We start from the raw sequence: 237,326 nt of genomic DNA on the forward strand, positions 1-237,326 counted from the left end.
AAAAAAAAAAACATCTGAACAACATCAAAATAACACACTGCTGGAACTGTGAAGTGCACAGTTCCATACAAAGATTTTTAAACCTTTTTCTAATAACCTAGGAGATTACTAGGGTCATTCGGCTTAAGGATTGTATATTTTACAAGTATAAAGAAAGAATTAAAGAAAAAAAAAGATTTGTTATAGTAAATGTTATCGATAATATCTGGTAAAAGTACGGAGTGTTTCAGTTAAACAGTGTCTTCACGTACACCGCCTCCGATTACTGAATAACTTAAAAATACCTATAGTGTAACAGTTCTAAATTTAAACTTCTAGGTAAGTTTTTACTAATTATTACGTTGTCTTTCACCCTTCCAACACGTTTTCGGATAGATTTCAGGTTCATACAGCCCTTGCTTTCCACCATCTTCTTTTCACAACTGAAAAAAAACATTCAAAACCGCTTTAATATTCCTTACACCAACTAAACTAAAAAAAAGGGAACGTTCCATACATGCAGAATAAAAAAAAAATATATTTAACCAGGGTCGGCACTGCAGATGTAACAGTGCTCTCTCTACCTTACAGCCTCACGTATATCTTCCGAACCCCTTCTTTCAATAAACAGACCAAACAAAAACAAAACATCTGAACAACATCTAAATATCACACTGCTGGAACTGTGGAGTGCACAGTTCCATACTAGGGTCGGCACTGCCGAAGTAACAGTGCTCTCTCTTCTTACAGCCTCACGTGTGGCTTCCGAACCCCTTCTTTCAATAAACAGACCAAAAAAAAACAAAACATCTGAACAACATCAAAATATCACCCTGCTGGAACTGTGAAGTGCACAGTTCCATACAAAGATTTTTAAACCTTTTTCTAATAACCTAGGAGATTACTAGGGTCATTCGGCTTAAGGATTGTATATTTTACAAGTATAAAGAAAGAATTAAAGAAAAAAAAAGATTTGTTATAGTAAATGTTATCGATAATATCTGGTAAAAGTACGGAGTGTTTCAGTTAAACAGTGTCTTCACGTACACCGCCTCCGATTACTGAATAACTTAAAAATACCTATAGTGTAACAGTTCTAAATTTAAACTTCTAGGTAAGTTTTTACTAATTATTACGTTGTCTTTCACCCTTCCAACACGTTTTCGGATAGATTTCAGGTTCATACAGCCCTTGCTTTCCACCATCTTCTTTTCACAACTGAAAAAAAACATTCAAAACCGCTTTAATATTCCTTACACCAACTAAACTAAAAAAAAGGGAACGTTCCATACATGCAGAATAAAAAAAAAATATATTTAACCAGGGTCGGCACTGCAGATGTAACAGTGCTCTCTCTACCTTACAGCCTCACGTGTAGCTTTTGAACCCCTTCTTTCAATAAACAGACCAAAAAAAAACAAAACATCTGAACAACATCAAAATATCACACTGCTGGAACTGTGGAGTGCACAGTTCCATACTAGGGTCGGCACCGCCGAAGTAACAGTGCTCTCTCTTCTTACAGCCTCACGTGTGGCTTCCGAAACCCTTCTTTCAATAAACAGACCAAAAAAAACAAAACATCTGAACAACATCAAAATAACACACTGCTGGAACTGTGGAGGGCACAGTTCTATACCAGGATCGGCACTGCAGAAGTAACAGTGCTCTCTCTACCTTACAGCCTCACGTATATCTTCCGAACCCCTTCTTTCAATAAACAGACCAAAAAAACAAAACATCTGAACAACATCAAAATATCACACTGTTGGAACTGTGGAGGGCACAGTTCCATACCAGGGTCGGCACTGCCGAAGTAACAGTGCTCTCTCTTCTTACAGCCTCACGTGTGGCTTCCGAACCCCTTCTTTCAATAAACAGACCAAACAAAAACAAAACATCTGAACAACATCTAAATATCACACTGCTGGAACTGTGGAGGGCACAGTTCCATACTAGGGTCGGCACTGCCGAAGTAACAGTGCTCTCTCTTCTTACAGCCTCACGTGTGGCTTCCGAACCCCTTCTTTCAATAAACAGACCAAAAAAAAACAAAACATCTGAACAACATCAAAATATCACCCTGCTGGAACTGTGAAGTGCACAGTTCCATACAAAGATTTTTAAACCTTTTTCTAATAACCTAGGAGATTACTAGGGTCATTCGGCTTAAGGATTGTATATTTTACAAGTATAAAGAAAGAATTAAAGAAAAAAAAAGATTTGTTATAGTAAATGTTATCGATAATATCTGGTAAAAGTACGGAGTGTTTCAGTTAAACAGTGTCTTCACGTACACCGCCTCCGATTACTGAATAACTTAAAAATACCTATAGTGTAACAGTTCTAAATTTAAACTTCTAGGTAAGTTTTTACTAATTATTACGTTGTCTTTCACCCTTCCAACACGTTTTCGGATAGATTTCAGGTTCATACAGCCCTTGCTTTCCACCATCTTCTTTTCACAACTGAAAAAAAACATTCAAAACCGCTTTAATATTCCTTACACCAACTAAACTAAAAAAAAGGGAACGTTCCATACATGCAGAATAAAAAAAAATATAGTTAACCAGGGTCGGCACTGCAGATGTAACAGTGCTCTCTCTACCTTACAGCCTCACGTGTAGCTTCCGAAACCCTTCTTTCAATAAACAGACCAAAAAAAACAAAACATCTGAACAACATCAAAATAACACACTGCTGGAACTGTGGAGGGCACAGTTCTATACCAGGATCGGCACTGCAGAAGTAACAGTGCTCTCTCTACCTTACAGCCTCACGTATATCTTCCGAACCCCTTCTTTCAATAAACAGACCAAAAAAAAACAAAACATCTGAACAACATCAAAATAACACACTGCTGGAACTGTGGAGGGCACAGTTCTATACAAGGATCGGCACTGCAGAAGTAACAGTGCTCTCTCTACCTTACAGCCTCACGTATATCTTCCGAACCCCTTCTTTCAATAAACAGACCAAAAAAAACAAAACATCTGAACAACATCAAAATAACACACTGCTGGAACTGTGGAGGGCACAGTTCTATACCAGGATCGGCACTGCAGAAGTAACAGTGCTCTCTCTATCTTACAACCTCACGTGTAGCTTCCGAACCCCTTCTTTCAATAAACAGACCAAAAAAACAAAACATCTGAACAACATCAAAATATCACACTGTTGGAACTGTGGAGGGAACAGTTCCATACCAGGGTCGGCACTGCCGAAGTAACAGTGCTCTCTCTTCTTACAGCCTCACGTGTGGCTTCCGAACCCCTTCTTTCAATAAACAGACCAAACAAAAACAAAACATCTGAACAACATCTAAATATCACACTGCTGGAACTGTGGAGGGCACAGTTCCATACTAGGGTCGGCACTGCCGAAGTAACAGTGCTCTCTCTTCTTACAGCCTCACGTGTGGCTTCCGAACCCCTTCTTTCAATAAACAGACCAAAAAAAAACAAAACATCTGAACAACATCAAAATATCACCCTGCTGGAACTGTGAAGTGCACAGTTCCATACAAAGATTTTTAAACCTTTTTCTAATAACCTAGGAGATTACTAGGGTCATTCGGCTTAAGGATTGTATATTTTACAAGTATAAAGAAAGAATTAAAGAAAAAAAAAGATTTGTTATAGTAAATGTTATCGATAATATCTGGTAAAAGTACGGAGTGTTTCAGTTAAACAGTGTCTTCACGTACACCGCCTCCGATTACTGAATAACTTAAAAATACCTATAGTGTAACAGTTCTAAATTTAAACTTCTAGGTAAGTTTTTACTAATTATTACGTTGTCTTTCACCCTTCCAACACGTTTTCGGATAGATTTCAAGTTCATACAGCCCTTGCTTTCCACCATCTTCTTTTCACAACTGAAAAAAAACATTCAAAACCGCTTTAATATTCCTTACACCAACTAAACTAAAAAAAAGGGAACGTTCCATACATGCAGAATAAAAAAAAAATATATTTAACCAGGGTCGGCACTGCAGAAGTAACAGTGCTCTCTCTACCTTACAGCCTCACGTATATCTTCCGAACCCCTTCTTTCAATAAACAGACCAAAAAAACAAAACATCTGAACAACATCAAAATATCACACTGTTGGAACTGTGGAGGGCACAGTTCCATACCAGGGTCGGCACTGCCGAAGTAACAGTGCTCTCTCTTCTTACAGCCTCACGTGTGGCTTCCGAACCCCTTCTTTCAATAAACAGACCAAAAAAAAACAAAACATCTGAACAACATCAAAATAACACACTGCTGGAACTGTGGAGGGCACAGTTCTATACAAGGATCGGCACTGCAGAAGTAACAGTGCTCTCTCTACCTTACAGCCTCACGTATATCTTCCGAACCCCTTCTTTCAATAAACAGACCAAAAAAAACAAAACATCTGAACAACATCAAAATAACACACTGCTGGAACTGTGGAGGGCACAGTTCTATACCAGGATCGGCACTGCAGAAGTAACAGTGTTCTCTCTATCTTACAACCTCACGTGTAGCTTCCGAACCCCTTCTTTCAATAAACAGACCAAACAAAAACAAAACATCTGAACAACATCTAAATATCACACTGCTGGAACTGTGGAGGGCACAGTTCCATACTAGGGTCGGCACTGCCGAAGTAACAGTGCTCTCTCTTCTTACAGCCTCACGTGTGGCTTCCGAACCCCTTCTTTCAATAAACAGACCAAAAAAAAAACAAAACATCTGAACAACATCAAAATATCACCCTGCTGGAACTGTGAAGTGCACAGTTCCATACAAAGATTTTTAAACCTTTTTCTAATAACCTAGGAGATTACTAGGGTCATTCGGCTTAAGGATTGTATATTTTACAAGTATAAAGAAAGAATTAAAGAAAAAAAAAGATTTGTTATAGTAAATGTTATCGATAATATCTGGTAAAAGTACGGAGTGTTTCAGTTAAACAGTGTCTTCACGTACACCGCCTCCGATTACTGAATAACTTAAAAATACCTATAGTGTAACAGTTCTAAATTTAAACTTCTAGGTAAGTTTTTACTAATTATTACGTTGTCTTTCACCCTTCCAACACGTTTTCGGATAGATTTCAGGTTCATACAGCCCTTGCTTTCCACCATCTTCTTTTCACAACTGAAAAAAAACATTCAAAACCGCTTTAATATTCCTTACACCAACTAAACTAAAAAAAAGGGAACGTTCCATACATGCAGAATAAAAAAAAATATAGTTAACCAGGGTCGGCACTGCAGATGTAACAGTGCTCTCTCTACCTTACAGCCTCACGTGTAGCTTCCGAACCCCTTCTTTCAATAAACAGACCAAAAAAACAAAACATCTGAACAACATCAAAATATCACACTGTTGGAACTGTGGAGGGCACAGTTCCATACCAGGGTCGGCACTGCCGAAGTAACAGTGCTCTCTCTTCTTACAGCCTCACGTGTGGCTTCCGAACCCCTTCTTTCAATAAACAGACCAAAAAAAAACAAAACATCTGAACAACATCAAAATAACACACTGCTGGAACTGTGGAGGGCACAGTTCTATACAAGGATCGGCACTGCAGAAGTAACAGTGCTCTCTCTACCTTACAGCCTCACGTATATCTTCCGAACCCCTTCTTTCAATAAACAGACCAAAAAAAACAAAACATCTGAACAACATCAAAATAACACACTGCTGGAACTGTGGAGGGCACAGTTCTATACCAGGATCGGCACTGCAGAAGTAACAGTGCTCTCTCTATCTTACAACCTCACGTGTAGCTTCCGAACCCCTTCTTTCAATAAACAGACCAAAAAAACAAAACATCTGAACAACATCAAAATATCACACTGTTGGAACTGTGGAGGGCACAGTTCCATACCAGGGTCGGCACTGCCGAAGTAACAGTGCTCTCTCTTCTTACAGCTTAACGTGTGGCTTCCGAACCCCTTCTTTCAATAAACAGACCAAAAAAAACAAAACATCTGAACAACATCAAAATATCACCCTGCTGGAACTGTGAAGTGCACAGTTCCATACAAATATTTTTAAACCTTTTTCTAATAACCTAGGAGATTACTAGGGTCATTCGGCTTAAGGATTGTATATTTTACAAGTATAAAGAAAGAATTAAAGAAAAAAAAAGATTTGTTATAGTAAATGTTATCGATAATATCTGGTAAAAGTACGGAGTGTTTCAGTTAAACAGTGTCTTCACGTACACCGCCTCCGATTACTGAATAACTTAAAAATACCTATAGTGTAACAGTTCTAAATTTAAACTTCTAGGTAAGTTTTTACTAATTATTACGTTGTCTTTCACCCTTCCAACACGTTTTCGGATAGATTTCAGGTTCATACAGCCCTTGCTTTCCACCATCTTCTTTTCACAACTGAAAAAAAACATTCAAAACCGCTTTAATATCCCTACACCAACTAAACTAAAAAAAAGGGAACGTTCCATACATGCAGAATAAAAAAAAAATATATTTAACCAGGGTCGGCACTGCAGATGTAACAGTGCTCTCTCTACCTTACAGCCTCACGTGTAGCTTTTGAACCCCTTCTTTCAATAAACAGACCAAAAAAAAACAAAACATCTGAACAACATCAAAATATCACACTGCTGGAACTGTGGAGTGCACAGTTCCATACTAGGGTCGGCACCGCCGAAGTAACAGTGCTCTCTCTTCTTACAGCCTCACGTGTGGCTTCCGAAACCCTTCTTTCAGTAAACAGACCAAAAAAAACAAAACATCTGAACAACATCAAAATAACACACTGCTGGAACTGTGGAGGGCACAGTTCTATACCAGGATCGGCACTGCAGAAGTAACAGTGCTCTCTCTACCTTACAGCCTCACGTATATCTTCCGAACCCCTTCTTTCAATAAACAGACCAAAAAAACAAAACATCTGAACAACATCAAAATATCACACTGTTGGAACTGTGGAGGGCACAGTTCCATACCAGGGTCGGCACTGCCGAAGTAACAGTGCTCTCTCTTCTTACAGCCTCACGTGTGGCTTCCGAACCCCTTCTTTCAATAAACAGACCAAACAAAAACAAAACATCTGAACAACATCTAAATATCACACTGCTGGAACTGTGGAGGGCACAGTTCCATACTAGGGTCGGCACTGCCGAAGTAACAGTGCTCTCTCTTCTTACAGCCTCACGGGTGGCTTCCGAACCCCTTCTTTCAATAAACAGACCAAAAAAAAACAAAACATCTGAACAACATCAAAATATCACCCTGCTGGAACTGTGAAGTGCACAGTTCCATACAAAGATTTTTAAACCTTTTTCTAATAACCTAGGAGATTACTAGGGTCATTCGGCTTAAGGATTGTATATTTTACAAGTATAAAGAAAGAATTAAAGAAAAAAAAAGATTTGTTATAGTAAATGTTATCGATAATATCTGGTAAAAGTACGGAGTGTTTCAGTTAAACAGTGTCTTCACGTACACCGCCTCCGATTACTGAATAACTTAAAAATACCTATAGTGTAACAGTTCTAAATTTAAACTTCTAGGAAAGTTTTTACTAATTATTACGTTGTCTTTCACCCTTCCAACACGTTTTCGGATAGATTTCAGGTTCATACAGCCCTTGCTTTCCACCATCTTCTTTTCACAACTGAAAAAAAACATTCAAAACCGCTTTAATATTCCTTACACCAACTAAACTAAAAAAAAGGGAACGTTCCATACATGCAGAATAAAAAAAAATATAGTTAACCAGGGTCGGCACTGCAGATGTAACAGTGCTCTCTCTACCTTACAGCCTCACGTGTAGCTTCCGAAACCCTTCTTTCAATAAACAGACCAAAAAAAACAAAACATCTGAACAACATCAAAATAACACACTGCTGGAACTGTGGAGGGCACAGTTCTATACCAGGATCGGCACTGCAGAAGTAACAGTGCTCTCTCTACCTTACAGCCTCACGTATATCTTCCGAACCCCTTCTTTCAATAAACAGACCAAAAAAAACAAAACATCTGAACAACATCAAAATAACACACTGCTGGAACTGTGGAGGGCACAGTTCTATACCAGGATCGGCACTGCAGAAGTAACAGTGCTCTCTCTATCTTACAACCTCACGTGTAGCTTCCGAACCCCTTCTTTCAATAAACAGACCAAAAAAACAAAACATCTGAACAACATCAAAATATCACACTGTTGGAACTGTGGAGGGAACAGTTCCATACCAGGGTCGGCACTGCCGAAGTAACAGTGCTCTCTCTTCTTACAGCCTCACGTGTGGCTTCCGAACCCCTTCTTTCAATAAACAGACCAAACAAAACCAAAACATCTGAACAACATCTAAATATCACACTGCTGGAACTGTGGAGGGCACAGTTCCATACTAGGGTCGGCACTGCCGAAGTAACAGTGCTCTCTCTTCTTACAGCCTCACGTGTGGCTTCCGAACCCCTTCTTTCAATAAACAGACCAAAAAAAAACAAAACATCTGAACAACATCAAAATATCACCCTGCTGGAACTGTGAAGTGCACAGTTCCATACAAAGATTTTTAAACCTTTTTCTAATAACCTAGGAGATTACTAGGGTCATTCGGCTTAAGGATTGTATATTTTACAAGTATAAAGAAAGAATTAAAGAAAAAAAAAGATTTGTTATAGTAAATGTTATCGATAATATCTGGTAAAAGTACGGAGTGTTTCAGTTAAACAGTGTCTTCACGTACACCGCCTCCGATTACTGAATAACTTAAAAATACCTATAGTGTAACAGTTCTAAATTTAAACTTCTAGGTAAGTTTTTACTAATTATTACGTTGTCTTTCACCCTTCCAACACGTTTTCGGATAGATTTCAGGTTCATACAGCCCTTGCTTTCCACCATCTTCTTTTCACAACTGAAAAAAAACATTCAAAACCGCTTTAATATCCCTACACCAACTAAACTAAAAAAAAGGGAACGTTCCATACATGCAGAATAAAAAAAAAATATATTTAACCAGGGTCGGCACTGCAGATGTAACAGTGCTCTCTCTACCTTACAGCCTCACGTGTAGCTTTTGAACCCCTTCTTTCAATAAACAGACCAAAAAAAAACAAAACATCTGAACAACATCAAAATATCACACTGCTGGAACTGTGGAGTGCACAGTTCCATACTAGGGTCGGCACCGCCGAAGTAACAGTGCTCTCTCTTCTTACAGCCTCACGTGTGGCTTCCGAAACCCTTCTTTCAATAAACAGACCAAAAAAAACAAAACATCTGAACAACATCAAAATAACACACTGCTGGAACTGTGGAGGGCACAGTTCTATACCAGGATCGGCACTGCAGAAGTAACAGTGCTCTCTCTACCTTACAGCCTCACGTATATCTTCCGAACCCCTTCTTTCAATAAACAGACCAAAAAAACAAAACATCTGAACAACATCAAAATATCACACTGTTGGAACTGTGGAGGGCACAGTTCCATACCAGGGTCGGCACTGCCGAAGTAACAGTGCTCTCTCTTCTTACAGCCTCACGTGTGGCTTCCGAACCCCTTCTTTCAATAAACAGACCAAACAAAAACAAAACATCTGAACAACATCTAAATATCACACTGCTGGAACTGTGGAGGGCACAGTTCCATACTAGGGTCGGCACTGCCGAAGTAACAGTGCTCTCTCTTCTTACAGCCTCACGTGTGGCTTCCGAACCCCTTCTTTCAATAAACAGACCAAAAAAAAAACAAAACATCTGAACAACATCAAAATATCACCCTGCTGGAACTGTGAAGTGCACAGTTCCATACAAAGATTTTTAAACCTTTTTCTAATAACCTAGGAGATTACTAGGGTCATTCGGCTTAAGGATTGTATATTTTACAAGTATAAAGAAAGAATTAAAGAAAAAAAAAGATTTGTTATAGTAAATGTTATCGATAATATCTGGTAAAAGTACGGAGTGTTTCAGTTAAACAGTGTCTTCACGTACACCGCCTCCGATTACTGAATAACTTAAAAATACCTATAGTGTAACAGTTCTAAATTTAAACTTCTAGGTAAGTTTTTACTAATTATTACGTTGTCTTTCACCCTTCCAACACGTTTTCGGATAGATTTCAGGTTCATACAGCCCTTGCTTTCCACCATCTTCTTTTCACAACTGAAAAAAAACATTCAAAACCGCTTTAATATTCCTTACACCAACTAAACTAAAAAAAAGGGAACGTTCCATACATGCAGAATAAAAAAAAATATAGTTAACCAGGGTCGGCACTGCAGATGTAACAGTGCTCTCTCTACCTTACAGCCTCACGTGTAGCTTCCGAACCCCTTCTTTCAATAAACAGACCAAAAAAACAAAACATCTGAACAACATCAAAATATCACACTGTTGGAACTGTGGAGGGCACAGTTCCATACCAGGGTCGGCACTGCCGAAGTAACAGTGCTCTCTCTTCTTACAGCCTCACGTGTGGCTTCCGAACCCCTTCTTTCAATAAACAGACCAAAAAAAAACAAAACATCTGAACAACATCAAAATAACACACTGCTGGAACTGTGGAGGGCACAGTTCTATACAAGGATCGGCACTGCAGAAGTAACAGTGCTCTCTCTACCTTACAGCCTCACGTATATCTTCCGAACCCCTTCTTTCAATAAACAGACCAAAAAAAACAAAACATCTGAACAACATCAAAATAACACACTGCTGGAACTGTGGAGGGCACAGTTCTATACCAGGATCGGCACTGCAGAAGTAACAGTGCTCTCTCTATCTTACAACCTCACGTGTAGCTTCCGAACCCCTTCTTTCAATAAACAGACCAAAAAAACAAAACATCTGAACAACATCAAAATATCACACTGTTGGAACTGTGGAGGGCACAGTTCCATACCAGGGTCGGCACTGCCGAAGTAACAGTGCTCTCTCTTCTTACAGCTTAACGTGTGGCTTCCGAACCCCTTCTTTCAATAAACAGACCAAAAAAAACAAAACATCTGAACAACATCAAAATATCACCCTGCTGGAACTGTGAAGTGCACAGTTCCATACAAATATTTTTAAACCTTTTTCTAATAACCTAGGAGATTACTAGGGTCATTCGGCTTAAGGATTGTATATTTTACAAGTATAAAGAAAGAATTAAAGAAAAAAAAAGATTTGTTATAGTAAATGTTATCGATAATATCTGGTAAAAGTACGGAGTGTTTCAGTTAAACAGTGTCTTCACGTACACCGCCTCCGATTACTGAATAACTTAAAAATACCTATAGTGTAACAGTTCTAAATTTAAACTTCTAGGTAAGTTTTTACTAATTATTACGTTGTCTTTCACCCTTCCAACACGTTTTCGGATAGATTTCAGGTTCATACAGCCCTTGCTTTCCACCATCTTCTTTTCACAACTGAAAAAAAACATTCAAAACCGCTTTAATATCCCTACACCAACTAAACTAAAAAAAAGGGAACGTTCCATACATGCAGAATAAAAAAAAAATATATTTAACCAGGGTCGGCACTGCAGATGTAACAGTGCTCTCTCTACCTTACAGCCTCACGTGTAGCTTTTGAACCCCTTCTTTCAATAAACAGACCAAAAAAAAACAAAACATCTGAACAACATCAAAATATCACACTGCTGGAACTGTGGAGTGCACAGTTCCATACTAGGGTCGGCACCGCCGAAGTAACAGTGCTCTCTCTTCTTACAGCCTCACGTGTGGCTTCCGAAACCCTTCTTTCAGTAAACAGACCAAAAAAAACAAAACATCTGAACAACATCAAAATAACACACTGCTGGAACTGTGGAGGGCACAGTTCTATACCAGGATCGGCACTGCAGAAGTAACAGTGCTCTCTCTACCTTACAGCCTCACGTATATCTTCCGAACCCCTTCTTTCAATAAACAGACCAAAAAAACAAAACATCTGAACAACATCAAAATATCACACTGTTGGAACTGTGGAGGGCACAGTTCCATACCAGGGTCGGCACTGCCGAAGTAACAGTGCTCTCTCTTCTTACAGCCTCACGTGTGGCTTCCGAACCCCTTCTTTCAATAAACAGACCAAACAAAAACAAAACATCTGAACAACATCTAAATATCACACTGCTGGAACTGTGGAGGGCACAGTTCCATACTAGGGTCGGCACTGCCGAAGTAACAGTGCTCTCTCTTCTTACAGCCTCACGGGTGGCTTCCGAACCCCTTCTTTCAATAAACAGACCAAAAAAAAACAAAACATCTGAACAACATCAAAATATCACCCTGCTGGAACTGTGAAGTGCACAGTTCCATACAAAGATTTTTAAACCTTTTTCTAATAACCTAGGAGATTACTAGGGTCATTCGGCTTAAGGATTGTATATTTTACAAGTATAAAGAAAGAATTAAAGAAAAAAAAAGATTTGTTATAGTAAATGTTATCGATAATATCTGGTAAAAGTACGGAGTGTTTCAGTTAAACAGTGTCTTCACGTACACCGCCTCCGATTACTGAATAACTTAAAAATACCTATAGTGTAACAGTTCTAAATTTAAACTTCTAGGAAAGTTTTTACTAATTATTACGTTGTCTTTCACCCTTCCAACACGTTTTCGGATAGATTTCAGGTTCATACAGCCCTTGCTTTCCACCATCTTCTTTTCACAACTGAAAAAAAACATTCAAAACCGCTTTAATATTCCTTACACCAACTAAACTAAAAAAAAGGGAACGTTCCATACATGCAGAATAAAAAAAAATATAGTTAACCAGGGTCGGCACTGCAGATGTAACAGTGCTCTCTCTACCTTACAGCCTCACGTGTAGCTTCCGAAACCCTTCTTTCAATAAACAGACCAAAAAAAACAAAACATCTGAACAACATCAAAATAACACACTGCTGGAACTGTGGAGGGCACAGTTCTATACCAGGATCGGCACTGCAGAAGTAACAGTGCTCTCTCTACCTTACAGCCTCACGTATATCTTCCGAACCCCTTCTTTCAATAAACAGACCAAAAAAAACAAAACATCTGAACAACATCAAAATAACACACTGCTGGAACTGTGGAGGGCACAGTTCTATACCAGGATCGGCACTGCAGAAGTAACAGTGCTCTCTCTATCTTACAACCTCACGTGTAGCTTCCGAACCCCTTCTTTCAATAAACAGACCAAAAAAACAAAACATCTGAACAACATCAAAATATCACACTGTTGGAACTGTGGAGGGAACAGTTCCATACCAGGGTCGGCACTGCCGAAGTAACAGTGCTCTCTCTTCTTACAGCCTCACGTGTGGCTTCCGAACCCCTTCTTTCAATAAACAGACCAAACAAAACCAAAACATCTGAACAACATCTAAATATCACACTGCTGGAACTGTGGAGGGCACAGTTCCATACTAGGGTCGGCACTGCCGAAGTAACAGTGCTCTCTCTTCTTACAGCCTCACGTGTGGCTTCCGAACCCCTTCTTTCAATAAACAGACCAAAAAAAAACAAAACATCTGAACAACATCAAAATATCACCCTGCTGGAACTGTGAAGTGCACAGTTCCATACAAAGATTTTTAAACCTTTTTCTAATAACCTAGGAGATTACTAGGGTCATTCGGCTTAAGGATTGTATATTTTACAAGTATAAAGAAAGAATTAAAGAAAAAAAAAGATTTGTTATAGTAAATGTTATCGATAATATCTGGTAAAAGTACGGAGTGTTTCAGTTAAACAGTGTCTTCACGTACACCGCCTCCGATTACTGAATAACTTAAAAATACCTATAGTGTAACAGTTCTAAATTTAAACTTCTAGGTAAGTTTTTACTAATTATTACGTTGTCTTTCACCCTTCCAACACGTTTTCGGATAGATTTCAGGTTCATACAGCCCTTGCTTTCCACCATCTTCTTTTCACAACTGAAAAAAAACATTCAAAACCGCTTTAATATCCCTACACCAACTAAACTAAAAAAAAGGGAACGTTCCATACATGCAGAATAAAAAAAAAATATATTTAACCAGGGTCGGCACTGCAGATGTAACAGTGCTCTCTCTACCTTACAGCCTCACGTGTAGCTTTTGAACCCCTTCTTTCAATAAACAGACCAAAAAAAAACAAAACATCTGAACAACATCAAAATATCACACTGCTGGAACTGTGGAGTGCACAGTTCCATACTAGGGTCGGCACCGCCGAAGTAACAGTGCTCTCTCTTCTTACAGCCTCACGTGTGGCTTCCGAAACCCTTCTTTCAATAAACAGACCAAAAAAAACAAAACTTCTGAACAACATCAAAATAACACACTGCTGGAACTGTGGAGGGCACAGTTCTATACCAGGATCGGCACTGCAGAAGTAACAGTGCTCTCTCTACCTTACAGCCTCACGTATATCTTCCGAACCCCTTCTTTCAATAAACAGACCAAAAAAACAAAACATCTGAACAACATCAAAATATCACACTGTTGGAACTGTGGAGGGCACAGTTCCATACCAGGGTCGGCACTGCCGAAGTAACAGTGCTCTCTCTTCTTACAGCCTCACGTGTGGCTTCCGAACCCCTTCTTTCAATAAACAGACCAAACAAAAACAAAACATCTGAACAACATCTAAATATCACACTGCTGGAACTGTGGAGGGCACAGTTCCATACTAGGGTCGGCACTGCCGAAGTAACAGTGCTCTCTCTTCTTACAGCCTCACGGGTGGCTTCCGAACCCCTTCTTTCAATAAACAGACCAAAAAAAAACAAAACATCTGAACAACATCAAAATATCACCCTGCTGGAACTGTGAAGTGCACAGTTCCATACAAAGATTTTTAAACCTTTTTCTAATAACCTAGGAGATTACTAGGGTCATTCGGCTTAAGGATTGTATATTTTACAAGTATAAAGAAAGAATTAAAGAAAAAAAAAGATTTGTTATAGTAAATGTTATCGATAATATCTGGTAAAAGTACGGAGTGTTTCAGTTAAACAGTGTCTTCACGTACACCGCCTCCGATTACTGAATAACTTAAAAATACCTATAGTGTAACAGTTCTAAATTTAAACTTCTAGGTAAGTTTTTACTAATTATTACGTTGTCTTTCACCCTTCCAACACGTTTTCGGATAGATTTCAGGTTCATACAGCCCTTGCTTTCCACCATCTTCTTTTCACAACTGAAAAAAAACATTCAAAACCGCTTTAATATTCCTTACACCAACTAAACTAAAAAAAAGGGAACGTTCCATACATGCAGAATAAAAAAAAATATAGTTAACCAGGGTCGGCACTGCAGATGTAACAGTGCTCTCTCTACCTTACAGCCTCACGTGTAGCTTCCGAACCCCTTCTTTCATTAAACAGACCAAAAAAACAAAACATCTGAACAACATCAAAATATCACACTGTTGGAACTGTGGAGGGCACAGTTCCATACCAGGGTCGGCACTGCCGAAGTAACAGTGCTCTCTCTTCTTACAGCCTCACGTGTGGCTTCCGAACCCCTTCTTTCAATAAACAGACCAAAAAAAAACAAAACATCTGAACAACATCAAAATAACACACTGCTGGAACTGTGGAGGGCACAGTTCTATACAAGGATCGGCACTGCAGAAGTAACAGTGCTCTCTCTACCTTACAGCCTCACGTATATCTTCCGAACCCCTTCTTTCAATAAACAGACCAAAAAAAACAAAACATCTGAACAACATCAAAATAACACACTGCTGGAACTGTGGAGGGCACAGTTCTATACCAGGATCGGCACTGCAGAAGTAACAGTGCTCTCTCTATCTTACAACCTCACGTGTAGCTTCCGAACCCCTTCTTTCAATAAACAGACCAAAAAAACAAAACATCTGAACAACATCAAAATATCACACTGTTGGAACTGTGGAGGGCACAGTTCCATACCAGGGTCGGCACTGCCGAAGTAACAGTGCTCTCTCTTCTTACAGCTTAACGTGTGGCTTCCGAACCCCTTCTTTCAATAAACAGACCAAAAAAAACAAAACATCTGAACAACATCAAAATATCACCCTGCTGGAACTGTGAAGTGCACAGTTCCATACAAATATTTTTAAACCTTTTTCTAATAACCTAGGAGATTACTAGGGTCATTCGGCTTAAGGATTGTATATTTTACAAGTATAAAGAAAGAATTAAAGAAAAAAAAAGATTTGTTATAGTAAATGTTATCGATAATATCTGGTAAAAGTACGGAGTGTTTCAGTTAAACAGTGTCTTCACGTACACCGCCTCCGATTACTGAATAACTTAAAAATACCTATAGTGTAACAGTTCTAAATTTAAACTTCTAGGTAAGTTTTTACTAATAATTACGTTGTCTTTCACCCTTCCAACACGTTTTCGGATAGATTTCAGGTTCATACAGCCCTTGCTTTCCACCATCTTCTTTTCACAACTGAAAAAAAACATTCAAAACCGCTTTAATATCCCTACACCAACTAAACTAAAAAAAAGGGAACGTTCCATACATGCAGAATAAAAAAAAAATATATTTAACCAGGGTCGGCACTGCAGATGTAACAGTGCTCTCTCTACCTTACAGCCTCACGTGTAGCTTTTGAACCCCTTCTTTCAATAAACAGACCAAAAAAAAACAAAACATCTGAACAACATCAAAATATCACACTGCTGGAACTGTGGAGTGCACAGTTCCATACTAGGGTCGGCACCGCCGAAGTAACAGTGCTCTCTCTTCTTACAGCCTCACGTGTGGCTTCCGAAACCCTTCTTTCAATAAACAGACCAAAAAAAACAAAACATCTGAACAACATCAAAATAACACACTGCTGGAACTGTGGAGGGCACAGTTCTATACCAGGATCGGCACTGCAGAAGTAACAGTGCTCTCTCTACCTTACAGCCTCACGTATATCTTCCGAACCCCTTCTTTCAATAAACAGACCAAAAAAACAAAACATCTGAACAACATCAAAATATCACACTGTTGGAACTGTGGAGGGCACAGTTCCATACCAGGGTCGGCACTGCCGAAGTAACAGTGCTCTCTCTTCTTACAGCCTCACGTGTGGCTTCCGAACCCCTTCTTTCAATAAACAGACCAAACAAAAACAAAACATCTGAACAACATCTAAATATCACACTGCTGGAACTGTGGAGGGCACAGTTCCATACTAGGGTCGGCACTGCCGAAGTAACAGTGCTCTCTCTTCTTACAGCCTCACGGGTGGCTTCCGAACCCCTTCTTTCAATAAACAGACCAAAAAAAAACAAAACATCTGAACAACATCAAAATATCACCCTGCTGGAACTGTGAAGTGCACAGTTCCATACAAAGATTTTTAAACCTTTTTCTAATAACCTAGGAGATTACTAGGGTCATTCGGCTTAAGGATTGTATATTTTACAAGTATAAAGAAAGAATTAAAGAAAAAAAAAGATTTGTTATAGTAAATGTTATCGATAATATCTGGTAAAAGTACGGAGTGTTTCAGTTAAACAGTGTCTTCACGTACACCGCCTCCGATTACTGAATAACTTAAAAATACCTATAGTGTAACAGTTCTAAATTTAAACTTCTAGGTAAGTTTTTACTAATTATTACGTTGTCTTTCACCCTTCCAACACGTTTTCGGATAGATTTCAGGTTCATACAGCCCTTGCTTTCCACCATCTTCTTTTCACAACTGAAAAAAAACATTCAAAACCGCTTTAATATTCCTTACACCAACTAAACTAAAAAAAAGGGAACGTTCCATACATGCAGAATAAAAAAAAATATAGTTAACCAGGGTCGGCACTGCAGATGTAACAGTGCTCTCTCTACCTTACAGCCTCACGTGTAGCTTCCGAAACCCTTCTTTCAATAAACAGACCAAAAAAAACAAAACATCTGAACAACATCAAAATAACACACTGCTGGAACTGTGGAGGGCACAGTTCTATACCAGGATCGGCACTGCAGAAGTAACAGTGCTCTCTCTACCTTACAGCCTCACGTATATCTTCCGAACCCCTTCTTTCAATAAACAGACCAAAAAAAAACAAAACATCTGAACAACATCAAAATAACACACTGCTGGAACTGTGGAGGGCACAGTTCTATACAAGGATCGGCACTGCAGAAGTAACAGTGCTCTCTCTACCTTACAGCCTCACGTATATCTTCCGAACCCCTTCTTTCAATAAACAGACCAAAAAAAACAAAACATCTGAACAACATCAAAATAACACACTGCTGGAACTGTGGAGGGCACAGTTCTATACCAGGATCGGCACTGCAGAAGTAACAGTGCTCTCTCTATCTTACAACCTCACGTGTAGCTTCCGAACCCCTTCTTTCAATAAACAGACCAAAAAAACAAAACATCTGAACAACATCAAAATATCACACTGTTGGAACTGTGGAGGGAACAGTTCCATACCAGGGTCGGCACTGCCGAAGTAACAGTGCTCTCTCTTCTTACAGCCTCACGTGTGGCTTCCGAACCCCTTCTTTCAATAAACAGACCAAACAAAAACAAAACATCTGAACAACATCTAAATATCACACTGCTGGAACTGTGGAGGGCACAGTTCCATACTAGGGTCGGCACTGCCGAAGTAACAGTGCTCTCTCTTCTTACAGCCTCACGTGTGGCTTCCGAACCCCTTCTTTCAATAAACAGACCAAAAAAAAACAAAACATCTGAACAACATCAAAATATCACCCTGCTGGAACTGTGAAGTGCACAGTTCCATACAAAGATTTTTAAACCTTTTTCTAATAACCTAGGAGATTACTAGGGTCATTCGGCTTAAGGATTGTATATTTTACAAGTATAAAGAAAGAATTAAAGAAAAAAAAAGATTTGTTATAGTAAATGTTATCGATAATATCTGGTAAAAGTACGGAGTGTTTCAGTTAAACAGTGTCTTCACGTACACCGCCTCCGATTACTGAATAACTTAAAAATACCTATAGTGTAACAGTTCTAAATTTAAACTTCTAGGTAAGTTTTTACTAATTATTACGTTGTCTTTCACCCTTCCAACACGTTTTCGGATAGATTTCAGGTTCATACAGCCCTTGCTTTCCACCATCTTCTTTTCACAACTGAAAAAAAACATTCAAAACCGCTTTAATATCCCTACACCAACTAAACTAAAAAAAAGGGAACGTTCCATACATGCAGAATAAAAAAAAAATATATTTAACCAGGGTCGGCACTGCAGATGTAACAGTGCTCTCTCTACCTTACAGCCTCACGTGTAGCTTTTGAACCCCTTCTTTCAATAAACAGACCAAAAAAAAACAAAACATCTGAACAACATCAAAATATCACACTGCTGGAACTGTGGAGTGCACAGTTCCATACTAGGGTCGGCACCGCCGAAGTAACAGTGCTCTCTCTTCTTACAGCCTCACGTGTGGCTTCCGAAACCCTTCTTTCAATAAACAGACCAAAAAAAACAAAACATCTGAACAACATCAAAATAACACACTGCTGGAACTGTGGAGGGCACAGTTCTATACCAGGATCGGCACTGCAGAAGTAACAGTGCTCTCTCTACCTTACAGCCTCACGTATATCTTCCGAACCCCTTCTTTCAATAAACAGACCAAAAAAACAAAACATCTGAACAACATCAAAATATCACACTGTTGGAACTGTGGAGGGCACAGTTCCATACCAGGGTCGGCACTGCCGAAGTAACAGTGCTCTCTCTTCTTACAGCCTCACGTGTGGCTTCCGAACCCCTTCTTTCAATAAACAGACCAAACAAAAACAAAACATCTGAACAACATCTAAATATCACACTGCTGGAACTGTGGAGGGCACAGTTCCATACTAGGGTCGGCACTGCCGAAGTAACAGTGCTCTCTCTTCTTACAGCCTCACGGGTGGCTTCCGAACCCCTTCTTTCAATAAACAGACCAAAAAAAAACAAAACATCTGAACAACATCAAAATATCACCCTGCTGGAACTGTGAAGTGCACAGTTCCATACAAAGATTTTTAAACCTTTTTCTAATAACCTAGGAGATTACTAGGGTCATTCGGCTTAAGGATTGTATATTTTACAAGTATAAAGAAAGAATTAAAGAAAAAAAAAGATTTGTTATAGTAAATGTTATCGATAATATCTGGTAAAAGTACGGAGTGTTTCAGTTAAACAGTGTCTTCACGTACACCGCCTCCGATTACTGAATAACTTAAAAATACCTATAGTGTAACAGTTCTAAATTTAAACTTCTAGGTAAGTTTTTACTAATTATTACGTTGTCTTTCACCCTTCCAACACGTTTTCGGATAGATTTCAGGTTCATACAGCCCTTGCTTTCCACCATCTTCTTTTCACAACTGAAAAAAAACATTCAAAACCGCTTTAATATTCCTTACACCAACTAAACTAAAAAAAAGGGAACGTTCCATACATGCAGAATAAAAAAAAATATAGTTAACCAGGGTCGGCACTGCAGATGTAACAGTGCTCTCTCTACCTTACAGCCTCACGTGTAGCTTCCGAAACCCTTCTTTCAATAAACAGACCAAAAAAAAACAAAACATCTGAACAACATCAAAATAACACACTGCTGGAACTGTGGAGGGCACAGTTCTATACCAGGATCGGCACTGCAGAAGTAACAGTGCTCTCTCTACCTTACAGCCTCACGTATATCTTCCGAACCCCTTCTTTCAATAAACAGACCAAAAAAAAACAAAACATCTGAACAACATCAAAATAACACACTGCTGGAACTGTGGAGGGCACAGTTCTATACAAGGATCGGCACTGCAGAAGTAACAGTGCTCTCTCTACCTTACAGCCTCACGTATATCTTCCGAACCCCTTCTTTCAATAAACAGACCAAAAAAAACAAAACATCTGAACAACATCAAAATAACACACTGCTGGAACTGTGGAGGGCACAGTTCTATACCAGGATCGGCACTGCAGAAGTAACAGTGCTCTCTCTATCTTACAACCTCACGTGTAGCTTCCGAACCCCTTCTTTCAATAAACAGACCAAAAAAACAAAACATCTGAACAACATCAAAATATCACACTGTTGGAACTGTGGAGGGAACAGTTCCATACCAGGGTCGGCACTGCCGAAGTAACAGTGCTCTCTCTTCTTACAGCCTCACGTGTGGCTTCCGAACCCCTTCTTTCAATAAACAGACCAAACAAAAACAAAACATCTGAACAACATCTAAATATCACACTGCTGGAACTGTGGAGGGCACAGTTCCATACTAGGGTCGGCACTGCCGAAGTAACAGTGCTCTCTCTTCTTACAGCCTCACGTGTGGCTTCCGAACCCCTTCTTTCAATAAACAGACCAAAAAAAAACAAAACATCTGAACAACATCAAAATATCACCCTGCTGGAACTGTGAAGTGCACAGTTCCATACAAAGATTTTTAAACCTTTTTCTAATAACCTAGGAGATTACTAGGGTCATTCGGCTTAAGGATTGTATATTTTACAAGTATAAAGAAAGAATTAAAGAAAAAAAAAGATTTGTTATAGTAAATGTTATCGATAATATCTGGTAAAAGTACGGAGTGTTTCAGTTAAACAGTGTCTTCACGTACACCGCCTCCGATTACTGAATAACTTAAAAATACCTATAGTGTAACAGTTCTAAATTTAAACTTCTAGGTAAGTTTTTACTAATTATTACGTTGTCTTTCACCCTTCCAACACGTTTTCGGATAGATTTCAGGTTCATACAGCCCTTGCTTTCCACCATCTTCTTTTCACAACTGAAAAAAAACATTCAAAACCGCTTTAATATCCCTACACCAACTAAACTAAAAAAAAGGGAACGTTCCATACATGCAGAATAAAAAAAAAATATATTTAACCAGGGTCGGCACTGCAGATGTAACAGTGCTCTCTCTACCTTACAGCCTCACGTGTAGCTTTTGAACCCCTTCTTTCAATAAACAGACCAAAAAAAAACAAAACATCTGAACAACATCAAAATATCACACTGCTGGAACTGTGGAGTGCACAGTTCCATACTAGGGTCGGCACCGCCGAAGTAACAGTGCTCTCTCTTCTTACAGCCTCACGTGTGGCTTCCGAAACCCTTCTTTCAATAAACAGACCAAAAAAAACAAAACATCTGAACAACATCAAAATAACACACTGCTGGAACTGTGGAGGGCACAGTTCTATACCAGGATCGGCACTGCAGAAGTAACAGTGCTCTCTCTACCTTACAGCCTCACGTATATCTTCCGAACCCCTTCTTTCAATAAACAGACCAAAAAAACAAAACATCTGAACAACATCAAAATATCACACTGTTGGAACTGTGGAGGGCACAGTTCCATACCAGGGTCGGCACTGCCGAAGTAACAGTGCTCTCTCTTCTTACAGCCTCACGTGTGGCTTCCGAACCCCTTCTTTCAATAAACAGACCAAACAAAAACAAAACATCTGAACAACATCTAAATATCACACTGCTGGAACTGTGGAGGGCACAGTTCCATACTAGGGTCGGCACTGCCGAAGTAACAGTGCTCTCTCTTCTTACAGCCTCACGGGTGGCTTCCGAACCCCTTCTTTCAATAAACAGACCAAAAAAAAACAAAACATCTGAACAACATCAAAATATCACCCTGCTGGAACTGTGAAGTGCACAGTTCCATACAAAGATTTTTAAACCTTTTTCTAATAACCTAGGAGATTACTAGGGTCATTCGGCTTAAGGATTGTATATTTTACAAGTATAAAGAAAGAATTAAAGAAAAAAAAAGATTTGTTATAGTAAATGTTATCGATAATATCTGGTAAAAGTACGGAGTGTTTCAGTTAAACAGTGTCTTCACGTACACCGCCTCCGATTACTGAATAACTTAAAAATACCTATAGTGTAACAGTTCTAAATTTAAACTTCTAGGTAAGTTTTTACTAATTATTACGTTGTCTTTCACCCTTCCAACACGTTTTCGGATAGATTTCAGGTTCATACAGCCCTTGCTTTCCACCATCTTCTTTTCACAACTGAAAAAAAACATTCAAAACCGCTTTAATATTCCTTACACCAACTAAACTAAAAAAAAGGGAACGTTCCATACATGCAGAATAAAAAAAAATATAGTTAACCAGGGTCGGCACTGCAGATGTAACAGTGCTCTCTCTACCTTACAGCCTCACGTGTAGCTTCCGAAACCCTTCTTTCAATAAACAGACCAAAAAAAACAAAACATCTGAACAACATCAAAATAACACACTGCTGGAACTGTGGAGGGCACAGTTCTATACCAGGATCGGCACTGCAGAAGTAACAGTGCTCTCTCTACCTTACAGCCTCACGTATATCTTCCGAACCCCTTCTTTCAATAAACAGACCAAAAAAAAACAAAACATCTGAACAACATCAAAATAACACACTGCTGGAACTGTGGAGGGCACAGTTCTATACAAGGATCGGCACTGCAGAAGTAACAGTGCTCTCTCTATCTTACAACCTCACGTGTAGCTTCCGAACCCCTTCTTTCAATAAACAGACCAAAAAAACAAAACATCTGAACAACATCAAAATATCACACTGTTGGAACTGTGGAGGGAACAGTTCCATACCAGGGTCGGCACTGCCGAAGTAACAGTGCTCTCTCTTCTTACAGCCTCACGTGTGGCTTCCGAACCCCTTCTTTCAATAAACAGACCAAACAAAAACAAAACATCTGAACAACATCTAAATATCACACTGCTGGAACTGTGGAGGGCACAGTTCCATACTAGGGTCGGCACTGCCGAAGTAACAGTGCTCTCTCTTCTTACAGCCTCACGTGTGGCTTCCGAACCCCTTCTTTCAATAAACAGACCAAAAAAAAACAAAACATCTGAACAACATCAAAATATCACCCTGCTGGAACTGTGAAGTGCACAGTTCCATACAAAGATTTTTAAACCTTTTTCTAATAACCTAGGAGATTACTAGGGTCATTCGGCTTAAGGATTGTATATTTTACAAGTATAAAGAAAGAATTAAAGAAAAAAAAAGATTTGTTATAGTAAATGTTATCGATAATATCTGGTAAAAGTACGGAGTGTTTCAGTTAAACAGTGTCTTCACGTACACCGCCTCCGATTACTGAATAACTTAAAAATACCTATAGTGTAACAGTTCTAAATTTAAACTTCTAGGTAAGTTTTTACTAATTATTACGTTGTCTTTCACCCTTCCAACACGTTTTCGGATAGATTTCAGGTTCATACAGCCCTTGCTTTCCACCATCTTCTTTTCACAACTGAAAAAAAACATTCAAAACCGCTTTAATATCCCTACACCAACTAAACTAAAAAAAAGGGAACGTTCCATACATGCAGAATAAAAAAAAAATATATTTAACCAGGGTCGGCACTGCAGATGTAACAGTGCTCTCTCTACCTTACAGCCTCACGTGTAGCTTTTGAACCCCTTCTTTCAATAAACAGACCAAAAAAAAACAAAACATCTGAACAACATCAAAATATCACACTGCTGGAACTGTGGAGTGCACAGTTCCATACTAGGGTCGGCACCGCCGAAGTAACAGTGCTCTCTCTTCTTACAGCCTCACGTGTGGCTTCCGAAACCCTTCTTTCAATAAACAGACCAAAAAAAACAAAACATCTGAACAACATCAAAATAACACACTGCTGGAACTGTGGAGGGCACAGTTCTATACCAGGATCGGCACTGCAGAAGTAACAGTGCTCTCTCTACCTTACAGCCTCACGTATATCTTCCGAACCCCTTCTTTCAATAAACAGACCAAAAAAACAAAACATCTGAACAACATCAAAATATCACACTGTTGGAACTGTGGAGGGCACAGTTCCATACCAGGGTCGGCACTGCCGAAGTAACAGTGCTCTCTCTTCTTACAGCCTCACGTGTGGCTTCCGAACCCCTTCTTTCAATAAACAGACCAAACAAAAACAAAACATCTGAACAACATCTAAATATCACACTGCTGGAACTGTGGAGGGCACAGTTCCATACTAGGGTCGGCACTGCCGAAGTAACAGTGCTCTCTCTTCTTACAGCCTCACGGGTGGCTTCCGAACCCCTTCTTTCAATAAACAGACCAAAAAAAAACAAAACATCTGAACAACATCAAAATATCACCCTGCTGGAACTGTGAAGTGCACAGTTCCATACAAAGATTTTTAAACCTTTTTCTAATAACCTAGGAGATTACTAGGGTCATTCGGCTTAAGGATTGTATATTTTACAAGTATAAAGAAAGAATTAAAGAAAAAAAAAGATTTGTTATAGTAAATGTTATCGATAATATCTGGTAAAAGTACGGAGTGTTTCAGTTAAACAGTGTCTTCACGTACACCGCCTCCGATTACTGAATAACTTAAAAATACCTATAGTGTAACAGTTCTAAATTTAAACTTCTAGGTAAGTTTTTACTAATTATTACGTTGTCTTTCACCCTTCCAACACGTTTTCGGATAGATTTCAGGTTCATACAGCCCTTGCTTTCCACCATCTTCTTTTCACAACTGAAAAAAAACATTCAAAACCGCTTTAATATTCCTTACACCAACTAAACTAAAAAAAAGGGAACGTTCCATACATGCAGAATAAAAAAAAATATAGTTAACCAGGGTCGGCACTGCAGATGTAACAGTGCTCTCTCTACCTTACAGCCTCACGTGTAGCTTCCGAAACCCTTCTTTCAATAAACAGACCAAAAAAAACAAAACATCTGAACAACATCAAAATAACACACTGCTGGAACTGTGGAGGGCACAGTTCTATACCAGGATCGGCACTGCAGAAGTAACAGTGCTCTCTCTACCTTACAGCCTCACGTATATCTTCCGAACCCCTTCTTTCAATAAACAGACCAAAAAAAAACAAAACATCTGAACAACATCAAAATAACACACTGCTGGAACTGTGGAGGGCACAGTTCTATACAAGGATCGGCACTGCAGAAGTAACAGTGCTCTCTCTATCTTACAACCTCACGTGTAGCTTCCGAACCCCTTCTTTCAATAAACAGACCAAAAAAACAAAACATCTGAACAACATCAAAATATCACACTGTTGGAACTGTGGAGGGAACAGTTCCATACCAGGGTCGGCACTGCCGAAGTAACAGTGCTCTCTCTTCTTACAGCCTCACGTGTGGCTTCCGAACCCCTTCTTTCAATAAACAGACCAAACAAAAACAAAACATCTGAACAACATCTAAATATCACACTGCTGGAACTGTGGAGGGCACAGTTCCATACTAGGGTCGGCACTGCCGAAGTAACAGTGCTCTCTCTTCTTACAGCCTCACGTGTGGCTTCCGAACCCCTTCTTTCAATAAACAGACCAAAAAAAAACAAAACATCTGAACAACATCAAAATATCACCCTGCTGGAACTGTGAAGTGCACAGTTCCATACAAAGATTTTTAAACCTTTTTCTAATAACCTAGGAGATTACTAGGGTCATTCGGCTTAAGGATTGTATATTTTACAAGTATAAAGAAAGAATTAAAGAAAAAAAAAGATTTGTTATAGTAAATGTTATCGATAATATCTGGTAAAAGTACGGAGTGTTTCAGTTAAACAGTGTCTTCACGTACACCGCCTCCGATTACTGAATAACTTAAAAATACCTATAGTGTAACAGTTCTAAATTTAAACTTCTAGGTAAGTTTTTACTAATTATTACGTTGTCTTTCACCCTTCCAACACGTTTTCGGATAGATTTCAGGTTCATACAGCCCTTGCTTTCCACCATCTTCTTTTCACAACTGAAAAAAAACATTCAAAACCGCTTTAATATCCCTACACCAACTAAACTAAAAAAAAGGGAACGTTCCATACATGCAGAATAAAAAAAAAATATATTTAACCAGGGTCGGCACTGCAGATGTAACAGTGCTCTCTCTACCTTACAGCCTCACGTGTAGCTTTTGAACCCCTTCTTTCAATAAACAGACCAAAAAAAAACAAAACATCTGAACAACATCAAAATATCACACTGCTGGAACTGTGGAGTGCACAGTTCCATACTAGGGTCGGCACCGCCGAAGTAACAGTGCTCTCTCTTCTTACAGCCTCACGTGTGGCTTCCGAAACCCTTCTTTCAATAAACAGACCAAAAAAAACAAAACATCTGAACAACATCAAAATAACACACTGCTGGAACTGTGGAGGGCACAGTTCTATACCAGGATCGGCACTGCAGAAGTAACAGTGCTCTCTCTACCTTACAGCCTCACGTATATCTTCCGAACCCCTTCTTTCAATAAACAGACCAAAAAAACAAAACATCTGAACAACATCAAAATATCACACTGTTGGAACTGTGGAGGGCACAGTTCCATACCAGGGTCGGCACTGCCGAAGTAACAGTGCTCTCTCTTCTTACAGCCTCACGTGTGGCTTCCGAACCCCTTCTTTCAATAAACAGACCAAACAAAAACAAAACATCTGAACAACATCTAAATATCACACTGCTGGAACTGTGGAGGGCACAGTTCCATACTAGGGTCGGCACTGCCGAAGTAACAGTGCTCTCTCTTCTTACAGCCTCACGGGTGGCTTCCGAACCCCTTCTTTCAATAAACAGACCAAAAAAAAACAAAACATCTGAACAACATCAAAATATCACCCTGCTGGAACTGTGAAGTGCACAGTTCCATACAAAGATTTTTAAACCTTTTTCTAATAACCTAGGAGATTACTAGGGTCATTCGGCTTAAGGATTGTATATTTTACAAGTATAAAGAAAGAATTAAAGAAAAAAAAAGATTTGTTATAGTAAATGTTATCGATAATATCTGGTAAAAGTACGGAGTGTTTCAGTTAAACAGTGTCTTCACGTACACCGCCTCCGATTACTGAATAACTTAAAAATACCTATAGTGTAACAGTTCTAAATTTAAACTTCTAGGTAAGTTTTTACTAATTATTACGTTGTCTTTCACCCTTCCAACACGTTTTCGGATAGATTTCAGGTTCATACAGCCCTTGCTTTCCACCATCTTCTTTTCACAACTGAAAAAAAACATTCAAAACCGCTTTAATATTCCTTACACCAACTAAACTAAAAAAAAGGGAACGTTCCATACATGCAGAATAAAAAAAAATATAGTTAACCAGGGTCGGCACTGCAGATGTAACAGTGCTCTCTCTACCTTACAGCCTCACGTGTAGCTTCCGAAACCCTTCTTTCAATAAACAGACCAAAAAAAAACAAAACATCTGAACAACATCAAAATAACACACTGCTGGAACTGTGGAGGGCACAGTTCTATACCAGGATCGGCACTGCAGAAGTAACAGTGCTCTCTCTACCTTACAGCCTCACGTATATCTTCCGAACCCCTTCTTTCAATAAACAGACCAAAAAAAAACAAAACATCTGAACAACATCAAAATAACACACTGCTGGAACTGTGGAGGGCACAGTTCTATACAAGGATCGGCACTGCAGAAGTAACAGTGCTCTCTCTACCTTACAGCCTCACGTATATCTTCCGAACCCCTTCTTTCAATAAACAGACCAAAAAAAACAAAACATCTGAACAACATCAAAATAACACACTGCTGGAACTGTGGAGGGCACAGTTCTATACCAGGATCGGCACTGCAGAAGTAACAGTGCTCTCTCTATCTTACAACCTCACGTGTAGCTTCCGAACCCCTTCTTTCAATAAACAGACCAAAAAAACAAAACATCTGAACAACATCAAAATATCACACTGTTGGAACTGTGGAGGGAACAGTTCCATACCAGGGTCGGCACTGCCGAAGTAACAGTGCTCTCTCTTCTTACAGCCTCACGTGTGGCTTCCGAACCCCTTCTTTCAATAAACAGACCAAACAAAAACAAAACATCTGAACAACATCTAAATATCACACTGCTGGAACTGTGGAGGGCACAGTTCCATACTAGGGTCGGCACTGCCGAAGTAACAGTGCTCTCTCTTCTTACAGCCTCACGTGTGGCTTCCGAACCCCTTCTTTCAATAAACAGACCAAAAAAAAACAAAACATCTGAACAACATCAAAATATCACCCTGCTGGAACTGTGAAGTGCACAGTTCCATACAAAGATTTTTAAACCTTTTTCTAATAACCTAGGAGATTACTAGGGTCATTCGGCTTAAGGATTGTATATTTTACAAGTATAAAGAAAGAATTAAAGAAAAAAAAAGATTTGTTATAGTAAATGTTATCGATAATATCTGGTAAAAGTACGGAGTGTTTCAGTTAAACAGTGTCTTCACGTACACCGCCTCCGATTACTGAATAACTTAAAAATACCTATAGTGTAACAGTTCTAAATTTAAACTTCTAGGTAAGTTTTTACTAATTATTACGTTGTCTTTCACCCTTCCAACACGTTTTCGGATAGATTTCAAGTTCATACAGCCCTTGCTTTCCACCATCTTCTTTTCACAACTGAAAAAAAACATTCAAAACCGCTTTAATATTCCTTACACCAACTAAACTAAAAAAAAGGGAACGTTCCATACATGCAGAATAAAAAAAAAATATATTTAACCAGGGTCGGCACTGCAGAAGTAACAGTGCTCTCTCTACCTTACAGCCTCACGTATATCTTCCGAACCCCTTCTTTCAATAAACAGACCAAAAAAAACAAAACATCTGAACAACATCAAAATAACACACTGCTGGAACTGTGGAGGGCACAGTTCCATACCAGGGTCGGCACTGCCGAAGTAACAGTGCTCTCTCTTCTTACAGCCTCACGTGTGGCTTCCGAACCCCTTCTTTCAATAAACAGACCAAAAAAAAACAAAACATCTGAACAACATCAAAATAACACACTGCTGGAACTGTGGAGGGCACAGTTCTATACAAGGATCGGCACTGCAGAAGTAACAGTGCTCTCTCTACCTTACAGCCTCACGTATATCTTCCGAACCCCTTCTTTCAATAAACAGACCAAAAAAAACAAAACATCTGAACAACATCAAAATAACACACTGCTGGAACTGTGGAGGGCACAGTTCTATACCAGGATCGGCACTGCAGAAGTAACAGTGTTCTCTCTATCTTACAACCTCACGTGTAGCTTCCGAACCCCTTCTTTCAATAAACAGACCAAAAAAACAAAACATCTGAACAACGTCAAAATATCACACTGTTGGAACTGTGGAGGGCACAGTTCCATACCAGGGTCGGCACTGCCGAAGTAACAGTGCTCTCTCTTCTTACAGCTTAACGTGTGGCTTCCGAACCCCTTCTTTCAATAAACAGACCAAAAAAAAACAAAACATCTGAACAACATCAAAATATCACCCTGCTGGAACTGTGAAGTGCACAGTTCCATACAAATATTTTTAAACCTTTTTCTAATAACCTAGGAGATTACTAGGGTCATTCGGCTTAAGGATTGTATATTTTACAAGTATAAAGAAAGAATTAAAGAAAAAAAAAGATTTGTTATAGTAAATGTTATCGATAATATCTGGTAAAAGTACGGAGTGTTTCAGTTAAACAGTGTCTTCACGTACACCGCCTCCGATTACTGAATAACTTAAAAATACCTATAGTGTAACAGTTCTAAATTTAAACTTCTAGGTAAGTTTTTACTAATTATTACGTTGTCTTTCACCCTTCCAACACGTTTTCGGATAGATTTCAGGTTCATACAGCCCTTGCTTTCCACCATCTTCTTTTCACAACTGAAAAAAAACATTCAAAACCGCTTTAATATTCCTTACACCAACTAAACTAAAAAAAAGGGAACGTTCCATACATGCAGAATAAAAAAAAAATATATTTAACCAGGGTCGGCACTGCAGATGTAACAGTGCTCTCTCTACCTTACAGCCTCACGTGTAGCTTTTGAACCCCTTCTTTCAATAAACAGACCAAAAAAAAACAAAACATCTGAACAACATCAAAATATCACACTGCTGGAACTGTGGAGTGCACAGTTCCATACTAGGGTCGGCACCGCCGAAGTAACAGTGCTCTCTCTTCTTACAGCCTCACGTGTGGCTTCCGAAACCCTTCTTTCAATAAACAGACCAAAAAAAACAAAACATCTGAACAACATCAAAATAACACACTGCTGGAACTGTGGAGGGCACAGTTCTATACCAGGATCGGCACTGCAGAAGTAACAGTGCTCTCTCTACCTTACAGCCTCACGTATATCTTCCGAACCCCTTCTTTCAATAAACAGACCAAAAAAACAAAACATCTGAACAACATCAAAATATCACACTGTTGGAACTGTGGAGGGCACAGTTCCATACCAGGGTCGGCACTGCCGAAGTAACAGTGCTCTCTCTTCTTACAGCCTCACGTGTGGCTTCCGAACCCCTTCTTTCAATAAACAGACCAAACAAAAACAAAACATCTGAACAACGTCAAAATATCACACTGTTGGAACTGTGGAGGGCACAGTTCCATACCAGGGTCGGCACTGCCGAAGTAACAGTGCTCTCTCTTCTTACAGCTTAACGTGTGGCTTCCGAACCCCTTCTTTCAATAAACAGACCAAAAAAAAACAAAACATCTGAACAACATCAAAATATCACCCTGCTGGAACTGTGAAGTGCACAGTTCCATACAAATATTTTTAAACCTTTTTCTAATAACCTAGGAGATTACTAGGGTCATTCGGCTTAAGGATTGTATATTTTACAAGTATAAAGAAAGAATTAAAGAAAAAAAAAGATTTGTTATAGTAAATGTTATCGATAATATCTGGTAAAAGTACGGAGTGTTTCAGTTAAACAGTGTCTTCACGTACACCGCCTCCGATTACTGAATAACTTAAAAATACCTATAGTGTAACAGTTCTAAATTTAAACTTCTAGGTAAGTTTTTACTAATTATTACGTTGTCTTTCACCCTTCCAACACGTTTTCGGATAGATTTCAGGTTCATACAGCCCTTGCTTTCCACCATCTTCTTTTCACAACTGAAAAAAAACATTCAAAACCGCTTTAATATTCCTTACACCAACTAAACTAAAAAAAAGGGAACGTTCCATACATGCAGAATAAAAAAAAAATATATTTAACCAGGGTCGGCACTGCAGATGTAACAGTGCTCTCTCTACCTTACAGCCTCACGTGTAGCTTTTGAACCCCTTCTTTCAATAAACAGACCAAAAAAAAACAAAACATCTGAACAACATCAAAATATCACACTGCTGGAACTGTGGAGTGCACAGTTCCATACTAGGGTCGGCACCGCCGAAGTAACAGTGCTCTCTCTTCTTACAGCCTCACGTGTGGCTTCCGAAACCCTTCTTTCAATAAACAGACCAAAAAAACAAAACATCTGAACAACATCAAAATATCACACTGTTGGAACTGTGGAGGGCACAGTTCCATACCAGGGTCGGCACTGCCGAAGTAACAGTGCTCTCTCTTCTTACAGCCTCACGTGTGGCTTCCGAACCCCTTCTTTCAATAAACAGACCAAACAAAAACAAAACATCTGAACAACATCTAAATATCACACTGCTGGAACTGTGGAGGGCACAGTTCCATACTAGGGTCGGCACTGCCGAAGTAACAGTGCTCTCTCTTCTTACAGCCTCACGTGTGGCTTCCGAACCCCTTCTTTCAATAAACAGACCAAAAAAAAACAAAACATCTGAACAACATCAAAATATCACCCTGCTGGAACTGTGAAGTGCACAGTTCCATACAAAGATTTTTAAACCTTTTTCTAATAACCTAGGAGATTACTAGGGTCATTCGGCTTAAGGATTGTATATTTTACAAGTATAAAGAAAGAATTAAAGAAAAAAAAAGATTTGTTATAGTAAATGTTATCGATAATATCTGGTAAAAGTACGGAGTGTTTCAGTTAAACAGTGTCTTCACGTACACCGCCTCCGATTACTGAATAACTTAAAAATACCTATAGTGTAACAGTTCTAAATTTAAACTTCTAGGTAAGTTTTTACTAATTATTACGTTGTCTTTCACCCTTCCAACACGTTTTCGGATAGATTTCAGGTTCATACAGCCCTTGCTTTCCACCATCTTCTTTTCACAACTGAAAAAAAACATTCAAAACCGCTTTAATATTCCTTACACCAACTAAACTAAAAAAAAGGGAACGTTCCATACATGCAGAATAAAAAAAAATATAGTTAACCAGGGTCGGCACTGCAGATGTAACAGTGCTCTCTCTACCTTACAGCCTCACGTGTAGCTTCCGAAACCCTTCTTTCAATAAACAGACCAAAAAAAACAAAACATCTGAACAACATCAAAATAACACACTGCTGGAACTGTGGAGGGCACAGTTCTATACCAGGATCGGCACTGCAGAAGTAACAGTGCTCTCTCTACCTTACAGCCTCACGTATATCTTCCGAACCCCTTCTTTCAATAAACAGACCAAAAAAAAACAAAACATCTGAACAACATCAAAATAACACACTGCTGGAACTGTGGAGGGCACAGTTCTATACAAGGATCGGCACTGCAGAAGTAACAGTGCTCTCTCTACCTTACAGCCTCACGTATATCTTCCGAACCCCTTCTTTCAATAAACAGACCAAAAAAAACAAAACATCTGAACAACATCAAAATAACACACTGCTGGAATTGTGGAGGGCACAGTTCTATACCAGGATCGGCACTGCAGAAGTAACAGTGCTCTCTCTATCTTACAACCTCACGTGTAGCTTCCGAACCCCTTCTTTCAATAAACAGACCAAAAAAACAAAACATCTGAACAACATCAAAATATCACACTGCTGGAACTGTGGAGGGCACAGTTCCATACTAGGGTCGGCACTGCCGAAGTAACAGTGCTCTCTCTTCTTACAGCCTCACGTGTGGCTTCCGAACCCCTTCTTTCAATAAACAGACCAAAAAAAAACAAAACATCTGAACAACATCAAAATATCACCCTGCTGGAACTGTGAAGTGCACAGTTCCATACAAAGATTTTTAAACCTTTTTCTAATAACCTAGGAGATTACTAGGGTCATTCGGCTTAAGGATTGTATATTTTACAAGTATAAAGAAAGAATTAAAGAAAAAAAAAGATTTGTTATAGTAAATGTTATCGATAATATCTGGTAAAAGTACGGAGTGTTTCAGTTAAACAGTGTCTTCACGTACACTGCCTCCGATTACTGAATAACTTAAAAATACCTATAGTGTAACAGTTCTAAATTTAAACTTCTAGGTAAGTTTTTACTAATTATTACGTTGTCTTTCACCCTTCCAACACGTTTTCGGATAGATTTCAAGTTCATACAGCCCTTGCTTTCCACCATCTTCTTTTCACAACTGAAAAAAAACATTCAAAACCGCTTTAATATTCCTTACACCAACTAAACTAAAAAAAAGGGAACGTTCCATACATGCAGAATAAAAAAAAAATATATTTAACCAGGGTCGGCACTGCAGATGTAACAGTGCTCTCTCTACCTTACAGCCTCACGTGTAGCTTTTGAACCCCTTCTTTCAATAAACAGACCAAAAAAAAACAAAACATCTGAACAACATCAAAATATCACACTGCTGGAACTGTGGAGTGCACAGTTCCATACTAGGGTCGGCACCGCCGAAGTAACAGTGCTCTCTCTTCTTACAGCCTCACGTGTGGCTTCCGAAACCCTTCTTTCAATAAACAGACCAAAAAAAACAAAACATCTGAACAACATCAAAATAACACACTGCTGGAACTGTGGAGGGCACAGTTCTATACCAGGATCGGCACTGCAGAAGTAACAGTGCTCTCTCTACCTTACAGCCTCACGTATATCTTCCGAACCCCTTCTTTCAATAAACAGACCAAAAAAAAACAAAACATCTGAACAACATCAAAATAACACACTCCTGGAACTGTGGAGGGCACAGTTCTATACAAGGATCGGCACTGCAGAAGTAACTGTGCTCTCTCTACCTTACAGCCTCACGTATATCTTCCGAACCCCTTCTTTCAATAAACAGACCAAAAAAAACAAAACATCTGAACAACATCAAAATAACACACTGCTGGAACTGTGGAGGGCACAGTTCTATACCAGGATCGGCACTGCAGAAGTAACAGTGCTCTCTCTACCTTACAGCCTCACGTATATCTTCCGAACCCCTTCTTTCAATAAACAGACCAAAAAAAAACAAAACATCTGAACAACATCAAAATAACACACTGCTGGAACTGTGGAGGGCACAGTTCTATACAAGGATCGGCACTGCAGAAGTAACAGTGCTCTCTCTACCTTACAGCCTCACGTATATCTTCCGAACCCCTTCTTTCAATAAACAGACCAAAAAAAACAAAACATCTGAACAACATCAAAATAACACACTGCTGGAACTGTGGAGGGCACAGTTCTATACCAGGATCGGCACTGCAGAAGTAACAGTGCTCTCTCTATCTTACAACCTCACGTGTAGCTTCCGAACCCCTTCTTTCAATAAACAGACCAAAAAAACAAAACATCTGAACAACATCAAAATATCACACTGTTGGAACTGTGGAGGGCACAGTTCCATACCAGGGTCGGCACTGCCGAAGTAACAGTGCTCTCTCTTGTTACAGCCTCACGTGTGGCTTCCGAACCCCTTCTTTCAATAAACAGACCAAAAAAAAACAAAACATCTGAACAACATCAAAATATCACACTGCTGGAACTGTGGAGTGCACAGTTCCATACTAGGGTCGGCACCGCCGAAGTAACAGTGCTCTCTCTTCTTACAGCCTCACGTGTGGCTTCCGAAACCCTTCTTTCAATAAACAGACCAAAAAAAACAAAACATCTGAACAACATCAAAATAACACACTGCTGGAACTGTGGAGGGCACAGTTCTATACCAGGATCGGCACTGCAGAAGTAACAGTGCTCTCTCTATCTTACAACCTCACGTGTAGCTTCCGAACCCCTTCTTTCAATAAACAGACCAAAAAAACAAAACATCTGAACAACATCAAAATATCACACTGTTGGAACTGTGGAGGGCACAGTTCCATACCAGGGTCGGCACTGCCGAAGTAACAGTGCTCTCTCTTCTTACAGCTTAACGTGTGGCTTCCGAACCCCTTCTTTCAATAAACAGACCAAAAAAAAACAAAACATCTGAACAACATCAAAATATCACCCTGCTGGAACTGTGAAGTGCACAGTTCCATACAAATATTTTTAAACCTTTTTCTAATAACCTAGGAGATTACTAGGGTCATTCGGCTTAAGGATTGTATATTTTACAAGTATAAAGAAAGAATTAAAGAAAAAAAAAGATTTGTTATAGTAAATGTTATCGATAATATCTGGTAAAAGTACGGAGTGTTTCAGTTAAACAGTGTCTTCACGTACACCGCCTCCGATTACTGAATAACTTAAAAATACCTATAGTGTAACAGTTCTAAATTTAAACTTCTAGGTAAGTTTTTACTAATTATTACGTTGTCTTTCACCCTTCCAACACGTTTTCGGATAGATTTCAGGTTCATACAGCCCTTGCTTTCCACCATCTTCTTTTCACAACTGAAAAAAAACATTCAAAACCGCTTTAATATTCCTTACACCAACTAAACTAAAAAAAAGGGAACGTTCCATACATGCAGAATAAAAAAAAAATATAGTTAACCAGGGTCGGCACTGCAGATGTAACAGTGCTCTCTCTACCTTACAGCCTCACGTGTAGCTTTTGAACCCCTTCTTTCAATAAACAGACCAAAAAAAAACAAAACATCTGAACAACATCAAAATATCACACTGCTGGACCTGTGGAGTGCACAGTTCCATACTAGGGTCGGCACCGCCGAAGTAACAATGCTCTCTCTTCTTACAGCCTCACGTGTGGCTTCCGAAACCCTTCTTTCAATAAACAGACCAAAAAAAACAAAACATCTGAACAACATCAAAATAACACACTGCTGGAACTGTGGAGGTCACAGTTCTATACCAGGATCGGCACTGCAGAAGTAACAGTGCTCTCTCTACCTTACAGCCTCACGTATATCTTCCGAACCCCTTCTTTCAATAAACAGACCAAAAAAAAACAAAACATCTGAACAACATCAAAATAACACACTGCTGGAACTGTGGAGGGCACAGTTCTATACAAGGATCGGCACTGCAGAAGTAACAGTGCTCTCTCTACCTTACAGCCTCACGTATATCTTCCGAACCCCTTCTTTCAATAAACAGACCAAAAAAAACAAAACATCTGAACAACATCAAAATAACACACTGCTGGAACTGTGGAGGGCACAGTTCTATACCAGGATCGGCACTGCAGAAGTAACAGTGCTCTCTCTATCTTACAACCTCACGTGTAGCTTCCGAACCCCTTCTTTCAATAAACAGACCAAAAAAACAAAACATCTGAACAACATCAAAATATCACACTGTTGGAACTGTGGAGGGCACAGTTCCATACCAGGGTCGGCACTGCCGAAGTAACAGTGCTCTCTCTTCTTACAGCCTCACGTGTGGCTTCCGAACCCCTTCTTTCAATAAACAGACCAAACAAAAACAAAACATCTGAACAACATCTAAATATCACACTGCTGGAACTGTGGAGGGCACAGTTCCATACTAGGGTCGGCACTGCCGAAGTAACAGTGCTCTCTCTTCTTACAGCCTCACGTGTGGCTTCCGAACCCCTTCTTTCAATAAACAGACCAAAAAAAAACAAAACATCTGAACAACATCAAAATATCACCCTGCTGGAACTGTGAAGTGCACAGTTCCATACAATGATTTTTAAACCTTTTTCTAATAACCTAGGAGATTACTAGGGTCATTCGGCTTAAGGATTGTATATTTTACAAGTATAAAGAAAGAATTAAAGAAAAAAAAAGATTTGTTATAGTAAATGTTATCGATAATATCTGGTAAAAGTACGGAGTGTTTCAGTTAAACAGTGTCTTCACGTACACCGCCTCCGATTACTGAATAACTTAAAAATACCTATAGTGTAACAGTTCTAAATTTAAACTTCTAGGTCAGTTTTTACTAATTATTACGTTGTCTTTCACCCTTCCAACACGTTTTCGGATAGATTTCAAGTTCATACAGCCCTTGCTTTCCACCATCTTCTTTTCACAACTGAAAAAAAACATTCAAAACCGCTTTAATATTCCTTACACCAACTAAACTAAAAAAAAGGGAACGTTCCATACATGCAGAATAAAAAAAAAATATATTTAACCAGGGTCGGCACTGCAGAAGTAACAGTGCTCTCTCTACCTTACAGCCTCACGTATATCTTCCGAACCCCTTCTTTCAATAAACAGACCAAAAAAACAAAACATCTGAACAACATCAAAATATCACACTGTTGGAACTGTGGAGGGCACAGTTCCATACCAGGGTCGGCACTGCCGAAGTAACAGTGCTCTCTCTTCTTACAGCCTCACGTGTGGCTTCCGAACCCCTTCTTTCAATAAACAGACCAAAAAAAAACAAAACATCTGAACAACATCAAAATAACACACTGCTGGAACTGTGGAGGGCACAGTTCTATACAAGGATCGGCACTGCAGAAGTAACAGTGCTCTCTCTACCTTACAGCCTCACGTATATCTTCCGAACCCCTTCTTTCAATAAACAGACCAAAAAAACAAAACATCTGAACAACATCAAAATAACACACTGCTGGAACTGTGGAGGGCACAGTTCTATACCAGGATCGGCACTGCAGAAGTAACAGTGCTCTCTCTATCTTACAACCTCACGTGTAGCTTCCGAACCCCTTCTTTCAATAAACAGACCAAAAAAACAAAACATCTGAACAACATCAAAATATCACACTGTTGGAACTGTGGAGGGCACAGTTCCATACCAGGGTCGGCACTGCCGAAGTAACAGTGCTCTCTCTTCTTACAGCTTAACGTGTGGCTTCCGAACCCCTTCTTTCAATAAACAGACCAAAAAAAAACAAAACATCTGAACAACATCAAAATATCACCCTGCTGGAACTGTGAAGTGCACAGTTCCATACAAATATTTTTAAACCTTTTTCTAATAACCTAGGAGATTACTAGGGTCATTCGGCTTAAGGATTGTATATTTTACAAGTATAAAGAAAGAATTAAAGAAAAAAAAAGATTTGTTATAGTAAATGTTATCGATAATATCTGGTAAAAGTACGGAGTGTTTCAGTTAAACAGTGTCTTCACGTACACCGCCTCCGATTACTGAATAACTTAAAAATACCTATAGTGTAACAGTTCTAAATTTAAACTTCTAGGTAAGTTTTTACTAATTATTACGTTGTCTTTCACCCTTCCAACACGTTTTCGGATAGATTTCAGGTTCATACAGCCCTTGCTTTCCACCATCTTCTTTTCACAACTGAAAAAAAACATTCAAAACCGCTTTAATATTCCTTACACCAACTAAACTAAAAAAAAGGGAACGTTCCATACATGCAGAATAAAAAAAAAATATAGTTAACCAGGGTCGGCACTGCAGATGTAACAGTGCTCTCTCTACCTTACAGCCTCACGTGTAGCTTTTGAACCCCTTCTTTCAATAAACAGACCAAAAAAAAACAAAACATCTGAACAACATCAAAATATCACACTGCTGGAACTGTGGAGTGCACAGTTCCATACTAGGGTCGGCACCGCCGAAGTAACAATGCTCTCTCTTCTTACAGCCTCACGTGTGGCTTCCGAAACCCTTCTTTCAATAAACAGACCAAAAAAAACAAAACATCTGAACAACATCAAAATAACACACTGCTGGAACTGTGGAGGGCACAGTTCTATACCAGGATCGGCACTGCAGAAGTAACAGTGCTCTCTCTACCTTACAGCCTCACGTATATCTTCCGAACCCCTTCTTTCAATAAACAGACCAAAAAAAAACAAAACATCTGAACAACATCAAAATAACACACTGCTGGAACTGTGGAGGGCACAGTTCTATACAAGGATCGGCACTGCAGAAGTAACAGTGCTCTCTCTACCTTACAGCCTCACGTATATCTTCCGAACCCCTTCTTTCAATAAACAGACCAAAAAAAACAAAACATCTGAACAACATCAAAATAACACACTGCTGGAACTGTGGAGGGCACAGTTCTATACCAGGATCGGCACTGCAGAAGTAACAGTGCTCTCTCTATCTTACAACCTCACGTGTAGCTTCCGAACCCCTTCTTTCAATAAACAGACCAAAAAAACAAAACATCTGAACAACATCAAAATATCACACTGTTGGAACTGTGGAGGGCACAGTTCCATACCAGGGTCGGCACTGCCGAAGTAACAGTGCTCTCTCTTCTTACAGCCTCACGTGTGGCTTCCGAACCCCTTCTTTCAATAAACAGACCAAACAAAAACAAAACATCTGAACAACATCTAAATATCACACTGCTGGAACTGTGGAGGGCACAGTTCCATACTAGGGTCGGCACTGCCGAAGTAACAGTGCTCTCTCTTCTTACAGCCTCACGTGTGGCTTCCGAACCCCTTCTTTCAATAAACAGACCAAAAAAAAACAAAACATCTGAACAACATCAAAATATCACCCTGCTGGAACTGTGAAGTGCACAGTTCCATACAAAGATTTTTAAACCTTTTTCTAATAACCTAGGAGATTACTAGGGTCATTCGGCTTAAGGATTGTATATTTTACAAGTATAAAGAAAGAATTAAAGAAAAAAAAAGATTTGTTATAGTAAATGTTATCGATAATATCTGGTAAAAGTACGGAGTGTTTCAGTTAAACAGTGTCTTCACGTACACCGCCTCCGATTACTGAATAACTTAAAAATACCTATAGTGTAACAGTTCTAAATTTAAACTTCTAGGTAAGTTTTTACTAATTATTACGTTGTCTTTCACCCTTCCAACACGTTTTCGGATAGATTTCAAGTTCATACAGCCCTTGCTTTCCACCATCTTCTTTTCACAACTGAAAAAAAACATTCAAAACCGCTTTAATATTCCTTACACCAACTAAACTAAAAAAAAGGGAACGTTCCATACATGCAGAATAAAAAAAAAATATATTTAACCAGGGTCGGCACTGCAGAAGTAACAGTGCTCTCTCTTCTTACAGCCTCACGTGTGGCTTCCGAACCCCTTCTTTCAATAAACAGACCAAACAAAAACAAAACATCTGAACAACATCTAAATATCACACTGCTGGAACTGTGGAGGGCACAGTTCCATACTAGGGTCGGCACTGCCGAAGTAACAGTGCTCTCTCTTCTTACAGCCTCACGTGTGGCTTCCGAACCCCTTCTTTCAATAAACAGACCAAAAAAAAACAAAACATCTGAACAACATCAAAATATCACCCTGCTGGAACTGTGAAGTGCACAGTTCCATACAATGATTTTTAAACCTTTTTCTAATAACCTAGGAGATTACTAGGGTCATTCGGCTTAAGGATTGTATATTTTACAAGTATAAAGAAAGAATTAAAGAAAAAAAAAGATTTGTTATAGTAAATGTTATCGATAATATCTGGTAAAAGTACGGAGTGTTTCAGTTAAACAGTGTCTTCACGTACACCGCCTCCGATTACTGAATAACTTAAAAATACCTATAGTGTAACAGTTCTAAATTTAAACTTCTAGGTCAGTTTTTACTAATTATTACGTTGTCTTTCACCCTTCCAACACGTTTTCGGATAGATTTCAAGTTCATACAGCCCTTGCTTTCCACCATCTTCTTTTCACAACTGAAAAAAAACATTCAAAACCGCTTTAATATTCCTTACACCAACTAAACTAAAAAAAAGGGAACGTTCCATACATGCAGAATAAAAAAAAAATATATTTAACCAGGGTCGGCACTGCAGAAGTAACAGTGCTCTCTCTACCTTACAGCCTCACGTATATCTTCCGAACCCCTTCTTTCAATAAACAGACCAAAAAAACAAAACATCTGAACAACATCAAAATATCACACTGTTGGAACTGTGGAGGGCACAGTTCCATACCAGGGTCGGCACTGCCGAAGTAACAGTGCTCTCTCTTCTTACAGCCTCACGTGTGGCTTCCGAACCCCTTCTTTCAATAAACAGACCAAAAAAAAACAAAACATCTGAACAACATCAAAATAACACACTGCTGGAACTGTGGAGGGCACAGTTCTATACAAGGATCGGCACTGCAGAAGTAACAGTGCTCTCTCTACCTTACAGCCTCACGTATATCTTCCGAACCCCTTCTTTCAATAAACAGACCAAAAAAACAAAACATCTGAACAACATCAAAATAACACACTGCTGGAACTGTGGAGGGCACAGTTCTATACCAGGATCGGCACTGCCGAAGTAACAGTGCTCTCTCTTCTTACAGCTTAACGTGTGGCTTCCGAACCCCTTCTTTCAATAAACAGACCAAAAAAAAACAAAACATCTGAACAACATCAAAATATCACCCTGCTGGAACTGTGAAGTGCACAGTTCCATACAAATATTTTTAAACCTTTTTCTAATAACCTAGGAGATTACTAGGGTCATTCGGCTTAAGGATTGTATATTTTACAAGTATAAAGAAAGAATTAAAGAAAAAAAAAGATTTGTTATAGTAAATGTTATCGATAATATCTGGTAAAAGTACGGAGTGTTTCAGTTAAACAGTGTCTTCACGTACACCGCCTCCGATTACTGAATAACTTAAAAATACCTATAGTGTAACAGTTCTAAATTTAAACTTCTAGGTAAGTTTTTACTAATTATTACGTTGTCTTTCACCCTTCCAACACGTTTTCGGATAGATTTCAGGTTCATACAGCCCTTGCTTTCCACCATCTTCTTTTCACAACTGAAAAAAAACATTCAAAACCGCTTTAATATTCCTTACACCAACTAAACTAAAAAAAAGGGAACGTTCCATACATGCAGAATAAAAAAAAAATATAGTTAACCAGGGTCGGCACTGCAGATGTAACAATGCTCTCTCTACCTTACAGCCTCACGTGTAGCTTTTGAACCCCTTCTTTCAATAAACAGACCAAAAAAAAACAAAACATCTGAACAACATCAAAATATCACACTGCTGGAACTGTGGAGTGCACAGTTCCATACTAGGGTCGGCACCGCCGAAGTAACAATGCTCTCTCTTCTTACAGCCTCACGTGTGGCTTCCGAAACCCTTCTTTCAATAAACAGACCAAAAAAAACAAAACATCTGAACAACATCAAAATAACACACTGCTGGAACTGTGGAGGGCACAGTTCTATACCAGGATCGGCACTGCAGAAGTAACAGTGCTCTCTCTACCTTACAGCCTCACGTATATCTTCCGAACCCCTTCTTTCAATAAACAGACCAAAAAAAAACAAAACATCTGAACAACATCAAAATAACACACTGCTGGAACTGTGGAGGGCACAGTTCTATACAAGGATCGGCACTGCAGAAGTAACAGTGCTCTCTCTACCTTACAGCCTCACGTATATCTTCCGAACCCCTTCTTTCAATAAACAGACCAAAAAAAACAAAACATCTGAACAACATCAAAATAACACACTGCTGGAACTGTGGAGGGCACAGTTCTATACCAGGATCGGCACTGCAGAAGTAACAGTGCTCTCTCTATCTTACAACCTCACGTGTAGCTTCCGAACCCCTTCTTTCAATAAACAGACCAAAAAAACAAAACATCTGAACAACATCAAAATATCACACTGTTGGAACTGTGGAGGGCACAGTTCCATACCAGGGTCGGCACTGCCGAAGTAACAGTGCTCTCTCTTCTTACAGCCTCACGTGTGGCTTCCGAACCCCTTCTTTCAATAAACAGACCAAACAAAAACAAAACATCTGAACAACATCTAAATATCACACTGCTGGAACTGTGGAGGGCACAGTTCCATACTAGGGTCGGCACTGCCGAAGTAACAGTGCTCTCTCTTCTTACAGCCTCACGTGTGGCTTCCGAACCCCTTCTTTCAATAAACAGACCAAAAAAAAACAAAACATCTGAACAACATCAAAATATCACCCTGCTGGAACTGTGAAGTGCACAGTTCCATACAAAGATTTTTAAACCTTTTTCTAATAACCTAGGAGATTACTAGGATCATTCGGCTTAAGGATTGTATATTTTACAAGTATAAAGAAAGAATTAAAGAAAAAAAAAGATTTGCTATAGTAAATGTTATCGATAATATCTGGTAAAAGTACGGAGTGTTTCAGTTAAACAGTGTCTTCACGTACACCGCCTCCGATTACTGAATAACTTAAAAATACCTATAGTGTAACAGTTCTAAATTTAAACTTCTAGGTAAGTTTTTACTAATTATTACGTTGTCTTTCACCCTTCCAACACGTTTTCGGATAGATTTCAAGTTCATACAGCCCTTGCTTTCCACCATCTTCTTTTCACAACTGAAAAAAAACATTCAAAACCGCTTTAATATTCCTTACACCAACTAAACTAAAAAAAAGGGAACGTTCCATACATGCAGAATAAAAAAAAAATATATTTAACCAGGGTCGGCACTGCAGAAGTAACAGTGCTCTCTCTACCTTACAGCCTCACGTATATCTTCCGAACCCCTTCTTTCAATAAACAGACCAAAAAAAACAAAACATCTGAACAACATCAAAATAACACACTGCTGGAACTGTGGAGGGCACAGTTCTATACCAGGATCGGCACTGCAGAAGTAACAGTGCTCTCTCTATCTTACAACCTCACGTGTAGCTTCCGAACCCCTTCTTTCAATAAACAGACCAAAAAAACAAAACATCTGAACAACATCAAAATATCACACTGTTGGAACTGTGGAGGGCACAGTTCCATACCAGGGTCGGCACTGCCGAAGTAACAGTGCTCTCTCTTCTTACAGCTTAACGTGTGGCTTCCGAACCCCTTCTTTCAATAAACAGACCAAAAAAAAACAAAACATCTGAACAACATCAAAATATCACCCTGCTGGAACTGTGAAGTGCACAGTTCCATACAAATATTTTTAAACCTTTTTCTAATAACCTAGGAGATTACTAGGGTCATTCGGCTTAAGGATTGTATATTTTACAAGTATAAAGAAAGAATTAAAGAAAAAAAAAGATTTGTTATAGTAAATGTTATCGATAATATCTGGTAAAAGTACGGAGTGTTTCAGTTAAACAGTGTCTTCACGTACACCGCCTCCGATTACTGAATAACTTAAAAATACCTATAGTGTAACAGTTCTAAATTTAAACTTCTAGGTAAGTTTTTACTAATTATTACGTTGTCTTTCACCCTTCCAACACGTTTTCGGATAGATTTCAGGTTCATACAGCCCTTGCTTTCCACCATCTTCTTTTCACAACTGAAAAAAAACATTCAAAACCGCTTTAATATTCCTTACACCAACTAAACTAAAAAAAAGGGAACGTTCCATACATGCAGAATAAAAAAAAAATATATTTAACCAGGGTCGGCACTGCAGATGTAACAGTGCTCTCTCTACCTTACAGCCTCACGTGTAGCTTTTGAACCCCTTCTTTCAATAAACAGACCAAAAAAAAACAAAACATCTGAACAACATCAAAATATCACACTGCTGGAACTGTGGAGTGCACAGTTCCATACTAGGGTCGGCACCGCCGAAGTAACAATGCTCTCTCTTCTTACAGCCTCACGTGTGGCTTCCGAAACCCTTCTTTCAATAAACAGACCAAAAAAAACAAAACATCTGAACAACATCAAAATAACACACTGCTGGAACTGTGGAGGGCACAGTTCTATACCAGGATCGGCACTGCAGAAGTAACAGTGCTCTCTCTACCTTACAGCCTCACGTATATCTTCCGAACCCCTTCTTTCAATAAACAGACCAAAAAAAAACAAAACATCTGAACAACATCAAAATAACACACTGCTGGAACTGTGGAGGGCACAGTTCTATACAAGGATCGGCACTGCAGAAGTAACAGTGCTCTCTCTACCTTACAGCCTCACGTATATCTTCCGAACCCCTTCTTTCAATAAACAGACCAAAAAAAACAAAACATCTGAACAACATCAAAATAACACACTGCTGGAACTGTGGAGGGCACAGTTCTATACCAGGATCGGCACTGCAGAAGTAACAGTGCTCTCTCTATCTTACAACCTCACGTGTAGCTTCCGAACCCCTTCTTTCAATAAACAGACCAAAAAAACAAAACATCTGAACAACATCAAAATATCACACTGTTGGAACTGTGGAGGGAACAGTTCCATACCAGGGTCGGCACTGCCGAAGTAACAGTGCTCTCTCTTCTTACAGCCTCACGTGTGGCTTCCGAACCCCTTCTTTCAATAAACAGACCAAACAAAAACAAAACATCTGAACAACATCTAAATATCACACTGCTGGAACTGTGGAGGGCACAGTTCCATACTAGGGTCGGCACTGCCGAAGTAACAGTGCTCTCTCTTCTTACAGCCTCACGTGTGGCTTCCGAACCCCTTCTTTCAATAAACAGACCAAAAAAAAACAAAACATCTGAACAACATCAAAATATCACCCTGCTGGAACTGTGAAGTGCACAGTTCCATACAAAGATTTTTAAACCTTTTTCTAATAACCTAGGAGATTACTAGGGTCATTCGGCTTAAGGATTGTATATTTTACAAGTATAAAGAAAGAATTAAAGAAAAAAAAAGATTTGTTATAGTAAATGTTATCGATAATATCTGGTAAAAGTACGGAGTGTTTCAGTTAAACAGTGTCTTCACGTACACCGCCTCCGATTACTGAATAACTTAAAAATACCTATAGTGTAACAGTTCTAAATTTAAACTTCTAGGTAAGTTTTTACTAATTATTACGTTGTCTTTCACCCTTCCAACACGTTTTCGGATAGATTTCAAGTTCATACAGCCCTTGCTTTCCACCATCTTCTTTTCACAACTGAAAAAAAACATTCAAAACCGCTTTAATATTCCTTACACCAACTAAACTAAAAAAAAAGGAACGTTCCATACATGCAGAATAAAAAAAAATTATATTTAACCAGGGTCGGCACTGCAGATGTAACAGTGCTCTCTCTACCTTACAGCCTCACGTGTAGCTTTTGAACCCCTTCTTTCAATAAACAGACCAAAAAAAAACAAAACATCTGAACAACATCAAAATATCACACTGCTGGAACTGTGGAGTGCACAGTTCCATACTAGGGTCGGCACCGCCGAAGTAACAGTGCTCTCTCTTCTTACAGCCTCACGTGTGGCTTCCGAAACCCTTCTTTCAATAAACAGACCAAAAAAACAAAACATCTGAACAACATCAAAATATCACACTGTTGGAACTGTGGAGGGCACAGTTCCATACTAGGGTCGGCACCGCCGAAGTAACAGTGCTCTCTCTTCTTACAGCCTCACGTGTGGCTTCCGAAACCCTTCTTTCAATAAACAGACCAAAAAAAAAAAAACATCTGAACAACATCAAAATAACACACTGCTGGAACTGTGGAGGGCACAGTTCTATACCAGGATCGGCACTGCAGAAGTAACAGTGCTCTCTCTATCTTACAACCTCACGTGAAGCTTCCGAACCCCTTCTTTCAATAAACAGACCAAAAAAACAAAACATCTGAACAACATCAAAATATCACACTGTTGGAACTGTGGAGGGCACAGTTCCATACCAGGGTCGGCACTGCCGAAGTAACAGTGCTCTCTCTTCTTACAGCTTAACGTGTGGCTTCCGAACCCCTTCTTTCAATAAACAGACCAAACAAAAACAAAACATCTGAACAACATCTAAATATCACACTGCTGGAACTGTGGAGGGCACAGTTCCATACTAGGGTCGGCACTGCCGAAGTAACAGTGCTCTCTCTTCTTACAGCCTCACGTGTGGCTTCCGAACCCCTTCTTTCAATAAACAGACCAAAAAAAAACAAAATATCTGAACAACATCAAAATATCACCCTGCTGGAACTGTGAAGTGCACAGTTCCATACAAATATTTTTAAACCTTTTTCTAATAACCTAGGAGATTACTAGGGTCATTCGGCTTAAGGATTGTATATTTTACAAGTATAAAGAAAGAATTAAAGAAAAAAAATGATTTGTTATAGTAAATGTTATCGATAATATCTGGTAAAAGTACGGAGTGTTTCAGTTAAACAGTGTCTTCACGTACACCGCCTCCGATTACTGAATAACTTAAAAATACCTATAGTGTAACAGTTCTAAATTTAAACTTCTAGGTAAGTTTTTACTAATTATTACGTTGTCTTTCACCCTTCCAACACGTTTTCGGATAGATTTCAAGTTCATACAGCCCTTGCTTTCCACCATCTTCTTTTCACAACTGAAAAAAACATTCAAAACCGCTTTAATATTCCTTACACCAACTAAACTAAAAAAAAGGGAACGTTCCATACATGCAGAATAAAAAAAAAATATATTTAACCAGGGTCGGCACTGCAGATGTAACAGTGCTCTCTCTACCATACAGCCTCACGTGTAGCTTTTGAACCCCTTCTTTCAATAAACAGACCAAAAAAAACAAAACATCTGAACAACATCAAAATAACACACTGCTGGAACTGTGGAGGGCACAGTTCTATACCAGGATCGGCACTGCAGAAGTAACAGTGCTCTCTCTACCTTACAGCCTCACGTATATCTTCCGAACCCCTTCTTTCAATAAACAGACCAAAAAAACAAAACATCTGAACAACATCAAAATATCACACTGTTGGAACTGTGGAGGGCACAGTTCCATACCAGGGTCGGCACTGCCGAAGTAACAGTGCTCTCTCTATCTTACAACCTCACGTGTAGCTTCCGAACCCCTTCTTTCAATAAACAGACCAAAAAAACAAAACATCTGAACAACATCAAAATATCACACTGTTGGAACTGTGGAGGGCACAGTTCCATACCAGGGTCGGCACTGCCGAAGTAACAGTGCTCTCTCTTCTTACAGCCTCACGTGTGGCTTCCGAACCCCTTCTTTCAATAAACAGACCAAAAAAAACAAAACATCTGAACAACATCAAAATAACACACTGCTGGAACTGTGGAGGGCACAGTTCTATACCAGGATCGGCACTGCAGAAGTAACAGTGCTCTCTCTACCTTACAGCCTCACGTATATCTTCCGAACCCCTTCTTTCAATAAACAGACCAAAAAAACAAAACATCTGAACAACATCAAAATATCACACTGCTGGAACTGTGGAGGGCACAGTTCCATACTAGGGTCGGCACTGCCGAAGTATTAGTGCTCTCTCTTCTTACAGCCTCACGTGTGGCTTCCGAACCCCTTCTTTCAATAAACAGACCAAAAAAAAACAAAACATCTGAACAACATCAAAATAACACACTGCTGGAACTGTGGAGGGCACAGTTCTATACAAGGATCGGCACTGCAGAAGTAACAGTGCTCTCTCTACCTTACAGCCTCACGTATATCTTCCGAACCCCTTCTTTCAATAAACAGACCAAAAAAAACAAAACATCTGAACAACATCAAAATAACACACTGCTGGAACTGTGGAGGGCACAGTTCTATACCAGGATCGGCACTGCAGAAGTAACAGTGCTCTCTCTATCTTACAACCTCACGTGAAGCTTCCGAACCCCTTCTTTCAATAAACAGACCAAAAAAACAAAACATCTGAACAACATCAAAATATCACACTGTTGGAACTGTGGAGGGCACAGTTCCATACCAGGGTCGGCACTGCCGAAGTAACAGTGCTCTCTCTTCTTACAGCTTAACGTGTGGCTTCCGAACCCCTTCTTTCAATAAACAGACCAAAAAAACAAAACATCTGAACAACACACACTGTTACTTCTGCAGTGCCAATCCTGTTATAGAACTGTGCCCTCCGCAGTTCCAGCAGTACGAGATTTTGATATTGTTCAGATGTTTTGTTTTTTTTGGTCTGTTTTTTGAAAGAAGGGGTTCGGAAGATACACGTGAGGCTGTAAGGTAGAGAGAGCACTGTTACATCTGCAGTGCCGACCCTGGTTAAATATATATTTTTTTTTATTCTGCATGTATGGAACGTTCCCTTTTTTTTAGTTTAGTTTTTATAAGGAATATTAAAGCGGTTTTGAATGTTTTTTTTCAGTTGTGAAAAGAAGATGGTGGAAAGCAACGGCTGTATGAAACTGAAATCTATCCGAAAACGTGTTGGAAGGGTGAAAGACAAGGTAATAATTAGTAAAAACTTACCTAGAAATTTAAATTTAGAACTGTTACACTATAGGTATTTTTAAGTTATTCAGTAATCGGAGGCGGTGTACGTGAAGACACTGTTTAACTGAAACACTCCGTACTTTTACCAGATATTATCGATAACATTTACTATAACAAATCTTTTTTTTTCTTTAATTCTAACTTTATACTTGTACAATATACAATCCTTAAGCCTAATGACAGTAGTCATCTCTTAAATTATTAGAAAAAGATATATAAATCTTTGTATGGAACTGTGCCCTCCACAGTTCCAGCAGTGTGTTATTTTGATGTTGTTCAGATGTTTTGTTTTTTTTTGGTCTGTTTATTGAAAGAAGGGGTTCGGAAGCCACACGTTAAGCTGTAAGAAGAGAGAGCACTGTTACTTCGGCAGTGCCGACCCTGGTATGGAACTGTGCCCTCCACAGTTCCAACAGTGTGATATTTTGATGTTGTTCAGATGTTTTGTTTTTTTGGTCTGTTTATTGAAAGAAGGGGTTCGGAAGCCACACGTGCGGCTGTAAGAAGAGAGAGCACTGTTACTTCGGCGGTGCCGACCCTAGTATGGAACTGTGCACTCCACAGTTCTAGCAGTGTGATATTTTGATGTTGTTCAGATGTTTTGTTTTTTTTTGGTCTGTTTATTGAAAGAAGGGGTTCAAAAGCTACACGTGAGGCTGTAAGGTAGAGAGAGCACTGTTACATCTGCAGTGCCGACCCTGGTTAAATATATTTTTTTTTTATTCTGCATGTATGGAACGTTCCCTTTTTTTTAGTTTAGTTGGTGTAAGGAATATTAAAGCGGTTTTGAATGTTTTTTTTCAGTTGTGAAAAGAAGATGGTGGAAAGCAAGGGCTGTATGAACCTGAAATCTATCCGAAAACGTGTTGGAAGGGTGAAAGACAAGGTAATAATTAGTAAAAACTTACCTAGAAGTTTAAATTTAGAACTGTTACACTATAGGTATTTTTAAGTTATTCAGTAATCGGAGGCGGTGTACGTGAAGACACTGTTTAACTGAAACACTCCGTACTTTTACCAGATATTATCGATAACATTTACTATAACAAATCTTTTTTTTTCTTTAATTCTTTCTTTATACTTGTAAAATATACAATCCTTAAGCCGAATGACCCTAGTAATCTCCTAGGTTATTAGAAAAAGGTTTAAAAATCTTTGTATGGAACTGTGCACTTCACAGTTCCAGCAGGGTGATATTTTGATGTTGTTCAGATGTTTTGTTATTTTTTGGGTCTGTTTATTGAAAGAAGGGGTTCGGAAGCTACACGTGAGGCTGTAAGGTAGAGAGAGCACTGGTACTTCTGCAGTGCCGATCCTGTTATAGAACTGTGCCCTCCGCAGTTCCAGCAGTGTGAGATTTTGATATTGTTCAGATGTTTTGTTTTTTTTTGGTCTGTTTATTGAAAGAAGGGGTTCGGAAGATACACGTGAGGCTGTAAGGTAGAGAGAGCACTGTTATATCTGCAGTGCCGACCCTGGTTAAATATATATTTTTTTTTATTCTGCATGTATGGAACGTTCCCTTTTTTTTAGTTTAGTTTTTATAAGGAATATTAAAGCGGTTTTGAATGTTTTTTTTCAGTTGTGAAAAGAAGATGGTGGATAGCAAGGGCTGTATGAACCTGAAATCTATCCGAAAACGTGTTGGAAGGGTGAAAGACAAGGTAATAATTAGTAAAAATTTACCTAGAAATTTAAATTTAGAACTGTTACACTATAGGTATTTTTAAGTTATTCAGTAATCGGAGGCGGTGTACGTGAAGGCACTGTTTAACTGAAACACCCCGTACTTCTACCAGATATTATCGATAACATTTACTATAACAAATCTTTTTTTTTCTTTAATTCTAACTTTATACTTGTACAATATACAATCCTTAAGCCTAATGACAGTAGTCATCTCCTAAATTATTAGAAAAAGATATAAAAATCTTTGTATGGAACTGTGCCCTCCACAGTTACAGCAGTGTGATATTTTGATGTTGTTCAGATGTTTTGTTTTTTTGGTCTGTTTATTGAAAGAAGGGGTTCGGAAGCTACACGTGAGTCTGTAAGATAGAGAGAGCACTGTTACTTCTGCAGTGCCGATCCTGGTATAGAACTGTGCCCTCCACAGTTCCAGCAGTGTGTTATTTTGATGTTGTTCAGATGTTTTGTTTTTTTTGGTCTGTTTATTGAAAGAAGGGGTTCGGAAGCCACACGTGAGGCTGTAAGAAGAGAGAGCACTGTTACTTCGGCAGTGCCGACCCTAGTATGGTACTGTGCACTCCACAGTTCCAGCAGTGTGAGATTTTGATATTGTTCAGATGTTTTGTTTTTTTGGTCTGTTTATTGAAAGAAGGGGTTCGGAAGATATACGTGAGGCTGTAAGGTAGAGAGAGCACTTTTACTTCTGCAGTGCCGATCCTGGTATAGAACTGTGCCCTCCACAGTTCCAGCAGTGTGTTATTTTGATGTTGTTCAGATGTTTAGTTTTTTTGGTCTGTTTATTGAAAGAAGGGGTTCGGAAGCCACACGTTAAGCTGTAAGAAGAGAGAGCACTATTACTTCGGCAGTGCCGACCCTGGTATGGAACTGTGCCCTCCACAGTTCCAACAGTGTGATATTTTGATGTTGTTCAGATGTTTTGTTTTTTTGGTCTGTTTATTGAAAGAAGGGGTTACGAAGCTACACGTGAGGCTGTAAGATAGAGAGAGCACTGTTACTTCTGCAGTGCCGATCCTGGTATAGAACTGTGCCCTCCACAGTTCCAGCAGTGTGTTATTTTGATGTTGTTCAGATGTTTAGTTTTTTTGGTCTGTTTATTGAAAGAAGGGGTTCGGAAGCTACACGTGAGGCTGTAAGATAGAGAGAGCACTGTACCATATGCAGTGCCGACCCTTGTTAAATGTATATATTTTTTTATTCTGCATGTATGTAACGTTCCCTTTTTTTTAGTTTAGTTGGTATAAGGAATATTAAAACGGTTTTGCATGGTTTTTTTTCAGTTGTGAAAAGAAGATGGTGGAAAGCAAGGGCGGTATGAACCTGAAATCTATCCGAAAACGTGTAGGAAGGGTGAAAGACAAGGTAATAATTAGTAAAAACTTACCTAGAAATTTAAATTTAGAACTGTTACACTATAGGTATTTTTAAGTTATTCAGTAATCGGAGGCGGTGTACGTGAAGACACTGTTTAACTGAAACACTCCGTACTTTTACCAGATATTATCGATAACATTGACTATAACAAATCTTTTTTTTTCATTAATTCTTTCTTTATACTTGTAAAATATACAATCCTTAAGCCGAATGACAGTAGTAATCTCCTAGGTTATTAGAAAAAGGTTTAAAAATCTTTGTATGGAACTGTGCACTCCACAGTTCCAACAGTGTGATATTTTGATGTTGTTCAGATGTTTTGTTTTTTTTTGGTCTGTTTATTGAAAGAAGGGGTTCGGAAGCTACACGTGAGGCTGTACGGTAGAGAGAGCACTGTTACTTCTGCAGTGCCAATCCGGTTATAGAACTGTGCCCTCCGCAGTTCCAGCAGTACGAGATTTTGATATTGTTCAGATGTTTTGTTTTTTTTGGTCTGTTTATTGAAAGAAGGGGTTCGGAAGATACACGTGAGGCTGTAAGGTAGAGAGAGCACTGTTACTTCTGCAGTGCCGATCCTGGTATAGAACTGTGCCCTCCACAGTTCCAGCAGTGTGTTATTTTGATGTTGTTCAGATGTTTTGTTTTTTTGGTCTGTTTATTGAAAGAAGGGGTTCGGAAGATATACGTGAGGCTGTAAGGTAGAGAGAGCACTGTTACTTCTGCAGTGCCGATCCTGGTATAGAACTGTGCCCTCCACAGTTCCAAAAAAAACAAAACATCTGAACAACATCAAAATAACACACTGCTGGAACTGTGGATTGCACAGTTGCATACAAAGATTTTTAAACTTTTTTCTAATAAACTAGGAGATGACTACTGTCATTCGGCTTAAGGATTGTATATTTTACAAGTATAAAGAAAGAATTAAGAGAAAAAAAAAATTTGTTATATTAAATGTTATCGATAATATCTGGTAAAAGTGCGGAGTGTTTCAGTTAAACAGTGTCTTCACGTACACCGCCTCCGATTACTGAATAACTTAAAAATACCTATAGTGTAACAGTTCTAAATTTAAACTTCTAGGTAAGTTTTTACTAATTATTACCTTGTCTTTCACCCTTCCAACACGTTTTCGGATAGATTTCAGGTTCATACAGCCCTTGCTTTCCACCATCTTCTTTTCACAACTGAAAAAAAACATTCAAAACCGCTTTAATATTCCTTACACCAACTAAACTAAAAAAAAGGGAACGTTCCATACATGCAGAATAAAAAAAAAATATATTTAACCAGGGTCGGCACTGCAGCTGTAACAGTGCTCTCTCTACCTTACAGCCTCACGTGTAGCTTTTGAACCCCTTCTTTCAATAAACAGACCAAAAAAAAACAAAACATCTGAACAACATCAAAATATCACACTGCTGGAACTGTGGAGTGCACAGTTCCATACCAGGGTCGGCACTGCCGAAGTAACAGTGCTCTCTCTTCTTACAGCCTCACGTGTGTCTTCCGAACCCCTTCTTTCAATAAACAGACCAAAAAACAAAACAGCTGAACAATATCAAAATCTCACACTGCTGGAACTGTGGAGTGCACAGTTCCATACTAGGGTCGGCACTGCCGAAGTAACAGTGCTCTCTCTTCTTACAGCCTCACGTGTGGCTTCCGAACCCCTTCTTTCAATAAACAGACCAAAAAAAAACAAAACATCTGAACAACATCAAAATAACACACTGCTGGAACTGTGGAGGGCACAGTTCTATACCAGGATCGGCACTGCAGAAGTAACAGTGCTCTCTCTATCTTACAACCTCACGTGTAGCTTCCGAACCCCTTCTTTCAATAAACAGACCAAAAAAACAAAACATCTGAACAACATCAAAATATCACACTGTTGGAACTGTGGAGGGCACAGTTCCATACCAGGGTCGGCACTGCCGAAGTAACAGTGCTCTCTCTTCTTACAGCTTAACGTGTGGCTTCCGAACCCCTTCTTTCAATAAACAGACCAAACAAAAACAAAACATCTGAACAACATCTATATATCACACTGCTGGAACTGTGGAGGGCACAGTTCCATACTAGGGTCGGCACTGCCGAAGTAACAGTGCTCTCTCTTCTTACAGCCTCACGTGTGGCTTCCGAACCCCTTCTTTCAATAAACAGACCAAAAAAACAAAACATCTGAACAACATCAAAATATCACACTGTTGGAACTTTGGAGGGCACAGTTCCATACCAGGGTCGGCACTGCCGAAGTAACAGTGCTCTCTCTTCTTACAGCCTCACGTGTGGCTTCCGAACCCCTTCTTTCAATAAACAGACCAAAAAAAAACAAAACATCTGAACAACATCAAAATATCACCCTGCTGGAACTGTGAAGTGCACAGTTCCATACAAAGATTTTTAAACCTTTTTCTAATAACCTAGGAGATTACTAGGGTCATTCGGCTTAAGGATTGTATATTTTACAAGTATAAAGAAAGAATTAAAGAAAAAAAAAGATTTGTTATAGTAAATGTTATCGATAATATCTGGTAAAAGTACGGAGTGTTTCAGTTAAACAGTGTCTTCACGTACACCGCCTCCGATTACTGAATAACTTAAAAATACCTATAGTGTAACAGTTCTAAATTTAAACTTCTAGGTAAGTTTTTACTAATTATTACCTTGTCTTTCACCCTTCCAACACGTTTTCGGATAGATTTCAGGTGCATACAGCCCTTGCTTTCCACCATCTTCTTTTCACAACTGAAAAAAAACATTCAAAACCGCTTTAATATTCCTTACACCAACTAAACTAAAAAAAAGGGAACGTTCCATACATGCAGAATAAAAAAAAAATATATTTAACCAGGGTCGGCACTGCAGATGTAACAGTGCTCTCTCTACCTTACAGCCTCACGTGTAGCTTTTGAACCCCTTCTTTCAATAAACAGACCAAAAAAAAAACAAAACATCTGAACAACATCAAAATATCACACTGCTGGAACTGTGGAGTGCACAGTTCCATACCAGGGTCGGCACTGCCGAAGTAACAGTGCTCTCTCTTCTGACAGCCTCACGTGTGTCTTCCGAACCCCTTCTTTCAATAAACAGACCAAAAAAAAACAAAACATCTGAACAACATCAAAATAACACACTGCTGGAACTGTGGAGGGCACAGTTCTATACCAGGATCGGCACTGCAGAAGTAACAGTGCTCTCTCTACCTTACAGCCTCACGTATTTCTTCCGAACCCCTTCTTTCAATAAACAGACCAAAAAAACAAAACAGCTGAACAATATCAAAATCTCACACTGCTGGAACTGTGGAGTGCACAGTTCCATACTAGGGTCGGCACTGCCGAAGTAACAGTGCTCTCTCTTCTTACAGCCTCACGTGTGGCTTCCGAACCCCTTCTTTCAATAAACAGACCAAAAAAAAACAAAACATCTGAACAACATCAAAATAACACACTGCTGGAACTGTGGAGGGCACAGTTCTATACCAGCGTCGGCACTGCCGAAGTAACAGTGCTCTCTCTTCTTACAGCTTAACGTGTGGCTTCCGAACCCCTTCTTTCAATAAACAGACCAAACAAAAACAAAACATCTGAACAACATCTAAATATCACACTGCTGGAACTGTGGAGGGCACAGTTCCATACTAGGGTCGGCACTGCCGAAGTAACAGTGCTCTCTCTTCTTACAGCCTCACGTGTGGCTTCCGAACCCCTTCTTTCAATAAACAGACCAAAAAAACAAAACATCTGAACAACATCAAAATATCACACTGTTGGAACTTTGGAGGGCACAGTTCCATACCAGGGTCGGCACTGCCGAAGTAACAGTGCTCTCTCTTCTTACAGCCTCACGTGTGGCTTCCGAACCCCTTCTTTCAATAAACAGACCAAAAAAAAACAAAACATCTGAACAACATCAAAATATCACCCTGCTGGAACTGTGAAGTGCACAGTTCCATACAAAGATTTTTAAACCTTTTTCTAATAACCTAGGAGATTACTAGGGTCATTCGGCTTAAGGATTGTATATTTTACAAGTATAAAGAAAGAATTAAAGAAAAAAAAAGATTTGTTATAGTAAATGTTATCGATAATATCTGGTAAAAGTACGGAGTGTTTCAGTTAAACAGTGTCTTCACGTACACCGCCTCCGATTACTGAATAACTTAAAAATACCTATAGTGTAACAGTTCTAAATTTAAACTTCTAGGTAAGTTTTTACTAATTATTACCTTGTCTTTCACCCTTCCAACACGTTTTCGGATAGATTTCAGGTTCATACAGCCCTTGCTTTCCACCATCTTCTTTTCACAACTGAAAAAAAACATTCAAAACCGCTTTAATATTCCTTACACCAACTAAACTAAAAAAAAGGGAACGTTCCATACATGCAGAATAAAAAAAAAATATATTTAACCAGGGTCGGCACTGCAGATGTAACAGTGCTCTCTCTACCTTACAGCCTCACGTGTAGCTTTTGAACCCCTTCTTTCAATAAACAGACCAAAAAAAAACAAAACATCTCAACAACATCAAAATATCACACTGCTGGAACTGTGGAGTGCACAGTTCCATACTAGGGTCGGCACCGCCGAAGTAACAGTGCTCTCTCTTCTTACAGCCTCACGTGTGGCTTCCGAACCCCTTCTTTCAATAAACAGACCAAAAAAAACAAAACATCTGAACAACATCAAAATAACACACTGCTGGAACTGTAGAGGGCACAGTTCTATACCAGGATCGGCACTGCAGAAGTAACAGTGCTCTCTCTACCTTACAGCCTCACGTATATCTTCCGAACCCCTTCTTTCAATAAACAGACCAAAAAAACAAAACATCTGAACAACATCAAAATATCACACTGTTGGAACTGTGGAGTGCACAGTTCCATACCAGGGTCGGCACTGCCGAAGTAACAGTGCTCTCTCTTCTTACAGCCTCACGTGTGGCTTCCGAACCCCTTCTTTCAATAAACAGACCAAAAAAAAACAAAACATCTGAACAACATCAAAATAACACACTGCTGGAACTGTGGAGGGCACAGTTCTATACCAGGATCGGCACTGCAGAAGTAACAGTGCTCTCTCTACCTTACAGCCTCACGTATATCTTCCGAACCCCTTCTTTCAATAAACAGACCAAAAAAACAAAACAGCTGAACAATATCAAAATCTCACACTGCTGGAACTGTGGAGTGCACAGTTCCATACTAGGGTCGGCACTGCCGAAGTAACAGTGCTCTCTCTTCTTACAGCCTCACGTGTGGCTTCCGAACCCCTTCTTTCAATAAACAGACCAAAAAAAACAAAACATCTGAACAACATCAAAATAACACACTGCTGGAACTGTGGAGGGCACAGTTCTATACCAGGATCGGCACTGCAGAAGTAACAGTGCTCTCTCTATCTTACAACCTCACGTGTAGCTTCCGAACACCTTCTTTCAATAAACAGACCAAAAAAACAAAACATCTGAACAACATCAAAATATCACACTGTTGGAACTGTGGAGGGCACAGTTCCATACCAGGGTCGGCACTGCCGAAGTAACAGTGCTCTCTCTTCTTACAGCTTAACGTGTGGCTTCCGAACCCCTTCTTTCAATAAACAGACCAAAAAAAACAAAACATCTGAACAACATCAAAATAACACACTGTTGGAACTGTGGAGGGCACAGTTCTATACCAGGATCGGCACTGCAGAAGTAACAGTGCTCTCTCTACCTTACAGCCTCACGTATATCTTCCGAACCCCTTCTTTCAATAAACAGACCAAAAAAAAACAAAACATCTGAACAACATCTAAATATCACACTGCTGGAACTGTGGAGTGCACAGTTCCATACTAGGGTCGGCACTGCCGAAGTAACAGTGCTCTCTCTTCTTACAGCCTCACGTGTGGCTTCCGAACCCCTTCTTTCAATAAACAGACCAAAAAAACAAAACATCTGAACAACATCAAAATATCACACTGTTGGAACTGTGGAGGGCACAGTTCCATACCAGGGTCGGCACTGCCGAAGTAACAGTGCTCTCTCTTCTTACAGCCTCACGTGTGGCTTCCGAACCCCTTCTTTCAATAAACAGACCAAAAAAAAACAAAACATCTGAACAACATGAAAATAACACACTGCTGGAACTGTGACGTGCACAGTTCCATACAAAGATTTTTAAACCTTTTTCTAATAACCTAGGAGATTACTAGGGTCATTCGGCTTAAGGATTGTATATTTTACAACAATAAAGAAAGAATTAAAGAAAAAAAAAGATTTGTTATAGTAAATGTTATCGATAATATCTGGTAAAAGTACGGAGTGTTTCAATTAAACAGTGTCTTCACGTACACCGCCTCCGATTACTGAATAACTTAAAAATACCTATAGTGTAACAGTTCTAAATTTAAACTTCTAGGTAAGTTTTTACTAATTATTACCTTGTCTTTCACCCTTCCAACACGTTTTCGGATAGATTTCAGGTTCATACAGCCCTTGCTTTCCACCATCTTCTTTTCACAACTGAAAAAAAACATTCAAAACCGCTTTAATATTCCTTACACCAACTAAACTAAAAAAAAGGGAACGTTCCATACATGCAGAATAAAAAAAAAATATATTTAACCAGGGTCGGCACTGCAGATGTAACAGTGCTCTCTCTACCTTACAGCCTCACGTGTAGCTTTTGAACCCCTTCTTTCAATAAACAGACCAAAAAAAAAACAAAACATCTGAACAACATCAAAATATCACACTGCTGGAACTGTGGAGTGCACAGTTCCATACCAGGGTCGGCACTGCCGAAGTAACAGTGCTCTCTCTTCTGACAGCCTCACGTGTGTCTTCCGAACCCCTTCTTTCAATAAACAGACCAAAAAAAAACAAAACATCTGAACAACATCAAAATAACACACTGCTGGAACTGTGGAGGGCACAGTTCTATACCAGGATCGGCACTGCAGAAGTAACAGTGCTCTCTCTACCTTACAGCCTCACGTATATCTTCCGAACCCCTTCTTTCAATAAACAGACCAAAAAAACAAAACAGCTGAACAATATCAAAATCTCACACTGCTGGAACTGTGGAGTGCACAGTTCCATACTAGGGTCGGCACTGCCGAAGTAACAGTGCTCTCTCTTCTTACAGCCTCACGTGTGGCTTCCGAACCCCTTCTTTCAATAAACAGACCAAAAAAAAACAAAACATCTGAACAACATCAAAATAACACACTGCTGGAACTGTGGAGGGCACAGTTCTATACCAGCGTCGGCACTGCCGAAGTAACAGTGCTCTCTCTTCTTACAGCTTAACGTGTGGCTTCCGAACCCCTTCTTTCAATAAACAGACCAAACAAAAACAAAACATCTGAACAACATCTAAATATCACACTGCTGGAACTGTGGAGGGCACAGTTCCATACTAGGGTCGGCACTGCCGAAGTAACAGTGCTCTCTCTTCTTACAGCCTCACGTGTGGCTTCCGAACCCCTTCTTTCAATAAACAGACCAAAAAAACAAAACATCTGAACAACATCAAAATATCACACTGTTGGAACTTTGGAGGGCACAGTTCCATACCAGGGTCGGCACTGCCGAAGTAACAGTGCTCTCTCTTCTTACAGCCTCACGTGTGGCTTCCGAACCCCTTCTTTCAATAAACAGACCAAAAAAAAACAAAACATCTGAACAACATCAAAATATCACCCTGCTGGAACTGTGAAGTGCACAGTTCCATACAAAGATTTTTAAACCTTTTTCTAATAACCTAGGAGATTACTAGGGTCATTCGGCTTAAGGATTGTATATTTTACAAGTATAAAGAAAGAATTAAAGAAAAAAAAAGATTTGTTATAGTAAATGTTATCGATAATATCTGGTAAAAGTACGGAGTGTTTCAGTTAAACAGTGTCTTCACGTACACCGCCTCCGATTACTGAATAACTTAAAAATACCTATAGTGTAACAGTTCTAAATTTAAACTTCTAGGTAAGTTTTTACTAATTATTACCTTGTCTTTCACCCTTCCAACACGTTTTCGGATAGATTTCAGGTTCATACAGCCCTTGCTTTCCACCATCTTCTTTTCACAACTGAAAAAAAACATTCAAAACCGCTTTAATATTCCTTACACCAACTAAACTAAAAAAAAGGGAACGTTCCATACATGCAGAATAAAAAAAAAATATATTTAACCAGGGTCGGCACTGCAGATGTAACAGTGCTCTCTCTACCTTACAGCCTCACGTGTAGCTTTTGAACCCCTTCTTTCAATAAACAGACCAAAAAAAAACAAAACATCTGAACAACATCAAAATATCACACTGCTGGAACTGTGGAGTGCACAGTTCCATACTAGGGTCGGCACCGCCGAAGTAACAGTGCTCTCTCTTCTTACAGCCTCACGTGTGGCTTCCGAACCCCTTCTTTCAATAAACAGACCAAAAAAAACAAAACATCTGAACAACATCAAAATAACACACTGCTGGAACTGTAGAGGGCACAGTTCTATACCAGGATCGGCACTGCAGAAGTAACAGTGCTCTCTCTACCTTACAGCCTCACGTATATCTTCCGAACCCCTTCTTTCAATAAACAGACCAAAAAAACAAAACATCTGAACAACATCAAAATATCACACTGTTGGAACTGTGGAGTGCACAGTTCCATACCAGGGTCGGCACTGCCAAAGTAACAGTGCTCTCTCTTCTTACAGCCTCACGTGTGGCTTCCGAACCCCTTCTTTCAATAAACAGACCAAAAAAAAACAAAACATCTGAACAACATCAAAATAACACACTGCTGGAACTGTGGAGGGCACAGTTCTATACCAGGATCGGCACTGCAGAAGTAACAGTGCTCTCTCTACCTTACAGCCTCACGTATATCTTCCGAACCCCTTCTTTCAATAAACAGACCAAAAAAACAAAACATCTGAACAATATCAAAATCTCACACTGCTGGAACTGTGGAGTGCACAGTTCCATACTAGGGTCGGCACTGCCGAAGTAACAGTGCTCTCTCTTCTTACAGCCTCACGTGTGGCTTCCGAACCCCTTCTTTCAATAAACAGACCAAAAAAAAACAAAACATCTGAACAACATCAAAATAACACACTGCTGGAACTGTGGAGGGCACAGTTCTATACCAGGATCGGCACTGCAGAAGTAACAGTGCTCTCTCTATCTTACAACCTCACGTGTAGCTTCCGAACACCTTCTTTCAATAAACAGACCAAAAAAACAAAACATCTGAACAACATCAAAATATCACACTGTTGGAACTGTGGAGGGCACAGTTCCATACCAGGGTCGGCACTGCCGAAGTAACAGTGCTCTCTCTTCTTACAGCTTAACGTATATCTTCCGAACCCCTTCTTTCAATAAACAGACCAAAAAAAACAAAACATCTGAACAACATCTAAATATCACACTGCTGGAACTGTGGAGTGCACAGTTCCATACTAGGGTCGGCACTGCCGAAGTAACAGTGCTCTCTCTTCTTACAGCCTCACGTGTGGCTTCCGAACCCCTTCTTTCAATAAACAGACCAAAAAAACAAAACATCTGAACAACATCAAAATATCACACTGTTGGAACTGTGGAGGGCACAGTTCCATACCAGGGTCGGCACTGCCGAAGTAACAGTGCTCTCTCTTCTTACAGCCTCACGTGTGGCTTCCGAACCCCTTCTTTCAATAAACAGACCAAAAAAAAACAAAACATCTGAACAACATGAAAATAACACACTGCTGGAACTGTGACGTGCACAGTTCCATACAAAGATTTTTAAACCTTTTTCTAATAACCTAGGAGATTACTAGGGTCATTCGGCTTAAGGATTGTATATTTTACAACAATAAAGAAAGAATTAAAGAAAAAAAAAGATTTGTTATAGTAAATGTTATCGATAATATCTGGTAAAAGTACGGAGTGTTTCAATTAAACAGTGTCTTCACGTACACCGCCTCCGATTACTGAATAACTTAAAAATACCTATAGTGTAACAGTTCTAAATTTAAACTTCTAGGTAAGTTTTTACTAATTATTACCTTGTCTTTCACCCTTCCAACACGTTTTCGGATAGATTTCAGGTTCATACAGCCCTTGCTTTCCACCATCTTCTTTTCACAACTGAAAAAAAACATTCAAAACCGCTTTAATATTCCTTACACCAACTAAACTAAAAAAAAGGGAACGTTCCATACATGCAGAATAAAAAAAAATATATATTTAACCAGGGTCGGCACTGCAGATGTAACAGTGCTCTCTCTACCTTACAGCCTCACGTGTAGCTTTTGAACCCCTTCTTTCAATAAACAGACCAAAAAAAAAACAAAACATCTGAACAACATCAAAATATCACACTGCTGGAACTGTGGAGTGCACAGTTCCATACCAGGGTCGGCACTGCCGAAGTAACAGTGCTCTCTCTTCTGACAGCCTCACGTGTGTCTTCCGAACCCCTTCTTTCAATAAACAGACCAAAAAAAAACAAAACATCTGAACAACATCAAAATAACACACTGCTGGAACTGTGGAGGGCACAGTTCTATACCAGGATCGGCACTGCAGAAGTAACAGTGCTCTCTCTACCTTACAGCCTCACGTATATCTTCCGAACCCCTTCTTTCAATAAACAGACCAAAAAAACAAAACAGCTGAACAATATCAAAATCTCACACTGCTGGAACTGTGGAGTGCACAGTTCCATACTAGGGTCGGCACTGCCGAAGTAACAGTGCTCTCTCTTCTTACAGCCTCACGTGTGGCTTCCGAACCCCTTCTTTCAATAAACAGACCAAAAAAAAACAAAACATCTGAACAACATCAAAATAACACACTGCTGGAACTGTGGAGGGCACAGTTCTATACCAGCGTCGGCACTGCCGAAGTAACAGTGCTCTCTCTTCTTACAGCTTAACGTGTGGCTTCCGAACCCCTTCTTTCAATAAACAGACCAAACAAAAACAAAACATCTGAACAACATCTAAATATCACACTGCTGGAACTGTGGAGGGCACAGTTCCATACTAGGGTCGGCACTGCCGAAGTAACAGTGCTCTCTCTTCTTACAGCCTCACGTGTGGCTTCCGAACCCCTTCTTTCAATAAACAGACCAAAAAAACAAAACATCTGAACAACATCAAAATATCACACTGTTGGAACTTTGGAGGGCACAGTTCCATACCAGGGTCGGCACTGCCGAAGTAACAGTGCTCTCTCTTCTTACAGCCTCACGTGTGGCTTCCGAACCCCTTCTTTCAATAAACAGACCAAAAAAAAACAAAACATCTGAACAACATCAAAATATCACCCTGCTGGAACTGTGAAGTGCACAGTTCCATACAAAGATTTTTAAACCTTTTTCTAATAACCTAGGAGATTACTAGGGTCATTCGGCTTAAGGATTGTATATTTTACAAGTATAAAGAAAGAATTAAAGAAAAAAAAAGATTTGTTATAGTAAATGTTATCGATAATATCTGGTAAAAGTACGGAGTGTTTCAGTTAAACAGTGTCTTCACGTACACCGCCTCCGATTACTGAATAACTTAAAAATACCTATAGTGTAACAGTTCTAAATTTAAACTTCTAGGTAAGTTTTTACTAATTATTACCTTGTCTTTCACCCTTCCAACACGTTTTCGGATAGATTTCAGGTTCATACAGCCCTTGCTTTCCACCATCTTCTTTTCACAACTGAAAAAAAACATTCAAAACCGCTTTAATATTCCTTACACCAACTAAACTAAAAAAAAGGGAACGTTCCATACATGCAGAATAAAAAAAAAATATATTTAACCAGGGTCGGCACTGCAGATGTAACAGTGCTCTCTCTACCTTACAGCCTCACGTGTAGCTTTTGAACCCCTTCTTTCAATAAACAGACCAAAAAAAAACAAAACATCTCAACAACATCAAAATATCACACTGCTGGAACTGTGGAGTGCACAGTTCCATACTAGGGTCGGCACCGCCGAAGTAACAGTGCTCTCTCTTCTTACAGCCTCACGTGTGGCTTCCGAACCCCTTCTTTCAATAAACAGACCAAAAAAAACAAAACATCTGAACAACATCAAAATAACACACTGCTGGAACTGTAGAGGGCACAGTTCTATACCAGGATCGGCACTGCAGAAGTAACAGTGCTCTCTCTACCTTACAGCCTCACGTATATCTTCCGAACCCCTTCTTTCAATAAACAGACCAAAAAAACAAAACATCTGAACAACATCAAAATATCACACTGTTGGAACTGTGGAGTGCACAGTTCCATACCAGGGTCGGCACTGCCGAAGTAACAGTGCTCTCTCTTCTTACAGCCTCACGTGTGGCTTCCGAACCCCTTCTTTCAATAAACAGACCAAAAAAAAACAAAACATCTGAACAACATCAAAATAACACACTGCTGGAACTGTGGAGGGCACAGTTCTATACCAGGATCGGCACTGCAGAAGTAACAGTGCTCTCTCTACCTTACAGCCTCACGTATATCTTCCGAACCCCTTCTTTCAATAAACAGACCAAAAAAACAAAACAGCTGAACAATATCAAAATCTCACACTGCTGGAACTGTGGAGTGCACAGTTCCATACTAGGGTCGGCACTGCCGAAGTAACAGTGCTCTCTCTTCTTACAGCCTCACGTGTGGCTTCCGAACCCCTTCTTTCAATAAACAGACCAAAAAAAACAAAACATCTGAACAACATCAAAATAACACACTGCTGGAACTGTGGAGGGCACAGTTCTATACCAGGATCGGCACTGCAGAAGTAACAGTGCTCTCTCTATCTTACAACCTCACGTGTAGCTTCCGAACACCTTCTTTCAATAAACAGACCAAAAAAACAAAACATCTGAACAACATCAAAATATCACACTGTTGGAACTGTGGAGGGCACAGTTCCATACCAGGGTCGGCACTGCCGAAGTAACAGTGCTCTCTCTTCTTACAGCTTAACGTGTGGCTTCCGAACCCCTTCTTTCAATAAACAGACCAAAAAAAACAAAACATCTGAACAACATCAAAATAACACACTGTTGGAACTGTGGAGGGCACAGTTCTATACCAGGATCGGCACTGCAGAAGTAACAGTGCTCTCTCTACCTTACAGCCTCACGTATATCTTCCGAACCCCTTCTTTCAATAAACAGACCAAAAAAAAACAAAACATCTGAACAACATCTAAATATCACACTGCTGGAACTGTGGAGTGCACAGTTCCATACTAGGGTCGGCACTGCCGAAGTAACAGTGCTCTCTCTTCTTACAGCCTCACGTGTGGCTTCCGAACCCCTTCTTTCAATAAACAGACCAAAAAAACAAAACATCTGAACAACATCAAAATATCACACTGTTGGAACTGTGGAGGGCACAGTTCCATACCAGGGTCGGCACTGCCGAAGTAACAGTGCTCTCTCTTCTTACAGCCTCACGTGTGGCTTCCGAACCCCTTCTTTCAATAAACAGACCAAAAAAAAACAAAACATCTGAACAACATGAAAATAACACACTGCTGGAACTGTGACGTGCACAGTTCCATACAAAGATTTTTAAACCTTTTTCTAATAACCTAGGAGATTACTAGGGTCATTCGGCTTAAGGATTGTATATTTTACAACAATAAAGAAAGAATTAAAGAAAAAAAAAGATTTGTTATAGTAAATGTTATCGATAATATCTGGTAAAAGTACGGAGTGTTTCAATTAAACAGTGTCTTCACGTACACCGCCTCCGATTACTGAATAACTTAAAAATACCTATAGTGTAACAGTTCTAAATTTAAACTTCTAGGTAAGTTTTTACTAATTATTACCTTGTCTTTCACCCTTCCAACACGTTTTCGGATAGATTTCAGGTTCATACAGCCCTTGCTTTCCACCATCTTCTTTTCACAACTGAAAAAAAACATTCAAAACCGCTTTAATATTCCTTACACCAACTAAACTAAAAAAAAGGGAACGTTCCATACATGCAGAATAAAAAAAAAATATATTTAACCAGGGTCGGCACTGCAGATGTAACAGTGCTCTCTCTACCTTACAGCCTCACGTGTAGCTTTTGAACCCCTTCTTTCAATAAACAGACCAAAAAAAAAACAAAACATCTGAACAACATCAAAATATCACACTGCTGGAACTGTGGAGTGCACAGTTCCATACCAGGGTCGGCACTGCCGAAGTAACAGTGCTCTCTCTTCTGACAGCCTCACGTGTGTCTTCCGAACCCCTTCTTTCAATAAACAGACCAAAAAAAAACAAAACATCTGAACAACATCAAAATAACACACTGCTGGAACTGTGGAGGGCACAGTTCTATACCAGGATCGGCACTGCAGAAGTAACAGTGCTCTCTCTACCTTACAGCCTCACGTATATCTTCCGAACCCCTTCTTTCAATAAACAGACCAAAAAAACAAAACAGCTGAACAATATCAAAATCTCACACTGCTGGAACTGTGGAGTGCACAGTTCCATACTAGGGTCGGCACTGCCGAAGTAACAGTGCTCTCTCTTCTTACAGCCTCACGTGTGGCTTCCGAACCCCTTCTTTCAATAAACAGACCAAAAAAAAACAAAACATCTGAACAACATCAAAATAACACACTGCTGGAACTGTGGAGGGCACAGTTCTATACCAGCGTCGGCACTGCCGAAGTAACAGTGCTCTCTCTTCTTACAGCTTAACGTGTGGCTTCCGAACCCCTTCTTTCAATAAACAGACCAAACAAAAACAAAACATCTGAACAACATCTAAATATCACACTGCTGGAACTGTGGAGGGCACAGTTCCATACTAGGGTCGGCACTGCCGAAGTAACAGTGCTCTCTCTTCTTACAGCCTCACGTGTGGCTTCCGAACCCCTTCTTTCAATAAACAGACCAAAAAAACAAAACATCTGAACAACATCAAAATATCACACTGTTGGAACTTTGGAGGGCACAGTTCCATACCAGGGTCGGCACTGCCGAAGTAACAGTGCTCTCTCTTCTTACAGCCTCACGTGTGGCTTCCGAACCCCTTCTTTCAATAAACAGACCAAAAAAAAACAAAACATCTGAACAACATCAAAATATCACCCTGCTGGAACTGTGAAGTGCACAGTTCCATACAAAGATTTTTAAACTTTTTTCTAATAAACTAGGAGATGACTACTGTCATTCGGCTTAAGGATTGTATATTTTACAAGTATAAAGAAAGAATTAAGAGAAAAAAAAAATTTGTTATATTAAATGTTATCGATAATATCTGGTAAAAGTGCGGAGTGTTTCAGTTAAACAGTGTCTTCACGTACACCGCCTCCGATTACTGAATAACTTAAAAATACCTATAGTGTAACAGTTCTAAATTTAAACTTCTAGGTAAGTTTTTACTAATTATTACCTTGTCTTTCACCCTTCCAACACGTTTTCGGATAGATTTCAGGTTCATACAGCCCTTGCTTTCCACCATCTTCTTTTCACAACTGAAAAAAAACATTCAAAACCGCTTTAATATTCCTTACACCAACTAAACTAAAAAAAAGGGAACGTTCCATACATGCAGAATAAAAAAAAAATATATTTAACCAGGGTCGGCACTGCAGCTGTAACAGTGCTCTCTCTACCTTACAGCCTCACGTGTAGCTTTTGAACCCCTTCTTTCAATAAACAGACCAAAAAAAAACAAAACATCTGAACAACATCAAAATATCACACTGCTGGAACTGTGGAGTGCACAGTTCCATACCAGGGTCGGCACTGCCGAAGTAACAGTGCTCTCTCTTCTTACAGCCTCACGTGTGTCTTCCGAACCCCTTCTTTCAATAAACAGACCAAAAAACAAAACAGCTGAACAATATCAAAATCTCACACTGCTGGAACTGTGGAGTGCACAGTTCCATACTAGGGTCGGCACTGCCGAAGTAACAGTGCTCTCTCTTCTTACAGCCTCACGTGTGGCTTCCGAACCCCTTCTTTCAATAAACAGACCAAAAAAAAACAAAACATCTGAACAACATCAAAATAACACACTGCTGGAACTGTGGAGGGCACAGTTCTATACCAGGATCGGCACTGCAGAAGTAACAGTGCTCTCTCTATCTTACAACCTCACGTGTAGCTTCCGAACCCCTTCTTTCAATAAACAGACCAAAAAAACAAAACATCTGAACAACATCAAAATATCACACTGTTGGAACTGTGGAGGGCACAGTTCCATACCAGGGTCGGCACTGCCGAAGTAACAGTGCTCTCTCTTCTTACAGCTTAACGTGTGGCTTCCGAACCCCTTCTTTCAATAAACAGACCAAACAAAAACAAAACATCTGAACAACATCTATATATCACACTGCTGGAACTGTGGAGGGCACAGTTCCATACTAGGGTCGGCACTGCCGAAGTAACAGTGCTCTCTCTTCTTACAGCCTCACGTGTGGCTTCCGAACCCCTTCTTTCAATAAACAGACCAAAAAAACAAAACATCTGAACAACATCAAAATATCACACTGTTGGAACTTTGGAGGGCACAGTTCCATACCAGGGTCGGCACTGCCGAAGTAACAGTGCTCTCTCTTCTTACAGCCTCACGTGTGGCTTCCGAACCCCTTCTTTCAATAAACAGACCAAAAAAAAACAAAACATCTGAACAACATCAAAATATCACCCTGCTGGAACTGTGAAGTGCACAGTTCCATACAAAGATTTTTAAACCTTTTTCTAATAACCTAGGAGATTACTAGGGTCATTCGGCTTAAGGATTGTATATTTTACAAGTATAAAGAAAGAATTAAAGAAAAAAAAAGATTTGTTATAGTAAATGTTATCGATAATATCTGGTAAAAGTACGGAGTGTTTCAGTTAAACAGTGTCTTCACGTACACCGCCTCCGATTACTGAATAACTTAAAAATACCTATAGTGTAACAGTTCTAAATTTAAACTTCTAGGTAAGTTTTTACTAATTATTACCTTGTCTTTCACCCTTCCAACACGTTTTCGGATAGATTTCAGGTGCATACAGCCCTTGCTTTCCACCATCTTCTTTTCACAACTGAAAAAAAACATTCAAAACCGCTTTAATATTCCTTACACCAACTAAACTAAAAAAAAGGGAACGTTCCATACATGCAGAATAAAAAAAAAATATATTTAACCAGGGTCGGCACTGCAGATGTAACAGTGCTCTCTCTACCTTACAGCCTCACGTGTAGCTTTTGAACCCCTTCTTTCAATAAACAGACCAAAAAAAAAACAAAACATCTGAACAACATCAAAATATCACACTGCTGGAACTGTGGAGTGCACAGTTCCATACCAGGGTCGGCACTGCCGAAGTAACAGTGCTCTCTCTTCTGACAGCCTCACGTGTGTCTTCCGAACCCCTTCTTTCAATAAACAGACCAAAAAAAAACAAAACATCTGAACAACATCAAAATAACACACTGCTGGAACTGTGGAGGGCACAGTTCTATACCAGGATCGGCACTGCAGAAGTAACAGTGCTCTCTCTACCTTACAGCCTCACGTATTTCTTCCGAACCCCTTCTTTCAATAAACAGACCAAAAAAACAAAACAGCTGAACAATATCAAAATCTCACACTGCTGGAACTGTGGAGTGCACAGTTCCATACTAGGGTCGGCACTGCCGAAGTAACAGTGCTCTCTCTTCTTACAGCCTCACGTGTGGCTTCCGAACCCCTTCTTTCAATAAACAGACCAAAAAAAAACAAAACATCTGAACAACATCAAAATAACACACTGCTGGAACTGTGGAGGGCACAGTTCTATACCAGCGTCGGCACTGCCGAAGTAACAGTGCTCTCTCTTCTTACAGCTTAACGTGTGGCTTCCGAACCCCTTCTTTCAATAAACAGACCAAACAAAAACAAAACATCTGAACAACATCTAAATATCACACTGCTGGAACTGTGGAGGGCACAGTTCCATACTAGGGTCGGCACTGCCGAAGTAACAGTGCTCTCTCTTCTTACAGCCTCACGTGTGGCTTCCGAACCCCTTCTTTCAATAAACAGACCAAAAAAACAAAACATCTGAACAACATCAAAATATCACACTGTTGGAACTTTGGAGGGCACAGTTCCATACCAGGGTCGGCACTGCCGAAGTAACAGTGCTCTCTCTTCTTACAGCCTCACGTGTGGCTTCCGAACCCCTTCTTTCAATAAACAGACCAAAAAAAAACAAAACATCTGAACAACATCAAAATATCACCCTGCTGGAACTGTGAAGTGCACAGTTCCATACAAAGATTTTTAAACCTTTTTCTAATAACCTAGGAGATTACTAGGGTCATTCGGCTTAAGGATTGTATATTTTACAAGTATAAAGAAAGAATTAAAGAAAAAAAAAGATTTGTTATAGTAAATGTTATCGATAATATCTGGTAAAAGTACGGAGTGTTTCAGTTAAACAGTGTCTTCACGTACACCGCCTCCGATTACTGAATAACTTAAAAATACCTATAGTGTAACAGTTCTAAATTTAAACTTCTAGGTAAGTTTTTACTAATTATTACCTTGTCTTTCACCCTTCCAACACGTTTTCGGATAGATTTCAGGTTCATACAGCCCTTGCTTTCCACCATCTTCTTTTCACAACTGAAAAAAAACATTCAAAACCGCTTTAATATTCCTTACACCAACTAAACTAAAAAAAAGGGAACGTTCCATACATGCAGAATAAAAAAAAAATATATTTAACCAGGGTCGGCACTGCAGATGTAACAGTGCTCTCTCTACCTTACAGCCTCACGTGTAGCTTTTGAACCCCTTCTTTCAATAAACAGACCAAAAAAAAACAAAACATCTCAACAACATCAAAATATCACACTGCTGGAACTGTGGAGTGCACAGTTCCATACTAGGGTCGGCACCGCCGAAGTAACAGTGCTCTCTCTTCTTACAGCCTCACGTGTGGCTTCCGAACCCCTTCTTTCAATAAACAGACCAAAAAAAACAAAACATCTGAACAACATCAAAATAACACACTGCTGGAACTGTAGAGGGCACAGTTCTATACCAGGATCGGCACTGCAGAAGTAACAGTGCTCTCTCTACCTTACAGCCTCACGTATATCTTCCGAACCCCTTCTTTCAATAAACAGACCAAAAAAACAAAACATCTGAACAACATCAAAATATCACACTGTTGGAACTGTGGAGTGCACAGTTCCATACCAGGGTCGGCACTGCCGAAGTAACAGTGCTCTCTCTTCTTACAGCCTCACGTGTGGCTTCCGAACCCCTTCTTTCAATAAACAGACCAAAAAAAAACAAAACATCTGAACAACATCAAAATAACACACTGCTGGAACTGTGGAGGGCACAGTTCTATACCAGGATCGGCACTGCAGAAGTAACAGTGCTCTCTCTACCTTACAGCCTCACGTATATCTTCCGAACCCCTTCTTTCAATAAACAGACCAAAAAAACAAAACAGCTGAACAATATCAAAATCTCACACTGCTGGAACTGTGGAGTGCACAGTTCCATACTAGGGTCGGCACTGCCGAAGTAACAGTGCTCTCTCTTCTTACAGCCTCACGTGTGGCTTCCGAACCCCTTCTTTCAATAAACAGACCAAAAAAAACAAAACATCTGAACAACATCAAAATAACACACTGCTGGAACTGTGGAGGGCACAGTTCTATACCAGGATCGGCACTGCAGAAGTAACAGTGCTCTCTCTATCTTACAACCTCACGTGTAGCTTCCGAACACCTTCTTTCAATAAACAGACCAAAAAAACAAAACATCTGAACAACATCAAAATATCACACTGTTGGAACTGTGGAGGGCACAGTTCCATACCAGGGTCGGCACTGCCGAAGTAACAGTGCTCTCTCTTCTTACAGCTTAACGTGTGGCTTCCGAACCCCTTCTTTCAATAAACAGACCAAAAAAAACAAAACATCTGAACAACATCAAAATAACACACTGTTGGAACTGTGGAGGGCACAGTTCTATACCAGGATCGGCACTGCAGAAGTAACAGTGCTCTCTCTACCTTACAGCCTCACGTATATCTTCCGAACCCCTTCTTTCAATAAACAGACCAAAAAAAAACAAAACATCTGAACAACATCTAAATATCACACTGCTGGAACTGTGGAGTGCACAGTTCCATACTAGGGTCGGCACTGCCGAAGTAACAGTGCTCTCTCTTCTTACAGCCTCACGTGTGGCTTCCGAACCCCTTCTTTCAATAAACAGACCAAAAAAACAAAACATCTGAACAACATCAAAATATCACACTGTTGGAACTGTGGAGGGCACAGTTCCATACCAGGGTCGGCACTGCCGAAGTAACAGTGCTCTCTCTTCTTACAGCCTCACGTGTGGCTTCCGAACCCCTTCTTTCAATAAACAGACCAAAAAAAAACAAAACATCTGAACAACATGAAAATAACACACTGCTGGAACTGTGACGTGCACAGTTCCATACAAAGATTTTTAAACCTTTTTCTAATAACCTAGGAGATTACTAGGGTCATTCGGCTTAAGGATTGTATATTTTACAACAATAAAGAAAGAATTAAAGAAAAAAAAAGATTTGTTATAGTAAATGTTATCGATAATATCTGGTAAAAGTACGGAGTGTTTCAATTAAACAGTGTCTTCACGTACACCGCCTCCGATTACTGAATAACTTAAAAATACCTATAGTGTAACAGTTCTAAATTTAAACTTCTAGGTAAGTTTTTACTAATTATTACCTTGTCTTTCACCCTTCCAACACGTTTTCGGATAGATTTCAGGTTCATACAGCCCTTGCTTTCCACCATCTTCTTTTCACAACTGAAAAAAAACATTCAAAACCGCTTTAATATTCCTTACACCAACTAAACTAAAAAAAAGGGAACGTTCCATACATGCAGAATAAAAAAAAAATATATTTAACCAGGGTCGGCACTGCAGATGTAACAGTGCTCTCTCTACCTTACAGCCTCACGTGTAGCTTTTGAACCCCTTCTTTCAATAAACAGACCAAAAAAAAAACAAAACATCTGAACAACATCAAAATATCACACTGCTGGAACTGTGGAGTGCACAGTTCCATACCAGGGTCGGCACTGCCGAAGTAACAGTGCTCTCTCTTCTGACAGCCTCACGTGTGTCTTCCGAACCCCTTCTTTCAATAAACAGACCAAAAAAAAACAAAACATCTGAACAACATCAAAATAACACACTGCTGGAACTGTGGAGGGCACAGTTCTATACCAGGATCGGCACTGCAGAAGTAACAGTGCTCTCTCTACCTTACAGCCTCACGTATATCTTCCGAACCCCTTCTTTCAATAAACAGACCAAAAAAACAAAACAGCTGAACAATATCAAAATCTCACACTGCTGGAACTGTGGAGTGCACAGTTCCATACTAGGGTCGGCACTGCCGAAGTAACAGTGCTCTCTCTTCTTACAGCCTCACGTGTGGCTTCCGAACCCCTTCTTTCAATAAACAGACCAAAAAAAAACAAAACATCTGAACAACATCAAAATAACACACTGCTGGAACTGTGGAGGGCACAGTTCTATACCAGCGTCGGCACTGCCGAAGTAACAGTGCTCTCTCTTCTTACAGCTTAACGTGTGGCTTCCGAACCCCTTCTTTCAATAAACAGACCAAACAAAAACAAAACATCTGAACAACATCTAAATATCACACTGCTGGAACTGTGGAGGGCACAGTTCCATACTAGGGTCGGCACTGCCGAAGTAACAGTGCTCTCTCTTCTTACAGCCTCACGTGTGGCTTCCGAACCCCTTCTTTCAATAAACAGACCAAAAAAACAAAACATCTGAACAACATCAAAATATCACACTGTTGGAACTTTGGAGGGCACAGTTCCATACCAGGGTCGGCACTGCCGAAGTAACAGTGCTCTCTCTTCTTACAGCCTCACGTGTGGCTTCCGAACCCCTTCTTTCAATAAACAGACCAAAAAAAAACAAAACATCTGAACAACATCAAAATATCACCCTGCTGGAACTGTGAAGTGCACAGTTCCATACAAAGATTTTTAAACCTTTTTCTAATAACCTAGGAGATTACTAGGGTCATTCGGCTTAAGGATTGTATATTTTACAAGTATAAAGAAAGAATTAAAGAAAAAAAAAGATTTGTTATAGTAAATGTTATCGATAATATCTGGTAAAAGTACGGAGTGTTTCAGTTAAACAGTGTCTTCACGTACACCGCCTCCGATTACTGAATAACTTAAAAATACCTATAGTGTAACAGTTCTAAATTTAAACTTCTAGGTAAGTTTTTACTAATTATTACCTTGTCTTTCACCCTTCCAACACGTTTTCGGATAGATTTCAGGTTCATACAGCCCTTGCTTTCCACCATCTTCTTTTCACAACTGAAAAAAAACATTCAAAACCGCTTTAATATTCCTTACACCAACTAAACTAAAAAAAAGGGAACGTTCCATACATGCAGAATAAAAAAAAAATATATTTAACCAGGGTCGGCACTGCAGATGTAACAGTGCTCTCTCTACCTTACAGCCTCACGTGTAGCTTTTGAACCCCTTCTTTCAATAAACAGACCAAAAAAAAACAAAACATCTGAACAACATCAAAATATCACACTGCTGGAACTGTGGAGTGCACAGTTCCATACTAGGGTCGGCACCGCCGAAGTAACAGTGCTCTCTCTTCTTACAGCCTCACGTGTGGCTTCCGAACCCCTTCTTTCAATAAACAGACCAAAAAAAACAAAACATCTGAACAACATCAAAATAACACACTGCTGGAACTGTAGAGGGCACAGTTCTATACCAGGATCGGCACTGCAGAAGTAACAGTGCTCTCTCTACCTTACAGCCTCACGTATATCTTCCGAACCCCTTCTTTCAATAAACAGACCAAAAAAACAAAACATCTGAACAACATCAAAATATCACACTGTTGGAACTGTGGAGTGCACAGTTCCATACCAGGGTCGGCACTGCCAAAGTAACAGTGCTCTCTCTTCTTACAGCCTCACGTGTGGCTTCCGAACCCCTTCTTTCAATAAACAGACCAAAAAAAAACAAAACATCTGAACAACATCAAAATAACACACTGCTGGAACTGTGGAGGGCACAGTTCTATACCAGGATCGGCACTGCAGAAGTAACAGTGCTCTCTCTACCTTACAGCCTCACGTATATCTTCCGAACCCCTTCTTTCAATAAACAGACCAAAAAAACAAAACATCTGAACAATATCAAAATCTCACACTGCTGGAACTGTGGAGTGCACAGTTCCATACTAGGGTCGGCACTGCCGAAGTAACAGTGCTCTCTCTTCTTACAGCCTCACGTGTGGCTTCCGAACCCCTTCTTTCAATAAACAGACCAAAAAAAAACAAAACATCTGAACAACATCAAAATAACACACTGCTGGAACTGTGGAGGGCACAGTTCTATACCAGGATCGGCACTGCAGAAGTAACAGTGCTCTCTCTATCTTACAACCTCACGTGTAGCTTCCGAACACCTTCTTTCAATAAACAGACCAAAAAAACAAAACATCTGAACAACATCAAAATATCACACTGTTGGAACTGTGGAGGGCACAGTTCCATACCAGGGTCGGCACTGCCGAAGTAACAGTGCTCTCTCTTCTTACAGCTTAACGTATATCTTCCGAACCCCTTCTTTCAATAAACAGACCAAAAAAAACAAAACATCTGAACAACATCTAAATATCACACTGCTGGAACTGTGGAGTGCACAGTTCCATACTAGGGTCGGCACTGCCGAAGTAACAGTGCTCTCTCTTCTTACAGCCTCACGTGTGGCTTCCGAACCCCTTCTTTCAATAAACAGACCAAAAAAACAAAACATCTGAACAACATCAAAATATCACACTGTTGGAACTGTGGAGGGCACAGTTCCATACCAGGGTCGGCACTGCCGAAGTAACAGTGCTCTCTCTTCTTACAGCCTCACGTGTGGCTTCCGAACCCCTTCTTTCAATAAACAGACCAAAAAAAAACAAAACATCTGAACAACATGAAAATAACACACTGCTGGAACTGTGACGTGCACAGTTCCATACAAAGATTTTTAAACCTTTTTCTAATAACCTAGGAGATTACTAGGGTCATTCGGCTTAAGGATTGTATATTTTACAACAATAAAGAAAGAATTAAAGAAAAAAAAAGATTTGTTATAGTAAATGTTATCGATAATATCTGGTAAAAGTACGGAGTGTTTCAATTAAACAGTGTCTTCACGTACACCGCCTCCGATTACTGAATAACTTAAAAATACCTATAGTGTAACAGTTCTAAATTTAAACTTCTAGGTAAGTTTTTACTAATTATTACCTTGTCTTTCACCCTTCCAACACGTTTTCGGATAGATTTCAGGTTCATACAGCCCTTGCTTTCCACCATCTTCTTTTCACAACTGAAAAAAAACATTCAAAACCGCTTTAATATTCCTTACACCAACTAAACTAAAAAAAAGGGAACGTTCCATACATGCAGAATAAAAAAAAATATATATTTAACCAGGGTCGGCACTGCAGATGTAACAGTGCTCTCTCTACCTTACAGCCTCACGTGTAGCTTTTGAACCCCTTCTTTCAATAAACAGACCAAAAAAAAAACAAAACATCTGAACAACATCAAAATATCACACTGCTGGAACTGTGGAGTGCACAGTTCCATACCAGGGTCGGCACTGCCGAAGTAACAGTGCTCTCTCTTCTGACAGCCTCACGTGTGTCTTCCGAACCCCTTCTTTCAATAAACAGACCAAAAAAAAACAAAACATCTGAACAACATCAAAATAACACACTGCTGGAACTGTGGAGGGCACAGTTCTATACCAGGATCGGCACTGCAGAAGTAACAGTGCTCTCTCTACCTTACAGCCTCACGTATATCTTCCGAACCCCTTCTTTCAATAAACAGACCAAAAAAACAAAACAGCTGAACAATATCAAAATCTCACACTGCTGGAACTGTGGAGTGCACAGTTCCATACTAGGGTCGGCACTGCCGAAGTAACAGTGCTCTCTCTTCTTACAGCCTCACGTGTGGCTTCCGAACCCCTTCTTTCAATAAACAGACCAAAAAAAAACAAAACATCTGAACAACATCAAAATAACACACTGCTGGAACTGTGGAGGGCACAGTTCTATACCAGCGTCGGCACTGCCGAAGTAACAGTGCTCTCTCTTCTTACAGCTTAACGTGTGGCTTCCGAACCCCTTCTTTCAATAAACAGACCAAACAAAAACAAAACATCTGAACAACATCTAAATATCACACTGCTGGAACTGTGGAGGGCACAGTTCCATACTAGGGTCGGCACTGCCGAAGTAACAGTGCTCTCTCTTCTTACAGCCTCACGTGTGGCTTCCGAACCCCTTCTTTCAATAAACAGACCAAAAAAACAAAACATCTGAACAACATCAAAATATCACACTGTTGGAACTTTGGAGGGCACAGTTCCATACCAGGGTCGGCACTGCCGAAGTAACAGTGCTCTCTCTTCTTACAGCCTCACGTGTGGCTTCCGAACCCCTTCTTTCAATAAACAGACCAAAAAAAAACAAAACATCTGAACAACATCAAAATATCACCCTGCTGGAACTGTGAAGTGCACAGTTCCATACAAAGATTTTTAAACCTTTTTCTAATAACCTAGGAGATTACTAGGGTCATTCGGCTTAAGGATTGTATATTTTACAAGTATAAAGAAAGAATTAAAGAAAAAAAAAGATTTGTTATAGTAAATGTTATCGATAATATCTGGTAAAAGTACGGAGTGTTTCAGTTAAACAGTGTCTTCACGTACACCGCCTCCGATTACTGAATAACTTAAAAATACCTATAGTGTAACAGTTCTAAATTTAAACTTCTAGGTAAGTTTTTACTAATTATTACCTTGTCTTTCACCCTTCCAACACGTTTTCGGATAGATTTCAGGTTCATACAGCCCTTGCTTTCCACCATCTTCTTTTCACAACTGAAAAAAAACATTCAAAACCGCTTTAATATTCCTTACACCAACTAAACTAAAAAAAAGGGAACGTTCCATACATGCAGAATAAAAAAAAAATATATTTAACCAGGGTCGGCACTGCAGATGTAACAGTGCTCTCTCTACCTTACAGCCTCACGTGTAGCTTTTGAACCCCTTCTTTCAATAAACAGACCAAAAAAAAACAAAACATCTCAACAACATCAAAATATCACACTGCTGGAACTGTGGAGTGCACAGTTCCATACTAGGGTCGGCACCGCCGAAGTAACAGTGCTCTCTCTTCTTACAGCCTCACGTGTGGCTTCCGAACCCCTTCTTTCAATAAACAGACCAAAAAAAACAAAACATCTGAACAACATCAAAATAACACACTGCTGGAACTGTAGAGGGCACAGTTCTATACCAGGATCGGCACTGCAGAAGTAACAGTGCTCTCTCTACCTTACAGCCTCACGTATATCTTCCGAACCCCTTCTTTCAATAAACAGACCAAAAAAACAAAACATCTGAACAACATCAAAATATCACACTGTTGGAACTGTGGAGTGCACAGTTCCATACCAGGGTCGGCACTGCCAAAGTAACAGTGCTCTCTCTTCTTACAGCCTCACGTGTGGCTTCCGAACCCCTTCTTTCAATAAACAGACCAAAAAAAAACAAAACATCTGAACAACATCAAAATAACACACTGCTGGAACTGTGGAGGGCACAGTTCTATACCAGGATCGGCACTGCAGAAGTAACAGTGCTCTCTCTACCTTACAGCCTCACGTATATCTTCCGAACCCCTTCTTTCAATAAACAGACCAAAAAAACAAAACATCTGAACAATATCAAAATCTCACACTGCTGGAACTGTGGAGTGCACAGTTCCATACTAGGGTCGGCACTGCCGAAGTAACAGTGCTCTCTCTTCTTACAGCCTCACGTGTGGCTTCCGAACCCCTTCTTTCAATAAACAGACCAAAAAAAAACAAAACATCTGAACAACATCAAAATAACACACTGCTGGAACTGTGGAGGGCACAGTTCTATACCAGGATCGGCACTGCAGAAGTAACAGTGCTCTCTCTATCTTACAACCTCACGTGTAGCTTCCGAACACCTTCTTTCAATAAACAGACCAAAAAAACAAAACATCTGAACAACATCAAAATATCACACTGTTGGAACTGTGGAGGGCACAGTTCCATACCAGGGTCGGCACTGCCGAAGTAACAGTGCTCTCTCTTCTTACAGCTTAACGTATATCTTCCGAACCCCTTCTTTCAATAAACAGACCAAAAAAAACAAAACATCTGAACAACATCTAAATATCACACTGCTGGAACTGTGGAGTGCACAGTTCCATACTAGGGTCGGCACTGCCGAAGTAACAGTGCTCTCTCTTCTTACAGCCTCACGTGTGGCTTCCGAACCCCTTCTTTCAATAAACAGACCAAAAAAACAAAACATCTGAACAACATCAAAATATCACACTGTTGGAACTGTGGAGGGCACAGTTCCATACCAGGGTCGGCACTGCCGAAGTAACAGTGCTCTCTCTTCTTACAGCCTCACGTGTGGCTTCCGAACCCCTTCTTTCAATAAACAGACCAAAAAAAAACAAAACATCTGAACAACATGAAAATAACACACTGCTGGAACTGTGACGTGCACAGTTCCATACAAAGATTTTTAAACCTTTTTCTAATAACCTAGGAGATTACTAGGGTCATTCGGCTTAAGGATTGTATATTTTACAACAATAAAGAAAGAATTAAAGAAAAAAAAAGATTTGTTATAGTAAATGTTATCGATAATATCTGGTAAAAGTACGGAGTGTTTCAATTAAACAGTGTCTTCACGTACACCGCCTCCGATTACTGAATAACTTAAAAATACCTATAGTGTAACAGTTCTAAATTTAAACTTCTAGGTAAGTTTTTACTAATTATTACCTTGTCTTTCACCCTTCCAACACGTTTTCGGATAGATTTCAGGTTCATACAGCCCTTGCTTTCCACCATCTTCTTTTCACAACTGAAAAAAAACATTCAAAACCGCTTTAATATTCCTTACACCAACTAAACTAAAAAAAAGGGAACGTTCCATACATGCAGAATAAAAAAAAATATATATTTAACCAGGGTCGGCACTGCAGATGTAACAGTGCTCTCTCTACCTTACAGCCTCACGTGTAGCTTTTGAACCCCTTCTTTCAATAAACAGACCAAAAAAAAAACAAAACATCTGAACAACATCAAAATATCACACTGCTGGAACTGTGGAGTGCACAGTTCCATACCAGGGTCGGCACTGCCGAAGTAACAGTGCTCTCTCTTCTGACAGCCTCACGTGTGTCTTCCGAACCCCTTCTTTCAATAAACAGACCAAAAAAAAACAAAACATCTGAACAACATCAAAATAACACACTGCTGGAACTGTGGAGGGCACAGTTCTATACCAGGATCGGCACTGCAGAAGTAACAGTGCTCTCTCTACCTTACAGCCTCACGTATATCTTCCGAACCCCTTCTTTCAATAAACAGACCAAAAAAACAAAACAGCTGAACAATATCAAAATCTCACACTGCTGGAACTGTGGAGTGCACAGTTCCATACTAGGGTCGGCACTGCCGAAGTAACAGTGCTCTCTCTTCTTACAGCCTCACGTGTGGCTTCCGAACCCCTTCTTTCAATAAACAGACCAAAAAAAAACAAAACATCTGAACAACATCAAAATAACACACTGCTGGAACTGTGGAGGGCACAGTTCTATACCAGCGTCGGCACTGCCGAAGTAACAGTGCTCTCTCTTCTTACAGCTTAACGTGTGGCTTCCGAACCCCTTCTTTCAATAAACAGACCAAACAAAAACAAAACATCTGAACAACATCTAAATATCACACTGCTGGAACTGTGGAGGGCACAGTTCCATACTAGGGTCGGCACTGCCGAAGTAACAGTGCTCTCTCTTCTTACAGCCTCACGTGTGGCTTCCGAACCCCTTCTTTCAATAAACAGACCAAAAAAACAAAACATCTGAACAACATCAAAATATCACACTGTTGGAACTTTGGAGGGCACAGTTCCATACCAGGGTCGGCACTGCCGAAGTAACAGTGCTCTCTCTTCTTACAGCCTCACGTGTGGCTTCCGAACCCCTTCTTTCAATAAACAGACCAAAAAAAAACAAAACATCTGAACAACATCAAAATATCACCCTGCTGGAACTGTGAAGTGCACAGTTCCATACAAAGATTTTTAAACCTTTTTCTAATAACCTAGGAGATTACTAGGGTCATTCGGCTTAAGGATTGTATATTTTACAAGTATAAAGAAAGAATTAAAGAAAAAAAAAGATTTGTTATAGTAAATGTTATCGATAATATCTGGTAAAAGTACGGAGTGTTTCAGTTAAACAGTGTCTTCACGTACACCGCCTCCGATTACTGAATAACTTAAAAATACCTATAGTGTAACAGTTCTAAATTTAAACTTCTAGGTAAGTTTTTACTAATTATTACCTTGTCTTTCACCCTTCCAACACGTTTTCGGATAGATTTCAGGTTCATACAGCCCTTGCTTTCCACCATCTTCTTTTCACAACTGAAAAAAAACATTCAAAACCGCTTTAATATTCCTTACACCAACTAAACTAAAAAAAAGGGAACGTTCCATACATGCAGAATAAAAAAAAAATATATTTAACCAGGGTCGGCACTGCAGATGTAACAGTGCTCTCTCTACCTTACAGCCTCACGTGTAGCTTTTGAACCCCTTCTTTCAATAAACAGACCAAAAAAAAACAAAACATCTCAACAACATCAAAATATCACACTGCTGGAACTGTGGAGTGCACAGTTCCATACTAGGGTCGGCACCGCCGAAGTAACAGTGCTCTCTCTTCTTACAGCCTCACGTGTGGCTTCCGAACCCCTTCTTTCAATAAACAGACCAAAAAAAACAAAACATCTGAACAACATCAAAATAACACACTGCTGGAACTGTAGAGGGCACAGTTCTATACCAGGATCGGCACTGCAGAAGTAACAGTGCTCTCTCTACCTTACAGCCTCACGTATATCTTCCGAACCCCTTCTTTCAATAAACAGACCAAAAAAACAAAACATCTGAACAACATCAAAATATCACACTGTTGGAACTGTGGAGTGCACAGTTCCATACCAGGGTCGGCACTGCCGAAGTAACAGTGCTCTCTCTTCTTACAGCCTCACGTGTGGCTTCCGAACCCCTTCTTTCAATAAACAGACCAAAAAAAAACAAAACATCTGAACAACATCAAAATAACACACTGCTGGAACTGTGGAGGGCACAGTTCTATACCAGGATCGGCACTGCAGAAGTAACAGTGCTCTCTCTACCTTACAGCCTCACGTATATCTTCCGAACCCCTTCTTTCAATAAACAGACCAAAAAAACAAAACAGCTGAACAATATCAAAATCTCACACTGCTGGAACTGTGGAGTGCACAGTTCCATACTAGGGTCGGCACTGCCGAAGTAACAGTGCTCTCTCTTCTTACAGCCTCACGTGTGGCTTCCGAACCCCTTCTTTCAATAAACAGACCAAAAAAAACAAAACATCTGAACAACATCAAAATAACACACTGCTGGAACTGTGGAGGGCACAGTTCTATACCAGGATCGGCACTGCAGAAGTAACAGTGCTCTCTCTATCTTACAACCTCACGTGTAGCTTCCGAACACCTTCTTTCAATAAACAGACCAAAAAAACAAAACATCTGAACAACATCAAAATATCACACTGTTGGAACTGTGGAGGGCACAGTTCCATACCAGGGTCGGCACTGCCGAAGTAACAGTGCTCTCTCTTCTTACAGCCTCACGTATATCTTCCGAACCCCTTCTTTCAATAAACAGACCAAAAAAAAACAAAACATCTGAACAACATCTAAATATCACACTGCTGGAACTGTGGAGTGCACAGTTCCATACTAGGGTCGGCACTGCCGAAGTAACAGTGCTCTCTCTTCTTACAGCCTCACGTGTGGCTTCCGAACCCCTTCTTTCAATAAACAGACCAAAAAAACAAAACATCTGAACAACATCAAAATATCACACTGTTGGAACTGTGGAGGGCACAGTTCCATACCAGGGTCGGCACTGCCGAAGTAACAGTGCTCTCTCTTCTTACAGCCTCACGTGTGGCTTCCGAACCCCTTCTTTCAATAAACAGACCAAAAAAAAACAAAACATCTGAACAACATGAAAATAACACACTGCTGGAACTGTGACGTGCACAGTTCCATACAAAGATTTTTAAACCTTTTTCTAATAACCTAGGAGATTACTAGGGTCATTCGGCTTAAGGATTGTATATTTTACAACAATAAAGAAAGAATTAAAGAAAAAAAAAGATTTGTTATAGTAAATGTTATCGATAATATCTGGTAAAAGTACGGAGTGTTTCAATTAAACAGTGTCTTCACGTACACCGCCTCCGATTACTGAATAACTTAAAAATACCTATAGTGTAACAGTTCTAAATTTAAACTTCTAGGTAAGTTTTTACTAATTATTACCTTGTCTTTCACCCTTCCAACACGTTTTCGGATAGATTTCAGGTTCATACAGCCCTTGCTTTCCACCATCTTCTTTTCACAACTGAAAAAAAACATTCAAAACCGCTTTAATATTCCTTACACCAACTAAACTAAAAAAAAGGGAACGTTCCATACATGCAGAATAAAAAAAAAATATATTTAACCAGGGTCGGCACTGCAGATGTAACAGTGCTCTCTCTACCTTACAGCCTCACGTGTAGCTTTTGAACCCCTTCTTTCAATAAACAGACCAAAAAAAAAACAAAACATCTGAACAACATCAAAATATCACACTGCTGGAACTGTGGAGTGCACAGTTCCATACCAGGGTCGGCACTGCCGAAGTAACAGTGCTCTCTCTTCTGACAGCCTCACGTGTGTCTTCCGAACCCCTTCTTTCAATAAACAGACCAAAAAAAAACAAAACATCTGAACAACATCAAAATAACACACTGCTGGAACTGTGGAGGGCACAGTTCTATACCAGGATCGGCACTGCAGAAGTAACAGTGCTCTCTCTACCTTACAGCCTCACGTATATCTTCCGAACCCCTTCTTTCAATAAACAGACCAAAAAAACAAAACAGCTGAACAATATCAAAATCTCACACTGCTGGAACTGTGGAGTGCACAGTTCCATACTAGGGTCGGCACTGCCGAAGTAACAGTGCTCTCTCTTCTTACAGCCTCACGTGTGGCTTCCGAACCCCTTCTTTCAATAAACAGACCAAAAAAAAACAAAACATCTGAACAACATCAAAATAACACACTGCTGGAACTGTGGAGGGCACAGTTCTATACCAGCGTCGGCACTGCCGAAGTAACAGTGCTCTCTCTTCTTACAGCTTAACGTGTGGCTTCCGAACCCCTTCTTTCAATAAACAGACCAAACAAAAACAAAACATCTGAACAACATCTAAATATCACACTGCTGGAACTGTGGAGGGCACAGTTCCATACTAGGGTCGGCACTGCCGAAGTAACAGTGCTCTCTCTTCTTACAGCCTCACGTGTGGCTTCCGAACCCCTTCTTTCAATAAACAGACCAAAAAAACAAAACATCTGAACAACATCAAAATATCACACTGTTGGAACTTTGGAGGGCACAGTTCCATACCAGGGTCGGCACTGCCGAAGTAACAGTGCTCTCTCTTCTTACAGCCTCACGTGTGGCTTCCGAACCCCTTCTTTCAATAAACAGACCAAAAAAAAACAAAACATCTGAACAACATCAAAATATCACCCTGCTGGAACTGTGAAGTGCACAGTTCCATACAAAGATTTTTAAACCTTTTTCTAATAACCTAGGAGATTACTAGGGTCATTCGGCTTAAGGATTGTATATTTTACAAGTATAAAGAAAGAATTAAAGAAAAAAAAAGATTTGTTATAGTAAATGTTATCGATAATATCTGGTAAAAGTACGGAGTGTTTCAGTTAAACAGTGTCTTCACGTACACCGCCTCCGATTACTGAATAACTTAAAAATACCTATAGTGTAACAGTTCTAAATTTAAACTTCTAGGTAAGTTTTTACTAATTATTACCTTGTCTTTCACCCTTCCAACACGTTTTCGGATAGATTTCAGGTTCATACAGCCCTTGCTTTCCACCATCTTCTTTTCACAACTGAAAAAAAACATTCAAAACCGCTTTAATATTCCTTACACCAACTAAACTAAAAAAAAGGGAACGTTCCATACATGCAGAATAAAAAAAAAATATATTTAACCAGGGTCGGCACTGCAGATGTAACAGTGCTCTCTCTACCTTACAGCCTCACGTGTAGCTTTTGAACCCCTTCTTTCAATAAACAGACCAAAAAAAAACAAAACATCTGAACAACATCAAAATATCACACTGCTGGAACTGTGGAGTGCACAGTTCCATACTAGGGTCGGCACCGCCGAAGTAACAGTGCTCTCTCTTCTTACAGCCTCACGTGTGGCTTCCGAACCCCTTCTTTCAATAAACAGACCAAAAAAAACAAAACATCTGAACAACATCAAAATAACACACTGCTGGAACTGTAGAGGGCACAGTTCTATACCAGGATCGGCACTGCAGAAGTAACAGTGCTCTCTCTACCTTACAGCCTCACGTATATCTTCCGAACCCCTTCTTTCAATAAACAGACCAAAAAAACAAAACATCTGAACAACATCAAAATATCACACTGTTGGAACTGTGGAGTGCACAGTTCCATACCAGGGTCGGCACTGCCAAAGTAACAGTGCTCTCTCTTCTTACAGCCTCACGTGTGGCTTCCGAACCCCTTCTTTCAATAAACAGACCAAAAAAAAACAAAACATCTGAACAACATCAAAATAACACACTGCTGGAACTGTGGAGGGCACAGTTCTATACCAGGATCGGCACTGCAGAAGTAACAGTGCTCTCTCTACCTTACAGCCTCACGTATATCTTCCGAACCCCTTCTTTCAATAAACAGACCAAAAAAACAAAACATCTGAACAATATCAAAATCTCACACTGCTGGAACTGTGGAGTGCACAGTTCCATACTAGGGTCGGCACTGCCGAAGTAACAGTGCTCTCTCTTCTTACAGCCTCACGTGTGGCTTCCGAACCCCTTCTTTCAATAAACAGACCAAAAAAAACAAAACATCTGAACAACATCAAAATAACACACTGCTGGAACTGTGGAGGGCACAGTTCTATACCAGGATCGGCACTGCAGAAGTAACAGTGCTCTCTCTATCTTACAACCTCACGTGTAGCTTCCGAACACCTTCTTTCAATAAACAGACCAAAAAAACAAAACATCTGAACAACATCAAAATATCACACTGTTGGAACTGTGGAGGGCACAGTTCCATACCAGGGTCGGCACTGCCGAAGTAACAGTGCTCTCTCTTCTTACAGCTTAACGTATATCTTCCGAACCCCTTCTTTCAATAAACAGACCAAAAAAAACAAAACATCTGAACAACATCTAAATATCACACTGCTGGAACTGTGGAGTGCACAGTTCCATACTAGGGTCGGCACTGCCGAAGTAACAGTGCTCTCTCTTCTTACAGCCTCACGTGTGGCTTCCGAACCCCTTCTTTCAATAAACAGACCAAAAAAACAAAACATCTGAACAACATCAAAATATCACACTGTTGGAACTGTGGAGGGCACAGTTCCATACCAGGGTCGGCACTGCCGAAGTAACAGTGCTCTCTCTTCTTACAGCCTCACGTGTGGCTTCCGAACCCCTTCTTTCAATAAACAGACCAAAAAAAAACAAAACATCTGAACAACATGAAAATAACACACTGCTGGAACTGTGACGTGCACAGTTCCATACAAAGATTTTTAAACCTTTTTCTAATAACCTAGGAGATTACTAGGGTCATTCGGCTTAAGGATTGTATATTTTACAACAATAAAGAAAGAATTAAAGAAAAAAAAAGATTTGTTATAGTAAATGTTATCGATAATATCTGGTAAAAGTACGGAGTGTTTCAATTAAACAGTGTCTTCACGTACACCGCCTCCGATTACTGAATAACTTAAAAATACCTATAGTGTAACAGTTCTAAATTTAAACTTCTAGGTAAGTTTTTACTAATTATTACCTTGTCTTTCACCCTTCCAACACGTTTTCGGATAGATTTCAGGTTCATACAGCCCTTGCTTTCCACCATCTTCTTTTCACAACTGAAAAAAAACATTCAAAACCGCTTTAATATTCCTTACACCAACTAAACTAAAAAAAAGGGAACGTTCCATACATGCAGAATAAAAAAAAATATATATTTAACCAGGGTCGGCACTGCAGATGTAACAGTGCTCTCTCTACCTTACAGCCTCACGTGTAGCTTTTGAACCCCTTCTTTCAATAAACAGACCAAAAAAAAAACAAAACATCTGAACAACATCAAAATATCACACTGCTGGAACTGTGGAGTGCACAGTTCCATACCAGGGTCGGCACTGCCGAAGTAACAGTGCTCTCTCTTCTGACAGCCTCACGTGTGTCTTCCGAACCCCTTCTTTCAATAAACAGACCAAAAAAAAACAAAACATCTGAACAACATCAAAATAACACACTGCTGGAACTGTGGAGGGCACAGTTCTATACCAGGATCGGCACTGCAGAAGTAACAGTGCTCTCTCTACCTTACAGCCTCACGTATATCTTCCGAACCCCTTCTTTCAATAAACAGACCAAAAAAACAAAACAGCTGAACAATATCAAAATCTCACACTGCTGGAACTGTGGAGTGCACAGTTCCATACTAGGGTCGGCACTGCCGAAGTAACAGTGCTCTCTCTTCTTACAGCCTCACGTGTGGCTTCCGAACCCCTTCTTTCAATAAACAGACCAAAAAAAAACAAAACATCTGAACAACATCAAAATAACACACTGCTGGAACTGTGGAGGGCACAGTTCTATACCAGCGTCGGCACTGCCGAAGTAACAGTGCTCTCTCTTCTTACAGCTTAACGTGTGGCTTCCGAACCCCTTCTTTCAATAAACAGACCAAACAAAAACAAAACATCTGAACAACATCTAAATATCACACTGCTGGAACTGTGGAGGGCACAGTTCCATACTAGGGTCGGCACTGCCGAAGTAACAGTGCTCTCTCTTCTTACAGCCTCACGTGTGGCTTCCGAACCCCTTCTTTCAATAAACAGACCAAAAAAACAAAACATCTGAACAACATCAAAATATCACACTGTTGGAACTTTGGAGGGCACAGTTCCATACCAGGGTCGGCACTGCCGAAGTAACAGTGCTCTCTCTTCTTACAGCCTCACGTGTGGCTTCCGAACCCCTTCTTTCAATAAACAGACCAAAAAAAAACAAAACATCTGAACAACATCAAAATATCACCCTGCTGGAACTGTGAAGTGCACAGTTCCATACAAAGATTTTTAAACCTTTTTCTAATAACCTAGGAGATTACTAGGGTCATTCGGCTTAAGGATTGTATATTTTACAAGTATAAAGAAAGAATTAAAGAAAAAAAAAGATTTGTTATAGTAAATGTTATCGATAATATCTGGTAAAAGTACGGAGTGTTTCAGTTAAACAGTGTCTTCACGTACACCGCCTCCGATTACTGAATAACTTAAAAATACCTATAGTGTAACGTTCTAAATTTAAACTTCTAGGTAAGTTTTTACTAATTATTACCTTGTCTTTCACCCTTCCAACACGTTTTCGGATAGATTTCAGGTTCATACAGCCCTTGCTTTCCACCATCTTCTTTTCACAACTGAAAAAAAACATTCAAAACCGCTTTAATATTCCTTACACCAACTAAACTAAAAAAAAGGGAACGTTCCATACATGCAGAATAAAAAAAAAATATATTTAACCAGGGTCGGCACTGCAGATGTAACAGTGCTCTCTCTACCTTACAGCCTCACGTGTAGCTTTTGAACCCCTTCTTTCAATAAACAGACCAAAAAAAAACAAAACATCTCAACAACATCAAAATATCACACTGCTGGAACTGTGGAGTGCACAGTTCCATACTAGGGTCGGCACCGCCGAAGTAACAGTGCTCTCTCTTCTTACAGCCTCACGTGTGGCTTCCGAACCCCTTCTTTCAATAAACAGACCAAAAAAAAACAAAACATCTGAACAACATCAAAATAACACACTGCTGGAACTGTGGAGGGCACAGTTCTATACCAGCGTCGGCACTGCCGAAGTAACAGTGCTCTCTCTTCTTACAGCTTAACGTGTGGCTTCCGAACCCCTTCTTTCAATAAACAGACCAAACAAAAACAAAACATCTGAACCACATCTAAATATCACACTGCTGGAACTGTGGAGGGCACAGTTCCATACTAGGGTCGGCACTGCCGAAGTAACAGTGCTCTCTCTTCTTACAGCCTCACGTGTGGCTTCCGAACCCCTTCTTTCAATAAACAGACCAAAAAAACAAAACATCTGAACAACATCAAAATATCACACTGTTGGAACTTTGGAGGGCACAGTTCCATACCAGGGTCGGCACTGCCGAAGTAACAGTGCTCTCTCTTCTTACAGCCTCACGTGTGGCTTCCGAACCCCTTCTTTCAATAAACAGACCAAAAAAAAACAAAACATCTGAACAACATCAAAATATCACCCTGCTGGAACTGTGAAGTGCACAGTTCCATACAAAGATTTTTAAACCTTTTTCTAATAACCTAGGAGATTACTAGGGTCATTCGGCTTAAGGATTGTATATTTTACAAGTATAAAGAAAGAATTAAAGAAAAAAAAAGATTTGTTATAGTAAATGTTATCGATAATATCTGGTAAAAGTACGGAGTGTTTCAGTTAAACAGTGTCTTCACGTACACCGCCTCCGATTACTGAATAACTTAAAAATACCTATAGTGTAACGTTCTAAATTTAAACTTCTAGGTAAGTTTTTACTAATTATTACCTTGTCTTTCACCCTTCCAACACGTTTTCGGATAGATTTCAGGTTCATACAGCCCTTGCTTTCCACCATCTTCTTTTCACAACTGAAAAAAAACATTCAAAACCGCTTTAATATTCCTTACACCAACTAAACTAAAAAAAAGGGAACGTTCCATACATGCAGAATAAAAAAAAAATATATTTAACCAGGGTCGGCACTGCAGATGTAACAGTGCTCTCTCTACCTTACAGCCTCACGTGTAGCTTTTGAACCCCTTCTTTCAATAAACAGAACAAAAAAAAACAAAACATCTCAACAACATCAAAATATCACACTGCTGGAACTGTGGAGTGCACAGTTCCATACTAGGGTCGGCACCGCCGAAGTAACAGTGCTCTCTCTTCTTACAGCCTCACGTGTGGCTTCCGAACCCCTTCTTTCAATAAACAGACCAAAAAAAACAAAACATCTGAACAACATCAAAATAACACACTGCTGGAACTGTAGAGGGCACAGTTCTATACCAGGATCGGCACTGCAGAAGTAACAGTGCTCTCTCTACCTTACAGCCTCACGTATATCTTCCGAACCCCTTCTTTCAATAAACAGACCAAAAAAACAAAACATCTGAACAACATCAAAATATCACACTGTTGGAACTGTGGAGTGCACAGTTCCATACCAGGGTCGGCACTGCCGAAGTAACAGTGCTCTCTCTTCTTACAGCCTGACGTGTGGCTTCCGAACCCCTTCTTTCAATAAACAGACCAAAAAAAAACAAAACATCTGAACAACATCAAAATAACACACTGCTGGAACTGTGGAGGGCACAGTTCTATACCAGGATCGTTACTGCAGAAGTAACAGTGCTCTCTCTACCTTACAGCCTCACGTATATCTTCCGAACCCCTTCTTTCAATAAACAGACCAAAAAAACAAAACAGCTGAACAATATCAAAATCTCACACTGCTGGAACTGTGGAGTGCACAGTTCCATACTAGGGTCGGCACTGCCGAAGTAACAGTGCTCTCTCTTCTTACAGCCTCACGTGTGGCTTCCGAACCCCTTCTTTCAATAAACAGACCAAAAAAAACAAAACATCTGAACAACATCAAAATAACACACTGCTGGAACTGTGGAGGGCACAGTTCTATACCAGGATCGGCACTGCAGAAGTAACAGTGCTCTCTCTTCTTACAGCTTAACGTGTGGCTTCCGAACCCCTTCTTTCAATAAACAGACCAAACAAAAACAAAACATCTGAACAACATCTAAATATCACACTGCTGGAACTGTGGAGGGCACAGTTCCATACTAGGGTCGGCACTGCCGAAGTAACAGTGCTCTCTCTTCTTACAGCCTCACGTGTGGCTTCCGAACCCCTTCTTTCAATAAACAGACCAAAAAAAAACAAAACATCTGAACAACATCAAAATAACACACTGCTGGAACTGTGGAGGGCACAGTTCTATACCAGGATCGGCACTGCAGTAGTAACAGTGCTCTCTCTACCTTACAGCCTCACGTATATCTTCCGAACCCCTTCTTTCAATAAACAGACCAAAAAAACAAAACAGCTGAACAATATCAAAATCTCACACTGCTGGAACTGTGGAGTGCACAGTTCCATACTAGGGTCGGCACTGCCGAAGTAACAGTGCTCTCTCTTCTTACAGCCTCACGTGTGGCTTCCGAACCCCTTCTTTCAATAAACAGACCAAAAAAAACAAAACATCTGAACAACATCAAAATAACACACTGCTGGAACTGTGGAGGGCACAGTTCTATACCAGGATCGGCACTGCAGAAGTAACAGTGCTCTCTCTATCTTACAACCTCACGTGTAGCTTCCGAACACCTTCTTTCAATAAACAGACCAAAAAAACAAAACATCTGAACAACATCAAAATATCACACTGTTGGAACTGTGGAGGGCACAGTTCCATACCAGGGTCGGCACTGCCGAAGTAACAGTGCTCTCTCTTCTTACAGCTTAACGTGTGGCTTCCGAACCCCTTCTTTCAATAAACAGACCAAAAAAAACAAAACATCTGAACAACATCAAAATAACACACTGTTGGAACTGTGGAGGGCACAGTTCTATACCAGGATCGGCACTGCAGAAGTAACAGTGCTCTCTCTACCTTACAGCCTCACGTATATCTTCCGAACCCCTTCTTTCAATAAACAGACCAAAAAAAACAAAACATCTGAACAACATCTAAATATCACACTGCTGGAACTGTGGAGTGCACAGTTCCATACTAGGGTCGGCACTGCCGAAGTAACAGTGCTCTCTCTTCTTACAGCCTCACGTGTGGCTTCCGAACCCCTTCTTTCAATAAACAGACCAAAAAAAAACAAAACATCTGAACAACATGAAAATAACACACTGCTGGAACTGTGACGTGCACAGTTCCATACAAAGATTTTTAAACCTTTTTCTAATAACCTAGGAGATTACTAGGGTCATTCGGCTTAAGGATTGTATATTTTACAACAATAAAGAAAGAATTAAAGAAAAAAAAAGATTTGTTATAGTAAATGTTATCGATAATATCTGGTAAAAGTACGGAGTGTTTCAATTAAACAGTGTCTTCACGTACACCGCCTCCGATTACTGAATAACTTAAAAATACCTATAGTGTAACAGTTCTAAATTTAAACTTCTAGGTAAGTTTTTACTAATTATTACCTTGTCTTTCACCCTTCCAACACGTTTTCGGATAGATTTCAGGTCATACAGCCCTTGCTTTCCACCATCTTCTTTTCACAACTGAAAAAAAACATTCAAAACCGCTTTAATATTCCTTACACCAACTAAACTAAAAAAAAAGGGAACGTTCCATACATGCAGAATAAAAAAAAAATATATTTAACCAGGGTCGGCACTGCAGATGTAACAGTGCTCTCTCTACCTTACAGCCTCACGTGTAGCTTTTGAACCCCTTCTTTCAATAAACAGACCAAAAAAAAACAAAACATCTGAACAACATCAAAATATCACACTGCTGGAACTGTGGAGTGCACAGTTCCATACTAGGGTCGGCACCGCCGAAGTAACAGTGCTCTCTCTTCTTACAGCCTCACGTGTGGCTTCCGAACCCCTTCTTTCAATAAACAGACCAAAAAAAACAAAACATCTGAACAACATCAAAATAACACACTGCTGGAACTGTGGAGGGCACAGTTCTATACCAGGATCGGCACTGCAGAAGTAACAGTGCTCTCTCTATCTTACAACCTCACGTGTAGCTTCCGAACACCTTCTTTCAATAAACAGACCAAAAAAACAAAACATCTAAACAACATCAAAATATCACACTGTTGGAACTGTGGAGGGCACAGTTCCATACCAGGGTCGGCACTGCCGAAGTAACAGTGCTCTCTCTTCTTACAGCTTAACGTGTGGCTTCCGAACCCCTTCTTTCAATAAACAGACCAAAAAAAACAAAACATCTGAACAACATCAAAATAACACACTGTTGGAACTGTGGAGGGCACAGTTCTATACCAGGATCGGCACTGCCGAAGTAACAGTGCTCTCTCTTCTTACAGCCTCACGTGTGGCTTCCGAACCCCTTCTTTCAATAAACAGACCAAAAAAACAAAACATCTGAACAACATCAAAATATCACACTGTTGGAACTGTGGAGGGCACAGTTCCATACCAGGGTCGGCACTGCCGAAGTAACAGTGCTCTCTCTTCTTACAGCCTCACGTGTGGCTTCCGAACCCCTTCTTTCAATAAACAGACCAAAAAAAACAAAACATCTGAACAACATGAAAATAACACACTGCTGGAACTGTGACGTGCACAGTTCCATACAAAGATTTTTAAACCTTTTTCTAATAACCTAGGAGATTACTAGGGTCATTCGGCTTAAGGATTGTATATTTTACAACAATAAAGAAAGAATTAAAGAAAAAAAAAGATTTGTTATAGTAAATGTTATCGATAATATCTGTTAAAAGTACGGAGTGTTTCAATTAAACAGTGTCTTCACGTACACCGCCTCCGATTACTGAATAACTTAAAAATACCTATAGTGTAACAGTTCTAAATTTAAACTTCTAGGTAAGTTTTTACTAATTATTACCTTGTCTTTCACCCTTCCAACACGTTTTCGGATAGATTTCAGGTCATACAGCCCTTGCTTTCCACCATCTTCTTTTCACAACTGAAAAAAAACATTCAAAACCGCTTTAATATTCCTTACACCAACTAAACTAAAAAAAAGGGAACGTTCCATACATGCAGAATAAAAAAAAAATATATTTAACCAGGGTCGGCACTGCAGATGTAACAGTGCTCTCTCTACCTTACAGCCTCACGTGTAGCTTTTGAACCCCTTCTTTCAATAAACAGACCAAAAAAAAACAAAACATCTGAACAACATCTAAATATCACACTGCTGGAACTGTGGAGTGCACAGTTCCATACTAGGGTCGGCACTGCCGAAGTAACAGTGCTCTCTCTTCTTACAGCCTCACGTGTGGCTTCCGAACCCCTTCTTTCAATAAACAGACCAAAAAAAAACAAAACATCTGAACAACATCAAAATATCACACTGTTGGAACTGTGGAGGGCACAGTTCCATACCAGGGTCGGCACTGCCGAAGTAACAGTGCTCTCTCTTCTTACAGCCTCACGTGTGGCTTCCGAACCCCTTCTTTCAATAAACAGACCAAAAAAAAACAAAACATCTGAACAACATGAAAATAACACACTGCTGGAACTGTGACGTGCACAGTTCCATACAAAGATTTTTAAACCTTTTTCTAATAACCTAGGAGATTACTAGGGTCATTCGGCTTAAGGATTGTATATTTTACAACAATAAAGAAAGAATTAAAGAAAAAAAAAGATTTGTTATAGTAAATGTTATCGATAATATCTGGTAAAAGTACGGAGTGTATCAATTAAACAGTGTCTTCACGTACACCGCCTCCGATTACTGAATAACTTAAAAATACCTATAGTGTAACAGTTCTAAATTTAAACTTCTAGGTAAGTTTTTACTAATTATTACCTTGTCTTTCACCCTTCCAACACGTTTTCGGATAGATTTCAGGTCATACAGCCCTTGCTTTCCACCATCTTCTTTTCACAACTGAAAAAAAACATTCAAAACCGCTTTAATATTCCTTACACCAACTAAACTAAAAAAAAGGGAACGTTCCATACATGCAGAATAAAAAAAAAATATATTTAACCAGGGTCGGCACTGCAGATGTAACAGTGCTCTCTCTACCTTACAGCCTCACGTGTAGCTTTTGAACCCCTTCTTTCAATAAACAGACCAAAAAAAAACAAAACATCTGAACAACATCAAAATATCACACTGCTGGAACTGTGGAGTGCACAGTTCCATACTAGGGTCGGCACCGCCGAAGTAACAGTGCTCTCTCTTCTTACAGCCTCACGTGTGGCTTCCGAACCCCTTCTTTCAATAAACAGACCAAAAAAAACAAAACATCTGAACAACATCAAAATAACACACTGCTGGAACTGTGGAGGGCACAGTTCTATACCAGGATCGGCACTGCAGAAGTAACAGTGCTCTCTCTACCTTACAGCCTCACGTATATCTTCCGAACCCCTTCTTTCAATAAACAGACCAAAAAAACAAAACATATGAACAACATCAAAATATCACACTGTTGGAACTGTGGAGGGCACAGTTCCATACCAGGGTCGGCACTGCCGAAGTAACAGTGCTCTCTCTTCTTACAGCCTCACGTGTGGCTTCCGAACCCCTTCTTTCAATAAACAGACCAAAAAAAACAAAACATCTGAACAACATCAAAATAACACACTGCTGGAACTGTGGAGGGCACAGTTCTATACCAGGATCGGCACTGCAGAAGTAACAGTGCTCTCTCTTCTTACAGCTTAACGTGTGGCTTCCGAACCCCTTCTTTCAATAAACAGACCAAACAAAAACAAAACATCTGAACAACATCTAAATATCACACTGCTGGAACTGTGGAGGGCACAGTTCCATACTAGGGTCGGCACTGCCGAAGTAACAGTGCTCTCTCTTCTTACAGCCTCACGTGTGGCTTCCGAACCCCTTCTTTCAATAAACAGACCAAAAAAAAACAAAACATCTGAACAACATCAAAATATCACCCTGCTGGAACTGTGAAGTGCACAGTTCCATACAAAGATTTTTAAACCTTTTTCTAATAACCTAGGAGATTACTAGGGTCATTCGGCTTAAGGATTGTATATTTTACAAGTATAAAGAAAGAATTAAAGAAAAAAAAAGATTTGTTATAGTAAATGTTATCGATAATATCTGGTAAAAGTACGGAGTGTTTCAGTTAAACAGTGTCTTCACGTACACCGCCTCCGATTACTGAATAACTTAAAAATACCTATAGTGTAACAGTTCTAAATTTAAACTTCTAGGTAAGTTTTTACTAATTATTACCTTGTCTTTCACCCTTCCAACACGTTTTCGGATAGATTTCAGGTTCATACAGCCCTTGCTTTCCACCATCTTCTTTTCACAACTGAAAAAAAACATTCAAAACCGCTTTAATATTCCTTACACCAACTAAACTAAAAAAAAGGGAACGTTCCATACATGCAGAATAAAAAAAAAATATATTTAACCAGGGTCGGCACTGCAGATGTAACAGTGCTCTCTCTACCTTACAGCCTCACGTGTAGCTTTTGAACCCCTTCTTTCAATAAACAGACCAAAAAAAAACAAAACATCTGAACAACATCAAAATATCACACTGCTGGAACTGTGGAGTGCACAGTTCCATACTAGGGTCGGCACCGCCGAAGTAACAGTGCTCTCTCTTCTTACAGCCTCACGTGTGGCTTCCGAACCCCTTCTTTCAATAAACAGACCAAAAAAAACAAAACATCTGAACAACATCAAAATAACACACTGCTGGAACTGTGGAGGGCACAGTTCTATACCAGGATCGGCACTGCAGAAGTAACAGTGCTCTCTCTACCTTACAGCCTCACGTATATCTTCCGAACCCCTTCTTTCAATAAACAGACCAAAAAAACAAAACATATGAACAACATCAAAATATCACACTGTTGGAACTGTGGAGGGCACAGTTCCATACCAGGGTCGGCACTGCCGAAGTAACAGTGCTCTCTCTTCTTACAGCCTCACGTGTGGCTTCCGAACCCCTTCTTTCAATAAACAGACCAAAAAAAACAAAACATCTGAACAACATCAAAATAACACACTGCTGGAACTGTGGAGGGCACAGTTCTATACCAGGATCGGCACTGCAGAAGTAACAGTGCTCTCTCTTCTTACAGCTTAACGTGTGGCTTCCGAACCCCTTCTTTCAATAAACAGACCAAACAAAAACAAAACATCTGAACAACATCTAAATATCACACTGCTGGAACTGTGGAGGGCACAGTTCCATACTAGGGTCGGCACTGCCGAAGAAACAGTGCTCTCTCTTCTTACAGCCTCACGTGTGGCTTCCGAACCCCTTCTTTCAATAAACAGACCAAAAAAAAAAAAAACATCTGAACAACATCAAAATATCACCCTGCTGGAACTGTGAAGTGCACAGTTCCATACAAAGATTTTTAAACCTTTTTCTAATAACCTAGGAGATTACTAGGGTCATTCGGCTTAAGGATTGTATATTTTACAAGTATAAAGAAAGAATTAAAGAAAAAAAAAGATTTGTTATAGTAAATGTTATCGATAATATCTGGTAAAAGTACGGAGTGTTTCAGTTAAACAGTGTCTTCACGTACACCGCCTCCGATTACTGAATAACTTAAAAATACCTATAGTGTAACAGTTCTAAATTTAAACTTCTAGGTAAGTTTTTACTAATTATTACCTTGTCTTTCACCCTTCCAACACGTTTTCGGATAGATTTCAGGTTCATACAGCCCTTGCTTTCCACCATCTTCTTTTCACAACTGAAAAAAAACATTCAAAACCGCTTTAATATTCCTTACACCAACTAAACTAAAAAAAAGGGAACGTTCCATACATGCAGAATAAAAAAAAAATATATTTAACCAGGGTCGGCACTGCAGATGTAACAGTGCTCTCTCTACCTTACAGCCTCACGTGTAGCTTTTGAACCCCTTCTTTCAATAAACAGACCAAAAAAAAACAAAACATCTGAACAACATCAAAATATCACACTGCTGGAACTGTGGAGTGCACAGTTCCATACTAGGGTCGGCACCGCCGAAGTAACAGTGCTCTCTCTTCTTACAGCCTCACGTGTGGCTTCCGAACCCCTTCTTTCAATAAACAGACCAAAAAAAACAAAACATCTGAACAACATCAAAATAACACACTGCTGGAACTGTAGAGGGCACAGTTCTATACCAGGATCGGCACTGCAGAAGTAACAGTGCTCTCTCTACCTTACAGCCTCACGTATATCTTCCGAACCCCTTCTTTCAATAAACAGACCAAAAAAAACAAAACATCTGAACAACATCAAAATATCACACTGTTGGAACTGTGGAGTGCACAGTTCCATACCAGGGTCGGCACTGCCGAAGTAACAGTGCTCTCTCTTCTTACAGCCTCACGTGTGGCTTCCGAACCCCTTCTTTCAATAAACAGACCAAAAAAAAACAAAACATCTGAACAACATCAAAATAACACACTGCTGGAACTGTGGAGGGCACAGTTCTATACCAGGATCGGCACTGCAGAAGTAACAGTGCTCTCTCTACCTTACAGCCTCACGTATATCTTCCGAACCCCTTCTTTCAATAAACAGACCAAAAAAACAAAACAGCTGAACAATATCAAAATCTCACACTGCTGGAACTGTGGAGTGCACAGTTCCATACTAGGGTCGGCACTGCCGAAGTAACAGTGCTCTCTCTTCTTACAGCCTCACGTGTGGCTTCCGAACCCCTTCTTTCAATAAACAGACCAAAAAAAACAAAACATCTGAACAACATCAAAATAACACACTGCTGGAACTGTGGAGGGCACAGTTCTATACCAGGATCGGCACTGCAGAAGTAACAGTGCTCTCTCTATCTTACAACCTCACGTGTAGCTTCCGAACCCCTTCTTTCAATAAACAGACCAAAAAAACAAAACATCTGAACAACATCAAAATATCACACTGTTGGAACTGTGGAGGGCACAGTTCCATACCAGGGTCGGCACTGCCGAAGTAACAGTGCTCTCTCTTCTTACAGCTTAACGTGTGGCTTCCGAACCCCTTCTTTCAATAAACAGACCAAAAAAAACAAAACATCTGAACAACATCAAAATAACACACTGCTGGAACTGTGGAGGGCACAGTTCTATACCAGGATCGGCACTGCAGAAGTAACAGTGCTCTCTCTATCTTACAACCTCACGTGTAGCTTCCGAACCCCTTCTTTCAATAAACAGACCAAAAAAAGAAAACATCTGAACAACATCAAAATATCACACTGTTGGAACTGTGGAGGGCACAGGTCCATACCAGGGTCGGCACTGCCGATGTAACAGTGCTCTCTCTTCTTACAGCTTAACGTATGGCTTCCGAACCCCTTCTTTCAATAAACAGACCAAACAAAAACAAAACATCTGAACAACATCTAAATATCACACTGCTGGAACTGTGGAGTGCACAGTTCCATACTAGGGTCGGCACTGCCGAAGTAACAGTGCTCTCTCTTCTTACAGCCTCACGTGTGGCTTCCGAACCCCTTCTTTCAATAAACAGACCAAAAAAAACAAAACATCTGAACAACATCAAAATAACACACTGCTGGAACTGTGGAGGGCACAGTTCTATACCAGGATCGGCACTGCAGAAGTAACAGTGCTCTCTCTATCTTACAACCTCACGTGTAGCTTCCGAACCCCTTCTTTCAATAAACAGACCAAAAAAACAAAACATCTGAACAACATCAAAATATCACACTGTTGGAACTGTGGAGGGCACAGTTCCATACCAGGGTCGGCACTGCCGAAGTAACAGTGCTCTCTCTTCTTACAGCTTAACGTGTGGCTTCCGAACCCCTTCTTTCAATAAACAGACCAAAAAAAACAAAACATCTGAACAACATCAAAATAACACACTGCTGGAACTGTGGAGGGCACAGTTCTATACCAGGATCGGCACTGCAGAAGTAACAGTGCTCTCTCTATCTTACAACCTCACGTGTAGCTTCCGAACCCCTTCTTTCAATAAACAGACCAAAAAAAGAAAACATCTGAACAACATCAAAATATCACACTGTTGGAACTGTGGAGGGCACAGGTCCATACCAGGGTCGGCACTGCCGATGTAACAGTGCTCTCTCTTCTTACAGCTTAACGTATGGCTTCCGAACCCCTTCTTTCAATAAACAGACCAAACAAAAACAAAACATCTGAACAACATCTAAATATCACACTGCTGGAACTGTGGAGTGCACAGTTCCATACTAGGGTCGGCACTGCCGAAGTAACAGTGCTCTCTCTTCTTACAGCCTCACGTGTGGCTTCCGAACCCCTTCTTTCAATAAACAGACCAAAAAAACAAAACATCTGAACAACATCAAAATATCACACTGTTGGAACTGTGGAGGGCACAGTTCCATACCAGGGTCGGCACTGCCGAAGTAACAGTGCTCTCTCTTCTTACAGCCTCACGTGTGGCTTCCGAACCCCTTCTTTCAATAAACAGACCAAAAAAAAACAAAACATCTGAACAACATGAAAATAACACACTGCTGGAACCTTGAAGTGCACAGTTCCATACAAAGATTTTTAAACCTTTTTCTAATAACCTAGGAGATTACTAGGGTCATTCGGCTTAAGGATTGTATATTTTACAACAATAAAGAAAGAATTAAAGAAAAAAAAAGATTTGTTATAGTAAATGTTATCGATAATATCTGGTAAAAGTACGGAGTGTTTCAATTAAACAGTGTCTTCACGTACACCGCCTCCGATTACTGAATAACTTAAAAATACCTATAGTGTAACAGTTCTAAATTTAAACTTCTAGGTAAGTTTTTACTAATTATTACCTTGTCTTTCACCCTTCCAACACGTTTTCGGATAGATTTCAGGTTCATACAGCCCTTGCTTTCCACCATCTTCTTTTCACAACTGAAAAAAAACATTCAAAACCGCTTTAATATTCCTTACACCAACTAAACTAAAAAAAAGGGAACGTTCCATACATGCAGAATAAAAAAAAAATATATTTAACCAGGGTCGGCACTGCAGATGTAACAGTGCTCTCTCTACCTTACAGCCTCACGTGTAGCTTTTGAACCCCTTCTTTCAATAAACAGACCAAAAAAAAACAAAACATCTGAACAACATCAAAATATCACACTGCTGGAACTGTGGAGTGCACAGTTCCATACTAGGGTCGGCACCGCCGAAGTAACAGTGCTCTCTCTTCTTACAGCCTCACGTGTGGCTTCCGAACCCCTTCTTTCAATAAACAGACCAAAAAAAACAAAACATCTGAACAACATCAAAATAACACACTGCTGGAACTGTGGAGGGCACAGTTCTATACCAGGATCGGCACTGCAGAAGTAACAGTGCTCTCTCTACCTTACAGCCTCACGTATATCTTCCGAACCCCTTCTTTCAATAAACAGACCAAAAAAACAAAACATATGAACAACATCAAAATATCACACTGTTGGAACTGTGGAGGGCACAGTTCCATACCAGGGTCGGCACTGCCGAAGTAACAGTGCTCTCTCTTCTTACAGCCTCACGTGTGGCTTCCGAACCCCTTCTTTCAATAAACAGACCAAAAAAAACAAAACATCTGAACAACATCAAAATAACACACTGCTGGAACTGTGGAGGGCACAGTTCTATACCAGGATCGGCACTGCAGAAGTAACAGTGCTCTCTCTTCTTACAGCTTAACGTGTGGCTTCCGAACCCCTTCTTTCAATAAACAGACCAAACAAAAACAAAACATCTGAACAACATCTAAATATCACACTGCTGGAACTGTGGAGGGCACAGTTCCATACTAGGGTCGGCACTGCCGAAGTAACAGTGCTCTCTCTTCTTACAGCCTCACGTGTGGCTTCCGAACCCCTTCTTTCAATAAACAGACCAAAAAAAAACAAAACATCTGAACAACATCAAAATATCACCCTGCTGGAACTGTGAAGTGCACAGTTCCATACAAAGATTTTTAAACCTTTTTCTAATAACCTAGGAGATTACTAGGGTCATTCGGCTTAAGGATTGTATATTTTACAAGTATAAAGAAAGAATTAAAGAAAAAAAAAGATTTGTTATAGTAAATGTTATCGATAATATCTGGTAAAAGTACGGAGTGTTTCAGTTAAACAGTGTCTTCACGTACACCGCCTCCGATTACTGAATAACTTAAAAATACCTATATTGTAACAGTTCTAAATTTAAACTTCTAGGTAAGTTTTTACTAATTATTACGTTGTCTTTCACCCTTCCAACACGTTTTCGGATAGATTTCAGGTTCATACAGCCCTTGCTTTCCACCATCTTCTTTTCACAACTGAAAAAAAACATTCAAAACCGCTTTAATATTCCTTACACCAACTAAACTAAAAAAAAGGGAACGTTCCATACATGCAGAATAAAAAAAAAATATATTTAACCAGGGTCGGCACTGCAGATGTAACAGTGCTCTCTCTACCTTACAGCCTCACGTGTAGCTTTTGAACCCCTTCTTTCAATAAACAGACCAAAAAAAAACAAAACATCTGAACAACATCAAAATATCACACTGCTGGAACTGTGGAGTGCACAGTTCCATACTAGGGTCGGCACCGCCGAAGTAACAGTGCTCTCTCTTCTTACAGCCTCACGTGTGGCTTCCGAAACCCTTCTTTCAATAAACAGACCAAAAAAAACAAAACATCTGAACAACATCAAAATAACACACTGCTGGAACTGTGGAGGGCACAGTTCTATACCAGGATCGGCACTGCAGAAGTAACAGTGCTCTCTCTACCTTACAGCCTCACGTATATCTTCCGAACCCCTTCTTTCAATAAACAGACCAAAAAAACAAAACATCTGAACAACATCAAAATATCACACTGTTGGAACTGTGGAGGGCACAGTTCTATACAAGGATCGGCACTGCAGAAGTAACAGTGCTCTCTCTTCTTACAGCCTCACGTGTGGCTTCCGAACCCCTTCTTTCAATAAACAGACCAAAAAAAACAAAACATCTGAACAACATCAAAATAACACACTGCTGGAACTGTGGAGGGCACAGTTCTATACCAGGATCGGCACTGCAGAAGTAACAGTGCTCTCTCTATCTTACAACCTCACGTGTAGCTTCCGAACCCCTTCTTTCAATAAACAGACCAAAAAAACAAAACATCTGAACAACATCAAAATATCACACTGTTGGAACTGTGGAGGGCACAGTTCCATACCAGGGTCGGCACTGCCGAAGTAACAGTGCTCTCTCTTCTTACAGCTTAACGTGTGGCTTCCGAACCCCTTCTTTCAATAAACAGACCAAACAAAAACAAAACATCTGAACAACATCTAAATATCACACTGCTGGAACTGTGGAGGGCACAGTTCCATACTAGGGTCGGCACTGCCGAAGTAACAGTGCTCTCTCTTCTTACAGCCTCACGTGTGGCTTCCGAACCCCTTCTTTCAATAAACAGACCAAAAAAAAACAAAACATCTGAACAACATCAAAATATCACCCTGCTGGAACTGTGAAGTGCACAGTTCCATACAAAGATTTTTAAACCTTTTTCTAATAACCTAGGAGATTACTAGGGTCATTCGGCTTAAGGATTGTATATTTTACAAGTATAAAGAAAGAATTAAAGAAAAAAAAAGATTTGTTATAGTAAATGTTATCGATAATATCTGGTAAAAGTACGGAGTGTTTCAGTTAAACAGTGTCTTCACGTACACCGCCTCCGATTACTGAATAACTTAAAAATACCTATAGTGTAACAGTTCTAAATTTAAACTTCTAGGTAAGTTTTTACTAATTATTACGTTGTCTTTCACCCTTCCAACACGTTTTCGGATAGATTTCAGGTTCATACAGCCCTTGCTTTCCACCATCTTCTTTTCACAACTGAAAAAAAACATTCAAAACCGCTTTAATATTCCTTACACCAACTAAACTAAAAAAAAAGGGAACGTTCCATACATGCAGAATAAAAAAAAAATATATTTAACCAGGGTCGGCACTGCAGATGTAACAGTGCTCTCTCTACCTTACAGCCTCACGTGTAGCTTTTGAACCCCTTCTTTCAATAAACAGACCAAAAAAAAACAAAACATCTGAACAACATCAAAATATCACACTGCTGGAACTGTGGAGTGCACAGTTCCATACTAGGGTCGGCACCGCCGAAGTAACAGTGCTCTCTCTTCTTACAGCCTCACGTGTGGCTTCCGAAACCCTTCTTTCAATAAACAGACCAAAAAAAACAAAACATCTGAACAACATCAAAATAACACACTGCTGGAACTGTGGAGGGCACAGTTCTATACCAGGATCGGCACTGCAGAAGTAACAGTGCTCTCTCTATCTTACAACCTCACGTGTAGCTTCCGAACCCCTTCTTTCAATAAACAGACCAAAAAAACAAAACATCTGAACAACATCAAAATATCACACTGTTGGAACTGTGGAGGGCACAGTTCCATACCAGGGTCGGCACTGCCGAAGTAACAGTGCTCTCTCTTCTTACAGCTTAACGTGTGGCTTCCGAACCCCTTCTTTCAATAAACAGACCAAACAAAAACAAAACATCTGAACAACATCTAAATATCACACTGCTGGAACTGTGGAGGGCACAGTTCCATACTAGGGTCGGCACTGCCGAAGTAACAGTGCTCTCTCTTCTTACAGCCTCACGTGTGGCTTCCGAACCCCTTCTTTCAATAAACAGACCAAAAAAAAACAAAACATCTGAACAACATCAAAATATCACCCTGCTGGAACTGTGAAGTGCACAGTTCCATACAAAGATTTTTAAACCTTTTTCTAATAACCTAGGAGATTACTAGGGTCATTCGGCTTAAGGATTGTATATTTTACAAGTATAAAGAAAGAATTAAAGAAAAAAAAAGATTTGTTATAGTAAATGTTATCGATAATATCTGGTAAAAGTACGGAGTGTTTCAGTTAAACAGTGTCTTCACGTACACCGCCTCCGATTACTGAATAACTTAAAAATACCTATAGTGTAACAGTTCTAAATTTAAACTTCTAGGTAAGTTTTTACTAATTATTACGTTGTCTTTCACCCTTCCAACACGTTTTCGGATAGATTTCAGGTTCATACAGCCCTTGCTTTCCACCATCTTCTTTTCACAACTGAAAAAAAACATTCAAAACCGCTTTAATATTCCTTACACCAACTAAACTAAAAAAAAGGGAACGTTCCATACATGCAGAATAAAAAAAAAATATATTTAACCAGGGTCGGCACTGCAGATGTAACAGTGCTCTCTCTACCTTACAGCCTCACGTGTAGCTTTTGAACCCCTTCTTTCAATAAACAGACCAAAAAAAAACAAAACATCTGAACAACATCAAAATATCACACTGCTGGAACTGTGGAGTGCACAGTTCCATACTAGGGTCGGCACCGCCGAAGTAACAGTGCTCTCTCTTCTTACAGCCTCACGTGTGGCTTCCGAAACCCTTCTTTCAATAAACAGACCAAAAAAAACAAAACATCTGAACAACATCAAAATAACACACTGCTGGAACTGTGGAGGGCACAGTTTTATACCAGGATCGGCACTGCAGAAGTAACAGTGCTCTCTCTACCTTACAGCCTCACGTATATCTTCCGAACCCCTTCTTTCAATAAACAGACCAAAAAAACAAAACATCTGAACAACATCAAAATATCACACTGTTGGAACTGTGGAGGGCACAGTTCCATACCAGGGTCGGCACTGCCGAAGTAACAGTGCTCTCACTTCTTACAGCCTCACGTGTGGCTTCCGAACCCCTTCTTTCAATAAACAGACCAAAAAAAACAAAACATCTGAACAACATCAAAATAACACACTGCTGGAACTGTGGAGGGCACAGTTCTATACCAGGATCGGCACTGCAGAAGTAACAGTGCTCTCTCTTCTTACAGCTTAACGTGTGGCTTCCGAACCCCTTCTTTCAATAAACAGACCAAACAAAAACAAAACATCTGAACAACATCTAAATAACACACTGCTGGAACTGTGGAGGGCACAGTTCCATACTAGGGTCGGCACTGCCGAAGTAACAGTGCTCCCTCTTCTTACAGCCTCACGTGTGGCTTCCGAACCCCTTCTTTCAATAAACAGACCAAAAAAAAACAAAACATCTGAACAACATCAAAATATCACCCTGCTGGAACTGTGAAGTGCACAGTTCCATACAAAGATTTTTAAACCTTTTTCTAATAACCTAGGAGATTACTAGGGTCATTCGGCTTAAGGATTGTATATTTTACAAGTATAAAGAAAGAATTAAAGAAAAAAAAAGATTTGTTATACTAAATGTTATCGATAATATCTGGTAAAAGTACGGAGTGTTTCAGTTAAACAGTGTCTTCACGTACACCGCCTCCGAATACTGAATAACTTAAAAATACCTATAGTGTAACAGTTCTAAATTTAAACTTCTAGGTAAGTTTTTACTAATTATTACGTTGTCTTTCACCCTTCCAACACGTTTTCGGATAGATTTCAGGTTCATACAGCCCTTGCTTTCCACCATCTTCTTTTCACAACTGAAAAAAAACATTCAAAACCGCTTTAATATTCCTTACACCAACTAAACTAAAAAAAAGGGAACGTTCCATACATGCAGAATAAAAAAAAAATATATTTAACCAGGGTCGGCACTGCAGATGTAACAGTGCTCTCTCTACCTTACAGCCTCACGTGTAGCTTTTGAACCCCTTCTTTCAATAAACAGACCAAAAAAAAACAAAACATCTGAACAACATCAAAATATCACACTGCTGGAACTGTGGAGTGCACAGTTCCATACTAGGGTCGGCACCGCCGAAGTAACAGTGCTCTCTCTTCTTACAGCCTCACGTGTGGCTTCCGAAACCCTTCTTTCAATAAACAGACCAAAAAAAACAAAACATCTGAACAACATCAAAATAACACACTGCTGGAACTGTGGAGGGCACAGTTCTATACCAGGATCGGCACTGCAGAAGTAACAGTGCTCTCTCTATCTTACAACCTCACGTGTAGCTTCCGAACCCCTTCTTTCAATAAACAGACCAAAAAAAAACAAAACATCTGAACAACATCAAAATATCACCCTGCTGGAACTGTGAAGTGCACAGTTCCATACAAAGATTTTTAAACCTTTTTCTAATAACCTAGGAGATTACTAGGGTCATTCGGCTTAAGGATTGTATATTTTACAAGTATAAAGAAAGAATTAAAGAAAAAAAAAGATTTGTTATAGTAAATGTTATCGATAATATCTGGTAAAAGTACGGAGTGTTTCAGTTAAACAGTGTCTTCACGTACACCGCCTCCGATTACTGAATAACTTAAAAATACCTATAGTGTAACAGTTCTAAATTTAAACTTCTAGGTAAGTTTTTACTAATTATTACGTTGTCTTTCACCCTTCCAACACGGTTTCGGATAGATTTCAGGTTCATACAGCCCTTGCTTTCCACCATCTTCTTTTCACAACTGAAAAAAAACATTCAAAACCGCTTTAATATTCCTTACACCAACTAAACTAAAAAAAAGGGAACGTTCCATACATGCAGAATAAAAAAAAAATATATTTAACCAGGGTCGGCACTGCAGATGTAACAGTGCTCTCTCTACCTTACAGCCTCACGTGTAGCTTTTGAACCCCTTCTTTCAATAAACAGACCAAAAAAAAACAAAACATCTGAACAACATCAAAATATCACACTGCTGGAACTGTGGAGTGCACAGTTCCATACTAGGGTCGGCACCGCCGATGTAACAGTGCTCTCTCTTCTTACAGCCTCACGTGTGGCTTCCGAAACCCTTCTTTCAATAAACAGACCAAAAAAAACAAAACATCTGAACAACATCAAAATAACACACTGCTGGAACTGTGGAGGGCACAGTTTTATACCAGGATCGGCACTGCAGAAGTAACAGTGCTCTCTCTACCTTACAGCCTCACGTATATCTTCCGAACCCCTTCTTTCAATAAACAGACCAAAAAAACAAAACATCTGAACAACATCAAAATATCACACTGTTGGAACTGTGGAGGGCACAGTTCCATACCAGGGTCGGCACTGCCGAAGTAACAGTGCTCTCTCTTCTTACAGCCTCACGTGTGGCTTCCGAACCCCTTCTTTCAATAAACAGACCAAACAAAAACAAAACATCTGAACAACATCTAAATATCACACTGCTGGTACTGTGGAGGGCACAGTTCCATACTAGGGTCGGCACTGCCGAAGTAACAGTGCTCTCTCTTCTTACAGCCTCACGTGTGGCTTCCGAACCCCTTCTTTCAATAAACAGACCAAAAAAAAACAAAACATCTGAACAACATCAAAATATCACCCTGCTGGTACTGTGAAGTGCACAGTTCCATACAAAGATTTTTAAACCTTTTTCTAATAACCTAGGAGATTACTAGGGTCATTCGGCTTAAGGATTGTATATTTTACAAGTATAAAGAAAGAATTAAAGAAAAAAAAAAGATTTGTTATAGTAAATGTTATCGATAATATCTGGTAAAAGTACGGAGTGTTTCAGTTAAACAGTGTCTTCACGTACACCGCCTCCGATTACTGAATAACTTAAAAATACCTATAGTGTAACAGTTCTAAATTTAAACTTCTAGGTAAGTTTTTACTAATTATTACGTTCTTTCACCCTTCCAACACGTTTTCGGATAGATTTCAGGTTCATACAGCCCTTGCTTTCCACCATCTTCTTTTCACAACTGAAAAAAAACATTCAAAACCGCTTTAATATTCCTTACACCAACTAAACTAAAAAAAAGGGAACGTTCCATACATGCAGAATAAAAAAAAAATATATTTAACCAGGGTCGGCACTGCAGATGTAACAGTGCTCTCTCTACCTTACAGCCTCACGTGTAGCTTTTGAACCCCTTCTTTCAATAAACAGACCAAAAAAAAACAAAACATCTGAACAACATCAAAATATCACACTGCTGGAACTGTGGAGTGCACAGTTCCATACTAGGGTCGGCACCGCCGAAGTAACAGTGCTCTCTCTTCTTACAGCCTCACGTGTGGCTTCCGAAACCCTTCTTTCAATAAACAGACCAAAAAAAACAAAAATTCTGAACAACATCAAAATAACACACTGCTGGAACTGTGGAGGGCACAGTTCTATACCAGGATCGGCACTGCAGAAGTAACAGTGCTCCCTCTATCTTACAACCTCACGTGTAGCTTCCGAACCCCTTCTTTCAATAAACAGACCAAAAAAACAAAACATCTGAACAACATCAAAATATCACACTGTTGGAACTGTGGAGGGCACAGTTCCATACCAGGGTCGGCACTGCCGAAGTAACAGTGCTCTCTCTTCTTACAGCTTAACGTGTGGCTTCCGAACCCCTTCTTTCAATAAACAGACCAAACAAAAACAAAACATCTGAACAACATCTAAATATCACACTGCTGGAACTGTGGAGGGCACAGTTCCATACTAGGGTCGGCACTGCCGAAGTAACAGTGCTCTCTCTTCTTACAGCCTCACGTGTGGCTTCCGAACCCCTTCTTTCAATAAACAGACCAAAAAAAAACAAAACATCTGAACAACATCAAAATATCACCCTGCTGGAACTGTGAAGTGCACAGTTCCATACAAAGATTTTTAAACCTTTTTCTAATAACCTAGGAGATTACTAGGGTCATTCGGCTTAAGGATTGTATATTTTACAAGTATAAAGAAAGAATTAAAGAAAAAAAAAGATTTGTTATAGTAAATGTTATCGATAATATCTGGTAAAAGTACGGAGTGTTTCAGTTAAACAGTGTCTTCACGTACACCGCCTCCGATTACTGAATAACTTAAAAATACCTATAGTGTAACAGTTCTAAATTTAAACTTCTAGGTAAGTTATTACTAATTATTACGTTGTCTTTCACCCTTCCAACACGTTTTCGGATAGATTTCAGGTTCATACAGCCCTTGCTTTCCACCATCTTCTTTTCACAACTGAAAAAAAACATTCAAAACCGCTTTAATATTCCTTACACCAACTAAACTAAAAAAAAGGGAACGTTCCATACATGCAGAATAAAAAAAAAATATATTTAACCAGGGTCGGCACTGCAGATGTAACAGTGCTCTCTCTACCTTACAGCCTCACGTGTAGCTTTTGAACCCCTTCTTTCAATAAACAGACCAAAAAAAGACAAAACATCTGAACAACATCAAAATATCACACTGCTGGAACTGTGGAGTGCACAGTTCCATACTAGGGTCGGCACCGCCGAAGTAACAGTGCTCTCTCTTCTTACAGCCTCACGTGTGGCTTCCGAAACCCTTCTTTCAATAAACAGACCAAAAAAAACAAAACATCTGAACAACATCAAAATAACACACTGCTGGAACTGTGGAGGGCACAGTTCTATACCAGGATCGGCACTGCAGAAGTAACAGTGCTCTCTCTACCTTACAGCCTCACGTATATCTTCCGAACCCCTTCTTTCAATAAACAGACCAAAAAAACAAAACATCTGAACAACATCAAAATATCACACTGTTGGAACTGTGGAGGGCACAGTTCCATACCAGGGTCGGCACTGCCGAAGTAACAGTGCTCTCTCTTCTTACAGCCTCACGTGTGGCTTCCGAACCCCTTCTTTCAATAAACAGACCAAAAAAAACAAAACATCTGAACAACATCAAAATAACACACTGCTGGAACTGTGGAGGGCACAGTTCTATACAAGGATCGGCACTGCAGAAGTAACAGTGCTCTCTCTACCTTACAGCCTCACGTATATCTTCCGAACCCCTTCTTTCAATAAACAGACCAAAAAAAACAAAACATCTGAACAACATCAAAATAACACACTGCTGGAACTGTGGAGGGCACAGTTCTATACCAGGATCGGCACTGCAGAAGTAACAGTGCTCTCTCTATCTTACAACCTCACGTGTAGCTTCCGAACCCCTTCTTTCAATAAACAGACCAAAAAAACAAAACATCTGAACAACATAAAAATATCACACTGTTGGAACTGTGGAGGGCACAGTTCCATACCAGGGTCGGCACTGCCGAAGTAACAGTGCTCTCTCTATCTTACAACCTCACGTGTAGCTTCCGAACCCCTTCTTTCAATAAACAGACCAAAAAAACAAAACATCTGAACAACATAAAAATATCACACTGTTGGAACTGTGGAGGGCACAGTTCCATACCAGGGTCGGCACTGCCGAAGTAACAGTGCTCTCTCTTCTTACAGCTTAACGTGTTGCTTCCGAACCCCTTCTTTCAATAAACAGACCAAACAAAAACAAAACATCTGAACAACATCTAAATATTACACTGCTGGAACTGTGGAAGGCACAGTTCCATACTAGGGTCGGCACTGCCGAAGTAACAGTGCTCTCTCTTCTTACAGCCTCACGTGTGGCTTCCGAACCCCTTCTTTCAATAAACAGACCAAAAAAAAACAAAACATCTGAACAACATCAAAATATCACCCTGCTGGAACTGTGAAGTGCACAGTTCCATACAAAGATTTTTAAACCTTTTTCTAATAACCTAGGAGATTACTAGGGTCATTCGGCTTAAGGATTGTATATTTTACAAGTATAAAGAAAGAATTAAAGAAAAAAAAAGATTTGTTATAGTAAATGTTATCGATAATATCTGGTAAAAGTACGGAGTGTTTCAGTTAAACAGTGTCTTCACGTACACCGCCTCCGATTACTGAATAACTTAAAAATACCTATAGTGTAACAGTTCTAAATTTAAACTTCTAGGTAAGTTTTTACTAATTATTACGTTGTCTTTCACCCTTCCAACACGGTTTCGGATAGATTTCAGGTTCATACAGCCCTTGCTTTCCACCATCTTCTTTTCACAACTGAAAAAAAACATTCAAAACCGCTTTAATATTCCTTACACCAACTAAACTAAAAAAAAGGGAACGTTCCATACATGCAGAATAAAAAAAAAATATATTTAACCAGGGTCGGCACTGCAGATGTAACAGTGCTCTCTCTACCTTACAGCCTCACGTATATCTTCCGAACACCTTCTTTCAATAAACAGACCAAAAAAAAAAAAACATCTGAACAACATCAAAATAACACACTGCTGGAACTGTGAAGTGCACAGTTCCATACAAAGATTTTTAAACCTTTTTCTAATAACCTAGGAGATTACTAGGGTCATTCGGCTTAAGGATTGTATATTTTACAAAAATAAAGAAAGAATTAAAGAAAAAAAAAGATTTGTTATAGTAAATGTTATCGATAATATCTGGTAAAAGTACGGAGTGTTTCAGTTAAACAGTGTCTTCACGTACACCGCCTCCGATTACTGAATAACTTAAAAATACCTATAGTGTAACAGTTCTAAATTTAAATTTCTAGGTAAGTTTTTACTAATTATTACCTTGTCTTTCACCTTTCCAACACGTTTTCGGATACATTTCAGGTTCATACAGCCCTTGCTTTCCACCATCTTCTTTTCACAACTGAAAAAAAACATTCAAAACCGCTTTAATATTCCTTACACCAACTAAACTAAAAAAAAGGGAACGTTCCATACATGCAGAATAAAAAAAAAATATATTTAACCAGGGTCGGCACTGCAGATGTAACAGTGCTCTCTCTACCTTACAGCCTCACGTGTAGCTTTTGAACCCCTTCTTTCAATAAACAGACCAAAAAAAAACAAAACATCTGAACAACATCAAAATATCACACTGCTGGAACTGTGGAGTGCACAGTTCCATACTAGGGTCGGCACCGCCGAAGTAACAGTGCTCTCTCTTCTTACAGCCTCACGTGTGGCTTCCGAACCCCTTCTTTCAATAAACAGACCAAAAAAAACAAAACATCTGAACAACATCAAAATAACACACTGCTGGAACTGTGGAGGGCACAGTTCTATACCAGGATCGGCACTGCAGAAGTAACAGTGCTCTCTCTACCTTACAGCCTCACGTATATCTTCCGAACCCCTTCTTTCAATAAACAGACCAAAAAAACAAAACAGCTGAACAATATCAAAATCTCACACTGCTGGAACTGTGGAGTGCACAGTTCCATACTAGGGTCGGCACTGCCGAAGTAACAGTGCTCTCTCTTCTTACAGCCTCACGTGTGGCTTCCGAACCCCTTCATTCAATAAACAGACCAAAAAAAACAAAACATCTGAACAACATCAAAATAACACACTGTTGGAACTCTGGAGGGCACAGTTCCATACCAGGGTCGGCACTGCCGAAGTAACAGTGCTCTCTCTTCTTACAGCTTAACGTGTGGCTTCCGAACCCCTTCTTTCAATAAACAGACCAAACAAAAACAAAACATCTGAACAACATCTAAATATCACACTGCTGGAACTGTGGAGTGCACAGTTCCATACTAGGGTCGGCACTGCCGAAGTAACAGTGCTCTCTCTTCTTACAGCCTCACGTGTGGCTTCCGAACCCCTTCTTTCAATAAACAGACCAAAAAAAACAAAACATCTGAACAACATCAAAATAACACACTGCTGGAACTGTGGAAGGCACAGTTCTATACCAGGATCGGCACTGCAGAAGTAACAGTGCTCTCTCTATCTTACAGCCTCACGTGTAGCTTCCGAACCCCTTCTTTCAATAAACAGACCAAAAAAACAAAACATCTGAACAACATCAAAATATCACACTGTTGGAACTGTGGAGGGCACAGTTCCATACCAGGGTCGGCACTGCCGAAGTAACAGTGCTCTCTCTCTTACAGCTTAACGTGTGGCTTCCGAACCCCTTCTTTCAATAAACAGACCAAAAAAAAAACAAAATATCTGAACAACATCTAAATATCACACTGCTGGAACTGTGGAGGGCACAAATCCATACTAGGGTCGGCACTGCCGAAGTAACAGTGCTCTCTCTTCTTACAGCCTCACTTGTGGCTTCCGAACCCCTTCTTTCAATAAACAGACCAAAAAAAAACAAAACATCTGAACAACATCAAAATATCACCCTGCTGGAACTGTGAAGTGCACAGTTCCATACAAAGATTTTTAAACCTTTTTCTAATAACCTAGGAGATTACTAGGGTCATTCGGCTTAAGGATTGTATATTTTACAAGTATAAAGAAAGAATTAAAGAAAAAAAAAGATTTGTTATAGTAAATGTTATCGATAATATCTGGTAAAAGTACGGAGTGTTTCAGTTAAACAGTGTCTTCACGTACACCGCCTCCGATTACTGAATAACTTAAAAATACCTATAGTGTAACAGTTCTAAATTTAAACTTCTAGGTAAGTTTTTACTAATTATTACGTTCTTTCACCCTTCCAACACGTTTTCGGATAGATTTCAGGTTCATACAGCCCTTGCTTTCCACCATCTTCTTTTCACAACTGAAAAAAAACATTCAAAACCGCTTTAATATTCCTTACACCAACTAAACTAAAAAAAAGGGAACGTTCCATACATGCAGAATAAAAAAAAAATATATTTAACCAGGGTCGGCACTGCAGATGTAACAGTGCTCTCTCTACCTTACAGCCTCACGTGTAGCTTTTGAACCCCTTCTTTCAATAAACAGACCAAAAAAAAACAAAACATCTGAACAACATCAAAATATCACACTGCTGGAACTGTGGAGTGCACAGTTCCATACTAGGGTCGGCACCGCCGAAGTAACAGTGCTCTCTCTTCTTACAGCCTCACGTGTGGCTTCCGAAACCCTTCTTTCAATAAACAGACCAAAAAAAACAAAACATCTGAACAACATCAAAATAACACACTGCTGGAACTGTGGAGGGCACAGTTCTATACCAGGATCGGCACTGCAGAAGTAACAGTGCTCCCTCTATCTTACAACCTCACGTGTAGCTTCCGAACCCCTTCTTTCAATAAACAGACCAAAAAAACAAAACATCTGAACAACATCAAAATATCACACTGTTGGAACTGTGGAGGGCACAGTTCCATACCAGGGTCGGCACTGCCGAAGTAACAGTGCTCTCTCTTCTTACAGCTTAACGTGTGGCTTCCGAACCCCTTCTTTCAATAAACAGACCAAAAAAAAACAAAACATCTGAACAACATCAAAATAACACACTGCTGGAACTGTGGAGGGCACAGTTCTATACAAGGATCGGCACTGCAGAAGAAACAGTGCTCTCTCTACCTTACAGCCTCACGTATATCTTCCGAACCCCTTCTTTCAATAAACAGACCAAAAAAAACAAAACATCTGAACAACATCAAAATAACACACTGCTGGAACTGTGGAGGGCACAGTTCTATACCAGGATCGGCACTGCAGAAGTAACAGTGCTCTCTCTATCTTACAACCTCACGTGTAGCTTCCGAACCCCTTCTTTCAATAAACAGACCAAAAAAACAAAACATCTGAACAACATCAAAATATCACACTGTTGGAACTGTGGAGGGCACAGTTCCATACCAGTGTCGGCACTGCCGAAGTAACAGTGCTCTCTCTTCTTACAGCTTAACGTGTGGCTTCCGAACCCCTTCTTTCAATAAACAGACCAAAAAAAAACAAAACATCTGAACAACATCAAAATATCACCCTGCTGGAACTGTGAAGTGCACAGTTCCATACAAAGATTTTTAAACCTTTTTCTAATAACCTAGGAGATTACTAGGGTCATTCGGCTTAAGGATTGTATATTTTACAAGTATAAAGAAAGAATTAAAGAAAAAAAAAGATTTGTTATAGTAAATGTTATCGATAATATCTGGTAAAAGTACGGAGTGTTTCAGTTAAACAGTGTCTTCACGTACACCGCCTCCGATTACTGAATAACTTAAAAATACCTATAGTGTAACAGTTCTAAATTTAAACTTCTAGGTAAGTTTTTACTAATTATTACGTTGTCTTTCACCCTTCCAACACGTTTTCGGATAGATTTCAGGTTCATACAGCCCTTGCTTTCCACCATCTTCTTTTCACAACTGAAAAAAAACATTCAAAACCGCTTTAATATTCCTTACACCAACTAAACTAAAAAAAAGGGAACGGTCCATACATGCAGAATAAAAAAAATATATATTTAACCAGGGTCGGCACTGCAGATGTAACAGTGCTCTCTCTACCTTACAGCCTCACGTGTAGCTTTTGAACCCCTTCTTTCAATAAACAGACCAAAAAAAGACAAAACATCTGAACAACATCAAAATATCACACTGCTGGAACTGTGGAGTGCACAGTTCCATACTAGGGTCGGCACCGCCGAAGTAACAGTGCTCTCTCTTCTTACAGCCTCACGTGTGGCTTCCGAAACCCTTCTTTCAATAAACAGACCAAAAAAAACAAAACATCTGAACAACATCAAAATAACACACTGCTGGAACTGTGGAGGGCACAGTTCTATACCAGGATCGGCACTGCAGAAGTAACAGTGCTCTCTCTACCTTACAGCCTCACGTATATCTTCCGAACCCCTTCTTTCAATAAACAGACCAAAAAAACAAAACATCTGAACAACATCAAAATATCACACTGTTGGAACTGTGGAGGGCACAGTTCCATACCAGGGTCGGCACTGCCGAAGTAACAGTGCTCTCTCTTCTTACAGCCTCACGTGTGGCTTCCGAACCCCTTCTTTCAATAAACAGACCAAAAAAAACAAAACATCTGAACAACATCAAAATAACACACTGCTGGAACTGTGGAGGGCACAGTTCTATACCAGGATCGGCACTGCAGAAGTAACAGTGCTCTCTCTATCTTACAACCTCACGTGTAGCTTCCGAACCCCTTCTTTCAATAAACAGACCAAAAAAACAAAACATCTGAACAACATAAAAATATCACACTGTTGGAACTGTGGAGGGCACAGTTCCATACCAGGGTCGGCACTGCCGAAGTAACAGTGCTCTCTCTTCTTACAGCCTCACGTGTGGCTTCCGAACCCCTTCTTTCAATAAACAGACCAAAAAAAAACAAAACATCTGAACAACATCAAAATATCACCCTGCTGGAACTGTGAAGTGCACAGTTCCATACAAAGATTTTTAAACCTTTTTCTAATAACCTAGGAGATTACTAGGGTCATTCGGCTTAAGGATTGTATATTTTACAAGTATAAAGAAAGAATTAAAGAAAAAAAAGATTTGTTATAGTAAATGTTATCGATAATATCTGGTAAAAGTACGGAGTGTTTCAGTTAAACAGTGTCTTCACGTACACCGCCTCCGATTACTGAATAACTTAAAAATACCTATAGTGTAACAGTTCTAAATTTAAACTTCTAGGTAAGTTTTTACTAATTATTACGTTGTCTTTCACCCTTCCAACACGGTTTCGGATAGATTTCAGGTTCATACAGCCCTTGCTTTCCACCATCTTCTTTTCACAACTGAAAAAAAACATTCAAAACCGCTTTAATATTCCTTACACCAACTAAACTAAAAAAAAGGGAACGTTCCATACATGCAGAATAAAAAAAAAATATATTTAACCAGGGTCGGCACTGCAGATGTAACAGTGCTCTCTCTACCTTACAGCCTCACGTATATCTTCCGAACCCCTTCTTTCAATAAACAGACCAAAAAAAAAAAAACATCTGAACAACATCAAAATAACACACTGCTGGAACTGTGAAGTGCACAGTTCCATACAAAGATTTTTAAACCTTTTTCTAATAACCTAGGAGATTACTAGGGTCATTCGGCTTAAGGATTGTATATTTTACAAAAATAAAGAAAGAATTAAAGAAAAAAAAAGATTTGTTATAGTAAATGTTATCGATAATATCTGGTAAAAGTACGGAGTGTTTCAGTTAAACAGTGTCTTCACGTACACCGCCTCCGATTACTGAATAACTTAAAAATACCTATAGTGTAACAGTTCTAAATTTAAATTTCTAGGTAAGTTTTTACTAATTATTACCTTGTCTTTCACCTTTCCAACACGTTTTCGGATAGATTTCAGGTTCATACAGCCCTTGCTTTCCACCATCTTCTTTTCACAACTGAAAAAAAACATTCAAAACCGCTTTAATATTCCTTACACCAACTAAACTAAAAAAAAGGGAACGTTCCATACATGCAGAATAAAAAAAAAATATATTTAACCAGGGTCGGCACTGCAGATGTAACAGTGCTCTCTCTACCTTACAGCCTCACGTGTAGCTTTTGAACCCCTTCTTTCAATAAACAGACCAAAAAAAAACAAAACATCTGAACAACATCAAAATATCACACTGCTGGAACTGTGGAGTGCACAGTTCCATACTAGGGTCGGCACCGCCGAAGTAACAGTGCTCTCTCTTCTTACAGCCTCACGTGTGGCTTCCGAACCCCTTCTTTCAATAAACAGACCAAAAAAAACAAAACATCTGAACAACATCAAAATAACACACTGCTGGAACTGTGGAGGGCACAGTTCTATACCAGGATCGGCACTGCAGAAGTAACAGTGCTCTCTCTACCTTACAGCCTCACGTATATCTTCCGAACCCCTTCTTTCAATAAACAGACCAAAAAAACAAAACAGCTGAACAATATCAAAATCTCACACTGCTGGAACTGTGGAGTGCACAGTTCCATACTAGGGTCGGCACTGCCGAAGTAACAGTGCTCTCTCTTCTTACAGCCTCACGTGTGGCTTCCGAACCCCTTCATTCAATAAACAGACCAAAAAAAACAAAACATCTGAACAACATCAAAATAACACACTGTTGGAACTGTGGAGGGCACCGTTCCATACCAGGGTCGGCACTGCCGAAGTAACAGTGCTCTCTCTTCTTACAGCTTAACGTGTGGCTTCCGAACCCCTTCTTTCAATAAACAGACCAAACAAAAACAAAACATCTGAACAACATCTAAATATCACACTGCTGGAACTGTGGAGTGCACAGTTCCATACTAGGGTCGGCACTGCCGAAGTAACAGTGCTCTCTCTTCTTACAGCCTCACGTGTGGCTTCCGAACCCCTTCTTTCAATAAACAGACCAAAAAAAACAAAACATCTGAACAACATCAAAATAACACACTGCTGGAACTGTGGAGGGCACAGTTCTATACCAGGATCGGCACTGCAGAAGTAACAGTGCTCTCTCTATCTTACAGCCTCACGTGTAGCTTCCGAACCCCTTCTTTCAATAAACAGACCAAAAAAACAAAACATCTGAACAACATCAAAATATCACACTGTTGGAACTGTGGAGGGCACAGTTCCATACCAGGGTCGGCACTGCCGAAGTAACAGTGCTCTCTCTCCTACAGCTTAACGTGTGGCTTCCGAACCCCTTCTTTCAATAAACAGACCAAAAAAAAACAAAATATCTGAACAACATCTAAATATCACACTGCTGGAACTGTGGAGGGCACAAATCCATACTAGGGTCGGCACTGCCGAAGTAACAGTGCTCTCTCTTCTTACAGCCTCACTTGTGGCTTCCGAACCCCTTCTTTCAATAAACAGACCAAAAAAAAACAAAACATCTGAACAACATCAAAATATCACCCTGCTGGAACTGTGAAGTGCACAGTTCCATACAAAGATTTTTAAACCTTTTTCTAATAACCTAGGAGATTACTAGGGTCATTCGGCTTAAGGATTGTATATTTTACAAGTATAAAGAAAGAATTAAAGAAAAAAAAAGATTTGTTATAGTAAATGTTATCGATAATATCTGGTAAAAGTACGGAGTGTTTCAGTTAAACAGTGTCTTCACGTACACCGCCTCCGATTACTGAATAACTTAAAAATACCTATAGTGTAACAGTTCTAAATTTAAACTTCTAGGTAAGTTTTTACTAATTATTACCTTGTCTTTCACCCTTCCAACACGTTTTCGGATAGATTTCAGGTTCATACAGCACTTGCTTTCCACCATCTTCTTTTCACAACTGAAAAAAAACATTCAAAACCGCTTTATTATTCCTTATACAAACTAAACTAAAAAAAGGGAACGTTCCATACATGCAAAATAAAAAAAAAAATATATTTAACCAGGGTCGGCACTGCAGATGTAACAGTGCTCTCTCTACCTTACAGCCTCACGTGTATCTTCCGAACCCCTTCTTTCAATAAACAGACCAAAAAAAACAAAACATCTGAACAACATCAAAATAACACACTGCTGGAACTGTGGAGGGCACAGTTCTATACCAGGATCGGCACTGCAGAAGTAACAGTGCTCTCTCTACCTTACAGCCTCACGTATATCTTCCGATCCCCTTCTTTCAATAAACAGACCAAAAAAACAAAACATCTGAACACCATCAAAATATCACACTGTTGGAACTGTGGAGGGCACAGTTCTATACTAGGGTCGGCACTGCCGAAGTCACAGTGCTCTCTCTTCTTGCAGCCTCACGTGTGGCTTCCGAACCCCTTCTTTCAATAAACAGACCAAAAAAAACAAAACATCTGAACAACATCAAAATAACACACTGCTGGAACTGTGGAGGGCTCAGTTCTATACCAGGATCGGCACTGCAGAAGTAACAGTGCTCTCTCTTCTTACAGCCTCACGTGTGGCTTCCGAACCCCTTCTTTCAATAAACAGACCAAAAAAAAACAAAACATCTGAACAACATCAAAATAACACACTGCTGGAACTGTGGAGGGCACAGTTCTATACAAGGATCGGCACTGCAGAAGTAACAGTGCTCTCTCTACCTTACAGCCTCACGTATATCTTCCGAACCCCTTCTTTCAATAAACAGACCAAAAAAAACAAAACATCTGAACAACATCAAAATAACACACTGCTGGAACTGTGGAGGGCACAGTTCTATACCAGGATCGGCACTGCAGAAGTAACAGTGCTCTCTCTATCTTACAACCTCACGTGTAGCTTCCGAACCCCTTCTTTCAATAAACAGACCAAAAAAACAAAACATCTGAACAACATCAAAATATCACACTGTTGGAACTGTGGAGGGCACAGTTCCATACCAGGGTCGGCAATGCCGAAGTAACAGTGCTCTCTCTTCTTACAGCTTAACGTGTGGCTTCCGAACCCCTTCTTTCAATAAACAGACCAAACAAAAACAAAACATCTGAACAACATCTAAATATCACACTGCTGGAACTGTGGAGGGCACAGTTCCATACTAGGGTCGGCACTGCCGAAGTAACAGTGCTCTCTCTTCTTACAGTCTCACGTGTGGCTTCCGAACCCCTTCTTTCAATAAACAGACCAAAAAAAAACAAAACATCTGAACAACATCAAAATATCACCCTGCTGGTACTGTGAAGTGCACAGTTCCATACAAAGATTTTTAAACCTTTTTCTAATAACCTAGGAGATTACTAGGGTCATTCGGCTTAAGGATTGTATATTTTACAAGTATAAAGAAAGAATTAAAGAAAAAAAAAGATTTGTTATAGTAAATGTTATCGATAATATCTGGTAAAAGTACGGAGTGTTTCAGTTAAACAGTGTCTTCACGTACACCGCCTCCGATTACTGAATAACTTAAAAATACCTATAGTGTAACAGTTCTAAATTTAAACTTCTAGGTAAGTTTTTACTAATTATTACCTTGTCTTTCACCCTTCCAACACGTTTTCGGATAGATTTCAGGTTCATACAGCCCTTGCTTTCCACCATCTTCTTTTCACAACTGAAAAAAAACATTCAAAACCGCTTTAATATTCCTTACACCAACTAAACTAAAAAAAAGGGAACGTTCCATACATGCAGAATAAAAAAAAAATATATTTAACCAGGGTCGGCACTGCAGATGTAACAGTGCTCTCTCTACCTTACAGCCTCACGTGTAGCTTTTGAACCCCTTCTTTCAATAAACAGACCAAAAAAAAACAAAACATCTGAACAACATCAAAATATCACACTGCTGGAACTGTGGAGTGCACAGTTCCATACTAGGGTCGGCACCGCCGAAGTAACAGTGCTCTCTCTTCTTACAGCCTCACGTGTGGCTTCCAAAACCCTTCTTTCAATAAACAGACCAAAAAAAACAAAACATCTTAACAACATCAAAATAACACACTGCTGGAACTGTGGAGGGCACAGTTCTATACCAGGATCGGCACTGCAGAAGTAACAGTGCTCTCTCTACCTTACAGCCTCACGTATATCTTCCGAACCCCTTCTTTCAATAAACAGACCAAAAAAACAAAACATCTGAACAACATCAAAATATCACACTGTTGGAACTGTGGAGGGCACAGTTCCATACCAGGGTCGGCACTGCCGAAGTAACAGTGCTCTCTCTTCTTACAGCCTCACGTGTGCCTTCCGAACCCCTTCTTTCAATAAACAGACCAAAAAAAAACAAAACATCTGAACAACATCAAAATATCACCCTGCTGGAACTGTGAAGTGCACAGTTCCATACAAAGATTTTTAAACCTTTTTCTAATAACCTAGGAGATTACTATGGTCATTCGGCTTAAGGATTGTATATTTTACAAGTATAAAGAAAGAATTAAAGAAAAAAAAAGATTTGTTATAGTAAATGTTATCGATAATATCTGGTAAAAGTACGGAGTGTTTCAGTTAAACAGTGTCTTCACGTACACCGCCTCCGATTACTGAATAACTTAAAAATACCTATAGTGTAACAGTTCTAAATTTAAACTTCTAGGTAAGTTTTTACTAATTATTACGTTGTCTTTCACCCTTCCAACACGTTTTCGGATAGATTTCAGGTTCATACAGCCCTTGCTTTCCACCATCTTCTTTTCACAACTGAAAAAAAACATTCAAAACCGCTTTAATATTCCTTACACCAACTAAACTAAAAAAAAGGGAACGTTCCATACATGCAGAATAAAAAAAAAATATATTTAACCAGGGTCGGCACTGCAGATGTAACAGTGCTCTCTCTACCTTACAGCCTCACGTGTAGCTTTTGAACCCCTTCTTTCAATAAACAGACCAAAAAAAAACAAAACATCTGAACAACATCAAAATATCACACTGCTGGAACTGTGGAGTGCACAGTTCCATACTAGGGTCGGCACCGCCGAAGTAACAGTGCTCTCTCTTCTTACAGCCTCACGTGTGGCTTCCGAAACCCTTCTTTCAATAAACAGACCAAAAAAAACAAAACATCTGAACAACATCAAAATAACACACTGCTGGAACTGTGGAGGGCACAGTTCTATACCAGGATCGGCACTGCAGAAGTAACAGTGCTCTCTCTACCTTACAGCCTCACGTATATCTTCCGAACCCCTTCTTTCAATAAACAGACCAAAAAAAACTGTGCACTCCACAGTTCCAGCAGTGTGTTATTTTGATGTTGTTCACATGTTTTGTTTTTTTTGGTCTGTTTATTGAAAGAAGGGGTTCGGAAGCCACACATAAGGCTGTATAGAGAGAGAGCACTGTTACTTCTGCAGTGCCGACCCTGGTATAGAACTGTGCCTTCCACAATTCTAGCAGTGTGATATTTTGATGTTGTTGAGATGTATTGTTTTTTTTGTCTGTTTATTGAAAGAAGGGGTTCGGAAGCTACATGTGAGGCTGTAAGGTAGAGAGAGCACTGTTACTTCATCAGTGCCGTCCCTGGTTAAAAATTAATTTTTTTTTATTCTGCATGTATGGAACGTTCCCTTTATTTTTAGTTTCGTTGGTAAAAGGATTATTAAAGCGTTTTGTTGTTTTTTCTCGGTAGTGAAAAGATGGTGGAAAGCAATGGCTGTATGAACATGAAATCTATCCGAAAACGTGTTGGAAGGGTGAAAGACAAGGTAATAATTAGTAAAAACTTACCTAGAAATTTAAATTTAGAACTGTTACACTATAGGTATTTTTAAGTTATTCAGTATTCGGAGGCGGTGTACGTGAAGGCACTGTTTAACTGAAACACCCCGAACTTCTACCAGATATTATCGATAACATTTACTATAACAAATCTTTTTTTTTTTTTAATTCTTTCTTTATACTTGTAAAATATACAATCCTTAAGCCGAATGACAGTAGTCATCTCCTAGTTTATTAGAAAAAAGTTTAAAAATCTTTGTATGGAACTGTGCACTCCACAGTTCCAGCAGTGTGTTATTTTGATGTTGTTCACATGTTTTGTTTTTTTTTTGTCTGTTTATTGAAAGAAGCGGTTCGGAAGCCACACGTGAGGCTGTAAGAAGAGAGAGCACTGTTACTTCGGCAGTGCCGATCCTGGTATAGAACTGTGCCCTCCACACTTCCAGCAGTGTGAGATTTTGATGTTGTTCAGATGTTTTGTTTTTTTTGGTCTGTTTATTGAAAGAAGGGGTTCGGAAGCCACACATAAGGCTGTATAGAGAGAGAGAACTGTTACTTCTGCAGTGCCGACCCTGGTATAGAACTGTGCCTTCCACAGTTCTAGCAGTGTGATATTTTGATGTTGTAGAGATGTATTGTTTTTTTTTGTCTGTTTATTGAAAGATGGGGTTCGGAAGCTACACGTGAGCCTGTAAGGTAGAGAGAGCACTGTTACTTCATCAGTGATGTCCCTGGTTAAAAATTAATTTTTTTTTATTCTGCATGTATGGAACGTTCCCTTTTTTTTAGTTTAGTTGGTATAAGGAATATTAAAGCGGTTTTGTATGGTTTTTTTTCAGTTGTGAAAAGAAGATGGTGGAAAGCAAGGGCTGTATGAACCTGAAATCTATCTGAAAACGTGTTGGAAGTGTGAAAAACAAGGTAATAATTAGTAAAAACTTACCTAGAAATTTAATTAAGAACTGTTACACTATAGGGTTTTTTAAGTTATTCAGTAATCGGTGGCGGTGTACGTGAAGGCACTGTTTAACTGAAACACCCCGTACTTCTACCAGATATTATCGATAACATTTACTATAACAAATCTTTTTTTTTCTTTAATTCTTTCTTTATACTTGTAAAATATACAATCCTTAAGCCGAATGACAGTAGTCATCTCCTAGTTTATTAGAAAAAAGTTTAAAAATCTTCGTATGGAACTGTGCACTCCACAGTTCCAGCAGTGTGTTATTTTGATGTTGTTCAGATGTTTTGTTTTTTTTGGTCTGTTTATTGAAAGAAGGGGTTCGGAAGCTACACGTGAGGCTGTAAGGTAGAGAGAGCACTGTTACTTCATCAGTGCCGTCCCTGGTTAAAAATTAATTTTTTTTTATTCTGCATGTATGGAACGTTCCCTTTATTTTTAGTTTCGTTGGTAAAAGGAATATTAAAGCGTTTTGTTGTTTTTTCTCGGTAGTGAAAAGATGGTGGAAAGCAATGGCTGTATGAACATGAAATCTATCCGAAAACGTGTTGGAAGGGTGAAAGACAAGGTAATAATTAGTAAAAACTTACCTAGAAATTTAAATTTAGAACTGTTACACTATAGGTATTTTTAAGTTATTCAGTATTCGGAGGCGGTGTACGTGAAGGCACTGTTTAACTGAAACACCCCGAACTTCTACCAGATATTATCGATAACATTTACTATAACAAATCTTTTTTTTCTTTAATTCTTTCTTTATACTTGTAAAATATACAATCCTTAAGCCGAATGACAGTAGTCATCTCCTAGTTTATTAGAAAAAAGTGTAAAAATCTTTGTATGGAACTGTGCACTCCACAGTTCCAGCAGTGTGTTATTTTGATGTTGTTCACATCTTTTGTTTTTTTTTGGTCTGTTTATTGAAAGAAGGGGTTCGGAAGCCAGACGTGAGGCTAAGAAGAGAGAGCACTGTTACTTCTGCAGTGCCGACCCTGGTATGGAACTGTGCCCTCCACAGTTTTAGCAGTGTGATATTTTGATGTTTTGTTTTTTTGGTCTGTTTATTGACAGAAGGGGTTCGGAAGCTACACGTCAGTCTGTAAGGTAGAGAAAGCACTGTTACATCTGCAGTGCCGACCCTGGTTAAATATATATTTTATTTTATTCTGCATGTATGGAACGTTCCCTTTATTTTTAGTTTAGTTGGTAAAAGGAATATTAAAGCGTTTTGTTGTTTTTTTTCAGTTGTGAAAAGAAGATGGTGGAAAGCAATGGCTGTATGGACCTGAAATCTATCCGAAAACGTGTTGGAAGGACGAAAGACAAGGTAATAATTAGTAAAAACTTACCTATAAATTTAAATTTAGAACTGTTACACTATAGGCATTTTTAAGTTATTCAGTATTCGGAGGCGGTGTACGTGAAGGCACTGTTTAACTGAAACACTCCGTACTTCTACCAGATATTATCGATAACATTTACTATAACAAATCTTTTTTTTTCTTTAATTCTAACTTTATACTTGTACAATATACAATCCTTAAGCCTAATGACAGTAGTCATCTCCTAGTTTATTAGAAAAAAGTTTAAAAATCTTTGTATGGAACTGTGCACTCCACAGTTCCAGCAGTGTGTTATTTTGATGTTGTTCACATGTTTTGTTTTTTTTTGGTCTGTTTATTGAAAGAAGGGGTTCGGAAGCCACACATAAGGCTGTATAGAGAGAGAGCACTGTTACTTCTGCAGTGCCGACCCTGGTATAGAACTGTGCCTTCCACAATTCTAGCAGTGTGATATTTTGATGTTGTTGAGATGTATTGTTTTTTTTGTCTGTTTATTGAAAGAAGGGGTTCGGAAGCTACATGTGAGGCTGTAAGGTAGAGAGAGCACTGTTACTTCATCAGTGCCGTCCCTGGTTAAAAATTAATTTTTTTTTATTCTGCATGTATGGAACGTTCCCTTTATTTTTAGTTTCGTTGGTAAAAGGAATATTAAAGCGTTTTGTTGTTTTTTCTCGGTAGTGAAAAGATGGTGGAAAGCAATGGCTGTATGAACATGAAATCTATCCGAAAACGTGTTGGAAGGGTGAAAGACAAGGTAATAATTAGTAAAAACTTACCTAGAAATTTAAATTTAGAACTGTTACACTATAGGTATTTTTAAGTTATTCAGTATTCGGAGGCGGTGTACGTGAAGGCACTGTTTAACTGAAACACCCCGAACTTCTACCAGATATTATCGATAACATTTACTATAACAAATCTTTTTTTTTTTTTAATTCTTTCTTTATACTTGTAAAATATACAATCCTTAAGCCGAATGACAGTAGTCATCTCCTAGTTTATTAGAAAAAAGTTTAAAAATCTTTGTATGGAACTGTGCACTCCACAGTTCCAGCAGTGTGTTATTTTGATGTTGTTCACATGTTTTGTTTTTTTTTTGTCTGTTTATTGAAAGAAGCGGTTCGGAAGCCACACGTGAGGCTGTAAGAAGAGAGAGCACTGTTACTTCGGCAGTGCCGATCCTGGTATAGAACTGTGCCCTCCACACTTCCAGCAGTGTGAGATTTTGATGTTGTTCAGATGTTTTGTTTTTTTTGGTCTGTTTATTGAAAGAAGGGGTTCGGAAGCCACACGTGAGGCTGTATGAATAGAGAGCACTGTTACTTCGGCAGTGCCGACCCTGGTATGGAACTGTGCCCTCCACAGTTCCAGCAGTGTGATATTTTGATGTTGTTCAGATGTTTTGTTTTTTTGGTCTGTTTATTGAAAGAAGGGGTTCGGAAGCTACATGTGAGGCTGTAAGGTAGAGAGAGCACTGTTACTTCTGCAGTGCCGTCCCTGGTTAAAAATTAATTTTTTTTTATTCTGCGTGTATGGAACGTTCCCTTTATTTTTAGTTTAGTTGGTAAAAGGAATATTAAAGCGTTTTGTTGTTTTTTTTTCAGTTGTGAAAAGAAGATGGTGGAAAGCAATGGCTGTATGGACCTGAAATCTATCCGAAAACGTGTTGGAAGGGCGAAAGACAAGGTAATAATTAGTAATAACTTACCTAGAAATTTAAATTTAGAACTGTTACACTATAGGTATTTTTAAGTTATTCAGTATTCGGAGGCGGTGTACGTGAAGGCACTGTTTAACTGAAACACCCCGTACTTCTACCAGATATTATCGATAACATTTACTATAACAAATCTTTTTTTTTCTTTAATTCTAACTTTATACTTGTACAATATACAATCCTTAAGCCTAATGACAGTAGTCATCTCCTAAATTATTAGAAAAAGGTATCAAAATCTTTGTATGGAACTGTGCCCTCCACAGTTCCAGCAGTGTGTTATTTTGATGTTGTTCACATGTTTTGTTTTTTTTGGTCTGTTTATTGAAAGAAGGGGTTCGGGAGCCACACATAAGGCTGTATAGAGAGAGAGCACTGTTACTTCTGCAATGCCGACCCTGGTATAGAACTGTGCCTTCCACAGTTCTAGCAGTGTGATATTTTGATGTTGTTGAGATGTATTGTTTTTTTTGTCTGTTTATTGAAAGAAGGGGTTCGGAAGCTACAGGTGAGGCTGTAAGGTAGAGAGAGCACTGTTACTTCATCAGTGCCGTCCCTGGTTAAAAATTAATTTTTTTTTATTCTGCATGTATGGAACGTTTTTTTTTTTAGTTTAGTTGGTATAAGGAATATTAAAGCGGTTTTGTATGGTTTTTTTTCAGTTGTGAAAAGAAGATGGTGGAAAGCAAGAGCTGTATGAACCTGAAATCTATCCGAAAACGTGTTGGAAGTGTGAAAGACAAAGTAATAATTAGTAAAAACTTACCTAGAAATTTAATTAAGAACTGTTACACTATAGGGTTTTTTAAGTTATTCAGTAATCGGTGGCGGTGTACGTGAAGGCACTGTTTAACTGAAACATCCCGTACTTCTACCAGATATTATCGATAACATTTACTATAACAAATCTTTTTTTTTCTTTAATTCTTTCTTTATACTTGTACAATATACAATCCTTAAGCCGAATGACAGTAGTCATCTCCTAGTTTATTAGAAAAAAGTTTAAAAATCTTTGTATGGAACTGTGCACTCCACAGTTCCAGCAGTGTGTTATTTTGATGTTGTTCACATGTTTTGTTTTTTTTGGTCTGTTTATTGAAAGAAGGGGTTCGGAAGCTACACGTGAGCTGTAAGGTAGAGAGAGCACTGTTACATCTGCAGTGCCGACCCTGGATAAATATATATTTTTTTTTATTCTGCATGTATGGAACGTTCCCTTTATTTTTAGTTTAGTTGGTAAAAGGAATATTAAAGCGTTTTGTTGTTTTTTTTCAGTTGTGAAAAGAAGATGGTGGAAAGCAATGGCTGTATGACCCTCAAATCTATCCGAAAACGTGTTGGAAGGGTGAAAGACAAGGTAATAATTAGTAAAAACTTACCTAGAAATTTAAATTAAGAACTGTTACACTATAGGGTTTTTTAGGTTATTCAGTAATCGGCGGCGGTGTACGTGAAGGCACTGTTTAACTGAAACACTCCGTACTTTTACCAGATATTATCGATAACATTTACTATAACAAATCTTTTTTTTTCTTTAATTCTTTCTTTATACTTGTAAAATATACAATCCTTAAGCCGAATGACAGTAGTCATCTCCTAGTTTATTAGAAAAAAGTGTAAAAATCTTTGTATGGAACTGTGCACTCCACAGTTCCAGCAGTGTGTTATTTTGATGTTGTTCACATCTTTTGTTTTTTTTTGGTCTGTTTATTGAAAGAAGGGGTTCGGAAGCCAGACGTGAGGCTAAGAAGAGAGAGCACTGTTACTTCTGCAGTGCCGACCCTGGTATGGAACTGTGCCCTCCACAGTTCCAGCAGTGTGATATTTTGATGTTTTGTTTTTTTGGTCTGTTTATTGAAAGAAGGGGTTCGGAAGCTACACGTCCGTCTGTAAGGTAGAGAAAGCACTGTTACATCTGCAGTGCCGACCCTGGTTAAATATATATTTTATTTTATTCTGCATGTATGGAACGTTCCCTTTTTTTTTAGTTTAGTTGGTATTAGGAATATTAAAGCGGTTTTGTTGGGTTTTTTTCAGTTGTGAAAAGAAGATGGTGGAAAGCAATGGCTGTATGAACCTGAAATCTATCCGAAAACGTGTTGGAAGGGTGAAAGACAAGGTAATAATTAGTAAAAACTTACCTAGAAATTTAAATTTAGAACTGTTACACTATAGGTATTTTTAAGTTATTCAGTATTCGGAGGCGGTGTACGTGAAGGCACTGTTTAACTGAAACACCCCGTACTTTTACCAGATATTATCGATAACATTTACTATAACAAATCTTTTTTTTGTTTTAATTCTTTCTTTATACTTGTAAAATATACAATCCTTAAGCCGAATGACAGTAGTCATCTCCTAGTTTATTAGAAAAAAGTTTAAAAATCTTTGTATGGAACTGTGCACTCCACAGTTCCAGCAGTGTGTTATTTTGATGTTGTTCACATGTTTTGTTTTTTTTTGTCTGTTTATTGAAAGAAGCGGTTCGGAAGCCACACGTGGGGCTGTAAGAAGAGAGAGCACTGTTACTTCGGCAGTGCCGACCCTGGTATGGAACTGTGCCCTCCACAGTTCCGGCAGTGTGTTATTTTGATGTTGTTCACATGTTTTGTTTTTTTTGGTCTGTTTATTGAAAGAAGGGGTTCGGAAGCCGCACGTGATGCTGTAAGAAGAGAGAGCACTGTTACTTCGGCAGTGCGGATCCTGGTGTAGAACTGTGCCCTCCACACTTCCAGCAGTGTGAGATTTTGATGTTGTTCAGATGTTTTGTTTTTTTTGGTCTGTTTATTGAAAGAAGCGTTTCGGAAGCCACACGTGAGGCTGTAAGAAGAGAGAGCACTGTTACTTCGGCAGTGCCGATCCTGGTATAGAACTGTGCCCTCCACACTTCCAGCAGTGTGATATTTTGATGTTGTTCAGATGTTTTGTTTTTTTGGTCTGCTTATTGAAAGAAGGGGTTCGGAAGCTACACGTGAGGCTGTAAGGTAGAGAGAGCACTGTTACTTCATCAGTGCCGTCCCTGGTTAAAAATTAATTTTTTTTTATTCTGCATGTATGGAACGTTCCCTTTATTTTTAGTTTAGTTGGTAAAAGGAATATTAAAGCGTTTTGTTGTTTTTTTTCAGTTGTGAAAAGAAGATGGTGGAAAGCAATGGCTGTATGGACCTGAAATCTATCCGAAAACGTGTTGGAAGGGCGAAAGACAAGGTAATAATTAGTAAAAACTTACCTATAAATTTAAATTTAGAACTGTTACACTATAGGTATTTTTAAGTTATTCAGTATTCGGAGGCGGTGTACGTGAAGGCACTGTTTAACTGAAACACTCCGTACTTCTACCAGATATTATCGATAACATTTACTATAACAAATCTTTTTTTTTCTTTAATTCTAACTTTATACTTGTACAATATACAAACCTTAAGCCTAATGACAGTAGTCATCTCCTAGTTTATTAGAAAAAAGTGTAAAAATCTTTGTATGGAACTGTGCACTCCACAGTTCCAGCAGTGTGTTATTTTGATGTTGTTCACATGTTTTGTTTTTTTTGGTCTGTTTATTGAAAGAAGGGGTTCGGAAGCTACACGTGAGCTGTAAGGTAGAGAGAGCACTGTTACATCTGCAGTGCCGACCCTGGATAAATATATTTTTTTTTTTATTCTGCATGTATGGAACGTTCCCTTTATTTTTACTTTAGTTGGTAAAAGGAATATTAAAGCGTTTTCTTGTTTTTTTTCAGTTGTGAAAAGAAGATGGTGGAAAGCAATGGCTGTATGACCCTCAAATCTATCCGAAAACGTATTGGAAGGGTGAAAGACAAGGTAATAATTAGTAAAAACTTACCTAGAAATTTAAATTAAGAACTGTTACACTATAGGGTTTTTTAGGTTATTCAGTAATCGGCGGCGGTGTACGTGAAGGCACTGTTTAACTGAAACACCCCGTACTTCTACCAGATATTATCGATAACATTTACTATAACAAATCTTTTTTTTTCTTTAATTCTTTCTTTATACTTGTAAAATATACAATCCTTAAGCCGAAAGACAGTAGTCATCTCCTAGTTTATTAGAAAAAAGTGTAAAAATCTTTGTATGGAACTGTGCACTCCACAGTTCCAGCAGTGTGTTATTTTGATGTTGTTCACATCTTTTGTTTTTTTTTGGTCTGTTTATTGAAAGAAGGGGTTCGGAAGCCAGACGTGAGGCTAAGAAGAGAGAGCACTGTTACTTCTGCAGTGCCGACCCTGGTATGGAACTGTGCCCTCCACAGTTCCAGCAGTGTGATATTTTGATGTTTTGTTTTTTTGGTCTGTTTATTGAAAGAAGGGGTTCGGAAGCTACACGTCAGTCTGTAAGGTAGAGAAAGCACTGTTACATCTGCAGTGCCGACCCTGGTTAAATATATATTTTATTTTATTCTGCATGTATGGAACGTTCCCTTTTTTTTTAGTTTAGTTGGTATTAGGAATATTAAAGCGGTTTTGTTGGGTTTTTTTCAGTTGTGAAAAGAAGATGGTGGAAAGCAATGGCTGTATGAACCTGAAATCTATCCGAAAACGTGTTGGAAGGGTGAAAGACAAGGTAATAATTAGTAAAAACTTACCTAGAAATTTAAATTTAGAACTGTTACACTATAGGTATTTTTAAGTTATTCAGTATTCGGAGGCGGTGTACGTGAAGGCACTGTTTAACTGAAACACTCCGTACTTTTACCAGATATTATCGATAACATTTACTATAACAAAATCTTTTTTTCCTTTAATTCTTTCTTTATACTTGTAAAATATACAATCCTTAAGCCGAATGACAGTAGTCATCTCCTAGTTTATTAGAAAAAGATATAAAAATCTTTGTATGGAACTGCTGCAGTGCATCTCTGCTGGAACTGTGCAGTGCACAGTTCCAGCAGTGTGTTATTTTTATGTTGTTCACAGGATTTGTTTTTTTTTGGTCTGTTTATTGAAAGAAGGGGTTCGGAAACAACACGTGAGGCTGTAAGGAGAGAGAGCACTGTTACTTCTGCAGTGCCGATCCTGGTATAGAACTGTGCCCTCCACACTTCCAGCAGTGTGAGATTTTGATGTTGTTCAGATGTTTTGTTTTTTTTGGTCTGTTTATTGAAAGAAGGGGTTCGGAAGCCACACGTGAGGCTGTATGAATAGAGAGCACTGTTACTTCGGCAGTGCCGACCCTGGTATGGAACTGTGCCTCCACAGTTCCAGCAGTGTGATATTTTGATGTTGTTCAGATGTTTTGTTTTTTTTGGTCTGTTTATTGAAAGAAGGGGTTCGGAAGCTACACGTGAGGCTGTAAGGTAGAGAGAGCACTGTTACTTCTGCAGTGCCGTCCCTGGTTAAAAATTAATTTTTTTTTATTCTGCGTGTATGGAACGTTCCCTTTATTTTTAGTTTAGTTTGTAAAAGGAATATTAAAGCGTTTTGTTGTTTTTTTTCAGTTGTGAAAAGAAGATGGTGGAAAGCAATGGCTGTATGAACATGAAATCTATCCGAAAACGTGTTGGAAGGGTGAAAGACAAGGTAATAATTAGTAAAAACTTACCTAGAAATTTAAATTTAGAACTGTTACACTATAGGTATTTTTAAGTTATTCAGTATTCGGAGGCGGTGTACGTGAAGGCACTGTTTAACTGAAACACTCCGTACTTTTACCAGATATTATCGATAACATTTACTATAACAAATCTTTTTTTTTTTTTAATTCTTTCTTTATACTTGTAAAATATACAATCCTTAAGCCGAATGACAGTAGTCATCTCCTAGTTTATTAGAAAAAAGTTTAAAAATCTTTGTATGGAACTGTGCACTCCACAGTTCCAGCAGTGTGTTATTTTGATGTTGTTCACATGTTTTCTTTTTTTTTTGTCTGTTTATTGAAAGAAGCGGTTCGGAAGCCACACGTGAGGCTGTAAGAAGAGAGAGCACTGTTACTTCGGCAGTGCCGACCCTGGTATGGAACTGTGCCCTCCACAGTTCCGGCAGTGTGTTATTTTGATGTTGTTCACATGTTTTGTTTTTTTTGGTCTGTTTATTGAAAGAAGGGGTTCGGAAGCCGCACGTGATGCTGTAAGAAGAGAGAGCACTGTTACTTCGGCAGTGCCGATCCTGGTATAGAACTGTGCCCTCCACACTTCCAGCAGTTTGAGATTTTGATGTTGTTCAGATGTTTTGTTTTTTTTGGTCTGTTTATTGAAAGAAGGGGTTCGGAAGCCACACGTGAGCCTGTATGAATAGAGAGCACTGTTACTTCGGCAGTGCCGACCCTGGTATGGAACTGTGCCCTCCACAGTTCCAGCAGTGTGATATTTTGATGTTGTTCAGATGTTTTGTTTTTTTGGTCTGTTTATTGAAAGAAGGGGTTCGGAAGCTACATGTGAGGCTGTAAGGTAGAGAGAGCACTGTTACTTCTGCAGTGCCGTCCCTGGTTAAAAATTAATTTTTTTTATTCTGCGTGTATGGAACGTTCCCTTTATTTTTAGTTTAGTTGGTAAAAGGAATATTAAAGCGTTTTGTTGTTTTTTTTCAGTTGTGAAAAGAAGATGGTGGAAAGCAATGGCTGTATGGACCTGAAATCTATCCGAAAACGTGTTGGAAGGGCGAAAGACAAGGTAATAATTAGTAATAACTTACCTAGAAATTTAAATTTAGAACTGTTACACTATAGGTATTTTTAAGTTATTCAGTATTCGGAGGCGGTGTACGTGAAGGCACTGTTTAACTGAAACACTCCGTACTTCTACCAGATATTATCGATAACATTTATTATAACAAATCTTTTTTTTTCTTTAATTCTAACTTTATACTTGTACAATATACAATCCTTAAGCCTAATGACAGTAGTCATCTCCTAGTTTATTAGAAAAAAGTTTAAAAATCTTTGTATGGAACTGTGCACTCCACAGTTCCAGCAGTGTGTTATTTTGATGTTGTTCACATCTTTTGTTTTTTTTTTGTCTGTTTATTGAAAGAAGGGGTTCGGAAGCCACACGTGAGGCTGTAAGAAGAGAGAGCACTATTACTTCGGCAGTGCCGATCCTGGTATAGAACTGTGCCCTCCACACTTCCAGCAGTGTGATATTTTGATGTTGTTCAGATGTTTTGTTTTTTTGGTCTGCTTATTGAAAGAAGGCGTTCGGAAGCTACACGTGAGGCTGTAAGGTAGAGAGAGCACTGTTACTTCTGCAGTGCCGTCCCTGGTTAAAAATTAATTTTTTTTTATTCTGCGTGTATGGAACGTTCCCTTTATTTTTAGTTTAGTTGGTAAAAGGAATATTAAAGCGTTTTGTTGGTTTTTTTTCAGTTGTGAAAAGAAGATGGTGGAAAGCAATGGCTGTATGAACCTGAAATCTATCCGAAAACGTGTTGGAAGGGCGAAAGACAAGGTAATAATTAGTAAAAACTTACCTAGAAATTTAAATTTAGAACTGTTACACTATAGGTATTTTTAAGTTATTCAGTATTCGGAGGCGGTGTACGTGAAGGCACTGTTTAACTGAAACACCTCGTACTTCTACCAGATATTATCGATAACATTTACTATAACAAATCTTTTTTTTTTTTTAATTCTTTCTTTATACTTGTAAAATATACAATCCTTAAGCCGAATGACAGTAGTCATCTCCTAGTTTATTAGAAAAAAGTTTAAAAATCTTTGTATGGAACTGTGCACTCCACAGTTCCAGCAGTGTGTTATTTTGATGTTGTTCACATGTTTTGTTTTTTTTTTGTCTGTTTATTGAAAGAAGCGGTTCGGAAGCCACACGTGAGGCTGTAAGAAGAGAGAGCACTGTTACTTCGGCAGTGCCGACCCTGGTATGGAACTGTGCCCTCCACAGTTCCGGCAGTGTGTTATTTGGATGTTGTTCACATGTTTTGTTTTTTTTGGTCTGTTTATTGAAAGAAGGGGTTCGGAAGCCGCACGTGATGCTGTAAGAAGAGAGAGCACTGTTACTTCGGCAGTGCCGACCCCGGTATGGAACTGTGCCCTCCACAGTTCCAGCAGTGTGATATTTTGATGTTGTTCAGATGTTTTGTTTTTTTGGTCTGTTTATTGAAACAAGGGGTTCGGAAGCTACACGTGAGGCTGTAAGGTAGAGAGAGCACTGTTACTTCTGCAGTGCCGACCCTGGTTAAAAATTTTTTTTTTTTATTCTGCATGTATGGAACGTTCCCTTTATTTTTAGTTTAGTTGGTAAAAGGAATATTAAAGCGTTTTGTTGTTTTTTTTCAGTTGTGAAAAGAAGATGGTGGAAAGCAATGGCTGTATGAACCTGAAATCTATCCGAAAACGTGTTGGAAGGGTGAAAGACAAGGTAATAATTAGTAAAAACTTACCTAGAAATTTAAATTTAGAACTGTTACACTATAGGTATTTTTAAGTTATTCAGTATTCGGAGGCGGTGTACGTGAAGGCACTGTTTAACTGAAACACTCCGTACTTTTACCAGATATTATCGATAACATTTACTATAACAAAATCTTTTTTTCCTTTAATTCTTTCTGTATACTTGTAAAATATACAATCCTTAAGCCGAATGACAGTAGTCATCTCCTAGTTTATTAGAAAAAAGTTTAAAAATCTTTGTATGGAACTGTGCACTGCACAGTTCCAGCAGTGTGTTATTTTGATGTTGTTCACAGGATTTGTTTTTTTTTGGTCTGTTTATTGAAAGAAGGGGTTCGGAAACAACACGTGAGGCTGTAAGGAGAGAGAGCACTGTTACTTCTGCAGTGCCGATCCTGGTATAGAACTGTGCCCTCCACACTTCCAGCAGTGTGAGATTTTGATGTTGTTCAGATGTTTTGTTTTTTTTGGTCTGTTTATTGAAAGAAGGGGTTCGGAAGCCACACGTGAGGCTGTATGAATAGAGAGCACTGTTACTTCGGCAGTGCCGATCCTGGTATGGAACTGTGCCCTCCACAGTTCTAGCAGTGTGATATTTTGATGTTGTTCAGATGTTTTGTTTTTTTTGGTCTGTTTATTGAAAGAAGGGGTTCGGAAGCTACACGTGAGGCTGTAAGGTAGAGAGAGCACTGTTACTTCTGCAGTGCCGTCCCTGGTATGGAACTGTGCCCTCCACAGTTCCAGCAGTGTGATATTTTGATGTTGTTCAGATGTTTTGTTTTTTTGGTCTGCTTATTGAAAGAAGGGGTTCGGAAGCTACACGTGAGGCTGTAAGGTAGAGAGAGCACTGTTACTTCTGCAGTGCCGTCCCTGGTTAAAAATTAATTTTTTTTTATTCTGCGTGTATGGAACGTTCCCTTTATTTTTAGTTTAGTTGGTAAAAGGAATATTAAAGCGTTTTGTTGTTTTTTTTTCAGTTGTGAAAAGAAGATGGTGGAAAGCAATGGCTGTATGGACCTGAAATCTATCCGAAAACGTGTTGGAAGGGCGAAAGACAAGGTAATAATTAGTAAAAACTTACCTAGAAATTTAAATTTAGAACTGTTACACTATAGGTATTTTTAAGTTATTCAGTATTCGGAGGCGGTGTACGTGAAGGCACTGTTTAACTGAAACACCCCGTACTTTTACCAGATATTATCGATAACATTTACTATAACAAATCTTTTTTTTTTTTTAATTCTTTCTTTATACTTGTAAAATATACAATCCTTAAGCCGAATGACAGTAGTCATCTCCTAGTTTATTAGAAAAAAGTGTAAAAATCTTTGTATGGAACTGTGCACTCCACAGTTCCAGCAGTGTGTTATTTTGATGTTGTTCACATGTTTTGTTTTTTTTGGTCTGTTTATTGAAAGAAGGGGTTCGGAAGCTACACGTGAGCTGTAAGGTAGAGAGAGCACTGTTACATCTGCAGTGCCGACCCTGGATAAATATATTTTTTTTTTTATTCTGCATGTATGGAACGTTCCCTTTATTTTTACTTTAGTTGGTAAAAGGAATATTAAAGCGTTTTCTTGTTTTTTTTCAGTTGTGAAAAGAAGATGGTGGAAAGCAATGGCTGTATGACCCTCAAATCTATCCGAAAACGTATTGGAAGGGTGAAAGACAAGGTAATAATTAGTAAAAACTTACCTAGAAATTTAAATTAAGAACTGTTACACTATAGGGTTTTTTAGGTTATTCAGTAATCGGCGGCGGTGTACGTGAAGGCACTGTTTAACTGAAACACCCCGTACTTCTACCAGATATTATCGATAACATTTACTATAACAAATCTTTTTTTTTCTTTAATTCTTTCTTTATACTTGTAAAATATACAATCCTTAAGCCGAAAGACAGTAGTCATCTCCTAGTTTATTAGAAAAAAGTGTAAAAATCTTTGTATGGAACTGTGCACTCCACAGTTCCAGCAGTGTGTTATTTTGATGTTGTTCACATCTTTTGTTTTTTTTTGGTCTGTTTATTGAAAGAAGGGGTTCGGAAGCCAGACGTGAGGCTAAGAAGAGAGAGCACTGTTACTTCTGCAGTGCCGACCCTGGTATGGAACTGTGCCCTCCACAGTTCCAGCAGTGTGATATTTTGATGTTTTGTTTTTTTGGTCTGTTTATTGAAAGAAGGGGTTCGGAAGCTACACGTCAGTCTGTAAGGTAGAGAAAGCACTGTTACATCTGCAGTGCCGACCCTGGTTAAATATATATTTTATTTTATTCTGCATGTATGGAACGTTCCCTTTTTTTTTAGTTTAGTTGGTATTAGGAATATTAAAGCGGTTTTGTTGGGTTTTTTTCAGTTGTGAAAAGAAGATGGTGGAAAGCAATGGCTGTATGAACCTGAAATCTATCCGAAAACGTGTTGGAAGGGTGAAAGACAAGGTAATAATTAGTAAAAACTTACCTAGAAATTTAAATTTAGAACTGTTACACTATAGGTATTTTTAAGTTATTCAGTATTCGGAGGCGGTGTACGTGAAGGCACTGTTTAACTGAAACACTCCGTACTTTTACCAGATATTATCGATAACATTTACTATAACAAAATCTTTTTTTCCTTTAATTCTTTCTTTATACTTGTAAAATATACAATCCTTAAGCCGAATGACAGTAGTCATCTCCTAGTTTATTAGAAAAAGATATAAAAATCTTTGTATGGAACTGCTGCAGTGCATCTCTGCTGGAACTGTGCAGTGCACAGTTCCAGCAGTGTGTTATTTTTATGTTGTTCACAGGATTTGTTTTTTTTTGGTCTGTTTATTGAAAGAAGGGGTTCGGAAACAACACGTGAGGCTGTAAGGAGAGAGAGCACTGTTACTTCTGCAGTGCCGATCCTGGTATAGAACTGTGCCCTCCACACTTCCAGCAGTGTGAGATTTTGATGTTGTTCAGATGTTTTGTTTTTTTTGGTCTGTTTATTGAAAGAAGGGGTTCGGAAGCCACACGTGAGGCTGTATGAATAGAGAGCACTGTTACTTCGGCAGTGCCGACCCTGGTATGGAACTGTGCCTCCACAGTTCCAGCAGTGTGATATTTTGATGTTGTTCAGATGTTTTGTTTTTTTTGGTCTGTTTATTGAAAGAAGGGGTTCGGAAGCTACACGTGAGGCTGTAAGGTAGAGAGAGCACTGTTACTTCTGCAGTGCCGTCCCTGGTTAAAAATTAATTTTTTTTTATTCTGCGTGTATGGAACGTTCCCTTTATTTTTAGTTTAGTTTGTAAAAGGAATATTAAAGCGTTTTGTTGTTTTTTTTCAGTTGTGAAAAGAAGATGGTGGAAAGCAATGGCTGTATGAACATGAAATCTATCCGAAAACGTGTTGGAAGGGTGAAAGACAAGGTAATAATTAGTAAAAACTTACCTAGAAATTTAAATTTAGAACTGTTACACTATAGGTATTTTTAAGTTATTCAGTATTCGGAGGCGGTGTACGTGAAGGCACTGTTTAACTGAAACACTCCGTACTTTTACCAGATATTATCGATAACATTTACTATAACAAATCTTTTTTTTTTTTTAATTCTTTCTTTATACTTGTAAAATATACAATCCTTAAGCCGAATGACAGTAGTCATCTCCTAGTTTATTAGAAAAAAGTTTAAAAATCTTTGTATGGAACTGTGCACTCCACAGTTCCAGCAGTGTGTTATTTTGATGTTGTTCACATGTTTTCTTTTTTTTTTGTCTGTTTATTGAAAGAAGCGGTTCGGAAGCCACACGTGAGGCTGTAAGAAGAGAGAGCACTGTTACTTCGGCAGTGCCGACCCTGGTATGGAACTGTGCCCTCCACAGTTCCGGCAGTGTGTTATTTTGATGTTGTTCACATGTTTTGTTTTTTTTGGTCTGTTTATTGAAAGAAGGGGTTCGGAAGCCGCACGTGATGCTGTAAGAAGAGAGAGCACTGTTACTTCGGCAGTGCCGATCCTGGTATAGAACTGTGCCCTCCACACTTCCAGCAGTTTGAGATTTTGATGTTGTTCAGATGTTTTGTTTTTTTTGGTCTGTTTATTGAAAGAAGGGGTTCGGAAGCCACAGGTGAGCCTGTATGAATAGAGAGCACTGTTACTTCGGCAGTGCCGACCCTGGTATGGAACTGTGCCCTCCACAGTTCCAGCAGTGTGATATTTTGATGTTGTTCAGATGTTTTGTTTTTTTGGTCTGTTTATTGAAAGAAGGGGTTCGGAAGCTACATGTGAGGCTGTAAGGTAGAGAGAGCACTGTTACTTCTGCAGTGCCGTCCCTGGTTAAAAATTAATTTTTTTTATTCTGCGTGTATGGAACGTTCCCTTTATTTTTAGTTTAGTTGGTAAAAGGAATATTAAAGCGTTTTGTTGTTTTTTTTTCAGTTGTGAAAAGAAGATGGTGGAAAGCAATGGCTGTATGGACCTGAAATCTATCCGAAAACGTGTTGGAAGGGCGAAAGACAAGGTAATAATTAGTAATAACTTACCTAGAAATTTAAATTTAGAACTGTTACACTATAGGTATTTTTAAGTTATTCAGTATTCGGAGGCGGTGTACGTGAAGGCACTGTTTAACTGAAACACTCCGTACTTCTACCAGATATTATCGATAACATTTATTATAACAAATCTTTTTTTTTCTTTAATTCTAACTTTATACTTGTACAATATACAATCCTTAAGCCTAATGACAGTAGTCATCTCCTAGTTTATTAGAAAAAAGTTTAAAAATCTTTGTATGGAACTGTGCACTCCACAGTTCCAGCAGTGTGTTATTTTGATGTTGTTCACATCTTTTGTTTTTTTTTTGTCTGTTTATTGAAAGAAGGGGTTCGGAAGCCACACGTGAGGCTGTAAGAAGAGAGAGCACTATTACTTCGGCAGTGCCGATCCTGGTATAGAACTGTGCCCTCCACACTTCCAGCAGTGTGATATTTTGATGTTGTTCAGATGTTTTGTTTTTTTGGTCTGCTTATTGAAAGAAGGCGTTCGGAAGCTACACGTGAGGCTGTAAGGTAGAGAGAGCACTGTTACTTCTGCAGTGCCGTCCCTGGTTAAAAATTAATTTTTTTTTATTCTGCGTGTATGGAACGTTCCCTTTATTTTTAGTTTAGTTGGTAAAAGGAATATTAAAGCGTTTTGTTGTTTTTTTTTCAGTTGTGAAAAGAAGATGGTGGAAAGCAATGGCTGTATGAACCTGAAATCTATCCGAAAACGTGTTGGAAGGGCGAAAGACAAGGTAATAATTAGTAAAAACTTACCTAGAAATTTAAATTTAGAACTGTTACACTATAGGTATTTTTAAGTTATTCAGTATTCGGAGGCGGTGTACGTGAAGGCACTGTTTAACTGAAACACCTCGTACTTCTACCAGATATTATCGATAACATTTACTATAACAAATCTTTTTTTTTTTTTAATTCTTTCTTTATACTTGTAAAATATACAATCCTTAAGCCGAATGACAGTAGTCATCTCCTAGTTTATTAGAAAAAAGTTTAAAAATCTTTGTATGGAACTGTGCACTCCACAGTTCCAGCAGTGTGTTATTTTGATGTTGTTCACATGTTTTGTTTTTTTTTTGTCTGTTTATTGAAAGAAGCGGTTCGGAAGCCACACGTGAGGCTGTAAGAAGAGAGAGCACTGTTACTTCGGCAGTGCCGACCCTGGTATGGAACTGTGCCCTCCACAGTTCCGGCAGTGTGTTATTTGGATGTTGTTCACATGTTTTGTTTTTTTTGGTCTGTTTATTGAAAGAAGGGGTTCGGAAGCCGCACGTGATGCTGTAAGAAGAGAGAGCACTGTTACTTCGGCAGTGCCGACCCCGGTATGGAACTGTGCCCTCCACAGTTCCAGCAGTGTGATATTTTGATGTTGTTCAGATGTTTTGTTTTTTTGGTCTGTTTATTGAAACAAGGGGTTCGGAAGCTACACGTGAGGCTGTAAGGTAGAGAGAGCACTGTTACTTCTGCAGTGCCGACCCTGGTTAAAAATTTTTTTTTTTTATTCTGCATGTATGGAACGTTCCCTTTATTTTTAGTTTAGTTGGTAAAAGGAATATTAAAGCGTTTTGTTGTTTTTTTTCAGTTGTGAAAAGAAGATGGTGGAAAGCAATGGCTGTATGAACCTGAAATCTATCCGAAAACGTGTTGGAAGGGTGAAAGACAAGGTAATAATTAGTAAAAACTTACCTAGAAATTTAAATTTAGAACTGTTACACTATAGGTATTTTTAAGTTATTCAGTATTCGGAGGCGGTGTACGTGAAGGCACTGTTTAACTGAAACACTCCGTACTTTTACCAGATATTATCGATAACATTTACTATAACAAAATCTTTTTTTCCTTTAATTCTTTCTGTATACTTGTAAAATATACAATCCTTAAGCCGAATGACAGTAGTCATCTCCTAGTTTATTAGAAAAAAGTTTAAAAATCTTTGTATGGAACTGTGCACTGCACAGTTCCAGCAGTGTGTTATTTTGATGTTGTTCACAGGATTTGTTTTTTTTTGGTCTGTTTATTGAAAGAAGGGGTTCGGAAACAACACGTGAGGCTGTAAGGAGAGAGAGCACTGTTACTTCTGCAGTGCCGATCCTGGTATAGAACTGTGCCCTCCACACTTCCAGCAGTGTGAGATTTTGATGTTGTTCAGATGTTTTGTTTTTTTTGGTCTGTTTATTGAAAGAAGGGGTTCGGAAGCCACACGTGAGGCTGTATGAATAGAGAGCACTGTTACTTCGGCAGTGCCGATCCTGGTATGGAACTGTGCCCTCCACAGTTCTAGCAGTGTGATATTTTGATGTTGTTCAGATGTTTTGTTTTTTTTGGTCTGTTTATTGAAAGAAGGGGTTCGGAAGCTACACGTGAGGCTGTAAGGTAGAGAGAGCACTGTTACTTCTGCAGTGCCGTCCCTGGTATGGAACTGTGCCCTCCACAGTTCCAGCAGTGTGATATTTTGATGTTGTTCAGATGTTTTGTTTTTTTGGTCTGCTTATTGAAAGAAGGGGTTCGGAAGCTACACGTGAGGCTGTAAGGTAGAGAGAGCACTGTTACTTCTGCAGTGCCGTCCCTGGTTAAAAATTAATTTTTTTTTATTCTGCGTGTATGGAACGTTCCCTTTATTTTTAGTTTAGTTGGTAAAAGGAATATTAAAGCGTTTTGTTGTTTTTTTTTCAGTTGTGAAAAGAAGATGGTGGAAAGCAATGGCTGTATGGACCTGAAATCTATCCGAAAACGTGTTGGAAGGGCGAAAGACAAGGTAATAATTAGTAAAAACTTACCTAGAAATTTAAATTTAGAACTGTTACACTATAGGTATTTTTAAGTTATTCAGTATTCGGAGGCGGTGTACGTGAAGGCACTGTTTAACTGAAACACCCCGTACTTTTACCAGATATTATCGATAACATTTACTATAACAAATCTTTTTTTTTTTTTAATTCTTTCTTTATACTTGTAAAATATACAATCCTTAAGCCGAATGACAGTAGTCATCTCCTAGTTTATTAGAAAAAAGTTTAAAAATCTTTGTATGGAACTGTGCACTCCACAGTTCCAGCAGTGTGTTATTTTGATGTTGTTCACATGTTTTGTTTTTTTTTTTGTCTGTTTATTGAAAGAAGCGGTTCGGAAGCCACACGTGAGGCTGTAAGAAGAGAGAGCACTTTTACTTCGGCAGTGCCGATCCTGGTATAGAACTGTGCCCTCCACACTTCCAGCAGTGTGAGATTTTGATGTTGTTCAGATGTTTTGTTTTTTTTGGTCTGTTTATTGAAAGAAGGGGTTCGGAAGCCACACGTGAGGCTGTATGAATAGAGAGCACTGTTACTTCGGCAGTGCCGACCCTGGTATGGAACTGTGCCCTCCACAGTTCCAGCAGTGTGATATTTTGATGTTGTTCAGATGTTTTGTTTTTTTTGGTCTGTTTATTGAAAGAAGGGGTTCGGAAGCTACACGTGAGGCTGTAAGGTAGAGAGAGCACTGTTACTTCTGCAGTGCCGTCCCTGGTTAAAAATTAATTTTTTTTTATTCTGCGTGTATGGAACGTTCCCTTTATTTTTAGTTTAGTTTGTAAAAGGAATATTAAAGCGTTTTGTTGTTTTTTTTCAGTTGTGAAAAGAAGATGGTGGAAAGCAATGGCTGTATGAACATGAAATCTATCCGAAAACGTGTTGGAAGGGTGAAAGACAAGGTAATAATTAGTAAAAACTTACCTAGAAATTTAAATTTAGAACTGTTACACTATAGGTATTTTTAAGTTATTCAGTATTCGGAGGCGGTGTACGTGAAGGCACTGTTTAACTGAAACACCCCGTACTTCTACCAGATATTATCGATAACATTTACTATAACAAATCTTTTTTTTTCTTTAATCCTTTCTTTATACTTGTAAAATATACAATCCTTAAGCCGAATGACAGTAGTCATCTCCTAGTTTATTAGAAAAAAGTGTAAAAATCTTTGTATGGAACTGTGCACTCCACAGTTCCAGCAGTGTGTTATTTTGATGTTGTTCACATCTTTTGTTTTTTTTGGTCTGTTTATTGAAAGAAGGGGTTCGGAAGCCACACGTGAGGCTAAGAAGAGAGAGCACTGTTACTTCTGCGGTGCCGACCCTGGTATGGAACTGTGCCCTCTAAAGTTCCAGCAGTGTGATATTTTGATGTTGTTCAGATGTTTTGTTTTTTTGGTCTGTTTATTGAAAGAAGGGGTTCGGAAGCTACACGTCAGTCTGTAAGGTAGAGAAAGCACTGTTACATCTGCAGTGCCGACCCTGGTTAAATATATATTTTATTTTATTCTGCATGTATGGAACGTTCCCTTTTTTTTTTTAGTTTAGTTGGTATTAAGAATATTAAAGCGGTTTTGTTGGGTTTTTTTCAGTTTTGAAAAGAAGATGGTGGAAAGCAAGAGCTGTATGAACCTGAAATCTATCCGAAAACGTGTTGGAAGGGTGAAAAACAAGGTAATAATTAGTAAAAACTTACCTAGAAATTTAAATTAAGAACTGTTACACTATAGGGTTTTTTAAGTTATTCAGTAATCGGAGGCGGTGTACGTGAAGGCACTGTTTAACTGAAACACCCCGTACTTCTACCAGATATTATCGATAACATTTACTATAACAAATCTTTTTTTTTCTTTAATTCTTTCTTTATACTTGTACAATATACAATCCTTAAGCCTAATGACAGTAGTCATCTCCTAAATTATTAGAAAAAGATATAAAAATCTTTGTATGGAACTGTGCCCTCCACAGTTCCAGCAGTGTGTTATTTTTATGTTGTTCACATGATTTGTTTTTTTTTGGTCTGTTTATTGAAAGAAGGGGTTCGGAAACAACACGTGAGGCTGTAAGGAGAGAGAGCACTGTTACTTTGAATTACATTAACAGAAATGCATGCTTTCAATACTTCTCGACAATCGGTAAATGACAAGGGTAATCGGTAATCGGTAAAAGACATCTGTTGACCACACATTTTGGGGTAATCAAGCCGATCGTGAATGAATTCGCATACACAATACATTGACTGATTTTATGTTCACTTGCATTTTCTTCAATTTTAATGCGCCGATTACTCATGATCATTTCATTCACGGTTTGAATACATGAAATTTTTTCAACTGCAACATTACATTTCTTTTAATTTTCAAAACACATTAGTATGTTTTAAAAAGAGGGAAAATATTTGTCAAGTATTACATACTCAACAAGAAAGGCAATTTACCTTCCCAAAATAAATAGCTACTTTAATAACATAGCTATTGCTATCACCAAATGCAATCACCGGCAAAAGATTTTGTTATTAACAAAAACATAACTTTTTTAAAACAAAAAAACAGAATTTCAATTAAATATTAATACCCAAAATAAGTAATAAGTTGCAATTATTACATCTCATTTAAACAGAGATAATAATAATACTAAGCATACTGATAAACAATAACAAAACTAATACTAATCATGTTCATACATGTCCATACTGCATGCGTTGATACAGGTTCGCATCTAGCCGATTATTAATCACCAATTAAACAAAATTGTCCAGTATTATTTTTCCTTTCCATCATACATTTTGTACAATTATGCAAAAGTGTTTCAAATGAAAATGATGCCGTTTCGTTTTTCCAGAAACACAATATTCTAAACAATCCACGTAGATGTGAATGGGGCAATGATTTTACATATGGGTATGCAGGACCAGTAAACGTGCCCCAAGGAGAGGTGTACAGAATTTAAATGTGTAAGTCAAAATATATTTCTGACCAGTTCTAAATTATCATTTGTGAAAATAGTATTCTTCATTTACGCTTGGGCAAAGGGCCTAGCATTGCTCAAGTTTTGTGTACACAAGTTAGAAATCAACCACAGCACTTTTACGAACTTAAGTAATTCGCAAGGTTTGTACTTATGATATCATTAACAATTCAATGGTTATTGGTGGACCTGATATGATAGCTGAAATCAATAAGAGTATGTTCATGGTATGAAAACATAATGTTGGCCATATACTGCCTCAGCAGTAGGTCTTCAATGGTTACTGTGGAGAAAGTAAAGAATTGTTTTTGGTTATGCTACTAGACAGAAGCATGAATATTTTAATTCAGATAGAGGAATGACAAATTCTTATCTTGCAGAGTACGTGTGCTATCATCATCATAGAGGTAGTGATTTATTTTAGAAAATTAAAAATTAGTTGCTGACATTACTGCTTACTGGCCTCCTGGACAAAAGATAAATTAATATTTAAAATAATACATTAAATAAAAATAAAAAAAAATAAAAAAGAACTGACCCCAAAAAAATCATGTTACTGATATTTTGTATTTAAAACTAATCTGTTTTTATGTAAATCAAGCCTATCAAAAAAATACCTTTCGATTAAAAAATTCACATCTTACAAGTCTGAAAAAATAGAGATTGATGTAGAAAGTCACCATTTTCCAAAACAATAAAACACTACTTATTTTTTAAATATTTATAATATTTTACTCTTCTACCTGTTGATGTGAATGAATTGAAGGTAATTAAGCAAAAAAACACAAACAATAAATTCAACAATTTTACATTTTATACAACAATAGTAATACAACCATTTAAAAATATATATATGACAATAATAGTAATAAAATCAATAAATCTCGAAACATACAATTACTACAAAAATATACTCTCTACATATTACAAATGGTGACACTGACTATCAATGATAATACTGGAACATAAACTGAAAGGTAATAAAATCACTTAACATAATTAGATAAATAAATATAAAAAATAAATGCAACAACACAAAGAGAACTTAAAAATTACCTTGACCCAACTTCTTTTTATTTATGATAATAACTTTTTTTGTAATCCACTTTAATCTTTTCAAACATTAAACAAGGGAAATTATTAACGTAACCGACACTGCTGACAGCTATGAGAAATCCAACACATTTTTTCTAGTCAACATTGTGAATTAAATTAACAGTTAAGAACTTAGAAGAATTAATTTTAATGTATCACAGTAGGTAGGTTTTTACAGAAAAAATACCTTTGAAGACTATCCTGATACCCATATGTAAAAATAAGAGATAATTAATAATATCTGTTGATTCAATAATCTGCAATTTGAAAACTCAACTATCTTTCACTCTCGTAATTAATTAATTTTTATATCACTAGCCCCTCCATTAATGCGGCAATATACACTATTGTTAGACAGTGGAATTAAATCTAACTGTTCTGCCTCTTTTCCAGGATAATTTTAACTACATCCTAACACACAGGAAGGATCAATGTCCCACTGCAGTATATGATTTTCCTGCTTTAGCAATATGCAAACTACAATCTGATTGTAAAGAATCAGCGCTTGTAGATCACACAAAGTACTCCTTTTCTTATTGATTACTTTAAATGATATGAATAGTGAAACACATTTTTCATTATAATAGTGAAATGTTTTTTTATGTAATACATTTTTAATGTAAGCTTTACATTTCTTTTTCTATAAATATTAAAACCGTGATTTTATACAGAATATTTCCAAACAGAAAAAAAATTATTGTTGTACTTGTTTACTTTTTATATAAGTAGTACTTTCTAAGATACAATAGACAAAGAGAATAAAAATGAAAAAGTGTTTATTTTAATAGCGGAAATACACATAAGCATAAAATTTTAAAAACAGATGATAAGATTCAATTTGATAAACAAATGTAATGTCAACAGTGCAAATATTAATCGTTAATTTTGCATTGTTTGTTTAACCACAGTTTATAAACAGTATTTTACAATTTTCATCAACAATCTTTTTTTTAAACTACCTTCCTCATTCACATTTACCTTTTTCAATGCCGCAACCAAGATCTAACCACAAATTAGAATGAGATGTGGCTCTAAAAAGGCAAAACAAATGTATTATAATAACAGACTTTTACAAAACTAAGTGAATAAAATACACGAATGTTAGGTTCAGAAATTCAAGATCAAGAAACTGACTTTAGTGGCATGTCTGCACATATGGTGCATAAAGTAATAAGAGAACCAAATAAATATTTCAGTGTGTCTAGAAAATCTTGTAAAAGAATGAAGATGAGAGTTAAGGATTAAAAAGTGTTAAGAAATACTGCATACCAATTTCATGAAACTTTATGGTAAATTTTGGTAGAAAAACTTGATATACATTTTAAATGAGTAAATTATTTAAAACATATGAAAACTTACAGATAGGAAGGAAGGCTAATTATTTTTTCAGACAAGTCTATATTTACTCAATGTGCGCACAATATTATAGTTAGACTGAAGACTACTGATAGCTATAAAAAATCCGTATCCAAGGATCGAGGTTCATCCTGGTGCATATCAGCAGTGCTGCAGAAGAAATTCTGATTTCGCTTTTGATTTTTAAAATGGGCTTGAAGCAAGGGAAAATTTGAAGATAATACCAAGAACTGCTAAAAATAGCAGTTAACATAGCTACCAAACCTTCCACTTTGGTTTTGGTAATTGGCAGTGCTCATTATCATAAAATAAAATTACAAAAGGCACCAAATTCAAATAGCAGAAAACATGAACATGGACCAGTTGATATAAATCTCAGATTATTATGTAATTAAAAAAAAAATAATAATATGTACAGATGGCATAACAGTGTAATGATAATTTTATCAACTGTTAACCTCTGTCCAAATAATAAACAAGGTATTAAATTTCATAGTTTATTTTAAAAATACAACTCATCATAGATCTCTTAAATTATATGACTTAAATAAATGAGATTTGAATCAGTATCTTCATAAAATTATACAATGAAATAAACATTGAAATAAACATTTTTTTATACGGAGTGACCACTTTAAAAAAACAAAAAAGTGATCCAAGTCATATTACAAATGTACTTAGCAGTAAGCAGTTTGGCAACAGGAATAACCAGTTTTAATATAGACAAGTAGAGAAAGAGTGACCTTCATACACCGATTGGTTTCATGAGTACTACACTCAAATTTGTGGATTCCAAAGCCTTTGCTGCTACTGATCCTACTTTAGGAACAGCAGATTTTTCCTGTTTAAATGTTTTACTGCTCATGTGAAAACTCCTTCACTCTTATTTTTTAAATCTAATGCTTTGCTGTTAAATTTGTGGAAATTTAACACATTGTGGTTTGGGTTGATCATAATTATTTCAATTTGTAAATCTAAAAACAGTTTACAGTACCTAATAATCAACATAAATAAAATATTATCATTTTTAAAGTTCTACTATGTCCCCAAAATTTAACTCCTTTGGGACATTTAAGCATTCCTACTGCCAACATCTATAAAGAACAGGAGATTAGCTAAGTATACATCAAACAAATAATTTTAAAATCCACTGCTATTAATAACCTGAAAACTAACTAACATGAGGAATAGATCAGTTAAAAAAAAACAAGAGTATATCAGTTAAAAGTACCTTCTCCTTCAGAAATGTTTTTTATCATACACTGCATCAGCTACGTGTGATCTCAAAATTGACTAAGTGAAAAATTTAGTAAAAAATCTGATATTTTATTCTTTATAAATAGCAAAAAAGTAGACCGAATACTTTTATTGTAGATATTATACATTATTTAATAAGAAAAGAACAAGCTTTAGATCAGGTCATGCATGTAATTTTTGCAACTTCTCACCCTCAATTCGTAGCTAAAAGTCGGGCTTCATCTTTTATTTTATGCATTATAGTGAGGGTATTTAGGAAAAGCAATAAAGTGGCAAAACTGATTAATTGCAGAGTTCAATTATTAGATTTTTTGCTTTAGGAAAACTGGTAATTAGTCTTGTGTGATATAGAATATATGTGTACAAGTGTGATGTATGAATGTGAGAGAAGGTAAATTCATTCAGCAATATTTTATCATATGTGTAATTTTATCATATGTAACAGGAGACATAACAATCAATGAAGATATTATTTTTTCTTACATTGGTTATTATCTTTTGCATGCTTATTATACTTACGAGATCTGTAAATAAAGTAATGAGACTAGTTTTTTTTTTCATAGCCAAAGTGGCAACACTGTAAAGTTACTAGTAAACATCTGGTTATATGAACAGCTGATTTATATTAGGTATTAATATTTTCAGTCTATTGTTGCCACGTGAGACGCAAACAAACTTTCCATGAAATGAGTTTTTGTTGTGCATTAGAAAAACGAGTGATACTAATTATGAGCAACGTTGTGCAATCAAGTGTTGTGTTAAACTTTTTTAACACAAGTGTTGTGTTAAACTGAAATTTTTTCAAAATTGAAAAGGACGTATGGAAATGGCGCTCTGTCACAAGCCCAAGTTTTTAGGTGGTTTAAAGCATTTTCAGATGGCTGGGAATCAGTTGCGGATGATCAACGCTCTGAAAGACCGTTAACGTCAAAAACTGAAGACAATGTTCAGCAAATCAGACTTTTGGAGTTTCTGTCTACAGGATAGACTATAAATCAATATGTTTACCGAGAAATTCTTGAAAGACTGCGGAAAAGAGTTGCCCACATGAGACCAGCCATCACAGACAACTGGATGTTACATTATGACAATGCACCTTGTCACACTGCACTCTCAATTAACGAGTTTTTGGCAAAGAAAAATATTCCTGTAGTTCCTCAACCACCTTATTTACCTGTCTTGAGTCCCTGTGACGTTTTCCTGTTCCCGACTTTAAAAAAACACCTCAAAGGACACTATGTTGGAACAGTAAAAACTTTTTAAAAAATGTAACTGACCATCTGTAGGATATTCCGGTTTCTGAGTCCAACACTGCTATGAAAAGTGGGAAAACCATCTGAAGTGTTGCGTGGCTTCCCAAGGGAACTACTTTAAAGGTGATAGAGTCCATGTATAATTGGATTGTAAATAAAACATTTTTCTGAACCAGTCTCATTACTTTTATTTACAGACCTCATATGTATAAGGGAATTTGTTTGTATGGGTAATCTCTTACTTATTCATTTTCATAATTTTATACCTTATACTTTTTTTCAATGTAGAATTTTAATTTCTTCATTATTTCTTGAATTAAAGACTTGTTTACTGGATGGACAACCTTTAGTCATGTCTACAATGTTTTTGCTATTATTATATAGGAAAAAAATATGTACAATACGGAGTTCAAAAACTGATTAGCAGATTAGAACATAAACTGAATGACAGAAATGTGTACACGTTTACATTTAACTAAATTGTATTTAATAAAACATTTGTATTATCTAATTAGTGTTATAATCATAAAGAACCTTACTTTCATAAATCATTATTAATATTATTATTATTATTATAATAAGGCTGTAATAATTTCTAGTTAGAAAATACAGGTAGGATGGCCACTGAAAGAATGTCTTGTATTTCTAGTAACCTGGAGAACATAATGAGCTCACTCAGCTGTCCTAAATGGATTATTCATAACATAACTGCCTATTGATGTTATTCATCATCATAAATACAAACATGTTGTTAAGTCAGTCATGGTATGGACAAACAACAGAACAGAATTACTTTAAGTCTACTTCTAGCAGACTTAAACTTTCATTTTTGCATAGATCTGGAAATATCCATCTCTATACAAGTATCAAATAGGTGAATATACTTTAACAGTTGAGCATATTTTTATAGCAAACACAAAATATTTTAGGCTTACTCTAGTAATAATAATAATAATAATAATAATAATAATAATAAATTCACATTTAATAAATAATAATAATTCACATTTAATAATAATAATAATAAATTCACATTTCAAAGTTACATCAAAATAATTTTCCATTGCCAGTAATGTATCAAATTTTTTTCATTGGAATGAACTAAATCAATTAAAAATCTTAATAATTTTAAAATTTCAAAAACAGTAGCTTTTAACAAAATCAATGTAATAATAATGAATGATTTGATTTTACTTAAATTCCAATAACAGAAGTTAATAACAATACATTTTTATTAGGTATTATTGATCCGTTTAAAACCAGCAATTTTTGGAATGTCCATGAACAAAAAATTGGGGTTTTTAATGATTTTTAACTGGTAAAGTCAATTTTTAATATCAAAAGTTATTATATAGAATAAAACTATAAACCTTACAATAAGACTATAAACCTTATATTTTGACTATAAATACAAATTATTCAAATTAAACAAGATATAATTCAGGTTTGAAAACATCCTGGTAACTGTACTGAATCAAACGACATTTTTTTAAAATGTTTTAAAAGTAACCAACATAATCTTTATTCCATGACTAGTATGTTTTTGCTAACTACTGTTCATCAAATCAACTGTTTTAAGACTTTCCACACCTGTTTTAATAAGTTTAAACACTTCCATTAACAAATACACAAAACAAACATTGAAATCTCTTTTTGCTTGTACACATTTCAGCTTTTTCCGATGCAGACTGGAACTAACTGCAAGGAATGTAATGATGTACTGATTAGCTTTTATGGAATGATAAACAAAAAAAATCTTGAAAATGTTATAAGCAATACCCTGGTTGTGAGTTACCACAAGCGTCATGATCTGTTACCAATAACAATCCCTTAAAATATCCCTCATAAGAAATCTTTCAGATAGAAATAATATAAAATGAGAAAATGTAACTCAGTGTTCTATCAGAATATCACCTGTAAATGATTAATCTTAAAAAACATACCTGCCAACTGACAACCCTGTTTCGTATACACCCTAAACTTTAAATATCTGTAAAATACTTTATATTCTAATACTTTATACCATAGAAAACTAAAATTATTCAACAATATAGGTTACAATAAAATATATTTAAAAATAAAACAAGCATAAAAACATTTCAATTAAAGCATCTGAAAGTGAATAGAGTGTTTTATCTGTGTACATATAAACACATTCAGCTTCAATAAATGACTAACTTAGACTAGCATCCTCATATTCATTACACACATACAGCACAACCTTTATAACTCACCGTAGTTAAGCCTGGAGGGATAATGAATTATTAAACAGATTATCATAATATAACAAATTATAAAATATCTACAGGCTACTTTTCTTTTTTACAGTCTTAACTCCTTAGTGATTAATTATTAAGTGACCTAACTCTTATTATTTCAATGTAAGATAAATTTTAATAAAATTTATTTTAAAAGTAACTTCTTTTTTAGACAAAATACTACACTGTTCTGTTTCTTGTCCTTAAATTGTTATCTAAACCATAAAGGTATTTTGACTGAATGTTTCATTACTTAGCAAGAAATGTTTTCTCAATGATATATATATATATATATATAAATAAACTATATAGATATAATATATAAGATATATAAACTTATCTAAGGATTTGATTTAGAATTAATTTGGTCCATTATGATTTTAGAGAATTAATATTTACCAGGCTTTGAAGAAACATGGGTGGTAAAATAATAGTATGATACATAAATAAATAAAATAGTTAACAAAAATTTTACATAATTAATGATACCAATAAATAAAGGTAAACATAACAAGCATATAATTGATGAAATCATATAAATGTTATAACTTTTTTTGTAGGTAACGGTCACATATACATTTTTTTTTAAATTGACAGAAGAGTAACAGCCCAGGGACAAAAAAATAAAAATGTTATGATTAACTGATGGTCATGAATTACTAAGTTAATGACCATGATAACATATTTACTGTTATTTCAGATGAAAACAGGTTAAAAGGAAAAATGTTATGGATTCATTCATTACTGTGAAAGAAATTAGACTATAAAGCACACATGAGTAAAAAAAGGAATGAAATGCAACAGAAAGGAAAACAATGAACAATTAAATATTAAAATAGAATAAAATATATCAAAAGTCACATAATTCTGTTATTTAGTTGATATAATTATAAACGGTGCATGAAATAAAGAAGATATAAAAAACAGACCAGCATAAGCCAGGAGAGACTGATTGCACTTGCAGAAAAAACTGCTGGTATAAAGATCAAATTTAGGAACTGGAAAGAAAGAGATACTTAAAAACACCAGCACGGAGTGTAGTTATCTATAGCAATTAATCATGAAAAGGAAGCAAAAAAAAAAAAAAGAATAGAGGCTTTGAAATGTGGTATTTAAGGAGAATAGTGAAAATTAGATGGGTCTAAGAGGTATAAAGGCGAGATAAGATGTTTGTGGTAGAATCTTTTAAAAGGAAAATCAAAGCTGGTGGCCATATATTAAGGCCCTGTAATACTGAATTTAGTTCTGGAAGAAAATTTAGGAGATAAAAACAATAGGGGAAGAAAAATATTAAAATATATGAAATAATAATCTAGGAGGTAGGATATAAGAGGTATTTAGAGATTACATGATCAGCACAGAACAGGATGTATTGGAAAAAGAAAACAAATTATTAAGCCATAAATAAATGAAGAAAATATAACAGAATGAAATGTTAAACCGGATATGATTTTTCAGACAAAAGCCCCAGACAGACAAACAAAAGCTGTGATTACTTTCAAAATCAGAAAGGAGTTAATGACTATTTATTTTCAAGAATAAAGAGTGCATGGATTTGCTATAAATTTGCTACATCCATTTCAAAACTACCTTGTTTTTAGAATTTTATATCAAAATACTTCCTCTCAGAAAACAAAGTATCAAAGTTGTATGGTATGTACAAATATATATGTGTAAACAATAAATATAACATAATTAATTAAATAGGGAGCTATAAAAAAATAACACATTCACACGCACACATTACAAAGTTTGTATGAATTAGTAAATGTAGTTACACATTAATTTGTACCATTTCATAAATGAAACCAAAAAACTGAGTACATGAAACAGCAGACACCACACTGTTCAACTAAAAAGTTACAAAGATGTTAAAAAAAGAAAATTTATGTTTACTATGTTCTAAAGTCTACTGCCTTGCAATATTACTTTCTTCATCTGCATGTCTGAAATTTACAATTTCAGTCTAAAATTTACAAATATTGAAATTATTAAATCATCCAAATTTTGTAATATACTCTTATACTGCTGATTTTAGATATTAAAATTGACATATTTCATTTAAATAAAAACAATAGTTCACTTAATGGTACTCTCATATTGCAATCATTTTTTAATGATCAGGTTACAGTTGCAAAATTTTGAATATAATCTGTAATGTGCAAATTAGTTTAAATTTTTAGTTTTCAACCTCAATATATCCACTTAAGAAACAAAAATCACGATTTTGTAATTGAAGAACAATAAAAATAAACATGAATAACAGAATACAAGTTTCTGAAATCAAATGTTGTATTTTGTTTACTGTTTTACTCGATAAAAAATACAAGATTTCAAATAGAATTTGCATAATTTGCAGCTTTGTTGAATACCATTAATAAAACTTGGGAGACTTTGTTTAAGTCACAGAAGCTATTCAAATAAATTTCATAAAACCATGACATTATCAGTCAGTAAAAACTCTTACTAGAATAAAAATGAGAAATCTAGACTAAATAGGAGGTTTTTCTTTGATCAGTTACTAGATAAATGAGCATACACATCATCAATTTAAGGTATAATAAACTGAATTCATACATGGTATAGAAAGGGCTATAATTCTGTAAGAACAGTAGGAAAGAAAGTGGCACAAGGACCAACAAAGTTAAATACAGATACAGAACAGTCTGAAGGAAATGGACCAGATGACCAACAGGGAGATTAGTTAAGAAATTTATTACTGAATGGTTCCAAAGAAGGCACAGAAGTCTAATTTCATAATATATAATTTATCTATTCTTGTACATTGTACCTTTTATTCATTGTAACTGTTTGTTGTGTAAAGATCTTTTTTACAAATTAGTATTGAAGAGGATTAAGACTTCAATTAGCCGGTTGAAGGCAATTTAATAATCAAGATAATAAGCTGAACAGTATAAAACCTACCACTACAGAGGATGATGTTATCTAAGTTCATAATAATTTATAATAATCACAAAAATTTTTAAATGTCATAAATAAAAGGTGTGTGATAAAAAAATATGTATTATCTTTCTTGTATTAAACTTGCTACATCAAAGCTTTGTTGTATTTATTTTTTAAAAAGAAAATATTAATTTAATTTTGTGTGAAAAATTATACTTCTAAGCTTTAACATAGAAGTTATCTTAGAAGATCGAAGGTACCATAAAAGTTACTAAGATATATTAGTTCAGCGTGTAATGTTTTTATCTTATTTATACTGCATATTATTATTATCATCTTTGTATTAAACTAGAAACAGAATTTACAATGTACACCTGAAATTACAATGTAAACATGAAAAGAATGAAACAAACAAATATATTAAATGAAGTTCCAAAAATAAATTATGAAATGGTAGTAAAATGCATATGGTACCCTAGTGAGTAAGCAGTGTGGTTTACAAAAAAAGGAAACTCTATTAATATGGTATCAGTCACTTTTGCAGAAAGAAATATCTAAAAAAAAGTTTAGGCATAAGAAAAAGAATAAATAGTTTTGATATTATGACAAATAAATTAACAGAAGAGTTAGAACTACTAAATGTGGTTTTCGAGAAAAAGGAAATAGTTGAATTAAAACATTACAAGTGAAACTAGGACCTCAAACGCCACTAGGCATTTCACGTAGTTCAAGCTTAGTTTACTTTTCATTTATATTAATTAGTCAAGAATATTTATTATAAACTACAATAGCTTTCAGAGTAATGAAATCATGTATGCAAATGATAAATAAAAAATTATTTGTTCGGGTAAAAATTTACATTCCTTCACTGTAAACTGCCAGTTACACTCATCCATGATAAGAAACTGACTAACATTATAGAAAAAACATTTTTTATTGAATTTTAGAATATAAAAAGTATGGAAATTAACATGCAGATCAGTAAAATGTAATAAATGAAAATGTTAGTCTATAAATTTTAGAGTAACTGTTAACAAATGTTTATCACAGTTAAATATATCAATGAATAATGTGAACAAGTGAGCCTGTAATGTATATGCAGTCTCAAGAAAAAACAGCTGTGTTAAAAAATTAAATAATAAGGTTAAATAGTTAAATCAAGGTCTCATTAAATTATACAGTACATATGAAGGGCACAGGAAAAGAAGGGGCTAAGTCCAATTTTTTGAAAAATGAGTTTCTGCTGGAATGCTATAATACAGAGTGTAATCTATGATATAATTGGTTTGGGGAAAAACGGGCTAAGTCCAGAATAAATGCAATTTAAATAAACAGTGTACGTGTACAGGGAAAAAAAGGGCTCAGTCCATCTGGTACAGGGAAGGAAAGAGTTTAGTCTAAATAATTGTAGAATGCATCACTGTACATTACTTTTAATTTAGTTTGTTTTGAGGTTAGCATTTGTTCGTGGTTAGTACTAGTTGGTTAATAAGTAATAATTTTGTTTTTTTATTCTTTGAGAGAATAAAAGTAGTATTTGTTATAATGGAAGATGATGAAAATATGGATTGTTTGAGTGATTGTGAAAGTCCCAGAGTCCTTCTACAAGAAAAAAAAAGAAACATGGTCGTATGTCTGAGGTAAACAAAATCGCTTTCCTGTAAAATTTACTGAAGTGGACTTTGCCACCACTTCTTTTCCTGTGACCTTCATACGAATATTTTGTAGAACCCTCATTACATTCTAATTTACAAATAATTTTTAAATTCAGAAAATGCAAAATCTAGCATTAAAAAGGAATGAAGGTATCTATGATCACAAAACAATATTTTAAAGGGTTATCACATATTAAAGTTAATATAAATGGAGGATAATGTAATACAAAACTTTAAAATTAATGCAGTTGAAAAATTAATCAAAAGATCATTAAAAGCATTATTAATCAATAATACATTCTATTCAACTGATGAATTCCTTCCAATATAAAAATAGATTTTCTATTTAGGTAAAAATATAATATTGTACAATATCTGAAATCTTTTAACTTTTCCTTTGCCTTCTTTGAAGTCCCTTTGGTTTGCTTCAGAGAAAAAATATATAATACGTATAACTAATAATAATATATACATTTGTCACATAAATAAACAACTAATAAAAATAATAATGATCAGTAAGTATGTAAATGATCGCCCTCATATACCAACCCTGTAAAATCTTTGTAACTCTTTAGCACAGCAGCATATTGCATACAAAAATACATATGCATACATGCACACATACACACGTTCACCAACACTCATTGCAAATCTAAATATGTATAAGCTCAAATTTTTTTATTTAAGTAATTAATACTATTTAGAGGAACTAGGCTTTGTAATTTTAACTCCATTTTCAACAGTACGTTTCTTATCGTTATTAAATTCTAGCAGAGCAGAATGTATTTGGAAATGCAGACGAGATTCTAATGAATACCCAGTATAATTTTTCCTGAAACAGAATGATTAAAAATTTATCATAAACTATCACAATGAGCTGTTAACAACTGTAATAAGTATGTCTTTTGTACATGCAGGCAATTGATATATTAGCTAATTGTTTCAGAAAAAGTTTTTATTAATTAGTACACCTGTTAGGACAGATATAAAAATATTTTACACGTATATGAGTAAAAATGGAATAATTTTTAAATAAAGAAACAAAAAGTTTCATTCAACTGTAGAATAGGTAAAAAACAAGAAATTAAACCAGACAAAGTGTCAAAGGAGTGCATAGCTATCCCACAGCCAGTGACATTTCTCCTAACATAATGTCATTTTCTTCTCCACAAGGAAAAAGATTCTCTACAAACTACTAATTTGCTTATCCTTAACACAATTAATAAATATGGAGCTATAACAATGTACTTTCAGTGTACTGGTCAACAATGAAGCCATTTAAAAAAAAAAAGGTCTCCTTACCAACTAAACGTTAGATAATGAAATGTTATTATGAATATTAACAGTGACAGCATGAAATCTACACAATTTAATTTTTTTTTTTTTTTTTTTTTTTTACTATCTTAGTATTTTATTTTTATTTCCCAAACAATATTTCAGGATGGACTTCAATAAATATCTTAGATAGTGATGCAACCTTACGATGAAAAATGTTTGTGTTCTTAACAAAATTAATACATATTTCTTATACTTATTTATTACTGTAGATAAGCATTTTTTGGGGTTTTTTTATACTTCTTCTAACACATACATCATCAAGGTTAAGGTTACATGGATAAAAAAAAAAGACTCCTCTAAATATTTTCCTGGAAGGATTACGGTAAACCAAGAAAAAAATTTAGTCAAAACAATATTAAAAGAAAAAAAAATGAATAAAAAGGAGAAATTCTAATAGTTCATTTTCATACACAGAAGTACTAATTATGTAAATAACAGTAACGCCACTATGAGACAAAATAAGTTAATGAAATCACTATAGAACAAAACTTTGAAGTTATAGTAACTGATAAATTATGTATAATCTAAATGAGTATGCAGAAAATTCAAATTTATCTATTTAGTATCATCTAAAAACTCATCAACAGAGTAATATTGTGTTCATAACCTTCTATTTTAATTTGAAATAAATTGTTTGCAAGTTCCTTTAGATAATTAGGTAAAATATTAAAAACAGATAGAAACATAATAAGATGCTTTCTTGTACACCGAAGTGTTACATTGTAGTGAAAAATAATCCTGTTGTCTGATTTGATACAAATGAATATTAGGTTTATTGTTATTTTTTTTTTTTTTACACTTATTATAAATCATGTTGCACACTCATAAATAAAAAAGCATGGAAATGTCAGAATTTCTAATCTATTAATAATTAATCTGTATTTTTCTAACTGCCTGCACAAAAAAAACCTGACAGGCAATTTTTAAACCTTTTAAACTTGTTCTGATTTCAAAGTTTCTCTAAGATGCAATATTATATTTTAAATGAGACTATAAATACATAAAATAAATATTTAACAATAATGGCATGCTTAGTTAGTAATTAAAATGTTTCAAAGCAAAATAATGTGGTTTGATCTTGTCACAAATAAAATAGTTAGCATCCCACAAAAATTTACAATCAAACAAAACCCCCAAACATTTTAGACCACGGAAACAGAAATGTTATTATTTGCAATAATGAAAATAGTACCCATGCAATTAGCAAATGGTAAATTTACCTAAGAACAGCTCATTGCATGATTTTATCCATAAGTTCACAAGTACAAATGTTCAATCTTTGTGAAAAAAATAGCATCTACACCTAGAAAATAACATTCATTTGTTGTACAGATCGGACAAAGAACTATTTTTAAGTTTATAGCATAAAACCTCAGCTCATGAAAAAAAGTCTTATTGCACTTCAGTATCCATTTTTAACACATTACCTAAGATTCTGAAATATCTTGCAACCAATCTATCTAAAATTACATTAAATGATTTCCTTTTACAGAAACAACAATACTCATTAAATGAGTTTGTAAACAGAATTAATTACATAAACTTGAATTTTATTTTAAGTATACTCAAATATTTAACTATGAATGCCTTCTGAAAAGGGAGTAGTTGTTCTATATTGTATTTTATATGCTGAATCTGAGTATGTATTCTGAAACAAACCATCACGTAATGTTCTTAAGTTACAACCCCTTAAATTTATTTATTCCATCATTCATGGAACAAACAATACAAAACTGGCTAAAAAGAAATAAGTTTACCTCAGGAAAGGAAAATGTTGTCAATATTCCCCTTGTAGCAGATCGTATTATTTTACCACCTCTACACACAACATTAGGCCTGATGAAGAATTTGTAAAAGCATTAAAGATGGAGACAGCTTTAAATATTTAGTTGATGTTTTTTCACAATTACGTGAAGCCAAATTAAAAGAGGGAATATTTATCGAGCCACAAATAAGAAAATTAATTTGTGAAAATATATCTGACAGCAAACTGAATCCTAAAGAACAGCATGGAAGTCATTCAAAGATGCCGTTACTGGTTTTCTTGGAAAAAAAAGTGAAAACCATGATCAACTTAAAATTAACTCTCGGTGAACAACAAAAATATAGACTGCATGATTTCATTGAAAATTCATTTTTTATATTCTCATTTGAACTTTTTCACTTTAAACGTGGGTGACATCAGTGACGAACAAAAAGAAAGATTCCAACAAGATATATTTATTGCAGATGGAACAACGTTATCAAGGCAGATGAGATGAATCTATGATGAGTAACTACTGCTGGATGATAAAAAGGGAAGATTTCACTGAACACAAAGGAAAATAAGAAAAAAGAAATTAAGATAAATGTAAATGTCTAAAATAAAGGTAGGAATTTTAATTGTAATTATTATTATTTTTGTATTCTATTTTTTAAGAAGTTTCTCAATATTCTAAAGGGTTATCACTAAAAATCTCAGGGTGCTGAAGAAAAACTGATTTCATTTTAAGATTTAGCATAAAAAATACATTCTAATTCACCTACTTTTATCTTAGTTCCAAATTACTATTATTTTTTTTTTTTTTTTGTGGACTTGCGTATTTTTATCTTTATGTATTGATGTGAACAATAAGATCTCTCCTTTTTTGTTAATTTCTTACTTGATAATATAGCTCTGATCAAGATTTCCCGATGTAAATTTTGATCCTTTCAAGCAAATGTCAGGGCAGTTCCTTTTTGTTGTGCATCATATAGCCAATTACTGATATTATATATTTAATGTATAATTGTGTAATGATTTGAAAGTGTATATTATTTACTTCCATGATGTGCAAATCCTACATTAAGATTAAATCGATTATGATACAAAGGCCATACGGAAGAAAGAATAAACACATTAATTAACATGAACTATTAAACATATTTAATTGCAAGATGATCATATTCCTATAACTATTTAAATAAAATTCAGAAACCATGAAATGAGAGCCAGCTTAATCAGGAACACAGTCTGTCATTGCTCCCTACTACAGTCTTGATCAAAGTGATATAATATTGCACAATACAACAATAAAACATCATTAATATTCTTACTTGGCATCCTCCAAAATTTGCAAAGCCCTCGTCATATCTCCTTGTTCATGATGAATCATTGCCAGCTCTACAAGAGCATAAGGAATCAAATAATTATCATCTTTAATTTTTTTTTCAAGACTTAACACTGATTCAAGTGCTTCTTCAGCTTGCAAAGGTTTTTTCATTTGATGAAGACAAGCTCCTTTTAATAACAAAACTAATGCACGATTATCCGCATCATATGGTCCTCCAGCTGAAACTAATGAAATATAAATGTTTACAACAAAAATTTAACAAACTAAATAAAATTTCAATTGTTGATTGAATGATTCATAATAACAATTAAAGTCATCCAGATATCTTATGCAGGAAATGTAACAGCCAAAAATGTTTATCATTGTCCAAAAGAATCTTTTGATATGATTACCAGCAAAATAATTACTAAAATATCCTGAAATTTGATAGAGTAAAATTAATAGCTCATATTTTAATAAATTACATAGAACTGTTCTGTAAAAGTTACACAGTTCGCATACCCATAAGGGTGAAAAACCATGTTTATCAACAGTTTTCTGCTAACATAAATAACATTTTTTTGATGTTTAAAGTTCTTAACATAATAATGTAAAGCAAAACAAATAATAATAATAATTTTATTAATAATTTATAATTATTAATAATTTTAATCACTCTAAACTGTGGTATGTTCTTTTTTAGTCAAGCTATGATATTAAAAAAATACAAATTTTTTTACTAACTTTTTTTATTAATACATATTGGTGCAATTTGTTTTTTGAAGTTATCTAAAATGTTTATGCGGTCTTTTCTTTGATTTTTTTTTAACACTATTGCTGTAATTAATTGTGCATACTTTGATAATTTAAAAAAATTATAACATTTTTCTCTTTCTGTAACAACCATTACAGAAATTGTATTGAATGATTATGACTGAAGTTTCAGACAGTCAAGACAAGTTTTTTATTTAGTAGCTCTGGCCTGGGCCAACTTGGCCATCAGACCACAGAGATCTAAATCCTTACCCAAGCATACATCTGATGGAAAGAACTGCATTCAAGCATTTCATTTTTCATTTATCATCCAATCGTTTTGTACTTATAATTTTAATTTTTAATTTTGTTTTAAAATAACAAATTTAATTAAGTAATATATAAAATAATTATATTTAGTATTAAATTGACAAGGGAATATTTTTTAATTCTTTACATACAGTTTTGCAGTTTAAGACATAACTTACATACTATTTTAAAGGAAATCAAATATAACTGATCACAATAAGACACTGCCCTTATATCACTGAAAAGCAGAAAGCTCTTTTAATTAATTAAAATTTAGTGCAAACTTAATTTTTTTTTCAGCTCCTTCATAATTTCATTTTACTTCCAAGTCATCAGAAAATTTGAAAAAAAAGGTGTCGTATGATAATTTTATTTAAATCTGTAAATCTTAAAAATAATAATCTATTTAAATAATTTCCTCTGGAAAGTGAAATCCAAACAGCTGCTTGAACTCTGTACACTTCATCAGGCACAAAGTCCATAATAATAGTCAATACAAACTAATTTAATTACATCAATTTAAAAAAAAAATGTTTCACCTGAATCTAACTCTCTAAGTGTACGTTCAATAACTTTATAAACAGTAATACAGAAGTCCCACTTTTTACCGATCACTTTAAACAGGTTCCAAACAAAGACAAGTTCAAGTGCTGGTAAAACTAATTTTTTATCTTGAGCAAAATATCTTTCTGACTTTTTAATGCAGAACTTCTCCATCGGAAGAGATTTTCCAGCAATCCTTTGTTTATACTTAGGTACATTACTAAAATGAAAAAATACAATAGAAATAAGTACAACGAATAAAAATTATCATCGATTTATTTCAAAGTACGAGGGTTGTGATAAAAGTTAGGTTTGTTCACCCATCTATTTTTCAGGTAATCTGATTTACTCTTATACCTACAGTAGCTTTGTTTCACTAAGTATAAATTCAACTATATCATGTTCAGTTGTTGTAGTGCTGCTTTGCGTAAGGGGACAAGATAATTAGTTATTAAAAATGAATAACATTAAGAAATTAAAAATTACACAAAGCTTTAATTTCACATGTACGATATTTTTTAGAGATGATATTAGGTGGTAGAGATCTTCTACCAAATTATTAGTTATAAAGTGAAATATAATGAAAAAAGCAAAGTGCAGAAATAACGTTATCAATTCAATGATAGCTGCACATGATAAAGTCAACGGCAGCTGACTAAGATACCAATGACAGGTTGATGCACCAAGTGAATAGAATAAACTTTTTATATGATTTCCTGATGAGCTTCATATCTTTCAATTACATCTTAATGTATTAAGAAATGGTGAATCTAGGTCACTGGGGTACTAATGACTCAAGCACATCAGCAGAATCGACTCAAGCACATAAATAGTGGTTAGACCAACTGTTAAATTGTAATTAATATTACAACCTTGCAGTGAGATGATGTAATCTTAAGTTTAAAAAAGAAAAAACGAGATAAATGACGATCTTTTTAATCTGATAAACTTGTGTCATATGGATGACAAAAAATGGATCAAAAAATATAGAACATGATATCCTCAAGGAAATTTTTATATAAATATACAGCAATGAATTTTATTTTGGTTTTCACAAATAAACTCGGAAAAAGTTGGCATCTTCTTTCTCATATATTTTTTATTAGAATGTTAATTACATTATAAGAAAAAATTATTAACATTTTATATTATATATAAATATGAATATTTATTTTTATGTTTAAAATGTTAATCTTTCACAGAATGGCAAGCTAAAAGCCTTTTTAAAAGAGTGAATGTCATTATTCCTCTCTCATCATTTTTTAACAATAATGTTGTCAATTCTCTAATTGAATCTTTATCGATAGCCCTTTTATAGATGTAAAAAAAACATGTAGTTTAGTGATGTAAACATCACTATGTAGTTTATTTTTTTCTAAAAACAACCAAATATTTAACAAGTACCACCTACAAAATTCTTATTTTATTATCTACTGACTTCATTTTTATTTACTTTACATAGTTTGTATCGTCCGTCATTATTCTATATAATTATTATTTATATATATGAATATGGAGTAAACACTTATATTTTTTATTCATTAAAATTATACTTTGTAATGATGTTCTGATCAAGGATTTTCCATGGCTTCCCTTGATCCTTCTAGGCATTTCCTTTTTGTAACGAGTGGAATATCAAACTTACCATTCACAATAAGATCTACTGTGATCTATAAATAATTACATTATGTACTGAATAAAATAGTGAATTCATTTATTTATTAAAAATGGTTACACTATAGGTGATAAAAATATAGTGAGAATATTTAGTTATATCTTTTAGAAATAGTTAATTAGAACTATTTAGTTCTACCCTATTGCAGTAAGTAATTTTGTAGTATAGGTAGTTTTATAAATGAATGCAACTCTGACCACTAAATTATTTCATTATATCACTTAAGGTAGCTGGTCGATGTTAAACTACATGTTGAGAAGGAGGAGCTTGATACGAGTCTTGTGAGATTACAAGAAGGTTATGTGGAATGTAATTCACAACGGACAACTATTTCTGATGATCTTTCAATTGATTCTAATAATTGAGTTCTGGAACATTAGAAGGAATACAGTGAGTCATTACAATAGTGGCCGAGTGGGTCTGTATCAGTAATTTTTTACTAGAGCTGTCTTTGTAGTGATAGCTATTAATAACTGATAAAATGCACTGCTTTTAATTTTATTAATCAAAAATCTACTACTTTTGTAAAATAAATTACAATGCTAGTACTGGTAGATAATATATCACACATTTGTACATGCTACCCCACCCCTTCAAACAGCAACCACACAGAACTTGGATTTAGACAGTAATTCTGATATTATTATGTTGTTATTAATGAACTTCACAGTCGAGAGAAACAACATAATAATTGTTTTAAAAGATGCCATGATCATTACATTAATGGTGATATCCTTGTTTCAGTTGGTGTACGGTTATAAATAATCAGGACAGTTCATAACCGCTTATCAAAAATTATATGCTTATCCTAGTTGTCCAATGCACACTTCAATGCTAATGACAGATCTCCTGACAACTGGAAATACTGCAGTCAATGGTTTACAAAGATTTTGTACTCGGCAAACTGTCTTGCATAAATCTATCAGCAAACAGAGATTCTTTCACTGTTCCAATCACCAAGACACAGAGGTTACACTATTTAAATTTTCCCAGTTCTCTATGGACTGTAGCATCAGAAAATTATTCAAATAAAATTTTAAAAAAACACAGGAAATTCATGATCAGTTTGAAATGTGTATGAATGAAAAAATAAAGTAAAATAAAAAAAATTATTTTAGATATTAATTAGTAAATTTTCTACTTAAAATAACATATTTAATCTTACAAAATATTTTACTCTTAGGTCTTACAAAATTCAATTTTGTGTTTTGTATATTTTATTACTTTAATTTAGAGCTTTTTTAAATTTTGTTTGTTCAAAGAAGTTAAATTAAATGACCAAGAATATATTGATAACTATCAAGTTAGATAGACTGAAGGGACCTGATAAATGAAAACAATAGCTACTATAACTATTACAATGTACATAAAATATATTTTTATGACAGCATTATTTAAATATCTGTACAATCTTACGTTTCACATGATTACCATAAAATTATTTTACTAAAAAACCAACTAAATCCAAGACTTAAATTATCAAACAAACAAAACTTTTAGATAGAATGTGAAACTACATCTACAAAAATCTAAATTACCTTAAGTGTCTGTCAGATAGGATTTTAAAAGGTAAGTATATCTATTTCAGACATAATTTCTGATTTCCAGATTCAACTGAATCAATATTAACTCTTCAGCCTTATTCATAAGCCACTGTTCTAAAAACATACACAAAATAAAATAACTAACCTCATTAGTTCATTTATTTCTTTCTTTTGTTCTTCAGAAATATTATCTTTTTTCATTAACATAATTGTTGCTTTCTGATAACTATAAATTGTACGAGACCATTTACTTTCCTTTAACAGCATGTCGGCATACTTGCAGGCATCGTCCCAATCCTGAACTACTGCGCGTGTCCACATTAATTCCCAGAAACAAAGATGATGAAATTGTGGCCAAACAGACTGAGACTTCCACGATTTTATATACCACTCACCAGATTCAACAATATTTCCTCTCATAAATTCAAGTCGTCCCTTAAAGTAAAGAAACCATGCACCATTTGGATAAATCTGAAAAAATAAAATAAAATCACACTAAAATTTGAAGCAATGTTTATTTTTAATATCAGATAAATCGATTGAATTGAATTTCATGAGAATAGTTGATAGCTTTTTTTGTAATGCAAATTTCAGACTTAAAAACAACAATACTAACTACATGTGTTACTACTCCTGGCGAATAGTTAAATAATTACTATTACCACAAAACAATGACTTTCCATCATTACAATATTTGACTCTACTTGAAAATATATTTTAATTTACTGCCCAACGTATAAGCTTTTTTTAAAGAATGACTTTAACTTTTCTTTTCCAATGAAAATATTCTTCTTATATCTTGTTTTATAATCATGGATATCTTCACCCTTGTTTAGCTCTAAAGATTTTACTTACATAGTAGTCTCGTTATAAACTTAGAACTGTCAGTAACTGTAGTTATACAAAAGATTTCCTGCATGACTATTTTCTTCACAGTTAACAAAAATCTAATGGTATTATTCTGAGTTTCAAAAATTCTTTATAAGTTATAACATGTTGAAGCCTCCTACAGAATAATCTCTATGTTATGTATGACATATCAAGGCTGTAATAAAATTCTGTATTTAATTTATTATTGTTTATCCTAGTGATTATTACTGTACATTATATACACTACATGTTACTTTACCTTGTACGCCATGAACATATTTATCCTTCCATAAATAATTATTTACAATAACCTCAAGAAATTTGCATCTAATATTTTAATTTATTTATTGTAATTGATTTACATATTCATAGCCCGAGTAAAAAATCTTCTTGGCAGTTTGTTATGGGCGAATTAAAACATGTATTTAAACAAATGCCATATCTTCCAGATACATGGTAGCATTACTCTGTATTACATTACTTCCTGATTTTTAATAAGAAATAAAATAGGCTCTAAAACTGGATCTATGAATATCAAGATCCATTATAAAAAACTTTGAAACCTGTCTCCTTATTTCACCTTTAACATTAAAATCTTTAATTGTAACAAACTCCCTTATATTTGTTAAATTAAGAATGAATCAATTATATGAATACCTATGATTTCAATCATTCTTAATTTCTCATGACAATAATTACCATATATTTATTTACTGTTCATTCATTAAGAAATTATACCTGTTTAGATAATAAAATGATAACATGTGCGCATACATAACTACAGAGTTCTATAATCTAGATTTTAGAATTGTTTATTTATTGGACCTTAGATATCCTATAGGATATCTTTTTCACCAATAGTAATATGCTACATTTTCTGATTAAGTTATTATAGTAAATAACAGAGGAGCAGTCAAATTTATGTAGAATAATTCTTAGAAATATTTTTATATTTACTATTTTAATATTTTTTTGTGTGTAAACACCCTTTCTTCATATTACTATGATACTCATGACTTCATAAACTATGAAGTGATAAAATTAACATTAAATGGTATATTAGTTTTGATGATTCTTGTCAAATATGAATGTAAATTATTCACAATTATTGTGTATATGTAATTTATGTGTTGCTTTTTTTATTTCTTTATCTGATGGTTTATTTTTTACATCTGATTCATGAAATTTTATCAGCATTTCTTTTATAAGAAACCAACAACTGACTTTCAGACATTCCAACCCTTTTTTCATCAAAACATATAAAATGATTAGTTTTTTCATAAGATCTACAGTAAATGTTAAAAAAGTATTGGTTTTCTTTTTTGTAAAGTAGTGTTTGATGGTATGAAGAAATCCTGCATTAGTTTTTCTATTCTGCTTTGTTAAGAACCATTTATTACTGTTATTTTTAAGTTAAAAAAAAAACATGAGCTGAATCTCCCAGATTTTATACTGGGTTCAAGCCAGGCATATTTCATCAAGCAAAGTTCATCTCATTATAGACACACACACAGAAGCACTTTGGCAACAAAGTTACCCAAAAACTTAACATAAGGTAGAAATAAGAATTACTAACATAAGTCTTAAAAAACATACAATTAAAACAAATATGTGTCTGAGAACAGAAACATGTAAAAGAAGTCTGGGTTCAAAGGTTACTTCATACCTATAAAAGTTCAAATATTTACAGTGTAATTTACAGGAACAAGGTGCCTTTTATATAGAGCCACTGTGATTACAGTCACAAACGCTGTATAACAAAAATATTGGTAGTTTTGTTTTAATTATTCTTTATATTTAAGAAATAATATATCAAGATTATCCACTTGATTAAGTAATAGTGAACTAAAAGTATTTACACATAGCAAAATATGCCTAAATAAATGAACAATTCTGAGCATAAATATTCAAGTAACAATATTCAATGAGAAATATCAAATTATTATCGAACAGTACCAAAAGTTATTGACAGCAAAGAAACTTTTTCATTAACTTTACTAACAGTAAAAATATTGGTACAAAAACTATAACTAGTGCTCACAATTAAATATAGGCTCTTCATAACCAAACCTTGATATAGTCAAGAGACCAGCAAAATAAGTAAGACTGTAATATATAAAATTTGACAAATGAATTTTATCAAATAAAGTAACAAAATCAGCGTACTAATGGTGAAAAATTAAAGGTTTTTATCTCATAATAGTGAAAAAATTACGTCAGGTCTATAAAGAACAGACTGATCTGTATTGAAACTTTATTGTTAGATATCAAGTTTACTATTGTTAGATAACAATAAAGTTTCAGATTCACAAAATTTCAAGTACATCATAATTTTACTCTAAATTGGGATATATATTAATACCTTTAACTGTTTTGTAAGAATTTCATCACATAACTGAAGATCACCATCACAATGACTTAGAACATATACAACTATAAGATTATATGTGAGCAATGTTAATACAGAGAGGATATGTCGCAAACCTTCATCAAGATTGTAGCACTTAAATAATTCATTCATACCTAACTCCTAAAAAAATAAAACAGATTGTAAGTAGTCAAAAGAATAATCATCTAAATGATATTAAATGTAATAAGTAAATGATAACAGCAAGTTCTAACACAATAACAATATACAATAATTTTGTTTATGTAGTTTTTAATTTTATCTATCATTTTACAACTCCATATAAATGGCTGAGGATGAAAATTTACTTTAAAGAACTCTAGTATTACGTGTGGCCAGTTGGTAATTTAACCATATATATATATATATTCTACATTATCATTAAATCTCTTAAGCTGGCAGATATAAGAAGCATTTCCTAGCACACGGTTGCAATGTCAAGTTAATCAGCATTTCTAACAGTTACTTGCTGTCACCCTCTTTGAATGTCAAGAAATTTTTGGGACCTGTATACAATATTCAGAAAAGACAAATTTCTGATATTCAGTTTTTTGCTAGTATTTTTACAAGTATGGAGCATTGAAAGATTTTATATAATTTTAGTATTAAAAATGTTATATAACCCAGTTTTTGGGAATTAAGATTTATTCTTTGAGAATAATTTTATATGAATGAGAAATGTAACTAAGAATTCAGTCAGTCAATACTCAACAATTTTGTAATCAACTCTGGATAGCAAAATACTTTTATTTTCACTAATATTCAAAGATATTTAATCACATAAGGTTGGTAGGAGCAATAATTTAACAAGATAATGATAAAAATAAATTCATCCCCTTTCCAAAGATGAATTTTAAGCATAAACTACAAAAGATCATTACTTTTTTAAATGAGAAAACAGCTTATAGCAGTACACAACGTTTAGATAAAACAAAGAAGTCTTTTGACAAGTATTATCCCTATAAAAGGTAAATATCATAATTAACAATTCATCTGACAATTTCTTAAGCACTAATATTACAGTTTATGATGCATCTATAACAGCTGTTACTTAAGTCAGTCATATAGTTAATCAATTGCTGATACGTTAGAAACAATTCAATAGTAAAATAATTCAGAATCAATTGTGTACAAAATAAATTCAGTTGAAATTTTTATTTCCATATTACTACCATTTTGCATTTTCACAAACTTCCTCAACATAGCACTTGCAAACATGTAAAAATTCAAACAAAATTGAAAATTTAATCACTGATCAGTAAGCAGTCAATAAGCAAATAATATAGGGTCATTCACGGGAACTGGATGTTTTTGAAGTGGGTTGTACTCGGGCGTTCGTGGTGGGAGGGGCACATGGCTGGTGTCTGACGTTTCCTTTGTTCATAGCATTTACATTTTAGTCGTTGAGATGGAGCCGTGGACGATAGACCAACGCCTGTATGCGTATGACAGTTTTGTGCGAAATGACGAATCCGTAACTGCTGTTCAGCGAGATTTCCACCGTCAGTTTAATATCCATCGTAATGCAAGTGTCCCTTCTCGTAACACAATATTGCAATGGGTAAACAACCTTCGAACAAGTGATTCAATATTGAAGAAAAAACCACCGGGTCCCCGACGAACTGCTAGCACTCCGGAGAAAGAGTAAGGGAAGCCATTGTCAGAAGCCCACGCCGCTCTATTCAGAGACATTCAGCAGCGCTTCAAATGAGCACAAGTACGTTAAGACGAATTCTGCATACAGACCTGCATTTCCATCCTTACAAGATAGCCATCGTGCAGCAATTAAACGAGCAAGATTTCACGCAGCGATTACAATTTTGTCGACAAATGCTTACCATTTTTGAAGAAAATGAAAATTTGTTATTGTTAATGAGTGACGAAGCCCATTTTCATCTGAATGGCTTCGTCAACAAACAGAATTTCCCGGTATTGGGCAGAAAGAAACCCACATCAGCTTCACGAGGGACCACTGCATAGCCCAAAGGTGACTGTTTGGTGTGCAATAGGAAAGGTCGGTGTTATTGGACCATATTTTTTTTAAGAAAATGATGCTGCCGTAACTGTAACAGCTGATCGTTACATTGCGATGTTGAATACGTTTTTCATCCCTGAGTTACGAAACTGGGAAATCAATTTTCAAAATGTCTTATTCCAGCAGGATGGAGCTACAGCGCACACAGCGAGGGCAACGATGGCTGTTCTCCGTAACTTGTTTCCGGGACGGATCGTTTCCAGATTCGGCGACATTCCTTGGCCCCCTTGGTCCCCCGACTTGAGTAGTTCTGATTTTTTTCAGTGGGGGTTTCTGAAATCGCATGTGTACGGCAATAAACCCCGTACATTGGAGGACCTAAAGATCGCAATTCGTCATCACGTCACCCAGATTGATGTAGACATGCTGCAAAGAATTGAGGCCAGTTACCATGAAAGGCTACAACAATGTATTGCCCAAAATGGACATCACTTGCCGGACATAATTTTTCGTTCATGAGTAAGTAACAAATGCTTTGATTTAACAAGTGTTTCAGTACCAATAAAACTTTTTTAAAGTAAATATTCAATTTTTTATGATTATTTTAAAAACATCCGGTTCCCGTGAATGACCCTGTACTTTTTTTTTTTACTGCTGGATATTCTGTCTGATGATAAATTAGTAAATGCCTGTAGCAAATTATGACTTTGATTGTTTTTCAAGCAGAGAACTATGGTGGTCATAGAGAAACCAAGAAACCAATGTATTAACAAAGGCTACATCAAATGGCAGTATACATAATTTAAAATAATAAAAGGAAAACAACAAATAATTATTTAACAACCATGAGGGGAAAAATATATTAACTAAAGTTTAGACCACTTACCTTACTTCCAGAAAATCCTATGAATTCAAGAAGTTTTATTACCCTAGATGGAAGGAGAGAAATCATCTAGAAAAAAATAAAAACTTATCATATATTTTAATAAACACAATAAGAAACTTTTGTTACTTAAACACTTGATGAAAAAGATAATGAACAATTTTGTGGTTATGGCAATGTTACAAAAAAAATTAAACAACAAAACTAATGTGGCCAGAGAATTACTTTTTGCAAATACAATTCCTTTTATTCAATGGATGTCTGAAAACAAAAAACACTCATCACTGAAAATAAAATATACATACTAACCAATTAAAGTACCAATATTTGTTTGAAATTAAATTTACATCATAATTTATATGTCAGTTACAAAGGTAATTAAAAATGTAAACATAAACTACAAAGTACAGATTGTCAGTTACACATGTTCAGCAGAATGTATGAACTGAATGGAATATTGATTCTCCTACATCCATATATATTCGTACTGACTGAAACTTTGCCAACCAAAGCACACAATGAACCTTCTGTTGTGGAGTCCACATCTCAAGTGACTACAATTGCAATGTGAGTCAGCTTGCCTGTGCATGCATATTCTGCTGACCTTGAGAGTATACCGAACAAATCTTGGAGATATTTCCTGTTGATTGAATCTATGTTTAAGAGATTATGGCAACTGTTTTCTAAACATAGGCCATTACCTTTGGATACCTTTAGCTAAGACAAAAGTAACAACACAAAACAGCTGTGCTGGCTCACCAGAAGGTTAAACTGTTAATAAACAGTAATATCAGGAAGTTTTTGTTGTATTTTGATGCAGTTTGGCACAAGAAACCAGACCTGGTGGAATCAAGCAGCTGGCAATTGCATCAGACAAATATACCCCCACCCATTATAACATCTAATCCTGAATTTCTAGGTCAAACTGGTTGTTTCCCAACTGAAGATGCCTGATTTGACAGCTGAGAGAACATAATGACAAATTCAACAGTACAGCTTGTAGCCATTCCAAAAGAGAACTATGAAAATTGTTTTCAGCAAAGGGATTGCTGGGTTATAGTACAGGTATATATATGTATTTGAAACTCCTTACCTACCGATTGATCTTTTGTCCATACGTTAAGGGTGATGAGGGAAGCTTAACTCCAGATTTTTAACACCCCACTGCAATAGATTTTTGAAAAACTCGAAATACTCAAAAAGTTTTTGAAATGCGTTTTTCTATGCATTTTAGATAAGTTTTTCAAACAAAAAATGTAGAGGACATTCTTCTCTACAATTAATGTCTTTGAAGTTATGCCGTATAATTTGAAATTGAAATACTAGGTGGTACTGAAGTTGTAAAAAACGTTGTAAACAACTAGACCGGTTTCGAACACGTGCCCAATTCACAACGTTTTCACACTTTCACAAGCTACAGCTCCAAAACAGTAAGTCGTACAAGAAAATTGTTTAATAAAAATTGTCTGTTTTTTTGAGATTAACAACTTTTCCAAATGCAATACACACAAAAAACAATTTTTTCCGGTGAGAAAACCAAAAAAACACGTTTTTTACAACTTCAGTGCCACCTAGTATTTCAATTTCAAATTATACGGCATAACTTTAAAGACATTAATTGTAGAGGAGAATGTCCTCTACATTTTTTGTTTGAAAAACTTTTCTCTAAAATGCATAGATTCAGAGAAAAACGCATTTCAAAAACTTTTCGAGTTTTTCAAAAATCTATGGGAGGGGATGTTAAAAATCTGGAGTTAAGCTTCCCTCATCACCCCTAACATATGGAAAAAACATCAATCGGTAGGTAAAGATTTTCAAATAAAAATACAAATTGACTGTACTATTAAGTGTGTGGAGTCAAAAGGGAAATGGTCTGAAGGAGACTAGGACTGGAAACCATTTCTCCAGAGTCTATGATCAGTTACTTTTTAAACAGAATTTGTAACCTCTAATGAGTTAACCAGCAGGAAGCATGGCACTCAATGTCAAAACATTTCCAACTCTGCGAGTTTTGTTACAAAATTGATCTATATTAAAGCTATACATTACTTACAAACCTACATAATAATACATTATATACACATTTTCCCCAAGTTTTAATTTAAAAGGATTCTCCATCACATCCTTAGGTGTAAGAAAATAATCCTAAATTATTTTAGGATTTATTATAGTTATTTTTCCTAAAAATAACAAAATTATAATGTAATAATGCAAAATAAAATAATGCACTAAACTGTAAATTTGGAATAAAACTTAGATCATTATATATTCAGTTACTAACATGAAAATACATATTTGTTCAGTTAGATAAGTACTTTATTGTAACATTGATCCGGGTAGTCAATGAAAAAGAACTAATTTTTTTTGTTAGTAAAGTGAATATGCATAATTAGAACTCACTCAAATCTTAGTGATTTGAAATAACTCATTACTCTACTTTACTTTAATTTCTGCTGTACACTTGTTACAGCTAGAATAATACTAGCAATACACCTAATAATGTTCTAACAGCAATGTAAATAGCTCTGAAAACTAGCAGAGTATTTAAAACATTGCGTAAATTCTGTTTTAAAGGTCATAAACAGGTTCATAACTAATAACCACAGGTAACATTAGAAATTTATTTTTAACAAATGATAATGAAGTGTTATTTCATTACAAAAAGAAAAAAAGAAAAGGACGCCTTATTAGAAATAAGTTCCTATGTCTTTTTATAAGTACCTGGTTTCATGCCAACTATTAAAACTTTTTGGCATAATTAACAATACTTATAAATTTTGACTAAAGGAAGCCCTTTTTGGGCTTCCAAAAGTTAAAAATACCTTGTGTTTAATTTACAGTGAATCGCTATTTTAGCCAAGAACACAATTTTTGTTTACAATAGTTTTATTGTTTGTTTATTTTCAGTGCAAGCATGGAAAGCTGTAGCTGAAATGGAGGAACCAGAACCAGATCTCACCTCTCCATTTGAATTCTGTTAGTCAATGATGAAGAGTGGTCACTTAAAAAGATTGCACTTCTTGATGTAACTGTTTATTATAATGTTTATTTTAAAATGCACTTTACAGCTGAAGAATGTAGGTTTATACCAAAACAATGAAGATTATCATTAAATTTTACCATATAATTAACAACTCTTGAGTTTTCCTAACTGAAAATATTTATGTAATGTTTCATTATTTTTTTAATTTTGTAATTCATAACTCATAGCAGTCTTTGAAACTGAAAGTACTTAGGCAACGGTTAATATTATTCCAAAATAATAATACTTAAAAATATAATTCAAGCATTTATTTTAGGTCTCCAAATTACAGCACTTATGTTTCTTGATGCATATTGTGAAATATTAGTATGAATTAACTGATGCTTCATGTATATCAGATGTCACAGATACATATTTGATGATACAGACCGGTATTTTGATTTAGTCTATTTATTAGTTTTTCTAACATTTAAAAATTAAAAACTTAACTTATATTTATTCTAATTTTTTTGTACCAACAATATTTGTACACACAATTAATGCAGCATAAAATATTTACGATACATAACAATAAAAATTTGGAGGATTCTTATAAGAAAAAAGGAAACACTCACTAAATTAAATGCTCCAATTCCCATTCTAACACCACTCTCAAAATGGACTTCATGACTTTCATTATTCCAATGTTTAGTATTCAGAATTGTTTGGCAATCTCTGAAATATAATCAAATAATAAGAGTAGTAATAATAATAAACTAAATACATAGAAAACAGAAGCTTACCTATAAATTTTTATAAAAACCTAGCTGACCTGGCAATGCTTTGCCACTGCTAGATTTGAGTATATATATATATATACATATATACATAGATTAAATGAACACAAATGAAAGATTGATAAAACATTAAAAAACTGAACGTTACAGAACGTCACAAAATGTAACCTTTCCCTTCTTCCCATCTTCTCCTTTTTTCCTTTTCACCCTTTCTCCCTATTTCCCTTTTTCCATTTTTCACTAAAATATTTATTTTTATATAACTAATATGTATTCTGAATATGAGCCAAATCGGACCATAAATGCAATTTTTCCAAATATCTCAACCCCAGCACCATCTAGCGGGCTCATTTTTTGTAGAGGTATTTCTTTCCATATAAGTAACACGTATTCTGAATGTGAGCTCTATCAGACCATTAATACAATTTTTCAAAATATCTTGACCCACTAGTTAGTGCCAACTAGTGGGTCTTTTTTTAAAAAAACTATTTCTTTTCATGTTAACTAATATAAATATGTTAACTCATATTCTGAATATGAGTCTAGTTGGACCATAAATACAATTTTCCAAATATCTTGCCACCTAGTGTGTCCAAATTAATTAAGAAACCTTTGTGGGTGTGCGCACAACAACTTGCCAAATTTCATCGCAATTGGATGAATGATATAAGACACATACGGGACAGACAAACAAACACTCATTTTTATAAATATATAAGATAAGGATCAAAAACTTACATCTCATTTATCAGAAACTAAATGAGTAATGAATACATTTCATAAATTATCAAGACTGACTGTCAATTGACCCAAAATGCTTCTAATTCTTTCATCATTGAGCAACTGAATCCTAATAGGTACCAGTTACTTATAAGTCATCAGAATTGTCTGATGACTTATAAGTCATTGTCTGATGAGTTGTTTCCACATAAGGAAACAAAAATTTTTTTTCAAACTTTAAAAAATATGCACTTTTGGATAAATTCAAGGTCAAATAAATGTTTTGGTTATCTTGAACTATTAATGTCACAAAGTCTTGCTAAATGATATATCATATGAAACCCCATTCCAAGAGCTTTAAAATGACACCAAATTGAAGTCTCTAGCTCTTATAGACGCTGAGATAATTAATTTTTTGTAATTACCTGAACCTTATGTTTGGTAATTTTTTCACTTTATTACGGGGTCCTACACAAAAAACTGAGCGACTAAAAAATCTGAAAAAATTTTTTTTTGCATCACTTTATAAATATGACTAATCCTGTGAATTTTGTTGAAATTAGTGATGGTCAAATTGTGAGGCTTGTTGATTTGACATGGAATGACCCCAGTACTGTGAGAGACATTTTGGAAATTCATAAAAAGATGATATGCACAATCAAATAAAAGATGAAACCAATTTGGAATGGCAAGAAAATTCTGATGACAGAATATAAAGAATTTTGGACCACAATCATGTCAGAAGTTTATCGTAAAATGATGAATTGGCTTTAGAGGACAATTCAAAACAAATGATACAAGATGCTTACAATGGGTGCTTTTGTATGAAAAGATACAATCCCACAATGGAAGCTGCATATAAACTTGAGTACTCCCTACAGGGAAATTTTCAAATATCCCAGACATATACTGAAACTGGCATCGAGAATCTACCATCTCTTCCCCAAAATAAAGGTCTCTCTGATTACACATTAATCTCACCTTTTGAAACAAATGAGGAGCTGATCGACAGAATTAATGGCTGGACACTTAGGCTGCTGGAGTTCTTTGATGAAGTCTGCAAAAGCAGACTTCATCAGTGCCTGGTATAGTTATGTATACAATACAATCTTTATCTTTTTTGTTTAACAACAAAAAATCAATTTCAGAATTATTTAACTTCCATAATCTATAAGATCTTTCATTAAACATTAGTATGTCTACAGGCATCTATCCTTATAATAAATTGTTTAATTTTCAAAATACTACACACTCAAAATGTATGGAACCACCAGATTAAAAGAGATGCAACTGACCCAAGACTCAAACAGCTATTCATATTTAAATATTACATTCATGAAAATATGATTTTAACAGATACAGAAAACTAAAAAAATAAATAAATAAAAAACAAAGTAACTGAGAAGGGAATTTTAAACAGGACAAATTTTTTTATAAAGCAATAACCATAAATAACTGTACTATATTCAAAGTAAACAAGGAAGGAAATAAATGCAACAGATAATGAGATATTCAGTACCTCAACCTACTGTGTTATTAGAATTATCTCAAATCGTTTGATATCGTTTCGTTCTAATTCACTTAGCCTTGAATGCCTAAAGATTTGTATATGGATTACATCTCATTTTACTCCCCCCCCCCCCTCTAAATTACTACATTGTATAAATTTTTAATAGTTTGTATTCTTTTATTACACAACAGCCAGGTCAACTGTTTTTATTTTATCAATAATTTTATTGATAAAATCATATATATGATTTGTAGAATCAAGAAAGTTTTATAACTCTTAGACAGCTTTAGATATATATAATAAACTTCAATTATATTTTCGTATTTATTTTATTTAATTTAGTTAAACTTAAATTATAATATATAACATTCAATACTACAAAAAACTTGCCAAAACTAGACCTTAAAGTAAGAAATAATTTCAGTAACAGAGATTAGTTTTTTGAATGTTAATTTTACTTACTTATATGAAGTAAAACATGACCTGATTTTTAATCCAGCTTTTATAAAACTAACTAATGTTTCATCTTCAATAAATGTCAGCATAGCTTTCAATAACAAGGATTCTGCATAACATAATTCAGCATGAATTTCCTCTGAAAAAAAAAGAATAACTGTGCATAAGATCTTGGATTTGAACAAATAATCAGCAGCATAGTTTAAACCAAACAGTTAAAATGTTAATGAGAATCATACTTTATTAAATGGTCATAATTATGGACACACTATAGAATTCATATATAATATTCTCCAAAAATAATTTTTCTTTACTGTTGTACACAGATGAAAAACAATTCTTCAAATATTTACAATTGTTTTTAAGTGTTTTCAAAATAAATAAAAAAAAATTGGTTTACATCATTTTGCTTGCAGTATAAAAGTAAATTAATAACAGCATTTATACTGTTTTATAAAAAAAAATCTTCACAAATTTTATATTTTTGCTAGGATTATCACAATTGATTTGACTGTTAGTCCAGTGTTTGGTGGTATAAAGTAGTAAAGTATTACTACTTTAAATTTACTACAAAAAATTTTTAAGAACATCTTTTGCTTAGAATTTATTCCTCCATCAATTTCTGCGCTTATTTTGAATGTAATAATTTCCATCCCCAAGAAGGGGTGGCATACACCCCTTCTTGGGGATGGTAAAAGCACACATCAGCACTATATAATTTCTGTTCCTTGAGCTATTCCCTAATTACTGTCCAAATTTCACGTCAATCGGTTTTGTCAAAAAGAATTCTGAGCAAAAAACCGTCAAACACTGGACTATGTTATTTTCTGCCTTTCCTAGCATTACCACTCTATTCATAGTTGACGTGTTTCAGATTACTTCCATTCACAAAACTTTAACGAGCACTAAAAGTAGTTTTGAGGTACTCTGAAACAGGTCAACTACAAATGCTAGAAAGACAATGCGTGGAAAGGAAGAAAATAACTCTCAAATTAAAAAAAAATTCTTAAAAATTAGTTGCTTAGAGAAATAATTATAATAAAGTAAACTTTACTAATTGGAACATCACTATTATTAAGTTATTATTTGAACTGGTAGCTATTTTTATTAACAGGTCTACCCTAAAATCAAGCTTATGCACACTCACAAACTTCTGATTAGTCCAGTCCAGTTTTACACCCTTACCAAGAAAGACACATCATAAAATAAAATCTGTTAAAAGTACGGTCCAGGAACTTCCTGACATGCCTCATAATACATATATAACAAAATTATAACTATACTCCTATGGAATTAAAACTTTTTCTTCCGTCCTAAAATATGTGAAGTTCATAGTTTCCAAAACTGAAATTTTTCTGTTTGAATTTTATATTAAAAATAAATATTTGAAAATTAAAAATTTTCCAAATATTTTCTAAAACAATATGGCTACTTATAAGATTGCCATTTGCAAGCAAAAGGCAAAAGTCATGCATCTTATTAAAGTAGAAAAAAAAAGAATGTAATGAAAAACATGAGGATTCACCAGCCAAAGGTGACTTAAGACAGAAATGTATTAATATTTATCCAACTACATTAAATGTTCTGACTAATTTCTTTGAATTTTCTTTGAACTGGAAATACTTTGAATATCAAAATTATAATAACCTTGGTCCCTAACTAGATAAGATCTCTGTTATGATTGCATATGAACCAGTTTATAAAAAACCTGGAATAGCTACAAAGCACTTAATGGGCAACAGCATCAATCTTTTTTTTTTAAGTTAAAATACATAAGAAGAAAGGTAAATAAATTGTTACATAAAAAAAACTACATACAAAAAATTAAGGTACAGAGAAATGTATGCATGATTTAAGCACAGTATTAACATGATAATTACATAATGAAGAAAGAAGAGATTTTATTTTATTTAAAATTCACTTGAATAGATACAATATTCTGCAATACGTTAATATAAATATAATAAAAAGCTAAAAATATAAATACAATAAATAATTTCTAATAATATCAAGTCTGCTCTCAATACTTGAGCAGAGAGCAAGAATAATGATAAACATAAGAGTAATCAAACAAAAAAATCTTATCAAGATCATAATTTACATCTAAAACAACATTTCTTAAAATACCACTCCAAGTAGAAAGGAAATAATTTACAGGAAACCACAATATACTGTAAATCAAATACAAATGCAATATAACTTATCATATACAACACATATACAACACATAACTATAATTTATTCATATATAATTATAAAAAGTACAAGATGTAAATTTCAAAAATAAAAAACCTACTACATATACAGAAAAGATATTACATATGGTACCATAAATGTTTAAATTAACTGAAGTATTATTTCTACTTCAGCAAAAATAATAACAATGAATAGTTTTATAAATAATGAATTTTTTTTGAATATAACATATTTCAAATCGGTTAACTATTTTACCAGTTTTAACATATATAATGAATTTCTGTTTACAAAAATCAGTTCAGTTTATTTGGAAGTGAAGATTACAGAGATGTAATTACCACACTACTAAAAGTTTTAATAAGTGTAATAATATAAAATTAGATAAATGATACTATTTGTCTAACAATTTAAGTAGGAACAGTACAGTAGTAGATATTTCAATATAGCTTACCAGTTGAATAATGATCATAATTTATTCTTTTAACCATCTTTCCAAGAGAGTCAGAAAATGTGTTCTTTTTCCGGTAGTAGTTACAGAGATTCATACTGCATTTAAGAGCATCGGATGCTTTTTGAATATTTGCCTACACAAAATAAATACAACAGTAATAATAAGAGGTATTTAACTGGCTAGTGGTACGTGTGTGTGTTAATACACAAATAAACACTAGTAAATATATTGTCCAGCATTAAAGTCAAACCTGTTTTGGAAGTTTCTGCTGAATTAGAAGAATATAAATTATTGCAATGACTGTACTGATAAGTACAACTACAAGGGAATCTCTAAAGTAGACTGCTGGGAAATTTCTCTCCTTAAGGCTGGTGAACCTGTGTCATACATGGCCACGCTAGTAACTTGCACACTGTATTACTGTCTATAAGTTGTCGCATTATAGTATCTTTGATTACGTGTAAGTTATTACATTATAAACTGAATAGGAAAATCAATGTTGCCACCAACTGTGAAATATGTAGTCATACGTTTTTTAAACCATCCAAACGTTAAGCCGGCTGAAATTCATAGGCAGTTGGTTGCTGTGTATGGTGATAATATAATGAATGAAAGAAACGTCCAAAAATGGTGTCAACCTCAATCACCAACCAGACAAACAAAGGTCAAGCCACAGCCATTTGGACGGAAACTGATGGCCACAGTTTTTTGGAATCAGTTTGGCATACTGCTGATCAATTTCATGCCACGTGGAACGACTATAAATGCAGAAGCCTACTGCAAAACTCTAAGTTACGGCGCGCCATTCAAAATCGGCAACATGAGCAGCTGATCGATGGCGTCATCCTGCAGCACAATAATGCACGTCTACATGTTGTGGGTCCAACACGTGATTTACAGAGAACATTAAATTTTCATTAATAACTATGAAATTTTTTTTTAGTTTTTTAAAACTACTTCTTATATTTTGAAACTAGAAATAACTTTGTATAATCTTAAAAAAACTTTTATCTAAGATATTTAAAAATTACTTCTTCTACCCATAAACAGATAACTTATCAAATGTGCAGGTTGTTCAACTTAAAAGAAGCCCCATCACTTAGTTTAGTCTGTAAATAATAGTTTATTGGCAAACTCTTACATAATAATTTACAAAAGGTGTTGAAATTATGTCCACCCACTTCTAAGCATTTGTCAATACATTTGACCAAGTTGGCTGGCTACTTTTGTTAGCTGTAAGCTGTCTATTTCCTGGATGGCATTGGCAATGTTTGTTTTCAATTCCTATAGGGTGTGTGGATTGCTCCTACGCACAATTTCTTTTAAGTAACTCCACAGAAAGATCAGGGGATCTTAGTGGCCACAATCCTTTAGAAATGATTCTTCTACCTAAAAAATCCTGTAGCATCTCCATCGTAAAGCAAGCAGAGTATGGCAAGTGGTGCTGTCCGGTTGCAACCAGCAGTCACACTCATCCTTCGCAGTAAGGTTTGTGCAGGAGAGATTAAACGAAATGTACAGGTTTTCAGTACTTCAGGTCCAGTAGTTCTAACCCACCTGGTTGGTCTAGTGGTGAACTTGTCATCGCAAATCAGTTGATTTGAAAGTCAAGAGTTCTAAGGTTCAAATCTTAGTAAAGGCAGTTACTTTTATACGAATACTAGATTATGGATACCGGTGTTCTTTATTTATTGGTTGGGTTTCAATTAACCACACATCTCGAGAATAGTCATGGAAAACCTGCATTTGATACGAATAACATTTCAGCATTAAAATGCTGAATGCCCTCACGGCAGTGTGGGCTGAACCTAGTAAAAAGTTCTTTTCCTTGCTTGGTCTCCACAAAGATTTACGAGATCATGTAACTGCTGCTTTAATGTCCTGTACGACCTGGATCGTAAAAACTGACCCGTGTTGGGCACATTTCTGGTCTAACACCAAACCTGTTCCACAAAATTTTTTAACTAAATTCTGAATAACACTTTTCACTGGTGCCGCCTTTTCAAATTTTTCCCTGAATTTTCACCAACACACAACATGAGATTTCATCCCTAAATAAGTTTCCAACCACGAATACACATTCTTCAACAGTTAACTGCATTTTAACAAAACACGATTACACAACTTAGTTCAAAAGCCAGTGCTTGACACAGATTGGCAATACTAAAATATGCAGGCAATAAACTGTCCTCCTCATTTCAGCTCCAGTCATACCAACATATTCCATATTATTTTACCCATCTCATACCAATATATGTACTTTAATAAAATATGCATTTAACTAATGAATGATGGGGGCCTCTTTTAAGTTAACACCAGCATCATAAGTAGATCCAGACAGTTAAAATGTTAACTAATTAGATACTGTGCTTTTTATAGTTTCTACTCTCTGCCCTAAATAACACACAAATAAATTTTCTGCATTCAGAAAATTCATTCACAAAGATCATACTTAAATTCAAATCACCCTGTCATGGATAATTAATGAGCAACTATTCATAATGTGTTAATATGTACAAAGACTCTCCAGTAAGAATCTGCCAGAAGAGTTTATTGCTTAACCGAAACTTTCACATGTTATTTCTGGGAATAGACAAGAGTTTTCCTTCAGGAAACCTGTGCGAATTTGGATGGCTTTTAGTTCATAGAGGAAAAGAAATTTGTTGCAACATATACATCTGAAGTGGTGATTGAAAATCATTAATCAGTGATGTGGTGCTTTAATCATGGGTAAAATTCCCTAATCTCCTCAGGAATTCTGCAAAATGGACTCATGCATCTAGGAGGAGCCATGAAATACTCCCGTGGATAAGACTCTCAATTTTGTCATCCCTCCCTGTTTATATTAACTCTCTTCTTATACTCGATTTCTTTTTTGATGGGTTTTTGACTACATGCCCACTGGACTTATTCTAAGGGTTTTGGGATAAAAAGTTACTTGATATCTAAATAGTCTGGTGAAAGCAGTTATGCATATAATGGTATAACTTGACCAGGCTATCTGTTTCTTAACTAATGGCAGTAATAAAATTCAATTTATGGAATGAAAATGCTAATCAGGAAAACCAGCCATCCACATATACAGAGTTCAATAGAATGATCTGACAATTTTAGAGGGACATAAAAAAAAAATATATTTCATAGTATTATAAAGTTTAAAGTATCAAATTAAAAAGCAATATATACAGTTTTAATGACAATATACTGATTTTAATTGAATATTATGTTGTCCAAATGTTTCCTATTTTTCCACATGACTCATTTAACCTCTTTCTAAAACCTTTTCATCGCTCATGGAACTGCTGCAATTTCACGTTGAATGACATCCTTGAGTTCTGCAATTAAACATGATCAACCATACTAGACCTTATCTTTAAGATATCCCCACAGGAAAAGTTACAAACAGCCAGGTCAGGTAAATGCGCTGACCAGGAAATGTCACTGTGTCATGAAATCAAAAGTCCTGAAAAGGTTTCTCGAAGAACATCCATGGAAACTCTCACCATATGAGCAGTGGCACCATCTTGTTGAAACCAAATTTAATCACTAAGCTTGTTCAGTTTCAGCAGCAAAAAGTCGTGCAACATTGTTACATATCAATGAGCCATTATTGTTACTCTGTAATTTGACTCCTCAAAAAAATATGGGCCATTATGCTGAATTTTGAAGCTGCACACCACACTGTAACATAATGACTGTGAAGTAGACACTGGTGAAATTCTCATGGGTTATTGGCAGCCCAAAAATGGTAATTCTCCTTACTGACAGATTCAGAGAGGTGAAAATGTACCTCATCACTTAAAAGAATAACGGCGTTGTGGTAGACATTTGTGAGGATGAACTCAAATGCTGCTTTACAAGACACCCAATCATTTACACTGAGTTCGTGCACTAGCATTATTTTGTAAGAGTAGAACTGAGGGTAGTCATGGAGGATTTTTCTTACACTCTAATCAGAAATGCCTAGTGCAGCAGCATAACTTGCTGCTGAACGTCATGGAGAATGCGTTACGGCTAACTTTACAACATCATTGTTTTTGGGCATTCTAATGCTTTCTTTTCATCCAGCTGATTCCATTTTTAAAGCAGATGATGTGTTTTGAAAGATTTTACCCACAGTAACATTGTATTCCTACTGGGAACAGACGTGTTTCAATTTAAATTAAAATGTTTGCAAAATAAACGCTGTATAGTGTAAAGGGAATTGTTATTTTTAAAATAGGCTTCAACCACACACACATGATGTTCACTGGACCAACTCATAATGGCAACTGAAATGGTGTGACTAGTGCTAGGCAAGACCAAACTGACTAGTGCTTGAAACCCAACCGTCTCACTGACAGTTACGCCAATATAACACCAACTAAAAAACTGTCAATCACTCTGCCGGATACTGTATAAATAAAACTGAGAATATTTTTCTGCATGAGCAGTAGAATCGATTTTCTGTAAATATGAACATGTTAAAAGCAGAGCTTTAAAAATTCTTTGAAAAAATACTGCTTTAATCATTTACTAACTTTCATCAATTTGTAGATGATACAAAAATCTTTAAATTGACTATACATTGCAAGATTTCAGCTTATCATTCTGCTATAAGTCAAACACAGAAAATGTAATCCCAAAAACAACATATTGTGTTATGAGACTGCTAATAATATCTAAATACTGGAAATAAACAGGTCATAAGCTATCACACCTAAAAGTCGTATTAACAATTGATTCACAGTGTGCAGCCTGAAAGAATATTTAATAAAAACCAACTACTCAAAAATTTAAATATATAATATAGAAGTACTCACAGGTTCAAATGTAAGTACTGCCTCCAGAAAATGGAAAACTGAATTACCAACAGTGTGGTACATACTCGTACCGACCCTGAAACAAAAAAAAACTTTCAGCTTTTCACATTACAGTTATAACTCTAGTAGATGCCCGAGCCTACAGATACCAGGTTCTACAACGTACTTTCACTGATACTTATCATTTTCACAATAACTGGAAACAAACTGTAACTTGAAGCATATCATTTATTTTTTAATAAAGTATTTATTTTTATTTTCTAAAAACGTTTTACATATTTATTTACATTTCAAATGAACACAGTGTCACTAACCTGAGATTATACAGTAAAATATAATTTATTTTTTTGGAAACTAATTTACAATTTTTTTAACAAAATAACAAATACTAATCAAATGGTTTCAACCCACTTGTCAAATTTGTTTATTGTCATATATTTTAGAATATACATTCATTTTTTTCATAATTCCACATGTTATGATAATGATCTTGCCACAAGAAATTTTCTCACAGGCCAGTGTTGGCACTTTACTTAGATGTTCCATTCCCATAAGCATGGATACTTAGTATGAAGGATATCTCTATAGGAAAGACCGAGAGGAAATTTCTCTCTTTAAGGTTGGTGAATCTGTGTTGTTCATGGTCACACTAGTAATGTAGACACTAAATTGTTGTCTGTAAGTTGTCGCCTTGTAGTATTTTGATTATGTGCAAGTTATTACATTATAAAATGAATAGGAAAATCAATGTTGCCGCCGACTGTGAAATACATGGAGTCATACATTTTTAAGTCATCAAACATTAAGTTGGCTGAAATTCATAGGCAGTTTGTTGCAATGTACAGTGACAATGTAATGAATGAAAGAAACATCCGAAAATAGTATGAAAGGTTTAGAAATAACAGAACTGATGTGCATGATGAAGAACATTTAGGGAGGCCCTCAATAATCACCGAGGACTTGTTGAAAGCGTTGATAATGAAATCAGAAAAATTGCGCTCAACGATTTCCAACCTGGGCCTTCTTTTTCCTGATGTTTCAAGAGCTGTTACTAGTCGCACTGTTCATGAACATTTAGGCTTCAGATAGGTTTGTACACATTCAGTGCCACACATCTTAATAGAACATCACAAAATTATCCGAATGGGATCTGCTTTGGAATTTTTGTTGCACTACACAGAAAAAGGTGATGAGTTCCTTAATTCGATTGTTACTGGTGATGAAACATGGATTTCATACTACACGCCAAAAAGAAAAAAGTGAATGGTGTCATCCTCAATCACCAAACAAACCAACAAAGGTCAAGCCACTGCTACTTGAACACAAATTGATGGCCACAGTCTTTTGGGATTGGTTGGCATGCTGCTGACTGATTTCATGCCACGTGGAACAACTATAAATGCAGAAGCGTACTGTGAAACTCTACGTAAGTTACGGTACACCATTCAAAATCAGCGACGTGAGCGGCTGACCAACAGCATTGTCCTGCTGCACAATAATGCACATCCACATGTTGCAGATCCGAAACGTGATTTACTGAGAACATTTGGATGGAAAATTTACAATCATCCACCATATAGTCCAGACTTAGCTTCTTCTGATTACCATTTGTTTGGGAAATTGAAAGAATTTTTGAGTGGTAAGCAATTCACAGGTGATGATGGACTTAAAAATGCTATTAATCAGTGGCTGAATGGACTGGCGGCAGAAGAATACGGTGAGGGTATATTGAAGCTGGTGTAGCACTACGATAAATGTCTTAATTCATGTGGCGATTATATAGAGAAGTGGTATAAGCATGTAATTTAAGAGAAATAAAAAATATTTATAAAGTTTTCAGAATAAATATTACAATGAAACTTTAGAGATAACCTCTCGTACATCCACCCTGCTGATCTAGAAGGGTACACAGTATTTTAAGGTACCAATCAGTTTTGTTCTTTATAATTTAGCAAGTCAGTTCTAAATTAACAAAACTTCCCTTTTTGGCATACTGAATGACCAACACATACACAGGCATACTTGTTTCCATTACGCAAAAAAATGGCTTTTTAAACTTCTTTTAGAAGAGTCAATAAAACATCTTCACTTTGTACTTAAGGCCAAATTTATATATCAAACTGTCAATATCATTGTAATACACTAAATTCATGCTCCTGTTAGAAATAGGGAGCAAATTTTTGTTTTCTCTTTCTATATAATTAAATAGACATTCTACTGCCAATAAGTTCTTTTCCTTTAATCTGGACCCCAAAAATTCATCAGAATCTTACAGTAAGTCCAAAGCTTTTACTATATCATTTAGTTTGGTTCAATAAAAAAACTAAGGACCCTTTATTATCTTCATCACAATAAAATTCTTGATCATTACCTTTTTCATCAGTATTTAAATTAGAAACATCAGAAAGCTCTTTTAACATTTAGGGAGTAAGAGGCACTGAGACTTCTGAACTGTGTGGAACAGATATGAGTGCCGACAGAAGATCTGGATATAAAACAGTCTTCTTATTTTTGGAATTGATAAAATATCTTATCTTTTTCTCATCACAACAGCAAAAAAAAAAAAGTCACTGGAATGATTTTTTGACTCCCTCCAAATCATTAGGATACCAAATTCTAATTAATTCTTTTTACTTTTTGACAATCTTCTCAGATCCTCTGTGCAAAAAAATAAAACAAAGTTTTTGAGGAGCCCATAATTTACCTTGATCTCAAACGTAAACTTTGTTACAACAAAAGATGTTATTCCAAAGTATCCATGATAAACTTTCCTAATAATATATGTAATGTTCCTTTGATTTTTTTTTAATGCAAACTATTCACCACAAATGCAACAAAAGTTGTCTGTAGAGTTTACACTACCACTGCTACTAATTTTATCACACATATCACTAAATGCAGCAAAACTAAACTAACAGTTTACAGCTAAGAACAAGATAAACGAGATCACAACTGACACATACATTGTGTCTAAGTCTCTTTTTGCATTGTGTTTTGAGCTGTTCGTCGAGTGTATACCTTCGACAGTTCTTTGCGAATCTGATTTAGAGTGCTTTAGCAACGGTAGCATCATTTGCTTCAGAGACTCGTTAATCACTACTTGTGCACACAGTGCAAGGCAAAAATTTGTTCGGGCACCCGCCTCAGCGTGGCAATAAGGTGGCAACGATTGCTGGGCATAAGCCCCTGTAATGAATAAAGGGTAGCGCCCTTTAGTCCTACTCACATTCTTTTAAGAATGAGGGCAGTAATCTGTGGTTTCTTGCCGTATGTTGGACATATTGCACTTAATCTATCCAACAGCGGCAAGAGGTGCATAGACTACTAAGGTCTTCGGCTGCCGGCTCACTGCGGGCAGTTGTCACATTCGTGGGCTTGCCCAGCTTAGTGCAGTAGGAGGAAGACAGCGAGAATCTTGTTTAATCTTAGGGTTAGTTAGTATGGACTCTTTGGTCATGGAAAGTTTCGAGGAGGTCCGCAAGTCCAGGAGGAAGTGAAATCCGGAGCCCGTGCCGTCTACCTTCTCTGAGGATGTCGAGCGCGATGGACACGGGCGCACCCGCCCGGGCTAAGCCACTTCCGACTGTGGAGGAGTTTCGAAAAGCGGACGGCAGACCAGGCAGTTCTGCCCCACTGGCCTAAGGTAATCCAGGAGGACCTGGACTACCTCATAGAGTTTCTTTCCCTTCCCGGCGGCATAAGGGTTGGGACGAGAAAGACGATGATTCCAAAGCTGATGAAGATAAAGGTGGCGGTAGCGGAATTAGCAGATGGTTTCAAATTTTGGCTTCTACGCCCAAGGAAGTCAAGATGTTCCCAAAGTCGTGCAGGCCCCAGCGCAGCCCAGGCGCTACGCTGATGTTTTGAAAAACAAGCGGGAAGCCAGCAAGGTGGCTAAGAAGCCAGAGGTACTCTTTGTCAATAGGGCGGAGGGCTCGAAGACCACGAGCCAGCAACTAAAACGCGACTTTCAGGTTGCCCTTCGTGGTAACCGAAAGGAGCTTCGAATCAGGGACATTAAGGAGACCAGAAAAGGGCTGGTAGTGGTTGCTGATAACAAGGAGACTGTGTCCGAGTCATCACGGAGTCTCCGGCTGTGAAGAAGCTTGAGGTCAAGGTTGACCCCCAAGTGGTTGAGAAGGCCACGGGTCATAATTTATGACATTGAGCGGAGCCTCTCTGATGAGGAGGTTTGTCTCTCATTCGAGAGCAAAACACCGACTTGGACGAGGCTTAGTTTAAGGACCAGTGTAGGTTGGTCTTCAAGACTAGCAAGCGTGATTACCCACGGTATCACGGTGTCTTCGTGTTAGAGACTACTCACCACCAGAGGTTCGTGTCGGAGGGACGAATCATCTTGGACTTTGCATCCTGTCGCGTCAAGGAGTACCTTGACGTACAGCGGTGCTTCAAGTGTTGTAGGTTTGGCCACAGGGCCAAGTTCTGTAAGTAAGCGTCGGTCTGCGCGCATTGTGGCGAGAAAAGTTATAAGCGTGACGACTGTCCGCAGAAAAAGGAGGCTCCGTCTTCCGTTAACTGTAAAAGGTTACGCAAAAGTCATAGGCACTCGGTGAATAGTAAGGAGTGTGGTTGCTACTTGAGAGCAGTTGAGATGTACTTCAACTCTCTTGATAGTTAGGTTCGGTCAACTCAATACCCAGGGAGCCTATGCAGTCCAAGTTGAGTTAGGTGAGGTTGTTGAGAAACGGAGCCTCGATGTTCTCCTTCTACAGCACCCGTAAGTGGTTAAGGGTGGTCTGCCAGGTTTTTCAGGCTGGAATAAGTTTTACGTTGGTGATAGTAATTCCGCCGTGCTGTGCAGGAAGTCCTTAGATAGGGTCTTCATACGGCAGGCCTCTGACACGCATCACGTCGTTGTTTAGCTTGCTGTGAATGGTTTCGACCTGGTCGTTGTTAGTTCGTACTTTCAGTACAGAGATCCCACTGAACAGCATTTGGAAAGATGGGATAGAATTATTAGGCTGGTAGCGAGTCGTCGTATTGTTATAGGAGTTGATGCGAACGCCAAACCGCTTCTTTGGCACAGTAGGATCACGGACGACGGCGCTGAATTAATCGCAATGAATTAATTCGCTATCAAGACTGCACGCCGATCAGGATCATCCGCACGCTATGCGGCCCTCCTAAGCCGGCCCACAGTCCGCTTCATCGCAGTCAATTCCCGAGTCCACCACCCAGCTACTCTTTCTCGACCCGTACTTCATCAGTTTGGTTTCATCGCGCAGCATCAGTTTGATGTTTTCAATGTAGCCGGCGAGTTGACTACCTTCGCCGGTGCAGTTGGTTTGCGGAGGATCTTCCATGGTACCAACATTGATGTTACCATAGCTAAGGATATCCCTGGTAGGATTCTAAATTGGTCGGTAGTCAATGATTGCGAAAGCGATCACAGACTAATAGTTTTTGATTGGGTAGGTGGGCTGCGCGATGTCTTCAGGGCGGACGTTCCTATTCAGCAGGGACCCTTCCTGCACAGGCAGGCGGATTAGCCCAAGTTTTCTAATATTCTTGCGGCCAGGCTGCGAGTTTTTACTCGAAGTCTGGACGAGGTCCCATTAGACGACCTGGCAGAGAATTTCTCGTCTGCGGTAGTAGAAGCCGCTGAACACTCTATCCCAGGAAGTACGGGTCGAGAAAGAGTAGCTGGGTGGTGGACTCGGGAATTGACTGCGATGAAGCGGACTGTGGGCCGGCTTAGGAGGGCCGCATAGCGTGCGGATGATCCTGATCGGCGTGCAGTCTTGATAGCGAATTATCGTCGGAAGAGGACCGAGTATTTTCACAAGGTTAGGTCTTGTCTTCTAAACGTGATTCCTGGCGCCCTTTTGTACAAGAGCAGGGAAATAAGGACCCATGGAATGTTGTCTATCGAGTTCTTGGTCATAAGCGGAAAAGACATTCTTCTGTCGGCTCTCTCGACCCAGGATGGTGTTGTTATAGATAAAGATAAAGATTCAGACACTGAGATTATATCTTCAGAAATTACTGAGGCGGAAGTCCGTCAAGTAATTTGTAGCCTAGCTAGGAATAAAGCCCCCGGATATGATGATATCACGGTGGAGCTCCTTGTTAGGGTTTTCAATAGGTTGCTTTTTGCTGGGCACTCCCAGCGTGCTGGAAATGTGGTGTGTTGAAACTGCTCTTCAAAGGTGGCGACAAGGATCCCACTGTAAGTTCCTCTTACCGTCCTCTGACGCTCTTGCCTGTAATAGGTAAGGTTTTCGAGAAGGTCTTGTACCTCCGCATTAACAGTAGATTAACTTCTAGCCATATCCTGATGGATGAATAGTATGGTTTCCCCCCACCCCGGCAAGGGTACAGAGGACGCGCTTCTTAGGGTCATGGATTTGGCTTCAGCCAACGAGTGCAAGTATGTACTCGGTGTCTTTTTGGATATATCCGGGGCGTTCAAAAACTTGTGGTGACCCTCTGCCTTGTTTCAACTGCAACAGCGTGGTTGCACGCTAAATGAGATTAGAACTCTCTCGAGTTACTTCAGCGACAGAACTGTTTTACTTCGTGACGGCAGTTCGGAGGTAGGCAAGACCCTGTCTAAAGGTTGTCCACAGGGCAATGTACTAGGTCCACTCGTTTGGGTCGTTGAGTTCGACTCTCTCATGCGATTGCGGATACCCAGAGGCTGTCGCATCGTGGCTTATGCCGACGATGGGCTGCTGCTGGTCGAGGGCAACTCGCGTGGCGAGATAGAGCTCAGGACGACACAAGCATGTAAGATATTAAGGTTGTGGAGTCTTCAGCATAAGATGGTTTTCAGTGCGGAGAAAATCACTATGATGTTCTTGAAGGGCCACCTAGCTGCAACCCGTTACCCGCGGGTTGTGATGGACGGCCTTCCAATTAGGTATATTACCGTTCAGAAGTATCTGGGTGTCATCCTTGATGAGAGACTTCTCTTCAAGGAGCACCTCCAGTTTGTAGCGAAGGCCATCAATGCTTTTTTCGGTGTCCGTAGAGTCATCCATACCGATTGAGGGTTGAATTACCGTACCATGCGTATTCTTTACAAAGGTGTCTGTGAGGACATAATGTTGTACGCTGCGCGCAGACGAGCGCAGCGTACAACATACAATTTCAATTCAATGTTTAGAAATATGAATTGTAAACAATTCATGTTTCATTTTGGTTACAATTTCAATGTTATAGGGACATTCTTTTGCGAGCCCAGCGTCTTCTGTTGTTAGCTGTTGGCGGCGGCTACAGGACTGTTTCGTGAGAGACAGTGACTGTAATCGCTGGAATAAAACCCCTAGATATTTTGGCTACGGAGCGTAGCCAGGGGTATATTTCTAAGAAGGGAGGCCTTCTAACGTCAGGGCGTATACGAGAAATTGAAAACCAAGATTTTGACTCTCGGCAAGCTAGGTGGAACCATTCTTCTACTGGTCGATACACGCATGGTATTTTTCCAAATGTTAGAGCGTTGCGAGCTGTTAGATGGGTTTCCTCCAATCGGCATATTACTCAATTTATTTCGGGACATGGTGCTTTTAGGGATAGTTTGGCTAGGTTCAGGTTGGTTGACTCCAGCTTATGTCCGGACTGTAGGGTCGATGACACGGTAGACCATGTCCTGTATGTCCGTCCACGGTACGAAGCTGAGCGTACCAGAGTTATTAGGGAGCTTGAGAGAGTAAACTCCTTCTTTGGTCTGCGAATCTACTGGAGGATTCGTAGAGACTGGACAAGTGTGGCTGGCTTCCTTTGATTCCTCGCCCAACGTAGAGGATTTAGTAAAATCGGAACCCGGGCGGCTAGGGTCCGCCTGGACAGTTTGACTGGCCGAAGGTAGGAGCTTTGGCACCGAGCCACGATTAGTTAGAAAGAGGTGACTTTGATTGTTGAAGCTGTCGGCGGAACGGTAACTGTACTGCCGAAGGGCATGGGACACCATGCAGCCGTGAGGTGTAGCGGCATCTCCACGATAGTTTATTGTGGTGAATGTCACATGGGACTCTGTGATGGAGCCGAGTGGGAGTAGGTCTGTCCGCCTCTCTCTAGTGGGCCAGACCGGAGTCCATAATTTAACCTGAGTCTGGGGTTTATTAAAGTTTAAGTTGAGTTCACTAAGGGAACTAGGATTAAATTTCGTTGTTGCGATCAACATGTTTGATGGTGTTGTGTTTATTTGGCTCGAATTACGAGACATTCACGAAATTGGCTCATAATAAGTAGAACTAGGCGCGGGGTTCGCGCTTCCGCGAACTCGGTTAGCTAGTTCAGAGGGATACGATGTAGGGCATTCAAGATGTCCGGACGTGGCCTACAGCGAAGGCAATAAACTGAGTTATTAAACCACTGATGCAAATGTCTACCGAGGCATTTACATCGGTGGTATCCCAACGAGGACAGGCTTATTACTATGAGATGTAAAAAGTCAGAGGTCGATATACAACTCCCGTTAAAGCCCAGCAGGGCAAGGAACGGGGAGGGGGGGAGACCCGAACGTCACTAAGCGGGTGTCTTCCCCTACGGAGTTGGGATGACACATACTTCTAGATGTGTTTTCATCATTTGCAAACTATTTAAGTCAAAGAATAATCACTGATAGTATTTCTGTATGAAAGATTTGACAAATTGGCAAATTTACAACAATTCTTAATTTTGGGGGACTATTAAAAAAAAACCAAGAAATAAAAAGTATGATTATGATGATAGCTATTGATAAAAGTTTATAAATAACAGTAAATTTGTTCATTACAACTTGAAATAACTATACTACAGAGTGATTTTTTAGTCCTGTTACCCAATTTTAAATGTAATTTAAGAAAGGGAAATTTAGGTGGAATAAAAAATGTATTTGTTACTTACAGAAGAGATTTAATGAAAAGCTATTACTTACATAATTGTTAAAGAATATGCTCAAAATGCCCACCCCTTGCGGTTATACACGCACGGACTCTTTTCAGCATATTAACAGAAACCTTTTTAAGAGTTGCATTGGAAATATTCGTGATTAAGTCTGTAATATTGACTTTAAGTTCATCAATAGTGTGAGGATTGTTTTTGAAGGCCTCGGACTTAATATAGCCCCACAAAAAGTAGTCAGGAGATGTGAGGTCTGTGGGGACCTTGGAGGCCATAAGCCCTTGCTTATTATTCGATCATCAAAGAACTCTTGCAGAAAATCCATGGTTTCTCGAGACGTGTGGCATGTAGCGCCGACTTGCTGAAACCAGCAATACCGTTCTTGAGGTTCCAGGAGGGACACAAATTGGCGCACAATATTCCTGTATACTTCACCATTTACTGTCTATTCGAAGAATATCGGTCCGACTATACGATGACGAGATATCGCACACCACACACCAATTTTTTCAGGATGCAAAGATTCTTGTAAAACGTTAGGATTTTCAACCGCCCAATTTCGACAGTTTTGACTGTTCACATAACCATCGAGATGGATCCAAGCTTTATCACTAAAGAACACTGTGTTTAAAAATTCGATTCCGTTATCATTTACGAGAGACCAAAACCAACGGCAATATTACAATCGCTTGTTTATATCTGGAGGCTGAAGCTCTTGGACTAATTGTACGCGATACGGATACAATTTCAATTTTTTAGCATCTTTCTGAAGACTCGAATATGACAAACCGAGTTGCGTGGCAAGTTTTCGTAAACTTTTCCGTGGAGAATTGAGCAATCTTGTTTTCACATTCTCTAAAACGTTATCTGTCAAGCGAGTTGGTCGACCACTACGTTTTCTGTCGCAAACACTACTTGTCTCTCGAAATCGGTTTGCTAGCCTAGAAATTGACATTTTTTTCTGGCGGAGGAACACCAACAAATTTAATTTGAAATGATTCTTTTACATCGCGTACGATTTCGTAGCAAAATATTGTTCAAGAAAAATCTCCTACACAAGTTACCGTGAAATAACTCAACATATTTAGCTCCCCAAATTAAACACTTTGAATCCAACAAAATGAAAGCATAATGTTGCTTAACACCGCTTGCATTTTTTAAATAACTATCCTCAAGCAATGAAATATCGCCCTTGGTACAAATCATGAATGTTTTATCGAATCAATTAGACCAGATTAGTTTAATTTTATAATTTATTTTTAAAACAATTAATGTACACGATATACAGAAAACAAAATGTTTAATTAATTTGACATTCTCACTTTCATAAATGTATTCAAACTAAATAACATAAGAATTTTTTTAATCTTGTGAAGGTTATATTAACAGACAAACTCACAATTCGGTATTAGACAATAATAACTCATCAAATGGATTTTAGTTTCTGCAAGGAGATAAATTACCCAGCATAATTTTGTATCTTAATAATTTCTTATCTATAACTCTTATTAGCGACAAACTAATACATCTTTGATTATACCCAAAACTTTCAGTGTTTTTAAATGTATAAAAACCAGTAATTAACACTGCCAAATCGGCCTCACAAAACAGAAGGTAAGACTGCCTGCAAAAATTGATGACAGATTTAAGCAATAATAATTAATATCAATAAAATGCAACATAATAAATACACATCTTCTTTTGTTACAGCCAACCTCAGAAAGAGATCTTGATGTATTTTTTCTCTTATGTAGAATAACACTAACATCAATAATAATATAATTAAATTTTCAGAATTACAACTCACAGTTTGGAGAACTATATCAACCATTTTTAAAAAAATTGAAGATATCAAACATTCATCATTTTTCCTGTTTAAACACCTTAACTAACATATGTAATTTCAGAAGTTCATGTAACCAAACTAAAAATTATTGCAATACTAGTGGTGGTGATAATGTGTTAGTTTTTACTAACCCCACCCACAAAGAGTACATCTTTTTGGAAAAAAGCCCTTCATATCTGGGTTTGTAAGTTTACAATACTATAAAAGTTTATCATAGATATATCAAAGATAAGCATAAAACTCTCCCCCACAATTCATTTGTTTTATTTTTTTAAGTAGCATCAACTGCTATGCTCAATTGTGACAATTAAATATCAATTTGCTGTACCCAACACTATTTAACTCTTTCAAGACTAAGCTCATGCACCTGTTTTAATCTTTTAGACTGACGTTTTCACCTTTTTCTAAAAAATCATACCAAATCTACTTTTTAATGTAATGTGTTTAAATTAAATTAAAGCTCAGAACTTGGTGTTTCCACTAAAATAATATTTAAGGAATCTTAGGTTTTATGTTTTTCAAAATTATTTATTGAATAATGCCATGTTTCCCCTATTCTAAAAAATTCTTCCATCAACTGGTAAGGAAAACATTATATCATAAAATTTATCACATAAAACTAGAATAACATATATATATATATATATATATATATATATATATATATATATGTTTATATATATATATAAACATATATATATTAAATAAATATATATTAACATATATATATTAAATATATATATATATATATATATATATATATATATATATATAATAAAAATGAAATTATAAAACCAAAATTCATATATACAAAAAAAGGTTTTATAGTAGTAGTATATGCTACAAACTGAAATAAGTTGTCTTGAAAACTAGTGTTCAGCCATAGAGATCGATGGTTTCCCACATAAAGAACAGCTCAATACTTTGATTACAAAAATCGTTAGAATTTAACAGAACACCAATGAAAAGAAAATGAACTATATTGGGTGATACTGAAGTCAGTAAACAAATAGCATACAGGAAAACGTTTTTTAGAACAATATAATCCCAACACTGTACCTCATCCAGTTGTCGAATGGTGGACTAAAACATTACACCCTATCATGTATGGCTGTCGACTGGAAAGTGTTAAACTTTGGTAATCTACTGGAATCAGTTTATTAAAAACCACAGACATTTATTTTCTTAAACATCCTTCAGTTTCCAGGATACTTCTACCAGAGATGTTCCAGAACTATCATATTATGAGGGATACAATTACCAACATACCTAAAGGCCTGTTATTATTACTGATAATAGTTTACTATCTCAGTCTTCATTATATCTGTGACACATGTAAAGAAGTGCCAGTTACAGTTTCTTTCTCTGAGAGAAATGATGTACATTATGCAGCCGATCCTGATGGTCAACAAAGAGAAGGTGTCTTTGGAAGGACTGAATATCACCCACATTGCAATGCTGATGTACAACAGCAGATTTGGCTCATTGAAGATGTGAATAGGAAACTACTTCACTCCCAACTTCCTCGGTAAACTTGGCTTGGTATGTTAGTTACTTTTGGAAATGGCTGTGCCATTTTCAGATAAGACTGGTGTCTTATCGGATCACCTATAACCATTATTGTTATGGCATCTTTATATACATACAATAGCTTATTTATAATAAACTATAAAGATTAATACAACTTACCATGGTTTGAGTACATCCCACGCGTCCTGGAATTGATTGTTAAAAAATAAATTAACAGCTATTTTAGCTTCTTGTAGGGCCCTATGAAGATCCATAGAAGATGCCCTAGGTACCACAGTATCATATGCATCTTCAAATTCATCATCATTATCATCATCTGGTGTTAAATGATTATCATCCATTATTAATTATAAAGGAACTGTAACAATTACAAATTGCATAAGGTAAAAAAACTTGTAACTGACATAGTGTGGATATTTTTAATGCTAGTAAATGGAAAAATTGCAATGTTTTTACAACTTAGTAAAATTCCTGTTTGAACTTTTCAGGTATTACTAATTAATATAACAAAACTGTACATATACATTTCCTAAAAGTGATACATTGATCTCCCTAAGAAGGTTCAATTCAGTAATCAAGAGTATAGAAGTTGTATCTCACTTGATTAATGCCCATCTTTCTTCCTAAAAACAATAGCCTAGTTCATATAAAGAAAATACACAAATACACAACTAGATGTAGTGTTGTTTTATGATTGTACAACGCAAAAATACATCTGTTCCAAAAAGTATAATGAATCGTTTCTTTTAGTGAGCAATCATCTGATGACATTTTAACAAGGCTATAAAATGATAAAAAATAATATACTTAACAATCATTGTAAGTATTTATGTAAAGCATAAGAATGTGAATATCAAAAAATTGGCGACTAATACTGCCAAAGATTTTCAGAACTGACTTTTTTGGTGCACGAACAATCTGAAAAAGGATCAAATCAAATTACTATAAATACTCATTATAACAAGTATTTTCTATCTCATTATAACAAAAATGTCATGAAAAGATAAAAAAATAAAATTCAATTCTTTATTACTACTATGCTTACAAAAGGAAATACTTGTCTCTAAGTACCTTCTGAACCACTGAATGGAAAAAATTTGTTATATACTCGTACCATAATAAATCGTATTCTTTTATGCATTATTCCTTAGAAATCCAAATTATTTGAAGAAATTTGATAAAAATTACAGTAAATCATGTCTAAACCCCTTTTTCTCCCCCTGTTTTTGTGATAGTAATTACAATGTAGTTTTAATAGACTATACAGAATGTTACATACAAAAGGTTTCTACTACATTTTACAGATAAATTTCTCTGATTTAAAATAGTGAAAAAAGTATGTAAAACATGGGTACTGAAAATGCTTGGTTTTTTTGAGTTAAGGCTAACAGAAAATTTCGACCTGATTCTGTTAAAATGATATAATTCTTGCGACATAAATCATGGGTAAAAATTGGTGGTTTTAAATGGTTTTTGATATGAAAAAGTTATTTAAATAGATCACAGAACTGTACAACCAGTCCTTTTTAAGAAATCTGTCATAGTCCAAAAGCTGCACATCAAAAAATACAATTTGGTGTAAATCTATTTGTTAAATTACCAATAAAAAAATAAAACTATTAACAAATTTGTGGGGAATAATGATAAAATTTAAGGAGTAAAGTTACTGAAAAGAAATTTAAAAAAAATTAATTTTCCTTTTTTATTAATGTACAGTTTAAGAAATTAGTTTTTTTATTTATAACACGGTAGGCCAAAATACGTTATTATTGTAAATCAAACCAAAATTTGTTTGATAAATTGTATAAAAAATTAACTGTTCAAAATAAATGCAAAAGAATGAAGAAAACGATTTATAAACTGAAAATTACACTAACTGTTCAAAATATCCACGATCACTGATCGATCAGTAACATTCCGACATCACTCCACTCGATCTAAAACACCTTGTGTGGCTCTCTCTTGTATCAAGGTTGTTCTACATAACTCGGTGGCTTTGCAATGTGTTATTCTCATTATTAAATTTATTTTCATCATTCTTTCCTTGAGGAAATCTTTCTTGATACGCCGCTAGCTTTTTCAAATGTCTTGCTAGCGGACTTCCTTCACGAAATCCGTAAACAAAAATTACGTCTACGTATTAATAATTAGAAAACAAAGCTTACAGGATTATTCAAAGAATAATTATTATTAAAACAACAGGAAATAGCCGCTTACAGTAAGAGTAAAATACATTAATATCGGGCTTTGTTTGAACAGCTGTTTCACATAGAGTAATGCGAGGCACCCGGATTCTTCTGCAAGAGAAAGCGGAGACTGCTAGCAGTTTTACGGATACTCTTAACAAATAATTTTCCAACTAGTGGTTAACTGAAATTACAGCATAACAGTGTGGCTAAAACAAACAGTTTCCCCAACAAAACTTTACTATTTTCTTAAATGGCCATCCCATATTAAAACGAACGATTGAACATCTAACAAAAATAATATGTAAAATAACACATCTGGGTTCAGTAATTTACCTAAACCACAATTTTCAATGCAATATAACCTGACGTTACAGAAAGCTGAAATTACACTACCAAGAACAGGTGAAAAACGGTATATTTGTTAATAATAATTTCCCATTACAACAGGTTTCTTCAAAAGAATTTAAACGTTTATTAATAAAGCAGAAGAGAAATAAATTAACGTAACGTAACAAAATGCAATTATTTCAATAAAGCCTCTTCTTTCAGAACATCTACCATAAAACGAAAATAAAAGTGGTTTCAAATTCATCAATCGAGATTTACATTTCGTAATTTTTAACTTTTGCATAGGACTTTTTATATGTAGTTTATTACATACCCAAATCGCCAGTTCAGGATGTGTAGTTAATTAGAACCCACCGACAGAAGGGCGATCAGGTAACGATAAAGAGGAACCATTAGCGTTAAAGTATAATTTGCCTGGCCAGACTTTGTTTTGTCTACCTCCTGCAAGAGAAGGGGTCAATCCTGCACCTAATCATACCATAATGTGCAATCTGTGCAACTTTGACACCCATGTACAAAATTAAATACCATTATTTACAACATTGTATGTACAAGTACTTCATTGGTTTAATAATAATGATAATTATGAAAAGTTACTTATTTATAACGCGTCTACATAATATTAATTTAATCCGATAATTAAAATAATAATAAAACCAGATAATACTGAACATTAGATAAATAAATGATAATGATACATTGAAGATATGCAGAAATGAACAACTACATCTAAAAAAAAATTAGTTAAGTTGGGCTACAGTTTATCAGGTAATAAAAATAATTGAATGTTATCAGAAAACATTAAATTGTTTTTTAACTGTAGAATAAAGTATCTCATAATACTTTAGACCACTAGAGCAAAGCCAAAAAATATAAAAATTATAACATCTGTAGTTACCTGCTGAATAGAATAAGAAACAGAATGTTATATAAATAATGGAACTATATTTAATGTGCTTAAATGCATCAGTTACAGAGAATTATTTAAGAAAATGTTCATTATATCAGTAATGATATAATATGGAGGTGTAATTAGTAGAAAGTCATTAAAGTAATATTAGATTAATTATTATTGTCTGTTTACTATTACAAACAAGTTTATTATTTATATTATAAGCGGTAGACCAAACAGAAATAAAAATTAATTATTGATAACGGGGAATCAGGAACATGCAATAAATAGAAAACGTAGCATTTTAATGTAAACAAATACATGCCTTCCTGTAGAACAACTAGATATAAATAAAACAAGTACACACTATTACTGAGAATGGAACAAATGACTAAATTAAAAAAAAAAAATTGTGTTTTTTTATATGAAATACACTAGCCATTTATTTTAATTGAATAATACCAGCCAAGCCACAACTGTTTCTTTAATGCTTAATTAATTAGCGATTGTTTAGTTTGATCTGATGGTGCTCCAAAAACAAGTTTTTACTCTTGAATAAATAAATAAATAATCTTTATTTTCATCAGAACATAAAAATCCATTATACATGTCACATCAACATAAGATAAATTATAAATTTAAGTACAAATTTAAGATAAAAAAAATATGTTCAAAGTCAATATTAATTATTTAAATACTAACACATGAAATAATATTAAGGTAAATATATTAAATTTAAAAAAATGACTATAAATAATGTACAATCCTGAAGTTGTTATTGAAAATTATTTTGGGCATATATTTATACGTTGGTTGACCGGGATGCAAATAAACCGCTTGTTTTGTATTTTAAATAAGAGTTTCTACATTTTTTTATCAAAGGTAATTTATTTTGTATTATGTACGTAATAAAAACTGCTCTCACTTTATTTTATTACAAATTATATTTTATCTATTATATTTTTACAAATTTTGGAAAAAAATTATTTTTATTATACTACTAGCTGATTATACATTATAAGCAGTCAAATTTAAGATAAAATATTTCAGAAATGGACTGTTCAATTTTTACTATATACAAATAGAAATTTATTTCGTTAACTTTGTTGATCGCCTTTAAAAAGTTTTCAAACATCTATCTTATTTGAGAGAGGTTTTGTTTTCTAGGTGAACCAAAAAAAAAACGCTTATTTTTAGAACTCTAATTTGAAATGTCTTACTTTGTCTGATTATAATACATAAAATCCGTAAACAGATCATTTAATATTATTTATCATAATTTTAAACGGATCTGCCCAACCTCAAATCACCAAATTTAACAAGTTTTTTTTTTCATTTTTTGCGCTTTTTATGAGATGTGATATCTCTCCATATGTAATTCATAAAGATATGATAGCATAATGACTTCTTTACAAATACAGGGCTATAAATAAAATTAAGATGAAGTTGTGATTAGCAGACATTTTATTATTGCACAGTAAACACAGCAGGGGAAGGGGTTCAACAATTTAATAATCCTTTCAGATATAAAATATATTCTTCTTAGGTATAACAGTTGGCTATTAACTAATAATAACTAATAAAACTGCTAAAATCGGGAACTTGATAACTCTATCTCAGTCAAAGCAATACTAGCGACCCCATGCTAATTACACAGCTCCTTCATCAGTGGAATCAATAACATAAATTTATAACTATTACACTCAGCACTACCAAAATTAATTTAAGAGACATTTATTATTAAACTTTCCTTTATTATAAACATATTAAATAGTAAAAAGTAATTACCACATCCTACTGCCATCATCACCATCCATTCTCTTTGAATAGTTTGTTTTGAAAATTATACTTATCTATCAATACCTTTTGATATTAATATTATACACTGTAGTAAAAAACAGCTACTAATCGAATAAAGCAATTCTCATTAAAATATGCAAAATAAAAACAAAACGTACACAATCATGTTGCAAACTAACTAAACAAACACTGAAAAATACAGCAACCCAGGAACATAGAAACAGAAGTGCTATAAATACACTAAATATACATTAGACAGATTCAACACACATTAACCCACAGATATAAGGAAAACATACAGGCATTACACACAAAATGGAATCAAATTTTGGAAATTATCTCACAGAAAAAGGACAGACACACAACATGCAAATTTTATCCATAACACATAAAAATCATCATCTTAAACGCTTGAACATATGAGATATACAAACACAATTAACAAATTTGAGAAAAATAACACAGTAAACAAATACGCACAACACATATATTATTTGATTAAATACTAAAGAGGTTTCCTAACCTTTTTAAGATGGACGCCATTAAAACAATACCACTGGTAACACCACTGAAGAAGGTGCTGATAATTAACTCCAAAAGATCCTTCGGAAAAGCAAGTTTCACTAACTTGAAAGAAAGTTGTTTATAATTTTAAATAATTTTAATGATTTATCATGTTTTTACATGCCGTTCATTGAATACAAAAAAAATTAAAAACATGAAGTATAATTTATAAATCACAGACAGATTTAAAAAGCATACTCATGTCTGGAAAAATGCATTTTATACAACAGAAATGAATAGGCAGTATACACACCCACAAGCAGGGTTTACCTATTCAGTAAAAATCTGAATGTATTTACTTATTACATCAGATGAGTATTTAAGTGTATTCTTTGATAAGATAAACGGAAAAAAATGACAAAAATAAATCAAATTAACGACCTTTCTGATCTGTTGCCATAACAGAATAATATAGTTAGCAAATTTATGAAATATTTTAACAAAAATGGTGATCTGAATAAATGATACACGCTAAATGATATTGTGAACAATTATCATTTAAACAGATATTGTATATCATTTATAATTAAAAATATATTTGTATGGACTGCCATGGCAGAGTTAAGGTCTCTGTCTTTTTACAAAGAAGGTCCTGGGGTTGAGGTGGGTCCACTCACATGACTGTGGGGATTTTTTTCACCCATCATAAAATCGAATAAATCATCAATTGAATAAATCTTTATATATTTAAATGAAAAAGTGTGTTCATGTAAAATCTACGTATATGTACATAAACTTAATGTTATCACATACAGAATTTAAAAACCCTTCATATAAAAAACTTTTTTTTTTCTTTCTTTTTCCTGTTTAGCCTCCGGTAACTACAGTTTAGATAATTCTTCAGAGGATGATATGTATGAGTGTAAATGAAGTGTAGTCTTGTACATTCTCAGTTCGACCATTCTTGAGATGTGTGGTTAATTGAAACCCAACCACCAAAGAACACCGGTATCCACGATCTAGTATTCAAATCCATGTAAAAATATCTGGCTTTACTAGGACTTGAACGCTGTAACTCTAGACTTCCAAATCAGCTGATTTGGGAAGACGCGTTAACCACTAGACCAACCCGGTGGGTTTCATATAAAAAACTACTAACAAATAACCCTCCCACCATAAAAATTTTTTCCTCAAAGACTAGTTGGCAGCAAATCTTCATCTCAACATTCTTAAGACAATCTCTTCATTCCTTTAAATGAATACGCTGCTATGTCCTTTTTAATTTGTGTATACTGTGTCCTGTGTCTACCTACTCTTTCTCTCTACCTACCACCTTTCCTTCTATTGTAATGACCATGAAATTATTATTTCTCAATAAACTGTCTTTTACCTTCTTTACTGCTTTAAAAATTTGTCCTATTTCCTCTGGATTTCTAAAAATCTCCTACATTATAAATCTAGTGGAGCACAGGATATTTTTCATTCTCTTCCAGAACCACAATTGGACATTTTTCAGTTGTTTTTTTATCATATTAAAAAACTCCACATTCCTGAAGTAAGTTGGATTATAGGTTGTATGTAATGTTTACTAAATCTCTTTTTGATTTGTTAAACTACTGGATATTATAAGCATCCTTCACTGTTGAATGCTATCTTCACTAGGGCAAAACAGCTTTTCACATCAACTTAACTTTTACAACCTGAAGAAAATATTTTTTCCTAAAATAATTTGTTTTACTGGTACTTCTCTGATTTCAATCAGCACACAGCTTTGCTTGCATTCACATACCATTAATTTTGCCTTCTTTGAATTAACTTTCACATTATACTTCCCACTTACGACTGTAAATTTCTAGCAAGGCTTCCTGCAGTCTTTCTTCACTATTTTCAATTACCATTAAAATCTCTTCAAACTTTGCCATCTTCACTCCATTTGTTGTCATTTTCTTTACTCATCTTAATCCATTCTGAAGTTTTTTTTATGTTAAACCATTGAATTTTCAATGTACATGTTTGTCAAATACATTCATCCTAGTCAAACCTTTCAGAATATGGACCTCCCACATCTACCTTTAAAGTTTATTGCAGCTCTTTGGATTTTTACTTCATGTATATTATGAGTATCTTTAAAGTCAAATCCAGTATCTTTTTTTTACTTATAGAACAATATAAAATGAGTATACTAACAGTGCTTTTATAATACAGAGTAAAAAACACACAACAGTTTTTTGGTATTTTTTTATTTTTCTAAAAACACTGTAATATTTCAACACTGCTGAAATACTCAATTTACAATATTTTGTAAGTATTGTTTATTTATCAATTAATCATTTTTAGTTTTTCAATTTTTAAAATGTATTTTACCTCCTTTATATACTACCTCCCAGTGTCTACTGTTGATGTTTGTTTACAAATTAAAATCGTCATTTGGTTTTAGATTTTAAGTAAAACTTTGTAAATAGGTTTTGATAATTTTCTTGGTTTCTAATCTAAACCAACTATCGTTTAGAATTTTTTTCAAAATAATTTATCACTACACACAACCCCACTTTTCAAAAAAAGCAAGCAAGAGGAACTAGGGTCTGTAACTTTCTACAGCCAAAGGGTTTCTTTTTTTAAGGATTGGTTTAATAATGAAAAATGTAAGTAATTCTGAAAAAATATGCTGAAAGGAATGGTTAAGCAGAGGTGTCAAACAAGAAGCTAAATTATCAATGAAAGACTCGAAAAATACGTATTGAAATACCATCCCATATAGATGAAATAAAATTCTATGTTTCTTTAATATTTTGCCAACCAAATTTATTATTGAAGTATCACTTTGATTAAATATAACCAAAAGCTACATTAAAATACTGTTTTATAACAATTAACTACTTATAAAAGTATCAATATAAGTAAAACTAACAACTCTCAACTACATTTAAATGTAGTGATGAAAAATACTTAAGTCACAAATAAATTAGACCAATCTCTTTGAAAAGATTCATTTATTAAATAACTGAACGTAAAAACCATATGTTAAAATAAAACTAATGTTTACTCATTTTACTTAAGAATTATAACAACACTATATGTAAAGTAAGTTACTTTACATTGGTATGGTAATAATACGCCTGAGAAAAATGTTAAACAGATATAAGAAAGCTGAAAGCCAATACTTAAAAAAAATACTTCTTAAAAAATATAAGCCCTTCTTTACGCGTTAATAATTAATTATTTGGAAAAATTTAATATAGTCCACCTACGTTCAACTGTAACAATTTATTTGTCATATCATTTCATGTTACTTTTATTATTGTTAATAAATTAAAAAGGTAATTTTCCAAACGTAATGAAAAATCATAATACATACATGACGAATGGCATCAACTTAAATACGATACAATAATCGCAATTTTTCAACTTAAGACGGAAACAGTCTTTACACACAGAAAACTTCTGAGAGGTTAGGAATCTGTTACCTTGCAAAATAAACGATTTTAAACTCGTTCCAAAAACCAAGAACAGTGAATAATAAATACTACTATACAGCTAATTATAGAAAATTACTTACCTTGAAAAGACAACAAAATGCAAAAACTTTATATACTGGCATAACCTGTTTTGGCATTCGATTTAAACTAGAACCATTTTACTGAGGCAATTGAGTCATTTAGTTTATTTAAAAAAACCCGAAAATGGAAAATATCACAGTAGTTAAGACATCTTTACAGTTCTTCACTGGGACTAACAAAAATCACTATGATGAACGCAGTTACTGTCTTTACTCACACACTTTCATCTTACAACTGCCCGCTTTAACAACATTTAATCCATGTTTTACACGCTCACCAGCGCCATGCACGTACAACGTTCAACATGATAAACAACTGTCAAGTCTGTGAATGAGAGGGAAAGAAATAGTATAAAAGAAAGATGGGGAAATTATATAGTAAACTTCCAATGTTAGTAATGCTCACCTATTTAATACAACGTTCGGTAACTTAATTCATGGAACTATATCATATTTAATTAAATTACAAGCAAGACTGTAAATAATTATTTCTCAGGTATTGATCTTCGTGCTGTATTGATTATAAAACTCAACTTGCTACACAGTACAACCATGTGAAAAATTCCCACATACCGCGAGAATGCGCATTGTCAGTTTTATAACCTCAATTTCGAATATATTAACACTCAAGTACATTGCGGACGCCACTTTCTCTGAGGAGAATGAGCGTCACAAATTCAGTAAAAACTCATATAAATCATTTGGTTAAAAATTACGTACGCAATCGAGAAATTGTAATTAATTTGCCAATGAAGTGATATACCTGTCACGGGCATTAATACAAAATTCGAGTTAAATACATGTATATCGATATGTAAAGCAGATATCGATGAGTGCAGGTTTATATGAAAAGCATCCGACCAAAAAATTCACAAACAGCTCAAAACAAAATTTTTGAAAAGGTTTATTCTCCACTTAAGATATTTATCAGTTTTTACTGAAATAAATTACTATAAAAAATAGTATGGGACTCTTGCTCATTATTTACTTCAGCAACAAACCTCATCGAAAATCATAAGTATTGCTCGTCAAAGTTTAAAACCTCAGTTGACGAGAAGGTGGGGGATTGGCTTCTTACTACCTATGACGTCCTTTCGCGGTAGCTAATCCTCTCCATTGTACTACAAGCAATGGATTTCAGCAAACCAGCTAGAAATATTGAGGTATATTTACGCTTTCTAAATTCTAACGAGCGATAGCATAATTTTAATCCAAATATCACTGCTACGGTAATTAATGACTTATCTTCAGTGCTTATAGGAAATGTAATTAAAATTCTTTCGATCCTACGTATTTAATGTATTAAATTATAACACTACACTTCATTATATAAAGGGTATAGGTGAAAAACAGGTTTAGTCAAATTATGTCAATTTTACAGAAAACTCTTTTTGTTATAAAATGTATAATAACTATTAAAAATTAGTATTTTGAAATTTATTTGACGGTAACTTTAATAATGTTTTTTTTTAAAATACCAATCCCAACAGAAGTGTAAAACAAACACAGAAAAACGTTTTCGTTACACTGATACAAAAGTTGCATGCAAAACGGGATTAAATTTAAGACTTTTAAAACATTTTTTCCAATTGACAGATTAAAACAAATGAAACAACGTGTTGTTATGAATTGAAAAAAGTAATTTAACTATATTTTAGGTATTAATGCAGTAGGCGATCTACCGCTGTAGTTAGTTCTTAGATGGCGCCACTGAACCAAGAAAATAAATAAATAAAATTATAAATATAATCTAACCAAACTTAACCTACGTTCTCTAGTCAAGGTTAATTAATACCATACTTACAAGTACTAGAACAATACCATATTTTTAGTAGCACTGAAAAATGTATCTTTACATACACGCAATATATATATATAATTAAATACATATACATACAATTAAATTATTATAATACATTTTTAGTAATACGTTAAATTATAAAAATGATTTACAAATTAGAAAAAATAACCGATACATATATAATATTACAACCAGTTCGACCTTTAAACGATGATGCAATATGAATTTTTACAATAGCAAGGTCTCAGCGAATATGGGCTTATTTTTGTGTCTACCTCGAACTTTAGGAAATGTACCGGAAAATTTTTGCAAGATTTCAATTTTTCCAGTTTATTCAGTGGATAGAAATAAACTTTTTTTGTTGCAAGACTTCAATATCTTAAACTGCTTGTTAATGTTAAATCTTACTTTATAACGAAAGTTTATATCTCTAAAATCTGCATCATTTTCACATTGCCGATTACGTCTTCGTTGGACGATAACAGCGCTTATTAACCCACATAAATAAGAATCTTGCTCGTCTCTACCATTCATCTCAATAAAATGTTCTGAATCTGTTTTGTACCTTAAACTGGAACAGCCTCGATACATTTAATTCACTTCCGTCGGCAATTGTTGCCGAACTCATACTTTATAATTTAATTTTTACTGTCAGTTAATCTGGTATAACTATACCTTTCTTAGTTTAAGCATTTCTTTCACGCTAACTACCATTCATATTTCTGATAATATAAATAAAATTTACTTACTAAAATTAAACCTAAAAAATAAATTGAATAACAGCAAAAATAGAACGTATTCACAAGTATAACAATTAGATTAATTATAAACTAGGTTGTTGTAAGAGACTGATTGTAGACTAAGCTGTATAATAATTAATGATGATTTTTTTATGAAAATAGGATGAATTTTAGAGCACAGAGAATGACGCATGGACTTAGCTCCTTCTTTGCATGTTCGGTGGACTAATCCCTTTTCTTTGCCTGTACGAGGTTTTACAATACATTACTTATTTGCAACTAAGTCCTTTATTCGCTACAATAAATGAACAGGACGATACGGATCATCTTGAGTCTCATTATACAGTAAAACAGAAATCAGAAAAATTGGGTTTTCCTGATTAGATATTATTTATTGGGTCGATGAGCGCCAAGTTTGTTTCACCTGACGGCTCTAAAATTCTAACTACTTAACACAAAAAAAAACACGTTTTTCTTAATCTGATCATAATTTGGCGTTTGGTTTTGTTAAGTATAAATAATATAATTATAATGACTTATTACTATAACAACCATTAACTATAATAAATTTAAAAATAGAAATGTTCTATAACCGTTTGCAAAAAAAAAAGTTAATTAAAATCTAAAACCAATCAGATTTTTTTTCCTGCGGAATTGACAAAATAGTAATCCATTGTTTTTAGTCGTCACTTATTTTTTTTTCTTTTTAATAGTATTAAGTTTGATTTTTTAAATTCATGTTTTAAAAACTGTTGATAAACTAAACCAGCGATACCCAAACTTTTTCCATCCGGCGCCCTATTTTCGAACAAATATTTGATTAACGACCTTCTCCTTTAATGAAGGATGTTAAAAATGCGGGAAAATATTAATTAAGCTTTTATTTTATTAAATATAATACTATTTTAGCCCAAACATGAGATTCCTTCATCCCTGAAAAAGTGGGAAATAGGCCTACTCAGTAAAAAATTTGTTAAGAACCACAATTAAGACGTCTTCAACATCATCAATAATGTCATCAGAATGTTTACTTTCCATATTCAAATTAAAATTGTTTACTTTTTGGAAACCATCTGGAAAAAAATTATTCATCAATAATTAAAAAAAAAAAATGTTGTAGATGAATTGCTTAACTTGAAATAGATCAATAATTAATGGCTTATTTAATTAATTACTGTAACTTTTTTTCTAAGTGAAAAACGCTTTCACGTTATCATCACCTGGACGTGATATATTTGCTGTAGATAAATAGATGATAAAAATTTACAATTAAAAACTAAAGCCCAGCGAAGTAAAAATATATTTTAAAAGGAAAAAGCCTGTAATGTATGCTAACAGCGAAATAAAACATAAAGACATATCACATCATTTATTTCAAGTAAAATAATAAATTACCATCTGCTTTACGGCAATGGAATGAAAAGCTGAAACACACTAAAGTAATACAAATATTTAAATATAAACGGACAGCCCTAAGAAATCGTAAAACATAAGATAACAACATTTCATTACCCCCGAGAAAAGTTCGCCTGTTAGCCCCTAGCTTAAATTTGCGACGCAATGCCTCGTAAAACATACAATTCACAAGGATATGGTGCACTGTAGGTTGGCAGTCACAGCGAGCACTAACGAGTGCATCTGTTTTGAGTCATCAGATATCCATGAGTGAGCTAGTATGCGCTATTCACAAACGACATAAAATAACATGCTCTCGACGGTTATTTCTGCATGAGGAGCTCCATGGTGACACAGTGTTCTTAACTGGGCGAAGTTTATTGTTGGTGGCATTCCATTCACTTTTCCCCTCATCATGCACCACCCTCTTCAGAAAACAGACAAGATAATTTGAAATAACGCGATTGGTGAAGAGAGGCTGGAAACAAGCCTCTGTTGTCGCATTATCAGCGTGCTCATTGCCTGAAATTCCAATATGGCTGGGGATCCAGCAGAAGCTCACAGTTGCAGTAAGTTGGGTCATTTGCGTTATAATATGCTGAATATCATAGATAATAGGGTTCTAGAGTACACGTCACCAATCGCTTGTAAGGCACTCATGGAATCTGAGTAAACAAGTACATGTCGAAATGTTGGTTTAATTATATTTAAGGCCTTATTAATAGCATTCAGCTCCGAAACTAAAATACTGACGATGCTGGGAAGACCAAACCTGTCTCTTTTGTTTCCAACCACAAAAACACAACCTACAGAATTAACATTTTTATAGCCGTCCGTATAAACTCAATCATCAAGATTCACGCTATTTATAATATTATAAAATTTGTTTCGTAAGATAACCGTATTTGTGTTCTTTTTATGCTACTGACAAAGACCAAAGCAGTAATTAAGACAGAAGGCCGCCAAGGGGGATAATAACATTGAGCAAGAGTAAGAACTGAGGTAATTCTGTATTTAGTGCTGAGAAAAGGCGGTGAATTCTGATGCCTAGTAGAGCATTAGATCTCGGCTGTTCCTGGTATCGAATCACATGTTGGTTAGAGGACACAGCACCAAAGGTTGGCGGATTTCGTTGCGATTTAGTAAGAGTTACATAAGTTCAGAGTGTTTGATTCCGTCCATTCCAAAGGGATGGCTCACCACTTTCCACCAGTAGACTGACCACAAGGCTTGAACGAAATGCAATTGTAGTAACACAGATGAATGAATGATGGAATGCATCTAGCATTCTAAGAGCGGTGTACCGAGCGGACGAATAAGCCACTCAACCTTATTCCAAGCAGGAACGGACTAGAGCTCAGTAGAAGCGCAACATGCATACTCGATCAGCTCTCCAACGAGTATTAGGTAAAACTCTCAGTATGTCTAACATTTTTAAACGTTTTACCTTAAGCTCCTTTAAATGTGTTACCCACGTTAGTCGTTAGTCAAACCACATTGATAAAAACCTAACCCATGTGCATGCTTCAATTGCTTCACCATCTAGAAACAGTTGAGGGTCAGTATCTTCCCTCAAGTGTGTAAACCATATGCATTTCGTTTTCTCCGAAGAAAACGTGAATCCAATCGTTTTACACCACGATTCTAAATGGGTTATTGTATTTTGGAGCAGCCTTTCACTAACAGCTAAAGTTTTAGATGTTATGTAAACTGAAAAATCATCAACAAATAAAGAACAATGACGGGTTTTCGCACGCAGTTTGTTATACTATTTATGGCAACGGCAAATAAAGTAACACTTAGGACACATCCCTGTGGTATTCCGTTTTCTAGTGTAAAACTTTCGGATATCGTCGTTCAACTCGAACTGGAAAGGACCGACTACTGAGGAAACCACTGATAAATGCAAGAAGATTTTCTTGTATACCCAATTCATGTAGTGTACTAAGGATTCCTCTCCTCTAAGCAATGTCGTACGCCTTTTACATATCAAGAAATACCGCAACCAGGCGTTGGCGAGTAGGAAGGCGTTTTGAATAACAGATTCCAGAGCAACTACATAATCGACAGCCGATCTACCTTGGTGGAAACCGCATTGTTCGGGGGTAATTAGGGCATTTCTCTCAAGGTACCAAACTAGACTACGGTTTATCACACGTTCCATCAACTTGCACACAGTACTGGTGAAGGATATAGGATGATAACTTGAAGGGCACGATTGTCTTTATCAGGTTTCAGTATGGAGATCACCAGTGCTTCTAACCAAGAATCTGGAAACACCTGATCAGAGAATATTTTATTGTAAATAGACAAAAGATGTCGTAATGCACTATTCGGAAAAAGAGATAGCATTCTGAACCTGATATCGTTTTCAAGAAAAATGTCATGGGAATTTTTCAACGCACACCTCAGTTCATCAAAAGAGAAAGGAATGTTTAATTCATTCTCCAAATCTCCGACAATAAAAAGCACACTTTCTACCTGCAACTTATACCTCATAGACTCGGAACAGTAGAATGATGTTAGTGAAACTGACCTAAAAGAGTAACCAAACGGGTTCTCCACATTAAATGGCGCAGTAACGAGGATGCCATTTCTTTCTAGTCCAATCGGCGGTGGTGATTGTTCTGATCCACATATGCCCCGTACCTTTCGCCAAACAACCGATGTTGGAGTTATCTGAGAAATGGTATCGACATGGTTTAGCCATATTTCCGGTTAGCACAATGAAAAAATTGACGGCATACACCTGGCATGGCATTTTTCACACACGCTACAAACATTCATCTCATCCTCTGCGGAAAGAATTGCTTGACTGCAGACCTGGAGATTAAACAAAACAAAGAAAAAAAGCCCTCACATTGCGATAGGCGAAAAGCATTTCTGTCGTAGGTCTACGATTGAAATTATGCAAAGCCCTTTGATGATCCCTTAATGCCTTCCTGCATTCTTCATTCCATCAAGGAACAGCAGGCCGCCTTGGTTTTCCAGATATTATGGAAATATATTCCCTTGCACTGTCGAGTATCAGGTGTGCAAACTTGGAAAGTTGGTGGATCGCTTCACCACTTTCATTGTATTGGTTAAATGAATCTTTGTATCCGATCCAGTCTGCCTTTCCAACCACCCATCTGTGTAGCTGACTCCGAAACCAATCACTGTTACCGACCGAAATAACACCGGTTTGTGATCGCTTCCAAAAAAGGTTTTGGAAACGTTCCAGTTAAGATGTGGAAGTAGGAATGCTGATCACAATGTCATATCGATGCACGAAAATGTATACGATGAAGATGATACAAACGTGTACAATCTATCGTTCAATAAGCAAAGATCTAAGTTCTGCCTCAGTCGATCAACTACACTTTCTCGGAAGGAACATGACCATGAGCTCTATAAATGGTGAAAGGCGTTGAAACCGCCAATTATTAGGCAGGGTGCAGGAATCTGGGAAAACAGACTGAACAGATCCTCACTGATGTCGAAATTTGGAGGAAGATATAAGTTGCAAATATTCATTTTAAATGGTGTCAATATCTTCACTGAGACTGCAGGGATGTTTGTATGCAGTGGTATCCGCGTGGCCAACACTATTTCCTTTAGGAAAACAGTCAAACTTATCGTCCTCTGCCCGCAGTTTGATAGTCGCATCTTTCATAAACGTATCCGCGGAAGAACACATCATCCTGCGGACGGAGGTGAGTCTCCTGTAGACACAGTATTAAATTATTTTCTTCCTTTATTAGGATTTCAATACCCTCACAGCGAAAACGGAAACCGCAAACATTCCGATGAATAATTTTCGTAACCTTAGGAGGAAATAATTTCTCCTATTATATATAAAAAGTGCGTGAAGATTACGTATCAAATACTATCCGGTTTTTCTTTTTGGATTTTATGACCCGCATCTGCTCCTTGCCGTGCTGTGCTTCTTCAGGCATTTCATCAACCACCATATCCTGAAAGAAACCTCAAAATGGTGGAGGGGACTTGGAAACCTGATGACGGAGAGGCCGTTCCAGGCGATGATGTTTTAATAGATTTATGGATAGATTGATGTTTTAATTGAGGGATCTTGGTTATTTGCTGTGTTGTTGGTGCAACAAGAACTTTGTGTTGGTGTAACGACTGTGGATTTAAATATACCACCATCGGTTTTTCTGGCAGAAGTTACGTTCTTGCCAGTACTTAATGCTGAAATAGCAGCCATGAAGGACTTTACCTGTTCTGACGAAGCTTCTACCAATTTTGTCAGTTCTTTACACAATGCGCATTCTTTCTCGTTTTGTACGTTGTTTGAGAGGGCTTGTACGAAACTAATATCAGGTTGTACGGGATTCCTCATACTTTTCATGATTTTCTGTATTCCCGACGTGCCATAGCAAAGGACACTTTCTGCTCAGTACAGTTCTTTAATATGGTTTTATCTTCCTTGCAAAAGGGACATTTCCGAGACCTTGCAGAGACTTTTACAGTTAACACATTTTCTTCCTCAGCGCGTGTGTTATCATCATGTCCTGTACCGACTGCAACGTGCACAAACCTGTTCCTCTTTGTAACCAATTTTGGTGCAACAAAACAACTGGCATTGGAAGCAGCGTCTGGGGTTTGGTACGTATGGTCGCACACGAACAGAAAGGTAACCAATCTTTTTTCAGTTAGAAACGTTCGGCTGGAAAAGGTCAGAACTAGCGATGATATTGATACATCAACGCCATTCTCTCTTCTCATAATCCGCTGTACAGAGGTGACTGACAGCGATGATACTCTTCCGTAATTACTTGTAACTCTACATCAGACAAGTCACGGCAAAATATCACTCTGTGCTAAAATTTAGCGTTGTATGGGGCTTCATTATCACTCGGTCTGTCCCTATAAAAAGAGCTAGCAGTTTTCGGCATTGTTCTTTGTTATTAACTTCAACAAGCAGGCCCCACTTGCCCACCTACCCACCTGAGTTTTTCAACAGATTTTGGAGACCAAAAAACTTTTACGATGCTCCTATTTATTATGAAGGGTGAAATCTTTTCAGAGTATTTACCTTTCTCGCTGTATCTCAAAACAAGAAACTATATGCAAGAAACATTACCAATTTCCGTAACATTTCTAGTTTCCATATCCTAGTTAAATCCTCGGCTGACAACGTCAGTCGAAGTCTCTTCAAATTTCCGTTTTTATTGGTTTTTTTTCAAGTGAACCAACAACTACCGAATTATTGGCCACCATTGCTGGCCACCAGATATGCAAAGAAAGGATGTGCGTTCGGGTCGCACTAGATGTGAGGAATCTGTTTAATAGTGTTTCCCACGTCGCGATCAGACGCGCGCTAGAAAGGTTTCGAGTTCCAGTATACTTAGATCGGATCATCTGCTCGTATCTTACAGACAGATGTATCATATGTGATATTGATGATGGCGTCCTCGAACGTGTAGTGGACAGAGGAGTACCTCAGAGGTCGGTCTTTGGACCGACCCTCTGAAATATAACTTATGACGGAGTGTTTAGTGTACCACTGACACCGAAGGTGACAATCATAGGCTATCCGGATGATCTATTACTTGTTATCGAGGCGGATACACGGAGGGAGGCTGACTCGAAAATCAGGGACTCTTATTACTCTGTTGCAGCTTGGATGGTGGAAAGTAAACTCCAAACGGCGCCGAAGAACCCGAAATAGTCGTAAATTCCTCTGCTAAACGCAGGCCAATAGTGACGATTGAGTTGGAGGGTAGAAGAATTGAATCTAAGACCGCGATAAAATATTTGGGCATTTGGATCGATGCTAGACTTAGATTTGGTAGGCATGCTCTTGAAGCCTCTGGAAAGGCGGAGAAAGTTATGCGCTATATTGCAGGCGTTTTGCAGAATTTAAGAGACCCAGGGTAACAGAGGAGAAGGCTACTCACAGGAGTGGTATACGTCACCTTACTGTATGGTGCGGAAAAATTTGGGCGAATGTTATTAAGTATAGGAAATACAGAGGCATATTGGAAGTTCTCTATACGAAGTCTCAGAGTTGCGACAGCCTACAAGACTGTTTCCTTGGAGGCCGTGGAGGTCATTTCCGGGTTGCTCCCGATTGATTTCGTAATTATGCATAGGAAGAGGATGCGCGAATACGGGGCTATGATCTTAGTTGAAAAGATAGAAGCGAGTGCGGCAATTACTGAGGAAATGTTAAGGAATTGGCAGGAGAGATGGGACGGCTGTGCGAAGGGCCGATGGACTACAGGTTGATACACGATGTTGGGAGATGGTCTACGAGAACCCATGGCTCGCTGGAGTTTAATCTAACTCAACTGCTGGCCGGCCATGGGGGATTTAGGACATATTTCGATAGGTTTGGATTGGGCCACTCAGATAGCTGCCCTGCTTGTGAGGTTGAAGAGACGCCTTTTCATGTATTTTTTCGCTGTTCTAGATTTGTGGTAGAGCGTGAGGAGATCGTGGATGCTATTGGCAGAGAGGAAATGTTTGAACCTGAGGACCTTTTTTTTCCCCTCTACTCCCCTGGGCCGGACCGACTTGATGGTATTACGCCACCCAGGGGAGAGTCCGTTACTCTAATTAGCCCTCCCCACCTACCGGCAATATACCGGCATGGCAGGTCGGGCTAACCGGTGGCTCTTTTGAGGTTTCTTTCATTTTTGTCCTTTATGGCACCACACCATACCTCAATACCGTGGTGTGGCCCATGGATCTTTTGTTATTTTTTATTCCTACCAAACACACCCAAGGAGTCCTCAGCAGATCATTGAAACCAGCACACCTCAGCATGCTGGTTCTCACTGCTGAGGCTGTCCACCCCACCTAACAAACTAGTACCCCATATTTCTTTCATCTATGCTCTTTTGCTTTAAAACTGTTCTTATGTAATCAGTAACCTTTTTCCATTTTACCTCACTGTCAAGCATATAATCAACTGTTTCCTTTGGGGTTTTCCCTCTAATACCAGCATACTGCCTTAACTCCTGCTATTTGTGGCACCTCAAAATGGTATGCTCAACATCATCTTGTTCTACACAGTACATACACATAGGCTGATCTCTTTTGGCAATTTTATGAAGATAACTCCACCGCACTCCGCCGGCTGCGGTTTCGGATGCTTTCCCCACTCCGAGCTAAAGCTGATGGCATGTAAGTATGCGTATGGTAAGTATGAGTGTTGCAAGAGTTGGTGTGCATGTGTCTGTGCGCAGGTGGTGTATACGTGTTAGGTTTTTTGGTTCAAGTATGTTTGGTGTTGTTTTGTGCTGGTTTTTTAGTTATGTGTGGATCTGTTTTTGTGTGTGAATGTGCCTTGCTATTTGCTTTGTTGTCTGAGAATGTGTGTGTGGTTCTAAAGTAATGCCTTTACCAGCTACTCACAGGAGAGGCACGTCACCAGGGGTGGAGGTTAGTCGGTAGTGCGCAGGAATACATACGCCTTTTTAATATCTTGCGAAACCCGTTAGCGAGTCCGACACTGCTTCGGCAGTGAAACTCAATTGATAAAACTCAATTTTATATGATACACTGACGGTAGAAATGTTATTTTTCATTAATTAGTTTTAAAAAATATCTAAAAATGACAGTGTTACAAGAATAATGATTGATTCAGTGTCTTTACTATTTTGGCATCATGGCTCTAGAGCTATGCCGCAAGAAGGAAAGTATGGTAATCAGTCAAAAAATGGGGTATGGCTTTTCCCAGGATTGACCCCGGGACCCTAAAAAACAAAAAAAGTGAGGGATAATGTTCGTACGTATGTGTTTGAAGCTTAATAACTTTTGACTGGATAGCCGATTTCCGTGAAATTTGATACAGACTCGTGTATATGGGGCAATCTGTAAGTAAAAGTTTGAGGTCGATATCTCAAGAGGGTGGAATAGATAGTTTCTTTGGAGTCGATCTTATAATTTTTCAAACCTAACTTCACTTTATATTAAGCTCAGTACATGCGTACTTGCTTATCTTTCCATTTAAAAAAATTTTCCCCTTCCCAAAAACCGAAAAATGTATCTTTTTATTTATAATATATTTGTTAGATTTTTATTTTAAATTAATAATTTATATAAGAATAAATAATCAATGCCAAGAAAGAATAATAACTTTTGTATCAGTTTTTTTTATTCTGGAATCTTTATTATTAGTCGGTGCTTGACTGAAAAACTTGCATTGTGGAAAACTGTTTTATATTACGAGTATAAGTAATCTGTTTGCCCTATTCAAGAAAGTTGATGTTTAAAGAATGAAATCCTGATACACTGCTTCGATTGGTTTGACAGCAATGAATAAGGTTTTACAGATTAATCACAGCTGATCTTGTCCGTCTTTATCCTAGGTACGACACAAAAGCCACCAATCTGTGGCATGATTGGAGAAAATTCAGACTTTAAGAATTTGTTATTGCGAGTTAACCGTTTACAAAAAGTCACGCGTGGAAAATTTAAACTAAAATTGGTAAAATAAGTTTGCAAATACAGTGTAACAAAGTTTGACATCTGTGATAAGCTTTCTTCCTGGGGGTAGTTCTTACTTCATAGATTACTCCAAATCGCCAATCGAGCGTTTTCGCATTCGTATTCATTCCCAATTAATATTCAAATGCTGTAAGAGTGTACTTTTTTCTTACGATATTGTAGTTAAGAGTTTTTATTTTTTGGTATTTACATAATATTATCAAAATTGTAATTTATGCATTAATCTGTTGCTATTACAGTTTTTTTTCTTTCAAATTTATGTTGTGCGTGTAAATTTCAATCCTTAGAATGGAAGTAACAGGGATGGAAAGGAAATAAGAAGAAACACTAGAGCAAGAAAAAGTACACAACCTTCAATTAATTTAAAAAAAAGAAGATGGAAAACTGAAAATTTAGGTAAAGAAAAAATCGGCAAGTTATTTGATAAAGTTGGAGAATTAGTTTTTTGTCCTAAAAAGGATTAGGCTCATATGAACTAAAAACAACACCTTAGACAGGAAGTATGACTAAGCCAGTTCTAAAAAGTTAAAAAGTGATAATTTTTTACATTTTTGTGTTAAGCCAAAAATAGGTAATATCATTAACACTCTAAAACAAAGACAATATCAAGGAATGACTTTCAACACATGGTATACAGTGCAAAGATGACCTACTAGAGAGAGAGAGAGAGAGAGAGAGAGAGAGAGAGTTGCTACACCTTGCATGAGTACAAAAAATTCAGAATATAAGAAGCCATTGTAGATGTAAACGCAAAAGAAGGTTGTTTCTGCAGATTTGTCTGGTCATTGTGGACTTAAGGCTTACACTGTATGAACTGAATCCTATTGAAATGGCCTCGGCTCTGTTGAAAAAGTGTGCGAGCACAAATATCATTTTTTTAAATAATTATATAAGTAAAGCAATACAACCACGTACGTATCATATGTGGTACGTATGTGTTGTACGATACTGTATTGTACGTGGAGTACATGGCATTTAGTCATGTACTCATGGCTAAATGCAAATAATTATTTTTATATAGATTTCAAACAATTAAATCAAACAATGATTTGTAATTAAAATTAAATAGTTTAAAAATAATAAGCAAAATGTGCAATCATTTATTTTATGCCAAGGAAACTGCAGGAAAGGACCAATGCAATGATGCGCCTGCTTTCAAAGTAATACAAACTATATTGTTAGATATGACATATACAAAATTTATTATTCACTTACTGCAAAAATATGTCTGAAGGGTCTATATTATACTAAATAATATTAGGTGAAAAATATAATGCATTACTGTGCAGCAACGCAAATTAGGTACAGTAAAAATTTTGTCAGAGTGTTAGAAATTATTTTAATACTGTAATAGATTCAGATATTTGTATGAAGTATTAAAATACAATAATTTTGTTAAGCATGGCCCATTGGTGTAAGTATATAATTAAAGTAAATATACAAACATACCGCTTACCAACATTTGAATTCGAAACGTTCAAGCGTTTTCGGAATTAAATTCCATCTTCAGGAACTCTCATATTCGTCCTATTTATAATAGTATTTAAAAATTCACATGTAAATTATAAAAAATTGTGGTATTTGCTTAAAACATAACAATTGGTCGTCATATATTTTTAAATTATGTCAAAGTAAATGTTCTGTCAATCTGGTGGTCTCAAGAGATAATTTTATCACATATGACGACCAACTGTTATGTTTCAAGTAAATACCACGATTTTTTATAATTTACACGTGAAGTTTTAAATACTATTACAAATAGAACGAATATGAGATCCTGAAGATGGAATTTAATTCCGAAAACGTTTGAACGTTTCGAATTCAATTGTTGGCAGGCAGTTTTTTGTATATTAACTTTAATTATTAAAATACAGTTTTTTAATTCTACCATAGACAGGTAATTTTTAAAAGCATTTTTCTGTAAGTCATTAATAAAGAGTGCTAATGGTTGACATATACAGCTACAGCCGTTATCATTTCTTCTGTCAAAAATAAAGTATGAAAAAAGTAGACTACATTGTCGCGTGGTTCGCGGCTCGATCAGGATATTGAGAGACTGACAATTTTGAATGTTTATATAATTACAGTTTATTGGTTAAAATGTTCATAATTACAACCAGACAAATTAATAATAATAACAATGGGAATAAATACAATAATAATGTCACAATAATAAAACAATATAAAAAAAGTAGTAAATACAGAAATATTAATATAGTAATTACAACCACAATAATAATCAGGATAATAGTAATAAACGATAATAAGATGCATGTCAATAACAAAAAATCAAACAATTAATACATAACATAATATATGACATAATACATAACATAATCAAAACAATAAGCATGACATAAAAACAGAGCATAATATATAACGTAATCAACAAAGAATAATAATAAAATATTACACATCAAATAGTGATAAATGTCAATAGTAAATAATAAATACAGATTCCACGCAAGACAGAGTTCAAAATAAATAATCGTTCGGAATATATTCCAAGTAGATAAATAGAAAACTAGAATTCACACCCATTAACAAAAGAAATCGCTAGTCTTAACCCTTTTTTACCACTAGTCTTATATTAATAAACAATCGTATAAAGTTCACTTGCAAATACCTTTGCTGTCTACCCTAATAGTTTATGAATGAAATTTATTGCATTATTTCTTTCACTTATAGTTTTACTGCAACTCACCGATTGTATTTTTTGTTTACTGGAATTACTCGTGGCATCATTTTACTCGTATCGAACTGGACTCAAGTTCGCTGAACGTCTCGCAGACTCACACCTGTGACCTCCCCGCTGGACCGACATCGTAACATCTCGCTGGACTGGTTCGCAGAACTGCCATTGCTGAACTGACGTCGTAACGTCTCGCAGACTGCTAGCCTATTTACCAGTCGGACCGGACCCAACTCGAAGCGTGAGAACTTTAGATGAGCCTGTTCGTTCTCATGGATGACATAACCAGGTCCGGTAGCTTTTCTCATTGTAGAAATATTTGTTCATTATGTGACAGCGGTCAGTATAACAAAGGACGACTGTTAAAACGGAACTATTCTTTACAGAAAGGGTTCTCCTTTTTGTCCCTTTCTGGATTCTCCAACTATTATATTTTCTATTACTTTCATAATAATTAGTAGGAATCCGTTATTCAGACCCGCTTTACCGGTCTTGTTACAATATCATAATACAATTAGCAATTGTGGTCAGCCTTATAGAAAGAAAACTTCGTAAAAATATAGAAAAACATTTAAATCACCCTTTTTTTTAAAGAAGACAGAAAAATAAACATACCCCTTACATAGTAGGAATTAACAACTAAATCTTTACTATGATTGAAACATAAAAATACAATATATAGATAACATCAGTGTATAAAATAACTTATAAAGACAAATTACAAGATAAAAATAAATGTTTTAAAGTCATATTAATTATTTAAATGCAAACACATGAGATATTGTTAAATACATTAAATGTAAAAGATTATACAAAATAATTCACAATTCGGAAGCTGATATTGGATGCAGATAAATTGTGTTTTTGATTAGAATTTTAAAATTTATCTATAGAATAATATTTCCTTAAAATAATTTTTTTATTGTGTATTTAATAAGTTGGTAGAAAATTTTTCAAATGGTTTCAAATTTATTAAAAACAACAACGCAAGTATAATAAAGCCCTTTCTTGTAAGCCAAAGTATTATATATAGTTATAAGGAAAAGGTTCTGTTGTCTGGTTTGCTAATGGTGGATATTGTATTTTTTTGAGAATAATGACCATTTTCTTTAGCAGAGATTGCACATTCATAAATGCGAATGCAAGGATAAGTAAACAAATTTAATTTTCTAAATATAGTTACAAGATTCATACATACTTATGGGCACCAGATGATGATCTGACAGCCCAATTTGTATCTTAAAAATTGTTATGACTTTTTGAGGCAGCCACAAGAAACAACATACTTTATACAAGAATATAAGAAGGCATAATAAATATTCAATAATGATGACAAGTTTAGCATTTTATTAAGGCGCATCAGAGAAAAACAGTACGGCTTGATTTCGTTATCAATGAAATCAATTTGATTATCCCAACAGAACTTGTCATCTAATAAATACCCAAAAATTTTACTTTGTGACCAATAGAGATACTATTGTCATCATTAAATGAGAATACTACTCAGTGAATAATTTTTTGATTTGCTGTCGTAGAATTTTCAATTCCTTTTAAATAATTATCTTCAGATATAAATACAGTTGTGTTGTCTGTGAAAAGAGTTACAATAAGTGGCTCAAGATTTTGAGACAAGTAATTAATAAAAAATAAAAAAGCAGGAACCAAAAACACTTCCTGAGGCACTCTGCGTTCTATAACTTGAAGTGAAGCTCTAAATTTTACATATGTACTTTTACCAAAAGATGAAATTTCAACTACTTGTTTATGGTCGGTAAGGTATGTCTTTAACAACTTGTAAGCAGCTCCCCTGATACCATAGCTGCTATGTTTTTTCTTCGTGAATAAAAAATGTGTAACTAAATCGAATCCTTTACTGAGATTGCAAAAAAAAAAATGAAAAAGGGATTTTTCTGCTGTCTACCGAATTTAGATCATCTTTCAATAACAGAAATGGCTATGTCAACATTTTTCTTAAAATAATGCTGAAAGTTTTTTAATATGTTATACTCCTCGAGAAAAGTTACAAGTTTATTTTTCATAATTTTTCAAATAACTACAGATAATATAAACAGTAACAAAATTTGCCTACAAGTTTGTAAAATTAAGTGCCGAAACTTTCTTAAGGAAGGGAATAACAATATTCTATGGCTGAAAGATTCAGTAATTATATTTGTATGGAGGATAACAATACCATCTACAACTTCTTTAAAATTACTAGCAGTAATATCATCAGTATTCAGGGAGTATTTACTCTTCGCATTTATAGTACAAGTTTAACTTCAGGGGTATCAACAGGAAATAAAAATACCAGTTCATCAACAAAACGTTTTAAGGTGAATGTCTTTGAAATGGATCAATATTATTATTATTTGAAATGCTGGGAAAGAAGTTATTAAATTCCTCTGCTGCCTGAATACAGGATGAAATAACTGAAGTTTGTAATTTCGATGAAGTTATCTGACCTGTTTTATTTTCAAATCTGCATTAACTTTTGATAATTGCTCTCATGATTTTAGATTTATTGTTTGAGTTAGATAAATTATCGTAATATAATCTTTTAGCAGTAAGAATAATTTTAGTGTAATTTTTCAAATAATTCTGGAAGTTATCGGAAGATAACTTCCGATATATATCCCTCGTGTGTACGAGGTCTATTCAGAAAGTAAGGAACGTTTTGGAATTTTAAAAAAACCAAGTACAAGAAAAACTTTTTATTATATACATGTGAAAGAGGGACCAAAATACTACTTTCCAACATAATCACCATACAAATTCAGACATTTATCAAAGCGGTGGACAAGCTTTGAAATTCTTGTGTCATAGAATTCTGCCGCCTGTGATCTCAACCCCTCAGTGACGCACCCATCTTGCACAAAATTTGTGGTAGCCTAGCTTCTGTGAAACAATTTCAAACAATAAAGTCCGTGAAACTTGCGGGAAACATAGACAAAGCTCAGTTATTGTGAAACGGCGGTTTTCACGAATCTTTTCGTCAACTTTGGAGACCAGATCGTCCGTCACAATGCTTAGACGTCCACTCTTCTCTTTATCGTGAACGTTTGTTCGGCCATTTTTAAACTGAATGCACCACTTCCTGACAGAACTTTCACTCATTACGTTGTTCCCGTACACTTCACACAGTTCCCGATGAATTTCTATTGGTTTTAAGTTTTTTGCCAACAAAAAACGAATCGCAGACCGCACCTCACAACTGGCGGGATTTTCGATTGCAGCACACATTTCAAATTTGTATATAAAAAAAACGGGCAGTGCGGAGATGTTCCCGTTGTCACGGCTGGACGCTGACTGAGGTGCCGAGCACGAGCACACCAATATATACGCGATTGGCGTGCGCCTGGCGGCGTCAGGTGGAAACGTTCTTTACTTTCTGAATAGCCCTCGTATATTAGACATATCAAGGAGATTTCTTAGCAGAGAGCTAGATTTAACAATTCCTTTAGTAATCCATGCATTTTACTTTTTATCTTTAAAATGTTTCATTTTTACTTAAAGGCAAGCTAAAAAAAAAAAAAAACTCATAAATAAAATTGTTAAATTTTTCATCACAGTTAATTTTGTTATCGATTCCTAATCTGTTTCTAACAAAAATGATTTCTAGCTGAATCCTTACTGATCATCCTTTTCAAAGAATAAAAATAATAATTTTCTTGTTGCACATTTTTATTAATAAATAATGCTATTGCAATTAGACAATTATGATCTGAAAAAGCATAATCTCCACAAAAGGGTCAAAAATTATCAAAAATAAATTTGTAAAAATATTGTGTGCACAGGTTGCTGAAGTCATTATAATTTTATTTGGCTGGGAGATCAAATTATTTAGATCTGCTAACTCAGATCGAGTTAATAATTCATCACAAGAATCGAATTGTCTAGAAAGTTAAAATCGCCAAAACTAAGATCGCCACATACTATAAAACTAAACTAAAATCACCACATACTATAACATTGAATAATTAGGAATTAAAAAGAGTTTCTCATAATTTAAGCAAAAAGATTTCAAAATAACCAGGAGATCAATAAATTACCATCAACACCAACTTTAGATTAAGGCACTGAATTGCACAGATTCGAAATCAATTTCTTTCTCGCAAATATAAGGTAATTGTAAGTTTATTAAAAAATCTAGTCATAAACAATGACTCCCATTTTTATGAAAAGTTTTATAAAATACTTCTGCATGCTTGAAATTACCGTAGCAAATTTCAGGTTCAATTTCAAATTAATTTACCATAGGAAAACTCTAACTCATCAATCCATTGGAATGGTGCCAACAACTTCCTCCAGTTTCCTACTTTTTTTTTATTGATTATCTTTTCCACTTATTGTTAGATGATAAAACATTTGAATAATCATGCATTTTTGTTACACTAATTTAAAATAAATTAGTGTTATTAAATAAATAAGTGTTATTTCTGTTATGCTTGGTTTTATAACAAAAAGTCCATAAAACAATCAATATCAGTAACTATCCCTTGTCATGGGTAAGGAAAAAATGGAAAATAGGTCACTTAATTTACAAGTAATGTACTGAAATTATTTATGCTCAGTATTTTAATTTTAGTGTCAAAGTCATCAATTTTGTTTCATAACATAAATAATGTAAGTAAAATGTTCACATGTAATTTATCAATTTCAAATTTATACATTTAGTCCTGAGTTTTTTAACCCATTATTTTAAAAAAAGGAATATCTCTTTTCACTCTGTACAGTATTTATTTATTTATTTCTCTTATTCTTTTTTCTAAAACAAATGAATATAATTTGTACTCATTCCCATAAAACTGCTCTGACTTATGTGGAAATTACGATGTAATCTATCTATACTATAAAAAAATTGAATGTGTGTGTGTGCATAATGTTAATAAGAAATCTAGCAAAACAAATATTATATTCTGGCAGAGGACCAAAAATGACCTAATGACACTAATTGATACTTCCACCAAACTTTATATTTTTTGAAATAATTAAGGGGAGTATCAGAACATCTTGTGAGAATCAACTAACCAACTGCTTTCAAATTTTCCGCATACATTCATGTTATTCCAGGGAAGATTTTAAGTCATAGATCGAGGCTTTAGTCCCCTTGGGAGGTTATTAGAGCTTCTATGTCAAGAACATAGGAAATGAAGGAAAGAGAGCTTTTCAGGCTTTACATGTTATTTATCAGTATTATTCTCACAACCGTAAGGTAATGAATACAGTGGGATCCAGACATTCAGGTGGCTAGACAGGAAAGGCAAGCGAAGCTAGCCTTGAATGGTTAGTAATAAATTCTCACTTTTATATGTATCTTCTAATGTAATAAAGTTATAAGCACTTCATACTTTTCTTAAATTAAAAATTTCATGTTTGGCAACTTTTTTGAACTATTTTGGATTCAAGGATAATTTAACACAAATTAATATCTTTCGCCTAATATTTGTTTGGGTCTACACCTGTTCACGATAAAGTTAATAGAAGTATGTTCATGTGACATGAAAGAGATGATAACAGGAAGATAATACATATTACAAAGTGTGGAAAGGCCTCATGAAAATATGATATATGCACGTGTGAAGTCAATTTTAAAGCACTTATAGTCTAATTATTACTAGAATAATGCGGTAAATATTACTTGTCAAAGTTTAGAAAACATTAACACAGATGCACAGTAGTTCTACCTGAGGTGTCTGAAGTAGTGTTGGCACTACTAATAGTAAAGAGAAGGGAATGGTGTACCATGACAAAATGTTGTAGGTAGTAAGAAGCTATTCATTCACTTTGTCACAGTTGTGTTGTTAATTTTGTGTTTGTCTCCACATTTTATAAAGAAAATTTTTTAATACTCATTACAGACTTTTTTTTTATAGTAGTTTTCATTCATACTTACTTCTGTAATGCCTCAACCAAGACCTAATCACAGATAAGGCTGAAAAGTAGCTTTAAAATCTGAGCACATAAACTGAATTTTTATTAGTTAATTTGGTGTATCATTTGTTTTGTTTATTATTATTTCTAATCTTCTTTAGAAAGAACTTTAACAAATTGTGTGGTAGTTCCCATGCTTATCTGCTCCTGGTTTCTATGTTACAGTAAAAATAATGCTTTTACTAATAACTGACAGACAGGTATGACTACTCTCATAAATTTCGATTTTTAACATATACAGTCTGTTCATTTCTACTTTCCCAATACAGCACATTATTTTAAATGGTAACTCCTACTGCTTCATTCTTCTTTAAATTATTAGAGCTCTGTCATAGTCAGGTTTTGGTACTCCTTGGTACAGGTTTTGATGATTTTAGATGATAATATATATATATATATATATCATCTAAAAGCATCATCAATTTTTTTTCCCTTTCTAACACTTAATCAGATAAGAGGCTAAAGTGCTAGTTCTTCGTATAGGCAAATAATGCATTTTAAGCTCTTTGTTTACTATTTCTGCATTCTTTTGAGCTGAAGGAAACATTAGTCTATGTATGCAATTAATAATGGTCGTCATAAAATAGTTATCAATTACATTATGATTTATGACTTGCCTATTATTGGTTTATAACAATTTATAACTATCATAATCTGTACGGCCAAGTCAACAATAAATTCAATCTGTGAACAAAAAGTATAAATGATTGACTGATGCTAAGTTTTTGTTCTTGAGTGATGCTTCTCTTCTAGTGTTTCTAGTACTTCCAGAATATTGATTAGAAATACAAAATAACCTTTTCCAGTGTCAAATTTTTAAGGATGGTTTAAAGCAAAATACCAAAATAAATTTTTATAGAATTTTGCAGTTTGCATCTGTATAAAATTTTCACTTTCTATTAATTGTGCTAAAAATGCCTGGAAATTAATTAGAAAAGATCAGAATTATCCTTTTTCCAGATTTACATGGTGAATAAGAGTGATTTTCAAACAGAAATCAGCATATAAAGGCAAATAAAAATGTACACACAATTAAGCATTGTGATCAGCATAAAGACAATAGTGATAGTTTGAACAATAAGCACATTATACAATCTTAGCAAAATTAATGGGTTTTAATGTGAAGTACCATTCAGAATGTGGATGGCTAAATTCTTTCTATCATACTCGACTCTTCCTTCTCACCATGTGTATACTCTTTATGACTATCGGTTCAGTATGCCTTCAACTTCACATTAAAACTCATTGATTTTACTAAGATTATATAATGTGCTCCTTGTTCAAACTGTCACTATTGTCTTTATGCTGATCACAATGTTTCTTTAACTGTGTATGCATTTTTATGCTGATTTCTGTTTGAAAATCACATCATAGAATTTATGCATGTGTACTTTAAACCTCTAGATGTTTACTTAATTCAGTTTCCAGTAATCAGAAGGAACTCAACCACTTAATGTTTGCTGCACCAGGATCATATCAACAGCTTGCTGTAGGTTTATGACAAATATAATTACCTTTTCAAACTTTAACTCAACACTAATTTAACAACTGCATTTTCTAACTATCAGTAACTTAATTGAGTGAACAGTTTTCTTAAGTCAAAATTAATAAACTTAATGATTATTACATATTTTTTCTCTTTACATTTTGTGATACAATTAGTCATTAAATATTATTATAAAATATGAATTTAGGAACTTGTAACTTTGTATTACTCATTAAATTTTAGAAAGCTTAAGAAGACATGCAGGGTGATGATGGATTGCTAGATTAGCGACTGGTTTCTTGCTACCTATGCCATTCTGTTATGTAGTACACTAACTCCTCGACTGTACTATCAACAGTGCCAACATTACATCAGACACTTCACATAGAACTACTGTGCATTTATGTGTTCATTCTTTCTAAAATTTGACAAGTGAAAATTTTGTTTTTATTTTGTACTTAGATATATCTGAAGACATACTATAGGTTTACAGTGTTTCTCCTGTAGTGATCAATTGTTTTTGACAACAAAGAACCAATTTCCATTAAATTGATTCTAGAAGCGGCCATATGTATTTGTTGCTTCATTTAGTAATACGTGGTCAGGTTACAGTTGAACAACCCACCGGGTTGGTCTAGTGGTGAACACATCTTCCCAAAACAATTGATTTGGAAGTCGAGAGTTCCTAGTATTTGGAAGCTCGAGAGTTCCTAGTAAAGTCAATTATTTTTTCACGGATTTGAATACTGGTGGTTGGGTTTTAATTAACCACACATTCACCAATGGTCGAACTGAGACTGTACAAGACTACACTTCATTTACACTCATACATATCATCTTCATTCATCCTCTGAAGTATGATCTGATTAGTAATTGCCAGTGGCAAAACAGGAAAAAGAAAGGTTACAGTTGAACGCCTTTTCAATCTGCGCCTATCGTCTGACTTGATCGGTAGCGTCGAGTATCATTCTGTTGAAGCAATTTTCCCGTCATACTTAAAAAATCCAGACTTTTATTTGCCTGACAAAATCCAAACAGAATCGACAAAATGGATCAAAGTTGGTTGCTTATACAGCTCGCGATTAATAGTCGTAAATCGATTAGTCTAGCACTGGTTATCAGAAGATAAAAAATGTAGATGAACGAACGCTCGTGTAACATACTCTGACGAATTCCAAACCAGGGATGACAAAATCAACTAAAGTTGGCTACTTATAAACTGCCTTTTTACGACATTATCGTATTTTCCCGTTTTACGATATAACTGGAATTCTTAGAAAAACGTGGGTAACTGGATGTGGTTGTCGAACGGTAAGGTGTGTGGAAGTATTCTGTACACCCGACCACTGGATGTGACTTCCTGTGCATCCAACCATCGGATGCGATAAACATGTTTCGATTGGATGTGCTTGATTGTCAGAACTCGGGTATAAATATTCGTCCGTAACCCGTATCGTTGTCATTCCCAACGCCTGCCAAAACATATTCTTCAATGTCCCAAGCCTGGATAACATGATCTATGCCAAACGGTAACAGAAGGTAGTGATTGTATACATAAACTTATAATTAAACACATACTCTTGTGCGTGCACGCACACGCGTATCCTGACTCAAAAATATCATTCTAACCTTTACCCTTTCACCGATATATAACGGACGGGCAAGTCTAAGAGCCATATACTTCGAAAATCAAATGTTAAAACAATGATTTGCGACGGTGAGTTAACCTCATTAGACCAGCCCAGTGGGCTAGACAAAATATATTTTTAAATAAATTTATTTTATTAAACTTAATATTATTTTAAAGCTTATAATACACACAAACTTATTTATCATATCGGTTATTTAGATGTGACCAAGATTCGCACAGGTTACACAATCACTCTTAACGGACTAGTGTCGTTTGAATTTTTTAAAACGCACGTTCTGTTATCGAGATATAACTAAACTTCCGAATAACCGTGATCGGTTGACCAAGAGTGTACCTGATATATTATAAGAGCATCCTCTTCCCAAATAACCCCCTAGGGGCAATCCGATGTTACCAATTGATGGTCGGTAATGAGATCGGATGGGGTGTATCGTTTAGGGCGTCAACATTTTTTTTTCAAAGCGTTAGGGCCTATTTTTTCGAAAAATTGGCAATTTTTGAAAAAAATAACCGATGGAACTCCCAGGCACAAGCCTCGCAATGCAACTTTCAAGATTGTCCTTGAGGTACGTCTATATTTTATTTACAGATAAATTAGGTATATTTATTTTATTCAACGATTTTTCCACGACTTAAGATCATCTTTCGTTTAGGTGTCGCACTACACCATCATCGGCCGAGATATTGGTTAGGTTAGTTCCAAAAGCCGCGTGGTGATGGCTGAATGGTCGCTGAGCTAGCTTCGGATCAGAAGCTCTCCGCGTAGCATCGGATGACCGTGAATTTGTGACGTGACTATAGATTAACATTAACTTACCTTCCTCTCCTTAGGGAGTAAGGAAAAAGTCGTTTCTAAGTTTCTAGCCTTTTAAATTAATTTTATAACATTTATAATTATATAATTTTAATTTACATTTTTTTTTTCTAGCACTTCATAACAACCAGTTAGTTTTCACTTAAATGCTTTTGTATATTCCAACCACTTCTCTGAAAAATCTTCTATTACATTTTTGCTTCACTCCCCAAAATGTAAAATTGTTTTTCCATACATTACATCTCTATTTTGCCATTATTTTATTTTCTAATCATTAAAGTTTTTCTCAGCCAGTATTCCTAAACTGTACAGCACTAATTTCATCTCTTAAATGTCGATAAAGTTTCTGCCACCATTATTTTTTGTTTGCGTTTTTATCATCTATTAGTTCTAATATGTATTATGTTGTCCAAAGTCCTCTATCATTTGTAGAAATTTCTCTTTCTTGCTTTAATTCAGAAATTATAACTTACCTACCATCATATCCTTACTTTCTGATCAAGAGGTTTGCATATAAACCTGAAGTACTGGTATCGGTTTGGACTTTGAATCTATTCTGTTTAAGTAATTCTTCCATTATATTGTTTTTAATAACAAGCTATTTAGTTATTAAAAGCTATTTAGCTTTTTATTGTTAATTGGTCAATAATTTCCTTATTGATTTATCTCATCCTGCTCTACTCACCTCTTCCATTATTCATTTTAAATGATCTTTTTTTCTTTTCCCTGTTTAGCCTCCGGTAACTACCGTTTAGATAATTCTTCAGAGGATGATATGTATGAGTGTAAATGAAGTGTAGTCTTGTACATTCTCAGTTCGACCATTCCTGAGATGTGTGGTTAATTGAAACCCAACCACCAAAGAACACCGGTATCCACGATCTAGTATTCAAATCCATATAAAAATATCTGGCTTTAGTAGGACTTGAACGCTGTAACTCTCGACTTCCAAATCAGCTGATTTGGGAAGATGCGTTAACGACTAGACTAGGTGGGTTTCATTTTAAATGATCTAATCTACCACTCTTTAAACTTCTGCATTTTGATTGTCATGAATCTTATTCCTATATCTGAGTTCCCATTCTGTCATCCAGTTGGGAAATTGTTTTACGCTAGTGGACACCCTAGTATTGAATTAAAATGGTAGAATAATGAATACGTCTTTCTGGAAAATGAAACTAATTTTCCAGTGCTTTCAGCCAAAAAATTAGTGTTAAGCTTTTGTTATTGAGGTCATATTAATCAGCATACTGAACAGACAGTGGAAGACCTATGTTTCCACTTACAAATCACTGGGCTTGTTCCAGACCTAAATCCAAGCACCTTTGTCAGTTTCCAAGAGTATTTATTACAGACTAACACTGTAATTTTAAAATCAGATTAACTATTTTTAGTCTACTGTTTGGACCGCCCCAAACTGCTTTACTAGTTTTATTGAAATATTATAACGTGTTATCTATATGACAATTTGTATATGTTTCATTTTAAGGATCTCAGGCAATTTTCTTGTTAACTATGCACAATACAAAAAAAATGACCTAAACAAAAGTTACTCAGACTGGAGAGGAACATCTCATGGTGATCTTGGATTTGACTTTATTTCAAGGTTAATTTTTTAAAATGGAATGCCCTATTGTTGGTCCCACCAGTGAAAAAAGAAGAAAATGTTATATTTAAATATAAAATGTCCATCTACTCATAGTACTTCCAACAGTTTCATCACCATAAATGGCTTTTAGGTGACGATGAATGTCACTAGCTGTTACTTTTTCTGCTGTTAAAAATTCAGTCACCACATGTTGTTTTAGATTCACTGTCACAGCAGGTTTACTTGACTCCATAACAAAGTCACCTGAAAGAAAATGAGATGGCATGTGGGGTAACAAGTTTTGGAATATTAATAGTAGGGGAAGGAAACTACAAGATGGGAACTCCTGCCGTTTCGTGTAACATTTTGTTCACATTCCTGGGTGCATTACATCTTAGCCACCGCTCGTACATATGTTTATTTTGGGTATGTAACCAGGTTATTCTGGCTTACATAACGGAATATTTCATTCTTTTGTGTTGAATAATATAGGTTAAAAATTAACTTAAGGTTTTTTCTACGATTCATTTTTTCCAATAACTGAAAATACAGATTGGTATAAATAAAAAATTTTATCCACTCCTTTTCAAAAAGAAAAACAATATGGCACGTATGCATGGATGCAACAGACCTGCCAGAACTGAAGCTACTCAAATTAAATATTAGTCTAAATCCTAAAACTGACTTGAAACTTTATTTTACTATTGGCTTCAA

At 36.5% G+C, this 237,326-nt stretch overlaps 1 protein-coding gene and 3 long non-coding RNA genes across 5 annotated transcripts; 3 read left to right on the forward strand and 1 right to left on the reverse strand.

Annotated features, from left to right (window-relative positions):
• The first annotated feature begins 49,862 nt into the window (after positions 1-49,862).
• On the forward strand, positions 49,863-125,764 carry LOC142322891 (uncharacterized). Its single transcript, XR_012755952.1, has 5 exons — positions 49,863-49,946; positions 50,797-50,878; positions 51,575-51,656; positions 124,755-124,830; positions 125,683-125,764. It is a non-coding gene; the product is annotated as an uncharacterized LOC142322891 (long non-coding RNA).
• Positions 125,765-126,303: 539 nt separating this feature from the next.
• Positions 126,304-134,397, forward strand: LOC142322892 (uncharacterized). Of its 2 annotated transcripts, XR_012755953.1 has the most exons (5): positions 126,304-126,375; positions 127,829-127,904; positions 130,902-130,983; positions 133,366-133,447; positions 134,322-134,397. It is a non-coding gene; the product is annotated as an uncharacterized LOC142322892 (long non-coding RNA). The 2 variants fall into 2 exon arrangements; XR_012755954.1 differs by lacking the exons at positions 126,304-126,375; positions 127,829-127,904 and adding an exon at positions 130,138-130,221.
• Positions 134,398-142,401: 8,004 nt separating this feature from the next.
• On the forward strand, positions 142,402-146,209 carry LOC142322893 (uncharacterized). The gene is made up of 3 exons (XR_012755955.1): positions 142,402-142,481; positions 143,330-143,411; positions 146,128-146,209. It is a non-coding gene; the product is annotated as an uncharacterized LOC142322893 (long non-coding RNA).
• A 2,091-nt stretch (positions 146,210-148,300) lies between these two features.
• On the reverse strand, positions 148,301-210,334 carry LOC142323616 (tetratricopeptide repeat protein 39B-like). The gene is made up of 12 exons (XM_075363483.1): positions 210,055-210,334; positions 200,925-201,123; positions 188,543-188,618; positions 183,741-183,873; positions 181,100-181,232; positions 178,246-178,345; positions 174,652-174,717; positions 171,746-171,913; positions 168,659-168,984; positions 165,291-165,514; positions 163,694-163,934; positions 148,301-160,112 (listed from the first exon to the last, which is right to left on the reverse strand). The coding sequence occupies exons 2-12, from the start codon at positions 201,104-201,106 to the stop codon at positions 159,977-159,979; spliced, it is 1,785 nt and encodes a 594-aa protein (XP_075219598.1). The 5' UTR covers positions 201,107-201,123; positions 210,055-210,334; the 3' UTR covers positions 148,301-159,976.
• Between the last annotated feature and the right edge of the window lie 26,992 nt (positions 210,335-237,326).

This window comes from Lycorma delicatula, chromosome 4 (assembly GCF_047948215.1).
Source record: "Lycorma delicatula isolate Av1 chromosome 4, ASM4794821v1, whole genome shotgun sequence".
NCBI classification, from domain to species: domain Eukaryota; kingdom Metazoa; phylum Arthropoda; class Insecta; order Hemiptera; family Fulgoridae; genus Lycorma; species Lycorma delicatula.

Bases quoted from the DNA above. Each gene is read 5' to 3' on its own strand.
- LOC142323616 (XM_075363483.1), bottom strand. From the start codon at position 201,106: ATGGATGATAATCATTTAACACCAGATGATGATAATGATGATGAATTT. The intron at 183,874-188,542 runs GTGAGTACTTCT...TATTTTGTGTAG, and splicing joins CAGTACTTACATTTGAACCT to GCAAATATTCAAAAAGCATC. The intron at 181,233-183,740 runs GTAAGCTATATT...TTTTTTTTTCAG, and splicing joins TTATGATCATTATTCAACTG to AGGAAATTCATGCTGAATTA.